Source organism: Callorhinchus milii, unplaced genomic scaffold (genome assembly GCF_018977255.1).
Source record: "Callorhinchus milii isolate IMCB2004 unplaced genomic scaffold, IMCB_Cmil_1.0 Scaffold23, whole genome shotgun sequence".
Taxonomy (NCBI): domain Eukaryota; kingdom Metazoa; phylum Chordata; class Chondrichthyes; order Chimaeriformes; family Callorhinchidae; genus Callorhinchus; species Callorhinchus milii.
The window spans coordinates 6,546,326-6,834,683 of record NW_024704764.1 but is presented as its reverse complement, the minus strand read 5'-3'; the positions used below and the strand labels follow the sequence as shown (position 1 = coordinate 6,834,683).

Below are 288,358 nucleotides of genomic sequence, written 5' to 3'. Positions count from 1 at the left end.
TCCAAAACCAAAAACAATAATAAATTGGTCATTTTCAATCTATGACTGTTTGTGGGACATTGCTGTGCGCAATTGGCTGCCGCGTTCGCCCACAAATATACAGTCAATTCACTTTACAGTGTGTTCTGTGAAGCGCTTTGGGACGTCCTCCTGACGTGAAAAGCGCTATATCAAATGCAAGGATTATTATTATTACACAGTACAGCACAGGATATGAAGGCTATTCAATTCACTTTACAGTGAATTCACTTTACAGTGTGTTCTATGAAGCGCTTTGAGACATCCTGCTGATGTGAATAATGCTGAGCCAAATTCTCTACAGTGGGCAGTGAAACTTTGCCCAGTGTGGTATTTAGTGCAGTGCAGCCTCAGCTTTACAGTCTTAAAAGCATCTAGTTTAGGATTGATTTGTCAATTCATCCTCACGGAATCCCTCTTATTCAGCGGCTGCTAAATGCTTCGACAGTCACAACTGATAGACTCGTGAACTCCGAGCAGTGAAGGGTGGGCTATCTCCCCGTAATGGGAAGGGAGCGGGAACTATCGACAAGCAAAACAATTCACTACTTCTTTCAAGATGCTATTAGCTGCAGAAGCTGAGTTAATGGCATTCGCTTTGATCTGTCAGCAGTGTGCACCTCCCCAACCAGGCGATCAAAGTAGCCGGGGAAAGGAATCCAGGGTCCATTGAACTGAATGCTGTGCAGATTCCACAAGAGTACGTGTGTAAACCAATTCTACTTCATGTGGCTTTTTTTTAACGACAACTCCTCCTTTTAAACTTGGGTCGAATTTAATGTTTTTCTACCAACTCTTTGCACGGTGATCAATGCCAAATTCTCAGCAGATTTTATTACACGCGTCAGAGCAAAATAATAGGAGGAACCTTTGCATTTGATATCGCGCCTTATCATGTCTTCGAGACACCTCACTGCGCTTCACGGAATGTCGCGTAAAGCGAATCGACAGTATTTTTGTGGGCGAAACATGGCAGTGTCTCAGAAGCAGTCATGGTTTGAGTGACCACATATTTGTAATTTTATTGTATTTTATTGTATTGAGTGACCAATTTTTTTTTTTTTTGAAGGGATTATCATCCCCGGAAAAGCAATCCGCCAATCGACTAACAACCAAGTTCCCACTTACTGCCAGGTAAACAGAGTCGTGTGGAGTAAGGAAAGTTGCTTAACGTTTCGCCCTGCCCGGGAATCGAACCCAGGTCCTCTCACTTGCGAGGCGAGCGCTCTAACCACTACAGGACTCCACAATGGCACATGCAGAAGGGTATTAAGGTGCTTTACAGCTCGCACACCAGCTCACCTGAAAGACAGTCAGGTGACAATTTGGTGTGTGACAATATTTGCCTCCTCACTGGGTTTATTAGGTAAAGGGATATGGGGTAGAGATCGGGTAATTGGATTTGAGATACAGATCAGCTATGATCTGATAGTTTTGCAGTCAATTCACTTTACAGTATATTCTGTGAAGCGCTTTGAGACGTCTCAAAGATGGGATGAGGCGCTATATCAAATGCAAGGATTATTATTATTATAACAGGCTCAAGGGGCTGAATGCCCTACTCCTATTCCTTTGTTCCTATATGTTTCTCCCCTCTCCTTCCCCCCACTCACAACTTCAATTACACAAAACTCTGGGAGATTATGAGTCATCAGAACAGGTGGGAACTTTGAAATGGGGCCATTAAAGTGTAATTATCACTGATTAAGTAATAAATTCCATGATTGAACCATGAAGAAAGAGGGCTTGTAACAGGAGAGTTCAATGCTCCCTCGAGCATTGAACCTTTGCCTTTGTTAGGTAACGGTATCAAGGATAGCGGGCAAGGGCGGGTAACAATTTCGCCCACAAGATGTAGTCAATTCACTTTTCAGTGTATTCTGTGAAGTGCTTTGGGAAGTCTAGAAGACTTGATAAGGCGCTAAATCAAATGCAAGGATTATTATATTTTACTATAAAGTCACCAAACATGCTTTGTGACCGAGCACATGAGGAATGTCAACCAATGCACAGGTTTTTTGCAGTCCAATGTTCTCCGTTGTGAGTCAGGTCCTCTCTGGAGTCGTTTTGTTCCGTTTACTTTTTTTTAGCCAATTTGTTCGTCTCCCAAAGCCCCTGGCTCGCTCTCTCTGGATGTAAATGTCACTACACATCACAGAAAAATCCTGCGAGCTCTTTTGAGACATCTCACCGAAATGATGACTGGCTGGATCAAACCCTAGAATCATAGAATCGTAGAATTGCACAGCACGGAAGGAGGCCATTTGGGTTATCGTGTCCGTGCCGACTCTTTGAAAAGAGCTGTCCAGATTAATCCCACTCCCCCGCTCGCTCCCCCCATAGCCCTGCAAATTTGTCCTCCCCAAGTATCTATCTACTTCTCTCTTGAAAGTTGTTATCAAATCAGCTTACACTTCCCTTTCAGGCAATGCATTCCAGATCCGAACAACTCGCTGTATGAAAACATTTCTCCTCACCCCCTCTCTGGTTCTTTTGGGCCCTATTTTAAATCTGGGTCCTCTGGTTACCTACTCACCCACCAGTGGAAACAGTTTCTCCCTGTTCACCCTATTGAATCCCTTCATAATCCCAGAATTATTCTTGTTACTATTGTTATTATTATCTGAAATGAGCGGCTTTATTAATTAGTACCAGCGTGTAATAATAATAATCCTTCCATTTGATAATAGCACCTTATCACATCTTCGAGACGTCTCAAAGCGTTTCACAGGATCTATCGTAGAAGTGTAGTGACTGTATATTTTGTGGGCAAAACATTTTGTGTACCTTGAAACTCCTGACTCCTGTCTTGATTTTCTTGCTCATCCCTTTTCACATTCTCACCATCTCTGACGCTTGCCCTGGGAGGAAGGGATGGTTGGAGTGGCACAGACATCCGTCTGAATGGCTGCAAATTAGTGTGTGTGTGTGTGTTCCAAGTTGCTTTTAGCTCAATGAGACCCAGATCCATATGATAGCCCAGGGGCATGGGCCCTCATAACTATCAGGGGAGATGCTGGAGGCATGATAGTTCTGAGGGTGACATAGGTATCCCCAGGCACACCAATTCCTCCCCCTGAGAGGCAAAGGTTCACAATCATACAACACTGGAACATCCAACGTTTAAAGAGGTAATAACACTGCATATCAGTGGAATTCCTGTCACTGACATGATTGGCAAGCTGGATTGCCGAAGGGCCTTAAAACCACGGGGTTGGAGGGTGGGGGTTGGGGGTGGGGGGTGGTGGTCGGCAATGCAGATGTACTGCTCCTTCATCCTCCAGAGCTTTCCCCCCACACAGCTCACATTAAAGCCTGCAACACATCAGTGTATCTGACTCATTGGCAAAACGTTCTGATGTATCGCTGTTTAGCAGCTGTTGTGTTCGCAAGCCTTGCCAAGCCAAGAAACCATGAGCAATCATTTCCCCATAACAGCTGGAATGCCTCACCCAGCGGCTGGATGAATGATTCCGTACGCACAGCACTTGTACGACTGTCACAAGCCGCACTTCTGACCGTCTAGCATTCTCTCTGGTGCTTGTTCAGCATTCAACCCCTTCCCTTTCTCAATGGGTTTCACACTCCGTTGCCGCAGCGTGTGGTGTTTTACTAATTGGCTGTCGTTGTATAGACAAAGTCGCTGATCAAAGATATATATATATATATGTGTGTGTGTGGGGCAAGATCCCACCTGGGTCTAGATTTACTCTATGTCCGTGGAATTTCAGAGCTTGCCAGAATTCGGTAAATTGTTGAATTTGACCTTAACTTTGAAGGCGGTTTTTCTGTAGATTTTTGTTGAAGGAGAACTTCAAAGTCGAGGCCGTATTTAAGAATTGGCCAAAAATCTGGGCAAAAGTAAATCTGGGCCTGGCTGGAATTCTTTCCCCCGTATAAATGTATAAAACTTTCCTTGAAATAGTCAGGTTATGATGAACCTTTATGTTATGATGAACCTTTATAAAGCATTGGTTAAGGCCTCAGCTAGAGACTGTGATCAGTTCTGGGCATCACACTTTAGAAAGGATGTCAAGGCATTGGAGAGGATGCAAAGGAGATTTACCAGGATGGTACCAGGAATGAGAAACTTGAGTTATCATGAGAGGCGAGAGAAGTTAGGATTATTCTCCTTGGAGCAGAGGAGGTTAAGAGGAGACTTAATATGAGTTTTTAAAATTATGAATTACAGTATATTCTGTGCAGCGCTTTGAGATGTTTCACTGAAGTGATAATAATAATAACCCTTGAATTTGATATCGCGCTTTATCACGTGTTTGAGACGTTTCAAAGCGCTTCACAGAACATACTGTAAAGTGAATTGACTGTACATTTTGTGTGTGAAACGGCACTATATCGAATGCAAGTATTATTATGATGATTATTATTAATATTATTAAAAATAATGAAGCTGTTCAGGAGACGTACGGGACTGAAGGCACTGGCACGTCTCTCCACGTAGAGGGCTGCTTATTTGGGCCACGGCTGCCATTCGGTGCTCTCAGTACCATTTAAAACGACGGGCTAATATATTTATTAATACTGGAGACTGCAGACCTGCAGTTGGCAGCAGCTACGCCCTCCCTCTGTGCGTCCCAATGGCCGCGGGCAGCTGAGGTTGCCTCGGGGCAAGAAACTGCTGGGAAAGATCATAAGTCACAGAAAATAAAGCGATGTGCACGAGTTTCCACGGAGGGTTCGGGAGGGGGAATGTGCCACCAGCTGTGTCGCCATGTGCCATGTAATGATCTGCCGCTGTTTCCAGGGAACAGTTTACAGATTCACTGCACTCTAGCGTTCTGACTGTCCTGTGCTCTCGCTCCTCTTCTCATCTACAAGGCCATTCACGACCATGCACCTTCCTACCTCTCCAACCTGCTATCCCCCTACCTACCTGCCCGTACTCTCCGTTCCTCTGGCTCCGGTCTGCTCCACATCCCCCGCCCCAACCGCCCTACCATCGGTGGCCGGGCCTTCAGCCTCTCAGCCCCGAGGCTCTGGAACTCTACCCCCAGTGCCTTCGCCGCTTCCTCCCTTTCCTCCTTCAAGGCCGGTCTCAAGACCTTTCTCTTCGATCGTGCCTTCAGCTCCCCTCTCGACTCTCTACCCCCTCCTCGCTCCCTCCCTTCCCTCCCCTCACCCTGACCATCTCCCCCCTGCTCGGGTCCCGACCAAACTGTCCAGAGCCTTGGGACGTCCTCCCAACGTGAAAGGCGCTCTATAAATGCAATCTTCTTGTTGTTGTTCTCTGTAGGAGCGCAGTCGAGGTTTGTTGGTCAATCTTGACGGCTGTGCGAATTCTATTCTTCGTACCGGATCAATAAAAGAGTTTACATCTCATTCTCGCAGTCTTCTGACATCTTCTAGCTCCAGAGGGGGAGGGCCCCTCCAAATTTCTCGTGGTTTTAGCCTTAAGAACGTTGGATTCAAATTTGAGATTCTGAATGTTTTGGGGCGGGGGTGGGGGGGTTATTTCTTAAAAAGTTAAGGCTTTGTTTGGAAGCTGGCTTTGCACAGTCCATTTTAAGTGCTGTACAGCACCATAGAAAGAGCTTCTGTTGTATAGATATCAAATACAAAGATTATTTTATTATGTAGTTGTATAATTCAGTCATTCGGTTAAGTAGTTACCGAGAGTTACGTAGAGTATTTTGGTATCGAAACAGGCCATTCGGACCAACTGGTCTATGCCAGCGTTTGTACTCCACTGGAGCCCACAAACAGCCATGGAGTGAGTGACCATTTTCTTTTATTCGGGGGATTGTTGGCTGGGACACTGTGAGAGAGAAACTCCCTTCTCTCTTCGACTAATGCGCTAGGATCTTTAACGTCCACCTGAACAGACAGTCGGGCCTCAGTTTAACATCTCCTCCAAAGGACGAGATAATAATAATATCAATACCCAAATTAGCTTTCGAAAGGGAATTAGATAAATACGTAAAACGGAATCAACTACAGGGATACGGGAGGTGAAGTGCCAGCACAGACACGATGGGCCAAATGGTCTTCTTCAGTGGAGTGACTCCGGTTTTAAGTCTGAGGGAGGGATGGAATGTACCTTGTCTGGGGGCGGGGGAGGGGAGGGAGGAGAAAGCAATCCCTGAATGTTTTGCTTAGACTTGAAACGAAACCCAGAGAGTCAAAATCCTCAAGCATGAAGTCGTTTGTTTCTGTGGGTCCAACTGGAAATAAAAGATGTTATTCTGCTCCCAGAAGCTGAGTAAACCCCACTGGGACAAAGTCTACAAGTTTAATGTAAACAATGGCTTGCATTCCTAAACATGGCCGAGGTGAAAGGGATTGACATATTTGCCCTTGTCGAAGTCAGAAATCTCCTCCACTACAATCCCACTATACAGCCCCCGTGTTTACCCAACTGTGCATGGAGACAAAGCGCGGCTGAGGCCTGGGCCGGCTGTGTTTTCATTAGGACTTGATTAACAAAGAGAATGTATGAAGTGAGCGCTATAACATAACTGCAGTCATCTTCCGGGCTTCAAATTCAGAAGCCGATTCAATCTGGAAGTCATAAGAATTTGCGCCAACCCTAGCCTGGGCTTGTTCCGATCGCTTCTGACTGAAGGAAATCACAGATGAGCCCACTCCTCACTCCTCCCCATGCATTGAGATGCAATGAAATCATTTTTAGTAGAGGATCAGACCTCTGTTTATCAGATAAACGCGTGCTTTAAGCAGTGAGTCAAACTTAGGTGTCAGCCTGGCTCAGACGCTAGTCGCACTCTCGCCTCTGAGTCAGAAGGTTGTGGGTTGGAGCTTTCTTTGGAACATGAAACTCATAAAACCTAGGCTGCCAACAACAATAACTTGCTTTTATGTAGTGCCCTTCACCCACAGCGCTTCACAGTGGTGGAGTCTGTCCCCAAGCCAGGGAGAGGGAGTGGGTAGGAGGTGACCGTAAGCACGATTACAAAGGAAGGTCTCCAAGCGGGAATGGGAAGTGGGGAGGGAAGGCGGCAAGGCAATTGACACGCTGGAGCTGGTGTGGGGGATGTCCTGCATTGTCAGGGATGCCATCTTTTGAATGAGCTGTTTCACCGAGGTTCTGTCTGCCTGTTCCGGCGGGCATTAAAGGGGATTTTTCCTCTGTGTCCCCCAGATGAAATTGGTTCATTCACTTTATAGCGCTCCGAAGGCCATCGCTGTGTGAAAGGCACTGGTACGGAAAGCGAATGTTTTCAGACGCATTTCATGCATCAGTGACATAGTCTTATACACACTTAAATATTATAGGGCGGACAAAGAGAAGAGTCAAGAACGTGGACCGAAAGCACAGTCAAAAGAGCTAGGCTTTAAGATAGTTTTGAAGGTATTACAGAGAGAGACAGAGAGATAGTGAGGTAAAGGGCAAGTGATTTTTGAGGAGTTTTGATAAGGTAAGTAGGGAGTAATTGTTTCCATTGCCATTGGGGGTGGGGACGATTATCCACGGAAAGTGATCATATATTCAGAATTCGAAAAAAATGTCAAACCGTTGGTCGTTAACTGTTCCGAGAAGGTTGTGAATTTGCTGTGATTACAGCAGCAAATGGGACCCCAATCACCCGATTTATTGCTTGTCCTTTTCTCTAATTGTTCGGTCTCGTTTTTTTGCCTGCGGAGGTCGGAAGCCAGAGCCGTGTGAAGGCACCTGCTTCCCCTAAAAACCCTACCCAGCTGTCGCTTTCTTCAACTACAAATAGCCGACTTGAAGGAGAAGCCAGTCTATGTGTGTGTTATCTGAGCCCCTTGTCCTGCTTTCTACTGTTTCACTGAAGTTCCAGGCTTCCTGGCGTCTTACATTGAGGACAAAGACATTGGGCAACTTTCTTTACTCCACACGTCTCTGTTTACCTAGCAGTAGGTAGGAACCGGGTTGTTAGTCGATTGGCGGATCGCTTTTCCGGGAGTATTAATAATCCCTTCGAAAAAAACAAATTAAAATAACAATTTGGTCACTCAACGCATGGCTCCTTGTGCACAATTGGCTGCCGTGTTTCGCCCACAAAAATATACAGTCGATTTAGTTTGCAGTGTATCCGGTAAAGCACTTTCAGATGGTGCAAAGGTGAGATAAGGCACTGTACTGAGGATTATTATTATTATATTCTGTGAAGCGCTTTGTGTGCAAATTCGCATCCAAGTTTGCCTACAAAATGCAGTCACTACGTTTTAAGGTAAATCCAGGGAAGAGCTTCAAGATGTCCTCCCATCATTGAAAGGCGCTGTATCAAATGAGAGGATTATTATTATTATTGTTATTATTGTTATTATCTGTCACCTGTCAGTTTCGTCCAACAATGTGTAAAGGTCAAGGAGGGCAAACCATCAGGAGATTATATAAGAAACTCAAGTGAGTGTAGTATGGCTTGGAAGAACTAGGTAACTTTCGATCGAAGGTTCCCAAAGCTTTCCACTCTGTTGGTACACTTCAGAATTAATTACTATCAACATCTCTGTCATTGTAGCATGCGACTACCAGAATGGTAGAGGGCGAACGAACTAGATGGACCTTGGTTTTTATTCGTCCAGCAATTTCCGTGTCCCTTGGTTATACAATCCAAGCATGCGGAGTGATAATTATTGCCAGTGTTAACTGTCACACCCTACGCCTCATTTTACACTCCCTGTATAATCTCGTTGTTGTGCGCGATTGGTGGGTTTGCTCAGGAATTTTTTTTTATTCTACGTGGAAATGAGTACCAGGACTTTGTATGATGATAAGCAGACTGTGATATAATATGACAGGACAATAAGCAGGCTTTGCTGTGTAATGTTACATTTCTTTCTCCGCACCCATCTTGTCTTAAATACTTTAAGCACTATTGGCCTCTACTTAACTCCTATTAGCAGAGCAGTTATTGAATCATCGTATCACGTTGGCTCGTGTCCATGGACCAGGGAGGAAAGCTTACGTTTTTAACTGCAGCTTATTATGCTGTCAAACTGTCTCAAAGTGCTGCTTGGGATTTGTGGTCCACTGTAGTGACTGTATTTTATAGGTGAAGGCAGCGGCAGCCAATCCTCACACAGCAATGTCACACAAACACACGTGAATCAAATGATCCATTTTATCTGGTTTGAGGATTGTTGGACGCCATGCTCTGTTCGAACAACACCACAACAACAACTTGCATTTACACAGCGCCCCTCATACAGGGTAGCATCCCAGAGCGCTTAACAAGGTCTTTGATGTCCACATGAACAGGCAGACTTGCCTTAACCAAAGGACGGCACCTCCAACAGTTCAGTACAGAGCATCTCCAGCACTGTACCGGAATGCCAGCTTTGACTGAGGGTATCAAAGTCCTGACGTGGGGCTCAAACCCACAGCCTTCTGTGACTCAGAGGTAAGACAGCTGCCTCTGTGAGCCATCATGCCACTAGTGGCTGAATGCCACTCTTTACACTGCTGCGGTCAGCTCTCCCTGGCTCGATTCCCATCCTCCGCTGCTTTTAAGGATTGTTCCAACAGCATTCTGTGCTGAGGTCCAAACCAGAGACTTCGATCAACAACTCCTCGTGCTCGTTTCTGCACGAAATCTGACAGAACCTCCTCTCTTAACCATATGTTAACGTACCCCGGCTGCACAACTGACTGCTCAGCTTCCCACTTGCCAGCAAACGTTCTCATAACAAGTCTTTCCTGTCATATGACTCCACAGAGTCAAGGAATTTTGACCCAGTTATACCTTCTCTTCCTTTCACGTGACGTCCACTGGGACCTCATGAACATTGACCAAACGTGAGCGAGAGAGAAGGGCTGATCAAACCTCTGATTGCTAACAGGTGGCAGTTTACATGCTGCTGATGCAACCAAAAAGCAATGAAATACCTCACTGTCAGACGTAGTTACAGTCATCCTTCGCTTACTCTACCTTGACCTCTCCTCTCTCTCTCTCTCCTCCAATCTCTCTGTCCTCATTTTATTGTTTTGAATGAAAACCGCGTTATTGTTTTTCTTTGGAGAAACGAAGGATTTTCTATAACCTGATTTCATTCGTCAAAGTCCGTATCAGAGATAGGGAGGAGTGTACAATTCCTTTGGGTTCAAAAATTCCAACCAACATTAGACTGTTGGATCGATTAAAACCTTCCACCCCCTTCTAGAAGAGTTCCTGCTATCACCTATCCATCAAATGAGAGCTCAAATCTGTGGTTTATCAGCTGTTTGATGACTTAAGAGAGATTTGCTGAGTTAGAACTTCTAGGAAATAGCCCTTCTGATGCAAGAGCAGAGTTGAGTCTACCCTCTGTGGTGGGGCTCAGAAATTAGTCCCTGAGCCAGTCAGAGTTGCAATACTCTGTGATAAGGCACTATATCAAATGCAATGATTAATATTAGTATTATTATTATTATGGACAGGAAGGGATGGTGTGACTGTCACTACTTGAAAAAAGAAGGGAGTTTTTCTCCTGGTGCCTCAATAAAACTAATCATTCATCTCACGGCTGTTTGTGGGACATTGCTTTGTCACGTCAGTTAACAGATACACAGTCAGCCTACACTTCACAGCGAAGCAACTTGCATTTACATAGCACCCTTCATGCAGTGTAGGGTCCCAGAGCGCTTTGGGATGTTTTGATGATGTGCGCTAACAAATGCAAGGATTGTTTTGTTATTGTCCTGGAGCTCGATGGTTAGAGCACTCGCCTCGCAAGCGAGAGACCTGGGTATCGATTCCCCGGCAGGACGAAACGTTGGCCAATTTCCTTACTCCACAAACACGCTTCTGTTTACCTAGCAGTAAGTAGGAACATTGTTAGTCGAATGGCGGATCGCTTCTCCGGGTGTAATAATTTATTTGAGAAAAATAATAATAAATTGGTCACTTCAATCCACGACTGTTTGTGTGCAATTGGCTGCCACGTTTCGCCCACAAAATGTACACTCAATTCACTTTACAGTACATTCGGTGCGATGTCTCGAAGACGTGATAAGTCCCTATATCAAATGCAAGGATTATTTTATTAGTGTACAACAATGCATTCAAAAGAGTGGTAAAATATAAATGAAAATTCTGGAAAAGAATGAGGTTGAAATGTTGAGCAGTTTTCCTTGGTACTTCAGAACACCACTTATCTAGCATTTAATTCCCAAGTATCACATTTTAGTAAAGGTCTTTTAAATGTAAAGAAATCCCTTCTCATCGTGTCATAGCACATATATTTTTCATATGTATATATGTATTTAGGAGGTTAGGGGATAAAAAAAATCATTTGAATTAAATTCAAAGGTTTCTAGAGATTCCAGAAGGGACGGTTTCTGTTTTGAATTCATAATTCATAAATTCTTTTTTGAAGGAATTTTAAGATTTCCAATTCCGGGACCGAACCAAAGGGCAACTGTGCTACTTTCAGCTCAAGACACACACACACACACATACACACACACGCGCGCACGCATGCACACCCACACATGCGCGGGAATTTCGTTTAAACACTGCAGACACCTGAAAAAATAGCTTGGAGTAAACATAGAGATATTGCATTGCAGAAAGACTCGCAAGTGGTTCTCAGGAGGCAAGTAAAACATAGCTCAGCACTACATTCAATAATGAATGAATTATACTGCGATTCCGGTCGAAGGAAAAGTACAAGACTGATAACAGAACAAGCGTTTATTCTGTTAGATATTTTCGCTCCGCCAGTGGAAAGAAAAATGCAAATTCAGCAAAAATGCAACCCGAGGTCACGGGAGGAACATGGTTCTCTGCATAATATTTCAGACGGGGATTTTAATTTCGATGGAGGATGAAGGCACAGCGAACTGAGCCGGGGGTGGAGAAGTGGGGGGTGGGGGGGGGGGTGGGGAAGTGGGTGGGGGGGGGTAAGTGGGGGGGTGGGGAGGGAGGAAATAAATCAGCAAATGATCTTAGGGCATGTGGTGTGCCAGGGGGCAGAAGTGGGAGAAATTGAACTGCTCGCACAGTGCATAAAGTGAACTGCAAACTGTTTTTTTCAATGTTGAAATGTTCTCCAATGGAGCCTCACCCTTGTTTGACAATGATTTAGTGTTTGTTTTTATCAATAAATTGCATTTTCCTGATTGCTTAGTATCGGATCATGTAATAATAATAATAATAATCCATGCATTTGATACAGCGCCTTATCACGTCTTCGAGACGTCTCAAAGCGCTTCACAGGACACAGGATTCACTGTAAAGTGAATCGACTGTATATTTTGTGGGCGAAATGTATTACGGTTGTAAAGCACAGACCCTCTGTGCTGTGTTAATTGCTCGGGTTGGATTTGAGGAGATTGTTTGAAGGCATTTCAAACAATGTTGTGGAGCTAAACGTTCAAAGGTAGTTGAAAGGGGAATTTGAGATAGCGTTACACAGTGCACTACTGAGTGCATTGCACTGTTTAATCTAAACCAAAGGTTTGATGTTGTAACTGATCTTGTACCATCAGAGGTCAGAGCATGTTGTGATTTTATCTATCTGTGTGGTTTTAGCATCAAATGGCCCTGTGTAGCCTTCTTACTGTGACAAGGGATGACAGCACTCACCTGCAAGTACAGTGTGGAGCCTTGGATAGTGAGTGTACAGACGACAGTGACATTATGCAAACAGTGGGGTATAATTTGTGATTTTGTCTATCGCTTTCTTTGTGTTGGAAGGAAGAGTTAAAGAAGAGTGTCGTTTTTACCCCCTGGTGTAATCCATTCTTTGGCAATCGGTGGTAAACAGAGCAGGAAGAGATGTCTCTCTGGACAACAGCCATGTTTGTATTCCATTCAATATAAAAGTTGTTGTTGTTGGTGTTCGTGTTCAAATCCCTTCCCTCCCTGGCGCCTCCCTACCTCGCTGACCCTCTCACTCCCCAATCCACCATCCGGAGTCTCCGCTCAACTGACACCGTCCTCCTGCTCCACTATCGAAGGTCGCGCTTTTAGCCACTACGCCCCGAAACTCTGAAACGCTCTCCCTCAATCCCTCCGCCTTGGCCCCTCTCTCCCCTTCTTCAAGTCCCACCTGAAAACCTTCCTTTTTGACCTTTGCTTACGGCCACCTTCCCCCCCTCCTCCCCCAAGGTCGCAGTCAGGCTCCGCCACTGTTAAGCGCTCTGAGACACTACCCTGTGTGGAGCGTGCTATATAAGTGCAAGTTGTTGTTGTTGACTGTGACCACTCAGACTTTGGCTCTTTCTACTGAGCTGCAAGTTGTCCATTATTTATCCTCCAGCCCTGACGCCAGTGGGTTGTGTGAAAGGTTTCGGGGCACGTGATGAAAAGGCGAATTAAAACTGGAGAACAATGTGAGCAAAAGGTCAGATTAAAATCTCCTGACCTGGAAAGACGGCTTTTTGGGGGGATCAGATTAAAAAAGATCGGCAAACGAGATTTTCGGTTTGTGGCCAATTTCTCCGACAACCCGTGTTGCGTAATTAATTTCGCGTTCAGCTCTTTCATTTGAACTGTCAGAAAATTCCTGTCACGAGTGGCTGGGTCGGGAACCGCCGGACTTTGCCACTGTGGAATCCTGTAGCTCAGCGGTTAGAGCACTCGTCTCGCAAGCGAGAAGGATCTGGGTTCAGTTCCTGGGCAGGGAAAAAGGTTGGGCAAGTTTCCTTACACCAACACGCCTCTGTTTACCAGCAGTAAGTAGGAACCCGGTTGTCAGTCGATTGGCGGATTGATTTTCCGGGGGTAATAATTCCTACCAAATAAATATAAATAGTGTGGTCACTCAATCCACGACTGTTTGTGGGACACATGTGCACAATTGGCTGCTGCGTTTCACCCACAAATTATGCAGTCAATTCCTTTTACAGTATATCCTATGAAGCACTTTGAGACGTCTCGAAGATGTGATAAGGCGCTACATCAAATGCAAGGGTTGTTACTATTATTATTATTACTCGCCTTATCTTTTACCGTCAAAGGGACACTACTCCCTTGTGGAGTCCTGTAGCTCAGTGGTTAGAGCACTCGCTTTGCAAGTGAGAGACCTGAGTTCAATTCCAGGCAGAGGGCCAAACCTTGGGCAAGTTTCCTTACTCCACACAGAGCCTAATAATAATCCCTCCAAAACCAAAAACAATAATAAAAATTGGTCATTTTCAATCTACGACTGTTTGTGGGACATTGCTGTGCGCAATTGGCTGCCGCGTTCGCCCACAAATATACAGTCCATTCACTTTACAGTGTGTTCTGTGAAGCGCTTTGGGACATCCTCCCGACGTGAAAAGCGCTATATCAAATGCAAGGATTATTATTATTATTATTACTCGCACAATGGCCAAATGTCACTTTAGGACGGCAGTCTTCCAAATCCCTGTGAGCTCAGTCAGAATTAAGATTTCGCTTCGGTAAACATTGTAATCAAATTATTATGTCTGAAATTCCTTTCACCTGACATCACATGCTTTCAGCCTCACAAGATTATTTCATTCCATTTAAGGTAAAACACCGGATGTTTCACGAACGCCAAATGGCACAGCGTAAAGCGTGTTTCGAAATACTTTTTCGAAATCTCTTTTCCGGGGGTAATAATTTCCGTCAAAATCAATAAAAGTAATTTGGTCGCTCAATCCACTAACCTACACACATTCATATAAGTCACAACACGAAGCCTCTTCCTCTCTGTGTGTGTGTCTGTGGGTGTGTGTATCAGTGCGTGTCAGTGTGTGTGTGTCAGGGTCAGCAGTTTCACTCACTGATATTTGCCATTTATCTCAACAATGCAAGGATTATTATTATTATTAATATATTTTATAAGGCCACAAGTCAGGATAACTCGGTACTGGTGACGAATGTTGTAATTTTAACGTTTGAAAGTTGCATGAACCCACTGGGAATCCCAATTATGCAAACAGTGGGGTATAATTCGTGGTTTCATCTATCACTTTCCTTGTGTTGGAAGGAAGAGTTAAAGAAGAGCGATCGCTGAATATTTCAGCTCGGTAAGTTTTCACGGCTCAAACCTCTTGTTCCGCACAGAGTTCCCTGATGTAAACAGGGAACTGACGCACATTGAGAACTCAGAGCTCCGCCATATACAATATTGACTCAGCTCACACAGGACGGTTTGAGTTCTAAGACAACGACAACAACAACAACTTGCATTTATATAGCGTATAGCACTTCTAAAGGGAAGGTCTTTGCAACAACCAACTCAGAAATGCGTTACACATGCCCCAGGAGATGCTGAGAGAAAGAGATTGCGGTGGAACGTGCGTTGACTTCCAGCTGAATCCAAGTGAGGATTGTGTCCAATAACAGGAAGTATGTCATGACGACCCACAGGAACTCCACTCTGAAATACTTCCCTTCGGCCCATCGTGTCTGTGGTGGTTGTTTGAAAGAGCACTTCCTCCCATACCCGCAAATCACTTGCAGTTTCCTTAACCAATGAATCCCAGGATAAAATAGCTACAGTTAAACCCCAAACTTCTATCAGTATAATACGAGCTTTGTTGGAGATCCTCTGGCCCCACCCAACCCCCCCAGCTCGGGGTCAGACTCCGCCACTGTCAAGCGATATAAGTACAAGTTGTTGTTGTTGTTATTGTAGGAGCTCTGAATCCCATCCCAAAAATCATGCTGAATGGACCAGAGGAATATTCACACCCAGGATCGCATGATAAGCACTGCCTGAAATTCCAGTGTTTCTTCACCGATGCAATGCGGTCATCATCGCACACTGCACTTTTCACCCCTAATCACTGAACAGTCTCTACCTCTGAATCCATCCCACATTTTACAACTGCATGTTGAGAACCTCAAACCCACAAGCGCAGTCTGTATCCTATCCTGTGTGACTGGCTACAGCATTGTGTACTCCTAACATTCCTCAAATACTAAGTAGACTTCCAAGTAGACAAAGGACAGATGTTTTCTATAATATACCTCGGGTCATAGACTTGCATCTATTTTAAGAGCAAATTATCCCGTTTGTTCTTCAATTCCTATTTCTAGCCCTGCTTTGCGACGGGTTTAATTGAACGAGAAGAGTTTTGGTGGCAGAGGTCAGTGTGTGTATCAGAGACTGAGTAAAAGGGGGGAGTGCGAGCAAAGCAAATGTGAGCGGAGGCAGATTTTCTAACTGTAACTCCTAAATGTGACAGGAATAAGTCTCTGGCGTAAAAGTACTCTCTGGAAGAAATATGATGGTGTCACTTAAACAGCCGACAACGAAACTCTGAATTGCGAGGCTAGAATGTTTATGTTAGGATTCATTGCAACGGCAGCCAAAAATCATCCTCACATTGGGTTCTTATCATGTTCTGCCCACTAATACATTGAGTTACTGGGCAATGATCAATAATGGGGAACACAGGGTCTTGCTCTTGCTAAGACCACTCACAGGGCAATAACTATATGTAGCCTTGGCCCGGGAGTGGAGAGCCCAAATTCCGCCTGGTCTTAGCCCAAGAGACCGTTTTGTCTTAAAATTTAAGAGCTTGTGGAATTGTGAAAAATACTTCAACTCAGACCACACTCGTCTTCAAATCACTTCACCCCCTGGCACCTCGCTCTCTCTCCGACCTGCTTACACCCTAACCCACGACCTCTGCTCGACTGGCTCCGGCCTCTTGCAAATCCCTCACGCTCTCCGTTCCATCATCGGTATTTCTCAAAGGAATCAGTTTATGGGAAGTTTAAGAGTTTCCCATAATTATGTGTAAAGTTTTACAGGCCGAGACCAGGTGAAATCGCCGGTCTCCTAATACCTTATGGTGAATGAACGTTCATCCAACCGTGGCCACTGGGAGCATAAACATTTCATCCAATATGATTTTTGGACATAAAATATATCGCTGAAGCCCTTAAGCAGTTAATAACATATTTTGATGAATCACTTTCTGGGGGTAATAATCACTTTGAAAAATATATAATGATAATTTGGTCACTCAATCCACGACTGTTTGTGGGGACGCTGCTGTGCACAATTGGCTGCCGCGTTTCGCCCACAAAATATACAGTCAATTCACTTTACAGTATATCCTGTGAAGCGCTTTGAGACGTCTCGAAGACGTGATAAGGCGCTGTATCAAATGCAAGGATTATTATTATTCGATTTATTATTAAACATCTCGTACATACATGGGATCAAGCAGCAGTCAGTCAATCCAGAAATAACTTATGACTGTTGCAGACAATTCAATGTTTAGACCAGAAAATTACCAGACCCAGGTATAATCAAGGCTATAAATCTGTCTCTGGCAAGAGGAACTGAAGATGTTGCAGTAATTTACTCATCAAAAACTGCTTCCTTACCTCATTGCTGAACTAAATGTTTGATGTGAAGTTAGTCTGGAGTCAACCTTTGACACAGTTATTTTCCTAGTAGAAGGATTTGTGTACAGACTCAATAATATTCACTGGACTTTATACAAATTACTTCAGAAACCAACTGTCAGAAAGTTATCCTTTATATCATCAGCTGCATTTAAATATTGCTCACATAGAAATCAGTCATAATAATAATAATCCTTGCATTTGATACAGCGCCATATCACGTCTTCGAGATGTCTCAAAGCGCTTCACAGAATATATTGTAAAGTGAATTGACTGTATATTTTCTGTGGTGAAACGCAGTAGACAAAATACATAGTCAAATCACTTTACAGTGTATCCTGTGAAGCGCTTTGAGATGTCTCGAAGACGTGATAAGGCGCTGTATCAAATGCAAGTTATTATTATTATTACTGTTATTATTATCATCATCATGTCTATTCCAGGACATGTAGTACAAGTTCAATCCCCAATTGTCCTTCCTACCCCTTTATAGGTGGAGCTCTGAACTTAGAACCTAACTTTCTCTGCAAATCCTAATTAACAGCAGAGCGCTGTGATTCTCACTGAGAAAACCTGCCCGGGCAGGGCGAGGAATGCAACGACAGATATCCGTCCTAATGCTCAGAAAAGTCTGCAGTTTTTGGGAATGTTAGATCAGTGGCATCTCCGCTTGAACCCTATCGCCGTGACACAATCTGTCGACGTACGTTATTTTTCCAGAGTTTCCCAATGCGATAGAGCTTGTGTTTAAGATTGGTTTCAGGTGAAGGAGATAATAATAATAATAATAATCCTTGCATTTTATCCAGCGCCTCATCACATCTTTGAGACGTCTCAAAGCGCTTCACGGGATACAGTGTAAAGTGTAGTGACTGTGTGTTGTGTGGGCGAAACTCGGCAGCCGATTGCGCCCAGCGACGTCCCCACAAACAGTTCTTGCCTCAGCTTGGGTGTCGCAATCTCCCGAATACGTACATTGCACGTTGGTTTCCTTCAGTGTTTCTGGGCGGGTGAGTTCAAGGCTCTCTTTTCAAAGGGATCACTTACATGGAGGCACAAGTTCAATTGCTAGAAGCTCGGCTGATGTTTCTCCAGGATTAGAGTGAGGTTTACCAGTGGGAAGCAAGAACCATAGGAACAGGAGTAGGTCATTCAGCCCCTTGAGTGTGTTCCGCCATTCTATAAAATCATGGCTGATCTGTACGTCAACTCTAATTACCCGCCCTTGCTCCATATCCTTTCATACCCTGAGCAAACACAATCGGGGAAGAGCAAGGGGGTAGGGATAGAGTAGATAGCTCCAGTGGGGGAGCCAACATTTGCCTTGACACGACAATAATAATAATATTATAATAATAATCCTTGCGTTTGATACAGCGCCTTATCATGTCTTCGAGACGTCTCAAAGCTCTTCACAGAATACACTGTAAAGTGAATTGACTGTATATTTTAGGCCTGGAATGGAATTAGAATAGATAGTTTGACCGGGGGAAATCTAGTGATAGTTCAGGTATGACGGGAAATAGCAAAGGAATGGGATTAGAGTAGTTTGAGGTTTTCTGAGCTTCTCACCCCATCTCTAGCGCACTCAGATCACTAATGCGGTATCAGCACAGAAGCTAAAAGGAAATGTTATGTTTAAAGTGGCATGCTTTATGTTATAATAATAATCCTTGCATTTGACACAATGCCTTATCACGTCGTTGAGACGTCTCAAAGCGCTTCACAGGATTTACTGTATTTTGTGGGCGATTCGTGGCAGCCAGTTGTGTACAGCAATGTCCCACAAACACCCATCTATAGTCCTTTGGGTATTCTAGAAGGATGAGATCAAATAGGCTGAAGGTCTTTCCTCATCCAAATCGATCTAGTGATCTTGTGAGATACATATAGTATGTTATCCGTGCTGGAAGAGGATTGAAGCATCCCCTTGTTGATGTTTTGTGGCCCAGTATGAAGCTGTTTAGCAGCTCTATATGTGCAATGAAACAGAGAGTTTGGCACTGAGTTAAGTAGTAATTCAATGAGAGGTTCAGAAAATGTCATGTGTCATTAAATCAACGTTTGAGGGCATCGATGGAAAGCCAAGGCTGAGATATTTGTAATGAGAGGGTGTGAAAGGCTAAGTGACATATTCTCATTCATATGTCCTCACGTTTGTTCTGGTTGTGAGATACATCCCTGTCAGACATCATATTCACCTGCAAAATACACACTCACTACACCTGTTAAGTACTTTGAGACTTGCCCCCTGACATGAAAGGCACTACATGAAATGCAGCGATGATTAGTCTCACAGTTAGACACCCATTAGAGTAACTGCACATCGACTAAAATTGTCCAGTCACCTACAACGTGTTTACATGCACTGCATGCTACAGGCATTACAACTATATTATTAATGTGTTTTAAGCTGAAGTTGTTTCCCGATGCATTAGATGAGCGCTACCAGCAATAATTATCTTTAAAAATGCTTGACTGCAATGTATTATATATGGATTACAAATCGTCAATTAAAATACAGTCTTAACAATCTGCCATTGAATTACAATTTGTCCCAACTCCAATAAATTATTTAAGTTTTTTTCAGCAAGGCCATTAAATGCGTTTCATACTTTATACTCATTTTGCAGTATATTCTGTGAAGCGCTTTGGGACATCTCGAAGATGTGATAAGGCGCTGAATCAAATGCAAGGAATATTATTATTATCATTATATTTATATATATATTCTTAGTAGTTCATCTATTGTTCATGTTCTTTGGTTTATTTTCACCACCAGTTCTTTCTGTGGCGAGTGCTTTTCTGTTAGAATTTACCCCTGTGACATTTTTTAATACAAATTGCGGTGAGGCTCTGAACCAAAAATCTATCGTGTTTTCCTGCTATCTTTCCTTTTGAACTGTCTACAAAACAGTGAGCAAAGGTGAACCAGGATGATCAAACTATAAGATTCTATCTAACATCATAGGGTCATCCCAGTGTATAGTGTATTTAAGACAATAATCAGCAATGCACAGCAACTGGGCATAAATGATCGGAACTGACAATGTCATAGAAAAGATGTTGTAACAAACAGAATTCAGTGTGGAGATCACCCCTGTGTAATCCACCAGCTATTGGAATGTTCTATGCGTACAAAATGCGAACAAGTCTTATAAGCAACCTGGAATTGTGTAGTTAGTTAGAGCACTCGCCTCACAAGCGAGAGGACCTGGGTTCGATTCCCGGGCAGGGCGAAAACTTAGGCAAGTTTCCTTACTCCACACGTCTCTGTTTACCTAACAGTGAGTAGGACACGGTCATTAGTCAATCTGAAGTAATAATCCCTTAAAAAAATTATAAGAAGAATTTGGTCACTCAATCCACGACTATTTGTGGACATTGCTGTGCGCAATTGGCTGCCGTGTTTCACCCACAAATATACAGTAAATTCACTTTACAGTATATTCATTTGAGACGTCTCGAAGACGTGATAAGGCGCTATATCAAATGCGAGGATTATTATTATTATTATCGAAAGAGTTGCTCCTTATTTACTTGATCCAAGAGACACTATTGTTTTCGGTTCATTCAAAATACCTGCCCCCGAGAGGAAGCCAAACACACTGCGACGCTGTTTGCCAGCAACGGTCTCGTTTTTCGAGGTTAACAGAAGCATCCGTGCGCCAGTGTGTCTACTAACCGCAAGATTCCACGAGTTAGCGCCAGTTCAAGTGGCATAACTCAAGCCTTGTGACATCCGCGCTCTGTCACACACGAGAATGGCTCCTCAAGAGATCCTATTATCTGGATCAAAAAAAAACATCCCTAAAACTGTTGGGAAAGGAGTGAGCTTCGCGGCAGCGCAGGAAATAATTAAACTAACTATTGGCCCAATTGATTTCTCCTGCCTGTTGATTGTCACAATCAAAGAAATCTGCAATTACCACAGTTGTAAGTCATTCCTTTACGATCCGGGGAAGAATGAACTGCAGGAACCTTTTTACAAACACAGCGGACTATGGTGTAACAGCACAATTACTGCTGCTTTACTAGTCATTATCTTGTCAAGGGGCTGATTTAAGACTTGACTCAAGGGCTGCTTTCACAGTCTGTGGGTAGGTGGTGCCAGGAGTCATAATTCCTGTCCATTTGCTCTGCCTGTGCCCTGTCAGACCGCCTGCCAACACCGGTCTCTGCTTCTTTTATCAGACATTGTTTCCCCGCTTATTAACCCCTTCGAAGCCGCTGCTTTTAATAACCAAAATGTGGTTGGAGCGTTCTATTCGCAAGCGAGAGGACCTGGACTCGATTTCCGGGCGAGTCAGGGCGAAACCATAGGCAAGTTTCCTTACTCCACACACCACGCCTCTGTTTACCCAACAGTAAGTACGAACCCTGGTTGTTAGTCGATCAGTGGATCACTTTGCGGGGGCAATAATTCCTTCATAAAAAAAATTGGTCACTCAATCCACTACTGTTTGTGGGACACTGCTGTGTGCTATTGGCTGCCATGTTTCACCGTAAAAATACCCAGTCAATCCACTTTACAGTATATCCTCTAAAACGCTTTGAGAGGTCTCAACGACGTGATGAGGCACTGTATCAAATGCAAGGATTAGTATTACTACGGGACAACTATATCTCCAATAAACAGGCACCAATCTCACAAACTCACAGGAATTTAGAGCATAAATTGAAAACTTGTTTTCCTGTTCACTCCCCAAACTGTATTGTGTTCGTTCAGGTCAATGATGTTCACTACATCATTTTGGGAGAACTATGTCTCAGATTGACACCCAGAAAGTTTCTAAACTCACTGCTCCTTGACCACCAGCAGCAACAACAACAACACATTGCTTTTACACAGCACCTTTCACATCAAGAGGACGTCCCAAGGCGCTGGACAATCAGGGATCCACACCTGAGCTGGTGGTTGGGATCAGGAGGGGTGGAGGGCGGGGAGAGGAGGGGAGAGGGGTTGGGAGGGTGAGTGACCGAAGGCACGGTCGAAGAGAAGTGACCCAGGTGTTTATTTTCTTCCTGACATCTCAGTTCATTTCCTGCAAAGGCAGAATCCCGAGATATCGCACGTCCGATAAGAACCATGGACCGACCATCACTCAGCTCACAGCAGAACTGAGGAACCGCTTTTCATCTCACGTTTCTGAGACGCTGAGTTTCTTTGATCTTGGGTGACTACTCTCTGGTTTATCAGTAGATATTAATATGACACTCCCTCCTTTTCCATTCGGTCAGTCTCCACAGCTGGGCCAATAAAGAGGGGATTGACAGAGGAATATGCAACTGTAGAAATAGCTGAAACCTCTCGGCCTTTGGAAAGAATTTCCAGTGATGAGATTTGAGAGGTTTCATGAGGCATTCCTTACTAATAATTATTATAATAATACTAATTATAGTCGTCGAGAAGTCTCAAAACTCTTCATTGCAAAGTGAAATGACTATATATTTTGTGGGTGAGATGTGAATAACCTTTCATTTTCTACCAGGTTAGATACGTGTCTCAGAAGCAGGGTCATTTTTTCACCAGAAGCAAGAACATACGAATGCGGCTCTTTGCGACCCATAAACTATACACTACCCTTGTTGCTGGGAAGCTCGGAGAAACCATCTGTGACAGAAATACCGACATTCAGAACAACAAATGACGAAGGTGACCAGATAGTAACAATTACAATTTGCTGGAATAATCCTTGCACCATGAATCGTGCTTTCAGTCATCTCTCCCCTCCCCAGCTCGCGTGCACAGGCGCTGTCAAAGGTGCTGTATAAGCGTTTATTTGTCTGGTGTTGCAAATCCAGAGCCAAGTGCTTCTCTGCCGTATGGTGTTGAATGGATAGAATTTCCCGATCTGCAGGTTATTTCCCAATAAACCCGACCTATGTCACGGGTGACGCAGAGTGACCAGGGAGTGAGGGCGGGGAGTGAGCACACAGGGGCCGAGTTCGTAAAATTCACTTTGCTTGTGAAACCTTCACAACTGCGATTGCGATTTGCCTCCCAAATGTTCAGTGTTCAACTGCGTTGTTAGCCAACATTCATTCAGGCAGCAGCTGCTGCTGTAGCCGGGAAGAAAAAAAACTGACAACAGAACTGAAATAAAACGCCCTCATAAACTGAGAGGGCGCGTATTATAAACAACGGCAACTAGCACGAGGGTTGGATGATGGGAGCAACACATTCTTCAGCCTCAGTGGGTCAGACCTGGTTCCCGCCCACTTGCTCACTCGCTCACTAATCTGTTATCATCTCCTGTTGGTTTCCAGTCTCAGTGTGGAGTCCTGTAGCTCAGTGGTTAGAGCACTCGCCTCGCAAGCGAGAGGACCTGGGTTTGATTCCTGGGTAGGGCGAAACGTTGAGCAAGTTTCCTTGTTCCACACACATGCCTCTGTTTACCTGGCAGTAAGTAGGAACCTGACAGATTGGTGGATCGCTTTTCTGGGGGGGGTAATAATTCCTTAAAAAATATATAAATCGGTCACTTCAATCCACGACTGTTTGTGGGACGCTGCTGTGCGCAATCGGCTGCCGCGTTTCACCCACAAAATATACAATCAATTCACTCCACAGGGTATTCTGTGAAGCTCTTCGAGACGTCTCGAAGACGTGATAAGGCGATGTATCATACGCGAGGTTTATTATTATTATAGTTTCTGCTTCACCTCTTGTGTCGCCTGGGTAGTGAGAGAATGCACAAGAGACAAAAGGGTGATCGTAGCTGGAAAAACCTATTGTGTGACAACAGCAAAGCCTGGAAAGACGTGAGAGAACGAGCGATGATTATCAGAAAGGGACGGAAAGATAACATCAGGAACAAGTCCTGTTATGGACCTGTTCCGATGCAGGGTCAGACCCTAAAACATTAACAAACGTTTCCCTTTGAGCCTCCGATCAAACTCGAACTCAAAACCCGCTAAGCTTTTCAAACGCTTTGTGTTGTTAATGCCAAACTTCCAAGAGTTTTTGTAAGTGTTCTTTCATCTCCCTTTACATCAACAAGTCTTCTTTGAAGCGACGAATCCGCACAGAACCACCAATTCCATCAGCACACAAACATTTACGCGTAAAAACACAAACCACATTCTTTCACTCTGATTCGTATCTGTTCATCCATTTGGTGCTTTCCCCACCAACGAGACGTCCGGAAATCGCTGAGCGTAACATTCACCGCAGCGACCACCAGAGGGCACCGTCAACGCTGCGTCATCGCACCCTGATGTTACATTAATAATCCTTGCGTTTGATACAGCGCCTCATCAGGTCGTTGGGACGTCTCAAAGCGCTTCACTGGATACACTGTAGAGTGAATTGACTGTGTATTTTTGGGGGCGAAACGTGGCAGCCAATTGCGCACAGCAGCGGCCCACAAACAGTTGTGGATTGAGTGATTTTTTTTAAAAAAAGGGATTATTAGCCCCGGAACGCAAGCCGTCAATCGCCTAACAACTGGGTTCCTACTCACTGCTCGGTAAACAGAGGCGCGTGGAGTAAAGAGACTTGCCCAATCTTTTGCCCTGCCCGGGAATCGTACCCGGGTCCTCTCACTTGCGAGGCAAGTGCTCTAACCAATACACTACAGGGCTCCACAGGTATGTCTCCTGCCCCGAAATCGCTCTCCGCATCAGATTTCGCGCTCGTAGAAATTTTGGGTCTAAAAACATGGGATTTCTAACCATGTTCCTCAATAAGGAACTCATTAGAATTCTCAGCAATTCTGCTGTTGAAGAAAATTCGAACCACAGAAATTTAAGGCACAGAAGAAGTCCATTCAGCTTATCGTGTCTGTGGTGGTTCCCTCAAGATCAATCCTTTGGGTCCCATTGACCTACGCTTTCCACACACCCCAGTAGCTGACGCTCTTGAAGGTGTCTGTTTAGATCAAATCGGTTCGGAACAGAGCGGAGTCCTGCCGCGATGGAAGGTCCTACTTGTTGCTTATTACAAAATCCTATTGCAGATCCTAACGTTTTAGAACTTGGGATCTTTCGCCCACATCAAAGGAAGTCTGAATCTAATAAAGCGCAGCTACGCAGCCACAGGAATCTGTGCTGGATTCTTCCTCCTTCAGTCAGGCTTTTTTCAGGCTCCTGGAACAGTTTGCGGTCTGTAAGTGAACTGGGAGGAGCTGCACAGGATCCCAGAACAGCTCTGGGACAAAAAAAATTGTTTATTTTCCATGGCAAGATGCAAAGATTTACAGCGCGGAAAACAGGCCACTCGGCCCAACTAGTCCGTGCTGGCCGGAGTTTATACTCCACCCAAGATCTTCGGCCATTCCTTTCTCCCTCACCGTATCCCTCGCTCAGCAAGTCAACTTTGACCCCATATACCATTTGTATAGTGCCTTTCAAGTCAGAGGGACGTCCCAAGGCGTAAGATCCCAAAGTTCACACCCTTCCTCCTGAATTATCCACCTGCTTGGTGTAATCCAGCCAAGCATTTTCACAAGGCGTTGTTCTACAAACAGCCATGGAGTGACTGACCAATTCTAGTTGGGGGATTGTTGACCAGGACACCGAGAAAAAACACTTCTCTACTCAAGTAGCGGGGTATTTAACGTCCACCTGAGCGGGCAGGCGGGACCTAGGATTCCACCTCTAACAATAGGTTTTAATCTGACCTCAGTCTTTGAAAATCCCAAGTTTCCGAAATGCATTTATACAGTCCCCTCACACAGGGTAGCGTCCCAGAGCGCCTGACAGTGGCGGAGAGCGACCTCGAGCTGGCGGGGGGTGGGGGGAAGGGGGGGGGACGTTGACTGTAGTCTCATCCCTGGAATCACCATGGTAGCCACGAACTCACTGAGGACTCCTCTCTGTCGTGTAACACTCTCAGGAGCTGAACGATTCATGTTCAATACTTATTGGGGCCCGGTCAGTCATTCCTCAGGAGAAAAAAGAACTTATTTTCTATAACAAACATCTAATAATGTCGAAAATGTCTCAAAAGCGCTTCGCAGACAATTTTGTTCCTCGAGTGTAGTGACTGTTTATGTTGGCAGGTGCCGTGTGCTATCTTGGCACCAGCGAGTTCCCACAAGCAACAATGAAATGAACAGATTAACAAATTAATTTGGAAGATTGTTGCCTGATGTGTCACTGTGTGGTATGTAAATAGCATTGGATGGTTTCCCACTGGCCAGTGAGTCAGGAATGAGAGGGCACAAATTGATGATAATTGCAGAGGGTTTAAAAAGAGGAGGTTAAAGAAACACATTCCTAAGTGTGGTTGGAATGCGCAAATCTCCACCAAAACCACTCTTAAAGACCAGAGATTCTTTGGAAAGGGAATTAGATCAATGCTTGGCAAAGTGGAATGTTAATAATAGTACTACTACTAATAATAATACTAATCCTTGCATTTGATATAGCGCCTTATCATGTTTTTGAGACGTCTCAAAAGCACTTCACGGGATATATTGTACTATATTGACTGTTTATACTGTGGGTGAAACCCAGCAGTCAATTGCGCACAGCAGCGTCCTACAAACAGTCGTGGATTGAAGTGACAGATTTATTCTTCTAATTTTCTTTTGAAGGGATTGTTACCCCCGGAAAAGTGATCCACCACTAACAACCGGGTTCCTACTTACTGCTCGGTAAACAGAGGTGTGTGGAGTAAAAAAACTTGCCCAACATTTCGCCCTGCCGGGAATCCAAGCCAGATCTCTCGCTCGCGAGGCGAGTGCTCTAACCACTGAGCAACAGGACTCCACAGGATTAGATGGCTTGTGTGGCTATAAAACTACACAAGCTACACCAGTGTGGAGACAGGCCAATTGGCCTACTTTAAGATATAACATTTTATACAGTCAGTGCCATCGAGTCACTGTATTCCCCAGCGACAACGAAAACACTCTCTGCTTCTTTCCTATCTGATCGGCACGGACTAGGAGGGGAAACAGAGGATCAAATAATAACAATAAGACAGTGTGACTCAATAGTATCGCTCCGCACTTAATCAGAAGGAATGGAGTTTAGGCCCGACCACACACAGTGGCCCGCTGCACCTTAATTTCGTTATTAGTTCTTTAAACAGCGGTAATATTTATTGTTTGTTTTTTCGAGGCCCGAGCATTGTGAACGTGGATGATGGAGCCATTCGGACTCTCTGTGCAATTGGGAGTCTGAAATCGACACAGGGAGAACATGTGCCAATGTTTACACGTCGTAGTCTCAGGTTATAAACACACATTCGGGCTGCAGTAATGGGTTTCTAAATTGTATAGACTCCAGCAATAACTCGCACATAAATCATAATGACACAGCGAAGGGAACTGCTAGACAAATCATGCAGCGGCACAGAAAATAATTTAAACAGTTGCTTTGTGTTACAAAGGCTTTTGTAACCTTGCTAGGATATGTTTGAGACATGTTCCTTTTATTTATTGATATATCTAATGTGTGTGTATTTTTTTTATCAATCTTCCTTATGCAATCCCCTTCTCTTCCCCCTCCCCTTTCCCGACGGTAATTTCACACTGGATTACAAAATGCAAACACCAACTCTTATCTTGTCATGGTTCTTTGTGTGAGGCTTGGGATAGTCAGTGTTATTAATAATAATATTAATAATCCTTGGATTTGTTATAGCGCCCACCTTATCATGTCGTCAAGACATCTCAAAGCACTTCACAGGGTATACTGTCAAGTGAATTGACCGCATAGTTTGTGGGCGAAATTATAACATAACATAAATTGTCTTAGCTGGTGTGAGGGCGCAGCTAAACCCAGTTAAAATGACAGAAGTAAAGGTTGATTTCTTTCAACCTTTAGTGGATGGCGTGATGGATGTTTTGGACATATTGAAACGTAAACAGAGTAAACGCAGAGCCAGGTGTAATTTTTACCCCACATAATATCAACCGTTTTTGTCACACTCCTCGCCCCCCCCCCCCCCCCCCCCCCACCACCACACACGCACACACACACATAGACACAATAGAGGGATAGAGGGTCAATGTGATCGCAACAGGGACACAGACTCGAGCTCCATCTCAGGCAGCTCAGAAACTTTCCACAGAGAATGGGGAATATGTGGGGAGATGCCACAAATACACAGAACCTGTCAGCAGTCGCAGAACCTACGCAGGAATATATTCTCGAGTGGGGTGAAACCTTAGGCAGATTTTGTTGCTCCAAATGCCACTGGTTACCCAGCAGTAAGTAGGAACCTGGTTGTTAGTCTACTGGCGGATCGCTTTTCCGGGGGTAGTAATCCCTTCAAAAAATAATAATTTGATCACTCAATCCATGAACCATTTGTGGGGCACTGCTGTGCGCAATTGACTACTGCGTTTCACCCCAAAATATACAGTCGATTCACTTTGCAATATATTCCGTGAAGCGCTTTGAGACGTGATAGTTAACTCTATCAAATGCAAGGTTTACTATTATTATTATTATTACCGATTTTACGGCGAAGAAGTCAACTGAGGTCAAGGAGAGACAGTGGATGTGTGTTGTTTGACTTCAAAATGCACAAATTCGAATTATTTGAACGCTATTTTCAGAATTGCTATGAATTAACGAGGTGGGACATTGGTAGCTCTTATCCACAAAGGTAAAAGCTTTCCCAATTGTCCTGCTTTCAAACCGTCACTGGCTGGCTAAAGAACATATCGGGTTTTAGACACATAGCAGCTCAGATGGGTAGTACGGCAACACTTCTTTATACAGCTGTTCTGGTGTCTTATGTCCACAGAGGTTTTTATGAACAAGGAGAGCATTGAGCGTTATCTACAGCTGTTGGAGAAGCAGAGAGTGGCAGGTTTTATTCCCACAGCTACAGGAGAGTGTGGGACCCTATCAAACATCTGTTAGTCAAACATGGAAAGGTTAACTCCCCTGTGAAGGATAACTGGGCCAAGACAATCATAACATTGCTCCTCCCTTCTTCTGTGAGCTGCTAACTCCATGTAGACCTGCCCGCTCCCTCCGCATGGCGGGCTCCAGCCTGTTCCATGTGCCCCCCCTCCCCCCACACTGTGTCCGCCCCACCACCAGCACTATGAAGAGTCGTGGATTCTGTGTTGCCACGATTTGGCTTTCGCCCTTTTTGCAAATGGAAACCCTCAAACTGCTTCTTTGGTTCCGTTAGTTAGACGGGATCGTTTGCACCGAACGTAATTTACTGACTATTATGTTGAATGGAGCGAGCGTTAGCTGGAATAGTTTCTTTAAATCTTCTTCGTGGCTTCAATATTCAAAGTGATCTTTTTTAAGTATGTTGGGAAATGATCAACCTCCCTGCCTTAATTCCCTCCACCTCGGGTCCCCACCCCCCTCCTCCCCATCCCCATTTTCAGATCTGCCAAGATCTAATAAACCCTCGGAACTGGTTTGATGGGCTGAATGGCCTCCTCCTTTCCTGTTTGCTTTTATTTCTGGAGACGCACGATGTCGATCTCTGCTTGTTCCCACATCTTGTATTCCGGATAATGGAGTCAGAAACTGACTGCTGGGGACTGTTGAAGACTATAGACTCATTGCCAGCACTATGATTACCTGCAGTAAACATCTGTTGCCATTGTCGTCGGTCAAGAGAACTCGACTTGTCCCCATTCTCGTACGTCAAAAAATAAATCATTCTTATTCAGCAAAGTTTTTTTTGCTTCACTGAACACACAGAAAGTACAGAAGCAGAGTTTCTCGAGGCCACAAGGAATGCCCGTGGAGGTTTTAAACGAGAGTAAAGAACAGACATCTAATTAAAACGCGAGGTGAGAGGCAACTAAGTTGTGATCTGTTTCCTATTCCTGTTGGATCAATCAATAGCCCTCAATATAACAACAATGATAGTCCTTGCATTTGGTACAGCACCTTTCACGTCAGGAGGACTTCCCAATCTCTCCACAGGGTATATTGCAAAGTGTAGTGACTGTGTGTTTTGTGGACGAAAGGTTTAAAGATGTTGATGTACTTTTCATCAATACTTTTATTTTGCTTTCTTTGCCCATTTTTTATTCTCCACACGTACGCACACACATACACACACATTTTAGGTGCAGAAACCCAGGCTCCCGCTAAAACAAAACGCATCAGGAAAATGGCCCGACATCCATGTTGTCACGCCTTCGCTGCGCACGCACAGGAAGAGCCACTGACATCAATGCCTTTCCTTTGTATGCTACCATCAACTCCGCTAGCTGTACATTCCCAATACCCAACGCACAGCAGTGACCAACCTGTCAGCCGGTAATTTGGTGTGCGGCACATCTAATAGCCCTGGACTATACGTGAACGGAGGGGGTGCGGGGAGAGGGGGAGCGTGCTATATTTTCAAACAGTGCCAGAGGATATTTAAACTCTACCTGAACAAACAGACAGGATATCGCTTTAAAGGCTCATTCAAAGGGAGGCACCTTTGACAAAGCGGGGCTGCCCCCAGTCCATCAGGTTAAAATATGAGCTCAAATCCCATCACCATCTTTGAACTCCCGACCTTCCGACCCAGGGCCAAGAATGTTACCCAATCAAGCCAGACACCAGAAGGGAATCCGAGTTCTCGCTGGGATTAATACCATTACCGAGACGTGAAGCAAGTGTGCTTCCACCATCAGGCCACCTGCTTTGAAGGGTCTCCTGCGAATATTTTCTGCGTGCGTGTTGTCAATTTAACAGGCAACTTTCAAAAGGCAAGATCTGAGAGGCAGATTAAAAAGGGAGCATGTCTCTCTATTGATATATGTGTTCTTAGCTGGGAGCTACATGAGTGTAATTTATGATCAGATCAGCTTTGAGAGGAAGAGTAGACGAGCTCTCAGCCTCTCCAGATCTATATCATTGACAGTCTAATGAACAAGGGATTGCTTGACAAGCGTCCTTGACTGGATGTCAGGCTCCAGGGCATCAACAGAGAAAAGGATGCCGTGGACAATTTGATCTCAGTCAATATGGATACAGGAAGTTAGATGGGGCTGGCATGTAATCATAGCCTGGGTTGCAACAGGAATTACCCTCTGGTTACAACTGATCCGATAGAAGTACCTTAGGGGTATGGACAGCTGCTGGGTAGAATTACACTCCACTCATCACAGCTTCAATGGCTCCGCACTTAAAAGCGAAAATGGCATTCAGCTGTGAGCAGTGTCACTGGCAAAGAGTTCCAGACATTCGGGGACTGCTGAGGGCGACTCAGAATTCTTTTCCCGTCGTCGTAATCTGGCGCAGTTCGAGAGAGCCGGTTGGTCGCTTGTGAAGCTGTAATCCACTTATGCCATCCTAGTAATTGGTTAAACTGTCCAAGGAGGATTCGGGCGCTTATGTCAATCAAAGCTTTCCATACATTTCACAGGTGAACCATTCACTTCGCCTCTCAGATCTGTATGAAGTGATTGGAATCTTCAGGTATGAAGTGCTATAATAACCGGTCCATTCTTGGTGCTCAGAGACAGACCAGGAATGAAGACGGGGCTGGTTTGGTGAGTGCAATGAAATTCTCTTCCATGCCAAGGATGGATGGATTCTAATAATAAATTGATCACTCAATCCACGACTGTTTGCGGGACACTGCAGTGCGCATCTGGCTGCCGCGTTCCGCCCGCAAAATAGACAGTCACTACACCTTACAGTATTTTCTGTGAAGCGCTTTGAAACATCTCGAAGACATGATATCAAATGCAAGGATTATTATTATTATTATGGGACTAAGATAATGTATAAGGATGTCCAACAGGAATGGGACAGGAATCAGATCAACATTTTCTGCCCTGACTCCAATGGATTGACCTGTTCTCAGCTTTTTCCCCCATTTGCGAGGCTTTTAAGTGGATCTCAGTGTATCTTTTTGGTCACCCGGGTGACTGACACACGCAGAAACCCATTACCATCGCTTTAAGAGTTCCACATGTGTGTGGTTTCCGATTGCAATGGATAGAGCTCTAAGGCTGTGGGTGAATGCTGAACAAAGGTCCAAGGTCCTCTAATGACTTGCCTTAAGGCAGAGGACAATAGAGGCAGAATCAATCTGGATGTTTAAAGGGAAGACAGACAGATGGACAGATAGAGAGACAGATAGGCCATCACAAACTCTACTCCTGTCTTCTCAGTAGCTGGAGCCAAAGCTTCTTGACCATTGGAGTCCTGCAGCTTAGTAGTTAGAGCACTTGAGACCTGGGTGCAATTCCCAGGCAGGGCGAAAAGTTGGGCAAGTTTCCTCACTCCACAGGCCTCTGTTTACGTAGCAGTAAGTAGGAATCTGCTTGTTAGTCGATTGGCAGATCGCTTTTCCAGGGGTAATAATTCCTTCAAAAAAAATAATAATTTGGTCACTCAATCCATGACTGTTTGTGGGACACTGTTGTGCACAAATTGGCTGCTGCGTTTTTCCCACAAAACCTGCAGTCAATTCACTTTACAGTATCCTGTGAAGCACTTTGAGACATCTCAAAGACGTGATAAGTCACTGCATCAAATGCAAGGATTTTGATTGCATTAGAGTGAGGCGATAACAACAACAACTTGCATTTACACAGCACTTTCACGCAGGCTAGCATTGAGCTTGATGCCGAGCCGGGGAGAGAGAGAATGGGAGATGGCAGTAGGTACGGTTGAAGAGGAAGGTCTACAGGTGCAATCTGAAGATGGGGAAGGAGGGGGTGAGGCGGAGGGAGTCCCATAGTTTCAGGGCACAGTGGCTGAATGCATGGGAGAAAAAAAATCTCCAGATAATCTGTCCTTGTTTATCAATTACATTCAGGTGGAGGTAAAACCAATCTTTGTCGAACCATTTGTAATTAATGATAAGTCACATATTGCCATGGACATTTTCTGAATGCAGGTACCCACAGCACCAGCTGATAATAAGGTAAGAATCTACAAGTACAATGAACAGGAATAGGGATATGCCGAGTGCAGGATCTCCTCTCAATGTAATGAGAGAACAAGAATCACTGACAATCATACTTGATAGATGTAGTTGGGTTCAACAACTTATCTGAACGATGGAAGGTGAGTAAGTGGTTTCACAGAGCTCTTGTTATTTTGTAGGCAAGGTATCTGGAAGCGTAGATTTTTCTTCCTCTGAAGTTGGATTTAGGCTGATAAAAGTTAAGGTGACATTGAAACTACTTATACTCTTACTTACAATGTAGGATTGGCATTTCCTGTTGGCATGGCTTGATAAGGGAGCATAAGTCTAGGGGCCCATTGAGGTAGAAACTTTGAAACCTCAGCCAGAGAAGAACGATTGATGGTTCTGCTGTTCGGTCGACTTTTTCTTCCCTTTCAGTTTCTCCCCTCTTTCCTGAAGATGCTGCCTTTCATTGGCATATGTTTCCATAAGTCTTTCTCCATCACTTGAACCAAGCCCCCATTATTTCTCTTTGAGCCTTAACAGGGGATGCAACCATGGGCCTAAATAATAATGATAATAATCCTTAAATTTGGTATAGAGCCTTTCATGTCAGGAGGACGTCTCAAAGCGCTTCACAGGGTATGCAGTGCATTGACTGTGTTTTGTGGGCAACAGCCGCCAATTTGCAGACAACAATGTCCCACAAACAGCCATAAGGTGAATGATTTATTGTATCTGGGGGATTGTTGGCCAGGACGCCAGGAGAGAGAAACTCCCTTCTCTTTTTAAACAGTGTCACGGGATCTTTAACGTTCACCTGAACAACTTTTAAATGACCTGAAATTTCACCTGACCTTGGCTTCCTATGCAACATTTGTGTTCAAATCAAATATGGCAGAAACGTGTGGAAAAATTCTTAAATTCGTGCTCTACAAATTGAGACTGGATTTAAGAGCAGAAAAAGAGCAAAGATAATTCCCAGGTGGATTGTGGGCAGATAGACAGAAGATGTAAATTCTTATTCCTGTGTGGGATTCACACTGGAAATTTTTTTATGGGTGGAAAGTGCTTCATAAACTGAGACGGCAAAACAGAGCCCTGGGAATTTCTACCTCAAACTTGCTAAGTGTTTTTCACTTCTTACATTCTGGTGTGAAAGAGTAACACGGTTTCAGCTACCTGTACGCATTGCAATTGTTCACACAACAAAAAAAATCCTACTCCTTCTAGTCTTAAATATCTATGACTTCCCCAAAGGACTTTTAACGTATTCTATTCAAAGTCGACAGGTAGGATTTTTTGCTGAATAAAATATCCAGATTCTATGTTTAATTGATGAATCGTGCCTGGAATCATTGCCCTGAACTTTGCTTGCACTTGGAAATAGGGTGACTAGTGTCAAAGCAAAAAGGAACACTATACCTTCTATTGCTCTCCTGTGTTCCTCTCCCCTCTAGGCTCGCTGGGAGTTGCACAGTATCCACCGGATGGAAAATCCTGGCTTGATTTGAAAATATATCCCAGGTTACAGAACTGAGCCATCCTTATGTTGCTGGGAGATCTCAGGTTAGTGATAATAATAATCCTTGCGTCTCAAAGTGCTTCACAGAATATACTGTGTGTATATATATAGTCTAGAAGATTTCAGCCAAAATTGGGCTGTGAAGGTCAAAAATCAACCAGGATGCCTGCCTCTGATAGTGATCAAACATCCACCATATCTTTGTATTCAGTCACTCCACTTGACAAGTTTACAATATATCCCGTGAAGTGCTTTGAGACGCATCAACAACAGCAACAACAAGAAATTGCACTCATACAGCGCCCTTCACATCGGAAAGACATCCCAGGCCGTTGGACAGTCAGGGTTTTTTGGACCCAAGCTGGGAGTTGGGGTCAGGAGGGATGGAGGGCAGGGGGTGATGGGGATGGGAGATTGGTGGCCGAAGGCATGGTTGAAGAGGAAGGTCTTTGGATGTGACTTGAAAGAGGCAGAAAAGGGATTGAGGCAGAGGGATTATCAATGACGTGATAAAGCGCTTTATCAAATGCAAGGATATTATTATTATTATTATTATTAGTGAGGCTGAGCCTGGATCAGCTCTTGGCCCTCTCTGTTTCTCAGCCTGCGTGTGTTGCAGATAGGAAGAATCTTACAGCGCGAGTCTTTTCACTGCTGGGTGCTGTGCATCGAAAACGGCTGCTGTTCGCTTGAACTTATTAGCTGTTTTGAACGACTCATTTTTTTGGGGGGGTAGTGGGGGGAGGATAACGTGAATGGGCATGAAGGCATGTTATTGTTATTGCTGTGATGAATTATTTAGTCCCTGTCATTTTCAATACACTCAATAAAAACGATCGCTCTATAATAAATAATGGCAAGATAGCAGTGTGGTTGGTCCCTGATGCAGAAACGCTCTGTAATTTTTCCACCGGGAGACGATAACTTGAAAACGTGAATGTCTAATGACCCCCACGGAAAAAAAAACGTGGCCATAAATTCTCTTTTACAATACAAATATAATCTCTTCCTGCAATATATCATCCGCTCAAACGGTCAGCCTTAATCTGCCTGGGACTCCTCAATCCCCACACTCAAAAGTGTTAAACGCCTTGAAAAAAAACACAAAATGTGACAGTCTGTCTCTCAGGAGCTGCTGATAAGAGGAACTAAGAGCAGAGACAGTCTGTCATTAGTGGAAAAGCCTGTCAATGAACAAGTCCCCCTACAGCTATGTCCGCTAATTTTCCTATGGATTTGAAAGCATACGGGCTAAAAAAGCAACCCAGCTTCTTACATTGTCAGCACCAGTGAAGTGTTTATGAGGAGAAAGTGCAAGAGAGGTGACTCCTGAGGGGGAAGAGGTCAAGTAAAAGCAGTCTGGCACCATTTACAGCTTTAGGGCTTTGGAGTCTGAGTCAAAGGCATGTTCTTTGTATGCAAGGTTTAGCTGTAATAAAGAGTGAATTGTCATTCTTTTAGCCACATAATCGTAAATGTAAACTCCCTGTATGGAATCACCTTTCGTTACTGGGTTAGGAGAACGGGGATTTAAGGTTTGAGATTAGGCCGGATTTGGTTTGAGACGCAGCAGATATCAAGGGCGTAATTTTCCTCCAATCTGAATACCTGCTGGAATAGGTTTGAAAGTGAATTCAGAAACAACAATGGAAAAANCGTTCAAGGAGAAAGCCATGTAGACAGACACACATTGCGGAGTTATTATAATAATAATAATTCTTGTATTTGATATAGCGCCTTACTGCGACTTTGAGACGTCTCATCGCACTTCACAGAATGTACCGTAAAGTGAATTGACCAATTTATTTATTTTCTAGGAAAATAGAGGTGTGCTTGTTCAATTTTTTGGAGTGCTAAGCACAATTTGTGAAGTCCTGTAGCGCATTGGTTAGAGTGCTCACCTCGCAAGCGAGAGGACCTGAGTTCGATTCCTGGTAGGGCGAAACCTTAGACAAGTTTTTGCTTATTCTGCATGCCGCTGTTTACCTAGTCGATTGTTAGTCGATTGACGGTTCACTTTCCATGGGTAATAATCCCTTAAAAAAGAGAATTTTGTCACCCAATCCACAACTGTTTGTGGGACACTGATGTACGCAATTGACTGCTGCTTCTCGCACACAAAATACACACAAAATTCACTTTACAGTGTATCCCATGAAGCGCTTTGAGATGTCTCAACAGCACTGTATCAAGATTATCATTATTATTATTACTTTTGGGCGACCTAGGACAGGAAGGAGACAAGAAAAATATGGAAAGGAAGAGCGTGGGTTCATTAGGATGTCACCGGGAATGAGGGATTGTTTTTTTCGTGAAACGAGACTTGAAAAGACAGAACTGTTTTCACTACGACTCAGAAGGTTAAGGTGAAGATCTTCAAGATTATGAAGGATTATGAAAGCGTAAACAGAAATGGTTCATTTTCACCGGTGGGTGAGTCAGTAACACATAGAGGACAACACATTGAAAAGATAAAAAGAAGAATTAAAGGGGAAGTCAAACACATTCCTTTGCCAAAGAGGGTGGCAAGAATATGGAATTTGCAAACCCATAATCTAAGGCAGTGTTGGCCAACCTTTTTGGTCGTCCGACCAAATATACAACAACAACAAGGTTTCATTTATAGAGCACCTTTCACGTCAGGAGGACGTCCCAAGGCACTAGACAGTTGGGTTGGGACCTGAGCAGGGGGGAAGGGAGGGAAGAGGGGGTAGAGAGTCGAGAGGGGAGCTGAAGGCACGGTCAAAGAGAAAGGTCTTGAGACCGGCCTTGAAGGCGGAAAGGGAGGAAGCGGCGAAGGCACTGGGGGATGGAGTTCCAGAGCCTCGGGGCTGAGAGGCTCAAGGTCCGGCCACCGATGGTAGGGCGGTTGGGGCGGGAGATGTGGAGCAGACCGGAGCCAGAGGAACGGAGGGTACGGGCAGTTAAGTAGGGGGATAGTAGGTCCAAGAGGTAGGAGGGTGCAAGGCCGTGAATGGCCTTGTAGGTGAATTCGATCCTCTGGGGGATGGGGAGCCAGTGGAGGCGAGCGAGGGTGGGAGTGATGTGGTCGCGATTGAATATTGAATATATGTTCTTGATTGAATATTTCTTGCTTTAGACAATGCCATACACATCGTCACTCGGTCACTACTAGAAACAACACGTTGATTTGAAACAGAGTCACCTGGACCAGTGTGAATTTTCGGTGGGTCACTTCTTGACGGTCTGCGGGCCACATCCGGGTTGACCACCTCTGGTTTAGGCAAAGGCCATGGCTTCTTTTAATGGAACTGGAGAGAGTCTTGAAGTATTAAAAGGAATGGGGGAACCGACCAGGAAAGTGGAATTGGAATGCCTGATGGAGATAAAGGCACTAACTAATGCAGTCTTGTTGATCTGAATGGCCTCTTTCTGCGTTGGAACATTCTGTGAGTCTGTGATGTTCTTGGCGTCGGCTTGACTGGAGCCAAACACGATGTACATGTAGCACAATTAACCTTGTAGGAAAGTCAGAGCCTTGGAAGAACCGTGGCCCCCACAGAACCATTGGATTCCAAGTCAAACAAACCCATCTGTTTGGTTCCAAACCTCTTCGCATTGCGAGTCTACTTCTCCTCTGTAAACCACAGAAGTGTTAGTCTTCAGGCATGAGACTCTGCTCTTTGTTCGGGGTCTGGCATGAATGCACACAGCAAGGACTTGCTGAATCGGCAGACTTGTCTAAAGTTGCGTGCTGGTAGAATCACCGCACTAATCCTCTTTAGCACAAGTCACAACTGTGGATCCCGTACAAAAGAAAAATGCATTCGGACGGGGCGACCAGCCAGCCCTGTAAACTCGGCCTGATAATTAGCTTCACTGGCTCTTATTTGAGGCATGGGCAGAAAAGAAAATCATCTCGATTGACGGATGGCCTAAATGACGAGCTCTCTTCTCACCTTGTTCACCTCAAACCCCGGCCAGGTGGTTGCTGCTTTTCTGTTGCATCGACATAGCTGCTCAGTCTGAAGACTCTAAAGTAAAAGCTTTGAACGGATTTAGGGGAAAAAGGAGAAAGTCGTTGGTAGGAACGTAGGAACACAGGAGGAGGCCATTCAGCCCCTCGAGTCTGTTCCGACATTCGCCGATTATAGATCATGGCTAATTGGTACCTTACCTCCATTTACCCGTCTTTACTGCATATAATAATAATAATCCTTAATAATAATCCTTGCATTTGGTGTAGCGCCTTATCGCGTTTTCGAGATGTCTCAAAGAGCTTCGCAGAATATACTGTTTCGTGATTTGACCCTATATTTTGTGGGCAAAATATCCCTCGATACCCTTACCGAACAAAAAAAAATTAGCCACCTCAGTCTCGAAAATTTCAATTGGTTCCTACTTTAGACAATTTCTAGTGAAAAATGCAGACTTCATTTTAAGGCCCCTTCTTCTCTCTGACAGTTATAATATTCTGGGGGTTGCCGCTGTTTACCAACAAGACCAGTTGATGTTTAAAAGCTCTCAGCTGGTTCACGGATACCAGACAACATGTGAGCAGTGACTTTTGGCAGCTCTGCTCCAGCAATGAACAAACGACCAAACCCCAATTTTTACCGGAGTTTCAGAATATTAGACTGGATATTCAAAACCATCTCCTTGTCCAATCTCCCAAATTATCGGCGGGTTTAATTCTTAACAATGGATGCGGAGGGGTCTCTGCTGGATGTCTCTTCGAGTTGGTCATTTGTTTGAGAAGTTTCATCGTGTTTTCCCTGTACGTTTCTAAAGTGCCTGTGGTTTGGATTGAATTGCTGAAAGAAGCGGATGAATGAATGAATGAATGAATAAACAAATTAACGGGACGTGGAACACAAGTGAGCTGCGTTCTGTGGTGTTAAAAAGGTCGATCCAAACGTGGAGAGAAGGATGGCCAATTTATCATCGAATTAAACACACAGCAACATCAAAGTGTTCTGCGTTTTCCGGCCGGCGGAATAGTCTGGTTAAACCGATTGGGATTAACGTCGCTCGGATCCAAAAGCAAAGTGAAATGACTTTGCAAAACTGGATCAGCGACAGGAAACGGAATCTAGCGCCCCCTATTGGAACACCTGTGAATTAAACGCTTCTGGCAGGTGAGCTTCTACGCGTCAGCCACAACAACTTGTACAGCGCCCTCCCCTCACGCAGGGTAGCGTCCCAGAGCGCTTGACAGTGGCTGGAGCCGGGGTTGAGCGGGGAGGTGACCGTAGGCGCGGTCGAAGAGGAAGGTCTTCGGGCGTGACCTGAAGACGGGGAAGGAAGAAGGCAGGCGATAGCGTTCCAGAGTTTCATGAGTTTCATTACAGCAGCTCAATGAGGAGGGTTTGAGTGAAATGAGGGGAGATGAAGGGTGAAGAGAGCAGATATCCCAGATAATAGTACCCGTCAAAGCTAATGCTTGCAAACTGGTAGAGGATGCAAATGAAGGTGTGAGTGCAGTGAAACAGACTGGTTTAAGTGATGAAGCCCATTCTGTAAGAAAGATGAGAACAGAAGGGAATTTATGTAGTGGAATCCAAGAACGCATGACAAAAGAACTCACAGCAAACAAATTCCTCGGGTAGAAGATGTAACTCTGACGCCACCTAGGAATAAAATGGAGAAAAACTATTTCCAGACCATACTCTGGAAACCTCTGCCCCAGATGTGGGTGGAACTGTCCATGGGGGTGAGAGGGTCTGGAAGTGACCTTGTTAGGCATAATAATAGGCATAACATTCAGGATACAGTATTTCCTCTCAACTGAAGTGAATTCCATCATCTAGACCAAATCAAACATTTCCCATGACCCGGTTTTACAAGCGTCAGACTACGAACTGGGGAGCGAGCAAGAGTGGATGTTGAGATCAACTACATTCTCCAGACATTCACACCCATCTACGTCAATAGATCAATTGTGCTAAGGAACAGGGACACACACGCACCTGACATTCTGCCTCCCCAGCTCATGGGAGTAGGGATCAAATAGCTCAACAAATACCAGAATTGATACTAAGGATCATCTGAGCCCAGATGCCTGAGTGGACGATCAGGACTGGTTTAGCCACGAAGCCCTTGGTCCATTCCGATGATACATTTGATGAAACATTGGGCAAGTTTCCTTACTCCACACCCCTCTGTTCACCCAGCAATGAGAAGGAACTGCTGTTAGTCGATTGTCGGATCGGTTTTCCAGGGGTAATAATTCCTTCAAAAAAACAATAATAATAATAAATTGGTCGCTCAGTCCACGACTGATTGTGGGACTCTGCTGTGCACAATGGGCTGCCGCGTTTCGCCCACAAAATATACAGTCAATTCACTTTACAGTGTTTTCTGTGAAGCGCTTTGAGGTGTCTCAATGATGTGATAAGGCGCTGTATCAAATGCAAGGATTATTATTATTTTTATTATCATACATTCAGACTGAATCACACAGACAGGCAGGAAAAGTGACCGTCAATCAGAGAGTGTTTCTGTCTAATCTGCCGTTACTTCTTTCTTAAATCCAGCTTTACCATCAAACCCTGAACCAAACGTAAAACAAGAACCTCTTCATGTGTGAGAGACACCACAGAGCAACGAGGCTAAGTATCATGTCCGTGAAATTACACCAAGCGTGTTGGGGGTGGGGTGGAGGAGTTAACGGGTTTGCTGTCTGGCAGGCTTCAGGGGGAAGGGAGATTAACTGGAAGCGAAGGCACAAAAAAAGCTTGTTCTCAATGTGAGGATTATCGACCATTTTTATACGGTCTGATGGCACTTCCCTTCCCTTCCCTCAACTCCAACGTTGAAAACCTTCCATTCCCTTTTATCTTCCTCTCTCTTTTCTGAGCAGGTTCATCAACGTGTGAATCAAAGTGCAGTCTGCACAGCCGCTCAGCGCCAATCTCTGTCATATCGCTAAACAAACACGTCAGACCTCCAGGATTATCTTGTGAAGGCTTAATACGACTTTGCTCCTTCCCCCCACCGTCCCTCCTTTGAAGTGAACGAACACGTTTCGATCTGTGAAGCTTCCCTTTGTGTTTTCCCGCTTAAGCGCGTATGTTTGCGTGAAGATCACAGCTGTTCGTGCCGCGACGATCTGACGTTTTCATCATAAACTTTCGCTTGAGAAACCCGCCGGCAAAATAAACTCTATCCCACATTAGAGGTCAGCTCAGTCGCCAAGTCTAGTGAAAGTATTTTTCTTTTCTTTTTTTAATGCGATGCTTATCGACTGTTATTTACTGTCTGTTATTTAATTGCCTGCCTTGTTCTGCATCACCTATCTCTGTGAGATATCGTGAGTGTGTGTCATGGAATGAACATATCTCAGCTTACTTCAACCTCGTAGGCTTGGGCTCAGAGCATTAAATTCCCCCTAATTTGGCATTGTTTCTCTCTCTCTCTCGCACTCAGAGACCAACAGGACCACAAGATCACAAGAGAGATTTGGATGAAGAAGGCCTTTCGACCCTATTTGATCTCATCTATCCAGAATTCCTACCCACTCTCCCTCCCTCCGCAACATCGAGCTACATGATAGCTCTGAGCATTGGAAGATAATAATAATAATCCTTGCATTTGATACAGCGTCTTATCACATCTTCAAGACGTCTCAAAGCGTTTCACAGGATACACTGTAAACTGAATTGAATATATATTTTATGGGCGAAACACAGCAGCCAATTGTGCACAGCAGCGTCCCACAAACAGTCGTGGACTGAGCGACCAATTTATTATTATTGCTATTTTGAAGGAATTATTTACTCCTGGAAAGGCGATCCGCCAATCGACTAACAATCGGGTTCCTACTGCTAGGTAAACAGGGGAGTGTGGAGTAAGGAAACTTGTCCAACGTTTCACCCTGCCCGGGAATCGAACCCAGCTCACTCGCTTGTGAAGTGAGCGCTCTAACCACTGAGCTACAGGACTCCACAAGATGTCACTGCTCTTTTGGAGATGGGATTAATTATTTATCTCCATCATTCTCTCTCTCTCTCTCCTTTCTTTCTTTCTTTCTCTCGCTTTCACCGTTACGTGCTGCTCTGCCTGTGTCAAGACCGTCGAGCCTGTGTGAGTGGAGCCAAAAGCTTTGCTCCATTTCAGAGGAAAAATGAATCCCACTGACTCTGACCTTGTATCTGCCTTCATCCTGAGACACAGGCTCCTGTTACACCCCTGTTTGCCAGTTCTTTCTCTTGGCTTCAGATTAGCACAATGCACATGAGAGCTATTACGTGATCTTAGAGACTAGGCTACCACAGTTCAGGAATATTATAATGTTATTACAATGAGCACAGTTACACCACATAGGGTAAAGGATAAAAGGTGGGAGTGGGTTTGCTCTTCATGGACTTTGAGATTCCTTCCAAAACCGCTAGGCGTGGGATTAATTAAGAGAAAGGATTAGTTAAGAGTCAGAATATTATTGGACTATAAACCCAAAAGAGCATTATTAAATTAGAATTCAATCCCAGAATAAAGTTGTAATTAGTGGAATGTGCTACAAGCACACACAGAGATACAGAGTGGCAGCTTGTTTATAGGGAAATCAGGAATAGCTTTTTTATACTGACATTCCTTGCCATGCAGAATCAAACCAATAGGTCTTGCAACAAGGCCTTTAAAGTCTCTGCCCTGGTGTTCTGTCCTGTTATTGTTCTGGTGTTCCTTACAGTCATTGCCGTTTCAAGAGGAAACAGTTCGCAGTGACCAATACTACCTGGTTCACAATTGTAAACCAGGTTCTGCCTGGTGAATGGCTTTTGAATAACAATAATAATAATAATAATAATCCTTGCATTTGATACAGTGCCCCATCAGATCATCACGACGTCTCAAAGCGCTTTGTGGTCAAAACGCAGCAGCCAAATTGCGCACAGTGATCAAAGTGCAACTCGATTTCTTCTGGGGATGGGATTCCCAAATCAATGAAAATCAAATCCAAATAAAAAAAAGGACTTAATAATAATCCCTGCCTTTGATACAACGCCTCATCGCGTCTTCGAGACGCCTCCAAGTGCTCCACGGAATATACTGCCAAGTGAATTGACTTCACCGAGTCGGCCAATTATGTCAACACATTACAAAATCCAGCTCAGCCGTTCCTGAAGGTTTGACAGCTCTGCCACGTTTAGACGTTTGCCTGATGTTACAAAAACAAATTGAACGCTACACAATGGGACAGTGATCTTCGAAAGGCTCGGACCTCCCAAAGAACGAGCAGAATAAGTCAACGTTAGTTTGAATGGTCCTTACAAAGAGGGGAGCTTGAAGTACAGATCAGCCATGATGTTGTAGAATGGAGGAACAGGCTCGACGGCTTCAATGGCCTCCTCCTGTTCCTATTTTTCTATGGAACTGAGCCGATTACTGAAATTTTTTTCCCTTTGGATGTATTGACAAGATTGAGAATTACAAGTGTTGTCATGAAAAACAACAAGATAAATGTCTGAAGATAGTAACAAGTGAGAACGTGTCGAAGTATAAAAGGGCAGATATTTAAAGCATCGGTAGTTTGTTTGCTGTGAGACTCTATATTGCGCGAAGGGCACTATATAAATGCAAAATATTTTCCAAGTTACCTAAGTGGAGTCCTGTAGCATATTGGTTAAAGTGCCCGCCTTGCAAGTGAGAGGACCTGGGTTCGATTCCCAGGCAGGGCAAAACATTAGGTAAGTTTCCTTACTGCACAGACCTCTGTTTACCTAGCAGTAAGTAGGAACCTGGTTGTTAGTCGATTGGTGGATCACTTTCCTGGAGTAATAATCCCTCAAAAAAAATTGGTCACTCAATCCATAACTATATGTGGGGACACTGTTGTGCGCCATTGACTGCCGCGTTTCGCACACATAAATATACAGCCAATTGACTTTACAGTATATCCTGGATATTCTGGAGTCCTGTAGCTCAGTGGTTAGAGCGCTCGCTTTGCAAGCGAGAGACCTGAGTTCAATTCCAGGCAGAGGGCGAAACCTTGGGCAAGTTTCCTTACTCCACACAGAGCCTAATAATAGTTCCTCCAAAACCAAAAACAATAATAAATTGGTCATTTTCAATCTACGACTGTTTGTGGGACATTGCTGTGCGCAATTGGCTGCCGCGTTCGCCCACAAATATAAAGTCAATTCACTTCACAGTGTGTTCTGTGAAGCGCTTTGGGACATCCTCCCGACGTGAAAAGCGCTATATCAAATGCAAGGATTATTATTATTATCCTGTGAAGCGCTTTGATTATTATTTTTATTAATTTTTGGCAATGTAGCCCAGGAACCTATTTGCCTTGTTTATTACTGCCTCCCTTTGTTTGGACACGGTGAGTGAAATTGTTTAGGAAATTTCGCCTGCAAATGTTTCTTCCCACAAATTGTAAATGACCTAACATTTAAATTATCCGGTGGTTATACAAAATTCATGTGTGTTTTGCCATGTTTTGCCACTTTTAAAAGGGTTTGCTTGTTTTGAGCGGGCGGCCTCAATTGAATTATCCCCAATTGCTCAGGAGGATGTTTGCTGTCTTTGAGCTGAAAATGAGGTGAAAACTTTGCTAGTTTCTGCAACCTAGAGCGTCTGTTAGGTTAGGCCTCAAGTTGAACGTGTGCCAGACATTCCTGAATTGATTCAAGCAAAGACTCCACATCACTTTGCCCGAAGATCTGACAAAAAAAAAGCTGATGTAATGTCAGAGTCATTGTTATTCTTTTCTTTTCTCTTTGACTGTAGACTTCAAAGATGAAAGGAAATGGCTCATAAATTATCCAGAAAGGGGAGCTTGCCGTGGTTGGTCAGTTGCAATCCAAGTCTAACTGAAATCCTAGAAAACTATCGCATTGAAACGGACTGATAAGGCTTGAAGTTACTGTAATTTACGGCTATGGATTTCACACATGCAGCCACTAAGAGTAGCACCATGATCCTGTTTCGTTAATAAGGGGGAGAGGGGAGGGAGGGTGTGGGGAAGATAATTGTCACTCGTGTTCAGAAATATTCTATCATAAAAAGAATTAAATGCAAAGGGCCGTGGGAAAAGCGATGCGAGTAAGTGTAAAGACATTCGTTTTGTTATGCAAACATGACTTGCAATCACATAAGGATATAATAAATCTGCCATCGGTGGGCAAGTTTGGCACTCGCTCTATTCAACTCCATTCTCAACTCCCTCCCTCCCTCCCTGACTCCCTCTCTCCCTCCCTCCCCTCTTTCAAGGCTCACCTCAAAACATTCCTCTTTGACCAAGCTTTCAGTTGACAACAACAAACAACAACTTGTATTAATATAGCATCTTCCCCCTCCCACCCAGCTCCACCAGGCAGAGTTGACCTTCCTCTTCGACTGTGCCTTCAGCCACCCCCACCCCCATCCTAACCCCTTCCCTCCATCCCTCCTGATCCTCAACTCCCAGCTCGGGTCCAAAAACCCCTGACTATCCAGCGCCTTAGGACGTCTTTCCAACGTGAAGGGAGCTACACAAGTGTAATTTGTTGTTGTTGTTGTTGTCCAACGGGGACAGTTTTGGGACGGTCTGAACTGTGCCGTTTACGACTAAATTGTATTATATTGTAATTGTTTTACCTACAGTGGTCCGTTGACTGGGGTTTGGATCAACGCACAATGCCATGTGTTGCTTTGGTAAGAGACAGAAGTAGATCAGAGCCAGAGGCAGCTCCGAAACAGCAGCCGACTCATTTCAATACTTTGTAAGATTAACAAACCACGTCCGCACACGACCGTGTGTCTGAGAGGCTCGCGCTGGGCCAAGCCACTACCCTACATTCAGCATTGAGTCAATGCTTTATGCCGCTAAGGCTCGGCTCTTCAGTGTTTGAAAAGTCCTGTGAGCGTAGCGGTCAGAGCGCTCGCCTCGCAAGTGGTACTAACACTCTATTTGCAAACCAGGGCAACAGACACACTGTGATCGATTCCTTTGTGCTTCGCTGAAACGTTACTGCGTGGAGCGAAAGTGGGCGTTTCTGCCCTATAAAAAGGGTTGCAAGCTCAGGATGGCCAATTTCCCACTGATTTAATGCCTCTGGCTCACAAGGGGGGAAGAGTTGGACTGAGTAGCATTCGCGAATCCAAAGTCAATAACAGCATTGTCTCAGACAATGACACCGGCGCCTTATTTAGCGGATTTCATTTGTCCCAGCTCGGAATTTATGGGGAATTCACTTGAGGTAAAGATCTAGCTTCAAACTAGTGGTTAACGCAGAAATAAATCTGGAATGCACTGCCTGAAAGGGCGGTGGAAGTAGACTCAATAATATCTTTCAAAAGGGGAATTGGATATTTACTTGAAAAGATTTTTTTTTGCAAGGCTGTGGGGAAACGCAGGGGAGTGGGAGTGAGTTGGACCGCTCTTTCAAAGAGCTGGCACAGGCCCGATGGGCTGAATGGCCTCCTTCCGTGCTGTGGGATTCTAGGATTCTACGAATGCAGGCACCAGCGTAAATGAAGTCCGAATGAGGGCTTCACGATTCCTGCAGAGGCCCGCAGAGACCTGGGTCTGACTCGCTGGAATGTCGGAAACTTAGAAAAATAAAAGACTGAGGTCGAAAACTCCAACTTTACATTCTCGACTCATGTTGTTGCTCAACTTCCAAAAATATCCGTGTCAAACATCCGTGGAAAAGAAATACAGACCCGTAGAGAGGACAAATTAAATCTCGCTCTTCAGAAACCCGCCGGCAGGCTGGTCCGAGCAGAAACCAATAAAGTTTCCTTGGGTTGAGATTACTGCAGGACCCTTACAAGGGGGCACAAATTTAGCAGTCTTTGATCACTGTGTGCAACCCTGCAGTGAGAGGTGACACATAATTTGAGAACGTGGTTTCCGTTCATTAAAAAACAAGGCTCTTTTTAAATGATCAGTTATAATTCCGCCGGCTCGCTTCGAGGTGCGAGCAGACAGTGACCTGTGGACGACTGGTAGCTCTATCGTGGTCTCAGAGCAACAAGACAATTACGCTACGTGGAGTCCTGTAGTGGTATTTGTAAGAGCACTCGCCTCGCAAGTGAGAGGACCTGGGTTCGATTCCCGGGCAGGACGAAACGTTCAGCAAGTTTCCTTACTCCACGCACACGCCTCTGTTTACCTGTCAGTAATGGTAACACTCAATTGGATGATCGCTTTTCGGTCAGTAATAATCCCTTAAAAAATAATAATTTGGACATTCAATCCACGACTGTTTGTGGGACCCTGCTGTGCGCAATTGGCTGCCAGCGAAACATACAGTCAATTGACTTTACAGTGTATCCTGTGAAGCACTTTAAGACGTCTTGAAGACGTGATAAGGCGCTGTATCAAACGCAGGGATTAGTATAACAAGTCAACAGTTCCTAAGGATTTACAGACTGGCCTGACAAACGCTGGCCTTTGTGGGTCTGACAATCGATGGTTTACGGCCTACGTGAACAGCCAAGGATGATTTGAAGTAACAAGCAGCTGCTTGATGACCTATCGGAATAGTTAAAGAGCGTTTGGAATATCACACAAATAATGCTCTGTCAGTGAGGGTGACCTCTACTCTCACCTTTTGTGCTGCACTGGAATTCTTCAACAGACAGAGCAACCACAAGCTTGACTGTACCTCAAATCACGCACCGTTGTAATTAACAGTGATGTGCAGAATCCATGTAATGTCTTGGTTTGGCTGATGGGGCGTGATAAAGTAGATACACCTTGCTAGTCTCCTTTGCTTCCCTTCCCCCCGCCCCCAACTCGGCTTGAAGGAATGGTGTTTGCATTAACGGAGTTGCTTTTAGGAACTGATGTGATGGGCTAGGCTAGAAATTGTTCTGGGACAGATATATTGGACTCAGCCCAAATCTTTCAGTTGACTCCAGAGCAAAAACAATATGTTGCTCTGTTGGTGTTAGCCATGTGGGGGAACATAAGCTTCATTCGATACCATTCAATTTGATTTGGAAAATGCAGGAACCAAACTCGAGAAATCATTGCTTTGTCCCAGTTCGTATTTCATCAGCCAATATATCTCAGCGTTTGGTTCGTCTCTTGGGTGTTTGGGTGTTGACTGTGATGTTTCTTACTCAACAAACCATGGTTCCCTGAAAAATATGTTGCCGTCAAGTGCTCTGGGACTCTCCCCCACGTGAAGGGCGCTGTATAAAAGCAAATCGGTGGGTGTTGTTGTTATCGTTCGACTGTGTGTTTTGCGAATGAAAACTACAGTCGGAGTATCCTGTTTAACGTGAACCTTATTGCAACGAAAACATTTCAACCACAGTGTTCTGTTCACGTCAACCTTTGCTACATTTTTAATAGTCACGGCCTACGTGATTTCCCTTTGCACATATGTGCAAAAGGACCCGAGCTTCCTGCTGGCTGCTTTCATAAGAGTGTATGACTGAAGGTCAAACGCTGGCGTCCCACTCTGTGAGAGCTGAAGAAAGAGGTGAGCTGCCCTGGTCAATGAAGATACAATATCTCATGTGGCCTTGCCACAGTCAACGAGTGTAACAGGGCATCTGAGCAATCTCCAAGGTCACAGGAACACCAGGAATCAGGGGACATTACCATACAGTTGCCATCAATCACTCTGGTCCTGAGTTTTTTGTCCATCTTGTCTCACTGGTGACGATTAGCTAGACTCATATGTTTGAACTCAATATGGCCTCAGGCCATATGTTTGAAGAATTATAACTTTGCAAACCCCACACCACAAAGCACTTGCATTGCATTGCTCCTTGCATTGATGCAGCGCCTTATCACGTCTTGGAGACGTCTTAAAGTGCTTCACAGGGTATACTACAAAGTGTAGTGACTGTGTGTTTTGTGGGTGAAACACAGCAGGCAGTTGCACAGTAGTGTTCCATTGCACATCCCACCCCTTCGTAACTAACATTATTCTAATAATAATAATAATTGTTGCATTAAACCTTATCATGTCATTGAGTCGACTCAAAGTGCTTCATAGGATATACTGTAAAGTGGTTTGACTGTGTTTTGTGAGTGAATACAACACTAGGAGTGTTTTAATGTGAACCTTATTGCAACAAAACAGTTTTAACAAGAGTCCTGTGTTCACGTTCACCTTTATGCCACTGTTAATAGTCGTGGCCTCGTCATTTTATTCCAACGGTTTAAGTCCATCCTGTGGAAGAAATTCATTTCAGTTTCTGACAGGAGGGATCAAGGGAAATGAAAGATACTGTGGGTGTTTCGAACGCAATTGTGAAGAAAATAGATTTAGATAGAAAATCTCACACTGCGCACGATTCGTAAAGTCAAGCGATATGAACCGGGTTTCATTTTCCAGTCAATAAGTTTGAAATATTGACTGGCGGGGTTCATGATTAATAACGAACGGGTTCACCTGCATCCTATTAAAATGTATAAAGCTTTTCAGCCATTTTGGATGAAGCCCCTTTTTAAACGTTTCGTGGCATTAGAGAAAGGGCCGGTGACGTTTTAAGTGTGATTGATTCCCTGACCCACTTTACTACGTACTTCCAATAAATTATAAACAGGTGAAGAAAACGCACAAGATATTTGCTGGGGCATATTTGCAGCCAGCTCGGATCCTGTGTGCAGGCCCACGGGGAGAAATGATGTTACAAGCCAACTCCGCTCGGCTGATAGGCCCTCAGAGAGCTGTGATTCAATCAGAGTGATCACAAGCCAAGCTGTAAACATCTGGCCCACATTTACTCCCTCTGACCTTGACACAATACACGCACACACAAACACACACACACACACACGGTCTATGGTCACGGTCTTTCTTTCCTCCGACTTCAAAGTGGACTCATCCCAGACACACACTGTCTCACCCCGCCTTTGAAGTTTACAGCCCAAAACTCCATCTAATTCCCATATCCATCCCGAGATGAAAATCGTGCTGGAGATATACTGAACATCCCAAATAACTGCTTGAAATATCTTCCGATCCACCACCTCCTCCTCCGCCGCCACGCTGTGCGATGAGCAAATTGGGCTCATGCCCAGTCTGTTGTTTAAAGCGATTGAACGTAAATCGAGTCAGACTCTGCCTGTAAGTTGTGGGACGCAGCAGTTTGCCGGGAACCCAATGGTTTGTTTACAGGAGATGATAGGAAAGGGGTCTTTTCCACAGTGCAGGACGAGCAGCAATTATAATAATAATGATAATACTTGCATTTGATATAGAGCCTTATCACGTCTTTGAGACGTCTCAAAGCGCTTCACAGAATATACTGTAAAGTTTATTGACTGTATATTTGTGGGCAAAACATGGCAGCTAATTGCGCACAGCAGCGTCCCACAAACAGTCATGGATTGAGTGACCCAATTTTTTTTGAGGATTATTATCCCCGGAAAAGCGAACCGCCAATCGACTAACAATCAGGTTCCTACTGACTGCTGTGTGGAGTAAGGAAACTTGCTTAATGTTTCGCCCTGCCAGGAATCGAACAGGTCTCTCGTTTGCTAGCTGAGTGCTCTAACCACTGAGGTGCAGGACTCCATAATGTGATATAAGAGAGCCTCACATAGAAATACATCACCGTCCCATCAAAATATTACAGATGGCAGGTCGCTGACAAGGAAATCATTTCCAACGTATATCCCATTCCTCATGATATACAGTGCATCACTGTTACATTTTATTGACTCCTTTTTGATGAATATTAACTCATTAGCTTCTAAGTAGGCCATTTCTCATCGTCAGTGGTGCCAAATCTCTGGAATCATGCCAGTTTCCAGGAGTATATGGCTAACGACTGACAATGTGTCCCACCGTATGAAATATTCCTCTCCAACATTGGCAAGGGGACACTTGTTTGATGTATTAACACTGACAGACTCCCACGTGAATGGGAGAAAGGGGGGAGTGGGGGGGGTTGGGGTGAGATCATCCTGAGAAAGGGGGTAAATCACAAACCGAACGGATTCAAAACGGAAAAGCACGAGAGCAGAACACAGTAAAAAAAACAAGACTGCACATAGGATCTGCTTTAACCTTTGACACTGAATTTCCCAGGCACTTTGAAGAACACGCAACTGTTATTGTCTAATATCTTGTGAATGATATTCAATGAAACCATAATAGGGGAGAAAAAAAAGACTGGGAAAGTAGATTATATGTGTTTTTTTAAGTGATGTCTTTAACCCTGATTTATTCAGCATAATCCGATGGAACAGCGAAATTAACAACATGCCAGAATTTTAATCCTCAATTCGTATATAAATGTTGGAGTTGGCTCAGTTTAGCTCAGTTGTTTTCTAACCTTTCTAACCTTCTCGTCTCCTCCAGGCATTGCCTCATGCTAGAGAACAGGCAGGTGAGAATCATCGCTAGACCCACCAACAGAAACTCACGTTGATATAGAGTCGCTCACATAGCGTAACATCTCAGAGCACTTTACAGTGGCTGAGCATGGCAGAGGGGAGAATAATAATAATAATAATAATGATCCTTGCATTTGATATAGCGCCTTATCACATCTTCGAGACATCTCAAAGTGCTTCACAGATTATACTGTAAAATGAATTGACTGTGTATTTTGTGGGTGAAACGCAGCAGCCCAATTGCGCCCAGCAGTGCCCCACAAACAGTTGTGGATCGACTAACAACCGGGTTCCTACTTACTGCATGTGGAGTAAGGAAACTTGTCCAACGTTTCGTCCTGCCCGGGAATCGAACCCTGGTCCTCTTGCTTGCGAGGCGAGTGCTCTAACCACTGAGCTACAGGACTTGGGTTTTCCTAATAGCAACATAAATGCTCACCTGCCAAATGCCAGTCAAGTCAGCAGCCCTACCCCCAACCAGTTCCGTTGAGTATCCCATTAATTCAATATTCACCCTACCTCACAAAGGGGGATAATAATAGTAATAATCCTTACATTCGACACCGCTCCTTTTACGTCCAGAGGACGTCGCAAAGCACTTCACAGGATATATCGTAAAGTAAAGTGATATATTTTCGGAGACAAACGCAGAAGCCAATTTTGTGTACAGCAACAAACAGAAGGATTTGTCTAATGAGTACACCTCATCCAAAGGATGGCACCTCCAACAACACAGCACCTCCCCAGCACTGCACTGGAGTGTCGGTTCCAAGTCCCCACGACCTTCTGGCTCAGAGGTGAGAGTGCTACCAACTGAGCCAGTCTCATTGTCTGTCTCGCAGTGCGGTTAAGTGTACTGATTTTTAGTTCGAATCCCATTCTTTTCCACTCAGCTTCTGTCTGCGACTATCTGATTGCCACACAAAAAAAACAATTTGAAGGTAATGCAGAACAGATAGCGATGCTTGTCTGTACCGCACAGGAAGTTTGACTTACGGAATGATCAGTAAGAAAAGGCAGCGAATCTCAAAGTGCTTTTTGGCAACCCTTTAAGAGGTTGGTGAGCTTTAAAACCTGCAGCTTTGCGGAGAAAACGGGGGAGCAATTGATAGAGTAGCCAATGTTGGGTCGAACACATTTAAAATTTATGACTCGAGTCAAAAAACGCTGGAAGCAAATATTCCAAAGTTAATATTATGGAAAGCGTAATGAGATTTCATTGATCTTTGTCATACAAATGCCAATGGGTGAGTATCTAGTGAAACGCTGTTACTGACAAATGGGCTCTGTACATCAGAGCAGCTTTAAGTGTTAAAAGACCCGGGAGAGTTGCGTTAATGCAAGAGATAGCAGTTTGGATAACATAAGCCGCCCTCCCCTTCGTACAGATTGTTCAGCTTCAGAATTGTCAGCAGGAAAACAATCTCATGTTTGTATCAAGGGACAAAGATCTCTTGAAAGTTATGTGGGGTTTTTCCTGGAATTGAATTGGCTCCGAAGAGACAAAATTATTATTTTGCAGGTCTGTTGTAATCCAAATATTGTTGATTGTTGGCCAGCCTAGCCTGACTCATCGATATGGCTTGGAGTTAAGATTTGTTGCAAAACCCAAACGGGTCAGGCTTTCTTAACAGTGCAAATATTGTGAAACTTGCAGCGTTTAAACCGGCAAACTGATTTAACAATAATAATAATAATCCTTGCATTCGATACAATGGCTTATCACGTCGTCAAGACGGCTGAAAGCTTTTTTCGGGATTTCACTGTGAAGCGTAGTGAATGTGCGTTTGTGGCAAATGAGACCTTTCACTAAAAGGCTATTCAGCGCCTCTTGAACCTGGTGATACTGCTCACCCCCACTGTCTTGCTTGGTCAATCTGTTTCATGTAATACTGATATTAATAATAATAATCCTGGCATTTGATATAGCGCATTATCATGTCTTCGAGACGTCTCAAAGCACTTCACACAGTATTCTGTAAAGTGTAGTGACTGTATACTTTGTGGACGAAATCCACATCCACATATTGGCTTGTCTGTCCAAGTTAGTTTAGTCTTAACTCTATTTCTCCATCTTCCCCCTTTTCAGCTCGAGCCTGAGCGTCCAAGCAATTGTGTCGTGTGTCATGCATTTTATCATTTCATCTGGAAATGTGAACGGATGGAGCTTGAGAATTCTGTGAATCAACAGAAAAATGCTTCTCATAGTTGAGAGCCCGGTGAAGAAATGCCTGAACTGCCCTCAAAGAGTTAACAACCCAGAACCGGTCAAAGCAAGCTAACAGATCCAGTGCGGTCAAGTCAGGTTTGGAAGAACCTAAGTGAATTTTAATGTGAGCAAGTTCTTATCTGCTCATATCAAGCCTCCTGTCAGTGCAGTGAGATACATTACCTCACTCACCACTATTTGAGAGAAATTAATTGCTGGGGACAGAGCCAGAATGTGGATATCGTGTCATTCCTTGTCAAACTTTATTAAAAACAACTTAATCAGATCGAACCCCAACACCGCATGTTATACCCGCATAAAAAAGTTTTGGATCTAAAATTGCTTTACTGAGGAAAAAATATTTCTCCGTTGGAACCATTTAACCTTTGTGACCCGAACCCATTCCTCGAAGATAACTTGACTGGAGTAGATGAAATGTTTATGCAGTCACCATTTGTAGAGCAACAACATCAACAACTTGCATTTATAGAGCGTCATCCGTACAGAGTAGCGTCGCGGAGTGCTTAACGTTGATGGAGCATGACTGAGAGACATAGTCGCGGTCAAAGAGAAAGGTCTGCAGGTGCGATCTGAAGACTGGCAAGGGGGGAGGCAAGCCAGAGGGATTGAGGCAGAGAGCACTAAAGTTTTGGAGGTTTCGTGGCTGAAAGCACACCCACTGATACATTGCAAACGTAGTTCCTGGAGGGAAAGGAAAAGTGCAACACTGATTGAAAGGATAGATTTTATTTCTCAGTAAATATCCCTAGAAATTAACTTCACAGGTTGCAACGTGAATTGTTTAAGCTGAGGAGAGACATGGAGGATTGAAGACAAGAAAGAGCAGAAGACAGTGAACGCGTAAAACAAAATCTCAGAGATTTTTTTATACCGAGGACCACACACGGAAAGATACATATAATCTGTCCCAAATGGTAAATGTGACTTAACAATAAAAACCTATCCCACATTTAACATGTTCCTTCTCTTTTCCTGACACTGTTTGATTGGCGTATGTTACAATTTGCTGTGAAAGTCGTTCCTAAACTGAAATCTTGGCAAATGGTAAATCTTCCTGCGTTCTTGCTGAAGGCAAACAGATTGGCCTCTGGTGAATGGAACACTGCTGTCCAGAGAATAACACTTCAAGCCAGCAGCTTATGATTCACATCTCCTCTGTCTGGGTGCCTACTGTCTGTGATTCATGCTTGAAGCTAACCTCACTCTGTCACACAAACAGTCAGCTGACTTTCGCTCGGGGAAAATAGCTCATTTTTCACACTTAATCTGACTGCAGCACCCAAACCACACTTGGCTGGTTCTACTTATCGTCTCCATGTGACTTTGCTCAAACTCCGGGTCTGACAGCAACTATCCAGGGTCAACGGTTAAGTATGAAATTGTCCAGCAAAGCTAGAATCTGTGTCAACAGATAGAGCTCACGAAGCCACACTCACAAAGCACCACACTGTTTCGCCGTTTTAGGAATAATCTTTCCGAAACAGTAAATGTGACTTAACAATAAAATTGATTTGTGTAAAAGACTCGTTATGTAGCTGGTTCCCCTGACATTTCAGACACACAGCAGAGATAGTTTCGGTTTTCCATTCATTTTGCGGCGGGACAAAGTGAGTTACGTCAGTGTGATTCTGCTGCTCTCCTGGGCTAGAAAGTCAGTGCTACAACAATAATAATAATATTGATAATGATATTAATCCTTGCATTTGATATAGCGCCTTATCACATCTTTGAGACGACTCTTTGAGACAGCACTTTGAGATATCTCAAAGACATGATAAGGTGCTATCTCAAATGCAAGGATTATTATTATTATATCAAAGTACTTCACAGAATATACTGTAAAGCAAAATGACTATAGATTTAGCGGGCAAAATCCTATGGCAGGAGTGAGCTGGGGGAATGATTGCCATTCAAGCAATGTTATTTTCCTCCCCTGTTCTTTGGCACAAAATATTTCGGTGCAAACTGGACGCGTCAAGTTAACGGGGTGGGAGGGCAGGCGAGCGAGAATGACAGATGAGAAATGGTATCACGACATGACACTTGTTCATTCCACTGAACTCCCCCAGCAGCAAGTAAGCAATTAACGCCTCAGCCAAATCTACTGCATGTCATTTTTTTTAAAAAAACTTGATTTTGACCTATAAGTGGATCTAGACAGGCAATTCTGAATAAGATTTAATAGCCTTAATGGCAAATCGGTTGCGAACTTGACCCACATAGCTGGAAACTGAAGTTTGCCTCTTGCAGAGGGTTACAGAAGGCAGGATACTGTTTTGTTTCAAAGTAATTTCAAGGCAATTATCTGCTGTGACATTTTACTCCTCAATCTTAGATTGAGCATTGTGAATGGCAATGCGCCAATATGGCTTGAGTTCTCCAGCGATGCAACTGTGAAATAATTCATCTACGTTTGCCAGGGATGTGTTAAAACCCTGTTAGAGGCCCACAACAACCAGAACGGACCTGTACGTTCCACGCAATGTCGTGTGAGACTTTGTGCTCTGTAAAAATACAAGGCCCAGCTCCTCTCAATTCATTTTTTTTTAACTGCCCGCCCATAAAATGTGCAAATAATTTGTCCCTGTAAAATGTCTTGGGGGGTATGCTTAAAATACAAAGAGGTTAATGCTAATTGCTGCAATAAAACTTCTAGCCAAAGGTCCCGATCAACAAAATCCTTTTATTTGGAATTACATGCACAAAACAAGGCTTTTAGCCCAACCAGTCCATGTCGGTGTTTGTACTCCACATCAGCCTCTCCACCCATCCTAATCCTAATTCCCTCTCCTGTACAACAACAACAACGTGTATTCATGTAGCGCCCTGCACGCGGGGTAGCGTCTCGCAAGTTTAACGGTGGTGGAGCACGACACCGAGCCAGGGAGAGAGGGGAGGTGACTGAAGGCACAGTCGAAATGTCCAAGGAGTGGGCAAGATGGAGAGATCGAGGCAGAGAGTTCTAGAGTCTCGGAGCGCAGTGGCTGAATATATGGCCGTTGATGGTGGAGCGAGGGGATGAGGAAGCCCACTTTTCCCTTCTCCCTGATGTATGTTTGGAGTTTAGCAGCGTGAGGGCTTTTGTATTGCTATTGATAAACATTAGTAATGTTTGCTCGGGGCTGGCTCAGGTGTACGTAACAATCTAATAATTAGATTGGGAATTAATCAGGGAACGTCCCTTTCCCGCAAGCTCCCGTGGCATCAAAACAATATCTTGTCATCGGGTTTTCGGTTTAGAATACTTTTAATAAATACTTTTTTTTGGTAAGAAGGGAAATCTACTATCGTCAGCCCCTCAGAGGCATCGTCAGGTGACCTTGGTTGTACAAAGGGAAACATATGCTTGTCTTTCAACGGCTACATTGCAAACAAAAAAAAGCGTGTGCAAGTGTGAAAGACCTGAGGTTTACAAAAGGAATGTCATGTAAATGCTACCTATTACATCTAGCCTGGGGATGATAGGGAATAAATACGGGGTTTGTAAATTTCAACATCGCTCACAATTTGTTCTTTATTGTGTTTCCAGTGTGCTTGGCTTGAACAAGTCACGCCTTGGGCCTTTTTTTTCTATTCCCACAGTACACCGACAAGCCAGTCCCTGCACGCTTGGTTGCTCTTTCAAAGGCTAGAACTACCAATTTCCTTGTGAGAACGGTTTGATTTATTTTGCAGAACAACGCTGCAACGGAACCTGTTTCTTCTCCTCCACCCCCAAGCTCCCTCATAGGGATGCTCGCGAACAAGTCACTAAGCTTTGCTTTGGTTCCAATGCTGACACTTGTATCCCGACTCTGATTTTGATGCTAGTCTTGAGATATATTGACATTCACAGTCTGTTGTTCTCAGTCTTCAGTCAATCCACGACGGTTTGAGGGGAACGCAGCTGTGCGCAATCGGCTGCTGCATTTCGCCCACAAAATATACAGTCAATTAATTTTAGAGTATATTCTGTGAAGAGCTTTGAGACGTCACGAAGACGTGATAAGGCTCTATATCAAATGTAAGGATTGTTATTATAGCATTCTTCTACAGGCTTCTCCTCTCGATGTATTCGGTCCAAACAGCCTCAGGAAATCTGCCTTCAATCTCATGTCACTTTTTGCAGCAATCTTAACAGAAGAGATATACAGTTCCATACATTGTATGTTTTGGCACGGAGGTCTTAAAAGTGAGCCAGTCATTGGGATGTATTGAAGCTGTGCTTTCGAACCAAACGCAAAGCCAAGCTTATTAACATCTTATTAAGCTGCCTCTATGGGGTCTCTCTCTCTATCTTGACACGATTTGTTTTCAAAGAATATTATTCATTGTGCCGGGCAAATGGTGGCTACATGATACATTACCAGGGGTATCAGACACTTAACGTTTAGAGCGAGCATCCCTATGAGGAAGCTTTAAAGGAGAAGAAAGGGAGAGAAATATGTGTGCACTTTCTGTTTAACGCAACTCAAGATATATTGTTCATCTTGTCCCTGACACCATTTTCTCTCTCTCTCTTGATATTTCAATGCTTTTTTTATATTAATCACATAACTATCTGTGTCTATCGCAAAACACGGAGTGGTGTTAATGGATTGGATATATTTATCATAATCGTGAAATGGATGATCACAATATCACGTAAGATTACATTATTGGTTTGGATGAAGAAGGCCCTTTCAGTTCATATAATCTCATCCTTCCTGAATACTTCCCCAACGGTGTATGGGTCTGGCAGCATATGGGATGGCAATACAAGGTACAAAATTAAAGTTACACAGCACAGCAGGAGGATGTCCCAAGGCGCTAGACAGTCAGGGATTTGGACCTGAGCTGGGTGGGGGGTTGGGATCAGGGAGGGTGGAGGAGTGGAGGACAGGGAGGGTAGGAGGGTGGCCGAAGGCACGGTCCAAGAGAGGGTCTTAAGATATGCCTTGAGGAGGCAAGAGAGGTAACGAGGCGAAGGGGAAATCAGGGGAGACTGCCGTGTACGACGACTGTCAAATTGTATGTTGATTGGTGTGTGTTGGATAGCAGTGCACAGACAGGCTGTGTGTGTTGGACCCTCAATTGATGCATTAAAAATCTATCCATTGGTAACTAATTGGTTTCAGTTGAAACATTCCATTATGGTTCAAGTTTACATGAAAGTGCTGTTCATTAACAACTGCCTGACTTTCCATTAGGCACCCTTTAAGGTTTATGTTCTGCCTCGATGAGTAACAGGAAATAATATAATTTCACTCAAGGGTATGATTTTAATTAGTAAAGTTACCACCATAAAGTATAAGGTTCCCTTACGGTCATTGAATTGCTGATCTTTTTTGAGTTTCCCTCAGCCAATCTCAAACTGTTGGCCAAAGTCTTAACAAATAATTAGACTATGACAGGACAATTCATCGTTCTAAGATTGGTTGCCACAATAATATTGAGCAAAATAAACCTTGCATTTGATACAGCACCTTATCACATCTTGGAGACGTCTCAAAGCACTTCACAGAATATACTGTAAACCGGATTGACTGTACATTTTGTGGACGAAGCATGGCAGCCAATTGCGCACAGTAGCATCCCACAAACATTTGTGGATTGAAGTGACCAAATTATTATCGTGAGTATATATCCGCCAATCAATTAACAACTGGGTTCCTACTTACTGTTAGGTAAATAGAGGCGTGTGTATTTGTGTGCATGTGTGCGTGTGTGTGTGTGCGCGCGCGCGTGTGTGTGTGTGTGTGTGTGGAGTAAGGAAACCTGCCCAACTGTCCTACCAATGTTCATCATTCCCACATTGGTCAAACCAGGGACTTTTCTGGAACTTGTGTTAAAGGTTTTCATTCCGTGAGCAGACATGTGTAAAATTGCAACAGGAAAATAGTTTAGGATTACTTGCAATTGCGTTTTACAATCCATTCAGCAGGAAATGGTATTCAGGGGTCAACTGTAGAATAACATCCTGACCCATCAAGGGTTGAACTCTTCACCTTCAGCTCTTGAGCTTTTTTCCCCCGAATTGTTCAATAGGTTAATTCAGGAACCAGAATTCCAATTACTCAACTGTTTTGTTAGTTGACTGCGGAATAAAGAATAAAATAAAAAAAGCACTTGTCTATTTTGCTGACAATTGTCTGAATTATTTGAAATATTAAACTGAGAATCGGTTCTGCATTTCACAGTTTCGAGTCATGAAAGGGATATTCAAGGGTATCGAGGGATATGGGGCGAAGGCGGTTAGTTAGAGTCGGGGTACAGATCAGCCATGATCTAATAGAATGGCGGAATGGGCTCGAGGGGTTGAATGGCATCCTCCTGTTCCCGTGTTCCTCTATTAACTGAGTTAGAAATGGGGGAGTTGTTTCTATGAAGGTTACATGATCGAAAAGTGCTTCTGAAATATTTAACGGAATTGCACAAGTTTCCAGTAGATGCGCTGAGGGTATTATTGTTTCTGGAGAAGTTGGCTCAGGCGCAGTTAATTAAAATGATTGATCTGCTAATGCCTCGACCTTTATTGACATTATAAAAAAAATCATTCAACATCTGTATGCTTTAATGAATTCAGTAAGATTTTGAAGGAAAGCAGATGAAAACATGCCAAATCCCAACATAAGTGAAAAAAGTAAAAAAAAAAGACATGGGCTTATTCAACGATTGCTGCAGCCATATTGAAGTCAGATTTGTTTCATTCGCTGAGTTTCCATGTGGCACACTTTATACCTGAATATTAATGACACAGAATCCTTTGGAGTCTGCTTAGCCTGTGCTCCCTGCCTTAAATAAAATCAGAAGCACAACATCCTTTTCTCAAGTCTGCCATTCAGAAGCACAGTGCAGAGTCTGTGTTGAATAAAAAGACTACTGTGTATTTGGAATGGTTTAGCATTGCTGCTCATAACACGAATATGTTTTAAATCATCGAAACATTTAGCCACTATTGCCATTTTACAAGAGATTTGCCTTTTAGAGTTTATTCAGCCAATGATGAAATACTTTACGATCACAATAATTCTGTTGCAGAATTTTTAATATATCCTATATATCGAGTGCAACACTATCAGAAGAACAGAAGAAACTAAGAAAGTGTGGAACAATATATTGCCATTCGGACTATCAACTCGGTCTCTGCTGTAAAATATCTCAGGGGGAAAGGTTTTGCTTAAATAATTGACGATATTCAGAGGACATTCACCTAAAATATTCAAATATTCTCCACAATTTCACTATTGGCACATGGTGTCCTATAGCTCAGTGGTTAGAGCACTCGCCTCGCAAGCGAGAGACCTGGATTCGATTCCCGGGTAGGGCAAAACGTTGGGCAAGTTTCCTTACTCCACATACCTCTGTTTACCTAGCAATAAGTCGGAACTCTGTTGTTAATTGATTGGCGGACCGCTTTTCCAGGGATAATAATCCCTTAAAAAAAATAATTTGGTCACTCAATACATGACTGTTTGTGGAACGCTGATGTGCCCAAGGCTGCCACGTTTTGCCCACAGATAAACAGTCAATTCACTTTACAGTATATTCTGTGAAGCGCTCTGAGACGTCTCGAAGACGTGAAGAGCGCTATATCAAATGCAAGGATTATTATTATCATTATTATTATTTACCTACAAAATGCACAGTCACGACGCTTTACCATAAATCCTATTCAGCGCTTTGAGACGCCCTCCAGAGGTGAAAGGAGCTATATCAAATGCAGGGATTATTGTTATTATTTATTAAACGCCAGGTTGCTTTCAGTACTTTATTATCTCCCTTTTCACATATAATAATAAGAATAAACCTTGCATTTGATATAGCGCCTTATCATGTCTTCGAGACGTCTCAGAGCGCTTTCACAAATATATGGCAAAGTGAACTGACTGTATATTTTGTGGACGAAAATATCTCTATATCCTCCAATTCTGTTCACAGGCAGAGGTGCAGACAGATTCATGTGAAGAACGGGTCATTTGTATTGAGCATATGTTCATGATATCCTCTACTCTGTGATGGAAACAATCCTTCTAAATCTTTTGTCTTGCTTGAATCTTTCCATTTTAAAACCGTGCCCCCAAGTTCACTGATCACAGTTTAAGTCAAGCAGCTTGGCTACGTTTACATCATCATCAAAGCCTTTCATCATTTTAAAGACCTGGATCGTGTTCCTTCTCAATCTTTTTGCCAGTGGTAAATTAGTCCAGCTCTAAGGGACCATTGTTTTATAATGTAAAACATAGGAACAAAGGAGTGCTGACAAATATAGAGTAACTGACACGGATCTCCCTTTAAAGTCGACCTCGAAACAATACAGTATATTTTTCTACGTGTGATAATGGGGTGGTGGTTTGCTATAGACACATTTGTGCCCCTTTTCTCCAAAAACAACTTTAAAAGTACATTGTAAAGCATCTTTTTTTTTAGAAAAAAAGTGTTTTGTTTGAAAGAATGAAGAGCGTGAAAAGTGTGACAAAAAGAGACAGCGGACAGAGGGAGAGGGGGAGGCACAGGCGGAGAGAGGGGAAAGGCAGAGAGAGAAGAGAGGCAGACAGGGATTGTCGGAGGTGATTGTCGGATGAGACATTAACCAACTGAGGTCCTGTCTGGTGGACGTTAAAGATTCCATGGCTCTATTTGAAAAGAGAGGGGAGTTTCTTTCTCCCGCTGTCCTGTGCGCAATTGGCAGCTGCGTTTCGCCCACAATACGGCACTTTGAGACGTCTAGAATATGTGATAAGGTGCTATATCAAATGCAAGGATTATTATTATTACACAATATTTATTAATATTATTAAGAGGAATAGGCTGTGAGGTTAAATGTAGGTCCACTTCAGTCAGAGACGTGAGAAGTAGTAATGGGGGACAAGGACATGGCAGAGTCCCTAAATGGGTACTTTGCATCTGTCTTCACCCGAGAAGACACACCAAATCTGCCAACAATAGAGATACACCAAAGGGATAATAAGGACAGGGAGCAACTTAGGGAAATTTTCATTAGTAGAGAATTGGTGCTCGGGAAACTGTTAGCACTAAAAAGTGACAAATCCCCTGGTCCGGATGGTTTGCATCCCAGGGTTTTAAAAGAGGAGCTTATGAGATAGTGGAGGCCTTATGTCTGATCTTCCAAAATTCCTTGGATTCTGGAACAGTCCCCATGGATTGGAAGATCGCAAATGTCACACCACTATTTAAAAAAGGAAAAGGAAAAGATGGGGAACTGTAGGCCAGTTAGTCTCACATCAGTGATAGGAAAAAATTTAGAATCATTGATTAAGGATGTGGTAGTGCGGTATTTAGGGCACAATATAATTAGGCCAAGTCAACATGGCTTTACAAAAGGAAAGTCATGTTTGACAAATCTCATAGAGTTTTTTGAGGACATTTCCAGTAAACTAAATAAGGGTGAATCAGTGGATGTGGTCTATTTGGACTTCCAGAAGGCATTCGATAAGGTGCCGCATAAAAGGTTAGTCCAAAAGATAAGGGCCCATGGAATTGGGAGGAGCATATTAACGTGGATTGGGGAATGGTTAACGGTTATGAAACAAAGAGTATGGATAAACGGGTCCTTTTCAGATTGGCGGGATGTGACTAGTCGAGTGCCACAAGGATCAGTCCTTGGGCCTCAGCTATTTACCATCCACAACAACGATCTAGATGAGGACATCGAAGTTAATATATCTAAATTTGCGGATGACACAAAACTAGGAGGAAGTGCCAACACAGAGGACGACATTAAAAAAATGCAGTGAGACATAGATAGGTTAGGTGATTGGGCAGGTAGGTGGCAGATGAAGTAGGGAAGTGCAAAGTCATCCACCCAGGTAGCAAAAACAGTAGAGCGGGTTATTTTTTAGAAGGGGAGAGATTGGAATGTGTTAGTGTCCAGAGGGACTTGGGTGTCCTTGTACACCAATCACAGAAAGTTAGTCTGCAGGTGCGGCAGCAATTAGGAAGGTGAACGGCATGTTAGCATTCATTATGAAAGGATTAGAGTATAAGAGTAGGGAAATTATGAGGATAAACTGACCAATTTGGGCCTATATTCTCTAGAATATAGAAGAATTAGAGGGGATCTTATAGAAACCTATAAGATCATCAAAGGGTATGATAGAGTAGATAGTGGGAGATTGTTTCCCCTGGTTGGAGAAACTAAAACCAGGACAACCTTAAAATCAGAGGAAGCCCTTTCGCACTGAGTTGAGGAAGAACTTCTTCACTCAAAGGGCGGTGAATGTATGAAACTCACTACCCCAAAGGGCTGTTGACACTCAATCCTTGAACATATTCAAGACTGAGATAGATAGATTTCTTATTGCAAAAGGGATTAAGGGATATGGTGTTAAGGCAGAGTTAGGCTATTAGCTGGAGTTAGATTAGACGATCAGCCATGATTGAATGGCGGGGCAGGCTCGAAGGGCTGAATGGCCTACTCCTGTTCCTACATGTTATGTTATGTTATGCCGTGAGCTTTGAACTTGAAATAGCCTAAAATGTCAAACGGTCTCAAAGTGCTTTACTGTGAATTGCTGTCAAATCGAACGACTGACTGTGTGTTCGTGGATGAATATGGGATGAATGACCTGGTGAACAACTGGGTAAAGCAGTGTAGCTTATGGCAAGCTGAGACTGAGGGAAGGGAATGTGAAAGGGCGAGGAGGAGATAGTCTTAGCCTTGACAGAAGAAAGCAAGAGAGAGAGAGAGAGAGAGAGAGAGAGAAGGAGGAAAAAAAAACTAGGAACAGAAGAAATTTGTGAAAAGAAATAAAAACATACAGGAGAAAATCAATTAAAGTACGAGGAAAAATAATTAGTGAAAGCAGTTGTGCGAAGGCAAGGAGGGATTACACCACACTTATTTATTTATAATATTCCACCTTTCCTGTCAGATGGAAAGCCCTTTTGCGTACCGTTTATTTTCACAGCTATATTTGGATTATTGTTATTATTATTAGACTGAGCTACCTCACTGGGAGCTGCTCGTTCCTCTCAGGCTTCCTGACCTCGATCTGGCTGAGGATGAAGTTGGCGCTCATAACCCATCATCACTGGTAGCATCTCCTGCAATCAACCACCTCAAAGCCGTGATCTAAACGGTCCATTCCAGTTCGTCTTCCACCATCCCAGCGCCCGTGTGCACACGTCGCCGAATTATATACTGTATCCCGCGATATCATTTCCGCACAGAAATCGATCTAATCTGCTTTTGAAAGAACCGACACTTTCTGCTAATGCCGTCTCCTCGGGAGTCTGTTCCACAGCTTCGCTGCTCGCTCACTGAAATAGCGTTTCTGCAGAACGGTTTCTGAATTTTGATCGCAGGCCGAGGCCTCTGGTTTTTATTCCACTGTTGGTTGCACCTTTCGATAAAGAATAAAATCAACAGTAATTTTGATATCCGGTACACGCGTTTCACGTCAGAAGGACGTCGCAAAGGACTTCACGGGATGAACTGCGAAGTGCATTAGCTGTGCCTTTTGTGGGCAAACGCGGCAGCCAACGTGCACACGGTAATGTCCCTCAAACAGCCGTGAAAGTGAGCAACCAATTTTATTTTGGGGCAGTTGAACACAAATGTGAATTTCTTATTAAGTTTATGTTGGGGGTGGGGAGTGGGAGGGGATTTCACCCGCAAAATATACAGTCAATTTACATTGCGGTACATCCTTAAGTGAAATGCTTTGAGACGTCTCAAAGACGTGATAAGGCTCCATATCAAACGCAAGGATTATTATTAGTATTATTATTGATCCAATCCTATGCAGTCTCTCTCCTCTGTGTAAAACATATGAAAGGGACTGCACGAAGGTGCATAAACCTGGAGTTGGCATTCTTCCTGACTCCTAACCTGAGGGTGCTTTGAGAGATGGATTTCAGCCAGGCAGTGGGCAGCGGTTCAGTAACAAGTCTTGAGCATTCCATTCATTCCTCTGGTCCATAAGTGGAATTTGTAATGTTCTTTTGAGGCCGGGATGAACGCAGCTCATTGTGTTTCTATTGTGATTTCAGCAACCCATCTGTTGTGATTATGGCCAAGCTCGAGAAAGAGAGAGAGCGAGAGAGAGAGAGGCTGTCATGTAGAGAGTATTTTGCGCCAAAGAATGTCTGTAATAATTGACATGCATCACGGAGAAAATAACCTGACGAGCCATGGGTACGGATTAAGGGAGGCAGCGTTCTTTTTAGGTTAATCTGCCGAGATAATGCTAACTACCCCAAAGAGCTGATCAATGACGTACCTTTTCATCGCTTCCGGTGCTAATTGTTCCATTAGAGGCTGAGCTCGAGCTCTGTAATGGGCCTGTTAATTTACATTCATAAAAAGACCCAATTCAGACTGCACGGGATTCGGTAAGTTCAAGATCAGCTCCTACTAAATGTTGATTAAATAAAACACAAAGGGGACTGTGTGTGAGTGGCTCTCCCGCCCGCCACTGGAAATAATGTGTTCTGTTGGGGAAATCCAGAACAAGGGGAGCATAATGTTAAAATCGGAGTCAAGTCATTTAGGCATTTTTTCAGGCAAAGGGTCGTGGAAATCTGGAACTCTCTCCCCCAAAAGGCTGTGGATCCTGGATCCATTCATGTTTTCAGGACCGAAGTGGATAGATTTTCGTTAGATCAGGGAATCGAAGGAGACGAGGTAAAGGCGGAAAATTGGAGTTGAGGTGTAGATCAGCCATGATCTAATAGAATGACGGAACAGGCTTGAGGGGCTGAATGGCCTCCTCCTGTTACTATGATCCTATATATAGAGAGAGAGTTCATCAGAACCTCTCTTGCAATCTTATACTCTAAGTTAAAGCAAGGGTTGATGAACTCTTTTTTATTTGAGCTTGCATGTCAAAAAATATCTAATCCTTAATTTCCCAAGTTACAGTGTGCAAATGCCAATAGGAGAAATTGAAGGTAACGGGAATGTGGTGGAAAAAGAACAAAATATTGGGGGGAAATTGTATTGCAGCACTCCTAAACACGTTCTGTTCCTTAAGTCATCTTGTTACTTAATTTCCTCCTATTATTTTGAAATAATTTCAAAAAGTGGGTCTCCCAGTAACTTGTGCAGCATTGCATTGGTTGAGGTGAGAGCTTAGACCAGTGATTGCAAACCATGTTGCATGGACCTAAAGTAGTAATAATAACAATAATAATAATCGTTGCATTTATTAGAGCACCTTTCACAACAGGAGGACATCCCAAAGTGCATCACAGGGTGCACTTCAAGTGGAGTGACTGTGTATTGGCAGGTGAATACACAGCTACCAGCCCCAGCCTATTTGCGCACAGCAATGTCCCACAAGCAGATATAAGCCCTCAGTAGGAGCGGAGGAAATTGTCAGGGTTAAAAAGGAGAAAATGAGCAACCTGACTGCAATGTGCATTGATGGACTGTAACATAGAATTGTTACCGATCTCCATATTACAACCCTGCACTAAAATAAGCCAGTGTCAAGCGCCATATGTGAGCTAGGAAACTCCGCAAGGCTCTGTGCTTTCACTTATCACTCATTCTAAAACCATATATCTATTTATTAGACTTTTATGTTTTCTGAACTCTTTATAATTAAGCCCCGTTAAGCGCTTTGAGACATCCTTCTGACGTGAAAGGCGCTATATAATGTAAATTCGCATTGCACAGTCATTTATATTGCATGACTGGAACAGTTTGTATAAAAGTCCAGAGAGGCAGCACCTTTCAAAGTAGCTTAGTTTTCGGCAACAGGCAAATTTAGTGGATAATGAATGTAGCTTTTGATAGATGGTTTCAGATATTCTGAGATAGTTCGAGTTATATGGCTTCTTAACATTTTAACCAACAAAAGCATTTCCAGATGTTCCTTCCCTAATGGAGGTTGACCCGCACACAGACTGAATGAATTGCACATTTACTCTCCGTGAGTTATTTATTGACTTATTTTCTCCCATTTTAACATTTTTTTTCTGCAAAGGCTCTCACCTTCACACCCTAATAGTTGGCTGTGGAGGTTCAGCTAACCACATTGTTGCAATCGGAAATCTTTCAAGGACTTTTCCTCGTATCTCCACTATGATTAAGAAACAAAATGCACCTTTCTCACATCCACATTTTAATTGGAAACAGGAATGAGTTGGATTGAACATTATATTCAATAGATTACGTGCAACCTCCTCCTGCTACTCTCTGAGTCGCTTTCAGATACTGAATATGAATGTACTTTCAGGGATAGAGCGATTAAATAAATGGTCAAAAGTCTTGTTTAGCATGGCAAGAGAGGTGATTAGCGACGTTCAAATAACCGAATCCAGATTGGTGAGCCAGGGGGTAACTTAGAGTTGGCTTGGTGAGTAAAAGTCTGAGAAAAATCCATTAGGTTTACACCAATCCACCTCCCACTGGATCAGAAGTAAAACACAGCAAACAGTAGGCGAAGGGAAAAAATAGGGAGTCTTAGAGAAGTCTTCGGGAGGCAGATATTTTACCATGTGTTCTGTGGGACTTTTTTTGAACTTTTATTATTAATAATAATCATTGAGTTTGATATAGCATCTTATTACGTTGTTGAGACGTCTCAAAGCACTTCACAGGATATACTGTAAAGTGGATTGACCTTATATTTTGTGGGTAAAACGCGGCAGCCAATTGCTCACAGCGGTGTCCAGCAATCATTCGTGGATGGAGTGACCAAATTTTTATTTATTTATTTATTTGTTTGTTTGTTTGTTTGTTTATTCCGTCAGTTAATCATTAAGGGATTATTACCCCAGGAAAGCGATCCGCCCAAAGTCTAAACAACCGGGTCCCTATTTAATAACTGGAATTAGGGTTTCATTTTTTTCTTCAATAAAGTTTTGATAGACTTTGCATCCTTTTTATAAACAGCTCTATCACCCCCCCCCCCCCCCCCCCACACACACACACACAAAAATTCTATTGCAAATTAAATTTTAATGACTCGCTTCAGGTCACTGTGCAGCCAGATGTGCCATTTGTTCTAAACATTATAATAATGCCCCAGCAATCCACAAAAACACAGCCTGGATCCCATCTGACTGTTTAGCACAACTTCTCTTTTTATCTGACATTTATGGATTCCAAGCTAGTGAAGTTCTTTGTAGGAAATTGCCAGTGGCAAGAGAGAGAGGGGCAATCATCATTCTCACTGAAATCTGAATGTAAATCTGATGGTAGAATTTATTGCAAAGCCTGTTCTGAAGAAGAGTCTGACCTGAAATGTGAACCTATTTTTCTCTTTCACTTGTCTGACCTGCTGCTAACTTATATTCACCACTTTCTGGCTGTTGGATGGTGTGCGACTGCTCTGATGGTAAGATGATGTGGAAGTTTCTCCTGGCCAACAATCCCCCAAATAAAGTTGGTCGTTCCTTCATTTCAGGGCTGTTTGTGGGACACTGCAATACTCACACTGCCATATTTGCTGACACATATTTGCTGACACTCCACTTCAGAGTAAATCTTGTGAAACGCTTTGAGACGTCCTCCCGACGTGAAAGGCTAAATACAAGGATTACTATATTTGTGTTCAGTTTATCTATAGCTTGAACATTAGACATTCCCTATATGGCTGCTAGAGGATGTTGTTGTGGTTGCCTCGTTCGCCCACAAAACAGAGTCACTGCACTTTACGATATATCACATAAAGCGCTTTGGGACATCTTTCTGATGCGAAAGGCACTGGACCAAATGTAAGGATATTATGACAAGTTGAAAAATACAGGATCAAGGTATCCTTAAATCTTTCAAATACACAAATCAGGGCTGGCAGCTTTGACAGACCAGGGCTGAGCAGGGACCAGTGACCTTGAACGACTTTGAAGAACTTTCCTTTTATATCCGGAGATAAGAATGAATTCAGGCCAGAGACATGGAGGGAGTGTAAAAAAAAGGTTTTTCCCTCTCAAGGTCATCGTGGGTCGGCAGTGAAAAAGGCTCTGGAATGCTAAACTCTGTTCCCGACGGAACATCAATCTGTATCACAAAAGTGCTTAATCTTGTTGAGTTCAGGTTGGTTTGGCTATGGCCGTACATGTGTCTATTTAAGACGATAACATTTACACAGCTTGTAACTTCAAACATTAAGGTTTAATGAATTCTCGGTCTTACCCAATGATACACAAAGGATTGGACAAAGATGAGTTCACCCTCCCATCCCCCACCACCCCCCCTAACTCAGCCATAACCAAAGCTCACTTTAGCTATAAACACCATGTTTTGACAGTCTCCACTATAAGTGACCAAAGACGGAGCAATAGCTGAAAATATCAATGAGATTCAGCAACAAGATAATATTATGTTGAGAGGTGAAGTCTGACAGAACAACCTTTTAACCGTTCCACACAAGATCCAATAATGTGTAGCTTTGTCAATACAGACAGAGTGAAAAGTGTTTTGTTCTACAGAGTTGTCACCCTCTTGCCTTGTTGAACATGGAAATGCTAAAACATGTGGAGATGTTTTTATCCCTCTCTCAATCAATATTACATCGTGGACCTGGGTACGTGTCAGCAGTGGGAATGGCACGGGGATGGATTCCTGCAGTCAAGAGTCTATACATTATGAGAGCTTCAATCTGCAACCAATTACCCTCCTCGTTCTGAGGAGAGGAAATTCATCATTTCTTGTATATTTGTGTACATGAGATCTATGAATTTTGATATGCTTTACTGACAGATGGCTGCCTTTGGCATGGGAAAACAGACATTCCTAATCAATTCAGTGACAAAGTTCCAAGGAACCTCTTTTAACAGATCATTTAACTTGATTTTACTTAAAACAATCTCGACTTGAAGCAGCTGTGTCATCGGAACAAAGGGTCAGAAAGTTTATTTTCGAGCTGGAAAAGGTTTCTCGGGGGCACAACAATGGATGATTAAGCCACATGTTTCTGACCACAGGAGAATTGTGAAAACGTTCACTTTCACAAGTGTTTATCCTGCAGAGAAATATTTATGTTAATAGCAAATGCGGTCGGTAAATGTAATTAAAAATCATACGTCTCATCAGACGTTACATAGTTAATAATTCTTACGTAAGTCCCAAAAGTTTGTTTATTCCTCCGTTCACCTCAATTGACTTGGTATTTTTAATTATGAAGTGTTGCTCAGTGCATTACTTATATAGATTTCTTCTTTCCCATGACTCTATTGCTTCCATTATATGCTAGACATCAGTTCTGACAATACTTCATGTAAGAATGAGTTGAACGCTGGTAAGAGTATCAATGATTGGCATTCCCTTGAATTTTTATTCAATGCCCTTTGCAGTAAAAACACCATTGTCTTATGAAGTTTGGGACAAAAATCACAGGATAACAAGAGGCACGTTGCTTGCAAGACTCAGCAAAGTGATAGAATATTGGTATTGTGATGTACAAATAATTTACAATATCTGTACTTCACAAGAACAGTATTCTATCACTTAGTTGAGCCTAATGTTTATCTCAGGTGTATAACTACATTTCTACCAGTTGTTGCTGCACAAATACTAAAACCACAGGATGATAAGATGCTTTCTAAAGGTAAACATCAGCACATATCTTTTACCTCATTATTTACCAGTGTTACTAGTGAGTCAAGACATTGCCTTATTGACCTTATTAATGTTTATTTTGCCTTATTAATATTTATTTCATTATTTCGCCCACAAAATATACAGTCAATTTACCTTACAGTATATTCTGTGAAGCACTTTGAAACGTCTCGATGAGTTGATAAGGCGCTGTATCAAATGCAAGGATTATTATTATTAATATCTAATGAATCCCTACTCACAGATGGATTGATCAATAGTAACAGCAGATTTGTCATATTGACACAGGGGCTCAATTATTTTTTACATTGTAAATTTACTGGATTGACAGCCAACGAAGGAATAGCACCTATAATCTACATGAAGTCGAATCATGCTTATCGTACACACATGGCAAAGTAGCATTTTTCTGGGAATTAAAACCATTATCATAATAGAGTATAAACGAGAAACGAAAGACTTTGAGGTGTGCTTCTTAATTCAACAACAAGAAGCAAGTCTGAGCTGCCAGCAGGTTCATGATGGACAAAAGTTTCGCAACGGTTTCCTTTACCAGTCTCAAGTGTTTTAAACATATTTTAAGTTCCTTGAAACAACTTAACCTCTGACAAAACAGCCTCCGCTCAGGGTAACTCGGTTATCTTTCTGTCCAACTTTTTTCGTCTGGCCTGAATACTTGCTGTTGCTGCTGCTTCTCTTCATCAGTGTTAGGGCCTCAGTTGTTTAGTGAGAATAAACAGGTGGACACCTGAAAGTGCTGCGCAGCTATTGAATTCCTCAGAAAATCCTGCAAAACCAGCACGCTGACATTGCAGCAACAAATTAAATGGTGGCCCGCCAGATCCAAAGGGGGGGGGGAAAAAAGGCAACTTGAGATGCAAAACCTTTTGAGTGTCAATGAGTTCATGAAACTGACCATCAGTGTTGCTCTTTGAACGGAATATGGCTCTGCATCACATTTCTTTCTCTGACGCCCGAACCAGTTCAGTGTAACATTAACGCTACCGGATTCAGCACCTATGAAATCCTATCGAACAAAGAGAGTGAATGTCGCAGGCAGTATCAACCAGGAATGAGTTGGTTTCGCGACTTCACTGTTAACTTTAGCGGTTTCTTGAAATAACATGGCAGCGGGTTAAATAAAGTCATATTTTAGTGTCGCCATCAATATGTTTTTGCACACTATAGCAACGTCATAATAATAATAATAATAATAATAATAATAATCCTGGCAATTGGTATAGGCCTTATCACATCAGAAGGATATCTCAAATTGATTGACTGGGTCAAATTTGACACAACTTCAAATCAGCCTTCATCAATGATATTATGGCCAATGAAAACACGGCTAACTTCTGTTTTATGACCTTTGTTGAAATTTAAAACCTATTATGTATGAAAAATTCCTATATATCATAAATATTACCAGGTGTCGCTTAGTGAATTTAAGACAGTAATCCAATCTTGGGGTTCAGATGACGGTCATGGACTGTCTTGATCCTCACTGTCTCACACTCCTCCCTGAGTCATATTAGTCTGGCACCAGGGCAGGACCTAAAAGGTCCTCTCAACCCTTTGGATTACCGTCATGGAGAATGCACTTCTAACACAGAGGTACTCAAGTTACTAAGGACTAACTGCAAGCCAAAGCCTTTACGGGTAGGGTGGTCCTAGCTGGACAAGCGGGGGGGAAAGCTTGCCAAACATTGATATCAATGACAAGTTATTTGGTTTTAGCTGGTTAGACTCCAGCAATGCACACTCTGAGGTCCTTCAAGTCTTGGCTTTCGGCAACCTGTGCCTAATAACTTCTGGAATTAGGTAGGCAGAATGTATCCCTCTGGGGATAGAGAGCACAACAACAATCTATCTCTGGGATTTCCATGTGTAGGTGGGATGCATGGAATTCTCAGTTTGGTTTGGAGATACTCTTAAGCAACGGCGATGGGTTTCCGCATGTGTCAGCCACCCAGCTGACCCCCAAAAAAAGTTTGGATGAAGACGACCCTTTGGCCCATTTGATCTCATCCTTCCAGAACACCACTCTAGGGACACCAGTGGTCACTGTGCAGTCTATGTCACTTGTCACTCGGAGATGTAGACAGAATTGAGAATCGTTACACAGTTGCTGACAATCTTGCAAGGCAGGGTCATAATGGGGAGAATGGTCCTGGTGGGAAAAACAACAGGAAGTCTATCAACATGTTGTACAAGCTCACTGCTGGCTTTTAGATGGTTAATTTGCAAATGGAACCCTTAATGCTTTGGCTCTGGCTTTTGGCTATGACAAAGCTGTGATCACCTGGCAAACACAATTGGGATGTGTGTCCCATCCACACTCTTAATAATAATAATTATCCTTGCATTTGATATAGCCTTTTCACGTCTTTTAGACGTCTCAAAGCGCTTCACAGAATATACTGCAAAGCGAATTGACTGTTTAATTTGTGGGCGAAACGTGGCAGCCAATTGCACACAGCAGTGTCCCACAGTCGTGGATTGAGTGACCAAATTATTATTGTTTGATTTTCTTGAGGGATTATTATCAGGCGTGTGGCATAAGGAAACTTGCTCAAGGTTTCACCATGCCGGGAATCGAACCCAGGTCTCTCGCTTGCGAGGCGAGCGCTCTAGCCACTGAGCTACAGGACTTCTACTCCTCTTCCCTCGGAGAGATTACGCTCTATTCACAAACTAATTTAAGACACAAGCTCCTGTGGAACAAAGTCCAGTGTATTCCTGCTCCTCATTACACTGGTCAGGAGTTGTTAAAATACTAGTATATGATTTCGAAACACTTTATAATATCTAATATCAGAGCGACCAGCAGAATCACTTAGCATCTGAAGTGTTTAACTGGAAAATGCCAAATACAGTAACAATAATAATAATCCTTGCATTTTATATAGCGCCCTATTGCATCATTGAGACATCCCAAAGCGCTTCACAGAACATACTGTAAAGTGGATTGTCTGTATATTTTGTGGGCAGTATTCACATAAGTATGACTTCTTTTGTATTGACTAAAGATTGGTTGGATGCAAGAATATTCCCACCAATATTCAGTTCTTAAGAATGTGTTTTGTGAACTGAAGTAGCAACTAACAAGTACTGTAGTATAAAATTAATTTTTCTTCGTAAAAATGCTGTTTCCTAGGCCTGTCAGGGGGTTCTCTATTCTGCCACTGAGATACTGGATGAAATTGGAGTTAGGCAGCTGTGAGCACCCTCCAATGGTGGAGCTCGGGACGTTAGTTCAATTGCACTGCTGGGAAGCATCAAAACACAATCGCGGACACATTTAGTTACAATTAATTAAAAATCTTGCATAAAAAGACTTGCAGATGAGGCGGACTAATCACTCAATTATGCACCACCAATGATTGAGCCTGGCATCTTCCTGAATCATTACAACACGACACACTACATTGACTCATTATTATCCCAACAGGAAGGTAGTACTCTGTTAAATGATTCATTGAAGGTCCACTTCCATATCTTGGAATGCATCGCCCTCTGCTGTGAGCTGTCTCCCACTACAGATTGACATATTGACCCAATTTTTAGATTGCTATCGTGAATACAAAAACAAATTATCATTCGCGCCGGGTGTCTCTTTACGTAAAAGGGAAAGAAAACAGCATTTCCATATTTTTATTTTATTTTACTAAGAAAGATTAGTTTTATACTACAGTACTTGTTATTTGCTACTTCAGTTCACCAGATCGGTTTGGATAATTACTTTATAAAAAATAATAAATTGGCCATTCGATCCATCACTGTGTGTGATGGATCGATGCGTAATCGGTTGCCATATTCACCCACAAAATATACAGTCGATTCACTTTAGAGTATATTCTGTGAAGAGCTTTGAGATGTCTCAAAGCCATGATAAGACGCTACATCAAATGCAAGGATTATTATTATTATAATAAGGAGGCTGATTCACTTTGAATGCAAAATAAATGCAAAAATACAAAGAATAAGTGTAGAATTAAATGTAAAATGTTTTACGTACAAAGATAAGTGATAATGAAGAAGAGATTTCCAGTAAAATGGATGTACTGTGTTTATCAACAACTTTAGAAAAAAAGCAGCAAATAAAAAGCTGTCTCTTAAGAGATTAAATCAGCTGTATAGAGAATTGATTGTGGCAATTTTATATGGACTCTGGAAGGAATAGGCTTTTAAACACATTTTAACAGCCTGAATGTTCTGTTTTGCAGACTTCACAGCGCATTATGGCATCGAACCAGCTGTGCAGAGCATTAAAGAGATGTGTTGGATGGTACTAGGCAAAGCCACATTAGAAATTTACACAGGATTGAATGGAAACACGCCATTTACAGTTTGCGCTGCACAAAAGCGATATTATGATGACCAGTTATTATTGATTGAAGCTGTAACCAACTCTTTTTGGCAAATGGCATGGAGCTGAAGAAAACCTTGGCAAGACAAGTGGCTGGATGTACTGGAACAGTGATGAGTCAGGATGGATCAAAAGATGTGCAGTAATTCGGGGAAGTGATGCAATAGCAGTCTGGCTGCCGTCAAAGAGGTGTTGGATTTAGTAGGGAACATCTCCATCCATGTGGTGAATTTGTTGATGATCACCAAGCAGAATTTGTAACCCCCTTTGGTCTGTGGTAACGGCCCGATGAAGTCAATCTGTAGGTGGGTCTATGGGACTTTCGGAGGTGGGACGGAAGCCAGTAGTGCTCGGCTGTTACGCTTTGGTGGGTTGTGTTGTAGACATATCAGACACCGCCGTGCCTGTGTTGTAATGTCAGCAGCCACTAACGGCCACCATGTTACACAAAACGAGTTGTAGGGTGATCTCAGCAGCTATGTGTCTGGCAGTGGGCTGTGAGTGAAATAAGAGGAAGACCTCATCTGCCAAAGAGATGGTGGTACACATACCACCGGGCATTTCCCTGTGGGAGCATACATGAGCAATGGCTTAGTCCCCGAATCACTTGAGGTTTGCTCTACCCATGTGTCCATAGCCAATCAATGGGAGGAGGGTTGGGATTTCCCTCATTGTGCCAGGCCATCGCTTGCCGGTAGGGGTTGTGGGTTTGCTGCAGAGATCCTAAGTCGATTGCAACGTCGCTCTGTTGTGCGCTGTTAACCATTTCCACACAGTCCGGCTGCAGTACCGGTGGGACCATATGGTGGCGTGGCGGGCAGTTGTCACATTTTTGCACTTTGCTAACCGTCTCGTGTCTCTGTTGAGTGGCCACCTGGGCTAAGCCTTGTTGCGTGCCTATCATGCCTGTCAGTTCCTGTACTTGGAGGCGCAGCTGATCTACCTTCTCTTTCCTCTCTGCCGGGCACACCTCTAGGTCCCTTTGTTTAACACAGAATTCATGCACCATCTCCTGGTATCTTTTCTCTGCCTCGTCTCCACTGACTGACACCTTTACTCAGCTTTTTCCTGCAGGGTCTGGCACTTTTTCCTCATACTATCCTTTCCTTCCTGGGGCTACTCCTGGATGAGCTATTCCTTCTCTTTCTACGTTTGTGTAATTTATCTTCGTGACGCAATATATAGCGTATCGCAGGATAAGTTCTGCGGACTTGCGTGATTGGGCAGCTTGGGTCCCTCCCATCTCTTTCTAACCACTGGATTGCGCCTTGAAAAGGGTCAGGATGGAGCTCCATTATCCCATACAGCCCTCTTTCATTACGCTAGTCACTATTTTATCAGTATATTGGTCGACTATTGTCAGGCCTGACTTCCCCCACTGTTTATTAATGTTGTTACCCATGGTGACAATTTTATCCTAGAATATTGTATGGTTCACGTGTGTGTTAATCAATCTCAGGCCGTCGTCCCTACCAAACCAGGTTCACTGGGCGACTTGCCATATTGGCTCCCAATTTGACTTGACAAATTAGGACGTACACCCTCCAGAATCGTCGCCATACACTTGTTGAATATGGTGGGGGTATTGTGAAATCCCTGAGGAACACAAGTCCAGGTGTATTGCTGGTTATCAAACGTAAAAGTAAACTTGTACTGGTCTTCCTCTGCCACCGGGACACTCCAGAACCCATTGGAAATATCTAGGGTCGAAAACACTTGGGCAGTCCACGGCAGACTGGTTAATAACATAGGAGAATCACTAACCACTGGTGCGCAGGAAGGGGTGATCTTATTAAGGTGCCAGTAATCAATTGTGAGGTGCCAGCTCCCTTCGGGTCTACGGACTGGCCATACTGGAGAATTTACAGTAAACGTGCCTTTGCGAATGACTCCCTGATCCAACAGTGACTCGATCGTAACTGCAACAAACGGGAGACTTTCCCGAGTTATTGGATACTGTTGGTGGGACGGACCGTTTATCGTTTAAGAACATTAGAACATAAGAATTAGGAGTAAGAGTAGGCCATTCGGCCCCTCGAGCCTGCCCTGCCATTCGATGAGATCATGGCTGATCTTCTCACCTAACTCTAATTACCTGCCCTATCCCCATATCCCCTATTCTCTCTGTTTTTTAAAAATCTATCAGTCTCAGCCTTGAAGATGTTCAAGGACTGAGCATCTACAGCCTTTTGGGGGAGTGAATTCCATAAATTCATCGTCTGGATGATTGTGGAAGAGTGTAGCAACGCGTTCATTAGGGAAGGTAATGGTGGAGTATTGCTCGAATTTCTTTATGGCGTTAACAGCAAAACAGTCAGCGATCACGGCAGGACAATCCATTATCCCATTTCCAGAGGGATCCCCAATCCATAAGCGTTGATTCTCGTAATCGACCGACTAGTGATAACGTCCCTTCTTTAAACATGAGATCACAGTTAGTTAGTTCTACCGCTTCACGCTGGTTACCATTGAAACCTGTTAGGGAGCATCTCAAATTAGTGGCACTCTTGATATTTACGCGGATTCTTGGAGTGTAGGAAAGTGATTACAGACCCAGTATCGACCAACATTAATTGCGGGTCGCACCAAGGGTCTGTTACTCGCAATTGGTTCGAAAGGAATAGATTGCTTAAGGATATGGGAGGCCGAAACCCGTCATTGTGGTAACTGGTCGGCGGTCCCAGCTCTCGCTGTTGGAAGGGGGTGGGGGGGGCGGAAGCAATCATTGCACTGACTGCACTTGTGCTGTCCCTTGTTTTTGAGCTGATTGCGCTATCCTGTTTTTTAATCACGGTCCCTAACATCTGCTCTAAGCGCGAGTAGGGCGGCGGACAGTCTGGGATTTGGACACGAGCAGTATAGAAAGGCACTATATGAGTGTAAGTAAATTTGTACTGTATTGTAACATTCCCAAGTATCTATGCCCCCAAAATAGTGCCGTAAATAAATGTCGGCCATACGCACACTGTAGAAGTCCTGACAATGTAGCTAACATGAATATTAATGCTTCCATTTATATTTTCTGCCTATTTGAATGTTTGAATGTGTTTGTTTCAAATTTGCATTCGTACAAAGGCATAAATGTGAATGGATGGATTAACATTTGGCATTGCACCAAAGTTCCGCGAACCTATGCCAAATCCAAGAAGTTGGATTTAACACGTAGAGTTGTTTAAAATCCCCACGTATTCAACAGCTCTGAGTGGCAATGCACATAGCTATGATTTATTATAGCTTTTCCAGTGCCAACATTGCTATAATTATGTTGCATAAAATCCAGGGGCCTCTGTAGCTAAAACTAACCTTGACATGGTAAGAGTAATTTGGTGATTTCTGCCCTGCCATGGCAAAATTATTTATATTTTGGCCAATAGCCTCAATCCATCCTTAAAAGTTAGAATAAACAACAGGCTCAATATGGTTTCATGTTGCATTCAATTTTTTTAAAGACTTTGCTTGTAGTATAAAGGCACATGTGCTTCCCATTACGCATGACAGGTAGCATGTTTGTTCGAATAATAGCTGTCTTTCAAACCGTACAGTACATTCTCTGTACACTTCACGTCCTCTTTCCCTGCCTTCAAAACCCTCCAAAGACACACCTTTTATTTTTGCCCATGCTCTCCAAGTCGCTATGGATGTAGTTTCTCCCGCATACAGACCTGGCTAACAATCCTCCCAGATAAAACTGGTCATTCACTTCATGGCTGTGTGTGTAGCATAGCTGTGTGCAAATTGGTCGCATTTGCCTATAAAATACACAGTCACTACACTTCACCGTAAAATCCTATAAAGTGTTTGAGACATCGCGAAGTGCTCCGAGATGCTACCCTGCTATATAAATACAAATTGCTGCTGTTGATGTGATAATACTTGCATTTGATATAGCGCTTTTCACGTCTTCTAGACGTCCCAAAGCGCTTCACAGAATATACTGTAAAGTGAATTGACTGTATATTTGTGGGCGAACGCGGCAGCCAATTGCGCACAGCAATGTCCCACAAACAGTCGTAGATTGAAAATGACCAATTTATTATTGTTTTGTTTTGGAGGGATTATTATTAGGCTCTGTGTGGAGTAAGGAAACTTGCCCAAGGTTTCGCCCTGGCGAAAGGCCTTATGTCGAATGTAAGTATTATTTTGATGTACCTATAACTTATTATACCAATTCCAGTACAAACATTACCATAATTGCAATATTTAAAATGCGGTGACTAGGTTTATTCCAACTCTATTTCTTCCCAACTAACTCCCTTTCTCCCTGCTCAGTTCACCATTACACGTAAAAGGCGCTGTATAAACACAAGTTGTTGTGGTGCCGATATGATGTATGTTCTATACTCAAGCAAAATTAAAGACCATTTTCAACAGAATAACCATTGGGTTGTTTCTTACCTCATGCTAAAACAAGCTTGCTTTACATGAAAGGCTCACACAGGATTATTTTCTCTAGGTCACTGATGTATATTTGCAACACATATTTCATAAGAATCTATTGGTGGGGACAGGCTTGGGCATTTGAGTAATCAATTGTGGTGATAAATTCAGTTTGTTTTAAGAATTTTCTTATGACTTGAAATGTAACTTGAGGGAAAACTGTTGCGTAAAAATAGAATAATCCCGGAAAAATCTACTCAACTGTGCCAATAGGTGAAATTTTGGGATTAACTTTCATCTCAGCATTTTGAATTTGTACCACTGTAGATTTAAGAACAGATTTGATTCCCATTTATTTTGATCGACCCAAGAGACGTTTTAAAATTAAACAAGCTGCTTTAACATTTAACAAACTGAGTAATTCCACTTTTCAGCAGTGATGTAATGTTGTGCAATTATGCTGCATGTCAGATAAAATCTGGCAAAGCTCCACAAAAACGTCGGCTACAAAAGACTAGTTTTTTCAACTTTTATTTTAAATATCACTGAAAGGCAGGACATTTATTTTAACTATTACTAAATAATGATCCAGCACTATATATATTTACTTTTCAAACGTGGACAGACTCGCTGAGACATCGGAGGAACAAGGGGCAGGATTTAAAATATTATTAAACTGAAATTGCATCTTTCCACTGGTTTCTATACTAAAATTGGTACATGAACAAACTGGCGGGAAAAGAAATCAGTTCTTTTCTTCTAATTATTCTAATGGGACATACTTCTTGTAAAGGTGGTCTTAACTGCAACTGCATTGGAGTAGAATGTAAACTGCCAGACAGCAGGCAGCTCGCTGCCTCTCCTAATATGTACCAGATCCGTCCTCCTGACGTGAAAGGCGCTTTATAAATGGAATCTTGTTGTTGTTGTTGTTGACTGATTTGTGCTTTCTGGAGAATTCAAAACTGCATCCCATATATATTTTTAAACAGTGTCCGAAAATCACCACTATCAACATCTATTCTCAACAGATATGAACTTGTTTTCTGCCAGTTGAGCAGACTCTGCTGCATACAAAGTCCATACAAGTCTGTGAAAGTTTAACATTAGATTGCTTTTTTCCTACTTTCAAAAATGTGTTGTAACTTTTGGGGCGATTCTGCCTGCAGCGAATCAAAAGACAGTAGATAACCACGTGTAAATTGTGTGATACTCACTTTAAAATAAAAATAAAACTGTATTGATTCATATGTACAATCAATAAAACTAAACAAATATGAAATGGCTCCCACTGCCAGCTTATATAAATAATCTCTATTTAACCGTTTCACTACTGGGCCTTAAACTACAATCTGTCCACTGTTTGATTTCTCTTTTCTAAACCTTTTTAGTATCTTCATTGCAAAAAATCTATACAAATTAAACACGTTATTCATTCCATAGATTAGAAAAATACTAGTACAAACTTAACTGTAGGTTCACATTATTCTGGAAGCAAGCGGTTTGGTCCATCACACACGTAGGTTTATGCAGATAAAAGGTTAAATCACAAGTAACAACATCAGAAACAATGAGCCCTGTGCAGTTATTCAGTTTCTTCATAAAGCTATTTTGATACAGTACAAAGGGAGTTCAATGCGAAAGCTAATGCTGTTGTACATCTTTAAAACAGACTTTGACTTTATAAATCACCTTCTGCATGGTACTTCCTGTCCCCCTGACCTTGGACAGGGAACAGGAGAATTTTCCTGGCTTAAATGTTGAAGCAACATATTGAAAGTGTATTAAATGAAAATGTGTTATTTCTAACTCAGTTGCTGCTCAACTGTTGGAAATTTGCTGTTTTTAGCAAATAGTATATATATTTTTGAAACATTTTGAAATCCGTTTTGTCTTCAACAAGTTGCAAAAGGTACTTCCACCGTGGTCTGTACAATTAATTTATGAATGATATAAACCCCAAATCTTTTTTTAAAAAAGTATTTCTTAATATTTTTGTACTTTAGGCTAATATACAAAATAATTTGTACCAAAGTAACAATGAAAGAATGTCCCAATTGGGCTTCTGCCTAGCATAAAGTAAGAAGAAATCATACAGATGAATGACCATGACTTTGATATGGTGACTAATAGTTAAACTCTGAAGCATCCTCCTGTTTGTTCTTGGTAAACTTCAACCACATCCTCGTCTTCCATGCCAAGCTGTCAGAGCAAAAAAANTGTACAAGATGCTTATTTTCATACTTTAAACAGCAAGGGAACTTCACGGACACGCAATCGATTCTAAAACTAAAATTCTTGTGACAAATGTGCCACTGGCTATGAATCCTGATATTTTCAGGAATCATTGAAAACATATTATCTAGACCCCACATTTTTTCATGTGTCCCTCTGTTATTCAGCATCCACCACATCCCACAGTCCTATTTAGGAAATTCTCCTTAAGTGAGAACAGACTAACAAACTACAAACGCTAAGAGGGCTGCCCAAGTCCTAAAGGCAAAGCAAGAGACAGGGAGAAATGTTGGGCAAGTTTCCTTACTCCACACACCTCTGTTTACCTAGCAGTAAGTAGGAACCCGATTGTTAGTCAATAATAATCCTTAAAAAAAATTTGGTTACTCAGTCCATGACTGTTTGTGGGATACTCCTGTGCGCAATTGGCTACCGCGCCCACAAATGTAGTCAATTCACTTTATAGTATATTCTGTGAAGTGCTTAACAGACGTGATAAGGCACTTTATCAAATGCAAAGATTATTATTATAAGAGAGTAATAAGGAGGATTCCCATTGTTAAAGGATTCAGCTATAAGCGATGATCAGACAAGCTAGGGCTTTTCAGAAGATGTTTCAAAGGTGTATATAATTTTAGTAGGTTGTAAAATTCTTCCAACAAATCTCCACAATATTTGAGGTAACTCATTAAAACATAAGAAACATTAAGACTACATACCTCCTTCGGAGTTTGCTGATCTGTGATCCGCTGACCTTCAAACAGAAATCTAAGTGAATTTGGAGGTACATCCTACGTCAGAAAGGGAGGCAATAAAATTAAACAATAACTATAGGAAGCATAATTTATTTTTAGCAAATTATAAATTAATATGATCAACAGTGTTGCTTTTTATAAAAATTAAGCTTGTGAGAATTGTATCACTGTGCAGTGTAGTTTAAAAATATAATAATCCTTGCATTTTGATATAGTGCCTCACTCATCACGTCTTCGAGACATCTCAAAGCACTTCAGAGAATACACTGTAAAGTGTAGTCACTGTGTATTTTATGGGCGAAACGCAACAGCCAATTGTGCACAGCAGTGTCCCACAAACAGTCGTGGATTGAGTAAACCAATTTACTAAAGGAATTATTATCCCCGGAAAACTGCTAGGTAAACAGAGGTAAGGAAACTTGCCTAACATTTCGCCCTTCCTGGGAATCAAACCCAGCTCCTCTCGCTTGTGAGGCGAGTGCTCCAACCAACAAGCTTCAGCTTGTTTTACAGCATTTCGTTCCTAGGAATATAGGAACAGGAATAGGCCATTCAGCCCGCTCCACCATTTAATTAGATCTGTACCTCAACTAATCCTTTCAACTAATCAATTCCAATTTCCCGCTTTCTCCCCATATCCCTTAATACCCTGACCCACCAAAAATCTATCAACTTCACTCTTGAAGGTGTGGATAGATCCCGCTTGGATCCTCTACATCTATTACAATGTATGGAATTCTAGAATGCCTTATTTGGTGCTAATTTTTAACTCTTTCCCGATTAGAATAACATTTAAAAATGAACACCAAGGTTAGGACAACAACTCTACAAAATGAATGGGTTCAATATTTTAGTATCCTACACTAAAAACATTTACTTAAAGATAAGAACCAAAGCTGAAGTGCAATAAAACAGGCACAAAATCAGTGTCTCAGTCAGTATATTTTTCTACCAAGATACAGGATGCAATTACAAGTTCCAGCAACTGGCAATTTATCTTTTTCGGCATCTTGAGAAATATTTAAAAAGAAACATAATTTTTACAAAATAAAATCAGGTTATGATAAGGCAGTGACTAGTGACTAGCTTTCCAAGTAAATTACAGAATTTCTCAAAACACTAGCACAGAAAGTGCTTCCCCTAGAATTTCCTTCCTCTTTTAAGTAATTATTCAGTGGTATACTCAATTCACTTTATCCAGACTACATTCCCTGAACTGTAATTTTCTTTGCTTACCTAGTTTTTTTTAATCTACACTCAGACCAGACTTCAATTTAAAACCAGGTGGTATGATTACAGTTTTTTTCAATAATCATGAGCACTGTGGCATTGGAACATTATGCATCAGCAAGGAAAGCTGGCAAAAAGTTTTGGGAAGATTGATGTTAAAAGTTAAAAACAATATTCTGTAGACATATTTCACTAGAAGTACTTTGTAGGGGGATTCAGGCCCATTTAGTATACAAAATGGAGTTGTTAGCCTGCAATGAATTAAACTAAGTGTACCAATTGAGGTGATGGGCATCAATCTTGCATATTGATATTCCTAATTTGAACTTTGTAATTAATCTACCAGTGTTACGTATTCAAGACTGAGGTTGATAGATTTCTAAAGGATAGAGGGATTAAGAGATATGGGGATAGGGCAGGTAAATGGAATTAGGTTAGAAGATCAGCCACGATCTTATTAAATGGCGGGGCAGGCTCGAGGGGCTGAATGGCCTACTCCTGCTCCTACATCTTATAACATTTATAACATACTTTCCTACTTCCTGGAAAGTGTAATGATTGTATTTGTAGGCAAATGTGGTAGCCAATTTGCATCTACTTTTACAAATTTTGACTATCAACAAGTGCCGCAATTTCCCACTGTTTTATTCTGATTTAAGCTAATCCCATTTCAATAGTAATGTTTTGGAACTGTTCACTAAGAAAAGAACACCAATAGGACTGTGTGCTTTACCTGTCGCTGACAGTAGGACTCCTTCAGCTTTCTTAGCTGTGTGGTCATTTTCACTTTGAAATGGATCTCACTGTTGTCCTTTAGTAAAGCAAAGTTATTAATTTGTTTACTTCTTTGCTTACTCAAAGCATGTTAAAATTCAACACTGGTAAGCAAAAACTACTGCCAGTCACATCACTCACCTGACCTATGACTTTTAACTTAATGTACTCCCCTTCTTTCTTCTCTTCTGATTGATTGGAAGCCTTTGCCTCCTGCTCACAATACAACAAGAAAATCAAACAATTAATTTGATCAGGTAAACTCTGGTAAATAATAGTAATAATCCTTGCATTTGATATAGCGCTTTTCACGTCTTCGAGACGTCTCAAAGCGCTTCACAGAATATACTGTAAAATGAATTGACTGTGTATTTGTGGGCGAAAACACGGCACAGGTGCCTACATGCCTAATCTGGTGGAGATTCCCTGTGGCCTTGGCATTCTGACAGGATACAACCGCTGACCGTGGGACTCCTTCAGCTTTCTTAGCTGTATCAGGTCATACTTGGGAGTACTGGCTACTAAAACCATAAAGGGGGCTTTATTAGACAAGAGACTAGGATGCTGGATTTATTCACACTGTAATGGGCGGATGGTAGGTTAGGAGCATGCTCAAATATCTCAACGCGCCTTTTTCATTAGAACTTCTGTTGTGATGTTTTGAAATTTTCTCTAAAATATTTGCAGTTGCAGTGTGACGGCAATGGTAAGGATTCCCATGATTCTAAAGTGGAAGTTAGTGGAAATCCTTTGTTAGATTCTGTCTGACATACCAGAAACATTCAGAAACCCGCACCGGCCAATAAGCAACCTTGAAGTGAATGACCAGTTTTATTGGGAGGATTGTTGGCCAGGGTACAGGAAGAAACTCCCTTCACTTTTCAAGTAGGCAGACAGAAAGTACAACCTAAGTACAACCATCTCATCCAAGAAATTCATAAATGTAACTTCTCACAATTTAATCAGCCATCTGTTCCTTCTGCGAATGTCCGACCTATTCAAATGAGAATGTTAAATCAAGGGACCTTCATCTGCTTCCCTCTAGAGGATATTAAAGGTCCCATGGCATCATTTAGAAGTTCTAGCTGTTTAATATTCCAGATTGGGTGCACAATTTACCAAACTATCATTTAATTCATACTTTTTTTTTAAAATGAACATCCACTAAATCCTCGTTAGATCAGTTAAGGGCACTCGGTGTATCCCAATCAAACCGCAGACCGACTGCACAGCTCTTAAATAGACCACTCTCCTCTGTAAAAACTGCACCCAATGAACAACCGGTACTAAGTTTCACAAACGAAACACGTTACCAACACCGCCCCCCACCCACACCCCCACCAAGTGGCGGATGCAAAGTGAAACTGCGGTGTGAGTCTCTGGGTGTTCTCGCTCTTCCGCAACTCGGAATCCGGGCGTTAAACCCGTGAACTTGCAATCGCAAAATGAAAGTTCAGATCATGTAACAAAGCTCAAGACAAATGGAGCAGTGAGAGCGCTCTCACAGCTGTGGCTCATCCTTCAGCCCACGCCCCGCTTTCCCTCCTGAGCCTTCCTCAGCCTTTTCGCTTCCGTCTCCCATTCGAAACCCTTGATTCAGATAAAAGTTTGACTCGTCTCGAGTACGAGGGACGAACACAACCGATCTGACACACATTGGCAGACGGCAAAAGTCCCTCACCTGATCAGCCATCTCACCGCGAGGCAAACAGACTCGAGGATCAGATCAGCACCAAACATCTACACTGCAGTCACTTAGTCAGGCAGCCAGTCAGCCACTCAGCCAGTCACTCAGGCAGTCAGGCAGGCAGCCAGGCGGTCCTTCCTGCGCAGAGCAACGTAAGGAACAGATTGCATTCTGGGTGTTGTAGTCTTTCCACCAACTGCCACTTAACACAGTGCACTTGTGTCCGGAAAGGAACAAAAGGATGTCCAGTCTTTCAGCCCCACTTAGCCCGGTGCAGATCGGATCACGGCAGGTGGATGAGGTCCAGATGTTTAATAAATATGCTGCCTCAATTCTTACTGAGGTAAAGTCGAGGATATCGTACAGAGAAACGAGACATGTGGAGGTTCAAAAGGAGGTTGTGAGAAATCAGTTAATCAGACTTAAGGTGGACACATCCCTGAGTGTAGCCTGAAGGGTAATAAAGCACTCAATGAAATGGAAAGCAGAGGGAGGGGCCTTGAGGTACAAATAAGTACAAACATGACTTCACCTTGAAAGTTAAAACCATATTTTTTTAAAAAATTGGCAAAGAAAATGGTAAATCTGAAGTCCAAAATTCCACCGTGTTCTCAGCTCGGCTTAAAAGTTAAAGATGGCACAGAATTGTGGAAAAATATTTAACTCGGCCTTGATTTTAAAACCAAACTTCCAAAGTATAAGAAGTTGGCCCCATCCTATCTGATCTTAGAATTTAAACCGACTGGCCAAGACTGGTTGAGGCGAGGTGGAAGTTTTTGACCCCCCCCCCAAAGTCCTAAAAGTGCCCCAACAGCTTGAACTTGGAATTTGCCTGGGATTGAGAAATCAAATTCCCATAAAGGGCATGGGGGGGGGCGGGCAATGTTCCCAGACTGGGCAAACTCACACCCGATTGGGTGCGTTTTTTGTTACAGGGTGTGTGACAGGCGCCTAATTTTTTCAAAAAAAGTTATTTAAACCTGCAAAAGGTTCTCCCCGCCGTTTCAAATATTATCATTTGAAGACCTTTTCTTACAGTTTCAAAAGCACTGACCTAAATTAGCCATTCCGCTACCCATAGAATAATATTGGGGCTATTTTAGGGCGAGTATTTGGTGGACTTTGGGCTGCAAACCTGTGTTCAATTTCACCCTTGCATTTGATATAGTGCCTTGTCTCATCAATAGCTCCTGGGACCCTACCCCGGGTGAAGGGCGCTATTTAAATGGAAGTTGTTGTTGTCGTCATTCAGGAGTCTCAAAAGTGCTTCACAGGATATACTGTAAAGTGGATTGACTGTGTGTGTGTGTGTGTGTTGCAGGCAAAGTGCGATATAATAAATAATCCTTGCGTTTGGACTTGGAGCCTCATTCACACACATACCCCCCCCCTCCCAGAACATCTGAGGGGGGCTGTGGGGGTGGTGGGGGGGCTGTGGGGGTGGTGGGGGACCTGTGGAGGTGGTGGTGGGGGGGCTGTGGTGGGGCCTGTCTGAGGAGTGTTTTGGTGGGGGGCTGTGGGGGTGATGGTGGGGGGCTGTGGTGGGGGTGGTGGGGGGCTGTGGGGGGTGGTGGTGGGGGGCTGTGGGGTGTGGTGGGGCCTGTGTGAGGGGGGGTTGGTGGGGGGCTGTGGGGGTGGTGGTGGTGTGGGGTGTGGTGGGGCCTGTGTGAGGGGGTTTTGGTGGGGGGCTGTGGGGGTGGGGTGTGGTGGGGCCTGGGTGAGGGGGGTTTGGTGGGGGGCTGTGGGGTGGGGTGTGGTGGGGCCTGTGTGAGGGGGTTTTGGTGGGGGGCTGTGGGGGTGGGGTGTGGTGGGGCCTGGGTGAGGGGGGTTTGGTGGGGGCTGTGGGGGTGGGGTGTGGTGGGGCCTGGGTGAGGGGGGTTTGGTGGGGGCTGTGGGGGGGGGTGTGGTGGGGCCTGGGTGAGGGGGGTTTGGTGGGGGCTGTGGGGGGGGGGGTGGTGGAGCCTGGGTGAGGGGGGTTTGGTGGGGGCTGTGGGGGGGGGGTGGGGCCTGTGTGAGGGGGGTTTGGTGGGGGCTGTGGGGGGGGTGGTGGGGCCTGTGTGAGGGGGTTTGGTGGGGGGCTGTGGGGGTGGGGTGTGGTGGGGCCTGTGTGAGGGGGGTTTGGTGGGGGCTGTGGGGGGGGTGTGTGGTGGGGCCTGGGTGAGGGGGGTTTGGTGGGGGGCTGTGGGGGGGCGGGGTTCACTATGAAATGTAGTGACGTAGAATAGTGACGTCGCGTGCGTTCGTTGGCCTGTGTCTGCGAAGAAACGCCTGAACCGTTGTCTTGGAGCCGAGGTAACAGGCGAGCCGTTGGCGTCTTACCTTCGCGAGCGGTCCCCATCAACAGTCGGTCGCTCGACGCCGAGAGGAGGAGGTGAAGTAGGGGACTGTCGGAGCCTATTGGAGATGGACGGCAACCTCCGTCACGCTTCCAATCGAGCTGTGCAGCCAATGGCGGCAGCCGCCTCGGCGCTGGTGCCGAGCAGAAAGCGCCTTCGCGCGCCGACTGGCCCGGCCTCCAGCGCGACTGCGCAGTGAGCAAACGCACCCGCGCTCCTCCTCCCCACCCGCCCCCCCCCGCGTCACTCGGGCTCCGGCAGCCAATGGGATGGAAGCTCGCGAGGAGCGCGGGAAGGGGCGCGAGCCGCTTTTCGTCCGTTCGGCGCGTGTGAGGCGCACGGCTCCAACCGTCCCGAGTCAGTCAGCAGTCAGTTCGTTCAAGGCAGCAGATGGGTCGCTGCCCACTTCGCCACGGAGTCCGATCATGGTCCACAGCTGATTTCTTCTCGCCCCCAAACGCCTCGACGACAGCCTCCCGCTTTCAATCTATCTAAAAAAAAAGAGGAGGAGGGGGAAACAAAACGCTTAATATATGGAGGTGAGAGGACGACGTTTGTCGCGACGCCTGCTTTTAAGATAGTTTTTAACGTAGACTGCGTTCTCGGGAAAGCGCTGTTTTGTTGGGCCTGGGGGGGAAAAACTCGGTCGCTTTTCTTGGGCTTTTTTTTCCCCTTTCGCGTTTCGTCCCATTTCCTTTTTTTTTGATCGTTGGGTTAAATCTGAGGTACCGAAAGAAGAGGGGGAGAGCGAGAGAGGGAGAAAAAAATCAGTCAAAAGAGCGCTTTTGAGAGATGGGTTTTTAGTGAAATCTAAAATATAAACGAATTATATAAACATATAAATACAAAATATAAAAATGTAAATAAGATCCATTTCAGTCACGGGCTCCGCCTCACGGCATGCGGTTTCGGGATCATTTAAACTCGATAATTTTTCCGTTTTTTCGGCGTCATGTAACTCCCCGAACATATGTGTGTGTGTATGTCGATATATATATATGTGGTACTTTTTTTATATCATTTGAAAAAAAGAATGATTTATCTTCTCGTTTCAAACGGACGCTTTGGGATTGAACGGAAACCACCGCTTTCCTTTTTCTTTTCCTTCTTTCAAGGGATCGAATCCACAGACCTCGGTGTTATTTGACGTTGTGTGTGTGTGTGTGTGTGTGTGTGGTGTTTTTTTTATTATTATTTTATTTTCCGAAACATTTTTGTCCGTTTTTAATACTTTTTTTAAAATTTAACTCATTAAAAAAAGTATATAGTTTTCCTTTATATATATATATATATATATTTTTTAATTCGTGAATAGTTTTTTTTAAAGTAAAATGTATTTAATTTCCAAAAAAAGTTTAACAAAAAAAAAATTATATATATATATTTGTTCGTTTGCTCGACTGCGGTGGAAAAAATTCCGATGCGTTCGACGACGGGGTTGGTAAGAGAGACCGATAGAGAGAGAGGGTGGATGTAAGGACGGTGTGGGCCGATCAACCCGTTGTTTGTTTTTCATATTAAAAGACGGAAATCAACAGTTTGTTTTCTAAACACTCTTTGGTGATGGTTTTCGAGAGGCGCTACGGTTGAGGGATGGAATAAAAAGTACTACAACAGCAACAAAAAAAAGTAGCGTCTCTCTCTCTCTCTCTCTGTGCCTCTCTCTCTCTCTGTGCCTCTCTCGCTGTCTTGTCTTTGCCTCACTTGAGTCGTGCGGCTTAACGGGACTCGCTCGAGCTCCGGTCAGCACGCGCTAACTTGACCGTTTTTGTTGCCTCTCTCCCCCCCCCCGCCCCCACCCATCGACTTTTTAACCGCTTTCAACCGCGGTTGACAAGTTGTCGTCGGCAACGACGGCGTCGAATTCCGCACGCCATTCATTCTTCCATTTTGGTGCAGGTTTTGTTTGAACGGTTTTGTTTAAACCTACAACTGAGTGGAGCCGCAGAAGGTGGCGAGCTTCCGTGTTGTTGTCCACATTGAGTTGGAGGAAAGTTGGGCTCATCATCCAGGGCTTGATTCACACCGGCAGGCCGACCGGACCTAATGTGTGTGTGGGTTTGGAATCGAGTGTAGAAGTGGGATTTGAGTGTCACCCGCATACATATGGCAGTTAACCCCTTATCTGAGAATCACTTTGTCAAGAGGGAACCATGAGGATGAGGAAAAGGAGGAGCTGAGGATAGAGCCCTTAGTGTGTGCACTCAACCCTCAGTGTGCTCCGAAACCGTAGAATGTACAGTGAAACTGTTAGATGTTAAGTGTACAGTGCATCATGTTAAATATAATAAAATAAACTATTATTATACCTTTAAAAATTATAAATGGCCATGGTAAGAAACTATTTTTCCTTTTTTTAGCCTAAGACTATTTTGAAAAGTGTGAATCGCTATTACAATGGTATTGATGCTAACAGCCGATCAACAGATGCTTTCAGTGATGCATTGGTCAACTGTAATTCATTTTTCAGTCCCTATAAAGCACAGGTAAGAATAGAATACATTTATTTATGAATCTTTGCTTGTATGAGTGAAATGTTCTCTTTGGAGACGATGTGCTGTTGGCAGAATCACATCCAAGATTACGTTCTCACAAAGAGGAATCACTAAAGTGATTATGGTGGTGAGAGGTTGGCCACCACAACTCTTGGTTGTTTGTAATCAATAGCATGCATTTATTGCCTGCCCACAGCCTTTGCAAGGAGTTTCTGGTTAGCATTGGTTAGTTTGAGGGATAAGGGATATCGCTCATGCTTTTTTTCCTTGGCTGTTCATCGTCACTAAGGCAGCCCAGGAAGACATGAACTTAGCCAACATTGAACAAAACATTCCACTGACAAGTGCCAATTCATTGTTTATGAGGCTCACACATTTGACTCTAACCAATGTGACTTTGACAGTCCAAGTCTGAAGACATGATTGATATACTGAAGTGTTGAACTGCCTGTCTATCTAATATGTTCTAAGGGTGTATACGGAGGTGCAAAAAGCACCTTTGGACAAGCCAATCTGAATTTATGCCAACAAATCTGTTAAGAAGCCACTCTTTAATAATGGATATTATAAATGTTTTTTTATGGCGGTAGTTAATGCCCCATAGCCCTTTATACAATGTTTAAATTTTTTAAAGAGTTCTTTTTGTCTGATTTCATTGAACCTGTGATATGTAAATGTATGGATGATTTCAATATTCTACCAAGTATTCTAATCTCTTTTTACCTTGCCAAAACATTTTCTACCAATGTTTATATCTGAAATGTTACATTTCACCAATGTTTTAATGATCCTGCATCTAAATTTTTGCAGATAGCGACATACGAAGAAAGTTTAGATTCACATCAATCTTACACTGGATCAGTGTCAACCACTCCTGATTCCTCTTTGTTCTATGTTCCTTGGTCAACATCTGGAGATGATTACAAGCAGTTTGTTGGACCTCAGAACAACTCTAACCGGTATGAAGATTGTTTTGCTAAAATATTTTCTGATAAGAAACATGACAAAGCGTAACATTTTAAAATATGCAAATATATAGGATGACTTGTACTCAGGGCTGTATTCTATAGTTCTGTAGCAGGAATTGAGATTAGGATAGATGGCTTCATTGGAGGTTTTTAGACATTGTTGAATGGCTTCCAACTGTGTAGTAGATTTTCTCCGGTCTTTTCTATCCTGTTAATATCCAAAATCAATATTGCACTAAAATTTTAATTTAACAACAAAAACATTGAAAGAAATTTTACTGAACCGGGTGGCCACTTGATTAAATAAAAAATAATCTCTGTATTTATAATAGTAAATAATTACCAGTTATTCATTTACTATTTAATATTCATCAAAATGATTTATTCTAATATTGCTGAACCATACTATCCAAACCATTATCAACATATTTGGAAGTCTACCTTTGGGCCAATGATTTTGTTCAAATCTGGTTAAAATATTAATATCTGAGAACCACCATCTTTATTAATGCTCAGCTGTGTTTGTGTTGAAATGGCCCTTTGTGTTAAATCTTGAGGTCAGCACATCATTAATCTTTTAATTTTAAATTAAATGTCACAATTTTGTTTTCCTTGAATAGGTCTCAGAACGAAATGAATGATTTTGGGAGTGCCGCAGATCTATACGGGCTTGTTTCCAATATTTTAGAAGAGCCTGATCAATCACAATCCTTATTTGTTGAAGGGTAAGTTTGTGCATATGTATTATTTGGTTGATTGGTCAGACTTTGAGCATGGTGAAAAATATTATTGGCATACCCTCTACATTTGTTCAATTAGTGGGAACTTAATAAGTTCCAGTGGTGCAAAGATCGGATGGTCGTTAGGTGTAAAGATGAGTGTATTGTTCCATAGCTTTAGGTTTGCATTTTCTGAGCAGTAGTTAACATTACTGTACTTCACAACCTCTGATAATGCTAGAGTACCTTATTTTCAAGCCATACAGGCAGACTTCATTGTAACAACTTTATTGCTACATTTTTATTTCAATGAACCCAGTTAGCACCAGCTCATATAAGAAACCTTGCATTTGATACAGCGCCTTATCAGGTTTGAGACGTCCCAATGCGCTTCGCAGAATAAAGTAGATTGACATGTGTTTTTTTTTAAGTGGGTGAAACACAGCAGCCAATTGCGCACAAAGACGCAAAAGGGACTGGTCTTGAATATCTGACAAGTAGTTGCAGGCTGAAAAGTAGTTGCAGACCACATGTAGTTCTGGATCAGTTTTGTGCCTAATAGCAATTGCCTTGAAGAAGAAAAGCTTGATATTTTACACGGACAAAGACAAGCAAGTCTTAATCTTGGTATTGAACAATTTCTAATGTGTTAGCGAGATTCTGCATGAATTAGGTACATTTTATAGACCATGGATCTAATCCATAAAATGGCAACTTGAAGTGTGGAATATTGAGCTAGTGTTGCCTGTATCGAAGCTCGTCATTTAGGTCTCAGACTGAATGTATAATATTAGTATATATGTCATCCTTTAATGCGTTTTACACTTTTGACTAATTATATATTCCATATGTTTTGGTTTTAGAAATACCTCCTCTAACTTGTTAAGATCAATATGGTCTTCAACAACTAGCAGATTTACAGAACACCTGGACCACTCATCAGAATCTAAGAAGCCTGTAGATGCATCGTATTCACAACAGGTTTTCAATGCAAAAGAACCCATAGCAACCACTGACACACAGTACCAGCAAGATAGTCATTTGGTGTCACAGCAAAAAATAAATATGGATGATTTTTTAGGTTTTGACGACTTGGATCTTACAGAACAATGGATTTTTCCTTCAAAGAAAGAGTCTACTGACTGCAGCCCCTTTCAATCTACTGATAACACAAAGATTAATTTTCAGGAGTTCCCTTATGTCAAGAATAGTTCCAAGCTGCAGGTAGGGTTAGCGGTATCAACTAGAGAATCAGGAACAGATATGCACATGTATGGAAGAGACGGGGGAGATTTTAAAGAAATTGGTGCTCCATCCAGTCAGCCGTCTACAGAACTGTTTCCTTTCCTGCATAATTCCAGAAACTGTTACAATAATAATAATAGTAGTAACAGATACATGGAGCAATTGCATGGTAATAAATTCAGACAGAACAAATTTGTGAACTTCAATATACCAGATGGAAAGAGCTCTTCTGATTGTACACCAGAAATACCAGTAATAGAAATGGATACATGTGCCAGGGTGTCTAAAGGAAAACAAGCACAAAAGGGGTTTGATGAATTAAGTATTGACCAACATACCTTAAAATATTGTGTCAAATCTTCAGCGAGCGTGAGTGAGAAACAACTTTCAAAGGAAATGGGTTTAGTTGGTGACTTGGGACAAAAGTGTGTATCTGAATGTGGAAGAAATGCACACACATTTTGCCCAATTAGGAGTGATTTTGAAAAGGCCTTTGAGAAGCAACAACATTCTAATTACGATCATTTTTCACAGCAGTCTGAATATGTACAGCCATTAAATGCACTGCCTGTCTCTGTATATTCTGGGGACTCTTACCAAAACAGACAACCTTGGACAAAAATAGCCACTTCTAATTCTGAAACTACCACAACTGCTTCATTTGGGAAACAAGATAACTCAGCAGATCTCAGTAATCAAGCATCTCCTGCTTCAAAAACATCTCATTCTTTCTGTCCATCCTCTCAACAATCTTCAGTGCATTTTCCTCAAAATAGCAATAGTTATTTCCAAAGAGGTACAGGATTGTATAGTCAAGACAGCCTTTCTAAGGTTTCTGGTAGTGAGTTCACATATAATATGGAACGGGTTCAACCAGGTACTCATTTGGAAGGGCAAAATAAAGCCAGTGGGGATATGTATTTTGAATCAGCTGTTGAAAAGAACTGCCAGAATGGAAAGCAAGTGAATGGATTCCATGGGAGTTCATCATCTCAGCAATATGTTGCAGGCAAATATCCCAGTTACCAGTGTAAACAGCAAAACAGTCATTATGATTTGAATGAAGATGTAAAAAAAAAGGACGATGAGTTCTCACAAAGCATGTACAGAGATTTATTAGGTGCTCAATCTTATTATAATAATCACAATTCCCAACAAGGAGGAGGAGACAATAACACAATGACAAATTATATTACTCGCTCTCCAGTCTCTTCTTTTTCAAACCCCTACATGATGGGTGACTTTAGAAGGAACCACAATATTTCACAACTTGGTCCACGAGGTGTAGCGTCAGGAACTAACCTTCAATTTGGTCATCCTGTTTCATTAATGGATCCCAGTGAGTTGTTTCCATATGAAGATTTCAGTCACTTGTATCCCCTTTTCAATGATATGTTTTATGGAGATCCACCCCTTTATGGATTTATACCACCTTTTGGATTTCCAAGACCTATGAAAAATCGCAGTGGTCCTGCTAATGAACTTCATATTCGATTGGAAGAATGTTATGAACAATGGAGGGCTTTGGAGAAAGAAAGAAAAAAGGTAAAATAAATTGTATTTTAAGGAGAATAGGAAAACTAATTTTACTTTATCTTTAGAATCAATTTTATTATGTGCATTAACAACATTCTCCATTGATGGGCTTTACATAGATTTTATACAAATAGAAAGCCTACCAAGGGAAGTTTGCTTCTGTCCCACAATAGGAAGTGTTTCTATCTCATTTAAATAATAATCAGTCTTTGTATTTTTCTTGAACTATTCTTAGATGAAAAGCTTTCACTTGTCCCAGGATAATCGGTTCCTAGTTTTTCTACCACGACCTGGAGATTAAATTACCAGTTATGACATTGGCAAGTGTTAAACCTTGCATAGTACATAGCTGGGATGAGATATCTGGCCAATTATTTTGTTTCTTGGGCAGATAACAGCTCAAGAGCGCTGTTCACTTCATGTCCCAAGGTCAAACAAACAATGCCAATCAGTCTTCCAAAAATATGTTCTTTGCATATTGGTTCTTAATGCTGGATTGAGATCTTGCCAGGTTTGTATTTTTTGGTTCAAATTCTTACTTTAGAAGATTTGAGTAAGAGAATGAAGCTTTGCAGCCATGATCCTTCAAACAGATTTGATATATTTCAGGTGATACTGTATGTCTTTCAATAATTATGCATCAATTGTTGAAAATCATATATAGTGAAATAAAACCTTTCATTTGTTGCCTAAAATATTTTTTTGCATCTTATTTCTCATATAAGTTGATATTGTTTATATTTCGATTGTGATCATTTTCTTCCTCTCCTTCTTAAGACTGAAGCAGCACTTGCCCGGAACTACCCAGGAAAGCGAGTGACCAGTTCAAATAATACACCTATTCCCAGGCTACCATCAAACCCTTCCCGGGTTGATCGTTTGATTGTTGATCAACTCCGTGAACAAGCAAGAGTATGTTTCCACTAGATCTGGTAGATTGATTAATGGATATTTAATGTAGTCCAGGAAAATATTTTGAAAAAAACACTAAGGTTTCTTAAAGATCATTTTTAGTTGAACCAGACTACCAGGTCTGCCACAGAGAGTAGACTTAATCCCAACATCATGTTGACTAGAAACGTGGCCAACTCAAGGAGAATTTAAATAAGTTTATAAATAGCCAAAGGGTAACACAACATAGAGTTGGTAGGATGCAGTTGAGGTGATGTAGTTCAGACAATCCATATTAGCTTTCAAGAGGGAACTACCTAAATATCCAAAAAGGAGTAAATCACAGGGATATGGGGGAAAGAAAGGTGGGTGACTGATATTGGATAGATTGCTCTTTCAAATGCAGTTTGCTTAGTAGCCTTGTATGCTGTCAATTTCCATTTGCTAAGCTGCTCATAATTTTCTAAATGTTTCTAATAATACATTTCTAATTTCTAAATCCATGAATTGTCCTTGTACCTTGAGCACTCAAAAGCTTCATCAACCGTTGGTCCATATCAACATATAATATTCCAGATATACTTACTAAGTGATCAATGTAGTTATATTATTGTCTTTTGCTAGCAGTCTTGAAAGGTTTAGTGAATGATCCATAATCACCCAAAACCTTTTCACTTCTGAATGATTTGTGTTGCATTTAATATTTTGAAAACATGTTGGACACATATGCTAATTTGCTGGACCAAATAAAACACCCAATATGGCCAAACTCAGAAGTTATTTAACATCAACCTAAATATCACTTTTAAAGCAGCTGAGATTGGGAGGGCGATGGTTTTGGCGTGTTTCGAGTATTCTTTCCTGAATCTCACAGGTTCAGAGAAGGGAGACTATACCATTTGGTGTGTCGGTAATTGGAGGGTATAGATTTAAGGTAACACCTTCAAAAGAGGACTCCTGCAATACAGAAGATTTTTATCTTCCACACTAGTCAACCTTATGTCTTTTTGAGTTCAGATTGACAGTTTGTATCACATTTTGTACATGTTGTTCTGCTCAACTAGAATAAGATAGGATTCTTTTGTTACCACCAGAAAAGAGGAATCTATCACATCTGAGGGAAAATAAATCCTTGCAGTCAGACAGAAGCAGATAAATGTGTTGTGTGAGAGTTGCATATGTATATATTCCTTGCATTTGATATAGTGCCTTATCACATCGCCGAAACGTCTCAAAGCGCTTCCCAAGATATATTATGAAGTGGATTGTGACTGTAGTTTGTGGGCTAAACGTAGTGGCTAGTTTGCGGACAGCAATATCCCTCCCACATGGAGTGAGTGATCAATTTTATTTGGGGAATTGTTGGCCGGGATACCAGGAGAAACTCCCATCTCTTCAAATAGTGCCATGGGATCTTTAATGTTCACCTGAACAGGCAGACAGGTGCTCGGTTTAATGTCTCATCCGAACACTAGCACCTCTGACATTGCAAGACACCCCTAGGACTGCTTTGGAGTGTCAGTTTGGATTATGCGATTCCAAGTTCCAATGCTACCATTGAGTCAAGTTGACAGACATAAATCATATTAATAGAGGGAATTGTAGTTTTATTTAACTAATTATCTAACAAAAAGAATTAATCGTTTTTGTTGCTTATAAAATTACCTATATGAGAGCCTTAAGTTTGATGATTATTACCCGATCTACTATGGAATTAAATAAAATTAATTGAATCTTGTTTTGTTATTTTTATTCTGGCGCAGATATACTAGAATCATTCAAGGTTTTATGTTCCTTCTACAGAAATTAAATAACCAAGAAAAGGAAAATGGGTATATTTTTTAATTTTCGCAGCTCTTTTGCAAAAAGAAATTAGATTTTGGCAACTTTTAACAGCTGGAGATTTCCCAAAATATTTTAGTCCCAGCAAAAGCCCCCTGCCTCTGAATAAAAGCTGTATTGTGAATGCAAAAATATATATGTGCATTTATAGAGCTTTAATTTAAAATTGTGACATTCAGGTACCAATTTAATAACAAGTATACTTTTTATATTGGTTTGATAGATACTTGAAAACTATATTAATCTACTATTGTAACAGGTTGTGACATTGCTTGGGAAAATGGAACGTCTTCGAAGTTCTCCTCTTCATGCCAATATTTCTACAGCTCTTGATAGACATCTGGAGGCTATCCACATTACACAAGCTCGTAGAAAAGACGAAATAGTTAATGCAGCAAATCGACAAAGACAAGGAGCACCGAGATACCAGGATGATAGGGGTAATGTCATAAATTAATCTAGCCTTATTTCTAATTGAAATTCAGTGTTGGATTTAGCTGCTAATTTCACCAGTACATGTACAAATCACTAGTTCATTTTAATTTGTGTACAGGAACAATTGTTAAGCATATAATTCCAGTTTTACTGCACTGACCTGATATCTATCTGTACAGTAGGCCAGTACACAAATTAAAATTGTTTTAATTCCCTCAATATTGAATAACTCATTTATTGTAAGTCATCCAGTTAACTAAGTGATAGTTTACCTCTTTAACTGAACCTAAGAGTTTGAAATAATACCTAGGACTAATTTTTATTATAATTTACCTGGTTTAAAGCTCCATAAATTGAGAACACAATGAGAAAGATATGTCAGGTTAAAACCCATGAAACCTGTCTTGTGTGTTTTTAACATGTTTTTGAAAAACAAGCTTGGTGTCACCCTACAATTATTGATTCAGCTCACCTTCTCTTCCACTACAAGAGGTTTTCCTTTTGGTCCTTCACCTTGGTGTCCAAATTAAAAGACGAGAGATTTGCCCATAAAGTGTCTGGTAGACACCCATTGGTGCAGCATATTAAAGGTTCAAAGCAATACACTAGGAAAAACAGTTTTATTTACATTTATTTATTCCCATATCTTTCATTCAACATGCAATCTTGTTCTGTACAGATGTTCTTGCTTTGGCTATCGCAGTCAAAGAAATGGCAATAGCGACTCGGAAAGCTCGGACTGCTTTGTGGTGTGCCCTACAGATGACATTACCCAAAACACCCAATACCAATCCAGAAGACCAAGCTGATGTGGAAAGAGAACTGCAGGATCTCGTAACGAATGGAGAGAAAAACTATCAACAGAAGCAGCTACTATAGTGGGAAAAAGAATGAAGTGGTAAAAACTCATGGTGATTAAAGAACTGAAGAGAAATTACAAATTTAAAAATAATTATATTCGTTATTACCTTTCTGAGTTACTAAAATAGGCATTGTTTGAGTTGCAGTTATCACTAATTCAAATTAGCTTAAAGTATTAAGGGGGAAAATCTCTAATGTCTACCTTGAAAAGTAATTACAAACAATGCAGCTTGTGATCAGACATGTATTTGATTAATGAATATGTAACTACTTTGCAACACCATATATGGTTCATTTTTTAAAAATCTTCCAAAATAATTTAACAAGATATTTTTACCCCATATATTGGTGAATTGGTGGTCTACTGTTCTTGTCAGATCTTCACAATCAAAGTGACTAAATCTTACTCAGGAAATTGATATTTAAAGTTATTGTTTTAGTTTCTGCAAGATGTTTATCTGTTATTTATTACATACAAAGTTTATAAAAGAGGTTGTGACCTTCTTGTCATGATTAGAAAGAAAAGGTAGCCTCTATCTAGTGAAAGTGAGTAATAGGTGCACCAAGGTGTAGCTTATCTGTAAGTAAAATGAGAGCTTACAATCAATATTTTTTTAATTACTTAATGCCACAACAGTAAGTGGATGTTCGTTAAACTAATACAATATACTGCAACTATCTTGTTAAGTAGAAGGTTATCATAGTTTAGATTTAGTGGTTATGCCTTTATTTATTTTACCCTAATCTGGTTAGACCTTCCATTTGAATAGCTGACATTCCAGATAATGTGCAAAGGTTATAAACTTTGTATCATAAATTAAACCTAGATGTATAGACTAGCATTGCGATTAAAAATAGTCCATTGGAAAATGCCATGCTTTGTTAGTGAAGTATTTTTTTACATTCAAATAGAAAATAAGAGATACCCAGGAGTAATTAAAGGCAGCAATTTTATTTTGGTGTTCAGATGGTGTCGTAATTTGGAGAAAATTATTTATAACAGTCATCTGACAGCAGAAATTACAACCTTGAATTTACACTAATTCCTCTTTTTTTAAAAAATATAATATATACTTCTTGGGACACCAGTACATTTTTGGTCTTTTTTGTTAGCACCAAGTCTCACGTTGAAAGGTTGACTATAGTTGGACAGGCAAAATGCATTTATGTTAACAATAACATCAGTAGATTATTTTTATAAACCTCTACTTTCAGACGCACGTTCAATTTTTACATTCTTTAGATGATTTAATTTTTTTTCCTAAAGTTAGGCAGACTTATTAGTGTCAATGCAGACAGAGAGAGGGATACACATGTGATGAACTTTGTGAAGTGGCCAAAAAATTGGGAGATGAGGGAATATTTGAATTCTTAAGAAAAAATTAATGTTTGTATATAGCCTTATAAAAAAAATCTGTCCCAATAATTTGAAAAGAAAAAGGTTTGATCATCATGCTGTACATCTACAATATACCAAGTAATCACCCACAGTTGTTTTCCAGTCAGTATATATTATAACAGAAAAATACTAAACCAGCAAAGGCAAAATATAATTGTATGTCAATCTGTTAGTGCCATTGCCGCTATTAAATAAAATGAATGGAAAGAGGTGATAACTTTCAACAAAAAAAACATGTTTAGGGAAAAGGAAATATCAACACAAAAAAGACGAATACAAAGAAGGCATGCAAGGCAGTACAGTTTATATATTTCCAAACTGAAAACATGATTTTCAATGTTACTAGGAATATTGCTTCATTAACAAAAGCCTGATAAGTAAACTACTGTTTAATATGGAAATTATATTTTATCATTAGGGATATTTCCAGTAGATGTTATACTAGCCAGAATATGTGTCACATTTCTGCAATAGATGTACAGAAATAATGCATTATTCAGTGGTCTCAATGTAATGATTTGATGTTTTTTTTCTGTATTTAAAATGTAGTGTTACATTTACTAAGTTTGAAATGTACATTTGTTTAATTAGTGCTGACATGCCACAACATTTAGTAAAGATATTGTTAATTTACTGTAATTGTTATGATGTTTGGTTAAATATAGTTATCTGAGGCAACTTGTTCACAATATGCATAGTGTATGAAAGTTAATTGTTTATTTCCATATTGCAGAACTGGTACTATTCAAGCATGATTTGTTATTGAAACGGTGAGCTGCTCTGCATTTCTAGTTTGAGATCTAAAGGGTAAATCTCATTAGTGCACCCATGCAAACAAGTTTGATATTATGTGAGTAGCGGATATAGTGGTAAATATTTAGTAATTCTGGCAGTACACTTAATTCCTGTAGCTGAAGTGAATTACTTCAAACTTCACTGCACTAGATTTAGTGCTGTATTATATGACCAGCTGAATTGTCATTCATTCTCAAATTCATTAATCTAATATATATTTGAAGATATCTTAAAATCATTTAAATACACAATTACATGATTTTGAGACATTTAGACTGATTGCTATTGAGAAGTCTGCAACTCATTACGAGACTCAAATTTGAGATATCTCCAAATTACAATTGTGCATACCCAGTGTACGTAATTGTCATTTAGAAATATTATATGTTGAAATGATTAACGGTAGATTTCTTTCAATTCCTCTGGACAAAAGGAAGTAAATATTCCTCAAAATTACTCCGAGGTATCTAAACAGTTTAAACAATTTCACTTGAAATCAATTTAGAATACCTTGTTTAATGGCGCATCTTAAGGTTATCTGGAAGGCATTTAATACAGTCTTCAATTCTATTTAAGTTAGTTGAAAAGCATTTCAAGATATGTCAGAATAAATACGATGTATCAGATATCTCTAAATGATAATTTGTGTTGTATGATTACCTTGAGGAACTAGAATTATTTGACCTTTAAGTTTATGAATTGAATACTAGTTTAGATTAATGAATAAAAGGAACATATGTGTCATATGCTTGACAAATTGATCAGGAATACAGTATAAGAAACCTCCTAGGTGTTAAAATGTTTTATGTGATCAGTGAAGTACTTAGTAATACTTTAATGCACAACTGCTGAAAAATGTTATCTCATAAGAGTCAACAGATGGTTGTGTGTTTTAAAAAAGTGTAGTAGCTACTTGAAACAATGTCATTTATAAATGAAAAGTTAGCCTAAGTTCCAAAATTAATATTTAAGAAGTTGACTTTGTATCAAAGAAAATATGTGAAATTTTTGATTTTCCTAAGTTAAAAGTTGATATATTTTACTGAAATGTGCAAGTTTCTGAAAACATAACATTAAATGTTGATCAAATTTCTTTTTCAAAAATCTTGGTTTGATAGATATACAAAGGGAAATGCTAATTGAAATTATCTTGGTACTGTGTTAACCCTGTATCATCAAACATTGTAAAAAAAAGATTTTAGTGTATTTATAGCAGAAATAAAAAAGTGATAGCTTTAAAAAAAGATTAACACAAATTAAAATTCAGAGTTTAAGAAAACTAAAATCAGATGAATTTGCTGAAGCAAAGAATGTTCTGACCTGATATAGGTCTTTTAAAATTCTTAGGAGTTTTGATGGAGTCAATAGAGAGGAATTATTACCACTGGTCAGCGGTTGGTAAATACAACTCTTGGCATTCTCCCTTCATACATAGTCACACTGGGATATTCTGTTGCATTAATGTTTATTTTGCCTACAGGTGTCAGTCTGACTCAGTAACATTCTCACCTCCAAGTACGAAGGTCATGGTTGTGGGTTTAAGCCATGACCTTTCGAGTTGAACTCAAGAGTCTTGGCTGACACTCCCAATACACTGCTGGGTGTGCATCGTTGTAAGTGCTGTTCTTTGGACGAAACATTAAACTGAAGTCCCATTTACCTGTTTTGGACTTTAAAGTTTCCGTGGCACTATTTGAAAACGAGAGATTCTCCGAGTGTCCTGGCCAACAACACCCTGGATAAAATTGGTCATTCACCTCATGGCTGTCTGTGGAACATTGGTTGTCACTTTCATCTAAAATACACAATCACTACTCTTTACAGCAAATCCTGGAAAGTACTCTGATGCCCTTCTGACATGAAACGCGCTGTATCAAATACAAGGACTATTTATTTTATAAAAGAAACTGAATTTCATAGTAATTATAGTAAAGCACATTCAGAGTATTTAGACACAAGGGCGCTAAAAACTTGCATGTTCCTTCATGTGACTACTCAAGGCGATAAGCTGTTATATCGTGTGACATCCTATGAACTAGAAAAATGTTAGCGTTTCTTCTAGAGATTTCAGGATAGATTCAATTATTGAATATTCAATAACTAGAGGTATATGTGGTGTTTTACCCTCCCTGCTTCTTGAAACATTTGATAAACAAAATTAAGATTTTTTTTATATAAAGATCTAAATTTTTTAATGAATATTTTAGTGACTTTGTACTTTCAATGATACAGAGTGGAAAAATTTGGCATTTGTGAAGAAAAATAGCAAAGTGGTGTTTCCTTTCAATCCATTGCTTCCATGAGGTTTTTAAATGTTACCAGAGCACCCCAAAAAGTTAAACTGCACAATACTTGTGCGTGCAACATTTGCCCCTCAGAATATTCTTACTGTCAGTCCACTGAAATTAGGCAATTTTTGTGGGGAAACAAAGCTATCGCTTTCGTTCTCCTTTCTGCGTTCTCTTCCTTTCCTTTTCCTTTCTTTCCTGTTTCGCAAGCTGGTCTTTCTCTCGTTGCAGTTTATCTTGCTCCTTTTTCTTTTGTGAATCTTCTTTAGCTTTCTCCCTTTCGGCTTTTTTNGCAACGAGAACAGCTGCAGCGTTTGTGTTTTTGAAAAGAGCTAAAATTAAGTTAAGGTCAGGTCAATTCAGATTTCCAACTACTTTGTTGACTTTTGCAATTATTCCAACCAGTTGCAAAGAACAGGAAGACAAAAGTTTCTTCAAGGATTCCAGTTCCGAGTTTAATTGTGTAGAGCGATTGTTGTGTGGAAAACAGCATTTGCATTTCCTGCTACAAACTATTCGGCAGAATCTGAGCAGTATGCTGCGCTAAATGAACACAAACACCAGTTCATGTTTAATATTAATAAAGAGCTAGGCATGCAACCAACAAGCTACCCAAGAACATTTAAGGAGCCCCGTTTGAGGTATGGCGAAAACTCACTTCCTGAAACTTTTCAGTAGGCAGTCACCACTTTTTAACTTCATCCCGTAAAGATTAAGAAAATGTAATTATAAAACAGAAAACTATTTGAATCGAAGAAAAATTGGCAAAGGATACATTTATCATTACTAAAGTGGAAGGATCCAGTTGCTCCTTGTGTTTCTTCATCGTCAGTGCCCAAGTTAAGGAATTTGTGACAAGCTGTTGGATTTGTTGATCAAACTGCTGCTCCCAGACAGCCCACTAATTTCTTGAAAACCTTTAAACAGTATGTGAGCCAACGACGTGATTTGTTAATAGCTGTGCTTTATCGACCTCGGGGTCCTTCATCCAGACACGGGGTGCCAAGATGTTGAGAAGGTGTCTATGACCCAGCAGTATTCATACCTCAATGTAATAATCTTTCTATTTCCAAAATCAAGATCAATGAACATAACTACAGAATTGCTTTAGAAATCAGACATCTCTAGCTGCAATTTGGAGGTGCATTTAAAATGTGTCTAGTAACCCAATTATGAACTACTGAGTCAGAATCACTGGGTGGCAGAGTGACTTGTCCATCGCTACCTAAACTGAAGCCATCACAATTGTAAAAGTTTGACACCCATTTATTTTAGTTCCCCTTCTGTGTAGTATAGATCTATAATTCTAAGTAGGTATCAAATAGCACTTCTGCTTCAAGATTTTTCTTCAACTAATACATTCTTGCACATTTTAAATACAGTGTTTCTAATATACTCCAACCCAACATCACACAAAAATCCTTGTTTTTCAATTTTCCACGTGTGAAACGACTGTTTTTGTCTGGGCAAAGAAAATCTGTAAATCCTTGCACTAGAGATTCCTTCCATTCATTTTTTGTGAAAGCAATTCAATTAATCAGCAGAAAGGATATTCCTCCTCATCAGTCACGTTTGCATATTGTGCCAGGAGTGCAGCTTTCCTTGATTTCTCCTCTTCCGAAATGCCCTTCGGCCTCACAACAATCTTGGCCTGTTTCTCAATCATATTTGCAATAGTTTGTACTTCATCTTTAAAAAACAAGAGATAAATTAAGTTAATAACAACTTGCACTGATATAACCCCTTCGCATGGGGCAGCGCCATGGAGCACTTAACAGCGCTGGAGCCTGTTGTTGAGCACGGTTCAGAGAAGAAGGTCTTCAGTCGACAAGTGAGAGGATCTTGAAATGGATCGGTTCTGTGAGAGGGAACCAGGTGAGGAGTGGTGTGATGAGGGTACAGAGTTTAGTGGGTGAGAATACAGGCTAATACTTTACAGTTCCAAAAAGAAAACTTTCTGCTGATTTCACAAGTTCTGCCACATTATCTTCACAACAAGCTACGATACCTGTATTACTAAAATAGAAATGTATACTTATAATGTGAACTCACCCAATTCATTGACTTTGTGCACTTAAAATATGAACAAACAAGAAATTATCTGAGATTATTCTAGTCTTTACCTTCAACTTTCTTCTTGGCTAAAATACTGTTTGTTGTCTCAGACCATTTTTGGATTATTTCTTCACAAATGTTTGATAATGAATCTTCATCCTGTAAATCACATTTGAGGGGAGAGGTAAAGATGAACAATGTGTGCGGGAGTTATTTACAATCAGCTTTCTTCGTGACACTTCAGCACTGCTGCTTCAGAGAGAATTGGGGAGGCAGAACTGGGTGAATAATTTAGTACGTTTACACTCTGTTAGTTTATCTCAACAAGCATCACTGTCACATTTGGTGCTGGACGTGATTGTGTATTTGCAGGGAGATATGGCAGCCAATTTGTCAACACAAGATCCCACAAATAGACATGAAACTGATGACTAATTTATGCGGAGGACTGTTGTCCAGGGCTCCGCAACAAATACCACCACAGTCGTACTACCTTTCTTTTCGGATAGTGCCTTCGCAAAGGGTCAAACAGGTCCTCAGCTTAATGTTGGATCGATCTAAAGGACTGCACTTCCGACAGTGCAGGAGTCCGGCAGTCGTACCGGACTGTATTGTCAGACCAGACTGTCAGTTCAAAGTACCGACTGGGTCTTGAACCCATCATAAATAATCTGTGCTACTAATCTGTGCGCCCAATTTAATAATAATAATCCTTGCATTGATATAGCGCTTTTCACGTCAGGAGGACGTCCCAAAGCGCTTCACAGAACACACTGTAAAGACTGTATATTTGTGGGCGAACGTGGCAGCCAATTGCACACAGCAATGTCCCACAAACAGTCGTAGATTGAAAATGACCAATTTATTATTGTTTTGGGTTTTTGGAGGGATTATTATTAGGCTCTGTGTGGAGTAAGGAAACTTGCCCGAGGTTTCGCCCTCTGCCTGGAATTGAACTCAGGTCTCTCACTTACAAAGCGAGTGCTCTAACCACTGAGCTACAGGACTCCACACGGTTGGAACCGCTAATTGAGTCAGGAGTCGGAGCGGCACTTCCATTCAATTAACATTTAATTCGATAACGTACAGTCGCAATATTTCTATTTGCTGTTCTTGGAAAGCGGTTGATTTCTAACAAGTTCCGATCTTTTTTTGTGTGTGTGGGGAGGGAGGAGGGAGTGATGGCGATAAAAAAAATTACCCCACGCCCTCCCTCCCTCTTTCCCACCCATCCCTCGTGTCTGGATCAGAATGAGAAGCAGCAGCTTGAACGTCCGCCTCCATATTTGGAAATAAAAATCCATCCACAGAGACCACGAGCTTTGACAAATGGGGAAATGTACGAAAATAGATCAGAGGCGACGCGATCCCTAAATTAACCGATGGCAGTAGAAGAAGAAAATAAAGAAACTTTATGACATGAAACCCCCCAACATACACACACTCCTCCCCACCCACATACCTACACACACACTCCCCCCCAACACACACACACTCCTCCCCACCCACATACCTACACACACTCCCCCCAACACACACACACTCCTCCCCACCCACATACCTACACACACTCCCCCCCAACACACACACACTCCTCCCCACCCACATACCTACACACACACTCCCCCCCCCCAACATACACACTCCTCCCCACCCACATACCTACACACACACACCCCCCAACATACACACTCCTCCAGCCCTCACATACCTACACACACACTCCCCCCCAACATACACACTCCTCCCCACCCACATACCTACACACACACACCCAACACACGCGCCCACACTCCTCCCCGACACACACACACGCGCGCGCGCGCATACTCCCCCCTCCCCCAAGGCGCCCCCCCCCCACCACCCCAACCACCGACCATGAATGCGGACAGAATGCCCTGGAGAGCGTCGCACTTCTCCACTTCGTTCTCCTCCTCCCGCAATATGCCGTTGATGTAAGTCCCGTACACGTCCTCGTCGATTTCCAGCTGCTCCAGCCTCTTGCTGAGCCACTCGCAGAAAGCTGCCGGCGCATCGCCATCGCCATCGCCGCTGGGCGCCGCCATGTTGGGCTGCTGCGGGGTCCTGGGGGCTCGGGGGGGGGCGGGGCCTGAGCTGCCCGCACAACTGCCTGAATTCACGCCGCCCTCTCGGCGGCAGCGGCGGCGGCGGCGTGACGTCAGCGCGCGGCCACGCCCGCCGTCGCCGTCACTGCGCGAGCGCCAGCGAGGCTTCAATTCAAAACACTAACGGAAGAAAAAGGCGGCGGGAGAGGAGGGAGAGAGGGAGGAGGGGAGAGAGAGAGGGGGGAGGAGGGGAGAGAGAGGGGGGGAGAGAGAGGAGGAGGGGAGAGAGAGAGGGGGGAGAGAGAGGGGGGGAGGAGAGGAGAGAGGAGGAGGGGAGAGAGAGGAGGAGGGGAGAGAGGGAGGAGAAAGGGAGAAAGGGGGAGAGAGGAGGAGGGGAGAGAGGGAGGAGAAAGGGAGAGAGGAGGAGGGGAGAGAGGGAGGAGGGAGAGAGAGGAGGAGGGGAGGGAGAGGGGGGAGGAGGGGAGAGAGAGGAGGAGGGAGAGAGAGGAGGAGGGGAGAGAGAGGGGGGGGAGAGGGGGGGGAGGAGGGGAGAGAGAGGAGGAGGGGAGAGAGCGGTGAGGGGAGAGAGGGAGGAGAAAGGGAGAAAGGGAGAGAGAGGAGGAGAAAGGGAGAGAGGGAGGAGAAAGGGAGAGAGGGGGGAGAGAGGGAGGAGGAAGAGAGAGAGGGAGGAGGAGGGGAGAGAGGTGAGGGGAGAGAGGTGAGGGGAGAGAGGGAGGAGAAAGGGAGAGAGAGGAGGAGGGGAGAGAGGGAGGAGGAAGGGAGGAGGGGAGAGAGGGAGGAGGAGGAGGGAAGAGGAAGGGAGAGGGAGAAGAGGAGGGGAAGAGACGAAAGAGGGATGTAAAGGGGCGAAGACAGAGAGCAGAGGAAAGGGAGGAGAGGGATAGAGAAAGAAAAAGGGGGAGAGGAGAAAGAGAAGGACTAAGACGGAGAGGGGAGAAGAAGGGAGGGAGGATGAGATAGATACGGAGAGGGGCAGAAGGAGGGAGAGGAGAGAGAGAGGAGAAGAGAGTTGTGGAGTCCTGTAGCTCAGTGGTTGGAGCGTTCGCCTCGCAAGCGAAGTGACTGTGTTGGATTCCCGGGCGAAACCTCGGGCAACTTTCCTTTACTCCACACACCTCTGTTTACCGCAGTAAGTGGGAACCCGGTCGATTGGCAGATCGCTTTTCCCCGGGATAATAATCCCTTCCATAAAAATAATAATAAACAGGAGAGGGTGGGGGGGTCCCGTTTAGCAAATCTTTAGCTGCCAGTCGCCGAAGATTATTCAGGGTTAAATCCTGACTGTAACCCAACTCCACCCCCAAACATTGTGTTGTAAAACGATCCTTCCTTGGGGACCGATTTACCCCTTTTCCACCCCTTTAAAATGCAACTTTAGGAAAATTGATAAACTGCGGTTAACGAGCAACAGGCGACATCCAGCCCCCCACGCGATGTTTGAGAAAACCGTGGTCATTCTGGACTGAACAGAATTGATTTGTGTTTTTTAAGGAGACAAATTTAATCCAGGAAAGATGCCGGGAAGATGCTTGGTGAAAGAGTTTGAAGACGGTACCCTGTCAAAGAGATGTCTAATTTCCGGCAAAGCATTCTACCTCGATCTGCCAAGCAACAAAAGCACACAATTCCTGGAGAGTGTTTTGAAGAAACTCGGAGGGGTATGTATACGATATCTGCAATACAGATCGAGGAGCCACAATTGTCACACTTGATGATTTTATTTTGATTGGATTCATTTAATACATGTAATATTTTAAATTAAAAGAAATTTGGAAGTCTCACCATTTCTGATCAGGTAATTTTGCAGTAGATGATGTCTGTCACAAGCTGTAAATAATTCAAAAACTCCGCCATCCGAATCTTTACTCACATCGAACCACGGCATCCAACACCATATTTTAACGTACACAGATTCAACCATGCCATTTGTTTTCCTGACAAGGGTGTTTTTCTTTTGAATTTCAGATAATAGAAAGCTTCCTCAGTAAAGAAGTGAATTATGTGGTTTCCAGCAGTAAAGAAGCAACACTTGGGAATAAATCTGGTAAACTGGCATCCGTTTCCAAAAGAGAATACTGGAAAAATAGCCAGGTTGCTTCCCCTCATCCAGTCCACGTGAGAAGTGGCCAGACAGTAAGTACAGTAGACATAGTGAGCTACGCATTTGTTGTGTATTCTGTGAAGTTATTTAACATTCTGTTCATTCTTAGGCATTCAGAAGTGTATTTTCTCACCCTGAAATAGATCTCGGGCTTTCAGAAGCCAAATCTGATTCCTTACAACCATAGAAATTTACAGCACAGAAGAAAGCTATTCAGCGTATCGTGTCTGTGCTGGCTTTTTAAAGAGTGATTCTTTCGGTCATTTATCTGCGTTTTCCCTATACCTCTGTAGTTTATTTCTTAGGTATTTATCTAGTTTACCAAAATACTAGATTCTTGAAATACTTTCCAATGTTCGTAACTAACATCTTTCTTTCTTGTAACTATCTTTCTTGTGCAGACCAGTTGGGGGAAAAGATTACTTGAAACAGTGATCAAGAACAATGTGAGTTTGACTATTTGAAAGAAACTATTTTGTCAATTGTTGAATAAATTCTTAAACAGATATTTATAATCTTTCCTTTTAAGCTTGTAAAGATAGATTTTATAGGAGTCCTGTAGCTCAATGGTTAGAGCATTCGCTTTGCAAGCGAGAGACCTGGGTTCAATTCCAGGCAGAGGGCGAAACCTTGGGCAAGTTTCCTTACTCTACACAGAGCCTAATAATAATCCCTCCAAAAAACAAAACAATAATTAAATTGGTCATTTTCAATCTACGACTGTTAGTGTGTGGGACACCACACACAAACAGTCGTAGATTGAAAATGACCAATTTATTGTTGCTGTGCGCAATTGGCTGCTGCGTTCACCCACAAATATGCAGTCAATTCACTTTACAATATATTCTGCGAAGCCCTTTGGGACGTCTAGAAGACGTGAAAAGCGCTATATCAAATGAAAGGGTTATTATTATTATTATTTACTGTCTGATTAGATAAACTTTGAATGTATCCCATCCAAATCAAAGCTATTAACCTTTATACAAAAGGAATGAATAAGCTAAATAGTGGTCTCATGTATTCTCGTGTTGTGTAGAAGTGATCAATTTAATCACCACTAAATGGCTTGCTAGCTTAAATTAGATATTTTACATGTAACAACAAATTACAGTTGTACAGCACCTTTCACATCAAGAGGACGTCCCAAGACGCTGAAAAATCAGGAATCTGCACCTGAGCTGGTGGTTATGGGGAGGGTAGGGGGTGGGAGGGTGACCGAAGGCATGGTCGAAGAGGTGGTTCTTGAGACAGGTCTTGAAAGGGGCAAAGGAGGGATTATAAAAGATAGCCTCACCTTTTCAACAACAACAAAATCATATTTATATAGCGCCTTTCATGTCGGGGGGATGTCCCAAAGCACTGGACAATATACTGTATTTGATATCACCAGTAGATTAATGGAGCACCTAATTTGTACCCAGCACTATCGTACAACAGCCGTCAAGTTAACGATACATTTATCTGGGGGCTTGTTCGCCAAGACACCAGGGACACTAATCTCTTTTCAAAAAGTGTCATAGGAATGTTAACATCCACCTGATCAGGCTTGGTGTAATGTCCTGTGCACAGGAAAGGTCAGAGATGGGTGATCTTGATGGTTTAATGAACATTGTAGAAAGATTATGTCTGTGTTTTCATAAGATTCATAAAGCTATTAACTTAAATTGCATATTGTTAATGTCTCTTTATTTTTCCCCACATCAGGAATACAGTGCCAGTAATAGCATCTTGGCCAATGCTCGTTCCTGGGGAGTGAAAATCCTTCATCTTGATGGTATCCTTTTTGATTGTAGAGCGAAAATTGTTTAAGTATGTGAGCTTTACTCAGCATCACATGGGATTATAAGAGAATCAGATAAAGAAGGCCCTTCACTCCATTTGATTACATGCTTCCTGAATACCCACCCTGCTACAACAATAACAACAAGATTGCATTTCTAGAGCGCTTTTCACGTCGGGAGAACGTCCCAAGGCGCTGGACAGTTGGGTCGGGTCCCGAGCATTGGGGGGAAATGGTCAGGGTGAGGGGAGGGAAGGGAGGGAGCGAGGAGGGGTAGAGAGTCGAGAGGGGAGGTGAAGGCTCGGTCAAAGAGAAAGGTCTTGAGACCGGCCTTGAAGGAGGAAAGGGAGGAAGCGGCCGAGGCATTGGGGGATAGAGTTCCAGAGCCTCGGGGCTGAGAGGCTGAAGGCCCGACCACCGATGGTAGGGCGGTTAGGGCGGGGGATGTGGAGCAGACCGGAGCCAGAGGAACGGAGTAAGTAGGGGGATAGTAGGTCGGAGAGGTAGGAGGGAGCAAGGCCGTGAATGGCCTTGTAGGTGAGGATGAAGATCTTGAATTTGATCCTCTGGGGGATGGGGAGCCAGTGGAGGCGAGCGAGGGTGGGAGTGATGTGGTCACGAAGCCTGGTGCGGGACAGTACATGAGCTGCAGAGTTCTGAATGACCTGCAGCTTGTGGAGGGAGGTGCCGGGAAGGCCGGCGAGGAGAGAGTTCCCATAGTCCAGCCTTGAGGCGTGGACCAGAGTTTCAGCAGCGTGAGGGGTGAGGTAGTGCCGTAGTCTGGCGATATTCCGGAGGTGATGGAAGGCGATGCCAGTTGTGGCGCAGATATGAGGAAGAAAGGACAGCTCAGGGTCGAACAGAACCCCGAGGCTCCTGATGGCTTTGAGAGGTGGAGAGTGCAGCCTTGGATGCTGATGCTGTCAGTGCCTGAGGTGCGGAGGCGCTGACGTGAGCCAATCAGGAGGGCCTCAGTTTTGCGTACGTTGAGCTGAAGAAAGTTGTCTCTCGTCCAGCACTCGCTGTCAGACAGGCAGCTGTCAGGACATCGGTGGTCGTGGAGTTGATGGTAGAAGAGGAAAGGTAGAGTTGGGTGTCATCCGCATACATGGGGTTAACGAGACAGTGCGGGGGCTGGAGGAAAAGCCGTTTGCAGAGACAAAATGAAGACGGTGGGAGGTAGGACCGAAACCACTCAACCTTCAAGGACAGGGCCTTGAAGGTTTAGGTGGGAGGACAAGCAGTGGAGGAGGATAGAGTGGTCCACCATATCGAATGCGGCCGATCGGTCGAGGAGGACGAGGAGGCAGAGGGAGCCCTGGTCACAGATGGTCAGGATGCCATTGGTGACCTTGACCAGGGCGGTTTCTGTGCTATTGGCAGCACGGAAATCCGACTGAAGGGGTTCGAATAATGAATGGGTGGAGAGGAAAGAGCGCAGCTGGCAGGCGATGACTCTTTCAAGGACCTTGGACAGGAAGGGAAGGTTGGAGGTGGGCCGGTAGTTTGATAGCTGCGACGCATCAAGGGAGGGTTTTTTCAAAGTGGGAGTGATGGTAGCAGTTTTTAGGGGAATGGGAACAGAGCCAGAGGAGAGGGACAGGTTGATGATGTCTGAGAAGTGGGGCAAGGAGGTGGAGCTGGGAGATAAGGAGTGGAGTGGGGATGGGGTCAAGGGAGCAGGTGGTGGATTTCAAGGACAGGATGAGTTTGGTGACAGAGGGTGGGGAAACGAGTTCAAAGGTGTGTAGGGGAGGATGGGTAGGAGTCAGAGTGTGGGAGGGAAGGGGTGGGGGGTGGGTGGAAGTTGGAGGGGCAGTGACTGCGGAGCGGATTCCCTTGATTTCGGATTCAAGAAAATCCAGCACCTCCTCTCAGTGAAGTTTGGAGGAGATGACCTGCGCGGGGTGGCGGGGGGGACGGGGGAGTCGGGATGTGGTGGAGAACAGAAGCCTGGGGTTGTTCTTCGCCTCCAGGATTATCCTCCCCATTACAGCACCAAGCTATTTCTTAATGAGTCCAGCATCGTGGCTTCATTGATCCTTCCCTTCTGGGTAACCTCTGAGTAAAGAAATACTTCTTGATGTCTCCTGAAATTTCGCTTTGAACCCATGAACCTGTGCCCTTTTGTTTTGCTGTCTTGGCATATCTGAAAGTACTATCAATTGGTTGTGGCATATCTGAAAGTACACATTGAATGCAGTAGCCTAAATTTGCCACAGTGTGGCAAGCTCTTGTTTGTTTGGAGTCTTTCACAAAACAAACTATTAGACTTATTGATTTGCTGTGTTATACTGGCAGCCACACATACATTTAAAAAAATGTTCTCTGACTTTAATTCAAGAAAAGGTAACCATAGTCTCTTTTTAAATCTTTAGTTCATACTCTACTGGTGTCTTTGTCTTTTAGTCTGTGCCCTTTTGTACTCCTGCCTCTTGAACACCCTCGGGAAAGTTATTCCAAGTGTGGTTTTCGCCACAGAAAGCTTGCTGCTTTGCAAAAAAAGAATGCTCTTGATCTAAATGCTCAGATTTAGCTGCATTGTCTTGAATATCTGCATTTTGGAGAGGTACTCAAGAATAGATTCTTGTTATTCTGTGCTATTTGTAAACTAGTATTTCTGACATTCTATGATTAAAAGCCCCAGCAGCCACACCTTTCTCCAGCCCACGCTTAAGCCTCACTAAATCCCCTGATTTACTAAGGAATGTTCCATCCAAACCATGTAATTCCTAAATATACGTTTTGTGTGTATGTACTTGGAATACTTGATTTGCACAGTGACTCTTATTTACATTAAATGTAGTTATCTCATGACCTAAGGTTGCTTGTAAGCCTCCATGAATTTTAAAAAGGATTGAAAAATTGTGAGAGCCAGTTTCCGCTGTACTGTGTACCTATCTAACCTTGATGGGGAGCAGCATTAGTGGAGCACTGGCTTCAGATTACTTGACCTTTTGGCCTCATTTGCTGTATAATCCTGTCTGTGTTCAGGGAAAACTCGAATACAAAGAACAATTAACATACCAAAATACAGGAATACCTTTGCAAAAAGTATTTGATTCTTAACCACCACAAAGATCTATTAGCATATGTTGAAAGAAGGGGATTTAAGAGATCACCAAATGCTGGTAGAAAGACTGAGGTAAGTTCTCTATGTTCTTAAGCGCTCTTAAGAAGCTACCTTTTGTGAGGGGCACTATATAAATGCAAGTTGTGTGTATGTATTTTGATACAATAAAGAGATAATGATACCAGGGTATATCTTGATATTCAAGTGGTATGAGCCCCCAAAAATCTAAGCTCATGTTGTCCATTGATCTCTTCAGAATAAGGTTTAATCTGATCATTTTCTGGTGCTTGCAACTTTGTAATGTGTGCTGAGCTAACATCTCGGCTAACATCATAATAGTGTAAAATTAATAATGAGTAGAAATTACAACAAAGCATGGTATCTTCAGCTAACATAATAGTGTTAATTTAATAACCAGTGGAAATTACAACAAAGAGCACGGAATCTATGTTGATGTTATTGCGGAATATAGTCGTGTGATTGATGGTAATTAATTGCAAAGCACTTTGCCAGTACAAAAAAAAGATTTCCCATTATATACCATTCAGGACATGGGGATAATGCACGGCAGTGGGGTTGAATTTTCTCTTAAGAGCCAATGCAGATTTGATGGACCAAATTGGCTGCCTTCTGCGCTGCAAATTTCTACAGTTTAATGATCCTTTTATTTGTGTAATATATGTACATATTGTAGTATTTAATGGATGTTTATTTTACAGGGAAATGGTCATTCATCCAAATCCACTTGCAAGGGTAAAAAAGGTAAGTTTTCTCAATTGTTTTGCATTTATTTGACATGGTAATGACAAAAATAATTAGAAAATGTTTTTGTAGCATGATTGCAACACAACAATTTGCAGCACTGAAATACGTCATGATTTCTTCAGAAAGTCATACATTATTTTGCAAAGTCTTTAGTTTATTTTTTAATAATAATTTTAATAGTTCTCAACTCTGTTGCTTCTCTGCTTTGCCACAAACGCTGGGTTGCAGACTTACGGATAACCCAATGGCTTCCTGTTGTATTCATCCTCTGGTTACATTGGAAATTAAGGAGGTCTGTGCTTGCACTGTGATGATCTATTCAGTAACTAACATAATGGAGAAACTTGCTCCATAGAGAATTTGTATTAATGGCTATGATTGACCACAAGTTGAAATCAACCCAATGCACAAATATTAAAACTGCTGGGTTTCCCTCAGAAATTAAGATTTACTGTACTATCTTTCCATTTCCAAATTGTCCATCACTATAGCTCCTGTTTGATTTTCTGTGTGACTGGTCAAAGGTGAAAGCACAAAGCAACTACAGTTCATTTCTTTCCCAACAGTGGAGAGACTAAAACAGCCTTTTGTGAAAGTTGAAGATTCCTCTCGGTAAGCCATTTTTTCAGTTTACAGTTTTCCTTTCAGATTATTTGTCAATTTTTTTTGTATGTATTTCGGAGAAGTAATATATTACAGACTTCAAAGTAGGGATGAATCTTATATTTCCTAAAACCATTGCAGAATATTCAGCTCATGAACTACAGATCTGTTAGTAGAAGGTTTTATTGAGCTTATTTTACATAACCATTGTTCTTTCTAATTGCAAATTGTATACATTAGCTCATCCAACATTCTTGCAGTGTATATAGTATTATTTAAAATGCGTTTGATACATAAATATTCTACTTCTGCAATGTTTCAACAGAGCTATCTGTAAGTAATGCCATATGTATTTCCAGTCAGTTTAAACCCCTTCACCAGCAGTTTGACAGCTTTCCAGAACTGAATTACCAATCACCCAGAGGATCCAGTGCATTTGACCTTCCAAAGAAATCTCGGAACGGAGGCCAGGAGCAGGATAAGAGTAAACATCGGTACTTTTATACAAGTTATTTTGGAAGTTTTACTTTTCTTAAAAAAGAAAAATATTTTACAACCCTGAAGTCCTAAATTCTCAGGGTCTTAGCCTTGAATTCATTGTCTTCAATTTAAACATGTGCGGAATTTTGAACCGTTCTTAAATTGTCTACACCTTTTTTTGGGGGGAAGAGGTTTGATTGGCTTTTGTCTCCATCCTATAATGCTTAATTTCTAGTCAATTATATTTTGTAAATTGCTTTGAAACGTTTATTTTTACATGAAAGGCAACTGTATAATTGCATTGTGTTGACTGTAGACGAACCAACAGCGAGGGAGATAGCAAAACCTTTTTGAAGCCAACAGTAAAACATATGGAAAAGAAACGACAGAAATTCTGTGAATGCTGCAATGAGACGTTCAATGAGCTGGATACAGTAAGTCTTTAATTTTTTATATAGTTCATGAAGCCATACTGGTTAGGTGCACTTGAGAAAGTCAGTACTTTCTCTCTGGAGCCCCAGAGCTGAAAATCCTTGATCTCACATACTCTGTGAGCAACACTAATGGCAACACTGCCATTTCTGATTGATTGCCGACTGATGTCAATATTTGTGTCATGTCACATCAGGCTTTCCTAATAAACCAGTGTTACTGACATCTGCCTGCATTCTGTAATTTAGATTAAAGCAAGTTGATGCCTGGAACACAACACTCAATATGCGATTAAATGAAGGGGTGTCATGAGGGGAGAGGAAAAAGCTTTGGTGTGATGCTTCAGCATTTTCTAAGAGTTCCTAGTCAATATAATAATAATAATCCTTTGATATAGCACCTTATCACGTCTTTGAGACGTCTCAAAGGGCTTCACAGAATATACTGTAAAGTGTATATTTTGTGGGCGAAACATGAAGCAGTGCAAACAAAGCTATTCAAATACTAGGTTATGATTCAAGCATATTTGACTACGTTAAAGGAATTTATCCCAATGTGAAAGTTATCCCAACAAATGTCAAATGCAAGGATTGTAATAAGATGCTGTGCCCATTGCTAATTTTAATTTGTTTCCTACTTTTGCAGCACCTTCAGTCTGAGCAGCATCAAGACTTCGCAATTGACTCCTCTCAGTACACAACTCTGGACCGTATTATGTCTCACTTAGAAAATGAATTTGCAGAGCACCAAAATACTGCATGCATCCAACGGTGATAATGACTTTCATAATCCCAATTTTGCATACACTTCATCTCTGTCCTTATTTTGTGAATGTATTTCCATTCAGACTGATTCTGTTGAGTGGGTACATTATTCTTAAATGATCGTTGAACCTGTTAGATTTGTCTCGCACTGTCTATTTTAAATGTATTCTAATACATTTCTAAAATCAGCTATGAAGGACTGGGTATTAGAGTGGGAGGAAATGGAACTTGTTTGAATTTAGCAGGGATATTAATGTGAAAGAATCATCTATAGTAATTGTTAGGAGAACCACATCACATGAGTTTGGCAAATCTCACCCCTAGTTCCTCATTGGTGTGGAATTTGGACCAAAAGTGACCATAACTGTCAGCCTGGCTCAGGTAGCCTCAGGTCTTGCCTCCGAGTGAGAATGTTGGAGGATCAAACCTCACATTGGGTCTCTGAACTCATAGGCTATGCTGACACTCCAATACAGCGATGGGGGAGCATTGCATTGTTAGAGGTGCTGTCCTTCAGACAAGGTCCCATCTGCTGTTCAGATTGGCATTAAGGATCCCTTGGCAAAATGCAAAAAGAGTTTCTCCCGGCCAAACATCCCCCAGATTAAATCTGTCATTCATTTCATGGCTGTTTGTGGGAGAAAACATTAAAATCTCATAAAGTGCTTTGAGGCACCCCCTGAAATGAAAGGTCCTATATCAAATGCAAAGCTTGTTTATTATTAATAATAAAAAAGTAAGATATCTCATTCAGATGGTATGGATATGGTTGTATAAGAAATCAAAGTGGAAAAACTGCCACAGTAGATCTTGATCTTCAAATGACAGATTTGAAGGTAGTTGAAAGAACGTTTACTGACTATCCGGCCAAAGCCAAATGGCTGTGAGTGTTTGATGTGGAAGATTGATCCATCTCAGCATTAATATCTCTCTCTCCTCTCTCTCTCTCTTCAAAACCCCAAACATTCCCAGAGATTGAAATGCTGTGCCTTTCTGGAATGAATCATTGATTGATTTTCAAAATAATTAAGTTTCAGAGGCTGGCTGGCAGTCCATGGTTTTTCGTACTAGATTTGCTTGAAAGTGGTTCAAAGAATATTTGGGGGTGTTTCAAATTTGTACCCGGGTGATTGTCTGTGTGTTTGGTAATGAAGATTAATGAAGGACACGTGGAGTCCTGTAGCTCAGTGGTTAGAGCACTTGCCTCGCAAGCAAGAGACTTGGTTTCGATTCCCGGCAGGGCGAAATGCTGGGCAAGTTTCCTTACTCCACAGGCCTCTGATTACCTAGCAGTAAGTAGAAACCCCGTTGTTAGTCAATTGACATATCGCTTTTCCGGGGGTAATAATCCCTTCAAAAAAAAATAATCATTTGGTCACTCAATCTACGATTGTTTGTGGGACACTACTGTGTGCAATTGGCTGCCGTGTTTCGCCCACAAAATATACAGTCAATTCACTTTACAGTGTATTCTGTGAAGCGCTTTGAGATGTCTAGAAGACGTGATAAGGATCTGTATCAAATGCGAGGATTATTATTATTATTAACTTTTATTTTCAGATCCCTCAACTCTATTTCAACTCCTGTAAGCTTATTAACCAAAATGGACATGAATCATTACCGCCTGTTGAGTACCTCAGTCCTGCCATTGAAACGCTTTCACCTGAATCTGTAGCAGCAGGAGGTCAACTGGCAAGTTTTGATGTAGAATTTCTGGAAGACTTTAATGAAGAAATTGGTCCGAATTCAAGCTTGCACCAAGCAGGGCCTGACCGAATGGGGGACGAGCAAACTGAACAACTGGATCTTGATGCACATGGAACCTGTCACCTTCAACAAAATAAGGAGCTGCTGTCCTGCATTGCTATGGATCAAACAGCTTTATGTTGTAAACAGTTTGTGGTGCAGTCTCCGGGTCGCAGTGAATCGGCCTTAGACACAGAAGAACCAGTAGCTAGTTACCACCTGCCTTGTGCAGAGCTGGCTGCTACAGATACATCTACTGCTGTGCAAGACATGTTGCATAGTTCTGACAAAGAGGAAACTGAAGACAGTTGCCATCAGGACAAACCGGCAAATGTAAACCTCACATCTAAAGCTGAGCCCGAAGAAAACGTTTCATATTGTGTCACTTGTAAGTCATGGAAAGTGGAGGGTGATGATATCATTGCAGTGGGTAATCATTACAGTTTAAAAAAACGCAAGCGATCTGGTGACGGGAGCTCTCAAGCTGAGAAGAGCCCAAGACTGGATGATTTGGCTAATGTATGTGGGCTGACCCATTTTCCTAAAAACTGTGTTTCTCCTGGTATTAATGATCTTAGTTTTCAACCAAATACAGAGTACCCTTATAAAGTTACGTTGCCCAATGTGGACAAACACTTTACTTCACGTCCTCATTCTTGTGTTGAACAAAATCCAGCACCCTCTACACAGTCTCAGCAAGTTTATATGGAAGAGGATTCCCACTTGCTAGAGCACACCTGCAGGCCATTTACTGCTATTGAAACGCCAGTAGACTTTGAGAGCAGTGGGACTAAAGATGAAGGTGAAAATCAGGAGATGTCACAAAGAACAATTTGGGATAATGAAGAGAGACCATATTCTTTGCAAAGCACTACAGTCCCAGGTGTAGTGATAGAAGAAATCCTGCCTTTTCAAGTCGGTCCAATTCTTCTGCATGAAGAAAAAACAACGCGAATTCCGCAGAGCGATGCGATCGATCAGGCTAAAGATAAAATTGTGCCTGAACCCCAAATCCTAAATGAAGAAGTTGGTCGTTGGGACGTGACTGAAAATACTGCAATTCAGGTGTCTTTTCCTACGCCCAATCCCGCAAATTCCACAGCATTTGACATCATCCCGTCTTCAGAAACTAATTTTAAAACTGATATTGGAGATAAGAATTCTGTCAACATATCCAGTCTCTGCCGTTCTTTCTTTGAAGAAGACGGTGTATTTCATGCAGTTAGCTTTTCATCAGAATCTGACTGGGATAGTCAGCTGCCTTCAAGACTCGATAACGTACAAACTGTTACCAAAGGCCAGCCTGTTGACATGGAACGTTTGAGAAAGACTTGCATCAGTGTGAAAGATGCTGAGTATGAGACTCAGTTGTACTCCGCATTAAAAGAGAAATCTTAAGTATTCTGGATCAGTAAAGAGAAAAATCTCACTAGTTGCCAAACTAAGACGGTGCTGTTCTATAAAATATGAGCCTTATGTGGATGGTTGCACAAATTAATAGTATGCAACCATACACCATTTACACTCTTAGGCCCTGAATCATTTATATTTAAGATCTAAATATTGGAGGCTGCCTTAAAAAGCAAGGATTCAAAATGAATTGGTTATTTCTAGTTGTAGAACTTTTTTTTCTTTACTTTCTAACAGAGTGCAATATATTGAGTAACACACAGTTCCATGACCTTCACTGTAATGGAATGGGATATTGTGTTTTACTCAAAAGGAGATTGAGGTATTCTCCCCGCTCACCCCCTTTGATCACAACATTCACAGTATAATTTAACATGGTTTCTTTTCGGGACAGTCATTACTGTGGTTTCTACTAAACAACATGAATTGATTCAGAAAATGGGTCTATTGACTTAGCACAAATACTCTTCAATTCTGAAGATGAATGTATGGTACAATAGATAATTGCTTCATATGTAACACCTGAATATACTTACAGATGTAGGTTTAGACATTTAGAACATATTTCCCAACCTAAATGCCAATTCACTTGAACTCCTTTCCCTTAAATCTCCTAAATAGTGCGAATGTTGTGAGCCCGATCAAGGGTTTCTTGTTACTAAAATATACTATTAGAAAGTAGAAAGTATTTTCCTTATAAAACAGTGAGAAATTATTTTCTGCAAGAGACTAAATAAAACTCTACTATTGACAAGTAGCTGTTGGGTGAGACCACGAGAATGTGACCTTTTTGTGTTCTATCCAGGACTTGCTTACGTTTGTATCAATTCCCATTCACACCACTTACAGCCTTGTTCTGCTTGATACACACTTGTTCATATCATGTAAAGAAATGGACCCTGGAATGTTGCCTTGAAGAGCCACTAAATGGCAGAGAACGGCTTTTCAATTCACGCTTACAATTTCATTCACTGAGCCCAGATTATACGGTATTTCTAAGATTTATGTTGGAACCCAAATAGACTTCAAGTGTACTGGAGAATAATTTCATCATCAAATACCATCTTAAAAAAAATCTTATTACGGGGTATTTTCCTTGTGTAGATCTGCCATGTCAGGTTTCCCTTCATCGGGATTTAGCTGACATTCACAACACAACCGTTCCTTGAGCTGGATCGTCAAATAATGCTAAATATTTTCTTTGGCTGGTATGAGGCATATTGATGCAACAGTAGTTTGCCTACAGACAGACCCTAAGTTTTCTTGATTCAAGCACTAACTAACCAGCACTGAGGTTGGGTATTCCAATGTATTCAGGGAGACACACAACGTGGATTTGCTGTTGTTTAGCATTCTGGACGAGGGATGCTAAACCAGATTATGAACTATATATATATTTTTAAAAATTGTACTTGATTGCCAGATTTTGGAAGTGTTTAAATATCTTATCATTATTTACAGATTAATCCATTTCCGGTTTGAATATGTTTCTGGAAGAAAAATCTTTATTGTCCTGCCCTCGTATCCCAATGATATTTTACTGATGTAGCAAAACTCAAGATGTCAGGATTCAGTTAAAGTCAGTCCTGAATTGTATTGAGTCAATCAACAAGTGTCATTCTTGTGCTAAAATAGAGTACGAGATTGCCTTCTTAATTTTTGTGTTTTGTCTTCTGGAACCTCACTGGAAGCTCTTTAAGATCTATACTTGCGTATAGTTGTATTCACAAAGTTTACATTTCAGCTGGAATTATTTCCTGGAAAACCTTTGAAATATAATTCCGTTTGTAACTGATCCGTCTGCGAGTCTTTCTGATTGAAATTTATTTTTTGTGAAATTTCTTTTTCAAGATTTACAACTTAATAAAATATTTTGTGAAAATGGACTTTAAAAAAAGTAACTGTATTGGAGTAAACTTTTAAGTTGATTTCTTTGGATAGATATTAAGATATATTAAGATAGATATTCTGTCAGGGTATTAAGGTATATGCTTTGATCGCCTAATCCACGAGTGTTTGTGGGACACTGCTGTGCGCAATTGGCTGCCGCGTTTCGCCCATACAGTTAATTCACTTACAGTGTACTCTGAAGCGCTTTGAGACGTCTAGAAGACATAATGAGGCACTGATAGGGATTATTATACAGGGCAAGCGGGTAATTGGACTTGAAGTACAGATCAGCCATGATCTTATAGAATAGCAGAACAGGCTCAAGGGGCTGAATGGTTTCCTCCTGTTTCTTCTATTAAAACAAACCTTGACCTGAGTGAGTTATAGAGGGGTAGGACAGTTGTCATATGATACTCCACAGTCAGTTGCTCTGAGAATGGGTGGTAGGTGGATGACAGGCGCGTGAGTTTCTCAAGGAAATCGGTGGGTTGGAATCTGCTTTTGCACGGTCTGTGTAAAGGAATGGGTTTAATAGGCCGATCGACCTTCCTCACTTCAGTTTGCTTTGTTCTAATATTAATGATATCCACAAGAGAAGACAGCGGTAAGTGGGGAAAAATATTGATTTTTTTGTACGGGGCTTTTAGCATCTGGTTTACATTTGAGAAATTTATGGGGAGCCATTATAAGAAAAGAACATCGAGCCGAAATTACAGTGGTGGCAATTCTGCTTCCTCTCGTTCACTTCGATGCCAAGATGACTGAGCAGCTCACCTTTATCCTGACCTTCTGCCTAATCCAAAAGTGAGTTGTGCTTCTCTTTATATCAATGTTTTCAGTGTTGTAGTTCTAAATGGAAAGTACACACCACTAGGAGTTTCTACAAATCCACCTCCCATAAGTAAACTTATTTCTTATCCACTGGTGGTTGATTTCATCCCTGCAAAATACAATTTTTATATAATTATTTTATTTTTTAAATTGTAATGTTTATAGTTTGGCCTACAAAATACACAGTCACTCCACTTTACAGTATATTCTATGGAGCGCTTTGAGCTGTCTCAACAATGCGATAAGGCGCTATATTAAATGCAAGGATCAATATTATTTCCCTACTGTTTGAAGGTAGCCATCTAATCAGTAACCAATTTTCAGGTCCTCTAAAGCACGGCTGTAAAGTGGTGCTGTTTCCATCCCCTACCTTCCATTTTGTCCCAGAGCAGAACCAATAATAGCACTGGGAGAACCAATAATTCTTACTTGAGTTTGAAAGTTGCAGTAAGATTCTGGCCCCCTGTGCGGCACATTGCTCCGATAAGCTGTATCCAATTTAGGACAACAATTATTTATACTATAACACCACTCACATTGGGAGAATGTCTCAAAGCATTTCACATAGCTGACTGGGAACCTGTGGTGGGGGTGAGGAGGAGTGGTAGGAGTAGGATTTGAAAGGATGGTTGGAGGGTCAAACATGGTTAGGAGAGTTCTCTATGTCCTGCGCACACACTCTCTGGTCTTGTGAGGTCTGGTCTGTGTTCCTTCTCCCTACAGCACACAGTACTGACAGTGGTCCTGCAGTTCGGTATCCACAGTCAAACTAACCTCTCAATAGCACATTAAGGAATGAAGGAATGCTTTGTATTTGTGACTATCAATGACTAGTGCCTTACATATGTTCCGGTTGTAAGCAGCACTTAATTTCGCTAAAGCCTCCTTCCTATCCCAATAACATGGCAGCCAGCTTCCAGTGGGGGGGAGGGAGGGAGAGGGATCACTTGTTGACTCTAGAACCTTTGCCTTCCCCGCCCTCCACCCCTCCCGATCCCAACCCGCAGTTCGTATCCAAACCCCTGACTGTCCAGCACCTTGGGATGTCCTCCCGACATGAAAGGCGCTGCATAAATGCAATGTGTGGCTGTTGTTGATTTGAACTCTTATGATGTTTTCCGCCTCTGCAAACGGTTGGAAAAGACCCTCCTCCCGAAGCACCATAAGCACAGCGCCATAGTGTTAAAAAAAAAGAACCCACCCACCATCCAACCCCATGCAAGCCCAGGCTTGACATGAAATTTGGCAACGTGTTTTCAAAAAAAAACATTGATTGCTTCACCCACTGAATCTCCCAGTCAGTCAGAGAGAAATGAACAGAGTGAAACAAGCACATAGTGATGGACGTTAGGAACCTGAGCAGAAATGAAATAGGGTTAAATAGAGTTGGAGTCTGATTGGAGATGTCATACAGCTGGAAATGCACCAAACCCCCACCACAGCTTATTGCTAATCGTCGATGATGACCTGGACAGTGGCAACACGAACCAGTTACCAGTCTTATTATGAGTATTATTATGATTATTATTATTATTGCTGGCAGCTCGCCACTGCAGTGTAGGCTGGGTTTCTCCCAGAATGGTGCATTGAGCTGAAATCCTGCAGGTGCCAGTGAGTGGATCTGGGTGAGAGATGAGATGAGATGAGAGAGGCTTTATTTATTCTCTCACAAAACGTTTGATGGAACTGACTGCAGGAGCGTGAATGGAAAGGGTCCAACCCATCAGCAAACAGACAGACAGACAGACAGACAGACCACATAGACAAGATTCCTCCTCAACCATCGCCTATCCTTTTAAGTCAAAGGAAAAGAAAAACAAAAGGGAGACAAAGAGAGAGACAAAAAAGTCAACCTTTTATGAACATAGTCTTAGCTGCTCTGCTGTGGAAATTAATATGACTCCAATGCAATCTTGGATTTTCTGTGCATTATTCTGTATCACTTACCCTACAGGTAAGGCAATGAATACCTTTATTTTCTCTCTCTCTCTCTCTCTCTGTCACTTTTAAAAATTGGCGCTTTTTGTAATTACTGTCGAATCATCCTTTTTTTTTCATCCCTCCCTCTCCTCCCTCCCTCCATTTGAATAAAGTTTAGCTCACTGGGGGGTGAATCTGTCTCTCTGTGTCCTGTGCGTGGGTGAAATTTGCAATTCGTCCATTATTTTTAGCCCATTGCTGCATCAACAGAAAATTCTGCAGTGTTGCCTGTACCAGGGCACTCCCAGCAAGAACCTGTCGCCCTTGCAATGTTGTCTCACAGTTATTAATGGTTATCAGTGAAGATTCCTGATCAATGCAGAGTCAGATACCTTCCTTCTATTTTACACTAAACGTTTGATTTCTCCACACCCAACCCTCTCTCTCTCTCTCTCTCCCTGCCCTCCCTCCACACTCTTACTGTGTGTGTCTGTGTCTGTGTGTGTTTTTTCTCTCTCATCATCATCATCATTATTATTATTATTATTATTCAAGGTCTTATTAAATCAGAGACCCAGGCTGGGAAGAGGTGGAATGAACATTGCAGAGGCAGATCAGTCCTACAAGAGGTTACTCAGCCCCAGAGATTGATCCACAGCATCCATTCAGAAAACGAAATCACACACGACTTGCTTAACACCAGAGTCAAAAACAACACGAACCGTGCTCATGTAAGCCTTTAAGATGATCATCCTTGTATTTCTGTTGTTTGTCTTCCCCCACTTCCATCCCCCACCCCCCCCCCCCACACCGCTCCCACGCCCACACACAAGAAAATGCCTTTTAAAATATAATAAAATAATAACAATCCTTGCATTTGATATAGCGCCTTATCACAGAGTTGAGAGACATCTCAAAGCACTTCACAGGATATAGTATAAAGCGAATTGATTGCCTATTTTGTGGGCGAAACGTGGCAGCCAGTTGCGCATGGCAGTGTCCCACATATTAAAGTATTGATAGATTGCAGGAAACTGTTTTTAAGGTTGTGTGTGTGTTCCCAAATGGAGGACATTGGCTGTTAATGTGAGCAATCATCCCCGGCAAAATATACAAGGTAAAAATGTCTTTGGTGTCAAATGAATCAGAGATCTTGTGTGGGCAAAGGATGCTCCCTTTCTGAGGTACTAGGAAACCTTTTGATGCTCAAATATGCAACAATAAACCGCATGTCGCTAGCACAATACTGAGAGCAAAGCCTGAGAATTCTTTCCCCTAGGTTCCTTGTAGTTTGATCTTTCGTTACACGAATTAATTAAATTAGTGTTTCAAACATTGTTATTTGCTATTTGCAACAACAACAAATTATATTTTGCCTTTCAGGAGGGAGGGTGGGACGGTGGGAGGACGTCCCAAGGCGCTGGGCAGTCAGGGGTTTGGACCCGAGTTGGGGGCTGGGATCTGGAGGGGTGGAGGGCAGGGAGGGTAAGGGTAGAAGGGTGACCAAAGGCGCGGTTGAACCTTGCATTGTGCATTCACAGTTCCAGTCATTGTAAATGTACACAGTAGTTCCATTTCACACTTGTCAAGGATAATCCAAAAAGCCAGCATTTGCAACTGAATTAATCGTATTTCTTCACCTTGGATCAAGCAATTCACCTCTTAGTTATAACCTCAAAAGGACCAGCTTGTCGTGTATTGAGAGGACTGCAAAGACCATTTAATAATACTGTTCATTTTATTTTACAGTTTATTCATCTTGCACAAGCTAGCTTTCTGATAGAAGCTTTCGACTCATCCTTCATTTTGGACTTAGACTTAAACCAGTAAGTATCTTAATAATAATGATAATAATAATCCTTGCATTTGATATAGTGCCTTATATTGTAAAAATATTGTTTGGGTAAAAACATCAGTTTATCCACAAAAGTCAGTGCATAGAATGAGTGTACATTTCCTCGTGTACTGTATATACATGAATGTCGTTATTTTGCCAAATGTTAAGTTTTATTCTGGCAATAATGTTATTCTGTGGTTATTAATTACCTAAGATATCATTCTCCAAGTCAAGTGGTTTTGCAAGGGTTGAGCCATCCTTGTCGTATTCTATCAAGGGCAGACGTAGTTGGATATTTGTGTTGCAGGGTCATAGAGTTGTTTGACGTTGGTCTGTGAAATGGAAGAGCCCTGGAAATTTCAGGACAGGTCTTACATTGTAAGCTGAAGGCGTGCGGTGTGGACAGGCTCCATCAGTAGCCACTGAGACAATATGATATCACATAAGCTCCAGCAGCTGAGTGCTGAGCGAGAGAGAGAGAAGGTGTGTTTTGTCAGTGCTGTGAACTGAACACTTAATTCACAAGCCCAGGTTCTGGAGCATCGGACTGACTGCTGGCAGCACAGTGAAGTGCATTAAGAAGCCTGGTTTACAGCAACAATTTGCATTCATGTAGTGCCCTTCATGCAGGGCAGCTTCTCAGAGGTGCTCAACAGTGGCGGAGCTCGCGCCAAGCCATGGAGTGGTGGGGGGGGGAGGAAGGAGGTGACCGTGAGCACGGTCGAAGAGGAAGAATTTAAACATCCTCTTTGTCGGCACTTTCTTAAATTGGCCCGAAAAATGCCAATCATCCAAATTCCGCCCACGTGCACAGAGAGGGCACTGACACCTTTTTCTTGATGTTATTTAAAGAGAAACATTGGAAAAGCATTCTGTTCAAGGCTGTGGAAGGAGGTTCTGTACAGAGGACAGTAAAAGCCCACTGCGTCCCATACAATTCATCCCCAATAAAGTAAGCTCATACTGCACTATTTTTATAGAACTTTACAGAAGGAGGCCACTTGGCCCAATCTGTCCCTGCTGGCTCTCAAACCCCTCAATCAATTTTTTCACCAAATAGCTGTCCAACCCCATTGGAATTTAGAACCATGGAAATTTACAGCACAGACGAGGGGCATTTGCTGATACAATCTGTCTCCACTGCCTCTCCAGATAATCCAATTCACAAAGTTTCCATGTTCATGCATTAATTAAGACGATGCCCCGTCACCTCCTCTATCTCCCTGTCTCAGTGTCGAACTCACCAATAGTTAAGCGCTACGAGACATTATCCCGTGTGGAGGGCGCTGTGTAAACGCAACTTGTTGTTGAATTTACCTTTCCTTTTTATTCCACAAGACGGAAATGTGTAATCAATATCAACGAATTATTGAAAAAGAAGCATATTCAGAACCATGGCTGACAACGTTTCAATCATGGAATAGTTATTTTAAAAAGCTAATGACATGATGTGATCAATTAGCAAGAACTTGGCTGCCGTTAATCTCTAATAATGCTACAAAACCCTCTTGTTAATTGACGTTGCAAACATCATTATTGCAGAAGGATTTAAATGGGATTTCACCGAGCGGTCGAAAGGAATGTTACTGACCAGAATGTTTTATTTATTCAATTCCCTGTTAGCTAGAGAGTAGCTCCGAGCACTTAAAACATTAGATTTATTGAGTCAATTGGATCATCCGATAGCTCTCTTAAACAGAAAGCTGACCTCTTTGGATAGGATCGAAGGTTGAAAGGGGATCTAATAGAGGCAGCTGACAGTAATGGTACTTTTTATGGTATTAATGTCACTCTACATTTTCTGAGGAAGGTTCGACATAACAGCTAGTGATTAGCATTCCTTCTCAAGGTAGATTCTCAAAGGACATCCTCAAATTCATTGCAAGTCCAGTTTAAACTAAGATACGGCATTAATCATGAACTATTTCAAAAGTGTCTCACCTAAGTATTAGCTATTGTATCAGTGGAAGAGAAGGTGAATGTGAGATGAGAATCCTTCACATCACTGAACCTATGTCCTCTTGTATTATATCTAAGCGTAGTGTTGTGAGCTTACTTTCTCAATCCTATGAACCTTTTTCTAGGTAGAAGAGCCCTAGTTTATCTGGTTGTTTCTCATAGCTTAGGTCGGAGATCAGTCTTATTATTCTTCTCTGTGACACCTCTCCTGATCCCAACCCCCAGCTCGGGTCCAAATCCCTGACTGTCCAGCGCCTTGGTCCGTCCTCCTGACGTGAAAGGCGCTGTGTAAATGTAATTTGTTGTTGTAGTTGTTATGTATAGAGGCCCTGGTTTGATGCAGTAATTAAAAAATGGATACAGTACTTCAGAAGCAGCCGAACACACAACTTATGCAAAATAGTATCTTGTTTTCCTTGTTCGTTGCTGTCTCACCCTGCTCAGACAAGCCAGCAAACACAACCTCTTTCAACTTTCCCTGGAGCGCTTTCTGCTCTGTCCACGGAGCCTCCTGGATTTGCTTCACGTACCTGAACCTCGCATTGATCCACAGGGAGGTTGGGAACCAGTTAAGTTAATGTGATTTGCAAACGCTGATGGTGGTTGCACAGGTGCCCCACTGCCACAGAGACCTGTGGCTGTGAAAGTCACGGCAACTGCTAATTGTTTTGCTTCAGGTGATTTCCAGGCAAATGAAGGAGGTTTGCAGTGACATGGCTCAAGGGACAGGTCTGTCTGTAGCCAAGGAGCCACAAATGCCCTGCACCTGCTGCAGAGCTGGCAGCTGCATTTATTCTTTTCGAAGCAAATGTTGTTTGTGCTGAAGCTTGATTTCCCCAAAAGAATTGGGAGTAAGTGACTGTATCCGGGCGGAAGCACGGATACCATCAGTCAATTGCATGCTGTAGCACCCCAGTGATGTTCCTTCAGCCTCTCTGCCCCCACCCTCTGGAACTCCATCCCACAGTCCCTCCGCCTCGCTCGCTTCCTTGCCTCCTTCAAGACCCATCTCAAGACCCTCCTCTTCGACCGTGCCACTGATCGCCCTCCTACCCCCTCTCCTCCCCGCCGTCCACCCCTCTTGATTCCAACTACTAGCTCGGGTGCAGATCTCTGACTGTCCAGCGCCTTGGGACGTGCTCCTGACGTGAAAGGCGCCGTGTAAATGTAACTTGTGGTTGCTGGTGTTTGTCACTGTTGGAATACTCCTTCAAGAGTAAATTGACAATGAACAGAAGGGTCAATAAGAAGAAGAATTGCAGGAAGTACAAATAATAATAATAATCCTTGCATTTGATATAGCACTTTTCACGTCGGGAGGAAGTCCCAAAGCGCTTCACAGAACATATTGTAAAGTGAATTGACTGTATATTTGTGGTCGAGCGCGGCAGCCAATTGCGCACACAATGTCCCACAAACAGTCATAGATTGAAAATGACCAATTTTATTATTTTTGGTTTTGGAGGGATTATTATTAGTCATGTGGAGTAAGGAAACTTGCCCAAGGTTTCGCCCTCTGCCTGGAATTGAACTCAGGTCTCTCGCTTGACCACTGAGCTACAGGACTCCACATGGACACTGGGAGTGAGACAAGGTGTGTGTCGTTTAGAGCAGTGGGTTTTTTGAGCGTTTGGATTAATAAGTAAAGAAGCTTATGAACGCACCCTTGGTTTGGATCGAGTTATAATGCCACTGACCTCAACAGGCAGGTGGACACAATCCTCCAAATCAGTGCAAATATATTGACATTCGGTTATAATTCGGGTTATTTGTATTTACTCACTTGTGCTAAGACCACTCGAATGAGACAATGCAAGGTTGTCTGCAGCCTTGCGTTAATGCATAGTTAGTGCATCCTTTGCTTTCTCCTTCAGTCGAGTGTTAAACGAGAGCAGCTCAAACTCGATGAAGCATCTGAAACAGATTATCACCAACGCGTTCTAATTTGGATCCCTCTGGAGCCGGTGATAAATTATTGTGCCCTGTCTGTCTACAAGGGCTTTGAGACTTCCTCCCAATGTGACAGGTGCTCTGAATTGTATTGTGTTGTTTTGTATAAGGGGAGCTAAGGTCAAACTGGGGAGAGGTATTAATGGGCTTAGGGTTCTTCTGACTGGGACCCCTCTTGGTCCTTGTATACATTAATGAGCTGGATTCACAGACACCCCCCCTTCCCCCCCATTGTAAGGTCAATACATCCTCAGTGCTGCAGTGGAGTGTCAGCCTGGAACTGTGAGTGTGAGGTCCTAACGTGGGGCTTTAATCCACAGCTTTCTGACTCAGAGGCGAGAGTGCGAGCAACTGAGCCAGGCCAACATCTTAAGTGCTGTGATGGACGGTTGGTTGGATGGATGACTATTCTGGGAGGATGAGATCAAATGGGCCGATCATTATTCTTCATCCAAACTGCTGTTGTGATCTTGTGATTTTCTATTTCCTATTGGATGTGTCCCAATCCAAATACACTTACATTTCTTCGATTGCAAAATGTACCATTATAACTGGAAGCTCCCTCTCTCAATTATTTATGCCCCTTACTCTTACCAACAAGATATTACACTCTTCTTTATTGTATGCCTGGAGAGAAGAGAATTCTTTAAATAGAACACATTTCGAAATAAATAAAGGAAAGATCTTTGCTAACATGCTGAGGTGTTTAGCCGTGTTATCTACGGAAAGGTCAGGCTGAACAAAACTGCTGTGGAAGCAGACTTGCCTATTAGAGAAAACGCAAAATACTGCATATTTTGCTGGAAAGGGAATCATAGAATCGTACAGCACAAAAAGAGGCCATTCGGCCCATCGAGACTGTGCCGGCTCTTTGAAAAGAGGATTGTAATGTCAATCCCACTCCCCAGCCCTTTCCCCATAAACCTGCAAACCCGTCCTCCTCAAATACCAGTCCACCGTGTTTTTAAAAGTAGTTATCGAATCGGCCTCGACCGCCCTTTCAGCCAATGTGTTCCAGATTCGAACAACTCGCTGCGTGAAAAAATTTCTTCTCACCTCTCCTCGGCTTCTTTTAGATACTATTTTAAATCTGAAAGTGAGTCAACGTTTCGGGTCCACAACCCTCGTCAAAACTCTAACCCTAACCCTAGTTTTTGACAAAGAGTCATGGATCCACTTTTCTTTCTCCATAGATGCAGCATGAGTGTTCCCAGCGATCTCTGTTTTGAGTGCCTGTTAGAGAGTTGTCTGTGGCTTAGTGTGAGAAATCAGGATGGAGGAAATTGTTGCACACAGCAGAGATGAGAGGTGACCAGATTCTTGTGTTCCCGAAACCATTAGTATTCCATGTTTGACAACTCAGTTGTTAGTCAGTCGGAAACTGATCGTGGCTAATAGGCACTATCATGCTTACTGAGTCAGACGTATATATATTTTCACATTAATACAATAGGAAGTATTATGCTCAATTTAAGAGTACATTGCCTTGGTGACGATATTAAAGTTCATAGGCACCAGGCAAGGAAGCCTCTCAGTTTGAGAACATTGGTAACAAAAGTAGAATTCTTCTGTAATTTGAGAGCTTTGATAATGAAGGTTGAATCCCTGCGTAATTTGTTGAAGTCTGTACAGTCTGTAAATCATAAAGCTGTAACGTCTGTAGATTGCCTCTCAACTAGGTCACACATCTCTGGAACACTCTCCCTCAATCCCTCTGTCTTGCCCCCTCTTTCCTCTTAACCCCTTTTTCAAGTCCCACCTGAAAACGTCCTTTTCGACCGTGCCTTCGGTCACCTCCTTCCCTCTTCCCCCCCACCCCCCCCGCCCTCGGCTTGGAGTCAGGCTCCGCCACTGTTAAGCGCTCTGGGACACTGCCCTGCGTAGAGGGCGCTATATAAATGTAAGTTGTTGTTGAAGTTGTAGACTTTGTACAATCCGTGGAGGTTTTAAGATGGCTTTTACGTATCGATTGAACCTCTGAGGTTGAACCTCGGCTGAGAGGTCTGTCAGTCCTCTTAAAGAAACAAGGAAGAAGAGTTTTATTGAAGGGGATGGTCAGCTGAGTCTACAGTAGCAACTGCCTTTTATTTACCGGGTTTGGCCTTCACGGTCTGGGTGGAATTGATAAATCAGTTGCTCGCTTCCTGAAGAGGTTACATCACGCTCACTGCCTCGTCAATGTAACGGCTTACGTCAGGATGGTTCAACTAGTGGTCCGTGGGTGGTATGCGACCTGGGGATGATTTCATCTTACTCTCAGCAGCCAAAAGGTTGGATCGCCTCTGAGTTCAAGAAGCCAACAAGCAATATCGTTTAAGTACCTTATTGTAGTAATAATAATAATCCCTGCATTTGATTCGGTGCCTTATCACGTCGTCGAGACGTCTCAAAGCGCTTCACCGGATACATTGTGAAGTGAATTAACTGCGTATTTTGTACCTTCCCATTTATATCGGCAGCGTTCGTTTCTGTTTTCTCAAGTGTTGAGGAAATTTTGTCAGAGACAAATTGATGCCCACATGAGGGAGAAGAGAATAGGGGAGTGTACAGGAGGGGGTGGAGGCTCGTGCGGGAGCATAAACATCGGCACGGACAAGTTGGACCGAATAGCCGGTTTCTGTGCCATAATGTAACACGTACCTTGTCTTTTTCTCATCAGCAATTTGCTCTCGTCACAGTACATTGAAAGGCATTTCAGTGAGGAAGGAAAGCCTACAGAAACTCAGGTAGGATGATGTTCTGTACCACTGTGCCTGAGCTTTGTTGGGGTTATTGAGCTCTTTAATTTTAATGATGTCCCCCCACCACCCACCCAGCTTTTATGATTGTTTGAGATTCTTAGCCTTTCAAACATTGCAACACTGAAACAGTATTTGAACCCGTGGGTGAGGGGATAGAACATATTGGGAATTCTTCCAGTCTCTCCAAGTGAGGCCTCAAACATGGTGGCCTCGTCGGATGGTGGGCTCCAAGGTGACCTGCTTGGCCACGGAATATTGGATTTGAGTCAACCCTCTGTGACGGTCTCGGTAGCCCAGTTTCCTGAACCAGGTTCCCGAATCCTGTTCCCTAATTTGCTGCCTCCTATCCTGTTCCTTTGAGAAGAAATCATAAAGAATACCATATAACGTCTGAAATGTTACATAAATGTATTATATAAATGCCTCAAAGCGCTTCACAGCAGTCACCAGCAAGTGTGGCAATTGTGTACTTGTGGTCAAACGGGGCAATAATCCCTCCAAAAAAATAAATAAACTGGTCGTTCAATCCACGACTGTTTGTGGAGACGCTGCTGTTTGCGTTTCGCCTACAAAATATACAGTCGATTCGCTTTACAGTGATAAGGTGCTATACCAAATGAAATGATTATTATATTATTACTTATATAGCGCCTTTCACATAGCGAGGACGTCCCAAAGCGCTGGGCAGTCAAGGATGTGCACCCGAGCTGGCAGGTTGGCATCAGGAGGGGTGAAGGGCAGGGAGAGAGGGGTGAGGATGGGGGTAGGAAGGAAGTTCTCAGAGAACGACACTCGCCCTCTGAGATAAACAGAGGCCTGGAGGCAGTTTTCCTGCCAGAATGTCCTTTTCTGTCTGCAGACCTACACGGCATTAGCAGCAACTGAGAACGGAGAAAGGAAAAGCTAAACTTGTGAATTTAACGCTGCAGCAAAAATTGATGTGAAATCGCTGCAAATAATTAACGTTGCTTTTATTTATTAATAAGGGTTAAACCAAACAGTCTGGATGCTTCGATTTCATACAGTGAGCGGCTGCTTTTCCTTGTATGAAAATAGATAAATTATTAATTGTAACAATGTAGAACGCTGGAACTGGAGAATAACATTTCTGTATCAGTGTGAGAAATAATGTGATTTAATGTAACCGGGTCTGCCTGAAGGTCTATCAGTGGATCTCAGCCGTCGACAGGAGCTCACTGATCCTCAGTGGTGAGAGCGCTCGCCTCACAACCGAGAGGACCCGGGTTCGATTCCCGGGCCGGGCGAAATGTTGGGCAAGTTTCCTTACTCCACGCGCCTCTGTTCACCTCGCTATACATAGGAACCCGGTTGTGAGTCGATTGGCGAATCAATATTCCGGCGGTAATCATCCCTCCAGAAAAAATAATAAAATACTAATTTGATCATTCAATCCACGACTGTTTATGGGACGCTGCTGTGTGCAATTGGCTGCTGCAATTCGCCCGCAAAATATACAGTCAATTCACTTTACATTATATTCTGTGAAGCACTTTGAGACGTCTCGAAGATGTGATAAGGCGCTTTATTAAATGCGAGGATTATTATCATTATTATCAGGCAGACAGAGTTGGTTTGGTGCTCCAGACTGTACAAGCAGGGATCGTAACATGTATTTAGAACTCGCTCTTGCAGCAAATGTAACTCTGTGCACAGATGTCTCAAAGGCATTTATGTGGAATAAAGTATTCTGAAGTATTCAGACGTAGTGAAGAGGCAGAAAAAAGGAAGGCAAATTGACAAATTGGAGGGTAGGAGTAATCAAATTCATAGGCTTTCTATATATACTGGAATAATTGCTCAAATTGGGTGGAATAGGATGAGGCTTGGACCAGAATATTGTGCAATATTGAAGTAATGTCAAAAGTTTTGGATTTGCAAGGTTTCCATGTATTATTTTTTTACGCGCGTATATATAATAGCAACAACAATAACAACAGCAACAACTCGCATTTATATAGCGCTCTTCCCGCTGGGCAGAGTCTCTGAGCACAATCACAATTGATACAGACTTTCACGTCAGAAGGAGGTCCCAATACGCTGCACAGAATTTTCTGTAAAGTGTAGTGACTGTATTTTGTGGGTTACAGCAGCAGCCAGTTTGCACGCAGTGTTATCCCCTAGTCATGAAGCAAGTGACCAGTTTTATCTGGGAGATTGTTGAGCAGGACACTGGGGAAAGAAACTCCTTTCTCTAATAATAATATTATTATTAATAATAGTAATAGACACTATAGTCTGGATTTTCTATTGGTAATGGCACAATAATGGATTTAATATTTTATTATTGTACAGTCAGAGCAACTGGGCTTTTTTTTGTCCTCTACATAAAATGACAATCGAAAGAAAACCAGGACTAGTCTGTGGCAATTCTCACAAGGAATTTCTAAAATCATTGAACATGTATTAATATATTTTATTCTTCGCCAATTATGTGATGTTTCCAAATTTGAAAACGACAGAATTCTTCTCAAATCTGTTTAGAGATTCTCAAATGAGACGACAATGACTGTGTCCTTTCACTCTGCGTTTCCAGCCGGCATCTAGCCTCCCCTTCCTGCCATCAATTTATAGCCACCAAGCTCGGTGTCACTTAATCAATCGTTCACTTATTTCTGCCTCTTCACTACGTCTTTCAGCCTTGGTGGCACAACAACATTATACGGCTCTGTTTACAGTTAAAATAACCTTTACTGTCACTGCTGTCTGGCAATCTTGCTTTAGAAGTACAGCAGCTGTCTACTGCAAATTCAGGATGGGTATTTTTTTTAAATAATAATAATAATACTTGCATTTGATACAGCACAATTTCACATGATTTGCTGTGAAGTGTAGTGACCGTGTATTCTGCAGTCAAATGCAGCAGCCAAGTTGCACACAGCAATGTCTCACAAACAGTCATAGAGTGAATGACCGAATTTACTTGGAGGATTGTCCGCCAGGACACTGGGAGAGAGAGACTTCTCTTACCACAAAATCTGTTCGGGTCCATTTGAACAGGAAAACAGACGGGTTTAACATCTCATCTGATGAAGTTCACCTTGAGATGTGATTGCCACAACACAACATGATTCCTGTGACACACAATAAATGACTCGTTCATAGAGACAATCTGTGCGAGTGTCCAACAATGGAGTCCTGTATCTCAGTGGTTAGAGCACTCGCCTCGCAAGCGAGAGACCTGGGTTCGATTCCCGGGCAGGGCGAAACCTTGGGCAAGTTTCCTCACTGCACACGCCTCTGTTTACCTGGCAGTAAGTAGGAACCCGATTGTTAGTGGATTGGTAGATTGCTTTTCCGGGGGTAAAAATACCTTAAAAAAAATAATAAATCACCAAACGGCAGTTTGCGAAAGGTCTGTATAAGCAAGGAGAGCTTCCCAATGGTAGGGCTGAGGGAGTGAGGAGCGAGTGAGCAACAGAACAAACAGAGCTGGAAGAACAAAGGTCACGAGGGGGAGAATAGAGCTGTTGAGAGGATGCAAAGGACAGTCGAGGCAAGGATTTTGAAATCTATCCGTTGGGCTCCTGGGAGCAAAAGCAAAAGCAGTCTGGCAAGAATGTGGGTAAAATAGTTTTTTTTTATATTTAAGTTAGCGAATTGGAATTAATTTACTCGTGAAGCTCTGTCCTGTAATTAACAATTCAAGCGCTAATGACATAAAGGGTTTCGGATAATTAATGACGGTATTGCAGCAGTAACTGCAGAACTGCAGCCTTTTACAGCTGAACTAGAATTGGGTTACTGCAGACAGACTGTTGACAACAGGATTCTCCACTTATTAATAATAATAATAATATTAATCCTTGCATTTGATAAAGCACCTTATCACGTCGTTGAGACGTCTCAAAGTGCTTCACAGAATATATTGTAAAGAAGATTGACTGTGGATGTTGTGGGTGAAACGCAGCAGCCAATTTCGCACAGCGATGTCCCACAAACAGTTGTGGATTGAGGGACCAAATTATTAATATTTTTTAAGGGATTATTAACCCCTGAAAAGCAATCCGCCAATTGACTAAAAACCGGGTTCCCAATTACTGCTAGGTAAACAGAGGCGTGTGGAGTAAGGAAACGTGCCTAAGGTTTCGTGCTCCTGGGTGCTCTTTCTTGAGAGGCAAGTGCTCTAACCACTACACAACAGGAGTTGTGTTGCTGACAAGTTTCACAGCAAGTTAAGAGAAACATTTGGCCTGTCTCTATCTGCTGGTTACTGAGATTCTGCCACCAATTGAAATTACCGTCAAGTGAGTTATGAATAATTTATGCACCAGACCCAGAATATTTGATGCGCTGCACCATTTTCTAACTGACTGTCTGCAGTCCTTTGACTCTGTCGATTTACACCAAAACTTTATTCCGTTTGCACAGTAGCAAAACATAATCCATTACCAGCCACAATATAAGGAGGTCACGATTTGACTTGAATCACTGGCGGAGGCAACCTTTTCATTGTGTTGAGGGTGGTGAATCTGCCACAAACACCAAACTTTGCGAGACGTCGCTCAAGATTCAAGTCTAAACAGTGCACAATAATATAAATACATATTCTTCAAGAATGAAGGAAAAGATTAAACATTCCGTCCTTCTTAATCCGAGATCCCATCTACCTGTCCAGCTGGACGTTGATGTGTGTGTTGGTCTCAGTGAGCTTTTGAAGGGAAAATATCAGTCATAACAACATCAGTAGATGATAATAATAATAATCCTTGCATCCATTTTAATATGCAGTCACTGGGGGTAGGGAATCATCCCACTCAGCTCTTGTTAACCCTGCAAGCCAAAGCACTAACGGGTAAGGTGGTCCTAGCTGGACAGTAGGACCACTCTACCTGTTGGAAAACTTGCCAGACAGTGATATCAGTGGCAAGCTACGTTGTTTTAACTGGTTAGACTCCAGCAGTTACCCCAACGCATGCACTCTGGGCTTCCCTCAAGCCTTGGCTCTTGCCAACCTGTGCCCAATACTTTGTGGAATTAGGTAAGTAGGAGCACCAGAGAGAGAGAGAGAGAGAGAGAGAGCGCATTCCAACAATCTATCTCTGGGAATTTCCTTGTGTAGGTGGGATGCATGGAATTCTCAGCTTGATTTGGAGACTCTAAAGCAACGCTGATGGATTTCCGCAGTGTCAGACACTCAGCTCTCCAAAAAAATAAATAATATTCAGTGGAGTCCACTACCTGTACCCCGGAGACTTAACCATTCTTTCCCTAAGTTAATGACTCGCAAGTGTAACATCGACCCAAACTGCTGATGTTAACTCACCCTTTTATTGGATTTTATTGCTGATTTTAGTGTTCCATTACCGGCACGGGAATTGTATTTAAAAGCTAGCAGAAAAGCTTTGTTCACTGTGGGCATCATTTCATCTTTAATTTCCCACATCAACATATAACCGCAGACATTGGGTAAAGTACACTTAAAGTGCAGCGTAAGTTAGATAAATGTGTTGACTGTTTGTGGGACGCTGCTGTGCACAATTGGCTGCCACGTTTCGCCCATAAAATACACAGTCAATTCACTTTATGTGAAGTGCTTTGAGATGTCTCAAAGACGTGATAAGGCGCTGTATCAAATACAAGGATTATTATTATTATTGTTGCTCTAAAGAATGTGTGCGTGTACATATGTGTGTGCGCGCACGTGAGTGTGTGTCTACCAGTATATAGGTGTGTCAGTGCTTAAGGAAAAAGAGAATTAATATTGAAAATGGTACAGTCTATTGAATTGGAGTGTTTGAAATCTGTTCATGATCACCCTGTGTAATGATCATATTGCAGGAGGTAGAGATGACACAGTAATTCGATCAGGTTCTCCAATGAACTGCTATTGCCTTGAATTAGTTTTTTTCCCTTTTTTACATTCAGCTAAAACCCACACAGATGTGCTTGTTGCTTTAAAGTCCCTTCCCCCGTGTAACCATGGGAACAGTGGTTATATAAACTCCATCGCTGGTACAATGCCGTGTAAGAACACTTACGTAACACAAACTTATTAAAAAATTATACGCCAATAAAAGGATGTCACATTTCACGCGTGTGAAGACAACATCCTCTTTAAAAGCCTGGAATGTGTGAAAGGTATTTGAAATAATCCATCCACATTCTCGTGTGTCATCAACATCATCAGCATCTCTCGTAGAAATACCCAGTCAATTCACTTTACAGTGTGTCCTGTGAAGCGCTTTGAGACGTCTCAAAGCCGCAATAAGGCGCTGTATCAAATGCTATTATTATTATCAAGCGCCACCATTCCTGTGTGTGGGATTGCTGTTCCTAATTGTAGTCAATCTGTGCCCCTACAGCTGTGCTGTGGTGTCATGTTCTGATTGTACTTATTGCTTGTTGGGCATTTTCCTTCCTTTGCGCTCTGTTGTCTCTTTCAACCCTCTGGCTCGCTCGTCTTCTCTCCATGTCCCTTTCTACACAGCTCTATATTCCTGCTGTTGACTGAGCCTGTTTGCATCTGCAGTAAGCGACAGCAAGACATGTGCTGCATCACACACAGTACATCTCAGGCCCTGGGTTGATACTGTGTTAAGTGTAGTTTCAGTTAATCCTATTTGGTGCCATCAAAGTACTAGGGAGAGACGCCTCAATGTAACTGGCTCATGTAAATGTATGTGTGTCAGCCTGGCGCAATAGGTAGCACTCTCGCCTCTGAGTCAGAAGGTTGTGGGTTCAAGCCCAAGGTCAGGACTTAGTCGAGGCTGACGTTCCAATGCAGCACTGGGGTGGGTCTTGAATTGTCAGAGGTGCCGTCCTTCAGGTGGGACGTTAAACCGAGGTCCCCTGCCTGTCCAGGTGAATGTTAAAGATCCCACAGCCCTATTGGAAAAGAGAAGGGAGTTTCTCTCTCCTGGTGTCCTGGCCAACAACCCCCGCCAAATAAAATTGGTTGCTCGCTCCATGGCTGTTTGTGGGATGCTGCTGTGCACAAATTATTATTTTTTATTAAAAAATGTTTTAAGGGATTATTACTCTCAGAAAGGCATCCACCAATTGACTAGCAACCACTGAACCAAATGTAAGGATTATTATTATTGTACTACACTGGAGTCTCAGTGTGGTCTGTGAGCTCAAATCCTAACTAATTTTGAACTCGGTGAAGCTGTCCATAAAGAAATGTGATTAGGACCACAGCTGATTTAATTTTTCAGGAGCCTGAGGTCAGTTAGTGGCTCTTCAAACATCCAGACAGAGAGGAGTTAACAGCACAAGGCAGAGATGGGAATACTTTTACTCTGTGTGGCACAAGATGCAATAAAGATGCATTAAAGGATGGGGGGTGGGGTGAGTGGAGGAAGGAAAAAGGAATTGCAGTCTTCTTATGCACATATAAATAATTAAGGAAAACAATACCCTTAAGAAGAGTTCATTGCCATTACTTTATATCACTGCATTGGCAGATTTTGACGTGAATCCATCAGCTCTTAATAAAATGTACCGGATGGCAAAGCAGGGGTGGAATGGGATTGATATCCCGAGACACTGGAGTGTGGGGCAGGACACAGAACATAAGCTTTTAATTCTGGGCAGTAAAATATTTACTACATTTACAAGCGTGGGGTAGTCTGACTTGAGTCCTAAAGTTTGGGCTACTTTGGGGGCTGATGGACGGTCAGGCACTTCAGATGGTGTTCAATTACCAAGGAGTGGATTACACGCAACTTTCTGCTCCACTGATTTTGTTTATCCACCCGGGGCGAAACATAAGCCACTCAATTACGATGTTCGTTGTCATTGTGCAAATTTACCTGTTTATCCAGGCAACTGAACCCCCTCCACTTGAACCTATGCAAATCGTGTGTCTTGTTACATTGCTGGTGGAAAATGTGAATGAGAAACAAGACAAGAGATCTCTCTTTAATGAAAGAGAACTTAATACGCTCACTATGAAACATTATTATTTTTCCCAGAGCAATATAACCACGTTATTAACACCACTAAACTCAGATTGGTGTAGTACTTTGTATGATCTTCACCGTTCATGTTTCTTGGTTTCAGTTTTCCAGTGTTATTGAAGTTTAGTCATTTAATGGGAGGAGATCAAATGGATCAAAGGGTCTTCACACCAAAACCTCTCTTTTCACCTTCTCAAATTACCAAACTTAGGTCTTCCATTACAGCACAGCAGTGCAGTGGTCATTTTGAGGGAGTCACACTCATGTTCTTACCAACTCTAAGCTTTTGCTACCAAGGTTTCATTCTTCTGTTCTCCCAACTGATCGATCTCAAGCTCCTCACTTCGTCCCACAAATTCGCACATGTTGCTTGCCCTTTCCTACCTACCTAATCAGCCGTGTGATTACAGAGGCAGAGGGATGGGAATAATAATAATAATCCTTGCATTTGATATAGAGCCTTATTATGTGGAGTCCTGTAGCTCAGTGGTTAGAGCACTCGCTTTGCAAGTGAGAGACCTGAGTTCAATTCCAGGCAGAGGGCGAAACCTTGGGCAAGTTTCCTTACTCCACACAGAGCCTAATAATAATCCCTCCAAAACCCAAAACAATAATAAATTGGTCATTTTCAATCTACGACTGTTTGTGTATGGGACATTGCTGTGCGCAATTGGCTGCCGCATTCGCCCACAAATATACAGTCAATTCATTTTAAAGTATATTCTCTGAAGCGCTTTGGGGCGTCTAGAAGACATGAAAAGCGCTATATCAAATGCAAGGATTATTATTATTATGTCTTTGAGACGTCTCAAAGCACTTCACAGAATATACTGTAAAGTGACTTGACTTCTGTGTATTTTGTGGGCGAAATGCGGCAGCCAATTGTGCACAGCAGCGTCCCACAAACAGTCGTGGATTGAGTGACCAAATTCTTATTTTTTTTTGAAGGAATTATTACTCCTGGAAAAGCAATCCACCAATCGACCAACAACCGGGTTCCTACTTACTGCTAGGTAAACAGAGGTGTGTGGAGTAAGGAAACTTGCCCAACATTTCACCCTGCCCGGGAATCGAACCCAGGTCGTCTCACTTGCGAGGCGAGTGCTCCAACCACTGAGCTACAGGACTCTATGCACAGTCGCTGCTTTCAATTCTGAGCGTTAATGTGCTGATTAATCAGAAGCTCAATACAATTAGTGGGGATCAGCGTGTGCTGTAACTATTGATCACATCTGGGGCGAGGAAATGTTGATTGGAAGGAACATGTGGAGTGAGCTGGTTCACCTTGCTCGGGCACATTCGGCTTCCTGAATTTATCGTCCTCCTTGTGGGAAATTAAATACTCGGTCTGTGAACATCACTCAACCTGTTATTAACCTTCTAGGGTGGAGAGCATTGCTATTACCATGGGAAAATCAGAGGGAACACCAACTCTTTCGTGGCTATCTCAACATGCCATGGACTGAAGTAAGTGGGGTAGCTTTTTGCTTGAAGTGCAGTGGCTCATCTAAGTTAAGTCCATCATTGCATTGCGTTGCTGAACCTTAATGAAAGGGAAACGGTTTGTTCCCGACAACAACAACAAATCAGCTTCAACCTTTGATTCTTAAAGTGTGAGAAAACCAATCTTAATCACTTACTAACTCTTGCTTCTCTCTCTCTCTCTAGCGGTGTGTTTTATGATGGGAACTACACGTACATCATTGAACCAAGGAGCAGTGAAGATGATGAGGTAAGGCAATCCCTCCTAATGTGACGGTCTCTCCAATAAGGTAGTCTGTCTGGACTTTACAAACTGCTCATGGTATCTTATTGCGGGTTGAGAGTGTTAAACCCCCCGACACCCCACATGGCTGGTGACTAAGAATGTTAGTCACAGGATCAAGAAAGCCCATCAATTAAGACCGTCTGATCAGTTGCAAAATAAACACTATCTATTGTGTCATTAACCAGCGCTTCAATACGCCCTTGTATTTGCTGAGGCAATCTCCCTCCGTCACCTGCCAAGTTGACAGTTCCATGTTTTAATGAGAGGCACTATACACATGTAATTTGTTGTTGTTAATCACTCTCTCTCTCTGTGCAAAGAATGATTGTCATATCTAAAGTGTCAGTTCACTTTCCCGTTGCTGAATTAAGGACCGTGTGTTTTGTTGCAGACTTTGTGACAATGTTAAACGTATTATCACATTGTGGATGTCTCAATGGTGAGGCTGATTCACTATTGATCACTAACAATGGAAATCCTAAGTTGACTAAAAATCCCAAACTTACTAACAGAGGTAAAATCAGCCAAACTATCGGCTTCCTTCATACAGTTACCACTGAATTTGAGATTAAATTTATCTATGACCTCGAGGACCCCAACTGGCTATGAAGATAAGATTTCCCTGAGCCTTTTAATCAACCCCAGTGGGAATATTCCCAGCTTGTTTCTCCTCATAACCTGGACACACTTTCCAATATCAAGATGTCCCCATTCCTACAGGGCCCCCAGAATTCTACACAGTATTCCAGGTGGGGCCAGAACATTGTTGTGTTCAAGTTCGGTGTTGTTCCTTGTGAATTATGATCCATCCCTTTACAACAACAAGAAGATTTCATTTATAGAGCGCCTTTCACGTTGGGAGGACGTCCCAAGGCGCTGGACAGTTGGGTCGGGATCCGAGCAGGGGGAAATGGTCAGGGTGAGGAGAGGGAAGGGAGGGAGCGAGGAGGGGGTAGAGAGTCGAGAGGGGAGCTGAAGGCACGGTTGAAAAGAAGCTAACGACCCCCCAAAATTTTTGTGGGTGGTAGGAGATGGGAGGCATGCAGCATAGCTAGGGAACAGATGGGAAGATCAGATTGACGTGGCGACAGAGGCATAAATAGGAGAGGTGTCAAAAAAGGAACTTGATGTCTTAAAGGTATTTTAATTCTAACCCAATCTGGCAACACGGATTTAGAAAGCAAAAGTGGCAACGACACACAGCTTTGAGGTTTCTTATTTGGAACATGAACTTCTTCTGCCTCTGAATAAATTACACACTTGAGGTTGTGGAACTTCTTATATGTAACTTATTGGTCTAAATTCCCACAAGAGTGCTAAAAATAGAGATTGCAAAGTCTCCGAGTATCTAGACTTGGCACCGTGCGTAGAATTGCATGTGATATCCTCACAAAGCCTTTTCTGTACAGAGACTTAGATGTGCACACGGATTCTCAATCTCTTGGTCTATTTATAGTAGTTCCGTTAGCAATGCACCTTTCTGGTTTATCATAACAAGGGATCATTGCTTGTCAGTGGGTAACTGTGGTTCAGATTACTAAGCAACACTGAAATCCCCAAAGTTAGTCATCAATAAATCATAGGGCTTTATGAGCTGTTTAGAACACATTTGCATCGCAGAATTCCGTTGCTCGTACTGTATTTACTTTGGTCTGGTCTGGATTGAGACCCAGTCTCAGTATGACCCAGTTAACACAACTGTTGGATTACACTAATAAAGACTTTATACTTCCAAACCTTCAGACTATTTAACACGACTGGAAAGCTAATCTTTCTAGTTAGTCCAAAAGAACTTAGTAACGTTGGCATTGGATATACGTTTCGCCCACAAAATATACAGTCAATTCACTTGACAGTATATCCTGTGAAGCGCTTTGAGATGTCTCGAATACATGATAAGGCGCTATATCAATGCAAGGATTATTATTATGCAAATAAAGTCTATCAGTAACTGTATAAGGTTCTGACCCAAAATGTTATTGAATGGATGTTATTTAATGCAAAGCCTGGAACTGGAATTTCAGAATTTGAAGAGCTGTTTCTGAAGTAATCAGAGAGTAGCATGTCAATATCATCCTTGGCTTGCATCTCACTGGCGTTGTGTTCATATTCAAATCAAGAGTCTGAACAGTGGCAGTCACATTGACAGAGAGAATCTTTCAGAGGTAACTGGCTGGTGATTACAATATACCAGTAGAAAGGGTTAACAGGGCCGCGAAAACCAGTTGGGTTTCCACCACCGTTCTATCCAACATAGGCATCAAGCCCCCTTTCTGCATGTTCAAAAATGTAGTCCACGACTGTTTATGGCGCACTGCTGTGTGTAATTGGCTGCCGCATTTCTACCACAGAATACACAGTCGATCCACTTTACAGTAAATCCTGCGAAGCGTTTTGAGATGTCTCAAAAAAAAAAGTGATAAGGCGCTGTGTCAAACGCAAGGATTATTTTAAGGTCCTAGTGGTGCACGTTGGCTGCATCCACCATTTTATACCTCTCGGAGAAATACAAACACAATATAAAAAGACATTTACACAGTGCCTGCCTTACACGTCGGGAGGATGTCTCAAGGCGCTGGACAGTCAGGGATTTGGATCCGAGCTGGCGGGGGTCGAGATCGGGGAGGGTGGAGGGCAGGAGGGTGGCCGAAAACTCGGTCGAAGAGGAGGGTTTTGAGGTGCGTGCTGAAGGAGGCAAGTGAGGCGAAGGGACGGAGGAGGGTGGGTGCAGAAAGACATATGACTGCTGGAAAGAGTAGAGCGGGGATATCCGAGCCAGAATAATTTATATTTTATAATGGATCACATTCAGCTCGTGGGGATTCTTAATTTTACACCAGTGTCGACAGCTATTGCTACAGCTCACGGTTCTGAGCATAGCATCATGCCTCTGATTGATGAGTTGCTCTTTGCTGGAGTCGCCGCCGGTTAACCCACATCACAGTCAAGTCAGTTCCAGTCGCCATGATGTCTTGTGTGTTCAGCACGTTGATTAACCCTTTCCCCTCTTTTCACCACCTCAACCTCCACCCCACCCCCCCCCCACTTCCTCCAAATTGAAACCAATCTCTCAGTAAAACAGACTATGTGTGTGTGTATATATATAAAAATTAATTTGATCACTTCAATCCATGATTGTTTGTAGGACGCTGCTGTGCGCAATTGACTGCCGCGCTTCTCCCACAAAATACACGTTCAATCTGCTTCGCAATATATTCTGTGAATGGCTTTGAGACATCTCAACGACGTGATAAGGCACTATATCAAATGCAAGGATTATTATTGTTATTATGATAAAATCTGCTTCAAATTCTCAGATTCTCTGGCAACAATGAAATTCATTTTTCCTGTTGTGTTCAGTTTGCAATGGGGTTTTTTTAGTGCCTAATTGCTGTAATTTGCCATCGGAACCTACTTGTGCTCTCGTGTTTCTAAAATGCTTCTTTTTAATTGGAGACAGCGGCCTCTGACTGCACTGTAATAAGCTATCAGGGGCCGGATGATTAACAGTTTATAATGAGAGGGAGAGCTACAGACGGGTGTATGTGGGATGTTCTACGTGCATTGTTCTATATCCCATGGTGGGCAAACAGATTCATGTCCTTTGAAAGAGCAGCAATTCACGTCCTCAGTTCCATCAAAGGAGGACAGTTCTCTAGGAAGAAGTGCTTTCAAACCAAAGTTAACCCTTCCTCCCTCCCCCACACCCTCCCTCCCACTCTCCTTTCCATTTTATCCTCACATTTAAACAAAAGAAACTTGACAACGTGCCAGAGGGAAATCTGCCTCACTGCCGAGCTTGACAGACCTGAGAGATTTGACTCAACGTTGACCTTGGCGATGGAGGTCTGTTCCCGTTTGGAGTTCCGAGTTTAGTGACTGCGTGGAAATGAAGGCACTTATTTGGAGACTTTCTCAAATGTATCCGTTTGTTAGTTGATTATAAACAGGCCACGTGTAGTTAACCCCATTGATCCGTCTCTCTGACTTACACACAGCATGAGCAGCAGCCACACACGGTGTACAGATCCCCTGGTCTCGACATCCCTCCAGAATGTACCTCTTTTGGTAAGTCACGCTCATGTGTACCTACTGTGCCATTAGTTAATAATTCCATCAAAAAAAATAATAACAATCATTTGGTCACTTCAATCCACCACTGTTTGTGGGTACGCTGCTGTGCGCAATTGACTGCCGTGTTTCGCCCACAAACTATACAGTCAATTCACTTTACAGTATATTCCGTGAAGCGCTTTGAGACGTCTCGAAGACGTGATAAGGCACTGTATCAAATGTCAGGATTATTATTATTATAATTCAAGTTGATATTAATTAAAACCTACATTTTGGATTTTTGGGTGAATTTTTGTGTGCTTTAAAGTTATAATGAAATGTGTCGAAAAGGGATGCATACATCTGTGATATATATAATCATATAATTCTTTTGCTGTTAATCTTTGTAGCTCATTTTACTGACAATGCCACACAGAGGAACTCTTCTATAGTCGTCTTAAGGCCCCGGATCAAACGACAGGTAAAAGGATCGGGTCATCCCACGTTCCCTTCGCCTCGCTCCCTTGACTCCTTTAAGATGCATCGCAAGACCCTCCTCTTCGACCGCGCCTTCGACCACCCTCCTACCCCTACCTTCCCTGTCCTCCACCCTACCTTACCCCAACCCCCGCCTCTGCTCGGATCCAAACTCCTGACCGTCCAGCGCCTTGGGACATCCTCCCAACCTGAGAGGCGCTATACTGACTATATTACACTGATGGGTTGGAGCCCTGTGCATCCAGAGAGGTCATGGAATCAGTGGGAACCTGCATGTGTTAAATGGGACCCATTGAAAGGGCACTTTTGTGGGACAGTGGCCTCCTGCCTCAGAGTAGGGGAAATTTCAGGCCTCTAATGTACCGTTAAAGATCCATTAAAGATCCCGCTTTGATGAGAAACCTCTGTGAGAGTTACCAGCTCGTTGCTCCTATGTTAGCAACTTTCACATTAGATTGTTTGTGGTGCCGTTTGCAGGTTCGTCGAGGCAAACACACCGTTCTGAGAGAAACCAAGTACATCGAGCTGATGGTCGTGAATGATCACGCTCTGGTATGTTCCATCAACGTTTTTTTTAATAATGTGTCCGGTTATTGTTTTACTATTTCCCCCCTCCCCACCCATTGCGATACATCTGCTGTGCGCAATTGGCTGCCATGTTTCGCCCACGAAATATACAGTCAACTCACTTTACAGTATATTCTGTGAAGCGCTTTGAGATATCTCAATGACGTGATAAGGCCCTGTATCAAATGCAAGGATTATTCTTAGTGAATTCTGATTGAACTTCCATTGAATTTCAGTTGCATTAAACTGTGTCTGTCGTCTTCCCACAGTTTAAAAAGCAGCGTAGCTCCGTGATCCTCACTAATAACTTCGCCAAATCTGTGGTGAATCTCGCCGATGCGGTAAGTTTTATACAGCCAATAAATAGGTTGATGTGTCCTCAACAATCTCTTACTGTCTGTGTGGAATGTGGTGTTTTGATGAGAAGCAAATGCTTTATTGCTGTACTAATACCTCAAATCCATTTAATCACCACTGTCTCTCTACTTATCTGTTGTTTTCCAGTGTTTCCTGTTTAGATCATTACTCTCAACTGTTGTTCTTCAGTCCAAAGTTACTTCTTCAGTGTTAAACTCCATCTGCCATAGTTCTGCCCACTTTGCATTTTTTTTTCACCTGCCTTATTTCGCAACACCTCCTAACTTATGTCATAAGAGTATAAGAATTTACTAGGCGAAAAGAAGGCCATCTAGTACACCTTCCACCATCCTAGCAGTCACTGGACATGTCGTGTCCCAAACTATATACTGGAGCAGTTTTATACCAACTCTCTGCCTCCTTTCTCAACGAATGTAACCCTAATTTCCTCTCCATGACACTATAATAATAGTTTTTTGGCACACCACACACTGGATGCCAATTGGAAAAAGATTCCTACTTCCTGCCACTTGTTAATCAGCTATTCTAAAAGATATATATATAATAAGAATTTGGCCATTTAATCAACCGCTGAATCTGAAAAGGAATAATAATTAGAATAAGACGCCTCAAACGAGCAGGTCTCGGTGACAGGTCTCGGATCGCTTTCGTCGCTCTTGTGCTTTGTATATTCGGGGCAGAATTCTGCTGGAAGGAAAAACACATCTGACGTCTTGCTGTTTTTTTTGTCTCCCTCTGCATCAGATTTACAAGGAGCAGCTGAACACGAGGATTGTGCTGGTCGCTATGGAAACGTGGGCATCCAGAAACAAAATTGATATTGACGAGGACCCGCTGGTAACGCTGAAGGAATTCATGAAATACAGACGCAACTCGATCAGAGACCACAGTGACGCCATTCACCTTCTGTCGTAAGTCTGGCTCGCGCCCGGTCCGATTGCGGTTCACGAACATTGTTAATAATAATAATAATAATAATAATCCTTGCATTTGATATAGCGCTTTTCACGTCGGGAGGACGTCCCAAAGCGCTTCACAGAATAGACTGTAAAGTGAATTGACTGTATATTTGTGGGCGAACGCGGCAGCCAATTGCGCACAGCAATGTCCCACAAACAGTCGTAGATTGAAAATGACCAATTTATTATTGTTTTTTGTTTTGGAGGGATTATTATTAGGCTCTGTGTGGAGTAAGGAAACTTGCCCAAGGTTTCGCCCTCTGCCTGGGATTGAACTCAGATCTCTCGCTTGCAAAGCGAGAGCTCTAACCACTGAGCTACAGGACTCCACGATTGTTGCCTTGGAACCGTTGCTCCCTCTGACATACCTGTCTCTGGCAATCAGACACCACGCCCCAGCTGATCCCCAGCGCTGGTCTCATTAGTCCTGGTCCCGAGCCAGACAAGACTGCACTAATCCAGATCACTGCTTCTATCCTGGGTGTGGTATCTTCACGCCACATATCAAGTTCCACACACTTGCCTGCGCACTCGCACGCATGCACACTCACTCGCACACTCACATACATACACACACACTCTCACACACATTCACACACATACACATGGACATGCATACACAGACTCGCGCACACACATATACACCACATGCACATACATACACGCGCACATACACACCACAAGTGCACACCACATGCACAATTAAATTCGTCGTTCACCTCCCAGCACCATGAGTGAAACATAGATGGCCTCCCACGGTGTCCCATGCGATATTGTTGAAGTTAGTGAGGTATAGTTAATGGAGGTTAATTAGGTAGCAGTAATCCTTTTACAGTGTGGTCCCAGTGAAGCTAACACAAATGTCAATGATGTGAGAGTCGATGTGTTTATTTCTCGATCGTGGCCAATCCAAGGAAACAGCTTCTGGTAATTCGAGATGTGAAATCGTGTCGTCTCAATGAAGAGGGAAAGTGTTTGACAAGTGTTTGATCATCGTGCATTGTCTAGCGTGAATTGCTCTGTTAACTCTGATGCCCTGACTCTTTTGTCCACAGGGGCAACACGTTTAAGAGCAGCCACAGCGCAACGGCATTCATTGGTGGGATCTGCACTCTGTCTAAGGGAGGAGGTGTCAATGAGGTTTGTTAATTAAATCTTCTCGGCCTCTTCCATCCCCTGACCTTCTTGCTCCCCTTGCATTTCAAGAAACACCCTACTCTGCCCTGCGAGCTTTTCCGGGGGTAATAATCCTTCCAAAAAAACCTGTTTGTGGGCAATTGGCTGCCGCGTTTCGCCCACAAAATATGCAGTCAATTCACTTTACAGTATATGTTGTGAAGCACATCGAGACGTCTCGAAGATGTGATAAGGCGCTGTATCAAATGCAAGGCATATATCATTTATATCAAATGCAAGGATTCTTATTATACTCTCACTTCAATGTTTTTTGGCTTCGGTTGCTACTTCACAAAAGGCGATAGACGTAAAGAAAAGATCAACATTTTTAAGAGCAAATAGATGTCACTCTTAAAAACTGTCAATTCAGTTTAGAGATTCACGTTTGTGAGCAAAGAGTTGGACAACATAGCCGAATGTATCTTATCTCCGTCGCCCTTGTGTCCTGTTACAGTTGATTGCAACCAGCCTTGGGCACCTAGAAAATCACATTGTACAGAGTTTACTGAGTTGCTGGCTGCTTTGCAGTGTGCATGTCGCTTATTTGACTTTCAATACACAGTCAATCCACTTCACAATATATTCCGTGAAAGCTTTGAGACGCCTCAATGACATGATAGGAACATAGGAGCAGGAGGAGGTCATTCAGCCCCTCGAGCCTGTTCTGCCATTCTATTAGATGGCTAGTATAGTATGTCAACTCCCATTAATAATCCCTTCAAAATAAACCCCCAAAAATTGTTTGGTCCCTCAATCCATGACTGTTGTGGGACGCTGCTGTGCACAATTGGCTGCCGCGTTTCGCCCACAAAGTGCACAGTCACTCCACTTTATGGCGTATCCTGTGAAGCGCTTTGGGACGTATTGAAAGACGTGATAAGGCGCTGTATCAAATGCAAGGATTATTATTATTAATTACCTGCCTTTGCCCCACATCCCATGATAAGGTGCTATATCAAATGCAGAGATAATTATTATAGGTGTGGAGCTTTGTTTCTGATCTGTGTATTAAGGCTGCTGCTGTTTTCCTGCTTTTCTTTCCCAGTACGGGAATGTTGGAGCGATGGCTGTCACACTAGGGCAGAGCCTGGGACAGAACCTGGGGATGATGTGGAATAAACCAAACGTCGGACCGGGTGAGTTGGTCTCAACGTGCACCTTGAGGACGATTTCCGTGCGGAATATGCAGCAAATAGTTGATATGGAACATGAAACATGTGATCTGGGAAGGGAAAGCTTGCAATTCAAATGCAAGAGAAAACCTTGAGGTTGTTTACCTCGGGTCAGCTTTGGTTTGAATCTTGTGTGTTATAAAGGTGAAGAAGGTTTGTTTCCGTGGACCAAAGCTGCTCCATACTGGCTGGAGACCTTCTTCCACTTGCCGCTAGATCGTGGACGGAAGGTTGCCCATCCTTGAGAGCGGCCATCAGCCCTTAATTGCTGTGAGGAGCTCCCAAGACGCCAGACAGTCAGGGATTTGGACACGAGCTGGGGGTTGGGATCAGGAGGCAGAGAGGGTGGGGGTTGGAGGGCAACCGAAGGCTCGGTCGACGAAGAGGGTTTTGAGACGCGCCTTAAAGAGGGCAAGGGGAGGGAGCAGAGGCAAAGGGAATGTAGGATGGAGTTCCAGAGGGTGGGGGGCAGATGGCGGGACAGGCCGGGCGGGGGACATGGAGCAGGTCGGAGCCCGCTGAGCAGAGAGAGCAGACACAATCCACTTGCACTTTACACAGCATTAAGGATTACGATGCAGATTAAAGGCTCTATTGCCACCAAGTGGTGACTGTTAATGGTTGCCAATTCTAAGCTGTGGAAGCACTTTGTACAGTAAAGACAGCATTAAAAGTCATCCCATCTGAAGCTGTGTGGCTGCCATAAGCTGTACTGCTTGTGTAGTTTACTCTATGACAATGTCCTAGTGTACGTAATGGAAGGGGAGAACTTTACCTGTGCTCCGCTATTTAAAACCTTGCATTTTTGTTTTTTAATAATAATAATAATTCTTGCATTTGATATAGCGCTTTTCACGTCGGAAGGACATCCCAAAGCGCTTCACGGAACACACTGTAAAGTGAATTGACTGTATATTTGTGGGCGAACGCGGCAGCCAATTGCGCACAGCAATGTCCCACAAACAGTTGTGGATTGAAAATGACCAATTTATTATTGTTTTTGGTTTTGGAGGGATTATTATTAGGCTCTGTGTGGAGGAAGGAAACTTGGCCAAGGTTTCACCCTCTGCCGGGAATTGAACTCAGGTCTCTCACTTGCAAAGCGAGTGCTCTAACCACTGAGCTACAGAATTTAGGGTTAAATTAAATTAAGATTCAGCCACTTTGATGAGTCGAAGAGAAATGGACAATAAATCCAATTTTACATCTGAATAAACATAGTTTTGGACTACATAAATGCAAGTTATTGCTATCGTTGCTAAACATTCCCACCCACTCTGCGTTAACAGTCCTTTGCTGATGTCAATCTCTGACAGCAATCTCACTATTCTCTGAATAAAGACGTCTTTTCGTTTCACTGCTAACAGGTTCAGCTCTAATGTTTACCTGATCACAATCTTTGTGAAGTAGAACTAGCCCGAATTGCAGTCACTTACCTGTTGGCCTATCAGTCTATGCTCTGGTGCTTCACCTCGATTGCCCCACCATTGTCGGGCGGGCCTTCAGCCTCTCTGCCCCCACCCTCTAGAACCCCATCCCACAGTCCTTGCCTCCGCTTCGCCCCCTCCCTTGCCTCCTTCAAGACCCATCTCAAGACCCTCCTCTACGACCATACCTTGGGACATCCTCCTGACGTGAAGGCACTAGACAAGTGTAATTGGATGTTGTTGGTGTACCACAAATAACTTTTCTGGTTTCCTCTCCAAGGTGAGTGTCGGTGTCCTGATGTCTGGCTTGGGTGTATAATGGAAGACACTGGGTAAGATTGTTTCGCATGAAAGATAAATGGGCTTGGTCCCCTTTAGATGTGACCCTTGCTTGTTTGTCATTAACATTGGTGTTATCTATGGTTCTAGGTATTATCTACCCCAGAAATTTTCCAGATGTAGCCTGAGCGAATATGCCCACTTCCTGCAAGCTGGGGGTGGCATTTGTCTATTCAATAAGCCCTCCAAGGTGAGGACATTAAACGTCTGGGTGGGAAAGGTGAAGTGTGACACACACCATTCGACAATGGGGCATAACTTCGCGGGAGATGTCAGAGCCTGGAAATTAGGGCCATGTTCCTCTTTACATCCAATTAGCACATTAGGTACTATATAGAGTTGAGGGGATGTGGTGGTGGGGAGAGGGGCAGGAGGGAGAATTGAAGAAGTCACATGCGCAGCCAGTCTTGTTATCACTCAACCTCATTTATCACTGATGTGATAATTAGGATGTCACATACTGCAATTTGACCCTATTAACAACTCCATACTTCATCCGACAGCTGCTTATTTGAGGGGGGGGCGCGGGGGTAAAGCATATCAGACTTGAATCAGGTGATTTAGGCGAGACTTAAAAATGACATCGCTCCCTAATTTCCACAGCTTTTTGACCCTCCGGAGTGTGGGAACGGATTTGTGGAAACGGGAGAGGAGTGCGACTGTGGCAACATCGCTGTAAGTACATTTACTATCTGCGGATTTTAAGTAGTAATAATAATCCTTGCGTTTAATATAGCGCCTCATGGTGCTGTTGAAAAAAGAGACACACAGAGTTTTTAAGTAAAACTGAGAAGATCCTCTTATTATTAAATCTATTGATGCATAATTTACAATAAGGGATAAATAATACTAATAATAATCCTTGCATTTGATATTACGCCTTATCATGTCTTTAAAACGTCTCAAAGCACTTCACAGAATACACTGTAAAGTGAATTGACTGTATATTTAAATATATTTTATATTTTAATCAGCAGTAAACTTGTATAGACCCAGGAAGAATATGAAACCTGGCGGTGTAAGTGAGGTCTCATGTGGTTTTAGGAAGGCGATTTATAGCAAAGCTGTCACAAATCTAATCTCGGTTTAATCTGTTATGGAGAAAATGTTTCAATGGGCGACTGTTTTACATCCCCAGTGCTGTGGTGTAGAACAGGGCTATGCTGTAGAGGATGCCAAGTAAGAGCACTTCGCTGGGTTTTAAGGGTTCCGAGACGCTGCCCTACGCAAAGGGCGCAACATAAGCGCAAGTTGTTGCTGTTGTGCCTCTGAAAGGTTGGTCTCGTTTTGTGCAGGAGTGCATCCAGCCAGGGAACGACTGCTGCAAAAAATGCACCCTGACCCACAGCGCAATGTGTAGCGCTGGGCTGTGCTGTAGAGGCTGTCAGGTAAGTGCACGAGGTTTGGTATCGTTCGTCTCAAGCCACATGATGACGCGTTGATCTGAGTCTGTCGTTTAACCATAAAACACAAGCCCGATTACTGAGCCACTCAGGACCACAATACTGATGGTCAACCTGACTCAAAGGAGCAGAGATATTTTCCCACTCGGCTCCTGTTAACCCTCTAAGCCAGAGGCTGGTTAAGCAACATGAAGTGAAGCTTCATCACAGATGCGCAACAGCAAAGCTATGAAAACTGAATCGGTTGAACCCCCAGGGGATCTCGGTCCTAATCTCTCTGTGTGAAACGCGGGCTTTCCTTCCAGTACGAGCCTCGAGGGACAGTTTGCAGACACTCAGTGAATGAATGTGACATCGCAGAGACCTGCACTGGGGACTCTAGCCAGGTAGGGCAGAGCTCAGCTTCCCGATACGTTCTTATCTGCGGAGGTTAAATGCTTGTTTGGAAGTAGAGTGTTGACTGAAAAGGATATTAATAAATGTTCCTGAAAATGGCTTTACTTCAGCACAACAAGGATCATTCAGTGGTACTTTTTTTTTCCATATTATGATTATATTATTATATTATTATCAGCACATTTCGTCTTATGCAAACAAGCAAAAGGATATTCCGCAAACAATTATTCACAAGCAAAAGCCACTGGAGCACATTTAGACTCATTAAACGTGACTTGAGGACGTGTAAAGAGGGTTAGGGGAAAGGGGATTAGGAGCAAGTGATGAAATTACTAGTGTTTACAAAGGTGGTAAATTCCAGGCAAAACCTTCCTTCCGTCAAATTTGTGTGTCCTGCTTATCCTCGGGAGAAAGGGAATCCCAATGACCAACTCCCACAAACCACCGGTCAAGTTGTGCTCTTAAATCAACGACAACATATGTAGTGGGGAGGGGGGAGGGGGCCGTAAGCACAGTCGAAGAGGAAAGTTTTCAGGCGGGACTTGAAAGAGGGGAGGGGGCAAGGCGGAGGGATTGAGGGAGAGTGCACCAGAGTTGCTCTTAAATCATGGTGAAACATGGCAACTTGTATCCTGTCTCTCTCTGCCCTGCAGTGCCCTTGGAACGTTCACAAGCTGAATGGATATGCGTGCGACAACGAACAGGTGATTTCCCATAAACTTTCCTTTTCTTTTTCTTTCAAGCGATGAAATTAATCAACGGAGCGATTGCCACAGCTGGGACCTGTGAGGGATCGTGCAGAATCGGTCTGGCCAAAGCAGTTGTTTTTTTCCTGCGGGCCTCAAAGAGAATCGGCTTCCCTCAGACCGGATTTTCAGGAATTTTCTCGCAATTCTGCACGATGGTAAACATCGAGGCAAACCAGTTTTACAGGCAGGATGTCAGGTTATGCTGCCTTATCGCTTCAAAGAAGGAAAACTTTGGTCACTCGATCCACAGCTGTCTGTGTGGGACGCTGCTGTGCGCAATTGGCTGCCGTGTTTCACTCACAAAATACACAGTCAATCCACTTTACAATACAATATGTTCTGCGAAGCGCTTTGAGACGTCTCAAGGATTATTATTATTATTATTGTTATTTATTGTGCTGTAATTGAGCTGCCCTTTTCCTGTTTGTAGGGTCGCTGTTACAATGGAGGATGCAAAACCAGAGATAGACAGTGCAGTTATACCTGGGGACACAGTAAGTACGGTCACATTAACTGGTTGTTGGATCTCATTACAATTCACGCCTGCTATAGTGAATGGCCCTTTCAAAGATCCAGCACGGACACGATGGACACAATGACTTCTTCTGTGCTGTGGGATGTTTGCGTTCAGACTCAAATTGTTCCTTCGCAGAAATTGTAATCCCAAGGTTGTCGCAGACCTTAAAACCAATTGCGTTCAATTTCAGCTTCCAAATTACGACTGAGTTTAAGGCCGTTTGGCGCAATACCTTGGCGGGGAAAGAGAGAGGTACGAGAGAGGGAACGGGAGTGAGAAAGAGGGGTTGATGCCACGACTGTACAAACAAACGTGTAAAACTGTCTGTGCAAGCTGGAGATGAAAGCAATGCTCGTGAGGGAGACTTCAAAGATTGAAGCAGAACGTTTGGTGTCTTTCAAGGCTCTGCGGATCGATTCTGTTACGAGAAGCTGAATGTTGAAGGGACTGAAAAAGGAAACTGCGGGAAAGACGGACAGAGTTGGCTTCAGTGCCCCAAGCAGTGAGTGACACCTCAAACTCCCCCGATCATACACAAACCAGACCCTGGGCACAAGCAGAACCATCCAGTTGTTAAACAAGACAAATCTTTGGAGTGGTGTGGTTTTGTCCGTGCGTCAATAAACAACTTGGCCTTGACGTCCTTCGGATGAGACGTTAAACCGAGGCCCTGTCTGCCTGTTCAGGTGGGCGTTAAAGATCCCGCGGCGCTGTTCAAAACAGAGACGGGAGTGTCTCTCTCTCTCCCCCGGTGTCCTGGCCAACAATCCCCCAAATAAAATTAGTTATTCACTCCCTGGCTGGTTGTGGGACATTACTCTGCGCAAATTGGCTGCTGCGTTCACCACACTTTACAGTATTATCCTGTAAAGTGTTCTGGGAAGAGCTCCTGATCCGAAAGCCACCAGACCAGATGTAAGGAGTGTTGTTATAAACAGAGCAAAGTACTGATCCACTTCTTCTGCTCGACAACACTTTACTGCTGGAAGTGAAAGTTATTTTTATATCCAGTTCCATTAAAAAGGACAAATGAATGCAATAATTACATTGTATACAAATGTTGTCTGCCACCGGGTGTTTACCAGCTGTCTTCATCTTCTTTAAAGCTTAAAATGTTTACTTGCCGGTTATCTTAAGAGCGCAGTAACTGTGAATTTCTCCCGGTTCCCACAGGGACGTTCTCTGCGGTTACCTTTTGTGTTCCAATATCACTCAGTCACCAAAGCACGGGGAGCTGAGTGGAGAAGTCACCAGCATGGTTTTATATCATCAAAACAAGTACATGGACTGCAGGTAAAGTAGGGCTGAAACAATCAGAGTCCAGTTAGAATCCAGAGCAAATGATCGGTAGCACTGCTGCCGCTCGGTCAGAAGGTTGTGTGTTCAAGCCCCATTTCGGGACTTTGATCTCACAGTCCAGGCCATTGGGTTGTCGGACGTGCTTGTCCTTTGGGTCAGATTTTAAGCCCAGGTCCCGTCAGGTGGATGTCAAAGAACCCATGTCACTGTTCAAAAAGGGATACAATCACTGGTGATAATATTGCATGACCACACTTTGTGTGTGTGCGCGTGCGTGTATGCTTTCGTGCGTGTGCGTTCGCGTGTCTGTGCGCGCGTGTGTGTCTCTATACCTTTCTATTGCAACCAGAAGGAGAAACCAGTGTTATGTGATGTGTCATTAAATAGGGCCGGCCTTTTTGACTTTGCTATTCCGGTCAGACCTTCCTCTACGACCGTGGCTTCAGTTTCTTCCCAACCCCACCTCCCTTGCCCTCCACCCCTCTTGGCTCCAGCCCGCAGTTTGGGTCCAAACTCTTGACTGTCCAGCGCCTTGGGACTCCCTCCCATTATTGTTGTTTTCCATCCTGATGCTTTCAAGGGGATTACAGTGTGATCTCGAGCTCTGTAGCTCAGTGGTTAGAGCCCTCTCCTTGCAAGCGAGAGGAGCTGGGTTTGATTCCCGGGCAGGGCGTAACATTGGGCAAGTTTCCTTACTCCACACGCCTCTGTTTACCCAGCAGTTGGTAGGAACCCGGTTGTAAGTCGATTGGCGGATCGCTTTTCCGGAATATTAATCCCTTCAAAAAAATAAATAATTTGGTCACTCAATCGATGACTGTTTGTGGGACGCTGCTGTGCGCAACTGACTGCCGCGTTTCGCCCACAAAATATGCAGTCAATTGACTTTACAGTCAAATGAAGCGCTTTGAGACGTCTGGAAAATGTGATAAGGCGCTATATCAAATGCAAGGATTATTATTATTATTACTATGCACTGTTTGCAGGGGAGGCCATGTGCTGCTGGATGATGGCACTGACCTGGGTTATGTGGAGGACGGCACTCTGTGTGGACCTAACATGATGTGCCTTGACCACAAATGTCTCCCAATGCAAGCCTTCAACCTGAGCTCCTGCCCTCACAGTGCAAGTGGCGATATCTGCTTTGACCATGGAGTGAGTTACCTGAGATATTTAACTAGCGGAATTCCTGGTGTAGACTGTATCTTTGTTTGCGAGTGGTGGAAGTTTCCACGGAACCATAGAAATGCCATCTCTCCTTCAACCTCTGCCCACTTTGTTCCTTTCCATCTAGTCCATGTGCCTTAAATTTGGCCACGTCTCTTTATCCGTGTCACCTTATCGAATGTCTTCATCAAATCTAAATAAACCCATCTACTACGGTGTTCCTTTTAAGTTCCCGTTACAATCCCGAGCCTGGTATCTCATCAATTTCATCTTTTCTAAACATTGCACAACCATATCCCTTATCAATGACCCTAATTCAGACGTAACGTCGATGATGTCTCTATCTCGTGGAGTGGGATGTAGGGTGAAAAAAACAAATCATTAGAAACGAGAATCTCACAGAGTAATAGAGCCTGGGTCCGATTCTAAACCTGACGAGAATGAATTGGAATAAACTGCCTTAAAAGGGGCGGGTTATGCTTCTCAAAAGAAGACAGACAATTCACACGGATTGTAAATGGAAGATAAAAGTTTTCAAATTGTTTTGGCCCCAAAAATACACAGTCACTCCACTTTACAATATATTCTGTGAAGCGCTGTGAGACGTCTCAACGACTTGAAAAGGCACTACTCTCAAATGCAAGGATTGTTAAACGCTTGTAGTTCTTTTTGCAACGGACTGAAAAATGCAAGCGGTTTGCGTGATCAGCTTTCGAACCTCATTGTAATTCTGTGGGACTTTCACCGGTATCTTGAGGGAGGTTGAGAGGCTGTGGATGTTGGATCCATTCAAATTTTTAAGACAGAGGTGGATAATATTTGTTAGGTCATGGTAGTAATAATAATAATAATCCTTGCATTTTATATAGCGCCTTAACACGTCTTCGAGACGTCTCAAAACGCTTCACAGGATACACTGTAAAATATATGTTTTGTGGGCGAAAGGGTATCGAGAGATATTGGGAGAAATTGGGGGCAAAGGCGGGTCATTGGACTTGAGGTACAGATCAGCCATGATCTTATAGAATGGCGGAACAGGCTCGAGGAACTGAATGGCCTCCTCCTGTTCCTACGTTCCTACAGACAGAATTGTTAACGTCAGTCTATGCTTGTCCTTGCCCTCAGGTCTGCAGTAATGAGGTGAAATGCATATGTTTCCGTGATTGGACTGGGAAGGACTGCAGCGTATTTGACCCAATCCCGGACCCAACTCTGATGTGGAACATGGAGCCACAGTACAAGGGTTTGTCTGCATCAGTGATACCGGTCTCATACTTATATTATAATAAGATTCCAAACATTTCTCAGTGTCTTAAATAGAAAAGATTGTGTGCAAACAGAACTGGAAAAAAATGTAATTGAGTCTTTAATGTGGAAACCTTTTTACTGCAGTTGTTGATGTGAAGAACTGTTGGTCTGTAGATTCTGATGTATTATACTGTAGACCCTAATATGTTTGATTTAATCGATTACTTAATCATTTAAGTTAATTTAGTCAATTAGCTAATTAATCGTTACCTTTGGATAGCTGATTTTTTTTGACTGGCTTGTCCTTCCATTTGTAAATTCTGCACAAGTGAATTCAGGTTTTTTTTGTTGTTTGGGATCAAATTATATTCCAGTTAGAAAAGTAAATTTCTATCAACTTTCATCCCCTCTGTGAACTTATCAGAAGAGAGAAATCACTTTACTGACATGATTCTGCATCTGGACGCCAAATAATGATTGACGTCGAACTCCAATTTATGGGAATTGTTTTTATTTTTAAAACTCGCGAGAGATGTAGTTAGATGTAGGTTTTTTTTTGCTTGTTTGGTAATTTCGTGTTGACAGCCTTTGTGGAAGATCACAGTAAAGCGATTGTATTTTTTTGCAGAACCCACTTCCCCAGCCCAACCCTTCTCCCCATCCCACCTCCCATCTTTCCCTCACCTGCCTTTCCCCTCAACCCCCACCACTCCCCTCACACCCGTCTTGCTCTCACTCGCCCTCCCTACCTCTCCTCCCTCACCTCCCACATTGATTCCAAGTCGAACAATGATCTCAAATTAAACCAAGTGCAACTTCTTCCCCTCCCCTTTTTGTTTTTTCTCAGTATTTTCTCACCCCTTAATATTATTTCCTTCAAGTTCTAACGGTTAAGAAATTAAACTCAACACGGTTAAAGGTTATGCATTATTTTCTGAAAAGTTGTTAAAAATTCAGGTGGTCCAATTGTTTGCGTGTGAAAGCATTCACGGTGTTTGTTTCTGCCCTCAGTTAAGCTCCCTGCCGTCTCCAGGACAAAATAAAATTTTAAAAAATTGATTAATCTTTACGGAAAATGTTTAAGAGGAAGATCCGATGTGGATTGAACCGGTACCTGGTTCTCATTTGGATTGATTCAAACCTGGAGTCACTTAAAGTGCAGGTTCTGAGAAACCTGTTGGATATTAAATGGCCTCAATTGTTGATTGGGTACAGTGCGAAATCCACTTGGATAGAAACTCAAACCATTGAAACTAACCATCTGCATAAATGCAAACGCCATCCATCAGTACCCAATCTACTAGACTAGACTAGACTAAACTAGACTACACTAGACTAGCCTTGGTCATTTTTTTCTAAATCCATGCTATAACTATCATTAAAAACCTGAACGATTTTGCCTCTTTCTCCACAGTCTTCGTAACCACAAAATAATTTGGTGACAAAATAGGAAATGCAAACATCCGGGCCTACAGTAAGCAATGCAATGCATCGAGATGCAACAGAAATGTTTTGCAGATGGCCTTGAGAAACTTGTGTCATGATTCTGACGTGTGTTCCCATGGTTTCGTTTCCTCCCTCTTCCCCCTCCTCCCTTCCCCCTCCCCCCTCTGTCACAGGTCCTAGTGGCACCAATATCATTATAGGGTCCATCGCAGGTGCCATTTTAGTGGGTGCCATTGTCCTTGGGGGGACTGGATGGGGCTTTAAGTAAGCAATAAGCATGCCTCTTTTCGAATGCTTCTTACTTTACTCCATTCAGAAGTTAATAACTCAAATGCTTCTGTGCTAAGATTCTGCAGTAGTTAAAAATGTGTTGTATATGGAATTGGGAAGCAAAATAGTGCAACATTTTAATCCTTGCCCCTCCTCCCCACACCCCTCCTTCTCCCCTCCTCTCTCCGTCCCAAGCTGAAGAGTTCCTCCTGTGTGCAAGAACCTAAATTAACCCCCACCCCATTCAAGTCATAATCTCTGCAGAATCAACAGTCAAAAACCGGACAATATTAGCTTCATTCTTCCAATGAACAGTGATTTATAATCCACTTGCAGATACATATCTCAGAATATTGGCTTGTTCCAAGCAGGTGATGAGCTTCTGAATATGTTTATTAAGCTTCATTAAGATTTTCCCTTTTAAATTGTCTTTTCACCCCCAGTGCGATGATGAGTTGATTTTGAAAATGTTCCTTTTTGCAAACAGTAAGAACAAAAGTGTAGGTTTTGTGCAAATCGTCGTGAAATAACCAGGGAGTTTGAGCGGAAGTAGTTTCAGGGAAAACTTTTGAAGAATCTCCAACCAGTCCCACACCCCCGCTCTTACCCTATAGCCCTGCAAATATTAATTAAGCACTAGAATTGGACAGTGATTTCTCGTCCGATTACTTTAAGTGCGATTCTCTGTGATATCAAAGCAAAGTGCACTAACATCTTCAAAAGTCTCCTTTTGTGTCACTTAACAATACGTGAATCTAACGGCATTTTGGCCATGGACTTTGTGGTCAGTAAATAATGTGAAAAATTTTGAGCAGTGAAAGCAGGAGGAATTCTGCCCTTGGGAAGGGGTGACACTAGATAATGACTATGTGCCTTTTCTGGACCCTTAAAAAAAACGAATCTGCTTGTAATGCTTTGTGTCTGCAGCAGAATTTTAGCCTTTGTTTTTAGCGGAAATCAGCCTTGCATGAAACGAAGTCACTGCTTTTCACATTTGTTTAAATGTGAACGTCTGAGAATTACTAACGCGACTGACGTACACCATTGTGCTAGCCAAATGTTGATGAGCCTGAGCGAGTATGTAACAACAATAATAATCCTTGCATTTGATATAGCGCCTTATCACGTCTTCGAGACGTCTCAAAGCGCTTCACAGAATATACTTTAAAGTGAATTTGACTGTATATTTTGTGGGCGAAACGGTGCAGCCAATTACACATAGCAGCGTCCCACAAACAGTCGTGGATTGAAGTGACCGATTTTTTATTATTATTATGTAGCAAATCTTTCGAGAATGGGGTTTGTTTCAATCTCAGCAAGGCATGTGTTTCTTTATGTGTGTGTGTGTGTGTGTGGAGAAGTTAAATGAATCATATCCAGTTCATGCAAGGTTTGTTTCATGTGCTTGAAGTGGTAACATCTGTATAATGGCCATCATTATCAAAAAGACTTGATCTTTTGACAGCCTTAAACAACTAACCAACCAACCTAACTCTGTATATCAGAATGCTAATCAATCCGTCTCCAATCACAGACTTTCTGCGATATCAGCAATCGAGACGCTGTAATTGTGATGTTTCCGAAATGTCTAACATGGGAATATTAATAATAATAATAATCCTTGCATTTGATATAGCACCTTATCACGACTCAAAGCACTTCACACTGTAAAGTGAATTAACTGTATATTTTGTGGGTGAAAGGCGACAGCCAATTACACACATAGCGTCCCGTAAACAGTCGTGGATTGAATGTCTCCATTCTTAAAGGACAAAATGGGAAAAATCAAACCCTAATTTTAAGACAATTTTAAAATGGTTTGTTCGCAAATAAAATCCTCTGGCCAGGGTTTTGTTGTGAAGGAATGTAGGTTAGAGCCTCGCAATTTTCCCAGGATGCGCAGGTTTTGGAATGTAATCATAGTACAAAGTGGTCCTCATGCAGAGTGCTGGGTTGCAAAGAATCAAGTGCAGTAAATTGTATCTGAAAGAATGCAGTACTTGCCACCATTATTCAAACGTGCACAATTCTGGCACATCATTCTCATTATTTAGATGTCTTGATCCAAACACAACCGGTGTCTAAACCGAGATTTCCTGCCAACTTGGTTCCATGTTTGTTTGGATTCCCTTCTGCTTTGAATGCAATTGCCTGTCAGACGTCACTAGATTGTGTTGTCATCTCAATCAGGCACCAGAGACGTAGATCTCTAATATTGGCCCCAATAGATAATAATAATAGTCCTTGAGTTTGATAGAGCGTCTTATTGAGATGTCTCAAAGCGTTCACAAGATAGACTGTAAAGTGGAGTTACTGTGTATTTACACGTCGGCTGTGCAATCTGCTATGATGGACCTTCTATAATATGTTTACACCAGCCACAAATAAGCACTGGTCTTAAAGCAATCAACAATGACAACATTTACAAAGTGAACTGACGGTCGTGTAACTCTTTCTCCACTGAAAGAGATCCAATTCAGCTTTTTATGGTAATAACATTGGCCACAAAAAAAAGCTTGTTGGATTTCGCTAGGATTTTAAGGCGGATTGCGTTATTTTACTCTCCAAATAGCGCCGTTAGCTCTCCGAGAGTTGAGGCAGATTTTCTGATGGTGCAGAAAGACGCCGAGGTGCTTAAAGTGGGACTGCAGCAAAGTCGGTTCAATAGTTGCTGCAGGAACAGTCCGAACAGCAGAAATGGAAAAAAAACCTGCATGTTATTTTCTGTTGCTCTCTGCACGACTTTGATCTCCCTCGCATTGGTCTTGATTTAAGCATGAGCCAAGTGTAACCAATAAGCTCAAGCCTTCTCCTAAATACGTGGGATACCAAGAATTTGAATACTTAAGCATGTTTCTATTCACATGTGCTATAAAAATGTATAGATTGGAAACATTTTGTCCCAATCTATGACAGTATGGAGTTTATTTGGAGGACACCTTTGAAATCCTCCTGACCTGAAAGGCAGCAGATATCTCCGCAATATGTAGCCCAGTATATTATCAGATCAGTTTTAAAGGTAAACTCCATTTTTATTGGGAATCGTGGATAGGACTTTGGTTTGTACTCCCACAAAACAGCTTTGCACCTTCAGCCACACATCCCCCTCTTTTGTTTTTTTTTTACATCTCCATCGTCTTTTGAAGTGACATTTATATAGGCCGTTGACACTTAAAAAATAAGTTTTTCCCAGAGCCTACGATGCTGTTAGTACAAACAGCTCCCTGTGTAGCTGGTGTGAGGCCAGGATTTGCTTTACTCCATACTGTCAATTAGACAAAGCTTTGGTTGCATGGTGTCAATCGCTGTTGTCTTGTCCGTCGTCTTTTGCTGTTGCTGTGTTTCTACAAAGTGTCAGAAACTAATGTGTTTTTTTTTCTCCCCCCACTTGTTTCTTTTCTTCTTCTCTTCACTTTGCAAAGGAACATCCGACGAGGAAGGTACGCTGCCACTGGCAGGGGAGCCTATTAACGGCTCGCTTAACATTCTGCCTGCACCTCCCATATTGTCAGCTTTGCATTGCCTCTCATCTCCCCCATCCTCATCAACGTAACTGTTCCTGGTCATATGAGCTGTGACAGTGGCAGGGGTTAATACTGTTTGATGGTAGAATATTATTTTGTGTAAACCTCTCCTCCTCGCCCCATCCCCCCCAGGGACAATCTTCTGTCAGGAAGAGCATCAGTCTTCCTCTTGGACGTAAATCGCTTTTATGTTATTCAAACTTACGAGCTGAATTTTTCTAAACATCCACCGGCAAAACAAAACTGGTTTTTTTTGCAATCGAAGCATTTGGTTCGATTGTTTTCTTGTGTTTAATTTCACATTGTTATTTGTTCGATGAAAAACTAATGTAAAAAAAAATTAAAATTAAAGTTGTTTGGGGATTATTCTGCTCTGTGCATCCCAACTGGTGACTATGTGGATGCAGGAAAAATATGTAGGAAAAAGAGGCTCTGGGAAATAATTTGTGTTCGTAATTTGCTTTCACAATTGGGTACTTCGAAGTTACAATCCTTTTCCAGCTGTTTCTAAGCAGAACAGCTCTTAAGTAACGCAAGACAGAGAAGCACATTAACTCATTTGCTTCCTTTTAGATATTTTTGGTAAATGTAAAATGATTATTTCTTTAAATTTGTATACAGGGATAGAATAATAGAATCATAGAATCTTACAGCGCAGAAGGAGGCCATTCAGTCCATCATGCCTGTGCCGGCTCTTTTGAAAGAGCTACCAACTTGTCCCACTCTCCGCTCTTATCCCGCCCATAGCCCTACAAAGTTTCCTTTTCAAGTACCTATCCAATTCCCTTTTGAAACCTACTATCCCATCTGCTTCCACCACCCTTTCAGGCGGTGCATTCCAGACCGTAACAACTCAGAGCAGAACTTTGAAGAAGTTCATCTAATGAAGTAAAATCACATAAACCCAGGTATCCTACCCTAATGATTAATTTCTTCCCAGGAAGAAGTTGCTCATCAGAGATTTCCAGATGACAGTTGCATTATTAACTCGCTAACCTGTGACATTCCATGGACTCAAGCATTTACCCGCAATGTTCATTGCTTTTCATTTTAGCATGAGGCTTCAGCAACTAACCCAAGTTTGTGTGTTTTGTTTTTAACAGCTTCATTGCTTATATTTTGGGCTTCTGATTTCCGGTGGGTGTGTAGTGGGGCGGGTATTTTATCGGTTAAACCTGGAAATCAGAAGCCCTGGTTAATTTGAGGAGATTATAGTCATATATATATTAGAGTTCAGTTTCAATGTGGTTCTGCATTTAAACTACATTTCTTTTGTTCAGCTGTCACCAAACCAGGAAAGTTCAGAGTCGCATGTGAATCTTGTTCGCTCGATATTAATTTTCAGCAGCGAATGCCTGGCACAATATTTTGTTCCATTTCCACCTTTAGGCAAAAGTTTACATTGCTGTATTCTGTGGCCGTTTAACACTGCGTCTCTGTGACACACCCACTAACTGCTGTGTTACAGATCTGGAGGATCTTAAAATATTCTTCACCCGTAGAATGCACACAGCTCCCTTCAATAACACTGATGTCTTCCGGGTGCTCAAGGAGCCAGGATTTTTTTGCTATCTTGCTATCTCAGTGGAACACACCTCGGTAATTTCTGGAAGAGCCCAGTGATTGCCGGGAAATAAAGGAGAGTCGAATTGGTGGTTCCAAAAAACACAAAGCTTTCACGAAGAAAAACACCGCAACTTGTAGTGATGCCCTTTATAGCTGCTATTTGTGTATTTACTCCTTTGTCTGTAACAGCTGTAGTGAGTTATACCACGCGGCAGAATTAGCACACAAGCAGGGTTTTGGGGGGATGGGGGAAAAGGTCTTTTGATCCGACTGTGAACACTTATGCTGCAAATATATTTATATATAGATATATATATGTGTGTGTGTGTCAAGTTTGGGTTTAGGAAATAGTCTGGGTTTCAAACAAAAAGAATCCTTGTGGCAGTTACTCATACGTAGAATAGAATCAACCATGACAGTAAGTAAGAGCAAGTATGCAAGTGTGTGCATGTGTGTTGGGTGGGTGGTCAGGGGTGTGAGATAGCAAAGTGGATTAGACATTGGTTGTTCCTCTGTGGGAGGTTGGGTTTGAAAGCGATTCAAGTTGCTGGAGTGAAATTCTCCACAAGTTATGGGGAGGGAGGGAGAGGCAAGGGGTTGACAGCACAAAACTGCTTTTAATTGGGAAACATTACCACTAAATTATCAATCTCACTCAGAGAGGTCAGAGGATTGGTGTTGCAGAAATTGGAGTTGAGGTACAGATCAGCCATGATCTAATTAGAATGGCGGAACATTCCTACGTTCCTAGTTAAAACAAATGCCTTACTGATTGCGGGGAAAGGGTGGGGGAATGATGGGGGGGCTTTTGAAGTTGTGGATGCAGGCACATAGTTGGGACAGAATAGAGGGAGTTTTATTTTGCATTGAACTTCTTGTTAGCAAACGTTTGATCCAAATAAGGGAAACTCATTCATATCTCAGCACCAACATCCTGAACCTGATAAGCAGATACAGGAGCAGCAGGCAGAGGGAGTGCAACGTTTCAAGACTCTCCTCTTTGACCGTGCCTTCGGTCACCCTCCCACCCTCCACCCCTCCTGATCCCAACCCCCAGCTCGGGTCCGGATTCATGGCTGTCCAGCGTCTCCTGACGTGAAAGGCGCTGTATAAATGTAATTTGTTGTCGTCGTTGGGATAGCTCCAGCGTGCCCTGTGTTACAAAGGGGAGCAATTCACCTGCCCAGTCTCGGGGGAATGGTAGTTCAGGGCGATCCAGGGAAGAGAAAGGAGGAAAGTTTTTAAATGTTTGGAAAGAAAATGTTCTCTTCAGTCAGTCAGTCCCTGTTAGTTAAAACCTTATACTCTCAGACTCACGACTGCCAGCTCATTTGGGACCAATAAAGTACAGTGGTTCTGATCAGACATTCATCATATTGAAGTTTCAGACTCCTAATGAAGCTTCACCCAGGACCAAAGATATTCTTTATAATAAAAGATTTTTTTAAAATACAGTATAAAATGAACTTTTACCGTTTGAAATGAAATAGTAATCAAATGTTAACTGATACCCACCAGGGAACCTTCCCAAAATTGCCTCTTCTCATTCCTCAGAACATCACCTTTTTTTTCAATGAAAGACGTAATTCCCGAATACTTCCCATAAAGTGAACAATGTGGTAATACTGTGCGATAGGAGTTTCCCGTGTGGGAGAGAACAATGAATCATCCGTTATTCGGGGTTAACGTTGACGACAATCAACTCATTCCCATTCCTCAGCACAACCACAGTAAAACCCTGTTGTAACGCAGGTTCAATTGTAATGCAGTTGGAACATTGTGCTTAAACAATCCCCAACATGTGTCTTAGAAAGTTGGCTGGGCCCTGTTGGTGCTCAAGCGCTCTGGGACGCTATCCTGCATGTGGGGGGTGGGGGGGTTTAAAGGCAAGTTGTTGTTGCATTGTGCTTGAATTCACAATGTGCTTGGTACCTCTTCATGTGTTGTCGCCCTTCAAAACGATGGAGCACATGAGATCATCACCTGATGTGTGTGTCGGCCGAATGTGGAGGTGTTGACTGGCGATTGTTAGAAAGGCCGGTTGGGACTTTGTTTTGCCCCCAAATCATGTTATAACGGGCATTTTACTGTGTGATCGCCAGGTGATTTGCTCTCAAGAATCTCCCCCTTTGCTGCTCAATGTCTACTTGCTGCGATGTGTCTCAGCCTTTGTGCGGAAGGGCTTTGGTCACAGTAGTATCACTAGCCTGGGTAGCCAGAGGCAGTCAGAGGATAATTGCACACCACATTATTTCATTCTGCCTTGAATCACGAGAATAGGTTTCTTTTCCTCACCTCCGGAGTGTTAATGACGTTTGCCCATCCAGATCTGTCACTGGTTACATTAAAATCGCTCTACTCTGTTGTGTTTTCATTGTTTCTTCTTTAATTCAAGCTGTTGTGTGAAGAAATTAAAACTGCACGCAGAGTGGGGCTATTTCAGTGTTACTGCACTACTCTTCTGCCCATGTTTTGTTCATCCAAAAAAATGTAAGGTAGAAAAAATTAAACAATTGCATTTGCTGATTCCCCATCTTACATCCTCTGCGGTCTTTAATAATAAAAGTGCAGATAAATCCGAACAATCCAGTGTTACAAATTATTCATATTCTCTAGGGAAATTAAAAACAATCGCTTACTCTTTCTGTCATTGTTCCACATTGAGTGCTTTCATTTTCTTAAGAATTTCCCTCCTTTTTCCCCACAGTGCAGGGTAAGAGATTTTAACTTTAATAATAGGCCACAGGTGCTCTTTCGTTTGTTAGCTCAAAACGTTAAGATTTATTTGTGGGGAAATTCAAACAGAATTAGCAAAACCGCACTCTGTGTCTACGAGACTGATTTTGTGGAACAATCCGCTGAAAGAAATCCACTGAACAGAGCAAGTTGGGAATGGGTACTCAAGGGTATAGATACATTAGGAGCAAATGGAGATGGACAGCCGATCCATAAGATTGCCGATAATGTTTCTGTGCTGCTAGGGCTGGGGACCTTAGGGAGGTTGTTTGTGAAGAGAAGGAAGCCTGAGGAAGGGTTGAATCAAAGATGAAGGGATGGACAGGTTAGATGTTTTGATTGATTGGGAATTAGAGGGTATCTGTGCATACCTTTCCTCCACAGATTACCAAGTGTGTGTGTGTGTGGAGGGTTAGTGTGGGGTGATTGGTGATATCCTGACATGAAAGGCACTAAACAAATGTAATTTGCTGTTGTGTTGTGGTCCAGTTGGCATGACTTGTGGAAGAAATAGGCTTCATAGTCCAAATAGCCTTTTTTTCTCTCCTTTTAACATGGACGGACGTCCTGAGATTCAGACCCGTAATTAAAGATTTGTTTTTATGATAGGTCGAGAAAAACAGTAAAGGTGCTTAGACCCGGATCTGTGCATAACAGGGACAGTTCTACCAGTGCTCAGTAAACACATCAACTCACGTTTGTTAATCAAATCTGCATCTCACTAGGTTTGACTGTAAAAGTGTTTAATTGGTGTTTTCCTTTGAGAGGCAAATTGTAGCCCATATCTATGAGAAACTTAACGGTATTCAACTAGGAGATTAAATGCATTAACCTTTGTCACATTATAGTGTGGTTCTATTTGAACAGCTGATTATATCTGACGGTTTATACATCTTATTAGATTAACTATTTCAATGCTGTAACAAAAAACCTGTCCTTTCTATGTAAGCTTATCATTTTTGCTATGTATAATGCCACCTGTTACCTAAAATAATCACAGTAAATCTTTAACCCTTTATCATTTTGTAGCCTTTCAGCACTAACCAATTTTTCAACACTTAAAAACAAATTAATGGTCTCATCGATATATTTGCCCCGTTTGAGAAAACACAATATGGATCAACTATTTAACTTATCCTTCCTGCTGTTTCTAGAAAACAAAACTACATTCCATATTCCATTTATTAACGTTAGTGTTCTTGCTAATGTTTGTTTCTTTTTGGCTTTTTTAAAAAAGGAGGGAAATCATTTTGTAAATTGAATGATCAAAAGATTTCAACAGGTGACACTTGCTTCATCCAACCAAAGGCAGAGGAAAGTCAGCCTCAGCTACAAGTACCTCTTCTCAGGTGTTTCCTGAGTAAATTGGAAAGTTTCTCCGATTACTGTATTTGATTAAGTGCTTTGAGACACTACCCGGAGTGAAGGGCACAATATAAATGCAAGTTGTTGTTATTGTTTTGCTGCTTTCTTGATGGTGGGTCCTAAAATGCCTGAATTGGTAACGTAAACCACTGATGTTAATCCCTGGAAATAACTGAGCAGGGTGTGTGAAACTAACAAGATCATTTGTTTCATTTAACATACTGACAACTCTCTTTGACTTAACGGCTGGGGATAGGTAAGAAATCCGAGGTTTGTAATTATATAAGTATCTCGTATTGGGCAAACAACATTTCGTGACCAAACTATTGTAATTGCTTGAAGTATATGGCAGTAGACTGTTGTTGTAGTTAATTGCATTTAACCTGGTTGCAAAAGATCAGGCGCCTGGTAACAAATATTCTCCAAATATTGTGCTGAAAACTGCAGCAGAAAGGTTCAGAGAATTAATGTTTCTCTCTTTGTTTAACCTCCACCCACATGAAACATTAGCATCCCATCAAAACAGTACTGTGGCTTAGAGGCTGTGTTGCTTCATGTAGCTATTGTGATTCTCCCTTCAGCCATTGCTCCATATAGGAGTCCTTTCTCTCTCGCGCTCTCTTATCATCAGCATCATATGGTCACTAAACCCAAGTGAAAAGTTCTTCAAATGCCATTCGTTTGACTTTCTACATACTCATATTCTCTTCCAATAGTATTTTGGGCTCATAGCTCTTTTTAAATATTCTTTATTTTAAAAAATATCTCCGGCCTGCACAGCAATAATACTAACAGCACAGACTGAATCATAGGTACATTTAATGCTATTATTCCAACAAAGAGCACCCTTGACAACTGTGAGTTGGGTGGTTGAGGGCCTGTCTTCACTTCCAAGTCTCATTGGAGCGCTAATGTGCCTCATTGACTCAGCTTGTATATCTGTTGCTGCTGCTTTTGCAGAGGTTAGGGGCAGGGCAGGACTGTGGAGTTTTGGACCAAATAACTGGTGAACCCAGACTGGCGGAGGAAAACCTGAGGCTCAGAGTTGTCGCAACAGAGTGTCTAACGCTCTGTCATGTGAACAATTATATTCTGTTAATAGCTCCTGTCTCAAAGCTTCCATTTCACAGCTCGCTGCTGCAAGAACCTGATTATCACGCCACGATTTCTTGCCATTTGGTTGTGGGTTGGCCCCCGTAAAATCCTGGACCTTAAAACGCTCAATGCTTAATGGTGTAAATGTACTCTACAATCGCACTATTTATTCTTCTTCCCTAATCTCAGCCCGTTTTCTCAAATTGTGCCACTTGGCAACCCCAAACTTCCTAATCTATCAAGTTCCTTGTTTTTAGTGGACTGTTGCAGTATTTGCAAATTGCCTGAGTTTGGTGTTGCCAATAAACTTAGATAAGTTGGTTCCTTATTCCAAACGATTTGTGAATATAAATACACTATTAACGTATAGAAATAGCATAGACATCAGGTCACCATTACCATGGCAGGCCCAGGAAGTTACTGGCCTGTTTATCCCCTAATTATTCTGCAAAGTTGTTTTTATTTGATGGTTGAACAGATCTGAAAGTATTATGTTATTAATTTTCTTCCTCTGCCTTCCAGTGTTCTCCACGTGCTTTTGCAATGCTTTGTTTAGTCTTAACAGCCACAGATGAGGTAGAGCTGCCCTCAACAGCAGAATTAAACAGTCTGAATGTAGAGCGTCTCGCAACGTTTTTGTTTTAAGTAACAGATGGTGTGTTTTAATAATGATATAACAATGTTAAATAATCGCTTTGGGGTCAAAATGTAATAACTATTTATTACCTCAAACAATATTTTTGGGGAAAAGTAGTCACTAGTTATTACTGGTCTCCTTTATTTTATTAAGTCTACAAAATGTGTTTGTACCTGAACAAATCAGAACGTGTTAGATTGTGTAATGTAAGTATGGTCTTCCTCTTTCTTTGAGCAACAAAGATCCCACCCTTCTGCTTCTCCTGGAGCCGGGAAATGATCTGTTGTGTAGGTATCTGTATTGATGCTCTGACCAACCTGGTTTCTCTACCGCTGTTTGAGGTTGCAACACCAGAAAGAAGCCTTATACCCAGTGGGGATTTCGGAAATTATACACATGCAGTTTCTTAAAGTCTTAACGTTCAGACCGTTGTCTTAAAATATAAGATGGGGCACAATTTGGGAAAATTCTTCGTTTTAATCTCAATTTGGAAGCAGGTTTTCTGCAGCTGGTCCTTGAAAATAAAAAGTTTGTGAGGATTCGTAGGCCTAATTTGCTTCAATAGCTCCTGTGAGGTGCCCTAACATATCCAGTCGTCACAGTCTTCACATATTAACCTATCCAGTCTTCACATATTATTATATATCTTATTTATGGGTTTGAAAGAGTTTGAATGTATGAGGAAGCTAAGCTCCATTCAAAGGGGAAGACTGTACAGTAAGAGGTTGAACAAAAATGTCTGTGTCCTTTGTTCACTTTTGAGTTTCTTGTCAAACGCAAGGAATGTAGTAACTATCCTTTCTTAATGCACTTCTTCAGTAAATTTGAATGTTTCTGCACTTTACTGTCTAAGGAAACATGAATGGGTGCAACGTGCTTAACTCTTTCTAACCCAGTAGATCCTACAGACTGTCGTCCAGCATTCAATCCACCAGATAAGTAGTCATTTCTGTGGGTCTGTTTTGTCGGCAATAATTTAATACCTTTTGTTGGTTGTGGGTCTAATATTTCAGAGTTGTCCCATTGTAAGTTCTATTGTGGTTACCTTATCCAGCACCTAGGGACGTCCTCCCGACGTGAAAGGCACTATACAAATGTAATTTATTTTCTCTCCAATTTCACTTTTGTGAGGATAAGTGCATCTTTTACGAGGTGACAATGTCAATCACTTCCATGCTGACATGTTCTGCCTGGTTTGGGACATAATTTTCACGAAATTCTCTAGAACTGTTATTGCTGGATATTTCGATTAGATCACATTGAGCATTTTATTTCTGTTGACCTTCCCTGGGTTAGAAATGGACTTAGGGCAAGTTGCCAGTTTAAGTTAGAAGAAACTCAGCCTATTTAAAAGATGGTGAATTTTAGCAAACAATGTGATTGCATACAGTCCTTTATTTTGCGAATCACTTGTAAAGGATTTCAGGTGGGAATACCACTGGATTTCCTTGCGATGGTGGTAATATTCCCCAAGCAATGGAGTCTCAAATCTACTTATTATGCAACTTTCTCAAGGTTGACACAGTCAGTTTGCTAGAAAGCCACCAATATTGATTCTTTTAAAAAGGGAGCGAGTTCCTCTTTCGGTTTAATTACTTTCGCACAGCTTGCTCTTGTAAATTGTACATAGCTCATGTTGTACATAAACTTAACTCAGTACTAACTTGTATAGTGTGGACAATTCCTCTTATAATCAGTGGTATTCTGTAAATATTTCAATAACATCACTGTACGTTTTGTAAAGATTGTTTATTTGGAGGGAATGCTGGTTCAGATGGATTTGGGGCTAACAAAGAAGCATGAAGCACATTTTAGTCCGTATTCTCCATGTCCACGTCCCACGAAAATGTAGACAAACTTCCAAAATAGTCAATCTCTCTCTCAATGCTGTGTTTTTACAAGCTTTTGGCATAAATGCATTAAAACCTGAAAAATAAACACGCTATTCTATATTCTCTTTGCAGTTCAGACTGCTTCTTTTTGTTTACTTGATACACCAGCAGCGGTAGTTTCAAATGTAGCATCTAACATTTAATTGGTGGGTTACAAGATTGATTTGGGTGAAGAAAGCCCTTTGATTCATCCAATCTCATCCTCGCCCCCTATTTCAATGATGTGCTTTTGAGACATTTAAATGACGTGATAAATCAAATAGCCAAGTAACACCAAATAAGGATTTTGACAGGCATTCAGAACAGAAGACTTTGTATCTAACTGGATTTAGTGTATATTAATAGGCAATTTCACAGATTATAATTCCATAAAATCAAAATGAATACCAACACTGCTTTTCTGTTTCCTTGCCTTGACCAATTTTACTTTGCTGTGAACAGTAGAAAAAACATTGGCACAATGTGCCAAATTCCTTTGGTGTAATAATTGGCTGATGAACCGTGTCCTTCAAACCATTTCCTCTATTTCCCACAATAGCCAGAAATAACTAACATGGAGTTCCTTTGAAGCCGTTACGCAGCAAAATTTTCATGAATTATTGCGAAAGGTTTTTTTATCATCACATACGAGTTCCTGTAGTTGAATATTAAAATAGAAAACAGCATGGAACGTTCCTGTGGAATTTTGCCTGGAAATAAAACACATGTAACCTGTACAAAAACATTCAGGTAATAGATTACTTACACACAAACACTGTTCCAGCAGGTTACAGTAAAAAAAATACTGGACACTGACTGAATTTGACAAGAGAAGGGATTTGTCCCTCAAATAAAATCGGCTGTTTGTGGAACATTGCTGTGTGCAAATTGGCTTCTGGGTTCACCTATAAAATACACAATTACAGTGCACCAATTTACAGCATATCTTGTGAAGCGCTTTGAAATGTCTCGGTGACACAAGGTGCTATATCAAATGCAAAGATTATTTTAAGTGATTTAGTGTGTGATTGCCTGGAATAGGGACTTGACCCGGATTTAGACAGTCGCGAAACAACAAATTGCATTTATATACCCCCTTTCACAACGTGAGGACATCAAAGGCAGTTGAGGGTTTGTACCCGAGCTGGGTGGAGGGCAAGGGGAATGGAAGTGGAATGATGACCAAAGGCATGACCAAAGAGGATGGCAGGGTGGGCAAGTCCATGGGGCAGGCCAGTGCCCTCAGTTCCTCAATAGGCACAGGTTGGTAAATTTTTAGTAGGTCACAGCGGAAGGGAGGAGCAAGACTGCAGAAGGCTTTAAAGTGAGATAGGTTAGTCTTATCCTACTGCTGCAGTGTTGTTGCAATTACAAAATATCTATCAACCTGTATTTTCCACCAAACTGGATAACAATCAGAAAGCAGGAAGTACAGGCAATTTTGCTTCCCTTTTCACAAAGTAGAAACAATGAGTCAACTGAAGTTCCCTTCCCTGAACTGAGATCAAATACTTGGAAGACAATGGATCTTGGACCCTTCTACCCTGTGACTCATTGTTAAGAACTACGCAGTGCGTGCACAGAATACCAATAGCACACACGCCACATACATATAGCTAAAGTATATTACATTGCCCAAAATGTACATTTATATAGAGACTTCAACATCTCTCAAAATGCTTCACACAATAGTCTGTGCACCTAAGAGAAAGGTGGTCATAGCATTCTCGAAGAGATAGGTCTAAAGGCAGGTTTTGAAGGTGGAGAGAGGGATGGAGTTCAGAAAGTGGGATCAGAGTGGCTGAAGTTATACCATCATTGACGCCAAATGTACAGCCCCAAGTGCTGAGACCAGACAATGCAGAAGAGATAGGGATTATAATCTGCAATCATTGTACATTACTGCAGTCTTTACCCACTCCATCTGACCATGACTTGTCTTCATAATTATCCTTTTATTCTCCATTGGACCAGCTTGGTTTTATATTTTAGAAGCCACATGTCTGATTGTACTAGTGACTATTAAAGTATTCCCCAAGGCCTAACCAAATCAAAATATTTGTTTCAATCTGAGTTTAGACAGTGAAGTGGGAACTACTCGCTGTGGAGTACTTTCATAAAATATTTCGCCATAAATGGTAAAGCAAAGTCTAGTCTTCAGACATAGTCATAACAATAAAGATGGGAAACTAAAATGGGCACCGGAAAAATTCTGATTACAAGAAACATTCTAAGATCTAGTTAACGCTCAAAGAAACATCACTTGAATACACATCAATAACATTCCTTGATAACTGAAGAATCACAGTAAATTATTCAGGGAATATAGAGACAGAGTAATTGCCACTGTAGACAAACAAAGTCCTTCAAAAACATTGAATCTATTTTCACCTCCAAATGGGTAGAGTATATGACTCAAATTACACACTTAAATTATTTAAATGAATTAAAAGTAAGCTTTAACCCCCAGCAGTTTAGTAATGTAAATCTATGCAACTAAAATCTGTTCTAGTCCAAAAACATAAGGTTGTCTGTCTTAAGCTATCAAAATAACCTAAACCATCAATAATATTGTAACAATAGAAGTTTACATTTATATGGTGCATTTTGCATTAGGAGGACATCCAAAGCGGCGTTTGATAGTCCTGCTTAGCACCTGAGCTTGGGGTGGCCGCCAAGGGTCAATAGTGACTAAATGCGCAATCAAATAGGAGCAACAACAAAATTACATTTTGTATAGCGCCTTTCGGTCTTGAGATGCACCTTGAATGAGGTGAGGGAGAGGGACAAGTCGGAGGGACAGCTGCATTGTTAGAGATGCTGTCATATAATTGAGATGTTAACCCAAAGTCTTGCCTACACAGGTAGATATTAAAGAACCCATGGCATTCAAAAAAGAGAATGTGTCCTAGCCAATAATCCCCCAAATAAATGGTCATTTACATAATGGTTATTTGCGGGATAATACTGTGTATAAATTGACTGCCTTATTTGCCTACAATTTGCTGTAAAGCTCTTTAAGGCATTGACAACATATGACATTGTATTCAATAAAAAAAATTCTTACTGTGTTTGACTCGTATTGGCTATTGAAAAATGGGGCATAGAAACGTAATGGATTCAGAATCCTCAATGTGAGTGCTGGGAAGAGGGTGCATTAAAAAAATACCTTTTGAGATTTACTCACTTTACTACAATAAAAGGAAGCAACAGACATCATAGAAAAAAAAATCTATTTGTAGCAAATGCTTTTTTTCTAAACATGCACAAAAACAGTTAAGTCTTCAATACAAAAAAGATATTTCCAACCTTCAGACGTTTTTTTAAGCACTCATCCTACCATACAAATTAAGTACAATTTGCATAGAGGATGCAACGACAGGCATAACTGCAAAGTACAATGTATAAAGTACAATGTACAATGTCATTGTTTATTTACTATATACACATGTTCATAAACATTTTCAGCTGGAAAAAAAATACATCTTTTATGAAGTTTGGAATGTAGCATAATGTCCCTTTCAACAGGTTTAAAAAAAAGAAAGGCACTGAGTGTTTGTTTTATACTGTACTGCAAAGATTCACAAGGCAGCTTACTAGTGCTCACCAAGGTGAGAGAAATTCTTCATTTGGCACTCTCCTCAACTTGCTAAACAAGTACTATATAAATCAATTAAAAAAAACAAGTATGCAAAAGTGGCATATGATATACAGACTTGATATTTGTAAAAATATAACTTCACATTTGTGTTTATTGGTGGCTAACGAAACAGACAGTGGAAAGAACGCAGTGCATCTCATAAATTTCTATATTATGTCATGCCACTTGTGACCATCAAGAGACGTGATAAACCTCAATAAGTTGATAGCCAGCACTCATGCTCAGGATGTTCTGAGGAATAAACAAACCACTTCCTCAACCTACAGGGCAGGATTTATTTTGGACAATAAACTCATTCCTTTCAAAATTTGAAGCTGGAACAAACTTTTGCAATGGTTTTATAGCATTTACTTTCAATGCAATTCAACTGAAACTTACTTGTAACTGAATCGAACACTGGCGATTTCATTTAACGCAAAAAAAACAAAGTAAATTTGGCCCCAAGTCGTTTTTTGAACAAAAGAACCTTAATTTGTTGGTGGTTAACCTCAAATTGGATTATAAACCGAAAAACACCACCAAAAATGACCTATAGAGACTTTACAACACAAATTTCCTTTTTCCTATTTAGACTATTGTAAAAGTTATTACACTACCTTATTCATAATTTCAAACTATTTAAAAAAACATGCCTTTAGAAAGGTTTATTCATTTAATGAACAAAAAAAATAAAAAAACGTTTAGTTTTTGAAAGACAAGGAAGCTCAATATGATATCAGACAGTATTGCTTTGAAGTTTTCAGTAGGACGAAGGGTATATAAAATAAGAGGCTCTATAAATATCTTCCTTCAAGAAACCTTTCTACCTAAGGCACCATGTTAATCCCAACGTTAGTTTTAATATAACAGAATTATTCAAATGGTTTGACAGTTCTACAGCAAGGTTTACACTTTTGATTTAATTTCACTGTATTTTCCACCAAGAAAACTATTTTAATGTAAACTCTTGTTGGGGCCTTTATCTCATACCAATTTTCTATCAATAATTGTAGACCATGGCCTCATTGTCACACCACAACGTGTTCCTTATCACACCACAATGTGTTCAAATAAATACATGGATAGGGCCTTCATGATCGCAAGTAAATGCAAAAAAGAAAGCTCTTTACGCTAACGCATTACATACCAACAAAGGATCAAAAAGCAGATTCATTTTTCGTTAATTTTTTTATACCAAGGATGATCTGCTAATATCACAATCTCTCTCAATCCTGGGAATGAGGGAGAAAGAGAAGGGATCCACTATTCTCCAGATGTTGAAAAATCTGGCCGACCATTTTAAAATCACCATTTGTGCTGATTAACTTCCACATAGCTGTTGTATGCGTAACTCACTTTGGAAGTAGTCTATTTACATTTTGCAGGACCTAATCTTTTTTTTTCAAATCTGACCCCTACACAAAATTATTAATTCCACGGCTCTGCAACACAAATTACAGTTGAGGCTGGCCCACTTACCTGTATTCTGTCTCATTCCTATCCTGGAAAAGGCACCTTTTTGTTTATGCAGCAAGTATGGCTAACAAACTGGTCTACATGGTAACCAGAAGGAAAAGGACTTATATATGCACCTTTCTAGTTAACTCAATTGTTACACTGAGCAGATTTCTGGAAATAAAACTAGGTCAACAATCTTCAATGCACATCTCCATAGAATAACAAACAAAATACAGTTTTGCAAAAGAAAATGCCTTTTGATCTGGAACAACTGTCTGCATTTGTAAAGTTATCCTCTGCAAAGGAGTGTATGCAGTTGAAACCAGTTTGTCAACAAGGCTAACATTAAATCCACACTGTAGTTTTCCCATCTCCAGATTTGCTACTATTGCTACTTTTGTTTGATCCTCCTTTTTTGTCTTTGGAGTGGTTACAAGCACTGGTCCGACTGTTATAGATCTGAAAAGCCATGTCCAAACGTTCCTGGGCCAATTTCAGCTGCTTCTGCACATTTTCCAGGCTCACCGGCAGATTTTCATCATTGCTACCACCATACTGCTGTTCTTGAGCAATATTTGCTTTGTTTTGCTTGTAAGCCATTTTAGCATTGGAAATTTCTGTGTATGGAATCTGATCTGATTTGACTGCGATATTGTAACCTGGTGGGGCTGAAGGAGTGTTCCACGTGTACGGGTAGTTATAAGAACATTCTGCAACAGATTGTTGTTTGACTTGGATTATATCCCTTATGGTTCCAAATCCCAAATGAATCATTTCCCAGACATTGATGAACAAACATAGGCAGCTGACACCATACATTATTAAAAGAAAGATAGTTTTTTCTGTTGGTCTTGACACAAAACAGTCTACGTGGTGAGGGCATGGCTTCCTCTCGCATTCGTATTTTGGACTCACTTCAAAGCCATATAGAATATATTGGCCCATAAGAAAACACAACTCAAAGACAGTCCTTGCAAGCAATTGAAAAACATAAATTTTCAGCAAACCATCCCTTTTAATTCGACATCTACCATCATGCTTATGCATTTTCTTCTGGTCTTTATTCTCTTTTTCATTATCTATCTCTATTTCTGGATATAATATGGGATCTTCAATGGCATCTTCTTCTGCTTCCTCCAAAGCACGGTGCTGTTTCCACCGCACAGCATAAACAGGCTTCTTTTTCTTCCGCTCTTCATCTTCTTCTGTTTTAGCAATTTTGTGGATAGCGTAACCCAGATACATTACAGATGGAGTTGTGATTAGTATTATCTGGAAAACCCAGAATCGAACATGAGATAGGGGAGCAAAGGCATCATAACAGACATTTTCACAACCTGGTTGTGCTGTATTGCAAACAAACTTTGCCTGTTCATCGTAGTAGATGGATTCTCCTCCAACTACAGTGAGCACAATGCGGAAAACAATGAGAACAGTCAGCCACAGCTTGCCGACAAACGTGGAATGATTATGAATTTCTTCCAGCAAACGGGTTAGAAAACTCCAGCTCATGTTGTTCAATAAGCTTTTGTCTCAGGTCCTGGAACAAAAGAGATATTTTCCATTAGATCAGTTGCTAGCACTCTCCCTTCTGAGTCAGAGGAAGTAGTTCAAGCCCCATGTCAGGACTTTGAACTTATGCAGTCCAGACTACCATTCCAATGTAGTGCTGGGAGGAAAGGGGCTGCAATGTTTACTGGCTGAGGGTGAGCTTCTGCTGTGGGCGCTCGGCCTCTCATCGCTGAACGATGCATGCAAGTTTGTTCCGATAATGTATCCGATATTTTACTTCCTGGCATACTTTTATAGCATAAAGTGATGATATAAATGGGGGGGGGTCCTTATTCACATTTTACTTGGGAAGCGGCCAGCATGAGGATATAAGCCATGTGTTGATATAAGCCAGTCTTATAATAATAATCCTTGCATTATCATCCGAAGTTCACTGTAAATATTACAGTCAATTAGGTTACAAAAAGGTAAACATAAAAAGTATAAAATTAAAGCCAACAGACAAATGCAACACATCAGAAACTTCTCAATGTTAACTTCAGGATTAGAATCCAGTCCTTTCCATTTCTAGTGCAATAGCCTACTTCAGGAATTGCTAAGCATGTCCTCTCCATTGCAAACAAACACACATTGAATTGAGACAGCAGGCAACTGCGGTCTGACCTACAGTTTATTTTTTTCCAGCTGGACACAATGTCATGCCTTTTCACATGGAAATTGTATTTATCCCAAACAAAGGGCCTGGGATAGTTCATTCATTCATATAATTTCCAGCTGTTCTTGGGAGGCCAGGGGGTGGAGAAGAGAAGGGTCACGATACAAGACAATACTTGCATGCACAGAGAACCATATGTATGCTTCATTATCACTCTTCTTTCATGTACAGAAGATTGGTCAAGGGATTTGGAGACAAAAATTCCATTACTACAGTAGTCTGAGAGGAAGTGGAGATGGGAGGGGCTGGTTGAGGGAAGAGAGCTAGAAATGTCAGAAGTTAATAATGTAAGTCTGATGGGCAATGAGCACAGTACTCTCTTGTAGCTGTTTTAGTTAAAAATACTTTCGACAATGTCGTCTCATCATCAAACTGTATGGACGCACTCCAATTTGCGGAGTAGAACCTCTGTGTCGTGTTCGACTACAGACTGCCTTTCAAACCCCACGTCCATGCTCTTACTCGCGCTCTCATCTCAAACATTGCCTCTACCATTATCGAGCTTCCAAGATCCTCATCTATGCCTTTACCATGCCCAAAACTCAATGGGTAGCGATGCATGCCAGAACTATTGGTAGGAAGATGATGGCAATGCTCACGCATTTCATGTTGAGCTGTGCTGCTCACCAAGAAGTTTTTGGCACCTACTATCTGCATAGTGTGGGCTCAAAATTACACTTGTCAGATATCAAATGACTAACGAGTGGCTATCCGGTGGTGGTGGGGGGTCCGAGAATAAATCAAAAGCAAATAGTACAATTGTTGTAGGGTGTTTCACAGTTAGTACAGCTGCATCACCGTGGAAAGTAACGATTAGCTTATAAAATACTAATCTATTCCTGAATGATTAGCTGCTCTCACATATTAGCACTAAAAAGACAGTCTTAGACCCGTCTCAGGATATGAGAATGTCTAGAATGCCATCACTGACACTGTTAACCGACTTTGGGCTTTAACAAACTGTAACAAAGATCCATGGTGTTACTAATGACAGCAGAACAATCAGTTCCCATATTACATCAAGCATATTAATCAAATTATAGGCATTGCATTCACAAGAAATAGACTTTTCTCATTGAATGCAAATTGGAATTTGGGGTATCTTAGAAACATGTGCAATAAAATAAATTTAATTTTCTATGACTCAAGCAATCTACCATGGTTCTTGCTTAAGAAAAATCAGTTAAAGAACTGTTAAGACAATTACCATTTTTAATTGTATTTTTCATGTTTCAAAGGACTTTTGGGGAGACTGGGGGGAGAAAAAGCAGGAATTGTTAGAGCATGATCAAAGAGAAAAACTGAGAGGTAGGAGACAAGAGGGACAATAGCATGGAATTCCAGGCAGCCAAATCGACCTCAGTGAGCGGCTGCATATGAAGTTTGAAGCAAGGCATCGAGAGTAAGCACCTTTCCAGGTCAATGTTTTCAATGCCTGAAGTGAGAAACCACCACCAACAACAACTCGCATTTATATAGAGCCTTCCACACGGTGTAGGGTCCCAGCGAGTCAGGGGGAGAGGGAGGTGGGGAGAAAGCAGTTGTGAGTCAAGCAGGAGTGCCTCAGACTTGTTGATATCAACCTATCTTAAGGAGCAAGACAGAAGATACATTTTAAGAAATGTTCTCCAGCTATCTGATTCAGAAATACAAATAAATAGATTTTCCTTTTTCTAAATAGTTTGAATTTACATGTTCCACCGGAAGTGCGCAAACAGATAGTTAAATATACTCGGATATCTAGTGCCAAGTGGGAATCTTCTAGGGAAGGCACTATCAGAATGCCAATTTCAAAAGTCAGTGATAATCCCCAAACCACCAATCTGGAATCTGACGCGAGTGGGGAAGGTATTACTCATAGCAAATTAGAATACTTGTGAACACAAATATAAGTTTAGAAACATTGATAATAATAATAATCCTTGCATTTGATATAGCGCTTTTCACGTCGGGAGGACGTCCCAAAGCGCTTCACAGAACACACTGTAAAGTGAATTGACTGTATATTTGTGGGCGAACGCGGCAGCCAATGGCGCACAGCAATGTCCCACAAACAGTCGTGGATTGAAAATGACCAATTTATTATTGTTTTTGGTTTTGGAGGGATTATTATTAGGCTCTGTGTGGAGTAAGGAAACTTGCCCAAGGTTTCGCCCTCTGCCTGGAACTGAACTCAGGTCTCTCACTTGCAAACTGAGCTACAGGACTCCACAAATGATGGCCATCATGACAACCTCTTACTTTAATTCAAAAAGCCTGCGCATCATACCAGTGACTCCTATGCCTAGACCTAAAAGACTAATAGTAGGAGACACCGGTATGATGCGTAGACTTCTCTCAAGACAGCATTACCACTTGTACACAAGTTTAAATAACTTGGGAGGGGAAGGGGAGAAAACAAGAGAGAATGACCGGATATTAAACCTGTGAAATATCTGTGGCTTAAATCTTTCGGCTCACTGGGACAGCGAAGCAGCGCGTTTCTTCGTCCACACTCACCCATTACAATCAGAAGACAGACGATCACAACAATGGGAACTTAACCCAATTTAAACATGGTCCGAGAGCGGGACTAAAGGATGGTTCGCGCCCCACAAAACGCACAGTCTCGGCCAAGACCGTCCACTTTACAGTACGGTATGGTATTATCCTGTGAAGCACTTTGAGGCGTTTCAACGACTTGATAAGTAAGGCACTACATCAAATGCAAGGATTATTATTATTATTATTATTACAATCATTACATTGTTTTTAACTTCCTCCCTCCCGCAGCCTTTCCTTTCAAACTTGGGCGCAAATTTCCTTCTCTCTTTCTTCGCCCTCCAGCTCCAGAAACTGTCTTGTTTTAACAGATAAGGATTTCTTTCAATACGTATTTATTACACACACACACACATATATAATATATATTTAAGCTCATTATTTTAACGCTCAACTCGGCGCAAATTCCCCTTCTCTCTTTTTCTTTCTCCTCTCCAGAGACTGTCAAGTTTTAAACAGATCAGGATATTTTTAAGTACATACAATACATATACTTATTGTATACATATATTATATATAATGATCATTGTTTTAACACTTAACTAATAGGGCACAAATTCCTCTTTCTTTCTTTCTTTCTTTCTTTCTCCCTCCTCCTCTCCAGAAACTTTCTAGGGTTCCCCCCCCCCTCAAAAAAACAGATTAGGATTTCTTTGAAAATAAATTAATGAACGGTTATTATTATTATTTATTTGAGCTCATTCTTATTTCAACGCCAACTCTTTCCCTCTCTCTCTCTCTCCCTGTGTCTAGAATTCGTCTCCACAGATTTTTTTTTCGGAAACCACCAAATTTCCTCTCTCTCTCTCTCTCTCTCTTTTCTTTTCTTCTCCCTCCTCCCCTCCCCTCCCCCCTCCCCTCACACGATGTAAAAAAAAAGTCATTAAAACAACGTTTAAAAAAAAAGGGTCGCGCGGCCAAACACGGAAAAGGGGAACGAGTTCTAACCGTTATTTCTCCTCCTCTCTCCCGACGTCTTTTCCAACCGGACTCCGACACTCTTCTTTCTTTCTCTCTCTCTCTCACTCTCCTTTCTTCTTCTTTGACTACTACTACTTCTTCACATAAAGTATATATATATATATCCCTATCTATATTGTCTTAAAAAGAAAAAACCCCAAACTCTTCCCTCCTGTTGCTGGAGCCGTCAGAAAAGTCGCCCGCGAGAAGCCCGCGGTCAAACTTGTGAGGGGAATAGACCAACGGACTAACGGACGACAGCCGCTCGCGCCTCCCTCGTCAGCCCGCGGGGTTTCCCCCCCCACCCCGCGCACCCACCCGTTTGTAGCCCAAAGTCCCACCAAACCCGCCCCAAAAGTAGCCCGGTTGTCACCTATCACACCCCCCCTCCTCACTTCCCTTCAGCAGCGGCGGCACAGTAGCCCAATTTAGAAGTGACACCCCCCCCCCCCCTCCCACCGAAAAAAATCGCCCGATTGGGCGTGAAAACCCGCCCAAACTCGTCGACGTCGCCCACCACCACCACCACCACGACGACGGCGGCGGCGGCGGGTGGGTACGAACTCCAACGGCGCATGCGCGGACCCCACCACCACCACAACAACAACTTGCATTGATCAGAGCCCCCCTCCCCCCCTCCCCACCACCTTCCAGGCCGGACAGCGTCTCCGAGCGCTGACCCTGACCCGGGAGGCGGCCAAAGAGGTCAAGGTCTGAAGACGGGGAGCGAAGGGGGAGGGGCGCAAAAGGCCGGGAGGGGGATTGAGGGGGAGAGTTCCGCGGCTTTGGGGAGTAGCGGCTGAAAGCGCGGCCGGCGATGGGGGGGGCGGGGGGGGGGTCCGGGGCACCAGGAGGAGGAGCGGTGTAGGGAGAGAGAGCAGGTTGGAGGGATGCGGGGTGGGGGGTGGGGTGGAGGGGAGACCCGGGGGGGGGGGGGGGGGGGGGAGACTTGGGGGGGGGGATGAGACCCGGGGGGGGGGGAGGGGGAGGGGAGACGCGGGCAGGCGGGGGGCCAATTTCTTCTGACCCAGAAGTGAGAAGTTGTGCATTGCACCACAATTAATAATTAATAATAAATCGGTTACTTCAATCCACGACTGTTTGTGGGGACACCGCTGTGCGCTATTGGCTGCCGCGTTTCACCCACAAAATGTACAGTCAATTCACTTTACAGTACATTTTGACGTCTCAAAGAATGCAAGGATTATTATTATTAATTATTAATGTCTTGGCAATGCGCATCAACACATGGTATGATTTACTACAGCTCTTGATTTTTTTCTCAGAAGGAGAGTTCATCTCAACGATGTGTTAACAACAGCAAAATTACAATTGTAGAGCGCATTTCACGTTGGGAGGACAGTCAGGTGTCGGGGCCCAAGCACAGGGGAGGGGGAAGGGGGGGCGGTGTAGGGGTGAAGGAAGGCACAGTCGAAGGGAAGGGTCTTGAGACCGGCCCTGAAGGAGGCGAGGGAGGAAGTGAGGCGAAGGGACCGTGTGATGGAGTTCCTGAGTGTGGGGGCAGAGAGGCTGGAAGCCCGGCCACCGATGGTAGGGCGGGTCGGTAGGGAGACATGGAGCAGCCCGGAGCCCGATGACAAGAGAGAGCGGACAAGTTGGTAGGGAGTCAGCAGGTCAGTGAGGTAGGAGGGGGCGAGGCCATGGATGGCCTTAAAGGTGAGGACGAGGATCTTGAACTCGATCCTCTGGGGGATGGGGAGGCAGTGGAGTCGGGCGAGGGTGGGAGTGATGGGGTCACGGAGCCTGGTGTGTGAGAGTACACGAGCTGCAGAGTTTTGGATGATCTGCAGGTTGTGAAGGGAAGAGTTGGGAAGGCCGATGAGGAGGGAATTCCCGTAATCGAGCCTTGATGTGACGAATGCGTGGGTGAGGGTTTGGGCAGCCTGAGGGGTGAGGCAGTGGCGGAGTCTGGCAATGTTGCGGAGGTGGTGGTTGGCAGTGCCGGTCATAATAATAATAATCCTTGCATTTGATATAGCGCTTTTCACGTCGGGAGGACGTCCCAAAGCGCTTCACAGAACACACTGTAAAGTGAATTGACTGTACATTTGTGGGCGAACGCGGCAGCCAATTGCGCACAGCAATGTCCCACAAACAGTCGTAGATTGAAAATGACCAATTTATTATTGTTTTGGGTTTTGGAGGGATTATTATTAGGCTCTGTGTGGAGTAAGGAAACTTGCCCAAGGTTTCGCCCTCTGCCGGGAATTGAACTCAGGTCTCTCACTTGCAAAGCAAGTGCTCTAACCACTGAGCTACAGGACTCCACATAGCGCGGATGTGGGGGAGAAAGGACAGTTCAGGGTCAAACAAGACAACCAGGTTCCTGACTGGCTTAGTGAGGTTGAGTGTGCAGCCGTTGAGGCTGATGCTGCCAGTGCCCGAGGTGCGGAGGCGCTGGCGCGAGCCAATCAGGAGGGCTGCGGTCTTCCTGACGTTGAGTTGGAGAAAGTTGGCCCTCATCCAGGACTTGATGTTGGACAGGCAGTCGGTCAGGACGCCAGTAGTCCTGGAGTTCAGGATGGAGGTAGAGAGATAGAGTTGGGTGTCATCCGCATACATGTGGAAATTTACCCCATGTCTGCGGATGACGTCACCAAGGGGGAGCATGTAGAGGGTGAAGAGGAGGGGACTGAGGACAGAGCCTGAGGAACACCGCACAAGACTGTGCGGGGCTGGAGGAGAAGCCGTTTGCTGCAACGAAGTGGAGGCGGTGTGAAAGTAGGACCTGAACCAGTCAAGGACAGAACCTTGAAGGTTGAGGTGGGAGGAGAGGTGGTGGAGGAGGATTGAGTGGTTCTCGGTGTCAAAGGAAGCGTAAAAGTCGAGGAGGACGAGGAGACAGAGGGAGCCCTAGTCACACATGGTCAGCATGTCATTTGTGACCTTCATCACGTCAAGTTTCCTTGACTGTGCAGCACGGAAACCCGATTGGAGGGGTTCATGGAGGGAGTGAGAGGAGAGGAAAGAGCGAAGCTGGAAGGCATCAGCTCTCTCAAGGACCTTGGATAGCAAAGGGAGATTTGAGATGGGCCGGTAGCTGGATAACTGTGAAGGGTCAAGGGAAGGTTTCTTCAAGGTGGGGGTAATAATGGCTGCTTTGAGGGGGGAAAGGAACAGTGCCAGATGACAGGGCGAGGTTAATGCTGTCGACGCTATATGCTATAAAGCGCTATATCAAATGCAAGGATTATTATCATCATCATCATCATTTTAGCTTGCAACACAGATGAGAGAACTCTCCTGAGAAAAAAAAGAGGGGAAAGGGATAAAAGAGGAAAGGAGGGCATGTCAATCAATTTCATTCCTAAACATGCACGACTGATTCTACTTCACAGTGTAAGGTATTGGTAGATGCCTGGAAGCTGATTGCCTTCAAAGTCTCTCAATATGTGCTCCTCTGACTACATATGTTCACAGATGGACAGCTAAATGAAAACTGCTGCTTCATTAAGTCAGCCGGTACTAGAGTGTGATAGCCCATGGCACATGTTCCAGTCGCACTCGAGAAGGGCACCTGCAAACACGCAAACTGGTTGACCGTCAAGGGCAATTTGAGCGTGTGTCAGCTTGGCTCAGTTGGTAGCACTCTCCTGCGAGTCAGAAGTTTGTGGGTTCAAGCCCCACGTTGGGACTTGGAACTCATATAACACTCCAATGCAGAGCTGGGGGAAGTGCTGCATTATACCGGCGGTTAAGACGTTAAACTGAGGTCCCGTCAACATTGCACTGGAGTTTCAGTGCTACCAACTGAGTCAGGCTGACACTCATTTCTGGAGTAAGAACTCAGTAAATTATTAGGATACCATGAGGCCACTTACATAAAATTTGAGTGCATTTGCAAGACTTCCAGAAGTGCACATTGAGTTAGCAAAAAAACCTCAGAAAAGACTTGCCGTCTCCTTTACCTTGAAAAGCTAGCCGCTAACATCAGTCTATTTAACAAAAATGATTTCATTTTTGGTAAGGAAGATACGTCCTCCCCATTTTTTTAAAAGAAAATTCTCAACAAACCTAAAAAAATGCCAAACATCTTAAAAGTCTTCTCCTCCGCCATACTGGTGGATTCGGGCATACTAAAATAAAATCCACAAAAAAAAATCCACAGCATTCTGGATGCAAAAGCAATCACATGTCCATCTCCTAAAACCGCAATGGAACAAGATCCAAAACCCCACAGCTCGGAATAAAACCAAAAACATTTGAAGCCTTAGAAGAATTGTTCCAAGTTCTGCCCTTGGTCAGGCTGTCCCGATTTCATTATTGTCGCATTTCTGTTTATAGTGTAAACAGTTTCCATTTATTTTTACTCTAGAAGCCATTCTGATGTAAATGAAGTATCTAGGTTACCCAAGATAATGACCTAGAAACTTACCTTTAGTAATCTTTCGATTTTTCCTCTAATGGTGGACTGTATCCTTGGGACAATCCAGATCGCCTGTCAAACTAAATTCCAGACATCTTAACACATGACACTGTCCAAGATTAGCAGTGGGTTCTAAGTAGGGAAACATGTAGGTTTTTATCCACGACGTTAAAGCATTTTTAAATAAACATACGTCTACAGCAGTATAGTGTAGAAAGCTTTTAAACTGGTTCCTCACAGACAAAAAGATCCATGAACTCTTTACCAAGTATATTGTATAACTGGTCTGGTCTGGCTTGCATTTAAAGAAACAAGTGAGTCCCCCTTCTGAGATTTTGTGAACAAGAGACAGATAAACCCTGTTGTGGATGAAAAGGATCAGGAGCATTTATTTAAGTAGAGAGACCGACTTAAACACGTTTTGGTATTTTGCAATACTTATTTTGATTTAAACACGGTTTGTGATACGTAACAATTGTTTTGATTCTATTGTGCACGGAAAGCTTTGCGTCACTGTCACTGAATCCCATTGCAAACTGCTGTCTAATGCATAACTCAGAAGCTCAATACTGTGAACCTCTTTCCCCTCCTAGTTTTTGCAACCCTTCTACAGTCTAAAGGAACAAATCTTGCATTATTTTAAATTAGAATCCTTATCAAGCACTCTGAGACGCTACCCTGAGTGGAGTGCGCTATGTAAGTGCAAGTTGTTGTTGTTACATTTAGATGTGTATCAACAACAACTTGCATTTATATAACACCCTGCACACAGGGTAGCGTCCCAGAGCACTTATCAAAATGGATTCATTCATGGAACATTTGAATAAATGTTTATTCCACAATGATACTGTACATCACAAAAGTCCTCACTAACTTGCTGAGTTTGCTGAACTTTGACACAGTCGTGATTCATAATTACAATGTTGATTGTGGAATTTTGCCTAAGGATAATGAAAACCAAAATACTCTATACTGGCTCCAGAAATAAATGTTAATGAAAGGCTAAAATACAGAATGCTACTGTTAAGGATATAATCAATTCTCTCTAATTTTATACTCAGCAATAAAATGAACTTGGTGTCATTTCTGTAATTCAGGCTGAATTACTAGAACAAGTAGGAATATCATCTGCAAAATACTCTCTCATGAACACATGGAATAAAGGCTGTTCAAATCAAGAGCAGTAATCAGGCGTCACATGTGAAACCAGAAATTAAAGACGCTGACTGAACAGAGTAGAAATAAAAACTGGTAGTTTCAACGAAGGACTGTACTGTGTAACATTTCACAAGTAAGTAAAACTTTTGCAATTTCGAAATTCAAAGTGTAGTGATCTGCAGATGTTTTCACAACAACAACTTGCATTTATATAGAGCCCTATGTACATGAGGTAGCATCACAGTTCTGAAGATGTGATCAAAAAAGCAATGGTTAACAACGAGATAACAAGAAATTGTATTTATATAGCACGAAAGGCGCTATATGAATGCAATTTGTTGATGTTGCTGTCATTGCTCTACCGCCTAACTGTTTGCAAGTGAATAAAGTTTGCAAATGTCCTCGTGCTCGCTTGTTTTAGAACACTTTCTGTGCAAAACCGTTCCTGTTTCAATACTAAAATACATAACTATGTATTCAAAGGTTCATCAATTACAATCTCAGCGGCTTTTATTTAAACAATGTCAACAGTTTTGAGTTATTTTAGTCGACAATTAAAGAGGTCCAATTTTACATAATATTTCCAACGTTAATACATAACACACAATGCTGCATAATTGGTTGAGTTGGCAAGAGGCGTTTCTACACCTGAAAATTGGTGAGGCCATTTTGATAAAAAGTGATTGTGTTCTAGTTACAATTATCCAATTTGGAGGCCCAGGAAAAGAGGCAAGCATTCTCGTCCTGTCTCTCCCTGGGATTGAAGCAGACACAAGTCCAAAGTAAATCCGAGCCACTGTTTCTATAGAGTTTATACAGAGGCCTACAAATGATTTGTGTTGTTAGATGCACCGGTAATAGGAGCTTCACCTCTGAGAGACAAGTGGGTGGACGAATAACTCGGTTCCCAAACCAGAAGACACTGTGCTGATTGCAGCTGTGTTTCACTCCAAGCTTGTGTGATTTGCTAACAAATTCGATACTGAAATCATGATTGCAAAGACCATTTTGCAGTCAGTATGTTCAGTAAGTAAATGTTCTTATAAGAAACAATATCTCAGGATACAATTTCTAGTTTGAGACACAACATCTCATGCGAATGCCAGGATGGTGGAAGGCGAACTGGATGGATCTTGGTCTTCTTTCACCCAGCAAATTCTTATGTTTGTTTGATTTTCCTGTATTTTTTGTTTGCTTTTCTCCACTAAGAAGATGTGCAGTTGTTGCGACTGGCAATATTTCTTCCTGTGGTGAGTAGATGTCTGCCAAACACGTTTTTCTGATTTTCATTTCGCTGCTGAAGAACATTGCCAAGAAGCAAAGAAACTAAGAGGTAACAAAAATAGTCCTGTAGCTCAGTGGTTAGAGCACTCGCCTCGCAAGTGAGAGGACCTGGGTTCAATTTCTGGCAGGGAGAAACGGTGGGCAAGTTTCCTTCCTTGCCTCTGTTTACAACAACAACAACAAGATTCCATTTATAGAGCGCCTTTCACGTCAGGAGGACGTCCCAAGGCGCTGCACAGTTGGGTCATGACCCGAGCAGGGGGGAAATGGTCAGGGTGAGGGGAGGGAAGGGAGGGAGAGAGGAGGGGGGAAATGGTCAGGGTGAGGGGAGGGAAGGGAGGGAGCGAGGAGGAGGAGGAAGAGAGTCGAGAGGGGAGCTGAAGGCACGGTCAAAGAGTTTACCTAGCAGTAAGTAGGAACCTGGTTGTTAGTCGATTGGCGGATTGCTTTTCCGGGTGTAATAATTCCTTCAAAATAAATAAAAATCCATGACTGGTGTGTACAATTGGCTGCTGCGTTTCACCCACAAAATATAACATCAATTCACTTTACAGTATATTCTGTGAAGCGCTTTGAGACGTCTCAATGTGATAAAGTGCTGTATCAAATGCAAGGATTATTATTACTGAGACTGTAATCTAGATCTTTTATCAATCTACCCAATACATTTCCATACTGATAGCTCATAGGGATACTACCATCAAGAACATATTGCTTTGTTTTATGTATATTAATCTCAGTTAACAAGAGGACATTGCAATTGTTATGAAACTATTGGCGAACTGTTTCGGAGAGAGTGGCAGTTCAGATTCCAACATGGAGCTGCAGTGCCTCCAGTGTGTGTGTTTTTGCAGTTAATATCATGCTCACCGCAAGTTGGTGTTTGTCATACCCGGAGAATGAGATAGCTTTCCACTTTTGTTACTCGGTGCGGTTTATCACGCACTACCGACAGCTAAAAAGAGAAAACCTCTCATTAGGTGCTTATGATAAGATAAAAAACGGCTAAAAGATTGCTATTCTTAGTGAATAGCTTAAAATAGATCCAGTTTCAGCATTACGCATTATCAAGGTGTACACTGCAGAAGACAGAAGAAGAATCTCCCACTAATATATCACATCTCACCTATTAATGAGCTGCAGAGATTGCAAGTCCTTTCCCCCAAAAGGGCACTTTCTCATTAAACATAAACAATTTTCTGAAGTTCCAAACATTTTTTCCCCAAGGACTTATCTCTGTTCCAGGCATTCCTGACAGGATTGCAGCCACTTCTGTTTGCAGATGATATTGTGCTGCTGGTGGAATCACTTGGGTTGTGTGATCTTGTGACTGCAGTAGTACAGATTTTTGTTTAAGCAAATGTCAGGCAAAAGATAAACATATACGGTGCTGAGTAATACGTAATAACTCACAAATGCTACAGATGTGAGTGAATTATATAGAACACCTTGCAATTAAAAAAAGCACAATAACGTTCCACTACCGGTGCCATATTATTCTAGATAATAGACACACGTCGCTCTATGTAGAAGTCAAGTTATTCAAATTAATTAGTCGTAGAATTGCATTGAACTGTGTTTATCCGTAAACACTGACAGTAGCGAGTTCCCGCAGTAATAAAGCTTTGGTAACTATTTCTGCTGGGAATTCTGTTTTCAACCGTCAGTGCTCAGAAGGAGACTCAAGATTTGTGAGGCACGACAGAATTGTTATTTTAAAGGCTGTCACAGTATGTGAAAGCAACAGTAGCCTATTGCATAACAAATACATATTTGGTTGTGCAATCATCATTCTTGCTGCTTTCTTTGCCAATTAAGAAACAGCTCAGTCCCAGATGGAATTGCTAGTGAATTATGCTAAAAATACTCCCAAACATTAAACTTTCCATCGACCATCGTCATAAGTTAATGAAACATTTGAGCCGTGTTTGTCTTGATCCTGACATAAAATTAATTGAGATATGCACATGGTTATAAAATGATAAGATTTGCAATATGGGGCTCTGCGTAATGCCTCATGGATTTTGGCGTTTTGTGGGAGTAACCTTGAGCAATTTCCCATGGAAATGGTTCCCAAGTCACAGAAAAAATATACTTTCATGCAGTGTTAATCTACAGCTGAGAAAATAATCCTTCCAAACACTGTGTTCTGGCAAACAAAACGAAAAATATGAAGAGGATTCACCAGAGAATTAAATGTGAACTTGACAAAATTAATTACTGTTTATTTTCATTTCAGTTTTTTTAAAAAAAAAGAGTTATTTGTGTCCAGAAGCCGGAATTCAGACCGAGCCAGATCGCGTTCGACATCAACAATTTTGTTTCCATGTTTTCTTTCATTAAGTTAATGTCTACAATGGTTTGAATTAAGTTCTATAAAATTGAAAGCTAGACTGAAACTAATCACAGAACAAACACAATTCCACAAATAAAATATTCTGATGTAATTGATGAAAGCATTTTCAGAACAGATCATAGAAAGAAACATCAGTTTACTTGAGGAGGTTACAGACTTGGTGAATAGGAATGAGAATATGATTATTTAACTGGACCAGAAATACAATTTGATACAATTACACATTTTCTAATTATTCTTTAAATTAGTGCCAACGTAATTAGTGTTGGCATTAACAATCACAGTGCAATTAGCACTGTTTAATTTTGGGGGGGTTTTACTAAATGATCCCAGACTGAATTGGTAGAAGAAAGGCGAAATTCAGACTCTTCCGAGCTCAGAATATTTTATCCAAAATCTTGGCCTCTGTGAAGATCGATTGCAGCTGGACACGTTTTTGGACAGTCATCGTGTATTAAACGCCCATCTATTGTGCAAACAGCAATGAACCAGCAAATACAGTAGTTCTGAGAATGTGGTTCCAGCAGCTATTGCAGCACCTCAGTGTGCAGAATGGTTTGTGCCAAGTGTACTGTATAACAGTATACATGGTCTTTAAGCGCTCTGAGACGCTATCCTGCGAGGAGGGCGCTATACAATTGCAAGTTGCTGTTGTTATAACTTGTGTTGAAGAATGCAGTCTACGACAGCTGAGTTCAGAATCTGTAGCACTGAGTCATGAACACGACTGATTACTCACAGGACGACTAGGTTTTACGGTCAGTGTACTACCCTTCCCGACCAATTGGTTCTAGCAACAACAATTTGCATTTATATAGCACTCTTCACGCAGGGTAGCGTCCCAGAGCACTTAAAGCAATGCCTATCCCCCACTTCTATCTGGCATCTGTTGTAAGGAACAGTTTTTTCAGTCGCTAATTACCCTCCAGATAAAATATTTCCCAGTCTACATCCTGAAATTAACCTTTGCAACTCCAAACTCATTTCCTCTTGTTCTGCTGCCTTGGGCATCTTAAAGTTTTTGAATTCTTTAAAAAAAATGTATACATATAAGGTAACCTCTGAGATGTTGCTTTTCAAGACTGAAGAGCTTTATCTTGTCTAATAGTTGCTCATAGGTTCATAGCTCATTCCACTAATATTGGGGATCTGCTTCATTGCTTCATCATCTACCCAGTTTCTCGGACTTGGGCTGCCTGCCCACCCCACCAGATGTTACAGTGACCAGAACTGTAAACAGGGACTTGACATGCAGCTTGACCACAACGTTCAATGGCTTGAGTGCAACACCTGCTATCAACTAACTTGGCAAGATAGCCCACTACCCTGTTAACCCCATTTATTGCTGCCCCTCACTGTTTTGTCATGGCGAGTGATGAATCATCTAACATCCCTAGGACTCTTTCAGCCGTGAACAAGTTCTAGCCCCTCCAGGGAGCACACGTGTTTCCTATTTTTATTTCCTGTAATGATTCTCAAACCACCACACTGGTGTATTATGTAACTCCTTCAATCTCAGCTCCCAATACTCCAGACCCGTTACCTGCCCAGAATCCTTTATACTTCCTACTTGTTTCTCCTTGAAACTAACAGGAAGTATAAAGTAGTCGATCCATCAATCGACTGCTGTTTACTTCTTAAAGGGGATATCCTTTACTTCTCTCCTCCAGTCTTTTTTTCCCACCTGCAGGCTTGTTCCTTGTTCCACCATGATTCTTTCCAATTTGGTTTGCCTTACTTCCATATTCGTTTTGTCTTCTTCTTCATAATAATAATCCTTGCATTTGATATAGTGCCTTACCTTGTCGTTGACACGTCTCAAAGAGCTTCACAGAATATACTGTAATTAGACTGGATATTTTGTGGGTGAAACGCGGCAGTCAATTGCTCACAGGAGTGACCCACAAACAGGTATGAATGGATTGAGTGACCAAATTATTATTTACATTTTTTTTGGAAGGGATTATTACCCCTAAAAAGCGATCTACTATCGACTAACAACCGGGTTCCTACTTGCTGCTAGGTTAAGAAGAGCCGTGTGGAGTAAGGAAACTTGCCTAAAGTTTCAGGACTCCATTATACGTAAAGTGGTGTGAATGTGTGTTCTGTGGGCAATATTGTTAGCAAGTTTTTATCAGTCTTCATCAATTGTTATGCAATTAAGATACCTTATTAAATGACAAAGTTATTTAATCCCAATAACTGAATTCACATTTTGTTTCCAATGCCTTAGAGATGTTCTGTATGGTGTATACAAGGAATATGCAGTGAACTCAAATGAGGGGAACCTTCGAAAGTGACCTGCTCTGTTTTCTTTAATACATTTCTGGATTCTAGTTAACGTTCCTCCTCATGCTGAAGTGCCATAATGATGTGCAAAGACTAAACATTCTTTAATATATTTTCTGTTTAGCAAAATGTTAGCAATCTTGTATTTGCCTAGGAAGTAACGTCTTATTTTAATATCTTGTTCTAAAATGAATGACAAATGTATGTCTGCAGTATCATAATGTTTGATCTAATTCACATAACAGCGTACAGCGATTTTCATTCTTCTGTACGTAGCACTTCAACACACAGTACATTCACTCTCTGCATCAATCAGAAAAAAAACAAGCCAGTGCTTAATAAGAAAGAGCATTATTTATTTTCTGTGCACATTCTGTTAAAAACATCGACAATAACAAAGTAAGTGTTAATGAGCTCAATCTCTGGCCCTATTCCCAATTTTGTACAGTTTCACTGCAGTTTTCTCAATTTGTGAACAATATCACTTACAAACATCCTTTGAAAAATCCGGTACAAATGGGAGATGAAACACTTTGTTGCTTCCAAAATGTTCCTACCATCTTCGTTCCATTCACAGCGGGTAATTGAGAACCACATCCTGCTTTGCGAGTTCCAGCAACATAGGATCATCGAAAAATTTGCTGATACTGACATCTTCACTAAGGCCCTGTTGGACAAAGGCAGAGCAGCAATATTTAATGTATCTATATTCCTACATTTAATCTTTTTGTTACTGCCTACATTGAAACAACTAGACAGAATAATAATAATCCTTGCATTTGATGTAGCGCCTTTGAGACATTTCAAAGCGCTTCACAGGATATAAGCTGAATTGGCTATATTTTGTGAGCGAAACGCGGCAGCACAGCAGTGTCCCACAAACTGAATATTATGTTTTGCCCACAAATATACGGTAAATTCACTTTATAGTATTTAGTGAAACGCTTTGAGACGTCAAGAAGACATGAAAAACGCTATATCAAATGAAAGGATTATTATTATGTCAGGAACTCTGCATCAATCACCTGATTACTCTTAAAGCCAGCGCAGGGATCCAAGTTCCTTTGTTCTCTGGGTGTAGCTAAATGAGATGATTATTCCCATACTGAGCAAAGAATCAATTTCACACCACTGGGGCCACTGTTCACCCCCAGATACTCTCAGCATGCCAAAGGGTTATTGTGCACACAACGATTACTGTGCACTAAACAGTTACTGCAGCCAATTGACAATTCCAACAGAGACTTAATCTGTCAGATATTCTATTTCACGTTAACATCTTTACCTAAACCTGAAAATGAATATCAATCCACTCTTCTGGTTACCCAAATGTAAATGGCACTTGTTCTTCAACCTTAACAAGCACTCAAGTCAAAGTGTTCTTACCTTTCGCCTCCTCGTTTTAATCATGAACTCCCTCGCCAGGTGAGGTGCTGGCTGTGGCTCTAGAGGTCTGATGACAATGCTCTTGTCTAAAGGATCGCCAGGTACAATCTGTACATACAGAAACAACAAGGTCATTACATCAGTCTGCGCAAATTTGGGATTTCTGCAGCTTGGTTTGAAATTATAATTATGATTTCTAATTATGATTTCTAATTGAAGTTTTACTTCAATTAAAATGTGAGAATCCTGAATCCTTAAGTTACTTGCACTGCTCTAGTTAATGAGGCAGCTAACACAAGTAATCATCAATCCAGCAACTGATGTTCACCATTGAAAATGCATGCTGACAAAAAATTCCGATTCAGAGGGTTATCAAGAATATTTTTTTCCCCAAAATTTGTTTTTGTCAAATTTGAGTATTCAATTAACAGAATCTCACTGTATTAAGGGAAACGGCGCAGAATAAGGATCTATCTAAAGATAGATGTCCTAATTGCAGCAAACACCACCACCAATCAAATGAGTCAAACAGTCTCCTACTGTGTTGTGCATTTTGTATAGTTTTATGTTGAGCTCACTGAAGATAGATCAGTAATTGGTGTGTGAATAAGTCCTGGGTTTTGACCTGCCAATGGTGGAAGACTGACAGGGAAAAAGCCTGTCCCTGTGTGTGTGTCCTCAGATCCGTCTCAAAACCAAAGGAGTCAATGGCTGGTACAAACGCTTTGATTGTATAGAGAGGGGAACCGGGAATTGGGGCATCCTGTGTAACGTGGCCTCTGGAAGAAAGAAAAACAAACAGTGCAGTGAAACCATCTGTAACTATATAACATTACTATTATTATAATCTGTAACTGGTGTCTTTATTATATAATTAAATTCACATCAGTCTTTCATGAGAATCACTTTTGAAGCAAATGTCTAACATTATTGATCACTAAGGTTTCAAAGCAATCACATTTCTCATTCTGCTCGTATTACAGCAATCTCATGACCTGCAGTACAAAGTCTGGAGTTGCTGGTTTAAGTGGAAAACAAGGATCATAATCTAATGATGTATCCACATACCTCCGTCTAGCCAAGACTGTATAGACTGCTGAAACACAGTCTGCAGGTGCCTGCACCTCCACAAAGTAATAAGGTTCCATCAGACGAGGGGTGGCCTACAGACAAAATCTACTTTAGAGACAATCGGACCAATTATGATAGACACACAACAACGGTTTATATAGACATTTCATTAGACATTAACCCCAATGGCTAAATACGAACAGATTTGGTGACCAATTGGGCTGATTAATAAGGTCCATTTATTTGAAAATAATGTCTTTTGTTCACAAATGTATTCCCAGTATTGGCAATATACTGTTTAGAAAAAATACTTGATTTAGAATCCAGTTTATGTGCTGCCGTATACATTTTTCTAACACTAAATGGCATATCACTTCAAAATATCATCCAACATTCAAAATGGTGTTCCAAAATTGTCGCTTACCATCAGGAAAGCTGAATACACAACTCTTCGGGCTGTGGGAATAATCTGCCCTCCACCTCTGTGCAATGGTTCTTGAGCTATGACTGCATCAAGAATCTTGAACTTCACATTCCGAATCGCTGTTCAGAAAACAACAGAAATACTACAGCTTCAAGACTGGTTTATTCTGAGAAGTTAAACTATATTGTGAGAGTACAACCAGAACAGAGCCCTTTTTTGGCTTCAAATCTTTAGGACATTACAACAGAGCGGTGAAGATCTCAGTTGTAGAAGCATCTCCTAAGGTGCACTTTGCTGCAACCTCGGCAAATCATCTCACTTAATTGTTTCAGACAGCTCAGCGACTTAATTTGGCTGTAAATTCACTTTTACAACCAACTGGGTCACACCTAACACAAGACCTTATTAATGTTAAAAGTTCTGGTCCTCATGTATTGGGAGCCTGTTCTCAGAAAAGCCTAGGGAATTGTTTGGATGCTCCTCTTATCCTCTCAAATGAATTTGGGATTACCAAGAGACAAGGAAAAGAGCAAGTAAAGATATCACATTAATTGTAAAATAAACTAACATAGAAATGTCGCAGTAGATTAAATAAGGCAGAAAAAAACAAAAACTGAAGTTTGAATAATAACAATAAAAGAGAACAGAAGACAGCAAAGCGAAACTTGATCTTATGTCCGAATAATAAACCTGTGGAACAGGCTCCCTAGGGAGAAGGTTGAAGCAAGAAGTGTTGATTCCTTTGAAGATAGATTAGAGTTTTCTTTTAGGAAATAACATTATGGGGATATAGAACATAGAACATATCTAGAAAATAGATAGTTTGGGACATATGTGCAGACGACTGCAAGGAAGATGGAAGGCGAACTAGATGGTCTTTTTTTTTGCCTAGCACTTCTTATGTTCTTTTGACTCCTTGGTTAATACATACGTTCGTCGCAAAGTGGACCTTCTCGTGTCCCCCACTGGAATCCCTGTACAATGCTGTCCTTCACTGAACCCAGGAGAGCTTTGTCCACCTGTATGGCATAGGCAAGAGGCAAGAGTAGGTGAAATTCCGTCAATGTAATTTATTTCTTCCATTTACTTAAAGGAAAAACAAAAAACGCCTTTTAAAGAGATTAGGACTGGAATTAGGTCAAATTCTAACTTTTGAGTTAACAAGTCTACTTTCTTCATCCGTAACTGTTGGTACAGTGCCCTGCTTGCATATTACCAAAAATTTGGTAATAATAAAAATTTGGCGTCAATGAAGTCGTTGACGCTGGTTTCAAGAACCATAGAGAGTAACATGACACAGGGCCATTTTCAGGAAGAATTTGGGATTGAATCAAATTGTAATTCTTAAAAAAAAATTTGAGAAGGTTCAGATATATTTGTGAAATTCCATTAACATTTGGATTGCTTAAACTGTAGTGATAAGTCGAGGACCACAGGTAGATGGAGCTATAACATAAAGCGATTGGAGGGGGAAAAAAGATTCTCTGATATGAAATAGTTCCATGGGATCATTAATCTTAAGACTTCCAAAACATACAGGTTTCGATAAAACATCTCATTAAAAGGACGACTCTGTTTGTCAAGGCAATTCATCTTTCAGTACTACACTGGACCATCAGTGTAGATTCTGTGATCAGAACTCAGTGAGGCTCCAACACACAATATTCTGAGTTGAGGTGAGAATGCTACCAACTGAGTCAAACTAACAAACAAGAGGTGAAGAGGTGTCAAGATACATGGGGTAAACATTTAGTCATTAGAAATAAGAATGTCAATCTGATTATTGTGGAATATTGCCAAATAAAAGCTGTCAATGTGGATAAAAAAAGCTTAGACCCAGGCCTGCATAACAGTAATGACTATGTCACAGCAGATTGAATCAGGATCAAATTGGGATTCTGGTCTATGGCTTACAGCTAACGTGAAGCAAAAAATAATTGAGTCCTGAAGAACGCAGTTTACTAAGAAACGGTGTGCTGTTTGCAGGGTTATCTTATTAAATCCAGATAAAAAGTCAATCTAAAGAATTCAGTTTCATAGAAGATTAAATTATTCAGGTCCTAACTAAACATTTTTTTCTCACCAAAGCGAATAGTGCTAGAAAACAGTGACATTTGAGGACACTGCTTGATGGCTTTACACTGCAACACTGTGATAAGCCCCACCTCTTCCCCTGGTAGATAATTGAGTAGCTTTATTGTGTCCTGATGAACACGGACTTTACTGAGATATATGTAGAACTTTCCCTGCTATAACGTTCTTCTCAAAATGAAGCAGCTCGTTGCACTGTTTCTGACACATTAGACGCTGCTGCGTTAAAGCAGTTGCACGTTTTGGGGACACACCTACCTCTGACGGCAAAGTATCATCGACCAAAATGTTGGGGCCGGTAGCATCTGGTCCGAAAGCCCAAATGGAACGAGCGGCCAACAAATCCCAATCGTACTTGGTCTGGAAGAATTCACCCAGTTTCTTCCTATAGTTCAGGAGGCAAAGGGTTGCAGTGAATTGAATGAACTTAGCCAGATTATCCACATTAATGCACATACAACAATTTTGCTTCATGTGAAATAAGACAACTGTATCAGAGGAACAAAGCAAACAGCATTATAATGTTCCAACAAACTAATGCCTCCGATAGTAGAGCAGAGAGGTCGGGCGAGCAAAAGAAGCAAATTCCACTACAGCATTTCTCATACCTGTTCCAGGTGATTTGGACCACTTCGTTCTCAATGTCTTCTGCCAAACCTTTTTCCAAAGGTTCTGCAATCATAGTGATTTTATTCCTAAAGAATAAAAGTAAATGATCAGACATTTTGTATCAGTCACAGGAATTGGATGAGGGTACTCCTTATGCTATATACACCAAAAATTTAACGGAAAATGAATGCACATCATTTGCAAACTGTCATTAATTTATATCTTGTGTCAGTTAATGCACCGCATCAATTCATTCCAGGTACTAACTTTTTGTTGGGCGTCTCTGCAAAACATTTCAGAGATGAGGTTTCCACAACAGTTTCACAGAAGGTTACAACCGGGTCTGCCACCTGTAACAGAAACATAAGTAAATTGCTGAGCTGTTAAATCAGAAAAACTAGTTTACCCAAGGTGTTTCTATCGACATCATTAACTGTTGGCATTCGTACATTAGCTGTGAAGATAGAGCGAAGTTTCTCTGTGTTACCTTGATATCTATTTCTGAATACATCTTCCGAAGGTCATGCATCACACAGTCCAGATAGAGTTCTCCTGTTCCTAGAATCACGTGCTCACCAGACTCTTCTACCTGCATCAGACAACCACCAAAAGCTGGTTAGTTAATTAATTATCGCTAAACAGCAGCCTAAAGATTCAGAGGGACAAGAGTGCAGAACTGCAAGTAACTTTTCTTTTTAAAAACAGCAAAACAACTAGATTACGCAAAGAATTTTGAGAAATATTCAATTGCCATCATTTCACACATTGTGCGAATGTTTTAGGTGACATGAACATTTCAGAGATAAAGATATGACAGCAACAAAAAAAAGGCTAAAAATATATTCAGTGATACAACTTTGTCAAGCTATGTCACGGAAGGAATATCACCTCCATGCAATAGTTCATATGAAGGAAAACTGTTGGATGTACAAGGCATTCATCCAAAGCAGTACGGATTTAAAATGGCCTTATAAGGGAGAGCCCCATTAACTGGCAAGTGTTGATTTCATTTCATAACCGTTTCCCTTACCAATAAACAATGCGCCAAATTAAACGGTTATTCAGTTTAAACAGGTTAATAAAGTATAATTTAGTTTAGACGGTTAGTTTAGACCCACGAACAGCATATTGTGTTATTCTTAAATACTGTAGCTGCATCCATACCTTAGTAGTTAGTGAAGGGTAGCTTTTGTTGACCTTTCGTAAACCATCCAACATTTTTGGAAGCTCAGATGGATTGACAGGCTCCACAGCTATTTTAATGACGGACGCTGTATTGAACTTTAAAGGCCTGAAGATTTGAGCCTGAAAATAGAAACCAAACAATGAAGATGGATACGTTACAGTTTGCATTGGGTGTTTCTAACCCACATTAAAATAGTAATTATATTTGGTCTCGCACTTTTCATGTGGGAGGCACCTCAAAGTATTTTTGTGTTTTGGAGATAGGACTTGAAGGACAGAAGCTCTCTCTCTCTCTGTCTCATGCACTCACCTTCTTACTCACTCTTTCCTTCACGCTTGCATGTCTTTTTGTGATTTTTGTGATTGGCTTTGAGCTCCATTGAACATTATAAGACATTATTAACTGTCAGTTTAGTAAAATGTTTACCTCATCATTGCCTCTTGGTTCTGTGATAGTGGCTGTCTTTACTATAGGTTGATCTACTCCTTCGATGAGCACCCAATTACCAGCAGGAACCCTGTTAACTTCTATATGATACCTCGAAGACAAACAAATATATTAACAGCATTAACACCATAAATGGAAATAACTACTGATGTGAATGATCAAGTAATAAAATTAGCTCTATTCATAAATATTATGTAGGTAAACATGAATCCACAAAATAAATCCGAAATAAATTTCTAGCTATATTGTTGTGATTAAATAGATCTGGTAATACACATTTTATTTCACAGTAAGGACCCAGCTTTACATGCATGATAAGGCTTAGACTGTGAGTTTGCTCTAAGGAATGGAAAGTCAGAGGAAAGTTAAATTATGTTGCTCTCTTTCACTTTTTTAGAAAGTGGTTTTGCAGTGTCATTAGCAAAACTGACTAGGTAACCTTTCAGTCAAGGTTCATTGCACAGCAGAAAGAAACCTTTGGGATTTTTTGAGTTGTTAAACAATAAAAATATATATTCAAAACTAGGTTCAGGCCTCAACATGTACCCTATAAATATCAAACACTGTGTCATTGAGTGATACGGGAGTAATGTTTCTTGAACATCAACTTATTTTCTGTGAATCTTTTAGTCAACCATAAATTGTCTCACGTCAGTGTGTGAATGAAAGATTAAATAAATAGTTCCCACTGTATGATTGTCAGAATTATCTATTAATGTACATTTTAACCATCGCATTTCAGTCTGTTCAGATTGCTGTATTATGAAGGTTTTGAATAAGACACCTTGCAACTGAAATCCACAGCCTGCCCACTGTACAGATCTGAGAATCCTCCTCATCCTCCAGGGTATAGTTCTCGCCAAGTACTTTCACTGGCTGCCCAGCATGAATAGTTCCACTGAGGACCCTTCCAAATGCGTGGAACTGTACTCCATCCTCAGTACTATACATCTTTGTGGTGTGACACATCAAAGGACCCTGCACAATCACAAGTAACAAGCGTTAAACCACAGGAGATTCTCAGAATTATTTTGAAATTATTTTGGTTTCTAGCCACAGTCTAACGTCAGGAATAAAATCATAATCCTCGCATTTGACATAATGCCTTATCAGGTCTTCGAAACGTCTCAAAACGCTTCACAGAATATACTGTAAAATGGATTGACTGTATATTTTGTGGGCGAAACACAGCAGCCAATTGCGCAGCAGCGTCCTACAAACAGTCGTGGATTGAGTTGACCAATTTAATATTATAATTTTCTTTTTGTAGGGAGTGATTATTACACCAGGAAAAATGATCCGCCAAATGACTAACAACTTACTGCCGGGTAAACAGAGGCATGTGGAGTAAGGAAACTTGCCTAAAGTTTCGCCCTACCCGGGAATCGTATCCAGGTCCTCACCGAATATTAGTTTACATTCTCTTTCTCTTTGACCGTGCCTTCAGCTCCCCTCTCGACTCTCTACTCCCTCCTCGCTCCCTCCCTTCCCTCCCCTCACCCTGACCATTTCCCCCTTGCTCGGGTCCTGACCCAACTGTACAGCGCCTTGGGACGTCCTCCCGATGTGAAAGGCTCTCTATAAATGGAATCTTGTTGTTGTTGTTGTTGTACATGCCAAGTGAAGGCAAAGAACGGCCATGGATAATTTTTAATCGTACGAGAGATGAAACACACCTGCAAAAATATTTTACTTACGTCAGGATCGCATTCCAGCATTGCCTCTCCAAGATCTACATCCAGGCTGCCCGTGTAAGTGTGCTCAATCTTACTCTTGCCACCATTATGTGGGGAGGGAATATGCTGCACACACATGTCCACCAGACCTGCAGCAAAATGGCATTGTGTACTGAGACTGATGGGCAGCAATAATAATAATAAACCTTGCATTTGATATAGCGCCTTACCACATCTTCGAGACACCTCAAAGCGCTTCCAGGATATACTGGAGAGTGAATTGACTGTATACTTTGTTGGGGAAACAAAGAGACTTAGAATATAGAATTCCTTACCACAAATGGTTTTTGAAACCAATTTCATAAAGGCATTGAAAAGCTAATGGATTGCAGCTTCAAGGATTTCCTTAGCAGAATATTTATAACTCAGATAAGCTAATGAAAATCTATTAGGTTTTTTTTGCTTCACGGGATTTACTGTAAAGGGCAGTAACTGTATGCTTTGTGACCAATACTGTTTTGACTTAAATTTGTAAAGACTGGATATATCTACTTTGGAAAATAATTGGATTATATTAACCTAACGAACATTTTGGGTTCACATTATTTTCTTTCACAAATGCTTCTGCCAAGGAAACCAATTATGAAGCCCGTGTAGTGTTTTGCTCTAAAAAAAAATCATAAAACCTCATGACTCATTTTTCCACAAGTTCAAGACAAAATGTAACAATCCTAACACTGTAGCCTTAAGGTAGCATTTAATTAGAACATGACTTGGGGAAAACATTACCATGTCTGTGGGTGACTTTGCTTCTTGAAATGATAAATATTTCCTGGCACATTCCTCAGCAAATGTTCTCGCCTCCTCTCCCAGATATTGACTAATTACATTTTCATGAGCAAAACAACAACTTGGATTGATAGAGCGCCCTTTATGTGGTGAGGAGTCACAGGAGAGCTTTACAGAAGCCAGCTCTCCTAATTTCTTTTGAGTCCGAAACATTAATATTGTTATGTGCTGGCCATGCAATATTCTTATCACAAAACGCTACAGGACTTTTAAATTGCTTTACATCTGACCAAATTTTCTTTACTCCCAACAGTAGCACCAATTTGATCTGCATCCTTCAATGATTGTCAATGGTACTTAAACAAAGCGTGATAGAACGCCTCTTTGTTCCAGTTTAAACTCTCAGTGGTTATTGTCAATTACCTGTGAAGTCTCCAAAAAATTTCTTGCAAACCAGTCGCAGCAAAGGTCTGATGTTGAGCTTTAATTCTTCCTTAGTTAAGTGGATTCCCAGCTCATCCAATGTGCGTGGCAGAGTAGTGTCTACATCACCCACCACCTGTGTATCACACGCAAGGCAATTCGCACATTTTTACAACAAACTCAATCGCCATTCGTAGAATTAATTTCTCCATTAAGTTCACAACATTCAATGGTTAAAAAACAAACACTTATGAATTTATCCCTCAATGGAAGTTCCCAAAGATTATAACCTTTCCTATTAGTAGGTTCAATTACAGTTCTGCCATACATACCTGAGAAAGGATCTTATAAACAGGTTCCAGGACAAACTCCACAAAACTTCTCTGCGAGTTGCTGGTCGGTGCCTTCTTTGTAAACTTCCGTCTAAAAGAGCATATATATATATGTATGTTTGAGGCTGTGAGCTTGAAATTGATATGTGGCCAATATCGTGAGTTTTCACTACATACAGTTGAATAGCATCATTACAACTTTTACACACTGTAAAAGTCAAAACATCTAAATTAAGTTTAGGTAAATTAAGTTCTCGCAGCTTCTCTGATAATAAAAAAAACTATTCCAACGTACATAAAGGGATTAAGGGATATGGGGATAGGGCGGATAAATAGAATTAGGTTAGAAGATCAGCCATGTTCTTATTAAATGGCGGGGCAGGCTCGAGGGGCCGAATAGCATACTCCTGCTCCTACGTCTTATGGTCTTATAGCCTGATCACAAATAGCTTGCAAAGACAAACACCAAGAGATGATTTGAGCTACTTTAGACTTACGTTTTTGGGTTGAAGTAAATGTCACCCCATAGTCGCTTTGCAAACTCCATATAGTTAATGTCCCCTGTTAAGAAAGTGGAGAACATTTTTCCAAAGGAATACTTTATTACATGTTTGAACAGGCAAGGAAAGTGCAAACAGAGCACAATTATAAATAGTTTTGATTTAATTTCCACTGAATGAGTCAGTAACAAGAGGGCATACACTAAGGATCATTACCGGATGACTAAAGGGGGGGGGGGGGGGGAAAGAGAAATTAGAATTAATAATAACAATTTTTGCATTTGATATGGAGCCTTATCACATAATTGAGATATCTCAAAGCGCTTCACAGGATATACCGCAAAGTGGATTGACTGTATATTTTGTGGGTGAAACAAAGAGACTTAGAATATAGAATTCCTTACCACAAATGGTTTTCAGAACCAATTTCATAACAGCATTGAAAAGCTAACTCAATAAATATTACAAAAAATATTAAAGGATATGGGAAAAAAACAAAGGAATTGGATTAGAAATCAAAACTGGTGTGGGACAAATTAGCCTTCTGCTCTTCTGTTCCCTTGACTTACAAATACATAAATTGGTCTCATTTTTAACTTACAAACTTTTGTCAAAAAGTGTGCACCAAATAGTCCACTATGTCTACAGACATGTAATTGTTTTACAAAGGAATTGTCTGTAAGTTAAAAGAGGGTCAACTGTGTTTTTGTCGGTTCTAATTACAAGTGATGCTCACCATATGTGTCTGCATAGATCTTGGCAAATGATCCCAGAGTGAAGCAGATGCTGTATTGAGAGCTAGCAAAGCAGACATTGCCCAATAGAGGAGACACAATCAAGTTTTCGTCCGTTGAATAGACACTGCAGAAAAAAAATTAAAATTTTAAAGCCTGCACTACCTTGTTCTATAGAACCCAAAACTCTTCACCAACAGACAGAACACAACCAATCTCCTCTTTGGGACATGACATGTATATGCGACTTCCAGGATGGTGGAAGGTGAACTGGATGGACCTCGGTATTCTTTAGTCTAGCAGTTCTTATAGTTGTTAGAGCTCTTTACATGCAGCTTATAAGACACATGTGAGGATGCATCACAGACTAGCTCACCCTCCATTCTCTTCTCTTCCTGTGGCTGCGTGTGTGGCATGGACTTGGTCCCTCTCCCCACAGCCCAGTTCAGGAGCATGACTTTTAGTGAATTACGTGCACAAATCCCCATTCAACAAATTACTGGAAATATATTACATAATATGTACACTGTAATCCTGAAGTAGTTCCATTTCAAAATTTTAACCCAGTTAAACTCAGTTAAGATTTAAAAAAGACCTAGACTATATGCAAAAAAAGTATGATGTTCATATTACTGAGCGATAAAGTAGGGCAACACTGCATACTTATAGAAAAAAAGGTTTTCAAAATACTTCAATACATTGAATGTAGAGATCCCTCTCAATATATCACAACTTACCTCAGTAACCCATTGACTTCATCCACGATGTGACGGAGTTTGTAATATGCGTCTGTTGGAGGTAGTTTCAGCTCCAGAATGAGCCTATCTATTTTATTGATGCAGACTGTGACAGCTAGTTTCTCCTGAACAGCATGTTTAATCAGCCTCTCAGTGTTCAGCATCACCTACAGTTGCACATAAACCAGCGTTAAAGAGGGTCTCTGTATAAAACTCACCATGTTCCTCAAGGTTATATTAAAAAAGCTCAAACAGACAGGAGAATAATAATTAAAATTGGCTACAATTTTTCAATCTTCGTTGGACCCAGGGGTGGTGCCAGAGGACTGGAGAGTGGCTAATGTTACTCCCCTGTACAAAAAGGGACAGAAGTACAAACCTGGGAACTACAGGCCAGTCAACCTAACATCAGTAGTGGGGAAACTCCTGGAGACTATAATCCGGGACAGAATAAATCTTCACTTAGAAGAATATGGGTTAATTAGGGACAAACAGCACGGATTTGTTAAAGGCAGATCTTGTCTAACAAATCTAATAGAATTTTTCGATGAGGTAACGGAGAGGGTGGATAAAGGTGGTGCAGTTGATGTAGTTTATATGAACTTTCAAAAGGCATTTGACAAAGTGCCACATGAAAGACTTGTAAGAAAAAATAGAAGCCCATGGTGTAAAAGGGACAGTGGCAGCGGATCCAGAACTGACTGGGAGACAGAAAGCAGAGAGTTGTGGTCAACGGCTACTTTTCTGACGGGAGGGAGGTGTACAGTGGAGTCCCCCAGGGATCTGGTATTAGGACAACTGCTCTTCTTAATATACATAAATGATCTGGACTTGGGTATAGTAAGTACCATTTCCAAGTTTGCGGACGAACACAGTTAGATAGGGGGTAAACAGTGAGAAGGATAGGAGCCAACTGCAGGAAGACATAGACAGAATGGTAAAATGGGCAGACACATGGCAGATGAATTTCAATGTGGAGAAATGCGAGGTAATGAATTTTGGAAGGAAGAATGAGGGGAGGCAATATAGGCGGTAATACAATCTTAAGGGGGGGGTAAAAGAACAGAGAGACCTGGGGGTTCAGGTAAATGAAGCCTTGAAGGTGGCAGGACAGGTAGATAAGGCTGTAAAAAAGGCATATGGGATATTAGGCTTTATGAATAGGGGCATAGAGTACAAGAGTCAGGAGATTATGATTAACCTATATAAACACTGGTTAGGCCTCAGTTAGAATACTGCGCCCAGTTCTGGGCACCACACTATAGGAAGGATGTTAAGGCATTGGAAATGGTGCAAGGTTCTCGTCCTCACTTTCAAGGCCATCCATGGCCTTGCCCCCTCCTACCTCTCTGACCTGCTGACTCCCTACCAACCTGCTCGCTCCCTCTGTTCAGCGGGCTCTGGCCTGCTCCATGTCTCCTGCCCGACCCGCCCTACCATCGGTGGCTGAGCTTTCAGCCTCTCTGTCCCCACACTCAGGAACTACATCCCACAGTCCCTTCGCCTCACTTCCTCCTTTTCCTCCTTCAAGACCCTCCTCTTTGATTGTGCCTTCGGTCGCCCTCCCACCTCTCTGCCTTCCCTCACCCCCAACCCTACCCCATCCCTCTCCCATGCTCGGGTCCTGACCCCTGACTGTCCAGTGCGTTGGGACATCCTCCCGATGTGAAAGGCGCTCTATAAGTGTCATTTTGTTGTTGTTGTAACCTTAACCTCAGAAATACCCATTTCCTTCCCTCAACGTTGCATTATCAGTTTATTTCCACTTGTATATGAATCTCGATGGGTAGTGTTATTGCCATATTATGAGAGGGTGTGGATTTGGGTTCATTATTCAAGACGACAAGAGAAAGAAATCATTGCAGGCTCTTAGAAAATCCCATTTCCTACAAAATAAATGTCAGATCAGAGCAGGAATATGACAGGCCTGGGAGTCAGCTATCTGCCTCAATTCTCAGCAAGTCACACTGGGAAACATTGCCTTCATTTTCAATAAGTTTGACATCTAAATACTCAGCATCGGAGACAAGTTTAGTTCAGAAATGTGCCCAATGCTATAAAAAAAACTCACCCCCTCTGCGGCATCAATGAATAACACCATGCCATCAGAGATGCGAAAACCTGCTGTCACTTCATCAGAAAAGTTTACGTGTCCTGGAAAGAACAAACAGATTTTTTTTTACGGTTCTGTGGAAACCTAGAAACAACTCCAGCAGTAGCAAGGTCATCTTGTATAACCCCACAATAATGAGCACTCGATTCTCAAAATTTCCTATTTACTCATTCGGTTACTTTCACAACATCTCAGGTTAGCTAGCTGATGGATGAATTTCATATGATTTGGCAACTCATCACGTGGCCACAGGATTTTACTGTAAAGTGCCTGCGTATTTGTAGGTGGAGCAAATTAAATGTTTATACAATCCAGGCATAGGGTTGGACTGATCAGCAAACAAAGGCTCAATATCAGGGCTACTTGGATATCATACGCATCCAAGAAGCAAATCATCGAAAAATTATCCAAATGTTTTGCGTATGCATAGATTGTAGAAGAGAGTTCAATTGTTGGTACCCTAAAGTAGATCAGGCTCATGTACAGAACAGTACAACTTGGGACATAAATAAACTATTAAGCATCTCTGAATGTATGGCTTGTCAACATTCATAGTACACACCTGGTGTATCCATGATGTTAAAGAGATAGGATTTGCCTTTGGAGTCTGGAAGCACCATCGTGACTGGTGTGCTCTTTATACCTACTCCTCGCTGAAAAACAAAGTTACAGGAATTAAATGAGGTATTTTCAAGAGCTCTGAATAGATCAAAACTTGTATGAACAACATAGCAATGCTTACCTCCTGTTCTGTGAAGAGGATATCAGTATAACGAAGCTGAAAATAAACAAATTATAATTATAAATCCTGCACTGATTATTAACGCAATTATATAATACCACGGGTATTTTGTAGAAGGAAAATTATATGATTTGAACTTAAATTTAATTAGCGGCATTTTAATTTAAAAAAATCCCAGTTCTGTAATTTTAGGCTCATGGCTTTTTCAAGCTGTAGTTACACCCCTGCACTAATGATCCAACAGCTTGTTAACATTCATTATACAAGCTTGTGTATTAATAGCCACAAGGGTGAGGTAATGAAGGCAACTGTCACTCACAAAGCTATAGACAAGCACGGGACAGTGCATTCAAGGATAGAAGAAATATGAACACAGAGAAGTGGATGAATGGTGGGAGGCATTTAGATAAATACTAATAAATAATCCCTTGTGGTAATTGAAGAGGGAATGAAGCCAGAGCAGTGAGCTAGATGTAGGGAAAAGCTAAAATCACTAAAGTACTCACATCACGGTCATCTTTTTTCCGAATCTCTGGATGCGTTTGTTCAATTAAGCAATCAACAAAATTTGTCTGAAACAAATATTTATATTAGAACGAATTTATATTTACACCGCTGAAATATTAAAGGCTCATCATATTAATGTACTTGCATCGACAACACATTTTACATCAATGACAATCATTATTAGTAATTAGAAATATTGCTTGCAATACACTGGGGCTCCGTTATACTTCAGTATACTGTGGCAATCTGCCAAAGACAAAGAAAACTCTTGATCAGGACCTAGGTGAACACTAAGTAAATTAAACCACCTCTACATGTTCACTACATACCTTGCCATGGTGTAAATGTCCACACAGAGTAATGTTCCGAATAAGCTCCGAATTATCCATTAAATCTGCCAAAAATCTGACAAGAAAACCAGGTGCAAAATGTTGGTTAATACAGTTTCTAATCTGAATATTTATCCTGAATATTAAAATATAAACAAATAATGCGGAACCGCAGGACATCCATTCCCACCAAATGGAGCTGGAGAGACTGGCTTCTCAACGACTCGATTTACGTAAAAGCTGAAAGGTGTTATAAAATGCACGTGCACAGTGAATATGCAAGTTCCAGGATTGAGCACCTCTGAGTTTTGGGTTTTAACACAGCAGTCAGTAGAATTTTACACAGATCAGATGAGAGAGTCTGAAGCCAGCTCTTAGCAGCTGTGGAAAAGTAAGTCCCAAACTGTCTGCAATTCAGTAAACAATTGGCAAGCTCAGTCACAGAAGATTGAGGATGAAATGGAAATATTAGGCACAGCATAGACAACTTTTTTAAGGTGTAAATTAAAATATATTTTCGGAAATGAACAAAGAGCCGCAATCAGCTATAGTGCTATACATGACCTGGAAGTGGAACCAAGTTCCAATCTATCTCACTTTCATGAAAACAAAATCTACCACCTGCCAAAGTACCTACAAACACTTTCACTTACTCCATATCATACACTGTGTCTGGTAATTCCTGCTCCATCAAAGTAAATTTCTTTTTCTTGACAGGTTTGATGATGGGTTCTGAAAATGTAAAGATCTTCTCATTAGAGAAACAGCAACAAACCAGACTTCAAAAGCACCTGAGTGGACAAAGGCTAAGGCAGAACAAAGTCATAATGTACCCGTCCAAACAGACATTATTATTTGTACTTATTAAAAGCGTGTCCTTTTTCATTGTTTTTTAAAATATTACAAACCCAAATACTAGCACAACCCAAAAACAACAAATTGGCTGACATGTGTCCCACAAAACACACACACAGTCACATCACTTTACAGTAAATGCTAGGAAGAACTTTGAGATGTCTCGACAGTGTGCAGGAATGAACCACTAGAAATTTGGAAACATGGAACTCACAAATCTCATACACGTCCTCACCTGTCAGTGGTTGTGTGTCTTCCTCTTGGACTATTGTTTCCACCTCAGGCCCATAGACCTCCTCTGCTGAAGGGTAATATTTTTTATCCTCATGAAGCACAACTTCCATTCCAACTTGATCATCATCCTGATCACCACCTTCATCATCATCGTCTTCATCGGCCTAACATAATCAAATCTTGCATTTAAAAGTCTTTTTTTTCACAAAATACCGATGCAACATATATCTCTTTCTTAACTAAACAAAAGGCAGAAAATTAAGGGAATACTTTTTTCTAATAAAACATTTTCTGCTCTCTGGTCGAAATACTTTTTTTTAGCTTTATCGTTTTCCTCAGTTGCTCTTTAATCTGAAACTCCAGTTTTCTTCAACAAATGGACTGAAAATAACTGAAAGTGTCTGAAATTGCTCAGGGCTTGAGAGGCCTCCCATTTATTTTATTTTCCACTTGGCTTGCATTCCTAAAAGTTCCCTGAGTTCCCAGCCCATCCAGGCTCCCTGAGCCAGGCTTTTTTTTGTTTAAAACATCTCTGCATACATAGCGAGACTGAATCAAAGCCTAATGTTTGAGCAACCAATCTACTCGAATGTCAAGAGTCTTTTTTTATGGCTACAATAGCCATATCCTACCGTAGTTGTAACATCAACAACAACAACAACAAGATTCCATTTATTGAGCGCCTTTCACGTCGGGAGGATGTCCCAAGGCGCTGTACAGTTGGGTCAGGACCCGAGCAGGGGGAAATGGTCAGGGTGAGGGGAGGGAAGGGAGGGAGCGAGGAGGGGGTAGAGAGTCGAGAGGGGAGCTGAAGGCACAGTCAAAGAGAAAGGTCTTGAGACCGGCCTTGAAGGAGGAAAGGGAGGAAGTGGCGAAGGCACTGGGGGATAGAGTTCCAGAGCCTCGGGGCTGAGAGGCTGAAGGTCCGGCCACCGATGGTAGGGCGGTTGGGGCGGGGGATGTGGAACAGACCGGAGCCAGAGGAATGGAGGGTACGGGCAGGTAGGTAGGGGGATAGTAGGTCGGAGAGGTAGGAGGGAGCGAGGCCGTGAATGGCCTTGTAGGTGAGGATGAGGATCTTGAATTCGATCCTCTGGGGGATGGGGAGCCAGTGGAGGCGAACGAGGGTGGGAGTGATGTGTTCCCGAAGCCTGGTGCGGGACAGTACACGAGCTGCAGAGTTCTGAATGACCTGCAGTGTGGAGGGAGGTGGCGGGAAGGCCGGCGAGGAGAGAGTTCCCATAGTCCAGCCTTGAGGTGATAGGTCTTTCAATTCGAATTCAAGATCCTCATCCTCACCTACAAGGCCATTCACGGCCTCGCTCCCTCCTATCTCTCCGACCTACTATCCCCCTACCTACCTGCCCGTACCCTCCGTTCCTCTGGCTCCGGTCTGTTCCACATCCCCCGCCCCAACCGCCCTACCATCGGTGGCCGGACCTTCAGCCTCTCAGCCCCGAGGCTCTGGAACTCTATCCCCCAGTGCCTTCGCCACTTCCTCCCTTTCCTCCTTCAAGGCCGGTCTCAAGACCTTTCTCTTTAACCGCGCCTTCAGCTCCCCTCTCGACTCTCTACCCCCTCCTCGCTCCCTCCCTTCCTTCCCCTCACCCTGACCAGTTCCCCCCTGCTCGGGTCCTGACCCAACTGTACAGCACCTTGGGACGTCCTCCCGACGTGAAAGGCGCTCAATAAATGGAATCTTGTTGTTGTTGTTGTTAATTAAATGCATCAGTTAGCAAGAATGTCAGCACAAATGTAATTAAACACAGCACACCCCTTTCACAACTATAAAGATCATAAGAAGTACAGAACAGAAAATAACAAGCAGAAATGTTCTCCAGCTGATATCAGGTATTAGAATTCGGAAATTATGGTGTATTTTTTTTACAGTCCAATTCAATGCAATGTAGGAAACATAAATTAGGCTTCTCACTCTATAATAATAATAATCCTTGCATTTGATATAGCGCTTTTTACGTCGGGAGGACGTTCCAAAGCGCTTCACAGAATATACTGTAAAGTGAATTGACTGTATATTTGTGGGCGAACGCGGCAGCCAATTGCGCACAGCAATGTCCCACAAACAGTCGTAGATTGAAAATGACCAATTTATTATTGTTTTGTTTTGGAGGGATTATTATTAGGCTCTGTGTGGAGTAAGGAAACTTGCCCAAGGTTTCGCCCTCTGCCTGGAACTGAACTCAGGTCTCTCACTTGCAAAGCGAGTGCTCTAACCACTGAGCTGCAGGACTCCTGTAGTAATATACTACATTATACTAGTAGTAATAGTATATTACTACATTATAGTTTGAATCTTACCTCATCCACATCATCATCTCGATCTATACCATCTTCCTCATCAGAGTCCAACTCTGGCCCAATGTAATTGCCAAATTCATCGTACAGGTCTGTATCCATGATGGAATTCTGCGAAAATGCAACAGACTAGTTATATTTAGGTCTCAAATTCTAAATATATTTCTAAAAATACTACAGTACTCTTTTTCAAAAGTATACTGCAAGCTAGAAATAGACTTTGGAACTTTGTGCCTCAATCCCACCACTCTGTCCCCGCTTCTACCTCTCAGCTCAGCTCCAGGGACCTCATTTACACCCCCCCCACCCCAGAACAGTCACAAATACACAAAACATAGATGTTACATATTAGTGACCATCATGTATCATACATTATCTCAAATTTAAGGAAAAAGGTGATTTGCTGAATCCAGGTTTCATTCCTGTGCAGAGTGGTGAGTGAGAGTGGGAGTGAGTAGAGTGGGTGGGAAGAAACCTTGTGCACATTACATCAGCAGAATGTCTCAGAGAGCTTCACAGTCAGTACTGGCAGTGGATTAACTGTATGTTGTAGGCAAACGCAGTAGCACAATCTCACACAGAAACAACCATAAATCGAGTGAGCGAGAGGAGAGAATTGGTCAAAAGCTGCTGTGTTTCGCCCACAGAACAGTCACTACAGTACACTTCAGTGTATCCTGTGAGGCGCTTTGAGGCACCTCGAAGATGTGATAAGGCGCCGGATCAAATGAAAGGGTTGTTGTTTGTTTGTAAGCTGAGCGGAGGGAGCGAACAGGGTGGTAGGGGGTTAGGAGCTTGAAGAGGTAGGTGAACACCAGGATTTTGAACTGTATCCTCTGTGTGATGGGAAGCCAGTGGAGTTGGGCAAGGATAGGGGTGATAGGGTTGCGGAGCCTAGTGCAGGAGAGGACACAGGCTGCAGAGTTCTGGATGATCTGCAGCCTGTGGAGGGAGGAGTTGGGGGGCCGACAAGCAATGAGTTTGCCTAGTCGAGCCTCGATGTAATGAAGGCGTGTATGAGGCTTTTGGAGGTCTGCGGTGGGAGACAGTGTCGGAGCCGGGCGATGTTGCGGAAGTGGGGGAAGGCAGAGTGGGTCATGGCGCAGATGTGGGGTAGAAAGTATAGTTGAGGGTCAAACAAGACCCCAAGATTTCAGACTGGCTTAGCAAGGTGGAGTCTGCAACCATGGATGATGATGCTGTCAACGCCTAGGGTGAGGAGGCGCTGACGGGAGCCAATCAGGAGAGCTTCGGTCTTGTTGACGTTCAACTGAAGAAAGTTAGCTCTCATTCAGGACTTGATGTTTGACAGACATTCTGTCAGCACAGCAGTGGTCCTGGAGTCAAGGGTGGAGGTAGAGAGGTAGAGTTGGGTGTCATCTGTGTACATGTGGAAGTTGACCCCATGTCTGCGGATGATGTCACCAAGAGGGAGCGTATAGATATTGAAAAGGAGGGGACCAAGGACAGAGCCCTGAGGAATGCCGCACGAGACAGTCCGGGGGCGGAGGAGAAGCCGTTTGAGGAGATGAAGTGCAGGCGGTGAAGAGAGACGGACACAAACAGACAGACAGAGAGAGAGAGAGAGACGGAGACACAGAGAGCCACAGACAGAGAGCCACAGACAGAGAGCCACAGACAGAGAGCCACAGACAGAGAGCCACAGACAGAGGGCCACAGACAGAGAGCCACAGACAGAGAGCCACAGACAGAGGGCCACAGACAGAGAGCCACAGACAGAGAGCCACAGACAGAGAGGCCACAGACAGAGAGCCACAGACAGAGAGAAAGAGACAGAGAGCCACAGACAGAGAGCCACAGACAGAGAGACAGAGAGAGAGACGGAGACACAGAGAGCCACAGACAGAGAGACAGACACAGACAGACAGAGAGACTATAACGTGTCTCTGCAGAGGCTCAGGCGGGGAGTCAGGTCTATAACGTCTCAGGTTCGAAGCGGAAACCCACCGCCCGCGGGAATCAACTCACATTTCGCTGCTTTTAATCCTTTTTTTTAAAAAAAAACAAACCAAAAAGAAACGAAATGAAGAGAGAAAAAAATAATCCCCGAGAAACACAAACCCCGATCTGCCGCCCTCCCGCTCGCAGCGCCGCTCGGCCAGGAAGGACCCCAACCCCTCCACCAACCGCGCGAACTAACAGCGTTTCTCATCTGTCCACGGCCCGCGCCTGTGATGGGAAAGGGAATTAAATGCAAACAAAATCAGTCATCCTACAAAAAAAAAATCGCTGCCACACATATCTTTCAAAAAATGTGATATTCAATCGACAACTCCGCACACGGGGTGTGTTCTCTTCTGTTCTGTTCATCGCAGACGTGCAGAAGAGTGGACCGCTACGAGTCGGGGGTCTTTCTCCACGTGGTGCGGGGCAGAGAGGACAATGTTACCATTGAGTGACACCTGATACTGGGGGGCAATGTGGGGGCAATGTGGGCAGAGTGGGGGGCAATGTGGGGGCAATGTGGGCAGAGTGGGGGCAATTGGGGGCAATGTGGGGGCAATGTGGGCAGAGTGGGGGGCAATGTGGGGGCAGTGGGGGGCAATGAGGGCAGACTGGGGGGCAATGAGGGAAGTCTGGGGGCAATGAGGGCAGTCTGGGGGCAATGAGGGAAGTCTGGGGGCAATTTGCGCAGACTGGGGGCAATGTGGGCAGACTGGGGAGTAATGTGGGCAGAGTGGGGGCAATGCGGGCAGACTGGGGGGCAATGTGGGCAGACTGGGGGGCAATTGGCAGATTTGGGGGCAGTGTGACCAATTTTGGGGTAATATGGACAGATTTGGGGGCAATGTGGGTAAATTTGGGGCAATGTAGCCAGATTGGGGGCAATGTAACCAGATCTGGGGGCAATAATAATAATAATGAGGGCAGATTTGGGGCAATGTGGGCAGATTTAGGGCAATGGGGGCAACTTGGGCAGATTTTGGGGCAATGTGGGCAGATTTAGGGCAATGGGGGCAACGTGGGTAGATTTTGGGGCAATGTGGCCAGATTTTGAGACGAATGTGGCCAGATTTGGGGTCAATGTGGACAGATTGGCGGGCAGTGTGGCCAGATTTGGGGACAATGTGGCCAGATTTGGGGACATTGTGGCCAGATTTGTGGCAATGCGGGCAGATTGGGGGGCAATGTGTGCAGATTTTGGGGCAATATGGGCAACTTTGGGGGCAATGTGGGAAGATTGGGGCAATGTGGCCAGATTTGGGGGTAACGTGAGCAGATTGGGGCATTGTAGTGTCTTGTAGCTCAATGGTTAGAGCACTTGCTTGATTCCCAAATTTTCATCATTTACACAATATTTTGTCGCAGAATTATTGTATTCAAATGAATTATTTCATGGCTTGAGGCATTTATTGATTTTAGATAGGGATTCCTTTTGTGAACTATCTAAAACCATTTCAACGCATTTCAATGCAATTCAAGGCACAGATGTGTTAGCGATGGGAATGAGTAGACAAACAATCTGGTAATATAAATTCGGGCAGTGCTGTGTGTGTGTTCGCAATCTGAATCGTCATTCTGAAGAGCCTTCAAACCTTGCCTAAAGCTTCACTTTCGATGCCAATTACATTTCTCGCTTGCTTAAATCACAATAAAAGGAATATTGATAAATCAGAAAACATGAGTCATGAAGATGAAAATACAAGTGGAACAACCAGACTTGAGAGTTCATCCAAAAATAAAGTATGCATTGTTGTCAGACCCACAATATAGAGGCTGATCGTGTGCCAGAGCTAATTTAACACGTACGTTGGAATAATAATTCAAATCAATTGAACGTTATGAGATCATGAGATTACAAGAGAGGTACAGATAGAAGCTCCTTTGGCTCATTTGATCTTGCACTTTCAAACGACTACCATACAGCAGCAAACCTCTGATAACTCATCACCCCAAGGGAAATAGCTCAAAAGACTGCTTATCAGAGTTGACTAGTTATCCAAAGTACAGTAACTCAAAAGCACAAAGCACTTGGAGAGCCGGGGTCTTGAGTGCGTAACTAGTTATGTGGCCTCTTCCTAACCGTTCCAGCTGATAATTATCCTCTGTGTGAAGAAATGCTTCCTTCTCCGATGTGCGTGAGCTTGTAGAGGTGTACAAAATGTTAAAGGGAATTGAAATGTTTTCGAATGTACTCAGAACAGGATGGCACACACACACAAACACAAAGAAAAACAATATGATGCTATGATGGGATAATTTTAGGGTGGGGTCTGTGCAGGGATGAAATTAAATGGGGCAAAAAGTGGGCAGATCGGGGGGCAATGTGGCCAGATTTGGGGGCAATGAGGGCAGATTTGGGGGCTGTGTGGGCAGATTTTGAAGCAATGTAGGCAGATTTGGGGCAATGTGGGAAGATTGGGGCAATGGGGCCAGATTGGGGCAATGTGGCCAGATTTGGGGCAATGTGGGCAGATTTGGGGGGAAACGTGAGCAGATTGGGGCATTGTAGTGTTGTAGCTCAATGGTTAGAGCACTCGCAAACGTTTGATTCCCAGTTTCCTAACTCCACACACCTCTGTTTTAAGTAGGAACCCTGCTGTGCGCAATTGGTTGCCGCGTTTCGCCCACAAAACATAGAGTCAGTCCACTTTACAGTATATTCCGTGAAGTGCTTTGAGACATCTCGAAGATGTGAGAAGGTGCTATATCAAATGCAAGGTTTAATATTAATGTGGACACGTTGGGGCAGTTTCTTTTTGTTCTGAAAAAAAAACAGCTTTGGATGAGTGCTTAATTTTTAAGTGTTTTAATTTGCAACTGCATTTTTTTNCCCTGTGAAAGACCTTTTCTTACAGTCACTGAAAAACACTAACCTAAATTGGGCCATTCTGCTACCATGCAAGCAATGTATAATACAGGGCAATTTTTTGGCCTAGTTGTTTGGTTGACCTTGGGCTACAAACATATTTTAATTTTAATTTCTGGAAACCCTGCTGCCACCTTACAGCCTGCGCTTCCCTTTGTCCCCACTGTGTGGAACTCCAGTGCACCACTGATGAACCACTGATGAGCAATTTGTGCAAGATTTGCCAAACGTGGCCGTAGTTTCAATAATAATATTAATGATGTTGATACTTATATAATCCTTCCATTTGATAATCCTTCATCCGAACCATCAAAGCGTCTCACAACATCAATACATTTTAAAGCACTTAACAAGGTTTCACTGTAAATAATAATTCTTGTATTTGGTAGAGTGCCTTAACACTATAATTATAAACGTCGAAAAGGTCCAAAGGACGCCTCAATGTACTTCACAGTATTTTACTGTGAAATGGAGTGAATGTGTATTTGTAGTCATATCAATCAGTTTAACGTCTCATCTGAAGGACGGCACCTCTAACAATGCAACATCCCGCCCAGTGCTTCCTTGGAGCATCATCTTAGACAACAAGTTCAAGTACCAACAATTGACTGCCACATTATGCCCACAAAATCCACTTTACAGTATATAATATTAATAGTAATAATCCTTGCATTTGATATAGCACCTTATCACGTCTTCAAGACATCTCAAAGCGCTTCACACAATATACTGCAGATTGACTGCATATTTTGTGGGCGAAACGAGGCAGCCAATTGCGCACAGCAGCGTCCCACAAACAGTTGTGGATTGAGTGACCAATTTTTTTTAAAAAAGAATTATTACCATCGGAAAAGCGATCCGCCAATCGACTAACACCCGGGTCCCTATTTACTGCTAGGTAAACAGGCATGTGGAGTGTGGAAATTTGCCCAACATTTCACCCTGCCGGGAATCAAACTCGGGTCTCTCGCTTGCAAGGCGAGTGGTCTAACCACTGAGCTGCGGGACTCCACAATCCAGTGAAACGCTTTGAGATGTCTCAACAATGTGATAAGGCCCTATATCAATTGCAACTATTATTATTCTGTGATGCGCTTTGATCTCATCCCTCCAGAACACCCACTCCATCACAGCTGCTTTTTAAATGCGGTAAATAAGGCTTTTAAATGGAAGGGAAGGATTAGAGTTAAAAAATAATTTAGCTTGTTCGTTATGTTCCAGCTATGCTTCCCTACTAAGGACCACATGCACGAGTGTAAAAAATAATCAGAGAATAGAAGACAAATTTTCATAATTTCACAATATTTTGGCACAGAAATATTATATTCAAATGAATTATTTCATGGCTTGAGGCATTTATTGATTTTAGATAGGGATTCCTTTTGTGAACTATCTAAAACCATTTCAATGCATTTCAATGCAATTCAAGGCACAGATGTGTTAGCGATGGGAATGAGTAGACAAACAATCTGGTAATATAAATTCGGGCAGTGCTGTGTGTGTGTTCGCAATCTGAATCGTCATTCTGAAGAGCCTTCAAACCTTGCCTAAAGCTTCACTTTCGATGCCAATTACATTTCTCGCTTGCTTAAATCACAATAAAAGGAATATTGATAAATCAGAAAACATGAGTCATGAAGATGAAAATACAAGTGGAACAACCAGACTTGAGAGTTCATCCAAAAATAAAGTATGCATTGTTGTCAGACCCACAATATAGAGGCTGATCGTGTGCCAGAGCTAATTTAACACGTACGTTGGAATAATAATTCAAATCAATTGAACGTTATGAGATCATGAGATTACAAGAGAGGTACAGATAGAAGCTCCTTTGGCTCATTTGATCTTGCACTTTCAAACGACTACCATACAGCAGCAAACCTCTGATAACTCATCACCCCAAGGGAAATAGCTCAAAAGACTGCTTATCAGAGTTGACTAGTTATCCAAAGTTCAGTAACTCAAAAGCACAAAGCACTTGGAGAGCCGGGGTCTTGAGTGCGTAACTAGTTATGTGGCATTAACCATTTATCCCGGGGGCGAGTTTTCAGAGTTTCACTCTATCGTGGTGTTGAGTTGTTTGTTAGAGTCCAGTGGTGCGGCCTCTATCAAACCTCTTCCTAACCGTTCCAGCTGATAATTATCCTCTGTGTGAAGAAATGCTTCCTTCTCCGATGTGCGTGAGCTTGTAGAGGTGTACAAAATGTTAAAGGGAATTGAAATGTTTTCGAATGTACTCAGAACAGGATGGCACACACACAAACACAAAGAAAAACAATATAATGCCATGATGGGATAATTTTAGGGTGGGGTCTGTGCAGGGATGAAATTAAATGGGGCGAAAAGCCTTCTTCATCCAAACTAATATTGTGATCTGCAATCAACTCACATGAATCATAATTGCTCAGCACTGCAGTGTCAGCCTAGATTACACATTCATCTGAACGCAGAATTACGTAGATCACTATACCAAGGAAAGAGCCTTTCTGCCCAACTCATCTGTAATGGTTTATCCTCCACTCAAGCATCCTCGTCTCCTCTATTCCCTTCTTCCTCATATCTCCCTCGGACTCTTGTAGCTCAGTGGTTAGAGCAGTCGCCTCACAAGAGGAAGACCTGAATTCTTTATTGTTCATTATTGGATGTTATCTAATAATGAACAATGAAGTCCCGTAGCTCAGTGGTTAGAGCACTCGCAAGCGAGAGACCTATGTTCGATTCACCGCAAGGGGAACCTTACTCCATACGCCTCATAATACTCCCTCAAAAAAAAACAATAATAATTTGGTCACTTCAATCCACGACTGTTTGTTGGACGCTGCTGTGTGCAATTGGCTGCCACATTTCGCCCACAAATATATAGTCAATTCACTTTACAGTATATTCTCGAAGATGTGAAAAGTGCCACATGAAATGCAAGGATTATTATTATCTTCTAATTTTGGCCAGGTGCCCTTGACTGTTTTGTGAATGAAATGCTATATCTATCTTGGACAGCAACATTAGTCTACGAAACAACTTGCTTCATGGCTGACAGTGTTCTGTGAAACATAATTGCCATGGAGAGTCCCGCCAAGTAACATTTTTAATAGAAAGGATTACGTGAGCCGGTCTGTGTAAACATGCCCTTCAAGAGAAGATCCATTAAAGTCTTCAGAGTAACAAGTTTGCTATTGGAATTGCACTGAGGACTTCCTGTTCTGTTGGGCTACAGTTCGGAACCCAGGCTCTGAATTGTTTATCACACTCTTTGGCCTTCTGCATGTCCCTTATCCCCTCCGCTCCACCACATGCTTTCAGCCACTAAACCCCAAACGTCAGGAATTCTGTGCCTCAATCCTTCCGGCTTCACCCTCTTTACCCATCTGCAGATCGCACCTCAAGACTTTCCTCCTCGACTGCCTGCAGTCACCTCCCCCCAAACCCCACCCCACTCTCTCTTTCTCCCCACCTCACGTAACTGTTAAGCGCTCCGAGATGCCTCCCAGCGTGAAGGCCACAGGTTTTTGTTGTTGTTGCTAAAGCTGCTACAGTTTCCTCATGTATGAGAGATAACTTTCTAGAGCAGCGCGCCGAGGAACCGACTAGGGGACAGGCCATCCTAGACCATGTTTTGGCAGTGTAGGTATTAAGAATCCTCGAGGGCAGAGTGATCACAACATGATTGAATTCTGCATTAAGTTAGAGAGGGATATAGTTAAATCCGAGGCAAGTATTCTGAATTTAAATAGGGCTAATTTTGTAGGTATGAGGAAAGATTTGGGTAAAATAGGCTGGGGAAGATTAACAGGTAAAAATGTAGACCGACAGTGGCAAATATTTAAGGATGTAGTGCAAAATTCTCAGCGGTCGCAGATTCCTTTGCGGAATAAGAGTACCACAGGGAAAGCAATTCATCCGTGGCTAACTAGAGCAGTTAGGGAAAGCATCAAATTAAAAGAAAAGGCTTATAAAACTGCCAAGAAAAGGGTCAAATCTGAAGATTGAGAGAGTTTTAGAAACCAGCAAAATAAAACTAAAAAACTCATTAAGAGCGAGAAAAAGGAGTATGAGGGTAAGCTCGCCAGGAACATTAAGTCTGATTGTAAAAGTTTTTACAAATATATTAAGAGGAATAGGCTGTGAGGGTAAATGTAGGTCCACTTCAGTCAGAGACGGGAGAAGTAGTAATGGGGGACAAGGACATGGCAGAGTCCCTAAATGGGTACTTTGCATCTGTCTTCACCCGAGAAGACACAACAAGTCTGCCAACAATAGAGATGCACCAAAGGGATAAGGACAGGGAGCAACTTAGGGAAATTTTCATTAGTAGAGAATTGGTGCTGGGAAACTGTTAGCACTAAAAAGTGACAAATCCCCTGGTCCGGATGGTTTGCATCCCAGGGTTTTAAAAGAGGAGCTTATGAGATAGTGGAGGCCTTATGTCTGATCTTCCAAAATTCCTTGGATTCTGGAACAGTCCCCATGGATTGGAAGATCGCAAATGTCACACCACTATTTAAAAAAGGTGGAAAGGAAAAGATGGGGAACTATAGGCCAGTTAGTCTCACATCAGTGATAGGAAAAAATTTAGAATCATTGATTAAGGATGTGGTAGTGCAGTATTTAGGGCACAATATAATTAGGCCGAGTCAACATGGCTTTACAAAAGGGAAGTCATGTTTGACAAATCTCATAGAGTCTTTTGAGGACATTTCCAGTAAACTAGAAAACAACAACAACAACAAGATTTCATTTATAGAGCGCCTTTCACGTCGGGAGGACGTCCCAAGGCGCTGGACAGGTGGGTCGGGACCCGAGCATTGGGGGGAAATGGTCAGGGGGAGGGAAGGGAAGGGAGAGAGCGAGGAGGGGTAGAGAGTCGAGAGGGAAGATGAAGGCGCGGTCGAAGAGAAAGGTCTTGAGACCGGCCTTGAAGGAGGAAAGGGAGGAAGCAGGGAAGGCACTGGGGGATAGAGTTCCAGAGCCTTGGGCTGAGGGGCTGAAGGCCCGGCCACCGATGGTAGGGCGGTTGGGTCGGGGGATGTGGAGCAGACCGGAGCCAGAGGAACGGAGGGTACGGGCTGGTACGTAGGGGGATAGTAGGTCGGAGAGGTAGGAGGGAGCGAGGCCGTGAATGGCCTTGTAGGTGAGGATGAGGATCTTGAATTCGATCCTCTGGGGGATGGGGAGCCAGTGGAGGTGAGCGAGGGTGGGAGTGATGTGGTCGCGAAGCCTGGTGCGGGACAGTACATGAGCTGCAGAGTTCTGAATGACCTGCAGCTTGTGGAGGGAGGGCCGGGAAGGCTGGTGAAGAGAGCGTTCCCATAGTCCAGAAAAGGATGAATCAGTGGATGAGGTCTATTTGGACTTTCAGAAGGCATTCAATAAGGTGCCGCATAAAAAATTAGTCCGAAAGATAAGGGTCCATGGAATTGGGGGGAGCATATTAACGTGGATTAGGGAATGGTTAACAGGTAGGAAACAAAGAGTAGGGATAAACGGATCCTTTTCAGATTGGTGGGATGTGTCTAGTGGAGTGCCACAAGGATCAGTCCTTGGGCCTCAGCTATTTACCATCCACAACAATGATCTAGATGAGGACATCGAAGTTAATATATCTAAATTCGCGGATGACACAAAACTAGGAGGAAGTGTCAACACAGAGGATGACATCAAAAAAAATGCAGCGAGACATAGATAGGTTCGGTGATTGGGCAGGTAGGTGGCAGATGAAGTGTAATGTCCTGTAGCTCAGTGGTTAGAGCACTCGCTTTGCAAGCGAGAGACCTGAGTTCAATTCCAGGCAGAGGGTGAAACCTTGGGCAAGTTTCCTTACTCCACACAGAGCCTAATAATAATCCCTCCAAAACCAAAAACAATAATAAATTGGTCATTTTCAATCCACGACTGTTTGTGGGACATTGCAGTGCTCAATTGGCTGCCGCGTTCGCCCACAAATATGCAGTCAATTTCTCTTTACAGTGTGTTCTGTGAAGTGCTTTGGGATGTCCTCCCGACGTGAAAAGTGCTATATCAAATGCAAGGATTATTATTATTATTAATGTAGGGAAGTACGAAGTCATCCACCCAGGAAGCAAAAACAGTAGAGCGGGTTATTTTTTAGAAGGGGAGAGATTGGAATGTGTTAGTGTCCAGAGGGACTTGGGTGTCCTTGTACACCAATCACAGAAAGTTAGTCTGCAGGTGCAGCAGCAATTAGGAAGGTGAACGGCATGTTAGCATTCATTATGAAAGGATTAGAGTATAAGAGTAGGGAAGTTATGAGGATAAACTGACCAATTTGGGCCTATATTCTCTAAAATATAGAAGAATTAGAGGGGATCTTATAGGAACCTATAAGATCATCAAAGGATATGATAGAGTAGATAGTGGGAGATTGTTTCCCCGGTTGGAGAAACTAAAACCAGGGGTCACAACCTTAAAATCAGATGTCCTTTCGCACTGAGTTGAGGAAGAACTTCTTCACTCAAAGGGCGGTGAATGTTTGGAACTCACTACCCCAAAGGGCTGTTGACGCTCAGTCCTTGAACATATTGAAGACTGAGATAGATAGATTTCTTATTGCAAAAGGGATTAAGGGATATGGGGACAAGGCGCGGGGGGGGGGGTGATATGGGAGGAGGGGGGCGATATCGGGGTAAGGCAGGGTCAGGTTATTAGCTGGAGTTAGATTAGAAGATCAGCCATGATTGAATGGCGGGGCAGGCTCGAAGGGTTGAATGGCCTACTCCTGCTCCTATATGTTATGTTAATAGATGTCGTGCTCAATATCTATAAGTGATTCGCTTCAGGTTGCTTACATTGCGGTGGTTTCAAGTGTGTATTCACAAGGAGGAGTCCTGTAGCTCAGTGCACTCGCCTCGCCAAGTGAGAGACCTTGGTTCGATTCCTGGCCGGGAGCAAAGTTGGGCAAGTTTCCTTACTCCGCAAGCCTCTGTTTACCAGTAGTAACTGGGAACCCGGTTGTTAGTCGATTGGTGGATGGCTTTTCCGGGGGTAATAATTTCTTAAAAAAAAATAATAATAAATTGGTCACTCAATCCACGACTGTTTGTGGGACGCTGCTGTGCGCAATTGGCTGCCGCATTTCGCCCACAAAATACACAGTCAATCCACTTTACAGTATATCCTGTGAAGAGCTTTGAGACGTCTCAAGGACGCGATGAGGCGCTATATCAAATGCAAGGATTATTATTATTATAACGAGGATATTTCAGCAACATTTTCCATACAGCTGCTGACACGCTCAGCACAACGCAGGGTATTTTAAACTGTTTTCACTACTTCTTGAAACAACAGGCAGCAGTGTGTTAAGGAAATCAATTGCAACACCACATCCCACGTCAGCTTTCGGGAGCTCTTGACAGCTGAGAAACCGATGTCTGAGCGTGCAAGTGGTTTCCTTGCGGGCCAACCTTTCAGCTGACGCACAGAGTGTTGCAATTATGTCCGTAGCTCAGGGCAAGTCGCTATTGTTTGAGCATAAGCAGCTGGAGTGATTCAGATAGCGCCAGTGAAGCAGGAGAGGGTGTCAATCTTCCTCCCCCACTTTCCTCCCAACCCCACCATCGCCATCAGATAACATCCGTTCCGAAAGTATTCAAGCACTCTGAGACGACACCCAGAGTGAAGGCCGCTATATAAATGAAGTTGTTATTGTTGTTGTATCTGCTTTGCCCAAGTTGGTCACACTTTCAACTCCGGGTCATAAAATCGTAGGTTCAAAGCTCACACTGGGACTTGAGATCAGCGTAAGAATCTTTAACATTTGATACAGCGCCTTTCAGGTCTCAAAGCGCTTCATTGGATACACTGTAAAGTGTAGCGACTGTGTATTTTGTAGGCCGACCCTCGCAGCCAATTTTCACAGGCAGCAATGTCCCAAAACAGCCGTGAAGTGGAACAGTCTTGACCGAAACGTCAGTACGGCATTGTCAGAATGGATGACAATGGAGTCGTATTTCAGATGAAAAGTTAGACTGAGGTCCTGGCTGCTTGATTAGATGATGTGAATCATCTCTCTGACACTGCTCGAGAGAAGAAGGCGGCTTCCGCTGGTGTCGTGGCTGGCCAATGTTCCTTTGGATGAATTTGTTGTGGACTTTAAGGCTGTTCGTGGGACATTGCTGTGTGCAGATGGTTGCCTCGTTTCCCTACATGTGACTCAGAGAACGAGAGTGCTACCAACTGAGCCAAGTTGACACCGACGCAATACTCTTACAAATCCAGCTCAGCTGTTTATTAAAATCTCTGCTAAACACCACATCCGACTTAGTTTGAACAGGCTGGGATTGTTTGGTTTTAGGCAAAATTCCCCTCCTCTTCTTCTCTTTCCATACTTTTGCCACTGAGCAAATAAGGTTAATAATGATCGCTTCTCAGACTCAAACCAACTGGTGCTTGAACAGAGAATATATTTATGATTCTGACAGGATAAAATGAGGTCACATCTGTCGTGTTTGCGGACGCCAGGTTTAGGACTGCAACAGATGAACAATATGCTCCCAGGGACTGTGCAGTGACTCAGATACAATGGGTTTGGGCTAAACTAGCCCTGAAAATTGAGCTCTGTCTTCAACCGAACTCGAATGTTAAACACTAGAGGAATATGTAGTTCCTGATTTAAACACTGTGGTGAATATTGTGCGTATGTGTGTGCATCCATGTGTGTGTCTACATGTTTGTGTTTCCGTGTTTGTATTTCTGTGTGTGCATGTGTGTGTGTTTCTGTGCTTGGATTTGTGTGTGTATCTACGTGTGTGTGCTTCTGTGTGCATGTGTGTCTGTGCTTGTATTTGTATGTGCGCTTGCGCTATGACCGGTACTGCCTACCACCACCTCCGCTACACTGTCAGACTCCGCCACTGTCTCACCCCTCAGGCTGCCGAAACCCTCACCCTAATTCATTACATCAAGGCTTGATTATGGAAACTCCCTCCTCGTTGGCTTTCCCAACCCTTCCCTTCACAAGCTGCAGATTATCCAAAACTCTGCAGCTCATGTACTGTCCCGCACCAGGCTCCGTGACCCCATCTCCCACCCTCGTCCGACTCCACTGGCTCCTCATCCCCCAGAGGATCGAGTTCAAGATCCTCATCCTCACCTTTAAGACCATCCATGGCCTTGCCCCCTCCTACCTCTCTGACCTGCTGACTCCCTACCAACCTGCCCGCTCCCTCCGTTCATCAGGCTCTTGCCTGCTCCATGTCTCCCGCCCGACCCACCCTACCATCGGTGGCCGGGCTTTTAGCCTCTCTGCCCCCACACTCAGGAACTCCATCCCAACTGTCCCTTCGCCTCGCTTCCTCCCTCGCCTCCTTCAAGGCCGGTCTCAAGACCCTTCTCTTTGACCGTGCCTTTGGTCGCCTCTGCCTTCCCTCACCCCTTCACCAACTCTCCCCCATGCTCTGGCCCCGACATCTGACTGTTCAGCGCTTTGGGACGTCCTCCCGATGTGAAAGGCACTCTATAAATGTAATTTTGTTGTTGTTGTGTGTATGTACGTGTTTCTGTCCCCCTCCTCTTTCTGATCTACATGCTCCTCTTGGGATGTCATCCGCAGACATGGGGTACACTTCCACATGTATGCAGACGACACACAATTCTATTTTTCCACTTCTCTTTGTGACCCCCAGTCCCCTGATGTTCTGTCAGCTGCCTGTCAGATCTCAGGGGCTGGATGGGCGTAAATTTCCTTCAGCTGAACGTTGACAAGACAGAAGCCATACTCTTTGGCTCTCGTCAATGTCTAAAATCTCACGGCTCTCACCTCCTCCACCCACCCGACTCCCCCATAAAACTTTCCGAACCCATACGCAATTTAGGCGTCAGGGTCGACCCCCAATTATCCTTCCTCCCCCACATCCGATCCCTCACCAGCATCGCCTTCTTCCACCTCCGATGCATCGCCCATCTCCACCAATACCTCTCTCCAAAAGCCGCTGAAACCCTGTCCATGCCTTTGTCACCTCTCGGCTGGACTACTCTAATGCCCTCCTCGCCGGCCTCCCATCCATTACCATCCATAAAATCCAGATCATTCAAAACTCTGCCGCCCGCATTCTCACCCGCACCAAACTCCGCTCCCCGATCACCCCCAGTCCTTGCCAGACTGCACTGGCTGCCTGTCCCAAAGAGGGTCGACTTCAAGATCCTCACCTTTGTATTCAAATCCCTCCACTCCTCTGCACCTCCAGACCTCTCTGACCTTCTCTCTCCTCAAAACAGTACCCAGTGCCTTCGTTCCTCTGGGTCTGGCCTCCTCCTCGTTCCCTGAGTCCTCCGCTCCACCCTCAGCGGCCGTGTCTTCAGCCACTATGCCCAGAGGCTCTGGAATTCCCTTCCTCACTCCCTTCGTCTTGCTCCCTCTCTTCTTATTTTCAGGTCTCTGCTGAAGACCTTTCTCTTCAATGTGCCTTTGGTCACCTTCCCCCCCTCCCCCTGGCTCGACCCCGGGATCCGTTACTGTGAAGCGCTCTGAGACACTGCCCTGCATGGAGGGCGCTTGTTGTTGTTGTCCAGGCATGAACATATTGAACTTCAAAGTCTGATATGATTCTTAACTCTCATATGAGCTGAGTGAAAGATGAATTTTGTGCAGAATCAGTGCTGCGCTAGGAAAATCCGAGGCTTTTAAACAAAGACGTTTTTGAACCAAATTAAGGAAAACAAAACAGAAAACACTTAATGTGCAAGGAACGCAAGGTTTAAATATTTTAAAACTATTACTTTTTTATTTATTTATTTCACAACTGCATTTCAAGAGGAAAACCAAAAAAAAAACTAATTCTGCCTCCGAACTTTAATACATTCAATTTGTGAATGAGCACAAGACTTATTTTCCAAGTGAGAAAATATTCTATAATTAAGGACACCTCTAATACGAGTTCTGGCTCCAGTGCCGAACGTTAGTTTCTAGCACGTGATTGATCAGCGAAGGCAGGGAAGGGGAGATTCGTTTGAATCATTTAAAAGCAATTCATCTCCTTTCCCCGGGATTTCGGTTCCGACATTGAATATTTTTTTCATATTGCACCACAGCCTTGTTGGGCCACCCGTAGTCAATTACCACTTGCTTTCTCTTCAAGTCTTCGATTCTGCAGGGGTTTTCATAAGAACAGAAGCTCTGCGAGTCACTCTCACTCAGAGCAGGGTGGGCTAATTGGAAACGGCACTTGGGACGATTTAATCAGCACCCCCCAATCTCCACTCCTCTATTTCATCTATCCCTCCTTCTCCCTCCATAACTCATTTCTGCAAGGGAAACATTGCGTGTGCAGCCTGCAGACGTTTCTCCAATTGGCCCTTAGCAGCCGAAAAGCTTGGACCACCTTGACTTAGGCTATCGCGGTAGATGCATCAAGAACCTTAGATGCAGATACAGTACAGTGCCATTTCTGTACATCTCGCTCGGCTTTTTGCCCAAAAGATTTGCCTTAGACTTCAGCATGCAACAGAATAAGAGGGGTGAATGTTTTCCATCCGGTTATGTTTAATCAGCAGAAATCCAGCCGTGAGGAAAGCTAAGATATTTGCTTTAACTCCCAATCGATCCGTAATGAAAGTAGGGAGAGATCCACGGAGATTTCCATGACCCAAAGGTGTTAAGATTTGAACTGTTTTCTGTTGAACTGTATTGATTACCTCCTGCAGTTAACTCTATTTACTTCTTAAAGTTCATTCATAAATACTTAGTAGTTCTCAGTGGCTGTTAAGTTTTGTTTGTTTATCCTCCTCACAAGTCCATTTTAATTTTTTAAAAATTATTTATAAAAATTAGGGAAAAAAAATAAAACCCTTTTTTTTTCCATTTTCGCAGAAATGTAAAAGTTGCATTCTCCTGAATGTTCCTCTGTGTGGAAAGATCTCTCGCTAAAAAAGAAAAAGAAAATGATAGGAACTAGCAGCAATTTTTCTTAAAAATAGAACCTCTCTATCGGTTTGGTTCTTATTCTTAAAAGCAATGAAAGATCAATAACTGGTTATTATATTACTATTGGCATTTATTTATACTGCCGTTAGCTCTCTGTGCTTGGTAAAGACACAACGTAAATCGCTTCGAATCTTTGCTGAGATAAATATATTACGGATTTTCAAAATATCACCGGCAAATGTTTTTTTCTTAACACAAACATTCGTACTATCGCAGGTTGCTACAACCCCTTGTTTTCCACTAAATTACATAATAGAATGAAGGAAACCTACTTTTCCGTGTGTTACACGAAAAAGGTGCATTGTTTCTTCGAATGAGTATCTACAATTGCAGCAGTGTGTGGACACAATTATTACATTCAACTATTAATAACCTAACTGGCAATGTTAGGTGAGAGAAATAAACCACAGGCCCCTGAGCTTGTATTACAATTAAATTAAATTAAATAATTAAGTAAGCTTTAAATCATGCAATGTGACTGCTAAGAATTTGCTACACTACCCCAACAGAGCTTTTGCATTGCTACACGAGGCAGTGAATTCCTGATTATTTGGGGCATCCGAGAGGGATCTCGTCATCTCCTGAAGGAAGGCCAGGATGTCTCCCCCGTTCTCCCATGGAACCACTTGGGCTTTGAACACAAGGGGCTTCACCCCCTTGACCTCCGAGATCATCCTGTCCAAGGGGTAATTCTTTCTCGGAAAGACGACATCAGTGGCAGTCAAGACTGAGGAGGGGCAGAAATCGTTGGCCCCATCGCCGGCGTACAGCACCTTCTCGATCTGCACCTCCTTGAGGCGTTGCATCAGGTGTTCGTGAAGAATCTGCCGTTTGCACATGTTGACGGGACATTGCTGGCACTTGTGGGAATGGAAGGGGCTGATCACTAACGAGCCTCTGTTGTCAAAGTATGAGGGGTTTGTGTAGACCTTCTGGAAGACTGCGGACAGTCCGTTGGCTTCAAGGATGGTACTGATGAAGTAGATGTTGGCATCGGAGACTATAATGCATTCAAATAGATCTGAGTGTTTCTTAAGAAATTGGAACAAGGTCGACATCTCTTTAGTGAGCGGAGTTTCTGCTAGGACCTTAGTCATGTGTTCTTGTTTGACGCCTTTGTCACAGAGGTAATCATACACCTTGCCCATGTGCTCGTTCCAGTAACCCTCCTCTTTGGACTTGAGCAACTCCTCTGGGAGCTTTTCCTCTGGATTGCATTTCAGGATGACGTTATCCGTGTTGTGCTGAATGATGGTTTCGTCAAAGTCAAATGCAATCAGGAACTTTTTCATTGTTCCGACACAAATCTCCCAGCGCACAGGTAAAAACTGCTTCTGCAAAAACACAGAAATCAAATCAAAGAGCGTTAAGTAATAATACTGTAACAATAATCCTTGCATTTGATACAGCACTTTGTCACGTCATCGAGACGTCTCAAAGCACTTCACAGGATATACCGTAAAGTGAATTGACTGTATATTTTGCGGGCGAAACGCAGCGAAGAGGGAAGTGGGGGAGGGGGAATTTATACCTCTTCAACTAATAATGTTAATAATAATAATCATAATAACCCTTGCATTTGATCTTGCAGCTGATCACATTGTTGAGACGTCTCAAAGCCCTTCACGGGATTGTGAAGTGTAGTGACTGTGACAGCTCCAGCCTTTTAAAAGCTTGAGACTCCACAAGCCCATGTGTTACAACCAGGGTGGGTGTCTTTGATCAGTTCCCTGCTTGTCTGACAGAGAGAAGATCAGTTAATGTTTTGGAACCTAACAAAGATCTGTATCCAAACATTCCATGGTGACCTCCTTCAGTGTAGAGAATAGTCCATCCAGATTAAGACGAGGAAAAGTGTGAAAAAAAACCTCTCCTCTACGACTTTCCTCGTCTCACGAAGAGAGATTAAAACAAAACATTTATATTGTTGAGGAGAGAATGCATTCCGTACATCGAGATGTTTAAAGTTGTGACTTTTCGCTAATTATCTGACTTTTTTTAGAATACATCAGTGATAAAGCCTTTTCTTTTAAAATTACGGAAGGGAAAGAGAGAGGGGGGAGAGAGAGAGAGAAAAAGAGGATTGTTATATGAGAAGAAAACACTAATAAAGAAGTCAAAAATCGATGTTTTCTTCGCCAGAATATTACCACAATGAGCTGCTGAAATGACTTTTGATTTTACTGCTTATATAGTTTTGCCCTTTTCATCTGTGAATCTGTGAACAAATGGAATCTTAAACACAGAATTAAGAAAACACATTTTTTTTCAAGACTGTCATTGCCTGTTTCTCTCCCCACCTCTCCCCCCTCCTCACCCCCGTCTCGAGGTGAGACACTTTTATAATTGGTGAGTTGGATGGGCCTCGGTCTTTTCCTATACAGCATTTCCTACTCTCCTATGTAATCTAGGCTCTGTATCGTGGCGTAGCAGAGATCCGATCTGATCTCGGGCGTGCCAGATGGTTTCAAATGACAGCCTGTTCTGAAACAGAATCCAACGACCTTCTCAGTGTCAACTTATCAACTGCTCGCCAATGCCCTTATTACAGAGCTCTGCCTTCCAGTGTAATTCGAGGGAATTGAAGCTGCATCGCTTCAGTTTGGACACCATCACCGCAGCCGATCGATAAGAATAAATAAATACAGTAGTAATAACTTGGTCACTCGATCCACGGCTGTTTGTGGGACGCTGCTGTGCGCAACTGGCTGCCACGTTTGGCCCACAAAATACACAGTCAATTCACTTTACAGTATATTCTATGAAGCTCTTTGAGACGTTTCGAAGATGTGAAAAGGTGCTATATCAAATGCAAGGATTATTATTATTATTAAGCGAGTACAATGAGTGGTGCCTACCCTCCGTATTATTATTATAGCTCTTAAGAGAAATTTCAGAAAAACACAGGTTCAAAATTAAGGCTGCATTTTAAGAATTTGCTAAATTCTGGCCTTTTGAAGGTAAATAGTGTAAGTCTGGACTGAACTGGCGTTTCTCCCTATTGAAATTTAATTTGCGTTAAAACAAATCAAAGGTTTCCTTTACTTTGAGCTTTACTTCTCATTATTCCAAACTGTCTATCTCATGATTTCACACCCCAAGTTCACATGATTGTTTGAAATGTAAAATCTTATAACTTTTTAGTTACCGGAGGTTGCCAGACTGCTCCAGGGTTATTATGGGGAGGATTTGTAATACATCCTCTAGAACCACGCCCTCCCATTAATGTTATAAATACTGGCAACGAATGATAAGTTTATCGTATAACATTACTAATCCTTGTGATACAGCGCCTCATCACGTCTTCGAGATGTCTCGAAGCGCTTCACAGGATATACTGTAAAGTGAATCGACTGTGCATTGTGTAAGCGAAAATCCCTGACCCAAGCCGTTATTTTGGAGCAGTTAAGGTCTGAAATGTGCCGTTGTATGCGTTGCAGAGAAGTGCATCCTGGAAAGGGCATCAAGTGACAGGTGTTTGGCTGTTTGACTGGTAATGAGACAACACTGTGGATTGCTCACTGGAGAGAATGGGCTTTGTATCACCATGTCAGCAGATTGCAAAGTGCATTAATCCTCAAGCAAAGGGTTACCACCTTATTTGTATTATTCAACTTTTGTGGCAGTCGCATATTGCTGGAGATTACGATTAATGCACAGAATTTGATGAGATTTCCTTTGTATGAGACGTTAAACTGAAGTCCCATCTGCCTGTTCAAGTGGGCGGATGTTAAAGCTCCTAAGGCAACACTCGAAAAGTGATGGCAGTTTCTCTCCCCCAGGTGTCCTGACCAACAATTCCCCACATAAAATCAGTCATTCACTCCACGGCTGGTTATGGGACACTGGCTGCCTCGTTTTGCCCACAAAAATACAGAAACTCCACTTTACAGTATATCTGGTGAAGCCCTTTGAGATGTCTCACCGACATGATAAGGCACTGTATGTAATGAAGGGATTATTATATAATAATAATAATAATAATCCTTGCATTTGATATAGCGCTTTTCACGTCGGGAGGACGTCCCAAAGCGCTTCACAGAACACACTGTAAAGTGAATTGACTGTATATTTGTGGGCGAACGCGGCAGCCAATTGCGCACAGCAATGTCCCACAAACAGTCGTAGATTGAAAATGACCAATTTATTATTGTTTTGTTTTGGAGGGATTATTACTGTGTGGAGTAAGGAAACTTGCCCAAGGTTTCGCCCTCTGCCTGGAATTGAACTCAGGTTTTTCGCTTGCAAAGCGAGTGCTCTAACCACTGAGCTACAGGACTCCACCTGGAAAGCAATCCGGTAATTGACTAACAACCGGGTTCCTACTTTTTGCTGGGTAAACAGAGCTGTGTGGAGTAAAGAAACTTGCCCAACATTTTGCCCTGCCCGGGAATCAAACCCGTGTTCCCTCGCTTGCGAGGCGAATGCTCCAACCACTGAGCTACAGGATTCCTGTTGCTCAAAGAGCAAGTTGTGTGAGCATGTTATGAGCCAGGTGATGTTCTAGCGGTTAGCGGTTAGCAATGCTCAATTCATTCAAATAAAACACTTCCCCGATTGTTAGTTGGCTTCGAGACTTTCACATACAAACAGCCCCGTTGTCTCTCAAATCGATTTGGTTGGCCACTGCAGAAATCACATATGACCCACAGTAATTCACGTGATGGAAAGATCTTCCCCATTCCGTTTTATGTGGAGGCAGATGAAACAAGGGAACAGTGACATCCTGTCTCAAAACAACATTACATTTGATTTAAGGTAAGAAACTTCAGGGCGGGATTTCAGAACTGCTCACGGCTGCTGCCAGATCAGATAAACCCGATCAACCACTATTTGATAAACCTCACGGACTATGGGCAGAATACAGAGCGACCAACAGAACCAACTTTCAAGAAATGAAAATGAACTTACGTAAAACCCACAGGCTTAAAGAACAGGATACAAAGAAGATCTGTTGATGTTGAACTTCTTTGTATAATAATACTAATAAGCATCCTTGCATTTGATTTAGCGTCTTATCACATTGTCAAGAATATATTGTAAAGTGAAATGACTGTATGTTTTGTGGGCGAAGCGTGACAGCCAAACTTTACCTCTTTTCATGAATCTCAAACCAGAAGAGACTCAGGTGGAAGGAAACAGCTATATCAAAGTAGTTGAATACAGTTTAGCTTCAAGCTCAAGTTGACTGTATAGAGTTATGTTAAAAAGTACAAAAATAGGCCATCTTTCTGACGCTGTACAAATGTAATTTTGTATTGTATTGCATCATCCTTAGCCCAACTAGATCCATTGGTGTTTATACCCCACTTGAGCCTCCCCCTACTATCGGTGGTCGGGCCTTCAGCCTCTCAGCCCCCAGGCTCTGAACTCCATCCCCCAGTGCCTTCGCCGCTTCTTCCCTTTCCTCCTTCAAGGCCGGTCTCAAAACCTTTCTCTTTGACCGTGCCTTCAGCTCCCCTCTCGACTCTCTTCCTCCTCCTCGCTCCCTCCCTTCCCTCCCCTCACCCTGACCATTTCCCCCCTCCTCCCTCCCTTCCCTCCCCTCACCCTGACCATTTCCCCCCTGCTCGGGTCATGACCCAACTGTGCAGCGCCTTGGGACGTCCTCCTGACGTGGAATCTTGTTGTTGTTGTTGTTGTTGTCCTCTTTCTCTCTCGTGTGTGTGTCAGGTTTTCCCTTAAATGATTTGATGAGTCAATACTTCTGAGGACAAACGCCTTAGAACAAACATTTTCCATGTGAGATGACAGGCTGTGTTTGAGGGTAGCTGGCGAGCCATGGCCAAAAGTGCATTGCTGGTAATTTCTGCTTCAATGGTCTGAACCGCTCAGTGAGTAGCAAGCCAATCATCCAGGGAATCTGCCCAAATATTGATGACAAATACCTGGGTGGCCAGTTTTCCAAGTGGCCACATCCACACTACAAGGGTTGATTGTTGTTTTATGTTTTGCCCACAAAACATACAGGCACTCCACATGACGGTATATTCTGTGAAGCGCTTTGAGATGTCTCGAAGACGTGATAAGGCTCTGTATCAAAAACCAGGATTAATATTATTATATTACAAAGAGATTTGTGGATGAGTGAACCCCCCAAGTCCTGGCCTATCTTTGGATTGATCATTCACTCTAAATCTCACATACCCTCTACAAGATCTCCTCTGAGATACTTATTTTCGTGATTAGCTTGTCTAATTGCTGCTCACAGGGCTCACTGTTCTGATTCTGGGTGTTACCTCTGAACAGACAGGGCCTGAACAGACTGAGAAATATTGTACAAAGCTCTCTGTTAGTGATCGAGTGGTAGCTCGATAAAATAAGAGTTAAACGGGGTGGGGGGGGGGGGCTTTTGAAGAAGAAAAGCAATGAGAGTGGAAATAGTTTCTGAGAATAAGGCGAGCTTCGTATTTTGGACCAGATTAGTTAAAAACATAAAAAGATATGATCTGGGTGAACAGTAACTAAGGGATTCCATATGGAATCACAGAATTTTACAGCACAGAAGGAGGCCATTCAGCCCATCGTGCCTGTGCCGGCTCTTTGAAAGAGCTACCAACTAGTCTCACTGCCCCGCTCTTACCCCCTAGCACTGCATATATTTCCTTTACAAATACCCATCCAATTCCCTTTCGAAAGCTACTATCGAGTTTGCTTCCACCAGCCTTCCAGGCAGTGCATTCTAGACCATAACAACTCTCTGGGTAAAATACATTTCTCTTCATCTCCCCTTTGGTTCTTTTGTCAATTATCTTAAATCGGTGTCGTCTGGTTACCGACTCACCCACCCGCCAGAGGAAACAGTTTCCCCCCTCTCTACTCTTTCAAAACCCCTCTTAATTCTGAACACCTGTATTCAATATATTTTGCTGTTTTGTATTGATCCTGGTCTGAAACATTTATCGCTGCAAACCCTCGCCCCTTACCTCAGCCCTTCATTGAATGCACACATCATTTGTTCTTTAAGTAATGGAGTTCTCTCACACAGTACTAATATGTTCAGGAATTTGGGTATTACTTTAATGACAAAGGAGCAGTTTTGAAACTAGTGGGGAGAAATTCCACCCAGGTCTAGCTTTTATTATTATTATTATTATTATATTTCATTAAATCAGATATGTAGTGTTTCTGAACATCTGGAATTTGGCAAGTTCTTTAACACTGTTTTATTTTGAATAATAAATTGGCTGCTTCAATCCACGACTGTTTGTGGGACGCCGCTGTGCGCAATTGGCTACCATGTTTCGCCGCAAAATATACAGTCAATTCATTTTACAGTGTTTCCTGCGAAGCGCTTTGAGACATCTCGAAGAGGTGATTTTAATAACATTTTAATAATCAGCATTTGAAACGTGCAGAGATCACCAGCTGGGAGAGAAAACTCGCATCTGTTATTTGTGCTTTAAAAATTCTGAGTTTCCGCGTCAAAAGCAGATCTGCTCAGCAGTTCAGATATCTAAAGAAAAGGTTTAAGCTACGTGCTGGAATAAAGCCTGGAACTCACGCGGCTTAAAATCGCTTGAAGCCACGCAGATAGCGTCCCCCATTAATAACTAACTGATCTGATGCACGCTTCTAAGGATCAAGAGAAGAGTCCCTAAAAATAGACCGACTACAGTACACAGCCCAAAATAGAGCTAAGGGTTTAGCCCAACAGAGATAATTATAACAGAACATATCTCACTCCAACGCATTAGAGTTTGAGCTAATCAAAGCTCTCGACTTTCTTTTGCCCTCATCAAATGTGGAGCCGTTCAAAAATTAGACGCAAACATATTCTTATTGCGCATCCTAGCAGAGTCTGTGGCATTAATATTACCAGAAAAATGGTTGTGAAATACACAAGCTTAAAATGATATTTCGAAGAGCTGTTGGCGGATTGTATCGGCCTGTGTTTACCAGCTCAAGTCATTTCAAAGACAAGGGATCATAACTCAATCACGCTATTTAATTAACGCAACAGGTACTAATTTCTTATGATTAGGATAAAATCTTATCAATCACACAGTCTTTATTGAGGAGGTGACAGCCCAAATTGTCTGTGCAAAGCCACTTGATGCAGTATATCTAGACTTCTAAAAGGCGTTTGACAAAGTAGCAAATGAAAGACTCCTTCACAGATTGTCATCACTGGCTATCAAGAGCAAGCGATGGACTGGAGTCAGAATTAGCTGAAGGGAAGGAAGCAGAGGGTCCTTGTTAGGAAAGCGAAGTCACTATGGGGGAGATATTACAATAATAATAATATTCCTTGCATTTGACATAGCACCTTATCACATCTTTGCGATGTCTCAAAGTGCTGCAGGATATCCTGTAAAGTGTAGTGACTGTGTATTTTATGTAGCAGCCAATTGCACACAGCAGTGTCCCACACACAGTCATGGATTGAGTGTCCACATTATGATTATTATCCCCGGAAAAGCAATCCGCTAATCGACTTAATAACCAGGTTCCTGCTTACTGCTGGGTAAACAGAGGCGTGTGGAGTAAGGAAACTTGCCCAATATTTCGCCCTGCCCGGGAATTGAACCCAGTCCTCTCGTTTGCGGGGCGAGTGCTCTAACCACTGAGCTGCAGGACTCCACACAACAAATTTAAGATCTACTTCCAGAGATCAATTACGTAATTATTTACAACAAATATTACAAGAATTCATGCAAAAAATATTTTAATGCATAATTTGGCAATGAGAGCAGTTAGTAACCAACAGTTTACAGGCATTGAGACGTTAAGGATAATTATGCCAGTGAAATGGATTTGGTTGGTGCGTTGAGCAGAGTCAATGACATTGAAATGTTAAACATTGCACTTGTTTACGTTATTGTGTCACCTGAGCCTCTAGATTAAACTACAGCCTTATTTTCCTCGCTCCCCAACTGTCCATACAATGTTACTGGAGTCAGTATGTCCCTGAAAGGGAATTAGTATTAAATCTCCTGGAATCCAGCCAGCTTGAAAGATTCTCTTATGAGCATTGCCGCACAATGTGTGGCATCTGAATGGTTTGCCAAACTCCGTGACCAAGGGGCTCCATGAGATATTCTGTGTCGTCAAGTCCATAATAACAATGAATGGTTGCTCCCATAAGTACGTATTTACTGCAGTGCACATACACTGTAGCATCCTGCTGTATATTGCAGTGGGAATTAAATTGGTCATCAGTTTTTGGAAGGAAGGAAATTCATTGCTCATGAAATTGTACCGAGGACCAGGGAATGAGTTTAAGGCTGGTAAAACGTGAATCATTATAAATTGCTTTTATTGGAGGCATCTGAACACGTTGATTAGATTACTGCATCGAAATTTCTGCACACTCAACAGCGACTATTTGTTAAACATCAGCCTGGCTCAGTTGGTTGTACTAACTCTCACCTCTGAGTCAGAAAGTTGTGTGTTCGAACTCCGCGTTGACACTTTGACCTTAAAATCTAGGCTGACATTTTAATGTAGTGCTGTAGGGGTCTGGATTGGAGGTTCTGTCTTTCGGATGATATGTTAAACCCAAGGAACCAACAGGATTTTTACTGTGAAGTGCAGTGACTTTGTATTTGTAGGTGAATGCAGCAGCCAATTTTGCACACAGCAACGAGCACTAACACCCACGGAGTGAGTGACCAATTTTATTTGGGGGATTGTTGGCCAAGACACCAGGAGAGAGAAACTCCCTTCTCTTTATAATAATCCTTGCATTTGATATAGAGCCGTATCACTTATTCGAGACGTCTCAAAGCGCTTCACAGAATACACTGTCAAGTGAATTGACTGTATATTTTGTGGGCAAAACGCGGCAGCCAATTGCACAGAAGCCAATTGCGCAGAGCAGTGTCCTACAATCAGTCGTGGATTGAGTGATCAAATTATTATTATTTTTTAAGCGATTAATACCCCAAGAAAAGCGATCCATCAATCGACAAGCAACCATGTTCCAACCTACTGCCGCGTAAACAGAGGTGTGTGGAGTAAGGAAACTTGCCCAAAGTTTTGCTCTGCCTGGGAATCAAACCCAGGTTCTCTCGCTTGCCAGGCGAGAGCTTTAACCACTGAGCTACAGGACTCTTTCTAGTGCGAAATGGGATCTTTAACATCCACCTGACCAGACAGGCATGACCTTGGTTTAATGTCTCATCTGAAGGATGCACATCTAAAAATAACTAATAATAATATTTTGTTTGCAGCACACCCTCAGTACTCTTCTGGACTGTCAGCCTAAACTTTGAGTTTCAACTCCCAATATAGGAGAGAAGGGATAGGCTTTAAGGTGGGATTTAACAGTAGATATTAATAGATAACAATAGAGAGGTCGGCGAGGTGGAGGGATCGAGCCAGGGAGTTCCAGAGCTTAGGAGCAATAAAAGGGTTATTAAAACAAATGCAAGCTGCATTTTGATTATCAGTGAAACCCACCTTTCAAAAACTGAGTCACTTTAATTGCACTCCAATACGGCAGCCCATTACAGGAGCCCCCACCCAGTTTTATTGTGGAACTGAGCGTACAGAATGTATGGATACGTAATCCAGTGCAGAGGTCAACTTAGGCGTAGGCTGGTGCTCTTAGCAGAATCACATGTTTATCTTCACGCAAGCTCTGAGGTTGCAATACTTTCCATGACTGTTCAGCACACTTCATTCATTATACTGGTAGATCGAACCCATTCTAATCTAGTGCTCACAATACAGAACACAATAAAGCTATTTTACCACATGTCCCAGTCAGATACAAAGTCCACATCATGACTCAGTATAAACACAGTATTCCCTTCTACTCAAATACTATGTGATAAAAAAAATCTAAAATAGAAGCGTGTTCCCAGTGTGTTGTGTGCTGTGGTGGCCGTTTTGAATTGTTAATTCAGTAAGTAGGAACCTGGTTGTCAAGTCGATCGGCAGATTACTTTCCGTGGGTGATGATCATCTCAACAAAAAATTTGGGCACTCAATCCATGGGTTTGTGGGACGCTGCTGTGCGCAATTGGCTGCTGCGTTTCACCCACAAAATGTACAGTCAATTCACTTTACAGTATACCCTGTGAAGTGCTTTGAGACGTCTGGAAGATGCGATAAGGTGCTATATCAAATGCAAGTATTATTAATATTATTATTAAGTGTTGCTGGACATTGTTACACAGTGTGCTGAGCAAAATTACATCAAGTTGGGGTAAACTGTGAAATCAGAGGAGGCAGCAAAGATCTTACCAAAGAGCTTACACGCAGGCGGATGACTGGCAAAGTTTAATACGGAGAAATGTAAGATATTACGCACAGGAAGTAAGAATAGAAAACACATGTACTCCATGGATGGGATAGGACTTACCAAAGGGGAAGCTGACAAAGACTTAGGGTTTGACTCATCGCTGGCCATATCGAAACAATGTGAGGCAGCAATAAACAAAAGGCAAACAGGATGCTGGGTTAGATTGCTAAATCTGTTGAGCTCGCATCCCCAGATGTTAAACTGAGACAGAATAGATCTCTGGTCAGCCTGCATCTAGTGGAATAATAATAATCCTTGCATTTGATATAGTGCCATAGAAAGTCTTCGAGATGTCTCAAAGCGCTTCACAGAATATGCTGAAAAGTGAATTAACCATATATTTTGTGGGCGAAATGCGGCAGCTGATTGCGCACAGCAGCGTCCCACAAATAGTTGTGGATTGAAGTGACCAAATTATTATTATTATTTTTTATTATAATTTTTTTCTTGAAGAAATTATTGCCCCCGGAAAAGCGATCTGCCAATCGACCGGGTTCCTACTTACTGCTGGGTAAACAGTGGCGTGTGGAGTAAAGCAACTTGCCTAATGTTTCGCCCTGTCCCGGGAATCTTACCCGGATCTGCTGAACTTGCTGGTTCGATATTTGAGCCAGGTAAGTCTGCAGCCCTCCAGGGGCCTGATCGACAGACGAACGGTACTTAATGTCACCGGGTGGAGGCAGACAGAAAAGGATGTGGGCAGGGTTTCCATTCGGGTGGAGGCACCAACAGATCGCAAGGTTCTACTTAGACAAGCAGCAGGAAGCTTAGCGGTGTCTCACACCGCTCAATTTCAGCTGCTTTGACGGCAGGAGTGCTAACCAACGGGCAGATTCGTCAATCCCTGCTATCGTGCTAGAAGTGGGGAGCTAAGGCAGGATGACTTAAGGTCAACTACTTTTCCTGGCACAGAGCTAAACCTGTTCAGAGACGGTGTGGGTCAGCATATGCCATGCACTAAAAATAGCGACCTTTACCCACCGTAAAGATACAAGGAGATTGCTATTTTTAAACTGTCAGCACATGATACCTTGCAACATTTTAAAAGCGTTCAGATAACCAACTCCGCAAAAACAATATAGTGCTCACAGACCGAATGCTGGAAAGCTTTATAGCACTTTAAGCCGTTCAACCTATTTTGCCTTTGATATTGCTGTTCAACACAGTGACTTACCGTGTCGTTGAGACATGATCCCTTTACGAGATGAGACAGAGCTTCATGGGATATACTGCAAAATGTAATGACTGTGGATTTTTTAATTGTAGGCAGTCAATTTTTACAATGCCCATATCTCACAAACAGCCGTGATGTAATGGTGTGAATCAGCAATTTTGACTGGGAGATTGTTGGCCGAGATATCAGAAGAAATTCCCTTCTAAATTCGCTAAAGAATGGGGGAGCAAGGCAGAGGAATTGATACATCAACATTTCTGCTGGAAATAAAAAATGTAATACATTCACACACAATAATTTGAAATGATCACTTTAGTCACTAGTTGGTAAGCCATTTAAGTCAATGCACTGATTGTACCACTTGCATTTGTAAAGCACCTTTGGCCTAAAATATGCCCTTAATTGCCTTACAAACTGAATTAGAAATGAAGCAAATGTTGCTATATAGGTGAACACAGCAGCTAATTTGCTCTGGCAACATCCTACAAACAGCTTTGATATGTATACTATCAAGACCTGTAGCTCAGTGGTTAGAGCGCTCGCCTCACAAGCAAGAGACCTGGGTTCGATTCCCGGGCAGGGCGAAATGTTGGGCAAGATTCCTTACTCCACACGCATCTGTTTACCTTGCAGTAATAGGAACCCAGTTGTTAGTCGATTGGCAGATCACTTTTCCATGGGTAATAATTCCTTCAAAACAAAATAACACATTGGTCACTCAATTTGTGAGACAATACTGTGCGCAATTGGCTGCTGCATTTCGCCCACAAAATACAGAGTCAATTCACTTTACAGTGTATTCCGTGAAGCGCTTTGCGGTGTCTTGAAGACGTGATAAGGCGCTGTATCAAATGCAGGATTATTATTATTATTATTATTACGATATGAGTACGCAATTTGTCATTTGAATTTGCGGGTGAATTTGATCGATGTGGGAATGAAGATGAAGGTAATGAGGTAAAAGACTCGTCCTGCTCTGAAATAGCAGTGGATGCAAAAGGGGATCCCTTAACCTCCACCTGAATCACAAGGCAAACTAAACCTCAATGAATGGCACCATCAAACAGGAAAAGGGTGATGATTTGGAATCTAAATAATAATTTGCATTTAATAATAATAATAATAATCCTTACATTTGATACAGCGCCTTATCACGGCGTTGAGACGTCTCAAAGCAATTCACTGGATTTACTGTAAATTGGATTGACTCGGTATTTTGTAGGCGAAAGGCGGCAGCTAATTACTCACAGCAGCATCCCACAGATATTTGATATGGATTGTCAGTAACAATACTGCAATGAGTGAGCATGAAACACAGAGCTCTCGAAACAATCAAACGTACAGTACAAGCGCCCTCGAGGAAAGCAAGAATATCAGACAGAGCAAAAAAAAATGCAACGTGGGATGCATCTCTGCAGGAATGTATAAAATTATGATGGCTTAAAAAAAACTTTTCACATTAAGCTTTTTGCACAAGAAGTTAAATGCTCAGTCGCGGAGCAGAAAAGAACCTCTTGTTGTAGCTTCCACTGACACCCACAAGAGGTTTTTGTAAGGAGAGAAAATATACTTTGCACGGTAAATCTTTAAAAGGAAGTCAAGACAAGAGATATCCAGGAATTAATATACGCAGCGCAACACAATAGACTCACAGATATTTTTTACCTCTCAGAAATAGGCCATCTTTCTGTCTTTGGTGCTTTCATCCAAATTAGTGCTTTCAATCTCACGCCTTATTCCCATGCTCCCTTCATACACCTATCATATAACCCCTCATATACCTGTCATCGACCTAATCTACATTAGATTATTCCCTAGCAACAAGAAAAGCTGTACTTTTAGTCATCTATACAAACACTTAGTAACAACACTCTTAAACTGTGTGCTAGTTAAGAGAGAATTACATTGATAAGACACGAAACATAAACTGAGAGCGACCCAGGCCCGCAAATTCACTGTTTCAGGGAGAATGAAGCCACACAGCGTATTATAATAATAATAATAATAATCCTTGCATTTGATATAGCGCTTTTCACGTCGGGAGGACGTCCCAAAGCGCTTCACAGAACACACTGTAAAGTGAATTGACTGTATATTTGTGGGCGAACGCGGCAGCCAATTGCGCACAGCAATGTCCCATAAACAGTCGTAGATTGAAAATGACCAATTTATTATTGTTTTGGGTTTTGGAGGGATTATTATTAGGCTCTGTGTGGAGTAAGGAAACTTGCCCAAGGTTTCGCCCTCTGCCTGGAATTGAACTCAGGTCTCTCACTTGCAAAGCGAGTGCTCTAACCACTGAGCTACAGGACTCCACTACAGGACTGTATTATCAAACAATACAGGATTAGCCGAGAGGAGGTTGACTCACGAGGAATCGAGTGCAATGTAACAATTTAAAAATTCAGAAACATCTTAAGTATTAAGGAGTTAACTTTAATATTTATAAACATCTTAAGAAGTCCTGTAGCTCAGTGGTTAGAGCACTCGGCTCGCAAGTGAAACACCTGGGTTCAATTCCAGGCAGAGGGCGAAACCTTGGGCAAGTTTCCTTACTCCACACAGAGCCTAATAATAATTCCTCCAAAATAAAACAATAATAAATTGGTCATTTTCAATCCACGATTGTTTGTGGGACATTGCTGTGCGCAATTGGCTGCCGCGTTTCGCCCACAAATATACAGTCAATTCACTTTACAGTATATTCTGTGATGCACTTTGAGATGTCGAGAAGACGTGAAAATCGCTGTATCAAATGCAAGGATTATTATTATTATTATTCGCACTAAATGAACAGGAGTGGGCAAGCATGTCTGAGAGGAAGTGTCTCGGTTCAGAAAGCAGTACAATAATAATATTAATCCTTACTATTGATATATATATATATCTTAGACCTTATCACGTCTGTGAGACATCTCAAAGCGCTTCACAGAATATACTGTCAAGTGAATTGACTGTATAGTTTGTGGGCGAAATGTAGCAGCCAATTGCACACAGCAGCATCCCCACGTGGATTGACCGACCGACCAATTTATTATTTTTTAAAAACTGTTTTAAAACTCTACCAAGACACTGAATTCTGTCAAAACCCAATCACGATTCCCCAAATGGTTTGGATGAAGAAAGCTCATTTGATCTCAACCCTTCAGAATTTCACCCGTGTTTAACTTTACGTCCGCTGCCTTACAATTTTAGATGGTGCAGAATTTGGGTATGTTTCTGTCTTTATTTTGAAGCTGGTGATCTGCAGGTCTTCTTTTAACAATATAAAAACCTGCTCTCAAATTACGACAATGTGAGAATTTGACAGACTTGTGCACAATCTGAAAAATCTTTCAAGACGATTTTTTTTAGCCTTAAGACTAAATCCATGTTGTATCCTGAGCCTCTGAACTTTAAAACTAGCTGTTTGAAACGTATTGTTCCATGAAAAGGGTAATCCAATTATCTTGCATTTAAAGGCAGACAGACTCAATTTCTTATCTGTGCTTTTATTACCAAGGCTGCTTCGATTGATGAAACCAGTAATGTTACTCATCTTGGAATTGCCTGGAGCCTCTGGTACTCCAATGCTTAACAGTCATACAATTGGGAGGCCCACTTATTTCAAGAAATAGCAAATTTGCGTGGCAGATGCTGAGATCAGCGTTTAGGCTATGATACATAACGAATAAGAGTTTCACAAAAACAAAATAATTTGTTCGCTCAATCCACGACTGTCTGTGCGCAATTGCCAGTGGCGTTTCACCAACGAAATACACAGTCAATCCACTTTACAATATATTCTGTGAAGCTCTTTGAGATGTCCCAATGCCGTGAAAATTATTATTATAAATCTACCATAAGAAGAAAGGTAGTTTCAGACGAGTTAGCAACAGAATACCCACTCACTCTCCTAATCTTACATAGTAGATACCAAGCAGAAAATTATTTTTCTGGAATGTTATGGCAGGATCTCAAGTGTTAAAGCAAAGGACAGATTAGAGAAAGGCTTTGTAATCTCTTGCGACTCTGGGGCAAGTTTACTGGAAGTAATTTGTTGTCTATACAGGAAAATTCCATGTATAAACAGGAGGCAAGTGAACTGTGCTGGCAGTAAAACAATTTTTGCCCACAAAATACACAGTTAATTCACTTTACAGTATATCCTGTGAAGCACTTTGAGACGTCTCGATGACATGATAAGCCGCTATATCAAGTGCAAGGATTATTATTAATTTGATGCACCAAACTTTAAAAGCTTTAAAATCTGATTTCTTCTGAAATCTTATCAATTTAATTTTGTTTTGAAAATCGGAATTACTGTTCTGATTTTCGGCTCAATTACTCAGTAAAACTGTTACAAAATACATGACAATTTCATTTTTCATTCGATCATTTCAAAGAGAAGTTTTATCGTGATAAATATCTTCAAAACTGCCTACTGTAGGTTGGTTGCAGAGTATAAATAAACCCAATCTGTCATTATGTTATCCTTTGGTCATGAAAACTAGTAAACAAAAATTCTGTGTTTACTGTATTATTATTACTATTCAAACAGGACTGTTATTCCCACACGTTTAACCATTTAATGGCTGCAGAAGCATCACTAATTGTTGCCTCTCATGGAAAATCTTGGAAGAACGGAAGGAGTCAGCGTGAAAGGATACAGAATAACTATCGAAATCTTAGGTATTATTAGAATTCTTTCCAAATAAAATGGGTTCTAAAGAAACTGGCTTGAGTTTGCGCAGCTAAAGCAAGGCATAAATAAAACATTGTAACCTGAATTCCCCTCCGCTCTCCTCTCCCAAGATGTGCCTAAATGTTACTGCCAAGACTTCAAAATGCTTCAGTGATGCTTACCCCAACCCCCAAAGGCCGGTTTGTTCACATGTCTGAGAGAACAAAACCCTTTTGAATGTTTGAATGGAGAGAGAGAGAGAGAGAGGGAGGGAGGGAGAGAGAGAGTACGTTAAGAGGGGAGACACTGGATCTTTATTGAAAGGGAAACAAGAGGATCTCGCACAATCCGAACCAAGTGATCTTGCCCATCATTGAAGTGTTAAACCACTTTCATTCACTCACACTCAACTGAGCACCAGCGCATTCCCATTCATACCAGCCTTGGGGGTGCCCTTATATAGAAACAGTAGCTTTGCTAAGCTGCTGGACATGTTGCTTGTACTAACAGAGACACTCAGATCCCTCCTTTCTTGAGCATTTCAAAGGCAAAAAGCAATGAATGCAGCTCTTGTCAACTCTAATACTCCCCCCTCCCCAACCCTCACCTCCCTTCTTTCCTTTTAACCCCCCCCCCCCCCCCCCACACACACACTCACACTCACACTTCTCCCCTCTTTGCATCTTTAGCCAAACGAGAGAGATATGAGAAATCCTCCCCAAAGGCATTCAATTTGAAAATTGCACAGGGAGTCACTGGACAGGAGAGAGATGCGTTTTAAGTTGTAACATCAGGAAGGATCAAAGGATTTTAACAACACAATTAAATGGAGAGACGTGACCACATATATATATATATACACACACACACACACACACTGTATAATCCATTTCAGTGGGGAGAAGGGAAAGGATGCAATTCATAGGCAATGCAATTAATTAACTGGTTTGTCAGCCTCCAAAATAGAAGGTTGAAATTACTCATTTTTTAAAAAAATATAGATATATACGTGTAGACAAAAAAAAAGAGAGGGTGTTATTTAAGCCAAGGGGGACAATACAGGATGGATGAATGGTCGAAACGCTATGAGGATCAGTCATGCAAAAAGGGACACAGATGCCAAGGTCATTCGTATGAGAGAAAGTGCTTCCATATAAACAATGAAGCATCTTGCAAAACCACTTTCTTTTTATATATATATATACATATATAAAAAATATATAAAGCCATGCAATGCAAGGGATCTTGTGTGTGTGTGTGTGGGGGGGGGGGGGGGGGGGGGTAGTGAATGCAAGGTGCATTTACATCAGCAAAGCAAACCCAAGGAGGAGATGGGGGGAGAGATGGAGAGATGGAGGGAGGGAGGGAGTGTGGTGGGGATTGAAATAAGAGAATCAAAACACACACCACAGCTGATGGAAGAAATATCCCGTCTCCAAAAATAAAATGAAAAAAAAAGTGTTCCATTAAAATTGCAGCCTCGCAATCTGTGTACACTTCAGCTCAGGGAATGAATTGGACCAACACAGCACACAGCACAGTCAGGAACCTCTCAAGTCTCACCAGCACTTACCCAGTGGGAGGGGGGACCAGAGGCAAAGGGCAGTGATGTGATGTGAAGAGCGCAGTGCTGTGTGAGGGACACATCAAAGGGTCTGAGGCTGAGGCTGAAGCTGATGCTCTCGTCTCTCTCTCTCTCTCTCTCTCCTGTCGAAGTGTGAGATGTTACTGTGGCCAAGAGGCAGGTTCCTGGGAAACTGACATCCAACAGGCGGGGCCTTCCCTCTGTGACACTACACCACACACCAATGGTGAGCTCAGCGACATCACTGAGACACTGAGTGGGTAGGTTTGACAGGAGAGAAAGGAGCTGAGCATCTGCATTGCCAACTGACTGACTTCCAACCACACACACACACACACTCACTCACTCACTCACACACCACTCACTCACACACTCACTCACTCACACCACTCACTCACTCACACACACACACTCACTCACTCAACTCACTCACTCACTCACTCACACACACACACACTCACTCACTCACTCACACACTCACTCACTCACTCACTCACTCACTCACTCACACACACACACTCACTCACTCACTCACTCACTCACACACTCACTCACTCACTCACACACACACACACTCACTCACTCACTCACACACTCACTCACTCACTCACTCACACACTCACTCACTCACTCACTCACTCACACACTCACTCACTCACTCACTCACTCACTCAGGGCACTTCACACCCAAACACACAGTCACTTCACTCTGCAGCACAATCGCAATTTTTTTTTTATTTGGACTTCCACAATATCGAAGTGTGTTATATCGGTGTAAGTAGACAAAGTACACAGTTCAATGCACTTGACGGTATTTTCCTGTGAAGCACTTTGAGACGTCTTGAAGGCGCGATAAGGCGCTATGTCAAATGCAAGGATTATTATTATTATATTATTATTATTAAACTCGTATCATTTATTTTATTATACTGAAATATTATTTATCATATTTATGTAACATTACGGGATATAGTACATAGGTAGTTTGGGGTATATTTGCATGCGACGACATGGAAGGTGGAAGGTGAACCGGATGGACTTTGGTTTTTCTTAAACTCTTGCATTTTTTATGTTCTAATAATGCTAATAAGAATTATTAATAGTAATCCTTGTATTTTATATAGTACCTTATCACGACTACAAGACGCCTGAAAGCGCTTCATGGAATATAACGTCAGGTGGTTTGAACTGTGTATTTTGTCTATTTATTATACTTCTATATTATACAAGTATAATAAAAAAAATTACAATTATGCTACACAGTGAAGTGACTGTGTGTTTTGGTGTGAAGTGCCCTGAGCGTGGCGGTAAGTCAGTAAGTGGCAATGCAGCTGCCCAGCTCCTTTCTCGCCTATCAAACCTACCCACTTGTCTGTCACTGATCACGTCTTCGAGACGTCTCAAAGCGCTTCACAGAATATACTGTAAAGTGAATTGACTGTGTATTTTGTGGGATAAATGCGGCAGCCAATTGCGGACAGCAGCGTCCCACAAACAATCGTGGATTGAAGTGACCAAATTATTATTTTATTTAAGGGTTTATTACTCCCGCAAAAGCGATCCACCAATCAACGAATACTTATTGCTCGGTAAACAGAGGCGTGTGTGTGGAATCAGCCTAACGTTTCGTGCTGTCGGGAATTGAGCCCAGGCCCTCTCGCTTGCGAGGTGAAGGCACTGAGCTACAGGACGCCATAATGATAATTCTTGCATTTGATATATCGTCTTATCATGTCTTTGAGACGTCTCAAAGTCCTGCACATTTTCTGGAGGGAAGGGTTATTGCCCCAGAAAGCGATCCTGTGAAGTATATTCCTTGAAGCACTTTGGGAGGTCCTCCTTTACGAAATGTAGATTATAAGTGCTCCGAGACACTACATCCTACCCGAAGGGTGAGAATAAACGCAAATTGTTGTTCCTCCTGAGCTCTCACTGATTGTACGCCAGTCAAAAGCTTCATTCATTTTATGGTTTGGTAACATGTAACCCATTTTCATAGATCTCATACTAAAAAAAACACTGCTTATTCTTGTAGTTTATAAATACCAAATTCAGATGTTATTGTAGATTTAAAATGGATATGAAACGGGGTCGTTATCATACACCTTGGCATGCCTACAAATACAGTCACTACACTTCATAGCAATTTTGTGAAATGCTCGCATGTTCTGAACCTTCTGAGCTCTATATCAAACGCACTATTATTATCATCAGTATCAGCTTGATTTAGTTGGTTGCACTATCGCCTCTCGAGTCAGAAGGTTGTGCATTCAAGGCCCAGGTTGGGATTTTGAACTCATAGGTCATTCAGTACGGGTGCAATGTTGGAGGTGCTGTCCTTCTGATGAGAAGTTAAATCGAGGTTTTATCTGCCTATCAGTGGAAGATTCCAGAGCACTATTTGAAAAGAGAAGGGAGTTTGTCCCAGTGTGTCCTGGCCATGAATTCCCAGCTAAAACTGGACATTCACTTCCTGGCTGTTTGTGGAACATTGCTGTGTGCAAATTTGCTGCTCATCTACACAACCCAGTCACTAATAAGTGAAGAGCTAATGTAAATTGCTGTGAGACACATCACCAATGTGGTACAACACTAATATGAAATGTAAAAATTATAGTATAATCTAAAGTTGAACGCTAAGGCTTTCTTATGTGCCCATGTGTTCTCCAAATCAGATTGAATGTTAATGATCTTTGGCCACTATCACCCAGCAATTTAATCACTCCTCTCCTCTCCCTGTACAGTACATGGTTCACTCAAGACAAAGTCCAGGAGAGCAGTCTTTGAGCACTGAGTCTGGAAGTGGACAGCAACGTATCAATAAGCTTGGTGGGGTCATTTCAGCCCTCGACAGCAGAGTTTATTTATAATTCCTAAGAAAAAATCTAATGGAAGAAAGTAATAAGCTTTAAATGTTTCTTATTATATTTAAAATAAATAAATAATAATTTGTTCACTCAATCCAACACTGTTTGTGGGACACTGATGTGCGCAATTGGCTGCCGTGTTTCATCCACAAAACAGTCAGTTCACTTTACAGTATATTCTGTGAGGCGCTTTGAAACATCTCGAAGGCCTGATAAGGCGCTATATCAAATGCAAGGATTATTATTATTATTTGAATGCAGTAGGGTGCATCCAACGTGTTAATTAATTTATTGAATATAAACAAAATCAAGTAGTTCAAGCAGAAGGCTTTATGTGCTCAAATTCAAAACGAGACATTCCAATAAATATCTCGGGATTCTCACCGTGTGTGACGGGATGCATGAAACCGTTTGGTTTGGATACTCTTAAGCACGGTGAAGGGTTTCCGCATGCGTCAGACACCATCTGACTAAAAAAAAGCGTGAAAATTAGTTACCCTTTCAAGTTTGTTAATCGTCCACCCCAATGACCACAAAACTGAATCTGTAAAATTTAACATGCTGTATGGTGTAAAAATTAAATACTGTAAAACTCACATAAGTCTGACCTGTATAAATCGTATAATTGCCTAAGTCATACATCTGCTGCGTTTCACCCACAAAATATACAATCAATTCACTTTACAGTATATTCTGTGAAGCGCTTTGAGACGGTTTGAAGACGTGATAAGGCACTATATCAAATGCAAGGATTATTATATTATTAAGTCCCGTTCAAGAGTTTATATTCTATGCAAGTTTGACATAAGTCATACTTTGCATAAATCATATTAAATGTATGCTCCCAACCGATACTACTTATGTGAGGTTTACTGTAGTAGACATTAGAACTAGAGTATGCATAGGTCAGAACATCAGCTTAAACGGTTCCGTCACAAGTTTTCCAGTTATATCACTTTATTTCTTTTATTCAGTCTTTCATATTTAATGGGGTCATAAGCACTGGATTCAACAGAACCAAATAAATGTCCAGCAAAAGTCAAGTACCAATCAATCATAAAATTCTGCTCAAAGTGCAGCGTTATAAAATATCAATTTCATATATTATTAAAAATGTCACTATTGCACACCATTATATCAACTAAATTATAACTCTGTTTAAAACACGAGTTCCTTTCGTATTCCTGTCAACGGTAAGCGGTCTTTCCTCGAGTATGATTCCTATTACATCAAAGGTTTGAGTTCAAAGTAGAAACGATCCAATACATCAGAGAACATTTGAAAAGCAATTCACTGGCAATGACCCCCATCTGTCACAGGATGTTGGATCAGGTGGTGGACTAAAAATAATTGATCACAATTAATATTTTATTAATTTCCGATACGATTCTCACATAAACCGTAAGCACAAAAGTAGTGTTCAAAGAGACACTTTCCTTTTGCATTATTCTGGTTAATTTTTCTTTTGAAAAAAAATGGTTCCACTGTGGATATTGCAAAATTCAATTTAAAAGGTAAAACAGAATATTTTGTGGCAAAAGAACAGAATTTCAGATGCGTGTTTTGCACCAAAATCGTATCCCCTCAGGCTATGTTTCTTTATAACTAACTGTTGGATAACCTGAAATTAGCATTGTGACCTTATTTCATTGGCAGCGTAAAAGCCAACATTACAAATCAGAGACAAACAGAAATGGTATTCTATGACGTTTTCCTACACAGCTATGCGACCACAATGGATTTTCTTGTTGAAAATACTTGATTGACAATCTACTTGATTAGATTTTTTTTTGGCAGTCTTGACTGAATTTTCCAAGATTTTGTTCAATGAATGAGTTCCTCTAAAAATTGACACAAGCTGACTAAGGTTCAAATTTACAAGAGTTTGAACTTACTTTTCAATTAATTCTGCATAAATCAGAATGGCAACAAGAGTGTGGGGATGTCTTAAAACTGTTTTCTTTTGGTGGGGGGGGGGGGGGGGGGGGGGGGGGGAGAGTGGGGGAGAGATGGGATATTGTGGATTGTAATGCTGATGCAGAAGAAATTAGTTTTGTTACTGGAAAGTGCCCGCATTTACATTTTCAGGGACAAATCAAAAAAGATTTCCCCAAGCTGTGTTGGAGCCACTCCAATTTTTGTCTTTGGATCCTGCAAAATAAAATGATTTTGTGCTTACTAAGATGGTTAGTACTTTTCAAACTTCAAGGTCCCGTATTCCCAAAACACCTCTCCTCATTCTCTCTCTGATTGTGGCACTTGCTTTATTTTGCTTCTCCTCTTGAAAGATAAGTTAAAAACCGAATAAATCATTTTCAAACCCAAAGTTAAACAATGCTCATCATTATTTCATTGTGAAATGTTCGCTCAAGCAGATAACAAAACCGGTTAAAACTCATACGGGTAGTACAAATGTTGACAATCTGTTGCAAAACTCTGTCAGAACTGGGATCTGGCACTTCATTGGAGCTTCTTCAACTGTTTAGTGTGTCGACCGAACGCAAGTTGCGAAACTTTTAATACCAGTTTTGCTTCTCTCGGAAATAGATTGTTCTGCCATGACAAGGTGCTACATCTAGTGGCATGAAAACTGGTGGAAGTTGTTCTGAACTTTGGCAGATAGATTCAAGTTTTCAGTATAAACAGCACAAGTTTTCCAACCTTTAATCTGGTTAGTATTAGATGCTTTGCTGCCACCAACTGGCCAAGTGTTATCGAATCTTAGTTAAACAGTTCTGAAGCTTTGCAACTGAGCAGAAAGCTGTTCAACAGGAAAGCTTCCTGGTGCAACGTTGAAGATTCGGACAGTTCTGAAAGATAGTTCTAGTGGGATGATTTTCTTGGCGCTGATATAAATATTATGATAAATCTGCTAGCCAGCAAATTAAATTTTGTTCAATGTAAAAAAATTATCTGGGAAGTGAAGCAACCTTTAGCAAAAGGAACCTCCGAAACACTGACCTCAATGATATGATTAAGTTGGGATTGGCTACTCATTCCTGTACAATAAAGGCGATACAGTATAATGACCCTTAAAAGCCTTTTTTTGATCTCCGCATACAAGTAGAAGGAACGACAAATCATTCTTAAAAAAACTGCAGGGATGTCAATGTCAATTGTAAAAATGAAGATGACCTCTATAGGTATATCATCTTTCCTTCTTCGTTCTGATACAAATAAACGTCTTAATGACACTAGTCACTAGCAATGTCCACTCTTGGTTAAATCTAACCAGCAATATTTTGTAAAGGGTAGATATCCTCCTATAGCAGTTTTGCAGATTAATAAGTTTCAAATTAGCCCATTAGGTAAAAAAAATCAGTGGTGATATCCTCTACTTTCACCCACAAAATATAGTCAATTCACTTTATAGTACATTCTGTGCAGCGTTTTGAGATGTCTCGAAGATGTGATAAGGCGCTATATCAAATGCAAGGATTATTATTATCCTTGCCCAAGTTGAAAGATTCATTACCTGCTAACGGAGGATACATTTCACTTATCCAGCTACTCATGGGAGATGACTTTATCCAAAATCCGTGAGCCACAAATCATTTTGTGAAGATTTGTAACGTGATTTAATACACAAAAACGTTAGATTAAACATCAACCTAAAGACAGTCAGATTCCAAATGGGTTTTGATGAGGACGCTGGTGAAAGGATAGATTACCCACTGCTGGAGATGATTATCAAGAAAGCAGGCTGGACAAAAACTTGTCATGAGGACTGGAAATTGTTGGGAGCAAAACACCAGAATCAAACCGAGTTCAATCATCAGTTGATTCAATCATCAGTTATTTTACAACTTCATCACTGCAACCAGCACCAACCAAACCTAGCACCACTAGCAAAGATAAGTTTTTAGGCAGACACCTGGGAGCAGATTGTTCCGTTGGGAACAGGATAGATCGAAGGAATACTGCTTAATGCCAGGATCTAGAAGAACCAATTTGAGGCTAGTCTGGGATTAGGAGGATGACAGGGACTTCCTATGCATACATTTTCTGGTGGATCCTGAGATGGTGGACTGGAATGTGTCCAGTCTCTCAATTCAGTAAGTTTTGGAAAAACGTCAGGTGAATCAGACGTTCATTTGACTGAATGATAAATTGGTTTGTCACTTGTGCTGTTTTCCCTACTGGATGCTGAGTCAAGAGCAGTGACTGATGACTGCCTCAAGGCACTGCAATGGACTTGGGCAAATCTTATAACCCCCCATCTCCTTGCTGGATATCTGGCAACCAAGACATTCATTGTTGACTACAACTGTGAAGTTATATTTCACATGTAAAATCAGCATTAGTTGGGCATTTTCTCAGGTAAATAAGAGTCAGTTAAAACTCACAAACAAAAAAACCCTTTTTGCATTAATCTTGGGCAACAAACGGGGATTTTCCGGGTAGGAAGTCATCCCCTTATATAGCTTGGAAGTAAAGGAGATCAACTGAATCATTGTGAATAGGTATCATTCCCGGGTTTTACCCCAATATAGAATGGTACCAAGTTGGCAATTGTCTAGAATATGTGGAAGATATAAAGAATGAAGAAGTATATGCAGCTGCAGACATGTTCACAGTGTACTCTGTCGTGGAGTATCTGTATACGTTAATTGTCACATCACTGAATGTTATGGGTAATGCAGTGATTATTCAACTGAATTTTATGAACATAACATCTACAAGAACAAAAATATAATTATTACCACAATTTGTGACACGTTATCTTTGAATCAACGGTTTCTAAATATGCTACAAACATCTAAGAATAATTCTGTAGTAAAATGAAAGCTGTATTAACAGTACTTCTCCATAATGCTTCATAGTGACAGGTTAGGCTAGAACATGATCTAGTCAGCACTACTAGCTTCAGAAATATCCTTTCAGCACATTGTGATACACGTAATGCTCTGATGTCTCACAAGACAATGGGACCATTGAATTTAGTAATTAATTTCCCCAGAATATTTAATCAATGTGATAGAAATAAGCCTTTTGTTTCCTCAATGCAAGAGGAGTAACTCAAGGTAAAAAAAAATTAGGCATATCTTAACAGATATGAAATGACAAATACATCATTCCCTAAAAATGAAAAACTTTGTTCATCGTATATAGGCAGCTTAATATCCTTATACATGGAATTATTAGTCGAAATTTGGTTGCCTGTTCTGCCCTCAAGTTTACACAACTGAAACAAGAACAGTGACGTTTAGTAAAATATTTGAAATTTCCGCATGATTGCTCAATCTTCTTTGTTTTCGAGTCTCAATGTTATGGTGCTTAGTTCAGTTAATAGGTGGGGGGGTTTGGACAAATACTCTTGCACGCCGTTCGGGAAAAGTATTGAAGTGTCAGTGGTGGTGGCTTCCACCTGCCGCACTGTGTTTTTCAGAAATATGACGCAGGAACGAACTCTCACTTTGGCATCTATGGTTCATCGCTTCAGCGTTGAAGAGGGCGGGTGGGGGTGGTAGGTGTGCGACAGGAGGCATCGAAAGTGTGTGATGATGTGGGTGGAGATGTAAATGGGAGAGTGGGTGGGGGATGGGTCGTGGAGGAAGCGAGCCAATGGAGCTTATGGTGACTGGCGGTGGCGAGGAAATGGGTGCGACGGCCACAGAGGCAGTGGTTGTAGTGGGCGGGATGTTGACTGGACTGGTGACCCGGAAACACTTTTCTTTGTGGGCTTTTAACATGTTGGAGAAGCGGAATCGCTGGCCGCAGACATCACAGGGATAAGGTTTCTCGCCCGTGTGGGTCCTGCGATGGCGCTTCATGTTCGGGCGGCTTGTGAAACTTTTGCCACAGATTTCACAGATGAAGGGTTTTTCCCCTAAAAAATAAGAGATTTTTTTAAAAAATGTAAATTAAAAAAAAGGTTTACAATCAACATTCTCTCTCTCTCTCTCTCTCTCTCTCACACCTCCGTATAACGTCCTCCCGATGTGAAAGGCACTTTACAAATGTCATTTTGTTGTTGTAGTTTATTAATCCCGTTCATTTTTTTATCCATTAGAGCTAAGAATTCAAGCCTCTTGGGAATTGTGTTGAAGATTATTTTTGTGAAAACAACTTACTATAAACATTCAACATACAAAGGACAATAACAAAATGGACATTATAACAATGTTAACTAACTGCAACAATAACACTGTGTCATCAAAAAAGAAACAAGAGCATTTATTAAGAATTAATTCCTTATGGAATCTTATGGAAGAACATAAGGTGCCCTTAAGTCCTCCTGGGGAGGCAAATGGGGACACTACTGTGCATCAACTGACTGCCCGTTTCACCTATAAAATACAGAGTCACTTTCACTGAAAATTTTGTGAAGCACTTTGAGACGTCCTCCCGAAATGAAAGGCACTTTATCAAATGCAGGGATTATTATTTAAATCATAGTAACTATATAACTGCCAATCATGATTGGGAACCCAGGCTGATATCCTCATCTTTATGAACTTCAGTGTTAAAAGTACTAAGACAGCTTCACTCTTTTGAGTACTCAGACTGCAATAATAGTAATAATAATAATCCTTGCATTTGATAGAGCACCTGATCATGTCTTCGAGACTTCTCAAAGATTGTACTGTAATACGCATTTTCTTTCCTAATGAGGCAAATAAGAGGAAGTGTTACCAAAAATGAATGAAAAAACATTCTGCCTCTTAAGAGCCCATTTACCTTCAATTAATTTCAATAAATATTAAGACATTCAATCGATTTGATTAGAAATATTCCAAAATGAAAGTGTAGTTGCTGCACTGTATTCTTACCCGTATGTGTTTTCATGTGTTCATCAAAATACTGCTTCATGTTGAAGTCCTTCCCACACCACTGGCACATAAACTGTTTGTGACCAATATGGATACTCATGTGAGAGCGAAGTTGGTACTTGTACTGAAAACGTTCATCACAGTTCTGAAACAAAAACTTGTACTTCAGCTGCCTTAAGATATGAATGATTGGTACTGTAATACTAGTAAATTGTACTTCAGGAATTTAAAGATACTTCCTAAGTTATAGTATTCTGGTACATAATAATGAGTTCTCAAATGACGGACCCCCAACACCCTTGATTCAGATAGAGATCTTTGATGCACAAATCCTCTTTTAATTTGTAAAATGACGATAGTTAGTTTCACTATGCATGGGTGGAGCGCGGAGTTTTTTGATTTACTTTCTATACACCAAGTTGATCAAGAAAGCAAATCCTGAAAATATATCAGCTAATGATTCTCTAACAACCAGAATATCTGATCCACATGCCAGAATCCCCCAAAACTAAAGCTTTCTATGGGACAGTGAGGGTTTTTAAATTTCACTTTTCTTGGAATTCAGCTACATGAACATATCTTCAAAAACAAAACATCATTAAATCATACTAGGAAGAAATTCAAATTTTAAGCGCAAATGTAACCTAAAACAGAAGATTTAATCAGGTGCCATTGACTTACCTCACATTTGAAAGGCTTCTCTCCTGAATGTTGAAGAGAATGAACCTTTAGTGACATGCTACGTTTGAACGATTTCCCACACGTTTCACAGGTGAATGGCATGTCCTTTGTATGTGCTGTGAAACAAACGACTAAATGGTAGAGTGCTACAGAACAAAGCCCTTCACATTAAATTCCCTTAAATTATCTTTGAAGTAGCGCACAATACTGTCAAAGGCTAAAATTCACACCAGGACATTTGTAATCAGGAAAGAACAATTTAATTATACCTACAACAACAACAACAACAACATTTCATTTACAGAGCACCTTTCATGTGGGAGGACGTCCCAAGGTGCTGGACAGTTGGGTCGGGACCCGAGCAGGGGGGAAATGGTCAAGGGGAGGGAAGGGAGGGAGCGAGGAGGGGGTAGAGTCGAGAGGGGAGGTGGAGGAAACGGTCGAAGAGAAAGGTCTTGAGACGGCCTTGAAGGAGGAAAGGGAGGAGGCAAGGCGAAGGCACTGGGGGATAGAGTTCCAGAGCCTCGGGGCTGAGAGGCTGAAGGCCCGGCCACCAATGGTAGGGCGGTTGGGGCGGGGGATGTGGAGCAGACCGGAGCCAGAGGAACGGAGGGTACGGGCAGGTAGGTAGGGGGATAGTAGGTCAGAGAGGTAGGAGGAGCGAGGCCGTGAATGGCCTTGTAGGTGAGGATGAGGATCTTGAATTCGATCCTCTGGGGATGGGGAGCCAGTGGAGGCGAGCGAGGGTGGGAGTGATGTGGTCGCGAAGCCTGGTGCGGGACAGTACACGAGCTGCAGAGTTCTGAATGACCTGCAGTGTGGAGGGAGGTGCCGGGAAGGCCGGCGAGGAGAGAGTTCCCATAGTCCAGCCTTGAGGTGATAAAGGCGTGGACCAGTGTTTCAGCAGCGTGAGGGGTGAGGTAGTGCTGTAGTCTGGCGATATTCCGGAGGTGATGGAAGGAGGTGCCAGTTGTGGTGCGGATATGAGGATCATATCAGGGTCGAACAGAACGCCAAGGCTCCTGACTGGCTTTGAGAGGTGGAGAGTGTGAGAGGTGATGTCTGTGAGAAGTGGGGCCAGGAGGTGGAGCTGGGAGATAAGGAGTGGAGTGGGGATGAGGTCAAGGGAGCAGGTGGTGGGTTTCAGGGACAGGATGAGGTTGGTGACAGAGAGTGGGGAAATAGTTATCGCAGTGAATATATCAAACTCATTCAGGAAGATTCTTCCAAGTTTAATAGATGCTCCTCGATACCACCTAGCTGTACCAAAGAAGATTGTGCTACTTGTTTAAAAGTGAAATAGAAATCAGATACATTTTTGAAAGGATTGCTCATTAATTTATTTCAGTGAGGGTGCTGAGGTTTTCTTCAAAAGGTTTTCTTCTTATGTGAATAATATATAGCTGTGAAGAGACACTAGAAGTTAGAAAAATTAGGACTCTTCCTTTTGGGAGTGAAAACGTTTAAGGGTGATATAATAGAGGTGCTGAAGTTAATCAAAGGGTTTGAGAGAATTCATTGTAATATGAAAGGATTACCAAGTCATTTTTGATATAAATAAATTGGCTTTTTTTCCCTCCGGTTAATTAAAAGGTATTCATCATTTTTTCCACTTACCGACCATATGCTTTCGGACATGAGCCATGGTATAGAATTTCTTTTCACAAATCTCACAGGAGAATTTCTTCTCAGCAAAGCCATGAACAACTTTAATGTGCTCATGCAGAGACCATAGCTTCTTGAAAGACTTTCCACAGGATACACACTGATAACAAAATGAGAACGTTTTAGGCATTCTTAGGATACGTTCGACGACTACAGCATGAATACGACATTTAAAATAACATACCATTATCTCATGCCCTTCCCCTTAGTGTTCTTTCTTTTCTCCCCTAGGGTGTTAGTGGTTAGAGCACTCGCTTCACAAGCGAGAGGACCTGAGTTTGATTCATGAGCAGAGTGAAATGTTGGGTAGGTTTGTTTATAATAAATAATAATAATAAACTTTGCATTTGATATAGCGCTTTTCACGTCTTCAAGACATCTCAAAGTGAATTGACTGTATATTTTGTGGGTGAAATGCGCTAGCCAATTGCGCACAGCAGCGTCCCACAAACAGTCGTGAATTGAGTAACTAAATTATTCCTTTGTTTTATTACTCTGTTTACCTAGTAGTAAGTAGAATCCTGGTAATTAGTCGATTGGAGATCGCTTTTCCAGGGTTAAAAATTGGTCGCTCAATTGGCTGCCAAATTTTGCCCACAAAATATAGTCAATTCATTTTACAGTATATTCTTTGAAGCACTTTGAGACTTCTCAAAGGCATGATAAGGCGCTACATCAAATGCAAGGATTATTATTATTATTAAAACAGGTTTGGTGGTTGGCAGTTGTTGGAGGGTGGAAGGGGAGGTTATCGGATAATGTAAAAATTCTAATCTTATGCGGACACATACAAAGGTAATTTTTAGTTCTAAACCAGAATATTATTTTTAAAATACTATAATATATGATATGCTTTGAAATCAAGAAAAATGCCAACTATCTGAGTCAAGAGATTTGCAACCAGAAGAATTTGTTGGTCACCTCTGCCACCTACAGGCAATATGTAACAACAACAACTTGGATTTATATAGCGCCCTCCATGCCGGACGGCGTCTCAGAGCGCTTCACAGGAATGGATCCCGGGGCTGAGCCAGGGGGAAGGGGGTGGGGGAAGGTGACCAAAGGCCCGGTCGAAAAGAAAGGTCTTCAGCCGAGACCTGAAAATAGGAAGAGAGGGGGCGAGGCGAAGGGAGTGAGGAAGGGAATTCCAGTCTCGGGGCTTAGTGGCTGAAGGCATGGCCGCCGATGGTGGAGCGGAGGACTCGGGGGACAAGGTGGAACGAAGGCAACGGGTACTGTTGTGAGGAGAGAGGTCAGAGAGGTCGGGAGGTGCAGAGGAGTGGAGGGATTTGAGAACAAGGGTGAGGATCTTGAAGTCGATCCTCTCTGGGACAGGCAGCCAGTGCAGTCTGGCAAGGACTGGGGTAATTGATGAGTGCAGTTTGGTGCGGGTAAGAATGCGAGCGACAGAGTTTTGTGTGACCTGGATTTTATGGATGGTAGTGGAGGGGAGACCGGCGAGGAGGGCATTTGAATAATCCAGCCAAAAGGTGATAAAGGCACAGACCAGTGTTTCAGCGGCAATAATAACCGTAATAACTGCAGCGTTTAAACTGGAAGGAAAACATTTTTAATAACAATTTTATCCAAACTCCAGCTCTGCTGTCTGATCCTTATCCGCAGTAAACTACACATGCCCATAATTCCACTCTTTGCCAGGTTCCACTGTCTTCCCATCTACAAATGATTCGATTTGAAGCTCCAAACCCTCACTTAGAAATCCCTTCATGCTCCAAGTTTTCTAAATCGTGCGTTTATATTTGGGTGCAAAACTGGACCTGGAAGCTTGCTCGACAAAATTGCTTCAGAAAATGGACATGCACAGAAAATCTGGCATTTTCTTTTAAGGTATTAAAACATGATGTTGATGATAAAAGTCAGTTTGAGAGCATTGGGAAAAAACATGAAAGGGGGAACCATAGTAAGATTCATACTTATTAGAGATATATATATATATATATATATATATATATATATAAAAAGCATTGTTGCTTATTAAATTTTGGCACAATGCATGATACAAAAAGAAAGATTTTCAAGTACAGGGATTTATAATTTTAAATTCTGCACAATCAGTAAAAATTAAACTCCATCAAATCAACCTTTCCCATATAGGTTTTACTAATTCATGTAAATTTGATTTAAAGATGAGGGGTGTTAAGAAGCTAATTTCTGTGATAAAATAGGTAATGTATTCAGAATGATCCAGACAGAAATCGTTGCATGTTACAGATAGAAACTAGAAAACTTTTGATGGATGGTTTCATTTACTGCTATTCTCTTTTTGGTCACACAGTGGTGCCAGTTTTCTAATCATTTTGTGACGCTGAATTACTAACGCATTGAGTAATGTCCAAACCCAAACATTTAGACCTCGATTTTAATTTTAGTGTGAACTAAAATGACGAACAACTGAAAAATGATAACTACAGTTTATATTGCAGTCTAAACTTTTGCCCACAAAATATACAGTCAATTCACTTTATAGTATATTCTGTGAAGCGCTTTGAGACGTCTCAAAGACATCATAAGGCACTATATCAAATGAAAGGATTATTATTAAACCAGTTATGGCTGAACGAACCACCAAAAAGGAGAGAATCAAGTTGTATGTTGCACTGGGAGGTTTCTTCCCTGTATTAAAAGAATCCAAAACAAAAGGGACACAATCTTAAAATTGGAGCTAAAATGGTGTGAACTGAAACTTGGAAGATGTTTGCCTACAAAGAGCATGAGTATTCCAATGATTTATCAAATGGAAAGAATATCATTATTAATAATAAATTTATATCTGTAAGAAGACTTGGGCAAAATAACAACATTAATAAATTGGAAACTTTCAGTATCTTTTCTACTATAGGAAAGTCAGTTTAAAAAAGAAAACTATATTTAATTTTACAACTCAACATTTACATGAAATGAAAAGAACCAGTGCTCAATACAATGCATTCAAAACAATTTAGTAATTGCTCATTGCTATTAACACTCAAATTATCTAACCATTTCTCACGGATGTTACTGTTTCATTCAGTGGAATCATGCTTTGCAGAGATATGGAAAAATGAGACATTTGTCCAGTTACCAAGAACTTGCTATTTTATTAGTCTTCGATCAAGGTTTCCAATAAGTAATGCTTTCAGATAGTGGAATGAAAACATTGGCCAAAAAATTCCTTTTTTCATCAGAAAATGCTTAACTAATCTTTTAGAGTTTTTTGAAGATGTATCTAGCAGGTTAGATAGGGGGGAACCAGTAGATATAGTATATTTAGATCTTAAAAGGCATTTGACAAAGTGCCACACAAAAGGCTATTGCACAAGGTTAAGGTCCATGGGATTAATGGGAACATATTAGCATGGATTGAAGAATGGTTAACAGAAAGAAAACAGAGAGTAGGGATAAACGGGTCATTCTCGAATTGGCAGGATGTGACTAGTGGATGCCACAAGGATCAGTGCTTGGGCCTCAGCTATTTACAATTTACATCAATGATCTAGACGAGGACATTGAATTTAACGTATCTAAATTCGCGGATGACACTAAAGTAGGTGGGAGAGTAAGCTCTGAGGATGATGCAAAAAGATTGCAACGGGATCTAGGTGGCAGTAGGTGGCAGATGGAATTTAATGTGGGGACGTGTGAAGTTATTCACCTAGATAGCAAAAATAGAAAAAGATTATTTTCTAGAGGGGGAGAGATTAGATAGTGTTAGTGTTCAGAGGGATTTGGGTGTCCTTGTACACCAGTCTCAAAAAGTTAGTTTGCAGGTGCAGCAGCAACTAAGAAGGCGAACGGCATGTTAGCGTTCATTGCAAAAGGTTTAGAGTACAAGAGTAGGGAAGTCTTGGTGCAACTGTATAGGGCCTTGGTGAGACCGCACCTTGAGTATTGTGTGCAGTTTTGGTCTTCTTATTTAAAAAAGGACATACTTGCCCTGGAGGGGGTGCAGCGTAGATTCACTACGTTAGTTCCTGGGATGAGGGGACTGACCTATGAGTATAGGCTGAATAAACTAAGGCTGTATTCTCTAGAGTACAGAAGAATTAGGGGAGATCTTATTGAAACATATAAGATTCTTAAAGGGCTGATAAAGTAGACACAGAGGGACTGTTTCCCCTGGTAGGAGAATCTATAACCAGGGGTCACAGTCTTAAAATTTCTTAAGAAATTAGGGGATATGGGGATAGGGCAGGTAATTAGAGTTAGGTCTGAAGATCAGCCATGATCTTATCGAATGGCGGGGCAGGGCTCGAAGGGCCGAATGGCCTACTCCTGCTCCTAATTCTTATGTTTTTATGTTCTTAGAATCGTAGTGAATGTACCCTGAATAGGACATAACATTTACAAAATATTTGCTGATCTGTTTGCTCTATGCTCCAGTTGGCAATTGCATTTGAGGGTCAGGATGCTACAACTGGCCTCTGTGTTATTGGGCAAAGGAAGGGGGGATGGGAAGAAAGAGAAATAATTTGTCACAGATCTAGCTCTTGATCACTAAAATACTTGCATGTAGATATTAGATGGGGAGAGGAAAGGAAAGAGAGGATCAGACTCGGCTGTAATGGCCTCAATGCTAAGTAGGCTGCCAATGCTCATTATCTGGCTCGGTGTAAGAAAAATTGCTGGCCTGTATCATTTGTATTGGCATCTTCTATCAGTAAGAATGCTTCACTTGCTTGGTGTCTTATCACGTCGTTGAGATGCCTCAAAACGCTTGACAGAATTTATTATAAAGTTATTTGCATAAGTGTATACAGCATCCAATTTACACACAGCAATATCCCCAGTGGATCTCTGCACTATCTGCTTTAATAATAATCCTTGCATTTTGATATAGCGCCTTATCACGTCTTTTGAGACGTCTCAAAGCGTTTCACAGAATATACTGTAAAGTGAATTGACTGTATATTTTGCTGGTGAAACATGGCAGCCAATTGCACACAGCAATGTCCCACAAATAGTCGGGGAATTGAAGCGACCAATTTCTACTTTTTTTTTTACCTCTGAGGATTGTCCTCCACTTCCCTTCCTCACCGTCTACCTGACTGTGGGGCACCACCTTCTGGAGCATTTAGTTAAGGAACTCCTCAGTCTCCCCTACGTGATGGGAGAAGTTAGTAATCATCTATCGAATTAGTATTTAAAAAATAGGTGGGAAACTGAATAACTCAGAACCAGGTCCTACTAATGAGAACAATACATTGTATATAATAGTTTGCTATCCGGTATCCAGGTTGCACAAATGAAATACAGTAAAGCTCACATAAGTCATAACAGTCAGGACCACAACATTGAATGTGACTTGGGCAGAATTCAAGTTGCAAACAAACTTGTAGAAGTTGCATGAAATCTGATTTAATCAATAATCTGTGCTGCGCATGCATAATTCAATGCAACCGCTAAGTGTGAATGCAAAACTTTGCCAATGAGCTGTTAAGTGCACCACATATAGCGACGATTCAAGACTATGTTTCTCGCAATTCAATACATTTTGACCTGTTGCCGCATTTACACTTACCAGCAGGCATTGCAATCGCATTGAGTTGTGCGAAACTTAGTTCTTCTGCTCGTGCATCAATGGTTCAAGACTACGTTTCCAGCGATTAAATGCAGCTAGGCAGTAAATGTAATTACTTATCACATGCGTCGACGGATCAGGACATCATTTCCCGGGATTCAATGCAGCTGGTAAGTAATGTAGGATACAGGAGCTACATTACGAGTTAGGAGGTGATAATTACGACCAGTGCAAAAAAAAATCTAATAGGAATCTGAATGGGACTTAGGTGAATGTACTATTTAGGCGATTATAAGATTAAAAAGATAAGACTTATGTGCGTTTTACTGTTCAACATATGTTGAAAAACATCTTAGACAGAGTCACCTAATTATCACCCAAACCTTTATTTGGAACTTCAATTTTCAATGTCTATTAATAATATCACAATGTTGACTTCAGCAGCCGGCCTTGAGACTTTGTCTAAGATAAAAAATAATCCTTGCATTTGATATAGAGTTTCATGTCAGGAGGACATCTCAAAGCAGTTTACAGGACTCGAAATGTGCAGCAACTATGTATGTGAATCAACATACATGTGAATCAACTATGGAGGTGAATTAACAAGTAGTCTAATAATTAGCATAAATATTATCTATTTTTGTTGCTATAGAAATTTAATTTTGTTGTTGTTTTAATCCCATCACTAAATCATTTTTGAAATAGTAGTAATTTGCCATTTTCAACAAAATACAAAAGTAATTACATGCAGGTCATAAAACTGCAAATTAAATGAATCGTTTTTGAAACATTTCCTCCTCTTAGGCTCAGTCAGCTTTGAGATTCTTCCAATGTGAAAGGTGTTGCATAAATAATAATTTAGACAAAGGAGTTTCACCCGGTGTCTTGCCAACAATCTCCCAACTAAAATTGGTCATTCATTTCATGGCATTTGGTGGGATGTTGCTGTGTGCATTTGGACTGCCATGTTCACCTACAGTCACTCCACTTCACAGTAAATGCTGCAAAGTATTTTGATACGCCCTACCAACATGAAAGACACTGTACCAAATACAAAAATTATTAGAATAATCTATAAAGAAAGCTCTTCTCGTAAACTTTAATAGGTGGCTAAGAGCATGTGAAATTCAAAACATATCAATGCGTTAAGTAATTATTTGTCAAAAGTCAAAAATATTTTACCCCTGCATTTGAACCAATTCATTTTAGCTTCTGAAAGGCATTACTCGCCCTCCAAATTCCTACTTTTTAAAAAACTTAATTGCATAGGAAGAAGGGGAATTTTGAGGGGAATTAATTTTAATTCATTAGGGGAGGGGAAAAGGACACAGTTCCTCTAGGACCACCATTAAGGCATTTGACAAGCCCCCCCAGCACTGATAGGTGAGCTTGGAGCAGTTTAGTTGATGCCTCAACCTCTCAGCCGTAGGAGATCATTTGACCAGGGGACCTGGAGAAGGGAAAATGGACCTGTCCTTCTTGTAAAGGTAAAGTATCAAAAAGTTGATGGAGTCCTGTAGCTCAGTGGTTAGAGCACTCGCTTTGCAAGCGAGAGACCTGAGTTCAATTCCAGGCAGAGGGCGAAACCTTGGGCAAGTTTCCTTACTCCACACAGAGCCTAATAATAATTCCGCCAAAACCAAAAACAATAATAAAAAAAAATTGGTCATTTTCAATCTACAACTGTTTGTGGGACATTGCTGTGTGCAATTGGCTGCTGCGTTCGCCCACAAATATACAGTCAATTCACTTTACAGTGTGTTCTGTCAAGCGCTTTGGGACGTCCTCCCGACGTGAAAAGCGCTATATCAAATGCAAGGATTATTATTATAAGTTATTGAGTCCAAATCCAGATGGCCTCCATTACATCATGAAAACAAAAGATAAAAAGTTTAGCGGATTTATTGCAACAAAAGACTATGGCCTTACCTGGATGTTCTTCTCACATTCAGTTTGTTGATGAAGTACCAGTTCACTCTCTAGCACAAATTTTTTCCCACACTTATCACAGATCTGCATCCGACTGTGAGTTACATTCATATGTTTTTCAAGGTACCAGCGATTGTTGAAGACCCGAGGACATTTCTCACAGGTGAGATTTTGTTTCTCTTCAAACTGTTTCTCTTTTGGGGACGTGACTTTAGCGTTTCTACTTCTCGTCTTCCTCCGCTGGGTCACGTCCATTTTTGTGCTTTCCCTCGAAAGAGTTGCTTCTGCTGTCTTTATTTTATCAGTTGCCTTGGATCTTCTTTGCTTGATTTCTTCGACTTCTTCCTCTTCCTCCTCCTCCTCAGGTTCATCATCTTCGTCGGTGTCCATGTCTTCTTTCTCTGCATCCTGATCATCATCTTCGTAATCTTCATCATCACCCTCATCGTTCTCCTCATCATCACTGGAGTTAACAATGGTAGTTTTCTCAGACTGTGAAGACACACCTTCTGTCCCTTTTGAAACGTGTAAAGTCTGGTTATTAAGGTTCACTTCAACTATGATTTGTTCCCGGTTATAGGATCGCTGCTCATCCGAGTCATCAGAGTCCTCTGCATCTCCTTCCATTCCATGAATGTCTTCTTCCGTTGCCTCAGTCGCTTCATAATATGGTTGGTCTCTTGCTTTCAGGTGTCGCTTAGCCATCTTATCCTCTACTTTCATCAAATACGGTTTACTCCCTTCCCTGGGGTAAATCTTGGTGGATAAATCAAGTTCTTTATCAACATTACAGTAAAATGGAGGAGAAATCTGAGAGCATTGCTGGCCCTCCTGGGCCATGTCAGCAAAACGCAAAGTACGACTGTCAATCAGTTTCTGGCAAGGGTTGGAAATGTGACTCATCTGAAGGATACTGATTATATTTATCACCTTCTGTACACCACATGCAATCAGATAAAGCGTAGACGTATAAATAAAGCAAAAGATCTGATTGAAGCTTTGCAACTTTAGAGACCCAATATATCGTTTCACTTGCTTCAACTGCTTGGTGCTGGTCAAGAGCAATAGAAATAACTGGCTGAAAGACGTCAACACAGTTTGGAGAGCAACAAATGACTGCTTCAGACTCACCACGACGATATCATCACAGAGGTGAGGCTCAAACATGCGCTGCTGGTTCAGTTTGTTCATCAAATGTGTACATTGGAAACGAACATCCTCTTGCAGAAAGGTATTCAATCAAAGAGAAGATGAATACCTTTTCAATCTTTAGCTGTAATAAGAAGAAACAAAGATGCCATTGTTAACTGAAAACTTGTACATTTTGGCAGAGAAAGGAGAGTAACAAGGAATCGGCAAATACAGTATCAACTACAACAACTTGCATTTATATAGCACTCTTCACTCGGGATAGTGTTCCGGAGTGCTTTAAGCATACAAGGGAAATGAGATTATATTATATTTATCTTAAAACTAGCACCCAATCACTGCATTTAAGGTCCACTTACTGCATAATAAATCTGTAATTTGTCCCTATAAATCTATCAAGCTTCAATCCTACAATACACATTTATTCACTTATTTTACTACATCATTTTCCAAATTAATCAGTTGACCTGAGAAGCAGCTGCACATTGGCCTTTATGATGCCATGCGCTTAATTCACTTCATGAATAGTTAGAACAAGAACTCAAAACATGAAATGCTCCCAGAAGATTCTACCTACAAAAATTAGCAAATAAATCCAGAGCGTATAACTGTATTATAACTTGTAATATACTAAAGATATGTTACAAGCCGTCCTACAAAGGTCCTCCCACCAAATGTAAAGGCAAATGTCTATTGAATTTGTCTGTTCAAGAGCCTTGGAACATCCTCACAACTTGTATTGTATTGAATAGCTGATGAGGAAACTCTGAGGCTACCATTTAAGGTGGATACCAAGATCTAAATGTATGAATGAGCATGAACACACGCTCATACATCCAGGTCTTGGTATCCACTTTAATTGGTGTGCAGAGAGGTAAGCAGCTGCTGCTCAAGCTCCATACCTCCAACTAATAATAATAATTCTTGCATTTGATACAGCGCCTTATCAAGTCTTCGAAACCTCTCAAATCGCTTAGTGGGGAACACGCACGTGGACACTTGGTTCAATTGCGGAACGAGAGGTGCAGCACATAGATTAATTGATGTGACAGAGCACCAAGACATGACAATGCACTAATTTTCCATCTACCTCAATGGAGAAATACCTGAGCTCCATCAGTATTTTCACACAATAGTAAGATGGAGAGGTCAACCCAGCAGTGGCAGACACAACACACAATCGCTCATCTCACTTGGCATGGTTTAAAGTGTCAATGATCCAACTATCTTATATCACTAACAGTTTTACTATTAAGCTCCCCCAATTTATGTAAATTATAAATTGAAATTGTATATAAATACGTCCGCAAATTATATACTCAATTCACATTACAGTACATTCCGTGAAACGCTTTGAGACGTCTTGAAGACGTGATAAGGCACAGTATCAAATGCGAGGATTATTATATATCATATGAATTATGAATGAATTATGAATTGAAATCAAAAAGCAATTCTTTCAATAATGGTGCATTACTTATCCTGGGATATGCTTGTTCAACCAGAATTCAAATTCAATTCTGGAAGTACTCCTGATAATTCTTCCACAAGTCAATTTTCTTATATAAGAAGAGCCAAGATGCACAAATCAAACTATCTCCTGGAGTTCGAATCATACATTTTCAATTAAGTCTAGGGATGCTGAAATCTACCAGGTGCCAATTTAAGAAAGCACTGGATCTTGACAAAATATTTCTCAAATTAAAGTACACCACAATAAAATTTAGTATTTTCCTTCAGTCAGCAACGAAACATTATTAAAATTATTATTAAAAGGATTTTTCTTATACAACAACAACAAGATTTCATTTATAGAGCGCCTTTCACGTCGGGAGGACGTCCCAAGGCGCTGTACAGTTGGGTCAGGACCCGAGCATTGGGGGGAAATGGTCAGGGTGAGGGGAGGGAAGGGAGGGGGCGAGGAGGGGGTAGAGAGTCGAGAGGGGAGCTGAAGGCACGGTCAAAGAGAAAGGTCTTGAGACCGGCCTTGAAGGAGGAAAGGGAGGAAGCGGCGAAGGCACTGGGGGATGGAGTTCCAGAGCCTCGGGGCTGAGAGGCTGAAGGCCCGGCCACCGATGGTAGGGCGGTTGAGGTGGGGGATGTGGAGCAGACCGGAGCCAGAGGAACGGAGGCGACGGGCAGGTAGGTAGGGGGATAGTAGGTCAGAGAGGTAGGAGGGAGCAAGGCCGTGAATGGCCTTGTAGGTGAGGATGAGGATCTTGAATTCGATCCTCTGGGGGATGGGGAGCCAGTGGAGGCGAGCGAGGGCGAGGGCGGGCGAGGGCGAGGGTGGGAGTGATGTGGTCCCGAAGCCTGGTGCAGGACAGTACACGAGCTGCAGAGTTCTGAATGACCTGCAGTGTGGAGGGAGGTGCGGGAAGGCCGGCGAGGAGAGAGTTCCCATAGTCCAGCCTTGAGGTGATAAAGGCGTGGACCAGAGTTTCAGCCGCGTGAGGGGTGAGGTAGTGCTATAGTCTGGCGATATTCCGGAGGTGATGGAAGGCGGTGCCAGTTGTGGTGCGGATATGAGGGAGAAAGGACAGCTCAGGGTCGAACAGAACACCGAGGTTCCTGACTGACTTTGAGAAGTGGAGAGTGCAGCCTTGGATGCTGATGCTGTCAGCGCCTGAGGTGCGGAGGCGCTAACGTGAGCCAATCAGGAGGGCCTCAGTTTTACTGAGGGACACCGCACGAGACAGTGCGGGGGCCGGAGGAAAAGCCATTCGTGGAAACAAAGTGAAGACGGTGGGAGAGGTACGACCTAAACCACTCAAGGACAGAGCCTTGAAGGTTGAGGTGGGAGGACAAGCGGTGGGGGAGGATAGCGTGGTCGACCGTATCGAATGCTGCCGATAGGTCGAGGAGGATGAGGAGGCAGAGGGAGCCCTGGTCACAGATGGTCAGGATGTCATTGGTGACCTTGACCAGGGCGGTTTCTGTGCTATGGGCAGCACGGAAACCCGACTGAAGGGGTTCGAATAATGAATGGTGGAGAGGAAAGAGCGCAGTTGGGAGGTGACAACTCGTTCCAGGACCTTGGACAGGAAGGGGAGGTTGGAGATGGGCCGGTAGCTTGACAGCTGCGATGCATCAAGGGAGGGTTTTTTCAAGGTGGGAGTGATGGTGGCAGTTTTTAAGGGAATGGGAACAGAGCCAGAGGAGAGGGACAGGTTGACGATGTCTGTGATATGTGGGGCAAGGAGGTGGAGCTGAGAGATAAGGAGTGGAGTGGGGATGGGGTCAAGGGAGCAGGTGGTGGGTTTCAGGGATAGGATGAGTTTGGTGACAGAGGGTGGGGAAACGGGTACGAAAGTGTGTAGGAGAGGATGGGTAGGAGTCGGAGTGTGGGAGGGTGGGTGGATGTTGGAGGGGAAGTGACCCAGGAGCGAATTCCCTTGATTTTGGATAAGGAAATCCAGCATCTCCTCGCAGTGAAGGTTGGAGGAGATGACCTGCGTGGGGGGGCGGGGGGGAATGGAGGAGTCAGGATGTGGTAGAAAACAGTAGCCTGGGGTTGTTCTTCGCCTCCAGGATTATCCTGGAGTAGAAGGACGACTTGGCCGAGGCTAGAGTGGAGCGGTAGATTTTGAGGGGGTCCAGCCAGATTTGTCGGTGGACCATTAGGCCAGATTTGACGCAGGTGCGTTCAGCGGCCCGCACCTGGCTCTTCAGTGAGCGGAGGTGGGTGGTGAACCAGGGGGAGGAGCGAGAGTAGGAGACAGTACGGGAGGTGATGGGGGCAAGAGTGTCGAGTGTGGAGGAGAGGGTGTTGTGGAGGAGGGTGAGAGGAGAAGAGTGGTCAGTGAGGGTTGAAGGCCAGAGGGAGAGGAGTTCAGAGGACTCCAAGACAGCGTTAAGGGATTGTGGGGGTAACTTCTTCCAGGGGCGGTAGAAGATGGTGGTGGGTCTGGTGGAGGTGGGGAGGGAGGTGGAGGTGGTGAAGGAGATGAAGTGGTGGTCGGAGACGGCCTTGTCGGTGATAGTGACATCCGAGACACTGACATAAACAATGAAGGAAAATTCAAACAGGATTTATTATACTTTTTGTCCCAGGACAAGATCCAAGTTTCTATTAACCTTTATGTGAAATACTGCTACTTGATTTTCCTATGTATGGTTTTGGATTCTTTTGTCAGGGTGAACAATTTGTATGAATTATCTTCTCTTTAGAATAAGAATCTTTTCACTTGATATTCTGTTTTCACATCTTCTAAACGTATCAAAGCACTTCACAGAACATATTGTAAAGTGAATTTACTGTATATTTGTGGGGGAAACGCAGCAGCCTATTGTCCCACAGACACTCGTAGATTAAAGTAACCAATTTTATTTTCTTGAGGCATTTATTATCAGGCTTGTGGAGTAAGGAAACTTGCTCAAGGTTTCGGCCTGCTGGGAACCAATCCCAGGTCACTCACTTGCGAGGCTGGTCTAACCACTGAGCTGCAGGATATCTCAACATTATGAAAGTCTGTTGAGATATTTAGAGTCCTTTTTCTGACAAGATTAACTTCCTATGCTTAACTTCCTCATTTCGACATTTATAGAGCACCTTTTATGTCAAGAGGATGTCTCAATAGCCCTTTACACAGCTGGTTAGATATCCAAACGAGGAAAGGTAAACTGAAGGTTAGGAGGAGCGGAGAGAAAGATGACTGAAAACGCGGTCAAAGAGGAAAGTCTTAAGGTGGGGTTTAAAAGTAGGAAGTGGGCGAGTTGCAAAAAACTGTGAGACAGAGTGCCAAGGAACGAGGCATAACGGCGGATGGGGCAAGGCACATGAAGCAGTTTGCTGAGCGGTGGGAGTGGGTGGATCAGCAGGAGGTTGCAGGAGGTTGTAGAGGCAGGATGGGGCAAGACTGCGGAGGGATTTCAATGCAAGGATGAGGATCTAGAAATAAATCTGCTGGGGAGAAGGGAACCAGTGGGATTGAACGAAGATGGGGTGATACCTAGCGGAACTTGATATGGGTGAGGATAAGGGGTGTAGAGTTCTGGATGGTTAATAGCTTGTGTGGGGAGGAGCTAGGGATTCTGGAACAAGCAAGCCTGGACCATATGAATGGGAGTCCTGGCAGCCTGGAGATAAGTAGTGGAAGAGGACGGAGGAAGCTGAATGAGTGAGCCTGGATATGAGGGCTTGAAAGACAGTTGTCCATCAAACAAGATTCTGAGGTTCCACACTAGTTCTGTGCGGTGGAATATGTACCAATGCAGATTGATATAGTCAATGCCTGAAATGAGAATGTGTCAGCAGGAGCCAAGCAAGAGAACCTTGCTCTTGTTGACATTCAACTGAAGCAAGTTAGAGTACATCTAGGCCTGACTGACAGGCAATCAGTCAAAACAGCAGTAGTTCTGGAGTCAAGGCAGAGAAACAAAGTTGGGCATCATCTGGATTCAACCCAATACTGATGGTGAAAAGGAGAGGAATGAAAGCATATCAATTTCACTTTAACAGCAAATCGTAACTAAAATTACGTAATGTTTAGTTACTGATTTGCTGTTACAGTGAAATAATATAACTGTGTGAATGTATTCAAACTCAAGCATTTACTCTACTTTTTAAACCAAAGGTGAAGAAAAGTTTGCTCAGTTTAAAAAAAGCACTAAGTTCATTTTTAAGTAAATAATTCAAGTAACTTCCTATAAAATTCAGGTGATCTTCAAGTTTAGTACCACAGAATTTTAAAAAGTGGTTGAATTGTGGAGTCCTGTAGCTCAGTGGTTAGAGCACTCGCTTTGCAAGTGAGAGACCTGAGTTCAATTCCAGGCAGAGGGCGAAACCTTGGGCAAGTTTCCTTACTCCACACAGAGCCTAATAATAATCCCTCCAAAACCAAAAACAATAATAAATTGGTCATTTTCAATCCATGACTGTTTGTGAGACACTGCTGTGCGCAATTGGCTGCTGTGTTCGCCCACAAATATACAGTCAATTCACTTTACAGTATATTCTGTGAAGCGCTTTGGGACATCTAGAAGACATGAAAAGCGCTATATCAAATGCAAGGATTATTATTATTATTACTCCATTCCTCATGTACAAAAGACAAAACTTTGGCATTCTAAGTAAATCTTGGTCAAACATAGCAGATCTGAGCAGAACACAATACAGTATTGCATTCCTGCAGTACATCGAGACTAATAAGCATCAAAAGTGAAACCACTACCTTCAGAGATAAAAAGGAGGTCACACATTGCCCACACTGTGAGGTTTCTGTCATTGTACTCTTCAAACACACATTTATACGAGCACAAATACTTAGAACGGATGAACATTTGAGGTGTAAGCTACAAGGTACAGATAAACTAGTCATTCAGGAGAATAAATACAGGTATCAATTCAATGGTTTTCATAGAAACACAGTCAGTTCTCCACAGTTCTACTCCTGAAGAGAGAATATAACAGACACCTACATTAATTTCTTGGATCGTAGACAGTTGTCTTATTTGACTGAACTTTTCTTAAGCCTTCAAACTGTGTTCATGCCACAGAAGAGGGGTTAAGAGATAATTTATTAATTAATGAACCTCAAGAACAAATTCCAAAATGAACAATACTTCTATATGAACTCAACTTATTTAGCAATGTAGTTCAGCCTATTATAATTTTATATTATTATAATAATAATCCTTACATTTGATATAGCATCTTATCACATCTTCGAGACGTCTCAAAGCACTTCACAGAATATACTGTAAAGTGAATTGACTGTATATTTTGTGCAGCAGCCAATTGTGCACAGCAGTGTCCCACAAACAATCATAGATTGAAGTGACTATTTTTTTATTAGTATTTTTTTTGAAGGATTATTACTTCCGGAAAAACGATCTGCCAATTAACTAACTGGGTTCCTACTTAATACTAGGGAAAAAGAGGTGCGCGGAGTAAGGAAATTTGCCTAACATTTTGTTGTGGAACATTTTGTGGAGTCCTGCAGCTCAGTGGTTGGAGCACTCGCCTTGCAAGCGAGACACCTGGATTCAATTCCAGGCAGGGAGAAACCTTGGGCAAGTTTCCTTACTCCACACGCCTAATAATAATCCCTCCAAAACAAAACAATAATAAATTAGTCATTTTCAATTCAAAACTGTTTGTGGGACATTGCTGTGCGTAATTGGCTGCCGCGTTTCGCACACAAATATACAGTCAATTCACTTTACAGTATATTCTGTGAAGCGCTTTGAGATGTCGAGAAGATGTGAAAAACGCTATTTCAAATGCAAGGATTATTATTATTATTTTGCACTGCTGGGAATCGAACCCAGGTTTCTTGCTTGGGAAGCGAGTGCTCTAACCATTGAGCTACAGGACTCCACTTGTCTCTTGGTATCCCACATTTTTTGAGATTAAGTATGACGATGAGCAACCAAAATCCCTATATTCCTTTGAATTCCCCCTTTATAAGTTCCATCCTTTTCAAAAAGTACATGTCTCCTATTTTTACTTTATAAGTCCAGTATTTTTCATTTACCTTTATCTATATACCCTGTCTATCTCTGCAAGACCCTGGCTGTCATCCAATTATATAGTCCCTACATTATCTACATTGCATCAAGTTTGCAAATTCAGGTCCTTTATGCATAAAAGGAACAGAAATGGGTCCATGTATCAACATATAAGGCACCCGATTAATACAACCTTTTCTTCAGCCAAAGACTTGGGTGTACATGATTTAAAAAGCATAAGCACTTTGTTTATTCATAATACAGTTTTCAGTATTCCTCCTCATATTGTCTGTGTTGAAGTTTGTATTTTCCAAGTTTGATCTATTTATAGGCATGACTCTGTACCACATGACAGGAAGAGGGAGATTTTACAACACAGTGCTCAATTATGAGTCAGATGATAGGATAGGAAGAACGTTTTTATAAGCAATGAGATTCAACAGTCCTATACGTTTGTACCAACATAATCATCTGACCTGTAAAAGTGCCTTTTATGGAAAGCAGTTTGATCAATCCCTTGTACATTTGATAATTACCAATTTGAGAATCCACTATTCTTGCTATTAAGTACCAGAGCATATCAGCATACAACATACAGACTGGACAAAGTAAACATGCTAGTTAAAATCTACCTGACTAGAGTCCGAGGAACAAAATCGTACATACCAGACGTACAAACACTTCATTGTTCAAAAAGCAGATGACGTTAGACACTATTTAATATATTGTATACGGTTGTAACCATTTAAGCCTGTAGCACAAAGAACATAATGTTAGGCTGACTTTTTTTTGTCTCGTCACTACAGGAAAGTATACTTCCAAATTCTTTTCAGGAAAATCCAGCTGCAACTAGCAAATATACCATAAAGGCCATTTTAAGGACTGTATACATTCTCCAAATCCTTGGTCTAGTTTACATTCACAAAGTACTCATATTTTGAGAACTGTCTGAATACATGATTTAAGAGCCACAAATGAAATATAAAAGAAATTTAAAATAATCTCATGTGTTTCAGGGACCATTTCAACTCAAAGGCAAATATTTGCAGTTCCAGTGTGATCTATCATTTTTAATTAAGGACTGAACACTTCAATTATATGCACTTTTCACCAACTAAATCACAAACACAAACTTTTCAACCTTTCTATGAGAAAACTGTATTTAACTGTATGACAGGACTCAAACGCATTGCAGAATACCTAAAAACTGCAGATGTGTCCCAAAATACATAATCTGCAAATCCAAATAAATTTGACTCAGTTGAAAGAGCTCTTGCCACTGGGTTAGATGGTTGAAGATTAAACCTCATGGTGGGACTTAAACTCATAAATCTAGACTGACACTGTTAATAATACCATTACAATAATTGAAAATGGAATGGGGAGTTCTTCTGGTATCTTCCAGATTAATTGACAATTCATATCGTGGTTGTCTGGGGACTTCACCTGGACAAATTTGCCTGGCTATCACGTATAGCTATCAGAAACAGGCACTATACTGAACATTAATTATTTGTGAAGTACTGTACTTTGAGATGCGAACAAGATAAGGCACATCAAAAAGTTATTTCTAAATCAGCAGTTATATTGATCACATCCTGAAATCACAGGTGGGGGAAGAATTCAAGTCATACTGACAAAGCTTTCCTTTGACTATAAGGACACCAATAATGTGGATGGTATTTGAACCAGATTACTATAGAAATATTTTCTCAGGCTGGCCATAGTACCAATGATCACTGTACAGAAAGCACCATCATGGTGTTTATTAAAACACTTCCTTTACATTAATATATGAAGTAATCTATGTCAGAATCCAAATAGATTAAAAAGCTTGCTCTCAGGGTAGCTAGTGCAAATGTTTCGTCTATCTTATTATAAAACATCTCAGAATAGTACCACCGGTTAGACACGCATTCTTCTTCTGATCTAGTCACTTTAAACTATTTTAATGTGCACTCTACAGATGACCAGCAAATTCAATGACAGTCTTCTGTACCTAAAAATATACTGAAGCATGTTATTGCTTTTGAAACTGGCCTAATGTCAAGAATTTATGATAAAATTGGAAACCCTAACACCACCAGCAAAAAGAGGACAACGGCAGGAGTATTTTCATTAAATTTTAACATTTCAAAACTCACGTGGGACAGAGTGCAGATTTTTTTTAAAAAAACGAAAATGAATACATTGAATTTAAACTCCACAAACAAAGTTAGCTCACGACTAGACTTAGACTCAAGACTTAGCTGTAGCCAGTCATTCATTGATATGATAGCCATGACCATTCCAGGCTTCACATGCAGCAGCATTCAAAGGCTGTTGTTGCTTCTGTAGATATAATTCAAATTTATTATATCACCTTTTTAGGTCAGGAGACATTTCAAAGTGCTTTATACAGCCAGGTTCAGGGCCGCGCGGGGAGGAGAGTTAATGACCAAAAGTGCGGTCAAAAAGGTAAGTCTTGAGGCAGTCTTGAAAGTGAAGAGGGAGGAGCAGTAGGATACAAAATTTCATCTTCTTACTAATATTCAACTGACCAAAAAGCACGAGAGTTGGAATGGAAAAGGCAATTTTTTTTAAAAAAAAGCAAGCCAAACAACAGTAGGAAAGGTAAAATAAGTCCAGTTTTACAAAACAACTTTTGAGTTATTCAGTAAATAAGTATTTTTCATATCAAAATGTTTATGGTAAATTGTATTCTAATGCTGTAAGCAACCCAACTAGTTAGTGCATACCTTGAAAATCCACTAATAATTTAAAATAAATCAAACCATAACCACACACTAAAACATTTATAGTCACCAAAACTATTTTGACATTTCAGCAACAGTTCCATTAAATGGTTCACTTAGTGAGGGTAAAATTCACAGGTCACTCACTCACTTAAAATGAAGATTAAAAAATGTATTGGGGCCACAAAAATCCTGTACTTTCTTTAACCAACACGTTGCAACATTCACGGGTGCGTAGCCCTATCTGCAGACATTAATTCCGCCTAATTGCTGAGGTTACAAACCATAATTACAAAATGAATGGAACCATAAAACATTTCAGAACTTAAACACACACACACACACAATGTGCTCCTAGTACAGAAATAGTGATGAAGTCCTGGAAGGGTTAAACGTACATTAAAACATCTGGCAGTGAATCGCAGAAACACATCCTGCTTTGTAAGGGGCGTTATTTACCACCGAAAGTCTTTTTTAAAAAAACAATTAATCGCTGAGTCCACTTGCCCATATTAAGTCTTGGAAAAATAACAACAACTTGCGATTATACAGCACCCTTCACGTAGTGTCCCGGAGCGCTTGAGAAAGCTGTTCACGTTCCTGCCTGTTTCAGTCAAAAGAGGAGGGGGTGTAAGGGGAAGAAAATTCACACCTCAAATAGGTGCGGATGGCAAAGCCCTGAAATGGGTTGAATTCACTCAAGATAAACGTGGGTAATCCTCCCCTTCCTTCTCTCTATCTGCCTTTCACACCTTTAGTTGGTATTTGGGGTTCAGTGAAGGAAAGGGTGCGTGTGGAGAACTCAGTGATAAGTGGAAACAGGTTATTAACATTCACCTTATCTGATCAACATTGACCACAGGTCTACAACATCTCAAAGCAGTGTGGGTGGTACTTTCTATCCCAGGTTGATTTGTCCACTTGCTACCAGGCGTGAATGGATGTGGCCTTAGGGTCACAGTTTAGAGGTCAGCAGTTTTTCTCTCTGGAGTTTGGACAATAGAGAGGTCTGACCTGACCTCGGTGGGTGAGTGGGGCAGTGTTAAGATTATAAAATCATAGAATCCAATATCACAGGAGGCCATTCGACCCATCATTCCTGTGCCGTCTCTTTGAAAGAGCTGTCTAACCAGTCCCACTCCGCTCATAGCTCTTCCCCATAGCCTTGCAATTTTTTTTTCTTTTCAAGTACTGTATCTATCCAATTCCCTTTTGAAAGTTAGGATTGAATCTGCTTCCACCACACTTTCAGGCAGGAAAAGGGGAAATGGCAGAGAATGAGAAGCAGAGAAGTGTCTACAAAAGTGGAAGAGGATATTTTTCATATATATACACACACACACATACACACAATATACAATAATATAAAAAATAAGCCCTGATATTTTTGAGGGGAAAATGGGGTGCGTGTGTGAGGCGCTGAGGTGGGGGTGGAGAACCTGTATATATAAACATAATGTATATCAAAGCCCCGACATTGATGTGTGTGTGTGTCGCTGTGTGTGTGGACGCACGGTATATATAAAAGGGGGAGGTGGGCTGGAACCTATATATATATATATAACATATCAAAAATAATCCCTGACATTGATGTCATGTGACATTGATGTGTCTGTTGCTGTGTGTATACGTGTTGGGGGAGCTGATATATAAAAGGGGGGGCTGGGCTGGAACCTTATATATACATATATAACATATATTAAAAATAATCCCTGACATTGATATATGCGTGTGTGTGTTGCTGTGTGTGTGTGTGGGGGGGGGGACCTGCATATATAAAAGGGGGGCGGGGGGGGGGGGGGGGGCTGGAACCTCTTGTGTATGTATATATATAGTAACATATATCAAAAATAATCTCTGCCATTGATGTGTGTGGTGAGTTGTGTGTTGCTGTGTGTGTGTGTGTGGGGGGAGAGGGGGGGGGACACCTGCATATATAAAAGGGGGGGCGCGGGGGGCTGGAACCTGTATATACATATAGATATATATATAATAACATACATCAAAAATAATCTCTGCCATTGATGTCTGTGGTAGGTTATGTGTTGCTGTGTGTGTGTGTATGGGGGGGGGGGGAGAATCCCCTACCTATATAAAAGGGGGAGGGGCGGGGGGCTGGAATCTGTGTGTATACACACACACACATATATATATATAATAACATATATCAAAAATAATCCCTGACATTGATGTGTGTGTGTTGCTGTGTGTGTGTATGTGTGTGTGTGGGGGGGGGGGTCAAGGACACCTGCATATATAAAAGGTGGGTGGGGGTGGGGGGGGGGGGGTTGGAACCATAAAATAACATATCAAAAACAATCCCTGACATTGATGTGTGTGTGTGATGAGAGATGAGGGAGGGTGGGGGGGGGGGGGTAGCTGTCATGGCGGCGACCGGCGGCTCGCGCCCCCCCCCCCACCACCAACGGTCACCGCTCGCGCCCCCCCCCCATCCCCTCACCAACGGTCACCGCTCCCCCCCCATCCCCTGACCAACGGTCACCGCTCGCGCCCCCCCCCCTCACCAACGGTCACCGCTCGCGCGCCCCCCCCCCCCATCCCCTGACCAACGGTCACCGCGCGCCCCCCCCCTCACCAACGGTCACCGCTCGCGCCCTCCATCCCCTCACCAACGGTCACCGCTCGCGCTCACTGACTGACTGACTAACTCACTCACTCACTCACTCACTCGCCAACCCAAACCGCGACAGCCCGAGAGGAAGAGGGAGAAGAAGGAGAAAAAGAAGAGAGAGCGAGAGAGAGAAAAAGAAGGGAAGGGACTCGCTCACAACTCGCCGCTTTTACTCACCGGGAACTGACAGGCAAGACAACACCAGGCACTTTTTTTTTGACAGCACTTTTTCTCTCTTTTTTTTTCTCTTTCCCCCCCACCCACCCACCCACCCCCCGCTCCCTCCCTCTCTCTCTCTCTCCACCGTTTTATTCTTATTTTTCTCTCTCTATCTATCTATCTCTTTCTCTCTCTCTCTCCCCTCCCTCCCTGAGGAGGGAGGGAAAAAAAAGGGGGAGAGGGGGGGGGAGCTCTGGTGGGAAAAATATAATGATATTATATATTGTTTATATTACATATCTTTTTTAACGCGGCCGACGCCGAGGAAAGATGGATGGGTTTTAAATTGCAGGGTGGGGGGGGGGGAGAGGGAGGGAAGGAAGGAAGGAGGGTGGGAGGGAGGGAGGGTGGGAAAAGAGAAGAGAAAAAATTACACACAGGCCGGTTTTTTTTAACACTTTCCTTCCCTTTTCCTCCTGCTCTCACTCTTCTCTTCCCCTCCCTCCGTCCTTCCTGCCTCGGCTGTCTAAGGCCCGGCCGACGTGGCCTGTCTGCCTGTCTGTCTGTCTGTCTCCCTCCCTCCTTCTCTCTCTCTCTCTATCGCCTTCGCCTCACACACACTCTCTCTCTCTCTCTCTCGCGCGGAGCCGTCGGCGCTCGTGGAAAGTGAGGGAAGGGGGGAAGCTGCCAGATACTGAGCTCCCCATCCGGGCGGCGCTCCGCGCAGGCGCGCTGGTGCGCCCCGCACACCTTGCCGAATAGTGTCCCCCCCCCCTCCCCTCCCCC

General features: G+C 42.2%; 9 protein-coding genes and 2 non-coding genes across 17 annotated transcripts; 3 read left to right on the top strand and 8 right to left on the bottom strand.

The window, feature by feature from the left end:
• Positions 1-80,839: 80,839 nt before the first annotated feature.
• On the bottom strand, positions 80,840-87,127 carry LOC103183812 (small ubiquitin-related modifier 1). 2 transcript variants are annotated; one of them, XM_007901490.2, is made up of 5 exons: positions 86,985-87,127; positions 85,445-85,516; positions 85,263-85,340; positions 83,264-83,335; positions 80,840-82,511 (listed from the first exon to the last, which is right to left on the bottom strand). In XM_007901490.2, the coding sequence occupies exons 1-5, from the start codon at positions 86,994-86,996 to the stop codon at positions 82,443-82,445; spliced, it is 303 nt and encodes a 100-aa protein (XP_007899681.1). In that variant the 5' UTR covers positions 86,997-87,127; the 3' UTR covers positions 80,840-82,442. The 2 variants fall into 2 exon arrangements, with proteins under 2 accessions (XP_007899681.1, XP_042199288.1); XM_042343354.1 differs by lacking the exon at positions 83,264-83,335.
• A 2,604-nt stretch (positions 87,128-89,731) lies between these two features.
• moto (minamoto) lies at positions 89,732-100,597 on the top strand. Its single transcript, XM_007901491.2, has 8 exons — positions 89,732-89,865; positions 91,687-91,812; positions 92,632-92,780; positions 93,410-93,514; positions 94,372-96,298; positions 97,067-97,201; positions 99,282-99,462; positions 100,137-100,597. Exons 1-8 carry the CDS (start codon positions 89,860-89,862, stop codon positions 100,334-100,336), a joined length of 2,829 nt encoding a protein of 942 aa, XP_007899682.1. The 5' UTR covers positions 89,732-89,859; the 3' UTR covers positions 100,337-100,597.
• Positions 100,598-104,385: 3,788 nt separating this feature from the next.
• Positions 104,386-108,958, bottom strand: ccdc43 (coiled-coil domain containing 43). Its single transcript, XM_042343410.1, has 5 exons — positions 108,733-108,958; positions 106,924-107,014; positions 106,354-106,489; positions 105,576-105,631; positions 104,386-105,132 (listed from the first exon to the last, which is right to left on the bottom strand). The coding sequence occupies exons 1-5, from the start codon at positions 108,919-108,921 to the stop codon at positions 104,945-104,947; spliced, it is 660 nt and encodes a 219-aa protein (XP_042199344.1). The 5' UTR covers positions 108,922-108,958; the 3' UTR covers positions 104,386-104,944.
• A 1,089-nt stretch (positions 108,959-110,047) lies between these two features.
• On the top strand, positions 110,048-120,615 carry LOC103183815 (protein DBF4 homolog B). The gene is made up of 12 exons (XM_007901493.2): positions 110,048-110,071; positions 110,434-110,600; positions 110,908-111,075; positions 111,445-111,489; positions 112,748-112,817; positions 115,904-115,968; positions 116,616-116,658; positions 117,228-117,273; positions 117,624-117,758; positions 118,061-118,178; positions 118,822-118,946; positions 120,501-120,615. Exons 2-12 carry the CDS (start codon positions 110,457-110,459, stop codon positions 120,613-120,615), a joined length of 1,074 nt encoding a protein of 357 aa, XP_007899684.2. The 5' UTR covers positions 110,048-110,071; positions 110,434-110,456.
• Positions 120,616-126,713: 6,098 nt separating this feature from the next.
• LOC103183862 (disintegrin and metalloproteinase domain-containing protein 11) lies at positions 126,714-169,378 on the top strand. Its single transcript, XM_042343443.1, has 26 exons — positions 126,714-126,771; positions 127,293-127,468; positions 128,487-128,563; positions 135,143-135,209; positions 144,531-144,613; positions 144,815-144,878; positions 148,913-148,982; positions 149,378-149,448; positions 149,943-150,017; positions 150,302-150,373; positions 151,155-151,321; positions 152,425-152,509; positions 153,591-153,681; positions 155,425-155,476; positions 155,574-155,673; positions 156,087-156,158; positions 156,779-156,871; positions 157,192-157,272; positions 157,936-157,986; positions 158,462-158,525; positions 158,951-159,050; positions 159,722-159,841; positions 160,834-161,002; positions 162,140-162,257; positions 167,401-167,418; positions 168,971-169,378. Exons 1-26 carry the CDS (start codon positions 126,714-126,716, stop codon positions 169,123-169,125), a joined length of 2,349 nt encoding a protein of 782 aa, XP_042199377.1. The 3' UTR covers positions 169,126-169,378.
• Positions 169,379-181,154: 11,776 nt separating this feature from the next.
• Positions 181,155-187,913, bottom strand: LOC103183816 (gap junction gamma-1 protein). The gene is made up of 2 exons (XM_007901494.2): positions 187,587-187,913; positions 181,155-183,410 (listed from the first exon to the last, which is right to left on the bottom strand). The coding sequence occupies exon 2, from the start codon at positions 183,380-183,382 to the stop codon at positions 182,216-182,218; it is 1,167 nt and encodes a 388-aa protein (XP_007899685.1). The 5' UTR covers positions 183,383-183,410; positions 187,587-187,913; the 3' UTR covers positions 181,155-182,215.
• Positions 187,914-199,407: 11,494 nt separating this feature from the next.
• On the bottom strand, positions 199,408-220,713 carry eftud2 (elongation factor Tu GTP binding domain containing 2). 2 transcript variants are annotated; one of them, XM_007901496.1, is made up of 28 exons: positions 220,656-220,713; positions 218,577-218,684; positions 216,259-216,421; positions 215,822-215,900; positions 215,169-215,244; positions 214,839-214,904; positions 214,333-214,368; positions 214,153-214,243; positions 213,549-213,631; positions 211,478-211,644; positions 210,743-210,867; positions 210,004-210,067; positions 209,507-209,597; positions 209,175-209,310; positions 207,984-208,111; positions 207,071-207,264; positions 206,266-206,377; positions 205,818-205,958; positions 205,141-205,242; positions 204,921-205,003; positions 204,653-204,739; positions 204,303-204,429; positions 202,885-202,972; positions 201,954-202,072; positions 201,527-201,621; positions 201,084-201,237; positions 200,459-200,566; positions 199,408-199,739 (listed from the first exon to the last, which is right to left on the bottom strand). In XM_007901496.1, the coding sequence occupies exons 2-28, from the start codon at positions 218,673-218,675 to the stop codon at positions 199,644-199,646; spliced, it is 2,910 nt and encodes a 969-aa protein (XP_007899687.1). In that variant the 5' UTR covers positions 218,676-218,684; positions 220,656-220,713; the 3' UTR covers positions 199,408-199,643. The 2 variants fall into 2 exon arrangements, with proteins under 2 accessions (XP_007899687.1, XP_007899689.1); XM_007901498.2 differs by lacking the exon at positions 220,656-220,713 and adding an exon at positions 220,563-220,591.
• A 14,675-nt stretch (positions 220,714-235,388) lies between these two features.
• On the bottom strand, positions 235,389-249,574 carry LOC103183818 (phosphoethanolamine/phosphocholine phosphatase 1). Of its 3 annotated transcripts, none has more exons than XM_007901501.2 (2): positions 249,430-249,574; positions 235,389-236,673 (listed from the first exon to the last, which is right to left on the bottom strand). In XM_007901501.2, the coding sequence occupies exon 2, from the start codon at positions 236,629-236,631 to the stop codon at positions 235,837-235,839; it is 795 nt and encodes a 264-aa protein (XP_007899692.1). In that variant the 5' UTR covers positions 236,632-236,673; positions 249,430-249,574; the 3' UTR covers positions 235,389-235,836. The 3 variants fall into 3 exon arrangements, with proteins under 3 accessions (XP_007899692.1, XP_007899691.1, XP_007899693.1); XM_007901500.1 differs by lacking the exon at positions 249,430-249,574 and adding an exon at positions 248,391-248,421; XM_007901502.1 differs by lacking the exon at positions 249,430-249,574 and adding an exon at positions 236,911-236,922.
• On the bottom strand, positions 245,321-245,394 carry trnaa-ggc. Its single transcript has one exon. It is a non-coding gene; the product is annotated as a tRNA-Ala (tRNA).
• A 10,709-nt stretch (positions 249,575-260,283) lies between the features above and the next one.
• znf652 (zinc finger protein 652) lies at positions 260,284-287,674 on the bottom strand. Of its 3 annotated transcripts, XM_042343337.1 has the most exons (7): positions 287,591-287,674; positions 274,577-274,718; positions 273,446-274,201; positions 265,951-266,098; positions 264,334-264,449; positions 263,653-263,797; positions 260,284-262,709 (listed from the first exon to the last, which is right to left on the bottom strand). In XM_042343337.1, exons 2-7 carry the CDS (start codon positions 274,634-274,636, stop codon positions 262,228-262,230), a joined length of 1,707 nt encoding a protein of 568 aa, XP_042199271.1. In that variant the 5' UTR covers positions 274,637-274,718; positions 287,591-287,674; the 3' UTR covers positions 260,284-262,227. The 3 variants fall into 3 exon arrangements, with proteins under 3 accessions (XP_042199271.1, XP_042199270.1, XP_007899700.1); XM_042343336.1 differs by having other exon boundaries at positions 273,446-274,718; XM_007901509.1 differs by lacking the exon at positions 287,591-287,674 and adding an exon at positions 285,180-285,199 and having other exon boundaries at positions 273,446-274,718.
• Positions 281,842-281,916, bottom strand: trnag-ccc. Its single transcript has one exon. It is a non-coding gene; the product is annotated as a tRNA-Gly (tRNA).
• Positions 287,675-288,358: the final 684 nt, after the last annotated feature.

What these genes read in the sequence shown, in the direction of transcription:
- LOC103183812 (XM_007901490.2), bottom strand. An exon ending in AGTTAAAAGTCATAGGTCAG is followed by an intron (nt 85,341 to 85,444) that starts GTGAGTGATGTG and finishes GCTTTACTAAAG; the next exon opens with GACAACAGTGAGATCCATTT. An exon ending in AGTCCTACTGTCAGCGACAG is followed by an intron (nt 83,336 to 85,262) that starts GTAAAGCACACA and finishes TTTCTGACGTAG; the next exon opens with GATGTACCTCCAAATTCACT.
- LOC103183816 (XM_007901494.2), bottom strand. Translation starts at nt 183,382, where the DNA reads ATGAGCTGGAGTTTTCTAACCCGTTTGCTGGAAGAAATTCATAATCAT.
- znf652 (XM_042343336.1), bottom strand. Translation starts at nt 274,636, where the DNA reads ATGAACAAACTGAACCAGCAGCGCATGTTTGAGCCTCACCTCTGTGAT. An exon ending in AATGTGAGAAGAACATCCAG is followed by an intron (nt 266,099 to 273,445) that starts GTAAGGCCATAG and finishes TTTTGTTATCAG; the next exon opens with TGTGTATCCTGTGGAAAGTC. An exon ending in AGAAGCCTTTCAAATGTGAG is followed by an intron (nt 263,798 to 264,333) that starts GTAAGTCAATGG and finishes TTTTTGTTTCAG; the next exon opens with AACTGTGATGAACGTTTTCA.
- LOC103183818 (XM_007901501.2), bottom strand. Translation starts at nt 236,631, where the DNA reads ATGAAAAAGTTCCTGATTGCATTTGACTTTGACGAAACCATCATTCAG.
- moto (XM_007901491.2), top strand. An exon ending in TCAGTCCCTATAAAGCACAG is followed by an intron (nt 91,813 to 92,631) that starts GTAAGAATAGAA and finishes AAATTTTTGCAG; the next exon opens with ATAGCGACATACGAAGAAAG. An exon ending in TGGAGAAAGAAAGAAAAAAG is followed by an intron (nt 96,299 to 97,066) that starts GTAAAATAAATT and finishes CTCCTTCTTAAG; the next exon opens with ACTGAAGCAGCACTTGCCCG.
- eftud2 (XM_007901496.1), bottom strand. Translation starts at nt 218,675, where the DNA reads ATGGATACAGACCTGTACGATGAATTTGGCAATTACATTGGGCCAGAG. An exon ending in AGACACACAACCACTGACAG is followed by an intron (nt 215,901 to 216,258) that starts GTGAGGACGTGT and finishes TTACATTTTCAG; the next exon opens with AACCCATCATCAAACCTGTC. An exon ending in ATTCAGAAATAGATATCAAG is followed by an intron (nt 205,004 to 205,140) that starts GTAACACAGAGA and finishes TTTCTGTTACAG; the next exon opens with GTGGCAGACCCGGTTGTAAC.
- LOC103183815 (XM_007901493.2), top strand. Translation starts at nt 110,457, where the DNA reads ATGCCGGGAAGATGCTTGGTGAAAGAGTTTGAAGACGGTACCCTGTCA. An exon ending in CGTTCAATGAGCTGGATACA is followed by an intron (nt 118,179 to 118,821) that starts GTAAGTCTTTAA and finishes CTACTTTTGCAG; the next exon opens with CACCTTCAGTCTGAGCAGCA. An exon ending in AATACTGCATGCATCCAACG is followed by an intron (nt 118,947 to 120,500) that starts GTGATAATGACT and finishes TTTTATTTTCAG; the next exon opens with ATCCCTCAACTCTATTTCAA.
- LOC103183862 (XM_042343443.1), top strand. Translation starts at nt 126,714, where the DNA reads ATGACTCCAATGCAATCTTGGATTTTCTGTGCATTATTCTGTATCACT. An exon ending in ACAACACGAACCGTGCTCAT is followed by an intron (nt 127,469 to 128,486) that starts GTAAGCCTTTAA and finishes TTTATTTTACAG; the next exon opens with TTTATTCATCTTGCACAAGC. An exon ending in TGTATAATGGAAGACACTGG is followed by an intron (nt 155,477 to 155,573) that starts GTAAGATTGTTT and finishes CTATGGTTCTAG; the next exon opens with GTATTATCTACCCCAGAAAT.